General features: G+C 32.6%; 31 protein-coding genes, 1 non-coding gene and 1 pseudogene across 69 annotated transcripts; 13 read left to right on the top strand and 20 right to left on the bottom strand.

The window, feature by feature from the left end:
• Positions 1-2,741: 2,741 nt before the first annotated feature.
• On the bottom strand, positions 2,742-5,098 carry LOC103484959 (uncharacterized). Of its 2 annotated transcripts, XM_008442361.3 has the most exons (3): positions 4,280-5,093; positions 3,484-3,594; positions 2,742-3,216 (listed from the first exon to the last, which is right to left on the bottom strand). In XM_008442361.3, the coding sequence occupies exons 1-3, from the start codon at positions 4,988-4,990 to the stop codon at positions 3,061-3,063; spliced, it is 978 nt and encodes a 325-aa protein (XP_008440583.2). In that variant the 5' UTR covers positions 4,991-5,093; the 3' UTR covers positions 2,742-3,060. The 2 variants fall into 2 exon arrangements, with proteins under 2 accessions (XP_008440583.2, XP_016899136.2); XM_017043647.2 differs by lacking the exon at positions 3,484-3,594 and having other exon boundaries at positions 4,280-5,098.
• A 7,453-nt stretch (positions 5,099-12,551) lies between these two features.
• On the top strand, positions 12,552-16,097 carry LOC103484958 (phospho-2-dehydro-3-deoxyheptonate aldolase 2, chloroplastic). The gene is made up of 5 exons (XM_008442360.3): positions 12,552-13,760; positions 13,867-14,144; positions 14,410-14,686; positions 14,793-15,038; positions 15,461-16,097. Exons 1-5 carry the CDS (start codon positions 13,233-13,235, stop codon positions 15,725-15,727), a joined length of 1,596 nt encoding a protein of 531 aa, XP_008440582.2. The 5' UTR covers positions 12,552-13,232; the 3' UTR covers positions 15,728-16,097.
• A 2,182-nt stretch (positions 16,098-18,279) lies between these two features.
• LOC103484956 (polyadenylate-binding protein 3-like) lies at positions 18,280-22,089 on the bottom strand. 4 transcript variants are annotated; one of them, XM_051088858.1, is made up of 6 exons: positions 21,737-22,089; positions 21,522-21,624; positions 21,350-21,420; positions 18,881-19,072; positions 18,590-18,720; positions 18,280-18,510 (listed from the first exon to the last, which is right to left on the bottom strand). In XM_051088858.1, the coding sequence occupies exons 1-6, from the start codon at positions 21,827-21,829 to the stop codon at positions 18,462-18,464; spliced, it is 639 nt and encodes a 212-aa protein (XP_050944815.1). In that variant the 5' UTR covers positions 21,830-22,089; the 3' UTR covers positions 18,280-18,461. The 4 variants fall into 4 exon arrangements, with proteins under 4 accessions (XP_050944815.1, XP_050944817.1, XP_050944818.1 ...); XM_051088860.1 differs by lacking the exon at positions 21,737-22,089 and adding an exon at positions 20,223-20,750 and having other exon boundaries at positions 18,881-20,104; positions 21,522-21,600; XM_051088861.1 differs by lacking the exon at positions 21,737-22,089 and adding an exon at positions 20,223-20,750 and having other exon boundaries at positions 21,522-21,600.
• Positions 22,090-23,620: 1,531 nt separating this feature from the next.
• Positions 23,621-25,829, top strand: LOC103484955 (ras-related protein Rab11A). Of its 2 annotated transcripts, none has more exons than XM_008442356.3 (3): positions 23,621-24,053; positions 24,179-24,499; positions 25,152-25,829. In XM_008442356.3, exons 2-3 carry the CDS (start codon positions 24,267-24,269, stop codon positions 25,600-25,602), a joined length of 684 nt encoding a protein of 227 aa, XP_008440578.1. In that variant the 5' UTR covers positions 23,621-24,053; positions 24,179-24,266; the 3' UTR covers positions 25,603-25,829. The 2 variants fall into 2 exon arrangements, with proteins under 2 accessions (XP_008440578.1, XP_008440579.1); XM_008442357.3 differs by having other exon boundaries at positions 23,771-24,053; positions 24,226-24,499.
• A 1,412-nt stretch (positions 25,830-27,241) lies between these two features.
• LOC103484954 (uncharacterized) lies at positions 27,242-34,276 on the bottom strand. Of its 2 annotated transcripts, none has more exons than XM_008442354.3 (15): positions 33,969-34,276; positions 33,720-33,808; positions 33,541-33,607; positions 33,330-33,445; positions 32,335-32,401; positions 32,146-32,194; positions 31,944-32,029; positions 31,478-31,743; positions 31,323-31,378; positions 31,091-31,176; positions 30,248-30,340; positions 29,136-29,457; positions 28,284-28,903; positions 27,781-28,015; positions 27,242-27,700 (listed from the first exon to the last, which is right to left on the bottom strand). In XM_008442354.3, exons 1-15 carry the CDS (start codon positions 34,176-34,178, stop codon positions 27,546-27,548), a joined length of 2,517 nt encoding a protein of 838 aa, XP_008440576.2. In that variant the 5' UTR covers positions 34,179-34,276; the 3' UTR covers positions 27,242-27,545. The 2 variants fall into 2 exon arrangements, with proteins under 2 accessions (XP_008440576.2, XP_050944814.1); XM_051088857.1 differs by having other exon boundaries at positions 33,541-33,600; positions 33,969-34,005.
• Positions 34,277-34,944: 668 nt separating this feature from the next.
• LOC103484953 (40S ribosomal protein S6) lies at positions 34,945-36,825 on the bottom strand. Its single transcript, XM_051088402.1, is given in 7 exon segments — positions 34,945-35,395; positions 35,503-35,772; positions 35,879-35,957; positions 35,959-35,988; positions 36,082-36,145; positions 36,659-36,723; positions 36,820-36,825. Coding segments are annotated over 7 exon segments (753 nt in total). The 3' UTR covers positions 34,945-35,156.
• A 3,424-nt stretch (positions 36,826-40,249) lies between these two features.
• Positions 40,250-43,367, bottom strand: LOC103484952 (serine/threonine-protein kinase SAPK2). 2 transcript variants are annotated; one of them, XM_008442352.3, is made up of 9 exons: positions 42,900-43,367; positions 42,654-42,728; positions 42,006-42,107; positions 41,687-41,740; positions 41,483-41,575; positions 41,305-41,397; positions 41,069-41,173; positions 40,871-40,969; positions 40,250-40,771 (listed from the first exon to the last, which is right to left on the bottom strand). In XM_008442352.3, the coding sequence occupies exons 1-9, from the start codon at positions 43,017-43,019 to the stop codon at positions 40,478-40,480; spliced, it is 1,035 nt and encodes a 344-aa protein (XP_008440574.2). In that variant the 5' UTR covers positions 43,020-43,367; the 3' UTR covers positions 40,250-40,477. The 2 variants fall into 2 exon arrangements, with proteins under 2 accessions (XP_008440574.2, XP_050944813.1); XM_051088856.1 differs by lacking the exon at positions 42,900-43,367 and having other exon boundaries at positions 42,006-42,123; positions 42,654-42,696.
• Positions 43,368-50,641: 7,274 nt separating this feature from the next.
• On the top strand, positions 50,642-62,771 carry LOC103484951 (uncharacterized). The gene is made up of 14 exons (XM_008442351.3): positions 50,642-51,070; positions 51,764-51,843; positions 51,927-52,085; positions 52,349-52,562; positions 53,202-53,288; positions 53,383-53,522; positions 54,303-54,383; positions 54,485-54,549; positions 55,718-55,890; positions 60,412-60,542; positions 60,640-60,727; positions 60,999-61,212; positions 61,343-61,446; positions 61,675-62,771. Exons 1-14 carry the CDS (start codon positions 50,903-50,905, stop codon positions 62,194-62,196), a joined length of 2,226 nt encoding a protein of 741 aa, XP_008440573.1. The 5' UTR covers positions 50,642-50,902; the 3' UTR covers positions 62,197-62,771.
• Positions 55,243-55,328, top strand: LOC127150786 (U6 spliceosomal RNA; annotated as a pseudogene).
• On the bottom strand, positions 56,579-60,000 carry LOC127150611 (uncharacterized). The gene is made up of 5 exons (XM_051088855.1): positions 57,807-60,000; positions 57,501-57,716; positions 57,235-57,425; positions 56,801-57,153; positions 56,579-56,717 (listed from the first exon to the last, which is right to left on the bottom strand). Exons 1-4 carry the CDS (start codon positions 57,963-57,965, stop codon positions 56,808-56,810), a joined length of 912 nt encoding a protein of 303 aa, XP_050944812.1. The 5' UTR covers positions 57,966-60,000; the 3' UTR covers positions 56,579-56,717; positions 56,801-56,807.
• Positions 62,772-77,681: 14,910 nt separating the features above from the next.
• LOC103484950 (homeobox-leucine zipper protein ATHB-6-like) lies at positions 77,682-79,984 on the bottom strand. The gene is made up of 3 exons (XM_008442350.3): positions 79,250-79,984; positions 78,624-78,997; positions 77,682-78,525 (listed from the first exon to the last, which is right to left on the bottom strand). Exons 1-3 carry the CDS (start codon positions 79,308-79,310, stop codon positions 77,986-77,988), a joined length of 975 nt encoding a protein of 324 aa, XP_008440572.1. The 5' UTR covers positions 79,311-79,984; the 3' UTR covers positions 77,682-77,985.
• A 15,088-nt stretch (positions 79,985-95,072) lies between these two features.
• On the top strand, positions 95,073-96,949 carry LOC103484949 (E3 ubiquitin-protein ligase RING1). Its single transcript, XM_008442348.3, has one exon. The coding sequence runs from the start codon at positions 95,399-95,401 to the stop codon at positions 96,569-96,571; it is 1,173 nt and encodes a 390-aa protein (XP_008440570.2). The 5' UTR covers positions 95,073-95,398; the 3' UTR covers positions 96,572-96,949.
• Positions 96,950-98,602: 1,653 nt separating this feature from the next.
• On the top strand, positions 98,603-102,991 carry LOC103484948 (probable glucan 1,3-beta-glucosidase A). 2 transcript variants are annotated; one of them, XM_008442347.3, is made up of 10 exons: positions 98,603-99,117; positions 99,199-99,314; positions 99,417-99,536; positions 100,152-100,328; positions 100,635-100,790; positions 101,027-101,196; positions 101,290-101,445; positions 101,686-102,038; positions 102,333-102,512; positions 102,658-102,991. In XM_008442347.3, exons 1-10 carry the CDS (start codon positions 99,042-99,044, stop codon positions 102,744-102,746), a joined length of 1,593 nt encoding a protein of 530 aa, XP_008440569.2. In that variant the 5' UTR covers positions 98,603-99,041; the 3' UTR covers positions 102,747-102,991. The 2 variants fall into 2 exon arrangements, with proteins under 2 accessions (XP_008440569.2, XP_050944810.1); XM_051088853.1 differs by lacking the exon at positions 102,658-102,991 and having other exon boundaries at positions 98,678-99,117; positions 102,319-102,463.
• A 3,473-nt stretch (positions 102,992-106,464) lies between these two features.
• LOC103484947 (protein MIZU-KUSSEI 1) lies at positions 106,465-107,484 on the bottom strand. Its single transcript, XM_008442346.3, has one exon. The coding sequence runs from the start codon at positions 107,357-107,359 to the stop codon at positions 106,691-106,693; it is 669 nt and encodes a 222-aa protein (XP_008440568.2). The 5' UTR covers positions 107,360-107,484; the 3' UTR covers positions 106,465-106,690.
• Positions 107,485-113,737: 6,253 nt separating this feature from the next.
• LOC103484945 (protein DETOXIFICATION 27-like) lies at positions 113,738-117,719 on the bottom strand. The gene is made up of 8 exons (XM_008442345.3): positions 117,329-117,719; positions 116,693-117,234; positions 115,750-115,836; positions 115,522-115,578; positions 115,166-115,404; positions 114,452-114,570; positions 114,210-114,299; positions 113,738-114,106 (listed from the first exon to the last, which is right to left on the bottom strand). The coding sequence occupies exons 1-8, from the start codon at positions 117,593-117,595 to the stop codon at positions 114,044-114,046; spliced, it is 1,464 nt and encodes a 487-aa protein (XP_008440567.2). The 5' UTR covers positions 117,596-117,719; the 3' UTR covers positions 113,738-114,043.
• Positions 117,720-122,522: 4,803 nt separating this feature from the next.
• LOC103485342 (protein DETOXIFICATION 26-like) lies at positions 122,523-123,211 on the bottom strand. Its single transcript, XM_008442893.3, has 3 exons — positions 123,125-123,211; positions 122,955-123,011; positions 122,523-122,830 (listed from the first exon to the last, which is right to left on the bottom strand). Exons 1-3 carry the CDS (start codon positions 123,175-123,177, stop codon positions 122,572-122,574), a joined length of 369 nt encoding a protein of 122 aa, XP_008441115.2. The 5' UTR covers positions 123,178-123,211; the 3' UTR covers positions 122,523-122,571.
• A 69-nt stretch (positions 123,212-123,280) lies between these two features.
• On the bottom strand, positions 123,281-124,432 carry LOC127150529 (protein DETOXIFICATION 27-like). The gene has a single exon (XM_051088401.1). The coding sequence runs from the start codon at positions 123,839-123,841 to the stop codon at positions 123,281-123,283; it is 561 nt and encodes a 186-aa protein (XP_050944358.1). The 5' UTR covers positions 123,842-124,432.
• Positions 124,433-125,947: 1,515 nt separating this feature from the next.
• On the bottom strand, positions 125,948-126,436 carry LOC127150528 (vegetative cell wall protein gp1-like). Its single transcript, XM_051088400.1, has one exon. The coding sequence runs from the start codon at positions 126,434-126,436 to the stop codon at positions 125,948-125,950; it is 489 nt and encodes a 162-aa protein (XP_050944357.1).
• A 3,468-nt stretch (positions 126,437-129,904) lies between these two features.
• On the top strand, positions 129,905-135,171 carry LOC103484944 (putative GEM-like protein 3). The gene is made up of 4 exons (XM_008442344.3): positions 129,905-130,534; positions 130,669-130,770; positions 134,186-134,457; positions 134,603-135,171. Exons 1-4 carry the CDS (start codon positions 130,225-130,227, stop codon positions 134,789-134,791), a joined length of 873 nt encoding a protein of 290 aa, XP_008440566.1. The 5' UTR covers positions 129,905-130,224; the 3' UTR covers positions 134,792-135,171.
• A 9,797-nt stretch (positions 135,172-144,968) lies between these two features.
• Positions 144,969-146,437, top strand: LOC103484943 (zinc-finger homeodomain protein 1-like). Its single transcript, XM_008442343.3, has one exon. The coding sequence runs from the start codon at positions 145,420-145,422 to the stop codon at positions 146,164-146,166; it is 747 nt and encodes a 248-aa protein (XP_008440565.2). The 5' UTR covers positions 144,969-145,419; the 3' UTR covers positions 146,167-146,437.
• Positions 146,438-151,629: 5,192 nt separating this feature from the next.
• Positions 151,630-153,428, bottom strand: LOC103484942 (uncharacterized). Its single transcript, XM_051088851.1, has 2 exons — positions 153,122-153,428; positions 151,630-152,301 (listed from the first exon to the last, which is right to left on the bottom strand). Exons 1-2 carry the CDS (start codon positions 153,173-153,175, stop codon positions 151,873-151,875), a joined length of 483 nt encoding a protein of 160 aa, XP_050944808.1. The 5' UTR covers positions 153,176-153,428; the 3' UTR covers positions 151,630-151,872.
• A 4,774-nt stretch (positions 153,429-158,202) lies between these two features.
• Positions 158,203-160,810, bottom strand: LOC103484941 (cyclin-D4-1-like). The gene is made up of 6 exons (XM_008442340.3): positions 160,348-160,810; positions 159,916-160,002; positions 159,720-159,818; positions 159,428-159,632; positions 159,188-159,309; positions 158,203-159,088 (listed from the first exon to the last, which is right to left on the bottom strand). The coding sequence occupies exons 1-6, from the start codon at positions 160,639-160,641 to the stop codon at positions 158,789-158,791; spliced, it is 1,107 nt and encodes a 368-aa protein (XP_008440562.1). The 5' UTR covers positions 160,642-160,810; the 3' UTR covers positions 158,203-158,788.
• A 9,954-nt stretch (positions 160,811-170,764) lies between these two features.
• LOC103484940 (uncharacterized) lies at positions 170,765-182,329 on the top strand. 6 transcript variants are annotated; one of them, XM_017043803.2, is made up of 20 exons: positions 170,765-171,655; positions 171,895-172,127; positions 172,227-172,298; positions 172,428-172,565; positions 172,768-172,886; positions 172,968-173,279; positions 173,454-173,541; positions 173,652-173,757; positions 173,840-173,956; positions 174,051-174,214; positions 179,733-179,853; positions 179,940-180,164; positions 180,257-180,447; positions 180,546-180,713; positions 180,798-180,903; positions 180,973-181,110; positions 181,194-181,352; positions 181,444-181,644; positions 181,743-182,009; positions 182,126-182,329. In XM_017043803.2, exons 1-20 carry the CDS (start codon positions 171,188-171,190, stop codon positions 182,255-182,257), a joined length of 3,525 nt encoding a protein of 1,174 aa, XP_016899292.2. In that variant the 5' UTR covers positions 170,765-171,187; the 3' UTR covers positions 182,258-182,329. The 6 variants fall into 6 exon arrangements, with proteins under 6 accessions (XP_016899292.2, XP_050944805.1, XP_050944804.1 ...); XM_051088848.1 differs by having other exon boundaries at positions 170,863-171,655; positions 172,950-173,279; XM_051088847.1 differs by having other exon boundaries at positions 170,863-171,655; positions 171,886-172,127; positions 172,950-173,279.
• A 2,697-nt stretch (positions 182,330-185,026) lies between these two features.
• On the bottom strand, positions 185,027-186,583 carry LOC103484939 (mitochondrial uncoupling protein 5-like). Its single transcript, XM_008442337.3, has one exon. The coding sequence runs from the start codon at positions 186,121-186,123 to the stop codon at positions 185,149-185,151; it is 975 nt and encodes a 324-aa protein (XP_008440559.1). The 5' UTR covers positions 186,124-186,583; the 3' UTR covers positions 185,027-185,148.
• A 3,117-nt stretch (positions 186,584-189,700) lies between these two features.
• Positions 189,701-189,782, bottom strand: TRNAS-GCU (transfer RNA serine (anticodon GCU)). Its single transcript has one exon. It is a non-coding gene; the product is annotated as a tRNA-Ser (tRNA).
• Positions 189,783-190,453: 671 nt separating this feature from the next.
• LOC103484936 (uncharacterized) lies at positions 190,454-193,791 on the top strand. Of its 4 annotated transcripts, XR_007823136.1 has the most exons (8): positions 190,454-190,858; positions 191,215-191,256; positions 191,901-192,016; positions 192,217-192,322; positions 192,471-192,524; positions 192,767-193,026; positions 193,211-193,344; positions 193,496-193,791. XR_007823136.1 is itself a non-coding variant. In XM_008442334.3 (6 exons), the coding sequence occupies exons 1-6, from the start codon at positions 190,589-190,591 to the stop codon at positions 192,923-192,925; spliced, it is 747 nt and encodes a 248-aa protein (XP_008440556.1). In that variant the 5' UTR covers positions 190,455-190,588; the 3' UTR covers positions 192,926-193,127. The 4 variants fall into 4 exon arrangements, 1 of the variants encoding a protein (XP_008440556.1); XR_536803.3 differs by having other exon boundaries at positions 193,211-193,791; XR_007823137.1 differs by having other exon boundaries at positions 193,185-193,791.
• Positions 193,792-193,939: 148 nt separating this feature from the next.
• Positions 193,940-196,447, top strand: LOC103485341 (uncharacterized). Its single transcript, XM_008442892.2, has 2 exons — positions 193,940-194,547; positions 196,001-196,447. The coding sequence occupies exon 1, from the start codon at positions 194,140-194,142 to the stop codon at positions 194,539-194,541; it is 402 nt and encodes a 133-aa protein (XP_008441114.2). The 5' UTR covers positions 193,940-194,139; the 3' UTR covers positions 194,542-194,547; positions 196,001-196,447.
• Positions 195,242-196,216, bottom strand: LOC103484938 (transcription factor bHLH131). Its single transcript, XM_008442336.3, has 2 exons — positions 195,992-196,216; positions 195,242-195,875 (listed from the first exon to the last, which is right to left on the bottom strand). Exons 1-2 carry the CDS (start codon positions 196,214-196,216, stop codon positions 195,417-195,419), a joined length of 684 nt encoding a protein of 227 aa, XP_008440558.1. The 3' UTR covers positions 195,242-195,416.
• Positions 196,448-199,894: 3,447 nt separating the features above from the next.
• Positions 199,895-209,949, bottom strand: LOC103484935 (GPI ethanolamine phosphate transferase 2). 20 transcript variants are annotated; one of them, XM_051088834.1, is made up of 18 exons: positions 209,639-209,944; positions 209,231-209,324; positions 208,720-208,764; positions 208,439-208,606; positions 208,264-208,348; positions 208,021-208,127; positions 206,052-206,132; positions 205,180-205,232; positions 204,996-205,092; positions 204,193-204,336; positions 203,684-203,780; positions 203,104-203,317; positions 202,932-203,025; positions 201,762-202,766; positions 201,457-201,507; positions 200,835-200,927; positions 200,454-200,737; positions 199,895-200,207 (listed from the first exon to the last, which is right to left on the bottom strand). In XM_051088834.1, the coding sequence occupies exons 1-18, from the start codon at positions 209,764-209,766 to the stop codon at positions 200,099-200,101; spliced, it is 2,949 nt and encodes a 982-aa protein (XP_050944791.1). In that variant the 5' UTR covers positions 209,767-209,944; the 3' UTR covers positions 199,895-200,098. The 20 variants fall into 20 exon arrangements, 18 of the variants coding, with proteins under 18 accessions (XP_050944791.1, XP_050944793.1, XP_050944792.1 ...); XR_007823135.1 differs by lacking the exon at positions 199,895-200,207 and having other exon boundaries at positions 200,681-200,737; positions 201,762-201,821; positions 201,910-202,766; positions 209,639-209,949; XM_051088836.1 differs by lacking the exon at positions 209,231-209,324 and having other exon boundaries at positions 208,439-208,636.
• A 995-nt stretch (positions 209,950-210,944) lies between these two features.
• On the bottom strand, positions 210,945-226,179 carry LOC103484934 (kinesin-like protein KIN-14A). Its single transcript, XM_008442322.3, has 23 exons — positions 225,760-226,179; positions 224,856-224,979; positions 224,500-224,586; positions 223,958-224,128; positions 223,718-223,824; positions 222,331-222,462; positions 222,052-222,227; positions 221,362-221,523; positions 220,830-220,921; positions 219,734-219,885; positions 219,008-219,181; positions 218,347-218,493; positions 218,104-218,253; positions 217,099-217,170; positions 216,350-216,405; positions 216,026-216,251; positions 215,214-215,405; positions 214,924-215,115; positions 214,207-214,557; positions 213,302-213,400; positions 212,805-212,945; positions 212,560-212,718; positions 210,945-211,641 (listed from the first exon to the last, which is right to left on the bottom strand). The coding sequence occupies exons 1-23, from the start codon at positions 225,970-225,972 to the stop codon at positions 211,186-211,188; spliced, it is 3,831 nt and encodes a 1,276-aa protein (XP_008440544.2). The 5' UTR covers positions 225,973-226,179; the 3' UTR covers positions 210,945-211,185.
• A 9,022-nt stretch (positions 226,180-235,201) lies between these two features.
• LOC103484931 (MADS-box protein SVP-like) lies at positions 235,202-243,229 on the top strand. 3 transcript variants are annotated; one of them, XM_051088833.1, is made up of 10 exons: positions 235,379-235,654; positions 235,770-235,978; positions 236,550-236,628; positions 237,471-237,535; positions 238,797-238,896; positions 238,972-239,013; positions 239,322-239,363; positions 239,446-239,603; positions 239,709-239,756; positions 242,990-243,229. In XM_051088833.1, the coding sequence occupies exons 2-9, from the start codon at positions 235,797-235,799 to the stop codon at positions 239,725-239,727; spliced, it is 687 nt and encodes a 228-aa protein (XP_050944790.1). In that variant the 5' UTR covers positions 235,379-235,654; positions 235,770-235,796; the 3' UTR covers positions 239,728-239,756; positions 242,990-243,229. The 3 variants fall into 3 exon arrangements, with proteins under 3 accessions (XP_008440540.1, XP_050944790.1, XP_050944789.1); XM_051088832.1 differs by lacking the exon at positions 242,990-243,229 and adding an exon at positions 239,894-239,974; XM_008442318.3 differs by lacking the exons at positions 235,379-235,654; positions 242,990-243,229 and adding an exon at positions 235,202-235,349 and having other exon boundaries at positions 239,709-239,892.
• A 2,737-nt stretch (positions 243,230-245,966) lies between these two features.
• LOC103484932 (O-fucosyltransferase 39) lies at positions 245,967-250,430 on the top strand. The gene is made up of 10 exons (XM_008442320.3): positions 245,967-246,457; positions 247,091-247,153; positions 247,259-247,340; positions 247,477-247,547; positions 247,658-247,746; positions 247,860-248,063; positions 248,451-248,718; positions 249,183-249,410; positions 249,529-249,726; positions 249,864-250,430. Exons 1-10 carry the CDS (start codon positions 246,329-246,331, stop codon positions 250,071-250,073), a joined length of 1,542 nt encoding a protein of 513 aa, XP_008440542.1. The 5' UTR covers positions 245,967-246,328; the 3' UTR covers positions 250,074-250,430.
• A 99-nt stretch (positions 250,431-250,529) lies between these two features.
• Positions 250,530-255,069, bottom strand: LOC103484933 (uncharacterized protein At4g38062). The gene is made up of 2 exons (XM_008442321.2): positions 254,932-255,069; positions 250,530-253,846 (listed from the first exon to the last, which is right to left on the bottom strand). The coding sequence occupies exons 1-2, from the start codon at positions 254,936-254,938 to the stop codon at positions 250,773-250,775; spliced, it is 3,081 nt and encodes a 1,026-aa protein (XP_008440543.1). The 5' UTR covers positions 254,939-255,069; the 3' UTR covers positions 250,530-250,772.
• Positions 255,070-255,483: the final 414 nt, after the last annotated feature.

Here is a 255,483-nt window from a genome sequence, read left to right as displayed (position 1 = left end):
ACTTTGAACCAACTACCTACAACTTGACAGAACTATCAAATACTTAAAATTCTACAAAACTCAAGCGGCCATAGTTGATCCAAATGAATTAAAAAAACTGCCAAATTAGAAGGTCAAGTCGCCCTAAATATAATATAATGATACGTAACATATTAGAAAAAGGTGTTTGCTTGTTAAAAGCTAAAAGAATGTTGCAAATTATCTGCCACATTCCTCGACTATCACTCCAAATCTCTTGATTTCTTTTTACTGGGCAATTAGTCAACTAAATTATCGATCATGCATCAGATCATTCCTCAACATTACCGAACTCCAAGAAAAAGAGCCTGAAGCGCAGTGTGCAAACTCAAACTCTAGAACCCTTAGTCTGATTCTGACGGCCACAGAAAAGGAAAACACAAAAGAAAGTATTTTTCGCTTTCCAACTTCAAAAGACTCTTTTCACGGTGTGTGAAAGAAATTTAGGGAAGGGACCCCTGCCGAAATGAATTTTGGCTCTTTAGTCTGAAGGTTGAAACCCTTATCCTCACGGTCATGGGGAAGGTTTAAACATATTTTCTTTTAATCAGAGAGCAAACTGGATATCAGGGCTCTAGAATTGTTTTTCATAGTGGCACGAACATGTGCTTAAAATGAGAATTGACCTTTGCATAAGTTTGTAACTAAAATAAATTTAAGTTCAATATGTCAGTCTTAAATTCTAGGGGTAATAATTGATTTGATTTTTTTATAAATAGGGCAGTGAAAAACTATTAAGTTTTACTCATTAAGCATTCTTCATGGATATTAAATTCAAAAATAGCGAACCAAAAAAGTTTATTGAAAGGGCTCGTTTAATATCTGGGAGATGTTTATTGAAACAATTTTCGTGTATGCTGCAGAGATCGTGGATCTTGAGTGAGTCATGGAAATCTTATATTATCTATAAAGCGAAGAATCAAGCTACGGTACAATTTTTTCAAGAACTATGATTATCTTATCCCATAATTCTGATTGAAGGAGCTAGAAAACATTAGTGCGGTAGGTATGAGGTTTAGTATTATAAATAGCTATAAGTAGAAAGAATTGTTTGAAAAGTAAAACAAGAATTAATGTGATCTTTGTCAAACCAACTCCATCAATAAGTCAAGTGTGTGATAGAGTTACTTAGCCATTGGTATCTAAAGTTTGGTAGGACAAAGAAGCATTTAGAATGGAGGTTAAGTAGACATTTAGTCCAAGTTGAGGAGGTTCATGTTATGATAGGTAAACAACGACATGGTAAGTTGAACTAAGCAGCTAACAAGAGGCGAGATTGCACCCCCATTTAGAGGACCAATAGATTTAATTTACTAGACACGACTAAGGAAAGGCAATATTAGTATAATCTGACTAAACCAACGCATGCCAAGCCAACATGAGCTGTAAGTTGATCTTGAATTGAGTTTTTCCCCTACATCAATCAGGACAAACTCGAAGAGAAAGTTGATGAATTAGGACTGGTGAAGTTCTCTTGAGTTGAAAGAATTTTCATAATAAAAATGGTGAGTACATCATTGAGGCATCAAATGGAGTAAGTCCGTTAGCCCTAGTCCTGAGAAGCTTGGCTTAAGGCATATTCTTCTGTCCAGATGGGGATTTTCATAATCATGTACTACCCTGAGGGGGTGTCTAAACTGATCTTACTTTAAAATTTTATTTTCTGCATATGTAGAATCAACTTGTTTGTTCTACATTTTCTTTTTACGAATTTTCTATCTCAATTTATTCCTCACATTTATTAATTTTGCAAATAGACCCAATATCTTTTAGTTTGAACGTTTTATACTCTAATCAACATAAATATGATTACTGTTTTCTGAGTTCTTTTGGGATTCAACAGTGAATCGGTCAGCACTCAGCAGAAAAAAGGAAACTTTCTCTGCGTCTGAACTCTCTTGGCCTAACCAGTTTCTTTTTCCCATAAATCAATAAAAATACAAAAAAAATTATAGAGGAAAGTGTACCTGTGACTGCACGGTTCCGGTGCCATAGAGTTGTTAAGTCCTCGGTAAAAATCATACTGTACTTTACATGCTATTGATCAGACCATTATAAAGACTGCATCCTTATGAACAGAACCGGAACCCTCCAAAGTCCAAACCCTACTCTATTTCTGCCAATATTACGATTTTGATGATCTTTTTCTTTGATCGTGTTTCACTGCTTTTAAATTCTCCAAAGCCAAAGAGAGAGCAATGAACCGAACCTGACGAACTTGGTTGTTACATGCCTCTGTATGAACATCAGCTTTCCTTCCGTAGCCACCAAATTGTATGGTTTTATACGGGCAATTGTTGCATGTCGTAGCTTCCATGACATGAAAAAAGCAAGTTGCACGTTCCTAGCCTGACGTCTCTCCATTTGAATTGTTGTCCTCGTTGCTCGTGTAATAGCTCCCGGAACTGATTCCACAGAAGCTCAGATGCGACTGAACCTGTTGACTTGATAGAAAAAATTGGAGAGAATAAAGTCAAATGAAGGACTGCATTCAAACAGACCGACTGCAGTTAAAAGACAGTCAGTTATCCAGTAAGAATAGTGCTCGCTCATGCTGACACTCTGCATTTACTGTAGCCCTGAGACAACATGGACGAGAATGAGAAACTAAAATTATAGTGGTTGAGTGGAGTGGATGATGCTTAGGGCGGGGGAAGTGAGGGGAATTTCAGAAGCAAATAGCTTTAGAAGATGGAAGCGGATATGAAGATGAAACACCATAATACAACGAAAATCAAAATTAAAATGGTTAAGCAGAATGTTTATTACATTAACCCAATGACCATAACAAATACATTTCTCCCATTACAATTCCCCTGCCGCTTTACACTTTCTCTTGGTGCAACGTTCATTTCTCGTTAAATTGCACATTATGGAAACCAAAAATCTTTTCTGGCAAGAAGTATCAAGCATGATAAATGCCAAAGTTTAAACTGCCACAAAATTACATCCCATTCTTCTATTCTGTCGTTATGCAACAACTACTATCCTAATTTGTAACAAAAGAATCCTAAGCTATCTCCATTCGTTTCTTCAAACAGCTCAAACGTCCTGGACTTCCTTTCGATTTAAGCGTTCATCAATCAGATCATGCCTCCCAATATGACTTTGTCCTCCACTATGCTCCTGTCTGCTTTCCCACATCTTTCCTGACTTTCCTATTGCTAGAATCAATTCAAGTTGCTTTTGTTGTTGTTCCTACAATCCCCACACAAACAAGAAATCAAAATCAGATTTGATGTAGAGCACTCCTATTGAAGAAAAAAGAAATCTTGTAGAATATGCAATATTTGGTCATAGTAACGTAGTAATTGATATTATTCCATCTTCCGTTCTATTGTAACCTTTTGGGTTTCAAATTATAACTTAAACACATATACACGATGCTTTATCTGTAATCACTTAGAGCACTCCTCAAAGAACTTAAAACCATTGAATTTACGTTGAATGGAAGATTCAATGCACCTGCATAGCTAGTAAAACCTTCTGGATTTCAGCAAGCTCCTTCTCCAAAATATCTCCCCGAACTGCTAATGCTCGGGTGGCCTCGGAAGTCTTTTGAGCTAAAGCTGCAGTCTTCATAAAGTGATAAATACTTAGAGGCTATCGGAAATGGCATCTCATTTTAGCAAAAATGAAAGCAATAAAGTTTTTTGACCTTGTTATAAAGGATAAAAGTTTGCTTTTATCACATCCTAAGGTTCATTTTCACATTCTTAACATGTTTTTTCACACGGTAGCCAAATTCCCTGCAGCACGTAAATTTTCTTCTCCACTACACATCCATGTCATTCCAATACAATTCACTCACTCAGAGCCTATTTATGTGTTTCGGGATTTCATTGCTTCTTAAGAAAAAATCTTCTTGGGTTTTGTAGGAGTTCAATGCCAAAATTTCAGTACTAGATCCTCTCCTTGTATTTTATCCATACTTAGAACATTCACTTTTCAAAGGCTGTCCAAATCTCCAAGAAACTGGACTTCATCAATAATTACAACCGGAATTACTATTCGGATATCGTCTTTCTTTGAGGCATTTAATCTAGTTGAACTATCTCTAAATTCTATGTTATTTAGGCTATTTAGAAAAACAAATTTTCTTTGTTTTGTAAGTTTCAAAATATTTGACCGTCCATGGTGACTTAATTTCTTTTTCAGTATCATGTTAGTGTCTGCAGGGGACCATCATTTACTTTGTTAAATATCATCTTGAGATTAAGTAATAAAGAAACAGCCTCAAATTCCTGAGAACTAGAATTACCTCCTCAACGGGCTTCTTCAGAGCCTTTCGAGTAACTCTAAACCTAATCCCTAACTTCTCCAGCTGCCTCGACAAAACTCGAATTAGCGTTGCCGAGCTCCTCAAATCCTCCTCAAGCTTGTTAGTCTTTTCCATCAAATTCACCTCTAAAACGCCCTTCACTGTCTCTCGAAAAACTCGATTCCACTGCCGCCTACGAATCCAAGCACCAATCGCAACCCCAGCAACCAGAAATAAAATCGCGCCAACGAGAACCCCATCACCAAACACCGCCAAGAACACGCTCTTAGACCTGGTTTTCGCGCAATTCAAAGCAAAACCAACAGAACCGATCAATGACGCAACAAGGCAAAACAACTCGGCAGCTGAAAGTAAAGAATCGATATCGAAATCACCACCACCACCACCGGGTATCCGACCTACTCCTCCAGAAGTAGAAACTCGAGGACAGAACTGATGGGCATCGATGGAACCAAAATTAAAAGGGCTTCGAAACTTGTAATCAAGAATTTGGAAATGCAGGGTGTTCGGGAAACGGCTAGGGGGGAATCCAAGAGACACGCTCGGATTTCTAGAAAAAAGGGTGGAAAAGCACAATGTTGAAGAAGAAGGTGAAGTGAGTGAAAGGGATTGGAAAGGAAGCGACATCGTTTTAGAGTGTAGACAGTTCAAGAATCTAGGGTTTGTACTCAGACATGGGAAGGGGTACATAGGTCCATCCTTCAGAATAGAAAATGGAAGTGAAGACAGATTTGACTTCACACGGTGAATGGGAAAGAGTTGGACTTCGAAGTGGAAGGGAAAACCCCGATTAATTCAATGATTTACGCGCAACTTTTATCCGATCTAGTAGTTTATAACTGTAACCGTTAAACTGGATAACTAACAGCGTCCAAAGTATTGGGCCTTCTTGGCCCGCTTCTTTGGGCCCCGGCCTCCTTTTACCTTTATTCTTCATTTTTTAAATAGTTTTTTTTAAATACCAAATCACAAACTCAACGTTATGGAAGGAAAGGATATCCTAATTGATGAATCTCCATGGTCAATCATAAAAGAGAACAAGTCTCCTTTATTGAAACCAAACTAGTCAACATGATTAAAAAGATGGAGTCACTACTGAGAAAGTTAATGGTAGATTTATACCTTGTACTACAAATAATATTTTCAGGATAAATATAGGAAATCTCAACTCATATAATAATTAAGTTGATTTTTGTAAATAAAAAAAGTACAAAAGTATTTAATGAGTGACAATAATGCACTCTTCAAAATACAAATATGTTGAACTTAAAAAAAAAAAAAAAAAAAAAAAAAACGTTTTTCAGGGCAAAAGAATGCTATTGATGATTGTCTAAACAATCTTGCCTTTGTTTTCTTCAATTGACATGTGATGTAATATAGATAACACGTGTGATAGTGATACAATAAAACCTTTACAATTATTAAGAAACACTTTAGTCTTATTATTATTCTTTTTATTATTTCTTCTTAAGGTTTGCTGCGAAAACTTTGGGGGGAAAAAACAATATTGTTTTCATTTCAACCATCAATTAGGCAACCTACCAAATAATAAATTGTTTTTAAATATAGCGAAATAAATTAAGATTGTATCGGAGAGTAACCAAAATCACATTTTGCATAAAAATATAGTATTAAGCAATCTAAAAAAAGTGATTCTATAGAAAAAGAGGGAAAAAATTCACTCTAAATTAGCATAACCTGTTTAGTGATCATAGAAAAATGATTAAGCTACCTTATTTTATATAGTTTTTGAAATATACCAAATATCATTTTTAGTGATTTGATAGTTTTAATTAAATCATTTTTTGTATCAAACCTAATGATTGAAAATCAACTTTAGGAGTTTGTTATCAAACATAAATTTAATTGTTAGAAATCAATTTTACAAAACCAATTATATTGAAATCTCTTTTTCTAAAATTACTATCCAACTATCACTTCCAAACACACCCTACGAGATTTATAAATACAACAAAATATCAACGTCTATAATATACCAAAATATATTGTGACATACAATGATACTTTACTAAATTTGTAAATACTTTCGTCAATACTATCGTTTAAAATAAAATTTCAATGTATTTTTTGGATGAAAAGGAGGAAATTTTGAGAGGGGCAGGCAAGACAGAGACAACAAAGAGAATTTGTGGCCTTCTTGTAGACAATTAGGTGATGAAGAATAAAGCAAAACGTATATCTAAAAATTGGATAAGAGACAAATAAAGAAACACGAGACAGTGGTACCTAACAACTATCATTACTCCTTAAATTTCATACCTTTAACAATATATATATATATATATATGTATATCAAAACACTATTTCACCATCAATCAATTCTTTCCTTTCATCTTTTCGCATTGTTGTCATGGGATTTGTAATATTTTTATAAAATCTTTTGAAATTCCTTTTACCCATGGAACTTTCATTTACATCGTCATATTTTGTATATTGAGAAAGAAAAGTTAATAGATTTAAAGGTTAATTTTCATATATGTAACAAAATATTAAAATATTCACGACTCGTAACAAAATCAAAAAGCTTATGTAGTTGACCATTTTATTTAAATATTTCAAGTTTGTTCTGGCCACTTTTGAATTTCGCGTGGTTTCGATTTCTTCCTTCTTCCTTCTTCCATTTCATCTTTTTTCTTCTCTTCTTCTGCAATTTTTTTTATATATTTTCTTGAAAAATCATGATATTTGTTTTCAATCAATCATAAAACTTGTATTGTTGTTTTTTTCAAAGTGTTATTTGGTTCAAGATCGTATACCAAATATAAAAGGTATTGGTACACGATCTTGAACAAAAATCGTTGAATATTGGTACACTATCATTTAGATTTGGTACGAAATCATGTATATTTAGAAGAGTTACGTGTGTGTATGTTTAGAAGAATTAATCGCGCGTTAACTGAATAATTTTTTGTATTTTTCATTGTAGATCTGTGAATTTTTTCGTTTTCAAAATTTTTACTAATATAAATATTTGGTCGGTTTGTTATATTTTTTTAAAAAATATTTTTTTAAAAAAATAACTTTAAAGTTTATAATCAAAACAAACTACACCATGAAAATCATTTTAAAGTTAGAAGACATGATTGAAACTAATTGTATGAATTTAAAATTTAAATATTGCACTTCGTTTATCATATTTTCATCTTCTCTTTTAACATAAGATTGACGGGAAATTTTTTTTTTTGAACAAACCTCTAAAATTGAAAAAATAAAGGAAAAAAAAAACATTTGAGGTGAAACAGACATTGAAGAAACTATGAATGAATTCCATATTTGATAAAAATAGAAAAATGCTACTTTGGTAATTATTAGGTAATGTTGTTGGTCAATTAGTAGGTATCGATCAATTTCATTAATGAAGACCAAAACATTGGCCCCTCCTTATCAAAGTTAGGTGAGATGAATTAATTAAATTAATTTAATTGATCAACTCTTTGTTTAAACAATAATTAATCAACTATATGTAGGTGGATTTTACGTTTATACAAGTAGGCTTAGAATGAGACTGTGGGGCACTCATTTAAATACTTTATATCTACCGCACCTAAAACAAGTTTAATGTTCTATTACTTCCAAAGAAAAGTTTTTTGACTCAATTGTAACATTTTATTTTATTTTATTTTATTTTGCCAAAATTAGGGGGAAAATAAAATAAATTATTAAGAAATAGCGAAATTATCAAAAATGTGTTTTGGATTTTGTATTACAAAAATATATATAAATTTTTACCGGTTTTAAAATACAATTGAGCATAGAAAATAAATTAAAGAAAATATTATTAATGTTAATATATGAACAAAAATTTGACAATATTTCATTACAAAAATACCTCCAAACCTTATAAAATTATATTGATACTATTATCTTAAAAAAATTAGAATCTTCTAATAATTTTGATAAGATTGTACGTTAGTAATTGAGGCGTGTTAATAATGAGATGTGAGATTTTATATTTGAACCTAAATTTTGGTTTATATATATATATTTTTTTAAAAAAGTTCTATATTTCATTGAGACTCTTATTTAAAGTTTAATCATATTCTTTTATTTAAATATATATATATATATATATATATATAATTTAAGAGAATTTGGTATAATTTAGCTTAGGAAAGTTACATAAATTAAAGGAATAAAACCATATGGCGAAAGCACAAACACCTGTCATCATGGTATTGGGCCAAGTTCCTTTATTGGTAATTTTTAGTTAAATGAAGAAACAAACAAGATAATATATAGAATAGGTAGGTAGATATAAAACAAAAAATATATAGACAGACAGACAGACAGACAAAGGATAGATAGATATATACAATGGAGTGAGAATAACTGGAGAGTTGCACATGTGCAAACTCAAATATAATTAAAACCTCGCTTATTGATAACTGTACCAATTTTACCTCTAAATTACATTAATTATCTAGCAATAATTTATAGTTTATTTCACTTTATTTCATTAAAAAAATAAAACAAAAACAAAAAAGGCATAATATGTAAATTACTTATAAATAATTAAGTTGATAAAATTAGTAGTGTGAATTAACTCCAATGATTTTGTTGATATACTCTTTTTTTTTATTAGATTTAAACTAATTTTATCATCACCATTTGAAGTTTTAATCAATACAATTATTAGGTTGATTTAATTCCCAAGTAAAAATTAAAAAATAATGTAAGTTGATTTTTTTTTTTAATTCAATTAAAGTTGTGGTTTATATTCTTCAACTAACATTCTTCTTAACAATTGGTCAAATCATTACAATAATACATATTTTATAAGACGTTAGTACATTATATTTTAGTAACTCAAAATAAATATTCTAATGATGATTCCAGTGGTTGACATATCTTTGTATTTTAAAGAAGAAAAATATGTTGTTGCCATTAAATTTGTTAAAGTAGGCAAAGTAATTTGAAGAATGATGGTTGAAATATTTACAATATCATTTTCTTTTCGTCTAATCAATTTTTCTAAAAAATGAATATAATAAAAGTTAAGAATTTTTTCTAGAAATAGAAAAATTTGATAAACTGTTTATATTCTATAAAACAACACCGCTTGAACTTTTACACTTAGATTTTTCTATGTCAATTTATTTTTGATAATTTTCCTAAAATGTTATGTCTTTTTTAGTTCGTGATTTTAAAAATGATTTATGATTTAACTTTGAAAAATATATTTAACTACTAAAGTTAATTTCGATTACATGTATGGGTTTTCAATCTTGTTTTTAATGAATCCTTGCATGCATCTATCTATATAACTAGATATCTACTAGTTTTCGACTCTTTGTTTTATGGAGACTAATAAGTAGATTATTGTATTTGACTGTCTCGCCACAACCAACATTTTCATCTTCATACTTTTACTAATTTCAATTGGACATCTTGCCTTGGTACACATGTTTGATAATTGGATTTTCTGTGTTCATTGGCAATTTCTTGGTGTTCATGAACATCTAATAAACAAACAATTGCTTCTTGATCCTCAAAATATAAACTTAGCATAGGGTGTCGATGTTGACTGCTAATGAACTTGTTTGGTTATCTACTTTGCTATCTGATCTACAAGTCTCGTCATCATAATATATAATAATTAGATTTGTAATTTATATTGCCTCTAATCCAATATTTCTTAATCATCAAAGTTGAGCTTGATTATCATTTTGTTTGAAACAAACATTCGTATGATTTTTTCAAGCACTTTTCCATTCAGACTCATCACCAACTTGTCAACATGTTCCTAATTCTTTTTATCATCCATAATTTTTTTAATAACTTGTTTACTCTTTTGATTTATGGATATATAGATCTACACAGAAAATTAATACATTGTTTAGTTTAAAATTTAAAACGTTTAGAATTTAAATTATTGTTTTTTATAAAATTATCGAAAATAACGAGAGGGAATTTTCGTCTTACAAAATTAATACCTTTTTTAGGTCAATTTTAGTAGGAATTTAATATTTCCAGATATTGTATGAGTCTTAAGCATTTTATATTATTCATGACAATTCTTCTTTTATCTTTTTTCTTTTAATTTTTTTTCAAATCCAATTATCTTTACCGAATATTATATCAAAATTTTACCTAATTTTATATCAATAATTAGATACACTATTTGGCAAAACAAACGTATTTAAAAAAAATAAATAAATATTTAATATAAGATTTGAAAATATTAATATAAGTTTGGAATTGTTAATTTTTCAACAAAATTTTAGTGATCAATCTCATTCCACATGAATTGTTCCAACTATTATATATGTATGCTAGTAAAAGACACGTGCATGACACGTATAATATACGTAGCTTTAGATTTTGGTAAACATTGTATATATATGTTTAGATTATGCTAAATTTAAAGATACGAAATTCAAAATCTCTAATTGAATTAGATATACGAAAAAGTTGTTAAATTTAAAGGTACGAAATTCAAAATCTAATTGAATTAGATATACATGGAAGAAGTTACAATAATTAAATTAAAATATAAAAATTTAATTGTAAGATTTGTATGTATCAAAAAATAATTTTTTTGTAAACAATATTTTTTTATACAACTTGAAGGTAACTTATTGTCATCTATGAGCTTGATTCAAACTTATGTTGTCTTTATTGAAATTTCTCTATATAGTGCAACATAAAGTTGTCCATGAAAAAACACGTTTTTCAGGAAAATATATTACAACATTAGGAATTGTTTGTCATTATGTTTTGTTAATTGTCATTGCAAAACATAAATGAATGAAAAATTAATTTATCTTCAACTTGAATGGATATTCATTATCATTTGGTGGACTTAATGGTATTCGTGGAAGAAAAACTTGTTTTTCTACATGATCACTCATTGCTATTCAACATGTATAATATTTTTACTAAATGATCGAAATACCAATCTTGTCCCTTTACACGATCAATTGGATGAATTCAGATTTCTCAGTAACATTGTTGGCAGAAAACAAAGGAAACCTTTTATTCAATTAAAAAAAAAATGTTACAAAAACTTTTCAACTTGTAACTAATTTTTTAATTTTTAAAATATGAATGAAAAACCATTTGCATTCCAACTTTTTACCTCCTACATACTTTAATTTCATTAAACTTAAGTGTAATTAATTAATAAAGTAATGGAAGAAGATGAGTCTTATATAATTATATATTACAAAATATTAAAAATCAATTTACTATAAAATCGAAGAGTGATTTGGAACATAGAAGTAAATTCAAGATATAGCGAAGAGAAAAAAGTTTATCTGCAATGAAATTTTTATATATAGTATAGATTTTATTTAGTGGTTATCGTGGGAAGAAAATAAATAGAGAGAGGGATGAGATCACGTGCGTCACGTTACAAAATAGACGAAAGGGAAGGAGACAGACAGGAGACTTCCTTCTGTTAAATTTCGTTTAAGTGGGGCCACTATTCAATTAGATTCCTTCAAAATATCTCCCCAAAAAAAACCAAACCAAACCAAACCAAACCAAACTTCCAAACAACCCAGTTTTCAGTGGATCCCTTCACACTTTTACATTATTGCCCTTCAACTTTCAAAAACTTACAAATTCCACATACTATCCTAAAATTATCGTTTTTCTTTTCTTCTCTTTTTTGTTTTTCTTTCCTGAATCTTTCTTTTTCTTTCCTTTTTAATGGATTCCATTTTATTTTATAGTAAACTTAAAAAATACATATAAAAACTAAATAACTTATCGATGAAAAATAAACTAAATTAAAAAATAGACCAAAATAAATATTTAAAAATAATCCTAAACACAGTACAAATATAACTATTAGGTTAAAAATATTTACTTATATAGTATATGCTATCTACACATTTTAGATCAATTTCTCAAAGTTGATAAAATATTTTGTTAATAGAAGTTTATTAGCTAGATTAAACACTAATAGAAGTATATAACACTAAATTAGTCGTTCATAGATTTTGCTATATATATATATATATATATATGTACATATAATATGCAATACTTTAAAAATTAATTAATTAATCCAGATAAAATTTTTCAATTTTAATAAAAAAAGAAAAAGAAAAAAAGAAACACGTGAGATTAAGAATATAAAAACATGATAAGATGGAATAAAAAGCATATACCTAAAGCAAGTTATATTGATTCACATTGGTATATAAAAATATAAGAAGCTCCAGCTCCAGATATTGGTATGACTTTTTAAGTCCAAATTTTCCTATTAATGACGTTTTTATTTTTGTTAATGTATGTAATAGTAGCCGAGCCGTAGATAATGAATGAGATCAAGTGGATGAAGAAAACGCAGGGGAAGGAGAGGAAGAGGAAGAGGAAGAGGAAGAGGAAGAGGACGATGAGGAGAGCAGCTTAGCCGCCATTTTGTTAATTTAACCTTCTTCTTTTCTAAATAAAAATGTATTTGCTTCACCACCTACTCCCCGCATTTTGTAATATTTTTTAGAATGGGGACATTTAATTTTAATATGAAGACTTTTCAAGGAAAAGTCATTGGAAATGGGTTGGAAGGAAAGAGGGAATTGTTGGAGTTTGGATTTGGATTTGGAAAGGGCTTCCCAATTTTATTGGTCAAATTTGATGACCACCAACACCATCTTCAACATAATATTTTTATTTTGTTGTTTTTATTTTATTTAATTAATGCCGCCTTGCCTTTGCTTTTGGTTTGGTTTGGTAGCCCTTTGAAAATTGCCTCTCATCTCCACTTCCTCCGCTCATTCTACCTACCATCTTCAACATTTCCCCCTTACCAGCCCCTTCCTCCTTTATAAACTCCTTCTCCACCATTCTCTTCCCATCTCACACTCTCTCTCAACTCAACCCTTCTCAAATACCCTCTTTTCAGGTTGGTTAATCCAACTCCATTACAGATCTAAAAACCCTTAATTTTTATAACATTACAATGGCTCTTTCCAATGCCGCCGCTCTCTCTTCCTCTAAATTGATCTTCAATCCTCTTCTTGACACTAAATCCCAACAACCCATTTCCTTTTTTGTTCCATCCAACACCCATCGCAGGCTTCGCCAACGGATCTCTGCTGTCCACGCTGCAGAGCCGGCTAATGACAAGGTGGTTGTTGAGGCCCCACGGAAGAAGCCGGTGACGGCGCCTACTACTAATGAGAAGTGGAGTTTGGAGAGCTGGAAATCGAAGAAGGCTTTGCAGCTTCCTGAGTACCCGGACCAAGCTGCTCTTGAGTCTGTTCTTAAAACTATTGAGTCGTTTCCTCCCATTGTGTTTGCTGGTGAGGCTAGGAGTTTGGAGGAGAGGCTTGGTGAGGCTGCTTTGGGGAATGCTTTCCTTTTGCAGGGTGGGGATTGTGCCGAGAGTTTCAAGGAGTTTAGTGCTAATAATATTAGGGATACATTCAGGATTCTTCTTCAGATGGGTGTTGTCCTTATGTTTGGTGGACAAATGCCTGTCATCAAGGTACAATCCATTTCCACTCTTTCATTTCAGATTCTTTTGTTTTCTGTGGACTTCTTGTTGTCTAATCATGGTGTTTGTCTGTTGTGTAACTTCAATATTGATTTAGGTGGGAAGAATGGCTGGTCAGTTTGCAAAGCCCAGATCAGATCCCTTAGAGGTGAAGGATGGAGTAAGTCTGCCAAGTTACAAGGGTGACAACATCAATGGCGATGATTTTACTGAGAAGTCAAGGATTCCAGACCCTGAGAGGATGATTAGAGCTTACACTCAATCTGCTGCAACGCTTAACCTTCTTAGGTCCTTCGCCACTGGAGGATATGCTGCAATGCAGAGGGTCACTCAATGGAATCTTGATTTTGCTGAAAACAGTGAACAGGGTGATAGGTAAGCCAAGTTCTTCTGTACAGCTTTTAATTGTGTCTTGTTTTTAGAAGCAGTATGAGTTGTCTTTAAGTGAAACGAATTCAGTAGCTTTAATTATATGTGTACTATGATCATATTAGAATCAGCCTATTGTAGTAGCTCTAGTACTTGCAAGCTTATTTAAGTTCTGAGATGATAAAGAGAAACTGTGTAGAACTTGCCTAGTCCTCAGTTCTGAAGCTTATATTCATCGATGGTTAAAGTGTATTGTAAAATTGCTCAACAGGTACCATGAACTTGCTCGTCGTGTCGATGAGACCCTTGGATTCATGTCTGCTGCAGGACTTACTGTCGACCATCCTATTATGACAACAACTGAGTTCTGGACCTCTCACGAGTGTTTACTATTGCCATATGAACAATCACTTACCAGACTGGACTCGACATCTGGCCTTTACTATGATTGCTCAGCTCATATGCTTTGGGTTGGGGAACGAACCCGACAACTCGATGGTGCCCACGTAGAGTTCCTTAGAGGGGTTGCTAACCCTCTGGGAATTAAGGTAGCTTCTTAAAGCATATTTTACTTTGGTTTGATAATCTAATGTTTGTTGATAAATTAAATGTTATGCATAACAACCAACGATTAATATGGCTTTGGCAATGCAGGTGAGCAACAAAATGGATCCAAATGAGTTGGTTAAACTTGTTGAAATCCTCAACCCTGCTAACAAACCAGGAAGGATAACTATCATTGTAAGAATGGGTGCTGAGAACCAGAGAGTAAAGCTTCCCCATTTGATTAGAGCCGTACGAAAGGCAGGGCAAATTGTGACATGGGTCTGTGATCCAATGCATGGAAACACCATTAAGGCACCTTGTGGTCTTAAAACACGTCCATTTGATGCTATTCTGGTAAATCTCTCTTCTATTCCTATAATTTCCGATTGCTAAAAGTGAGATGATTGAACATATAGAGATTTTGATAGTTACTCTAAAGCCTATTCTTAACACGAAACGTTAGAAGAAATGGGAAAATAGTGGTAACAGTGGTCTTTTATGGGAAATCAGAGGGGACCAGAAGTGTGCAAATATAAGTTGATATAAGATTGTTAGTCTATCATTTTTTTTTCAAATGCTGAGAAGTTAGTGTATGACAAAGTCGGACGGTTTAATCTTTAAACTGATGATAGTTTCATTATAGAGAAGGAGAGTCTAAATATGGAAGCCATCCTACCTAACCTGCAATACCCCTTTTGCATCGCAATTCCCCTGTTGTTCTGATTTTGACATTGTGATCGTCTTCTAAATCAAGTGTCCAATTGTTTTTCTTATAGGCCGAGGTCCGAGCGTTCTTTGATGTGCATGAACAAGAAGGTAGCCATGCTGGAGGAATTCATTTGGAAATGACTGGACAAAATGTTACAGAATGCATTGGAGGATCCCGGACCGTAACATTCGACGACTTATCTTCAAGATACCACACACACTGCGACCCAAGGCTGAACGCTTCTCAGTCTCTTGAGCTTGCTTTCATCATCGCAGAGAGGCTAAGGAAGAAGAGGATTGGAAAGCAATCCCCACTTTCCCAAGGCTTCTTTTAAACAGATGGAGAAATTTCTGATTACCATTTTGTGTTCACTTGTGAATGAGTTGGTAGTTGCCAGAAACTCAATATTCAGTAACCACATTCTACCAATATATAAATGGTAGGAGGTAATGTTGAGGATCATATTTTTAGTTTTGAAGGATTGGAGTATTTTTCTGTGGGGAATAAGTGAACTTCAACCAAGGAGCTGGAGAGATCACAAGTTTTAGAATATGTTTTTGACTAGTTTGTCTTTTGAGTTTTCATTCATTTATGTACTCTTGAAATTTAATTTCTCCAATTGTGGAGCAGGAATTTAGATTTTGAAGAGTTTCAATGTAAACAAATCCTAATTAATAATTAAAATGAAACTTTGATATTTCTTACTTTCATAATTTTCTATATATCCTATCAAGTCTTCAGAGGAACTCAATTCCAATTTGCTACAGAGAGCACAACAATATTCCCAACCATTTTTACCCAATACCATATCTTGAGTCAATTCATTTAAATTATGTACAAAGTTGGAAAAACAGCATATTCGTAGCATAATGGATTAAAGGGACAGTTTAAAAACTTCCACTCCTTTTTTTCATGTTAAACTTAAATTGAAAAATATCTGCCCAACCAATAATATCTGCAAATCTTTTAAAAATTTAAGATAAAATTTTTTTAAAAAAATATTGTAAATAATAAAATTACTTAAATTATTTTAATGTCTTACATAGAAATTTTGCCTATTTATTTTATGAATCATAAGTTTTGATGAAGAATTTATTAATGACAGAGCATACCTTACCTTTGTTTGCAAAATCTAGTTTTCTAAAAATGATAGATGCAGTGAGTGCATGTCTCAATCATTGAAAGATCTTTCTGTGTCGAATTGTCTGATATTTGTTTTTCAATCATTCACTTGCCTTATATGTCTTCCAATCATTTCTTTTTCCATTTTAGTATATTCGCATAATCATCAATCATACAATTTATTTACCATATTGTCATTTTGAACCTTTGTAGACTTCCTTCAATTTATTTTCTAAAAAAAATAAAAAAAAATCAGAATGTTCAATTTATTCAGGATTACAATATCGTGAATTTTTTTTAGGTTCTCTCATTCTAAATCAAGCCTCACTATAATTAAATGTTTCCAATATTTATTTTACCTAAAACAAGACGAGACAAAATAAAACAAAACAAACATGATATGCATAGTCTTGTTCTTTCACTTATTGACGTGATATGCATACGTATATGTACAGTTATTAAATATGAAATAGTTATTATTGTTTGTTAAATTAAATGGAAGGTGCTTTTTAATCGAAAAGATGTATACGTATTATATATGAGCTTTGCATTGATATGAGACTTCATGATTTGGAAAGATTGCTTTTCAAATAGTATCTCCGTTGTCACTTAAGATGAGAAAGTTAGATATTTGCTTAATAGCTTGGATGCAAACAAGTGCTAGAATTCTAAAGGTTGAAGTAGCTACATCGAATTGGTAGATATTATTTTCAAATCAAAGGGTAGATATTGAATTTTTAAGATGAGTATAAAGTAGAGAATTTGTTGTAGAGATTTTAAAACATTTGATTAATTAGATTTATTTCCCCATCATTTTGAGAATAAGTTAAGTGAGTGACATATTTTATGTTAAAAACAAGTCATATGAAATATAATTGAAAAGGTAAAAAATTTCAATTTATCCTATATTATATTCATTTTTGTCTTCCTCATGTGCAGTCTCACCTTTCATAAACTCCATTTTATATTTTCTTTTCGTTTTTACTTTTAGGAAGAAAAAAAATAGTTCTTTAAATTCAAAATTCTTACACTTTTACCATAAGTGTTCACCCTCTAATAATTAATTAATTCAAAACTACCATGTACCTACTTTTTAATACAGTTGAGGTAGACCTTAAAAAAAATACAATTGAAATAGATAGATTGAGATCACAAATACCTTGATTGCTAACTTATTAATACTACATATTATCTGAGTTCTCACCTTATCATGTGAAAAAAGGTAATTAACTTATACAATTGTACAAAAATAAATTAAAAAATTAGCACGAATTACATAAACAAAATATTCCGGAAGAAAAAAAAATCATACACAGATTTTAGTATAAATTCAAAAGTGAATGGTAAAAATCTTAGAAGCTGAACTCAAATTCATTGTAAAATATGACATTTTGAAAATTTTACTGTTTCCATAATCAAAAGAGTAGTTTTATTTATTTGTTAAAAATATCCACATAGTCTAAACATAAAGTAAAACTTGAATTACCATAACTAACATCAAAACCGTAGTCTAACCACAAATTAGTACTGACGTTATATTTTTCAAAAACAAAACAAAATCAATTAAAAGAACATTTTGTTTTTCAAAAACAGAAAAAAAAAACAAATAATTAAAATAATTAACAAGCGATACCTAAATTACCAACGTTTCTGATTGAAAGTTCTGGTCGCCTAAGCAAAACCGGTACTTGAGAAGATAATAGAGGCAGAAATATCCAAGCATACAATCAATCTCTCCCAGAAACCTCCTAAAAAAATCGAACATGATAAATAGGTTCCTGATGAACTATTATCATCTCTCTTACATTAGATCGTTTGATGTAATTGCAACAAAAAAAAGCTGAAGATAATCAAATCCATAGTTCTATTGGCTCTAAACCACAGTAAAATCGTACAATACGTACATATAGTATCACAACGTAATTGAATTATGGGCAAAGCCCCTCCTAGTAGTATGGCATGTATCGCATGGGCCTTCGGAACCGGGGTGTTTTCCTGCAGCAGGATGCGGAGTATCATCAATCTGTAGTAGATGTAAATCTATATATATGTGTGTGTCATGCAAGAAACTTACCCATATCCTCCATATGGTGAGTAAAAATAAGGGGGCACGTAAGGCCTCCTGGATCGATAGCCCATGTAAGGATTGTAACGCTGGGGAAAATACTGCTTCATACCGGGAACATTTGTTCGCTTTTGTTGAACCTGAGATGAACAGAATGATATTAAAACCATTTAACATTAGTTATAAGAACTCAAACAACATGCACAGATAACGGCGCCAATAATAAAATGTAGAATTAGTATGCCAATGTCCAATACTTGATAGAATAGAAACGTAAATCATCTTTCCCCAAGGAGCTACCTTCAATTGTCTTCCATGCAACTCTGTCTCGTTTAAAAGAAGTGCCTCCTGAACAGCTTCGGCTTCAACAAACTCCACATAAGCAAAGCCCTTGGGATGACCAAATTTATCCGTGAGAATAGTAACCCTGTTGACAGTACCACAAGATTGGAAATGCTGCTGCACTTCTTCAGGTGTACACGCATAATCAACCTGCAAGTCCAATTCCATCTTAAATGTTATTTAATCAAACACAAACTAAATCATAAGCAAAGCATGGAAACAATAGCAGTATAATACCAAAGAGGACCAACTTAAAAAGTATGAATATTTTATTGCACTCAAAACTAATAAACAGCTCAAACACGTTGATTGATTCTCCTTTAACCTGATGGACTATGTGATCCTTTATCTTAAAAGTTAAAAACTAGAAAAGAAGATGAACCAATCTTTGTGAACTGCTCCTAGAGCAACAGAAAAGTTACGGAATCGGTGTAGGATATTTACTCCAACATCAGTAATCGATGGTCATGTCAAACATTTTTTTAAAAAAATATATTTCCGTATGCATCATGACTCATGCCAATCCCAACTCTATTATTTGGCCACTTGAAAAGAAGGCAACTAAGACAAAAACTTAAGCAATCAACATTTTAACATCTGCCTGTGACTTGTCTGTCATCCATAAATGTGTAGTGATATTATGATTTATGAAAGTTAATTTTAGTGTATGTCTAGTAATTAGCACTTCCCCTCAAGCACTGTCCAGTGTCCACTTCTAGAAATACATAGTTCATTTGCACCAAGCATATCTCTTTCGGATATGATAAACTTTATGAGCAATTCTCATCTCCCATCTCCATATATCATAAAAATATCCTAACTACTACTGAAAACTCTCCACCACCTCAAGTTGTGATTTAATTGACACTAAAGTCGAGGAAATCACTCATTGGTAACTGCCATACGTCCTAAACCACATGAAGGACTGCTGCTAAGTGCCATAAATGAATACTCAATATCTCTTCTGCGCATAGATAGGCTACTCATTTGAAGCACAGACAAAAGCCAGATACTCTTAAAGTACAAGGCACTAAGAAGGTAAAGCCTCGCAAAATAAAATTAAAAGGAAGGGGAAAAATAAATTGTGCTAAAGCTATTCAAGGAACAGAAACTGATCTACTGAGGATAGATAGTTGCCAGTGACAAATTTTCAGCCAGTGACAAATTTTCAGCACGCAATACCTGTGAGGGAGATAATAGAACCAAGATATCGATATCAAAGCCACAAGAAAAGAAAAATTATGTACCCCCATAAGGACAGTTAAATAGCCCTCATTTATGAAGCAAAAGTTACCATTACCATCATTCCCAGCAGCAACAATGCTCTGCAACTAACATTGCATGCAAATGATTTGTCTCCATTGACGTGATCATGCCCTCATGAATTGAAGTTGAAGCTTCTTTAGTTCACATTTCCATCCATCCTTACCTAAGTTCACAATAATGTATACTTTTTTGGATCAAATGAACTAAATCGACCAATGTCGTTTTCCCAATCTTCACATTCCTTTTCCTCTTCCTTTTTTCGGTCACTCAGTTTCCCCCTATCAATTATAAAGGTTTCTTTTCCATCTTATACTCTCTTTTTTTTAATATTTCTTTTTCTCTTTCTCTTTCTTTTTCTTTTTTCTCTTTTCTGTAAACAAGAGAAACTTCTTTTCTTTTATTTTGATCTTTTTTTCCTTCAATTTGTTTCAAACACACATAAATTTTCTTTCTTTTACTGCTTGAATACAATCTTAATGACACAATAAGTAATTTTCCTAATAGAATTATATTGCAATCATCCCAGAGCAAATACTGAGAACTTCGGGTAAAATGAATGACCCTGCGATCATAGCGAGACAAACAAGTTAAACATCTACTCTGACATGGTGAAGAAGCACATCCACAACATAACAAAGGAATAAAGAAAAAAGAAAAACCTAGGGCAAGAATTCTAGTAAAATGGATACATCAATACTTAACCCTTTAAGTTAAAACTAAATGTAGCAAGAGTCCAAATAGCGCACACAACGCAGGGATCAAAATAATATATCTAAAAACTCTCGCTTCCAAGCCTTCAAGTAATACATGATTGCAATATCTCTGACTTGAGCTCGTAGAACCCTCAATACCATAAGAAAGGAAAAGGAACCCAAAACCATTTTATCAAACCCTAATTAGATTTGACTGGACATAGATTAAAGGTGTAAGTTAAGACAGCAATTGCTTTGCAGGAACAAGTGACATCTACGTAAACCTAATCTTCGCCTAGGATATGCTCATCTACAGAAATTAACAACAAAACAACTTAGCAAGTAGTGTAAACTAAATTTGTCAGGTTGCAAAAGAAATATTATCAAGATCAGCATGCTTGTGAAATAGCATTTGACCAACTACACGAAGAATAACGTGCTTATATCAAGACCATAGATCTCATCTCACGTTGCCAACAAATACAGATCGCGAATCTGCCTCTTCTTTGCTTTCTTGACTTACAGCCGAACCAGCAGGATCTGTATAAGAAATTATAATCAGGCAGATTGAAGATGCTACAGTAGCTTCATACGAACTTCAAAATCAATTTAGTCGAAGGTAATTCGAGATGGAGGTAAACCTTGAACGGCGCCCATTTCCTTTTCTACCTTGGCTTGCATTTCGCGAAGAGCAGCTGCTTCCTCCTCCATCTCCTTCAATCTCTTCTTCATCTCGTCCAGCTCCTGCAACATCCACAGAAGACAACAAATTCACATACCACGCAGATCAAGCTTCCATTACACAACTGTATTGGTAATGGATCTCTACAGTTATGAAATAGAGGACAGAGGGAACCTTGATGGCGTCGTCATCGGCGGCAGACATGTCAATGTCACCCTCCTCGACCGGGATCTCTCCGCCGTAAACCTCGTGTTCCTCTTCCTCCATTTCCGTTCTTCCTAATTGTGTCCGAACAGGCTCCCACAATACGATCGATATATAGGGTAATCTATAAAGCCCAACCGCGGACCATTTTATAATGAACAATAAATCGGCTAAAGACTCGTTTCAAAGGACTGCCTGAGTCAACCCAAGTCCATGAGAGCTCTCAGCCCAAAGACTTGGATATTTGGTTCATTCAGCTCTATGTTACAGTTTGGCTTAGGGTTTGTGTTGTCAAATTTAGTACAACACCGAAAGTCAGTTTAAGTTTAGAATTTGGCATTGTAAGATGAAGCTGCTTATTTATAGACTCTTTCTCTGACATCTTTACAGAAGTGAAGTTACCATTCCTTACTTAACTAAAGCATTACATTTTGTTTATACCCACAAAAATCAAATTTTCTACTTCAACTTAAAAAAACTAATCGATGTGTATTCAAGTTTTGTGAATTGAATCAATTTGTTTGTGATCGATTAGCTTACTTATGATATATTATATATTCAATAGGACTCTTTTGAGGATCAAGTTTGTTCACTTTTGTTAAATTTAAAACCATCATGGATACCAAACTTTTTTAATATTTATTTTAAGAAATCTCAAGCTTGATCAACTTCTAAAATTTAACATTTCTCTTGTGCTATTGTTCTCTTAATTCTAGATGTATATGTGCATTGTCATAACATTCACACACATGTCAAATCTTTACGCATAAGAAAATCCACCCATTGAAAACTAAGTCCTACCAACCCAATCAAATTCAAGCAAAAATAACATTCAAAGTGGATGGAAATATCAATCTTATTTGACATATTCATGATCCAATTATTATGCCACGAGTTTAAAAAGTTGCATCTATTCTAGCTTTATAATGTACCTATTATGCAAGTGACATAAACCTAAAATTTATATACCTTTTAAGTTCATGTATTTTATTTAAGAAAGTTCAATTATGGACTATTAAATTTATACTAGATATGCTAAGATTACGGCTATGTCAATTCCTACGTATGCAATATAATTGTCATTTCACAAATGATGAATGAGATTAAATTGAATAAAAATTCCATACGTTTCTTTAAACCACTTTATCGGTAGATGAGTATAGTAAATTCAACTATATCATCCTAGCTCTCATTTATGATTCAAAATATAAGAAAGATCGAATAAGTGGAAATGAATGTTAATTACGAAGAAAACTATCGTCAGTTACATTCAAACAAGAATACCAACGCCTCCAATCTAACTCTCAAAACAAAAATGCTTAGATGCATATTGGCTATCATTCGTACTCGCGAGTTCCACCAAATTGTCAAATCATAACTTGTCATATGTTAAATTTTGCTTTTCTTTTTTTTAGGAACATTTAAATATTTTAACATGGGTGATACAAAGGATGAAAAATCAAATAATATCCAAGATGTATTCAAGTATTACATCTTCTTAAACGAGAGAGAACAAATGTAAATTCATGAAGAATAACACAATGAATGGTTGGATTGGGAAGGACAAAAACGAAAGGAAAAAGAGAGATTTAGCGATTAGGGAACCAGAAACACAATCTCATCCGCAACATCTTTCACTGCAGTGAAATTGAATTAGTTGTTGGGAATCTAATTAATCAACATCCCATGAGTTTAGATTTGACTTCAATATAGCACTAGTGGAGTAAAAAAGAGGTGATTTAGAGCTTCAATAACAGCTTGAACTTCCAACGACTTCACCTACCGCTCTTGAATTATTATTTAGAATTTATAAAGAGGGGATTAAGAATTGAACTAATGAAGAAAAAAGGTTTAGTAAGTAATGATAAGAGAGTGACTGAGGGAGGGGTGAAATAAAGAAGAAAGATGGAAGAAAAATAGAGCGAAACATAGGCAGCACCGACTGCGGTTTTACTATTTATGATTACAACAAAACCTCTTCTTTTCATTTCCTTCTATTTCTTATATTTCGAAGCTAAAATCAAGTGCATACCAAACTCACACTAACTCATTTCCCTACTCCAATGCAATTGACCCACGTGTTGAACATCCACGTGGCCAACCATCACACGGCTGCCTCAGTTCCTCAACCATCGATTCGACAGCACACAGTGATTTGGAGTTTGGAGTTCTTGCAAAACCCGAAATGGGAGATAATTTGCAATTATTGTAATTGTAGATGATTGATTGCCTTAGCTTTCACATAAACATTGCTTCGTGTTACTGGAGATCTGCTGTACTTCAATCGGTGGGGATTTTTACTTTCTTTTCTCGATTTCTTTTTTTTTTTTTTTTTTTTTTTTTTTTTTATTTTTAAAAAAAGGGATTACTGAGATCTGCCACTCTCTTTCTTGTTGTTGGATCCATTTCAAGCTTCTTCTTTTCTTCTTCTTCTTCTTCCTCTTCTGCTTCTTCTTCAGTGTTTTTTGGAGAAGGGTCTGGTGAGCTTAGAGTTGGAATAATGGCGAGCGGTGGTGGGTATGGGGATGCTAATCAGAAGATTGATTATGTGTTCAAAGTGGTGTTGATCGGAGATTCTGCGGTGGGTAAATCTCAGATTCTTGCCCGGTTTGCTAGAAACGAGTTTAGCTTGGATTCGAAGGCTACTATCGGGGTTGAGTTTCAGACTAGGACACTCGTTATTCAGCATAAGAGTGTTAAAGCTCAGATCTGGGATACTGCGGGCCAGGAGAGGTACTTTTTTTCTTCTTCATTTTGCTTTCTTGTTAGGGTTTTTGGTGGATCTTTAATGGGTTGGATTTTGGATTATGGATGCCTTTTGTACCATTGAGTTCTATTTGTCTGCTAGTAGTTGGGGTAAAAAGGAAGATTATTCTCTCTTTATTTGATCAGGAAAGATGTTGTGGCTTTTCCATTTATTTGCATGGAATCAGCTTACCATTTTGGTGAAATGTTTGTGATTCCGAATTGTGTGGCAGTATTTGAATGGGAATGTGATGATGTCGAGTATTACCTCGAGAGAATGTGCTTGGGGAGCATCTTTCATTTAGTTTTCAGAAAGAACTGCTTTGTTGATATCTTGTTGTTGGAAGGTTGTTGTGTGGAGGATCTGCTTTTTTTCTTGAGATTTTCAATATTCATTCTTGAGATTCTTCCTGAAGCTTTACTATGTTGGATTTGATCCCTTGCAATCTGATCCTTGGTATGAAAATTCGAAGTTTAAGTTAAATGATTATAATGTTTAGCTGAATAAAGTTTCGATGTTTTATAAGTTCTTTTGTTCTGGGGCTGCTTCTTTTATTCTGCTATTATAAAATTAGCTGAGAATATGCCATATAAGGCCATAGGAAAGCTATATATCTTAACAAATGGAGTATTTGAACAGATACAGAGCAGTTACAAGTGCATATTACAGAGGGGCTCTTGGGGCAATGCTTGTTTATGATATCACGAAACGCCAGACCTTCGATCACATACCTCGGTGGCTCGAGGAGTTGCGGAGCCATGCTGACAAGAACATCGTTATCATCTTAATAGGAAACAAAAGTGATCTTGAAGACCAGCGTGCAGTCCCCACTGAGGATGCCAAGGAATTCGCTGAAAAAGAAGGTTTGTTTTTCTTGGAGACCTCAGCACTGGAATCGACCAATGTGGAGAATGCCTTCATGACTGTCCTAACTGAGATCTTCAGCATCATGAACAGAAAGAATTTAGCTGCTGGTGAAAATCAAGGCAACGGCAACTCTGCATCCCTCGCCGGTGGTAAGAAAATCATTATCCCTGGACCGGCACAAGAAATCCCGGCTAAGAGCAAGATGTGCTGTTCTTCAACATGATTTGTTTGGAAGTAGGGTGAAATGGGGCGATCTAGGTTGGTGCATTCCTTGATTATAGCAATTTTTTTTTGACTGGTGTGATGTTTTTCTGAGGTCATTTGTATATTTTATTGTATGCTTTAGTCTGCTAGAGCTAGCAGCTGGAGTTTTATATACTTGGAAGGACGAACAAATGAGGCTGTCATTTACCTTTTTTAAAAAATAGAAGCTGTTTTTATTTATGAAAACTTTCATCAGGTTCTTATAAGGCTGGTTGAAATATCGTATTTTCAATATAAATCTAGAGTGCTTGGAAGTGGGAACATTTGATTGGCCAATGACTCTGTCCCTCTTTCTATGTTCTTCTATATTTGATTAAATAGTTTTCTTGGTTTTTTTATCAAAAGATTTTTTTATGGAACCGTGCGATTACAAACTTAATAATGATGATGGTGATGGAACTGTCAACTGTCTTCATTTAATAAAGGAGGAAATTTCTATGAAGTTGCAGAATTTTTGGAGTAAAGATCTTGTAGTAATACTTATTGTGCAAAAATAAATAACAGCCGTGAAATGGGTTTTCATTTTCAATTTTTGGTTGAGGTTATCTTTAGCCTTTCGATTTTCATGTTTATTTTCTTTTGTTTAAAAAAAAAAAATCTGACTATTTTTCCAGTGACCTTATTTCTTATCCATAATTTCTTGACAAATTTGACTTGGGCGTTCTACATTAAAAAGGGAGAAAAGAAAAGTTCAAAATTACATTGGTTAGTTAGGCATTTGATTTTCAAAAGAATTTGATTTCTAATTAAATTATTGATAAGGAAACCATTCCATTCTTGTGCATGGTGACAGCCACAGGGTTAAAACTACGGAGTTGATAAATCAAGAGAGCGGAAAATTGAGAGCTTAGTTCAATATTGTAAAACTTTTATTATTAATTTCTAGATCAGATTAAACTGTTTTTGGTTTATATGATGATATAAGCAATTAACATTCAATTTATGTATAATGTCTTTTCAATCTCCTTCTCCAAATAAATTTTTATATGATTCGTTCTCCATCCTATATAATTATCCGCGAAATATAATAATAAAAAGATAAATCAAAACAGAATTTAAACGTTAATTTTGTTTTATATGTCATAAAGCAATTAACAACATTGGATAGCGTAGCTTATGTACTACATCCTCTATCTTCTTTCAATATAAGAGTTCAAATTTCCTATCCTTGTTGAGATAAAGTGGTTGTCTTTTTTCGTCTATTTTTTTCCTTACTAAATGGAAGTGTTACATGTTACATAAACAAATTTCCAAAATACCCTCTAAACAATATTTTAACATTATTTGATACATTTTAGCATAATTGTTATAAATAATAAAAATGCCGAAAAGTTTACGAATATCTACATTTGTAGATAAATTGATGTATTTTCGTTAAAACCAATACTTCAAACATTTATTTCATAAGAAAATAAATAAACATAGAAACACAAATCCAACATGGAAAAAGAAAATCAAAGTAAATAAGCATCTTTCAAGCTTCGGCCTTTCTTCCGTCCATTCGGAAATCATTCTTAATATTATTTCATTCCATAAGATTGGGGGTAAAATGACTCCATTTCGCAATAGAATTGGGCAAATGATGTAAAGCCTGAGGGTCAGTAATATATCCTTTAAAAATTGTATAAAGAGCATGAGAAAAAATATTACAGAAATTTTGTTTTGAAAATATCCTCCTTTCAACATAAATCCTCCTAAGAGATCACATTGGTTTAAAGAAATCAACATGCTGCCACTATATAAATATTGGTACAATAGAAGCAATAGTAAGGCCTAAGTTTGCTAAATTATACAATTGAACTGAAGTTGCTAAATTAATTCCACATATTACTACTATCATCTCCCATGACTTTCATCCAAGTATTAAATTAAAAGCTTCAACGTCAGAAGACTGCCTTTTCCTTACAAATTATTTTCAAGCCGATTTGAAAGCCTTTCAAGTAGTTCTTGGCAATCGATTGCTGTCACCATAACACTCAGACTGGCCCTCCCTTTCCAGCAACCAATGGCTATAGTCGACGAGTCAACTTTGATAACGTCTGAAGAGGTGTTAGTTCCTGTAAAGAGAAAGCTGTTCTTAGCAAAGACTGAGATGTGTTAATGTAAGGATAGTCTACATAGCATGAACACTACACACCTGTACCCAAAACTATCACACAGCAACCTAGCATTAGGTTTGATGCCTTCTCACCAAACGCAGAATCAACAAAATCTGAATATTTTATACTTTTATATTGTAATAGATGCTTGAAATCCACGGGAGAAATGGTTAGGATTTGCTTGGTGATGTACGGGAGTATCACAGGCAATCCTTCTGATGATATACGGAATGAACATGGCGCAGAGCTACCTTCTCTTGATGATTGCCTCTCCTATTCATCGAAATTACATGAGATATGGAAGTTCATTCAATTATTTAAGATAACAGTAGTAAAGAAAAGAATCTATAATTTTACTTAAGGGCCGATCCTAGATAAGCACAGGCACAACGTAATCAGATGAATTCTAGCAAGTAAAAATAAATATTTAGTTCAAAAGCTTATTTCGAAAATTGATTAGCTGTTGATGTATGCTATCAGTTTGAAAACAGCAACGATCTCAAAATATAATGGAAAATAAAACGCAAGTAATAATACTTACAAACATCTTCAGACCAATAGACGTTATCTTAAGCTGCTGCCCAACTGAAAAATTCAACTCAAGGACATCCTTAACAGACTTGGATATGTAATAGATTCTTTTCACATGGTTAGTGTCACTATTTCGAGTTACAAGTTGGCCAACCAATGGGAAAGACTCATCAATACCGTAAAATGTCTTTATGCTATCAATAACAGTTTCATCTTTAAACAGTACAACAGGGTCAACACCCTTCCACTTCCCCTGAATCTGTAACTTTCTCTTCGCAGCGCTTTTCTTAGGATCCACTTCACCATCATCAGGCTGCTTAGACTCCTCTGAGTAAATTTTTATAGCAGCTTTTTCATCCACTTCATTATCAACTAACTTGGCCTCCAAATCACCTGCATTAGTGTTCAAACCTTCTGCATCTTTATTATCCTGAATTGGAAGTTCGCAAGCTGGTTTGTCTGCAGAACTGGATTCCCCTTGATTATTTGAAATAATCCCAGCTTCTGTGGGGCTTTCATCCATCCCAACTGCTGCATCAACGTCCACATTCTCACCATCTGCAATAGTCTGTGGAAGCTTGCAACGAGACCGGTCATTTGCAGACTTTGAAGTTTGTTTTTCAAAAGTAGCTGAAGCAACAACACCAGCAAGAAAGAGGGAGGAAACACAAACAAGAAAAATGTAAATTTACTTGGAAAAAGTATATTGCAAATAGTAAAAAAAGAACAGAGACAAGATTTTCCTACTATTTAGCAATATTAAACAATGCATAGTAAATTAACATTTTCCAACAGGCTCAGGGCAGGTACTTTTAAACTGGCCTTAAGGGACCTCAACCAATTGTTGGATAGTTCAACATACCTGGCAAAGGGGCAATTTTGCGTAATACTGCAATAAAGAAGGCTCCACTATTTTGATCATGAGGCACTATCCTCATGCAACGCTCGATAGGAAATTCACAAACCTCATCAAATCCATCTTCAGGATCCACTGTTGGCTCAGATACATCAACAGAACTGCCAATGGAACCGTCCAGATGATTTCCCCCCAATTCTGAGTTATCATTATTGTCTGCTTGGTTCTTACGGCCTCTACCAGAAGGAAACATACTTGGAATTGCCACACTCTGGCGACCTTCAATGATTTCTTTGTAGGATGCTAACCATACACCTCTATCAAGCACCTACACAAGCAAAAGAACAAATATAGATCAAAGAGCAAAAAATGGGAAATGATTACTTGGAAAATTTATTTATGCAGTTCAAAAACCTCCAAATATTCACTATCATGAGTTCTACAGAAAATGAATAACATTTTCCACACTGAGAAGAAATAGAATTTACTGCATCTTGTGTGTAAACCGGCACTACTAGAAGTAGCAACAGTTGCTATTGTTTTTTTTTTTTTTTTTTTGGTGATACGAAAAAATTTGAAACAATAGGTAGAAGTCCAAGAAAAAATAACCAAAGGCATGAAGGGACAAGAGTCCCAATCCAATACCTAAAGCAGGGGTCAATCGAGACTCAAGACATCCCAACCCTACCAGAAACTCATGTTTGGGTAGATTTCAGAAAATGCACAGTCTGAATCACGATTCAACCTTCTTTGATAATCCCAGGTTAAAAAGTAGCTTTTGTTTGTTATACTTTCTCACTTTGAACAAGAGTTCAAGACACAAATTTAAGAATAATTATGAACTTTCTTGGTACAACTTGATTTTGATGTGCTATGTTTTTAAACAAATATATTCTAATTATTTATAAAAAGAAAAGCTCAAGAGCATATTTTAATTGACAAGCATGCAAAATAGTTTTTAAAACAAATTCTTTAAAAAAAAGCCCAAAGAGCAAAAATTGACAGATTAAAAGTCAGTTAACGAAAAATGTAAACTGGGAAAGAAGAAAGACTACATCATATGTTCAAAACTATCCTGAGTTTCAACTGAAAAAGATTCCAAAATAATATGGACTCACCCTCCATTTCTTGAGACCAGGGCGACGAACAAGTTGTGGAAGTTCATTTGAGACATCAATAAGTTCAAGAGAGCCTCCAGATTTCCGCAGAAGCTGCAAGATGAATTGAAGAATAAGCTTTTAATAAGCTGTTATAGGTTCATGATACGCCACAAAGAGCAAGCAGCATAAAGAGGACAAATTAACTTTTTTGAAGAATAAGCTACGCTTGTAGATAAACAAAATTTAATATAAAACTAAAAAGTAGTTCAACAAATATTGTAAATATAGGAAGTTTTCTTATTGCTCTCAGCCTAACACTAGTATACCACCAGAGGAGTAAGGTCAGTGTTGATGTTCTATGCCGTACAGAAACTGATACTAATAATTGCTCAAGTCCTAATTTTCATAATTATATGTTAATTCAAGGGCACTTATACAACCATCTGCCATATCACATGTATAACCTATATATTTTGCCAGTTAAAATATTATACCACGTTAAAAAAAATCATTCCAAAGCTTTCTAATAAGGCTTGTCTGAGTCGTCAACATATCTAAGAGGTTGTTCTTTAATGTATGTGTTCTATCATCCTTGGTTTAATGTTAAGGAATGTGTCCTTTGGCATTAACCTTGTTTGCCATTCTGTGGGGAATGTGGGACAAGAGTTATAGGAAGTTTATATAAGATTGGGAGGACTTGAGAGGAGAGGAGTTTTGATCTTATGCCATGTTAGAAATTTGCAAATATCCTTGTGGCTGTCCCAGGGATTGAGCCCTTTCTTGCCTAGATAGCTTAATTTTAAGTATGTTTTTCCTCCTTCCTTTTTCTACGCCCTTAAGTCCAGAAAGCATATATTTTACCTCCGCAACAACGGCCTCATTTTCAACAGGATTCATTGAGCAGGTTGAGTAAACCATTCTTCCACCAACTTTAAGTAAAGAGGCACCTGAAAGAATTGATCAAAACATTTTAAATTTCCAAGAACTTGAAGCAAAGTAATAAATATAGAGGTGACCTAGTGGAAACAATGAAGAATCCACGGCAGCTATATCAGTATGATGGATTTTCCAGTTCGTAGTTGCAGTTCAGTACCTCGCATGCCTATCTGCACTTGTAAGCCATGCAAACCATTACCCATCCCAGAATTCCTGCAAGTAATAGGAAAAAGAAAAGGTTTATCAACAATCTAGGAATACCAATGATACCACATGATAAGAAATCACAGGCAAGAAATTGCTAAAGGCTACCATTTCCTCCATATATCCGGAGCCTTGCGAAGAGTACCATCTCCGCTACAGGGAACATCACATAGAACACGATCAAAAGTAAGTTGAGTGTTGTGAGGTTTTACTTCACTCCCTGCTGCAGAAGCATTGAACAAATTGGTATGTGCTCGACATCCAGGAAAATGTTGGGCTTCGTGATTTGTAACAATGAGGTTGGCAGTGCACATTCTTTTTGTTTGGTGGATGAGAAGATTACATCTTTGGACATCTAAATCATTTGCCACTACCTAATCAAGATGGTTATCGAAACAATTTTACATAAAAGATCAGGCAGCACAAGAAAGTAGCATAATACAAATTCAAAGGACAAGCAACCAAACAAATGAAAAAGGTTGCGAGCATCCTACTACCTAGTAGATAGAAAAAGAAAAAAGACTTCTTTATGGAAAATTATGGAGAGAAGTCAAAAATAAAAGAAGGCACAAACCAATCCGTCAGGTAGAGATCCAGGCTTGCTGGACTGGTGTATGATCTCAAGTAATTGAAATGTTTTGGAGCCAGGAGCAGCACACACTGTGCAAAAAGCAGAGACAGTTAAAGATAATATGCATGAATGATGTCAAGTTGAGATAATACAATAAAGAAAGAAAGAAAGAAAATGGCCATTTAAATCAGCATAAACTGCTTACTGTCGAGTACATAGTGATTTGGATGTACATCAAGAAAAAGAGGAGGTACCTGTGACATAAAAGCCCCAATTAAGTAGTTAAGAATGCATGCAAGATTTAAATAATAAATAAAGGTTACAATAATATTCCCCATTGATATAAAAAGTAATCCGTAGGTGTCTCTTATAGATGTGTAGATGTCTTGCATACCATGCTGACAGCCTCCTGCCTTGTAATGTTCCCAATTTCATTTTCTAGCTTCAAGAACTCGTGAAACCTGTATGGCTGAAGCCAGTCAAATACTCGTAGCAACTGGCAACACAAAAGCATATGCAGGCGTGGTCTAAATTGATCCATAGTTACATAGAAAATATTTGTATATTTGTACATATGGGAGCCATTCAAAAGTGTAGCTAAAATCAATGGTCTTCGCAACATGCAAAAAAATGTCCTAAGCCATTTGAAAACACATTAAGTCATTTCACTTCCATCTCAACGACCATGGATTAGAAGGAAGCAGGAGATTTAATTCATAGCCCATTAGGATATTTTCCAAAACTATCCATACAAGAAAAATGTCCTCAGCTCTTAGGGTTTCAAAATCAATTGAAACATAGAGCCATATTCAAAGAAAATTCTTGATACAACCACCATCAGTTGACTTGACGATTAAAAGGTCTGCGTGTGCACACACACATACACTAAAATACAAAGACGGGTTCAAATAGAACTGTTTCAACCACCATAAATTGGTCCAATGATTAAAAGGCTAAAGAGAAATTACCTGATGAGACCATCACAATGTGGTTGACAGGTTTTTATCATCCAAGTACATCAATAATATATCTAGTGATTCTTAGAGGGAATGATGATTTTTTAATCCACACTGAATGGTTATTATGAGGCAGCCACATGATGTTGCTATTTTCGAATAATTTGTCCTCAGAGCACAACTCTATTGTTCATTGAATCCCTTGTTTTCATATTTCAATTGTCAAATCACTAACCAAATGCCCCCTTAGATAGTTGAACATTAATGCATTTGTTACATTAGCCTAATTTACATTACTAATCAGAAAATGATGATGATGACCAAAAAATCCAACTAGATACCTTTCAAGTGCTCAAGTATACAGAAAATCAGTTTTTTCTATTCACTTAGGGTCCAATTTAGAAAAATGGTGGACGTGAAAATATAATATTACCTCTCAAGAGCTTGATTCTTCCGCAATTGCATTCTTGAAAAATTTGAATGCCACGCAAGATTGTCAGGGTACCAAGGTAACGGTCTAATAGCCTCAGCTTCATCACTTTCAGTGACCTGAACAGAATAGAGAAGGAAAAGAAACGACCATGATCAATAATACATTTTTCATCAAATTCTTACTGAAAAGCAACAATATTCACATTGCCTACCTCAGCCTGAAGAGATTTCATGAAGTCATTTTGTAACTGGGCACGTATTTCTTCACAGAACTGTCCACTGAAATGTAAATGTTACTAATAACAACAAAAATAATACAATAGCGTGGGGACTGCGGATGGGTTATTAATAATGGAAATGAGGGGAGGAAAAAAAAGCTCTTATATGTTACCTAGAATTGATCCTAAAAGCGGCAGGCAATGGTTTCCGAAGAACCTCAATAAACGTATCCCATTCTTCCGCAGTAACAATAGATTGCTCCTACAATTTCCCAAAACCACAAACAGAAAGCTTAAACAAACGTGCGATTTAATATAGACCGAAAGTAAACAAAGCTCGGCATCGAACTCATAAAACACTACTTTCTTAACAAAGAGAACTTACAAAAGAACTCAAAAAAAATAGTTCAACAAACACAAACCTTGTAATACTCATTGAACGCAGGACTTTGAGATTCGAAAGGCTCCCAGGGATTGCCATTGCCATTGCCATTGCCATTACCATTAACATCCTTGTCATTGTGATTGGCAGAGTTAGGATCGGGCCTTGGACGCTTCCAAACGTTCTCTCTGTTGTCGCGAAAATGCTTTCTTTGAGTACGAGCTCTGCCGCCCCTGCCCTTTCCTCCCATGTTCGATGAACTCTGGATGTAGCTGTAAGCCTACACGTTCATGAACAAGAAACCGGCGGGGAGGGTGATATTTGGGGTTTTGGTCCCGTTCCGATGATTTCGACCCACTAAGCATTGGTAGTTTTTACTTTTTAGTGGGTTTTGGATCAGTAACCGTCCGATTGAGGGCTTAACGTAAGTGGGCCTTTGGGCCGCTCGTTCTTCAGAGTATCATATCGGCCTGCATACGGCAGGACGCGGAATGGATACCTGTTCTAACTACTGTGGTCATAGATGGGAGTAGAAGAAACCACGGCAGATTTGAAAGATTGTGACAAAAAAGTTATACGACAACAACTGTGCCGGATGTGATACAATGTGATATTAACGGCATATTTAGCCCAAAAAATATTAGCTTGGGGGAGTGTTGTTAGCTCCCATCCATGTTTGACATTACATGTGTTAGGTCATCCGAGTTTCCACCGAAGAACTGATATTTATTTTATAACTTGTTAACTCCTCACAGCATAGATCTCACTACTTAGAACAACTGCCCTTATTAAATAAGTCTATCACACCTTCAACCCTCCCTAAATGTTCCTAAATCCATTTAGGCATATCACTTATCTTTGACTTGAAAAGTGCATTTAGGTTCAAACCATACCTAAGTTACATCATGGACGATCGTTCTTCTAAACAAATTTTGAAAAGCATTTAAGAAATTTAATAATTATTTAAACATGTGATTTTCGGTTTTCTAAGAATGCTGAAATTCAACGGGGAAGTCTTGTAACAAAAGTAATCCATACTTGTATGGAATAAGTATTAACTTGAAAAAATAATCAAATGTTACATGAGGTCAAACTAGCGAACCCAAAATTTTAAAACTATCAAACCAACTCTTGGTAATAGCAACCAAATTTCCCTAATCTATGGACTGAGAGTGTCCAGGAACGCTCCATGCTCAACTAACTCGGACAAAATTTCAGAGAAGTATATCTAAGCAGCAATAGAAGGCTTGGAGGCAGCAGAGAGCTTGGATCTTCTCTTTGCTAAGCTCTCACTGCGGCGCTCGCGTTGTTCTTTCAAACATGATGCCAAAATCTTCTGATACTCGGCTGCTTCTGACTTGGCTTTGGCAATTCTCCTTTTCTTTTCAGAAATCCTTCCTCGCTTCCTTTGGAGAGTCCAGGGGGTTACCAGCCTCTGGATTTTGGGGGCTTTACTACATTTCTTACCTGACAACCAGATAACAATGTAAATGAGCTCACAGTATAATCAATCACATTGTTTCTACTTAATTTCCTGTTACCAACTATGTATCAGCACTGATAAGCAAACCCACCAAGTTTATCTGTGAAGGTTTTGCTGTATGTGTTGACATACTTCCGAACATCATCATCCTTGGAGAGATTGAAGAGTTTCCGGATCTTAGATGGCCTTTTCGGACCTCGCATTCTTGGCTTCTTGATATCTGTTAGGCCAGGTAGATCATTCTCGCCCTACCTCACAGTCACCAAATTCAAAACAGAGAGGTCTGGATTAACAATGCAACCACGGACAGATTTCCTCCTCTCACCATTCCTCCTACCATAACCACAAAAACAAGGAGTACCTGTTCAAAGGACTCAAAACTTATACTTCGCTTTCCATATATAGAAGAAAGTCACTCCGCTCTATTGAAACTACAACCAGAACAGTAAGATTAAAAAAATTTATACCTCTGTGCAGCAATAGGCAAACACGGCCAGTGGTCCAGACACCTTGCTTCACTGGAAAACCTTGTTTGTCACAAACACCCCATTATTTTAAAAACATAACCTTTAAAGTCCTGCCAAAAGATCCTCTAAGTTAATAACATAACAGATGAAATGAAAAATACTTGATTATAATGTAATGAAAAAGGTACCAACAGAAAACTTACTTCACCAAGCGCATCTCCATTAACTTCTTGGGAGATCCTCTTGTCCCAAAATGTTCGGCTGCGTTAAGAATATTAAGGTGTGACTACAAATTCTAATGAACTGTAAGGATATTCAAATGAGAGACCCACTTGTCCCAATATGACTAGTCAAGTCAAATTCATCACAGCTAACACTACATGAGAAGCTTGATACTAAGAGAGTCTAATAATCCCATGAAACCAGATACCACAATCCTATGTTTAGATTTCAGATAATTAACGTCGTAACGAAATTCAAAAGAAAAGGCCTCCAGTTTGCAGGTCAACTCCACAGATAATTGTAAGTTCCCTAAACGAAATATCATACATATTAATGAAACAATTACTAACAAACATAAAGAAATTAAATAAACAAAAATAAGCAGCATGCTCCTAATCCTTCGAGCATAAATCACATTGTTAAAATCAGTAAGAAAATACTTTCTGCTATAAGCATCCCAAGTTTCATATTCTTGAACCCATAAAATCGACACTTCCACCAACAAAATGAAAGAAGAACGAGATGGTAACAGTACGATATAGAAATAAAATTTTATACAGTTTGGCATCGTCATCGATTTCGAACTTTTTCTGGCACCCAGTAGTGGGATTTGCAATGTTGAACTGAAAGGGAAGGAGTAGAAAACATGTCAAATTCTACATCATAAAAATTGAACAGTTCAATAGCTCAGAATGACAAGAATGGAGATTCATACAAACCTTCATCTTAGCTAGGACAGAAGATTGCCACTCCTGCTCCGGTTCTTTGGCAACGAATTAGGGATTTTGCTGTGAATTTGACCATATTACATTTTCGTAGACGAATGATGAGAAAGAATTGAGAACGTTGTTCCTTTTTCCACTAACAGTGCGGCCTTTTGTCAATTGGTTTGCGATATTGGATGAGTGTGTGGGCTTGAGCCATTAACGAGATTCTGGGCTTGCTTTGTCCCTGAGGTCTGGATTCGAAACAAGGCCGAACCACATTGGTGAACGGTGTAGGCAAAAACGACACTATTCTACCTCGAAACAAGGACTCGTATTTCGCAAGTACAAATACAATAGGGAATAAGCTTATCTGAACTACGGTGGCTAATACTAATAGTCTAAGACATCCTCACATTGGTGTGTGTTTTTTTTCTCCGCATGTATATATTAGTTGAATTGATTATTATAGTTAATTATTATTATTATTATACTTTGCTTAATTATAATATGGTTTGAATTGGAAACATTTTTGATGCAATATAAAATAGCAAATATTTTAGCAAAAAGAATTATCAAATAATGTTATTGTAGTTAACTTATGTTATAAATATTTATAGGAAAAACAATATTACATTTAGAGTTATTGAGTGTGACTCCATTAATGGGTTGTCCAAATATCTTGTTAAAAGTCCAATCAGTGGCTTCCTTAAATGCAAGAATAACTTTACCAACATAAAACTTTCTTTTGGTACATTTTTCTTTAATAAAATGTTTGTTAAAAATTTATGCCACTGGACAAGTGGTAATAGGCTAATTGCCTTATATCAACTTTGATTTGATATGATACATATCTATGGGAAACGTCAAGTCATACCCAGAAAATGGAGACTACAGTACATGGTTATCTCAAAACTGGATGTGACATTTGGGACACTCATTTGGCCATATCTAATTTGCTGAGTTCAAACATCCTTTATTCTTTACTTTAATTGTACTTTTAACACGGATATTTGGGGAAATTTCGGATGGTGTTCTCACAATGATCTCGTTCAATTACTTGTTTGAAGAATTACTTAACGTGTCATATTTCATGCGACCTTAATCTTTTGTGTCTATTGAACTACCTTACGTTTTTTAGAATGGTTAATTATATTGTACGATCTGAATTGTTTGTTTGTTGTTTTAATAGAGGCATTTGATCTAAGAAGTATCGATTTCATTATTAAAAATCAAATTTACTTTATTAACTTTTTACCACGTGAGTTAGAGTTTCACAACTTTCCTCCTAATCTCAAACACTTCACAGTTTGGGGACTCAAATAAGTTATTTGTTTTGAAAATTTTATTTACTGGTGGATGTATAGTTGGTTTGTTGTACGCTCCATTTCTTAATTCCTTTATTTACGTTTTTTTTTAAAAAAAAGGAAGTAAGACCTACGGTTTTAAAATTAGTAAATTATTATTACTATTGAACAAGTTTTATAAATATTTTGTGTTTTTTTTTTCTTTTCTTTTCTACTTCTTCCCATAGTTTGATTAAAGATAATATACATATAGATACTGTAAAATCAGAAGGCATTATCAATCTTATTCAGAGAAATTTAAACACAAAGTGTCATTATCAAGCTAGATAGTTATCTTATTAATAATTGTTGAATAAATAAACAAACACGATGAGGGTGAAATTTAATCTAAAGTATTAATTAAAAAGAGGAATCACAAATGACATATGTGGTTCATCAGAACCCTACTTCAATAACTCTTTCTTTTAATTTTAAGATAAGATTGAGATCTCAACAACAGACAAAACAACACAAATTTGCATTGATTTGTTTCTGCATATTCAAATCATCGTTCCCCAATAAGGAAGAAATGTATTGGAACTCAAAACCACATTTTCATGCCCACTAATCACCTCATCTTTCAACTTTATTTATTTCCCTGCTGATTCCTTTTTTGGTTTCCAGAATCAGTCAATGGCTTTGGGGTTTGGGGGCCACTGCACATTTAATTATTAATTTCATGAACTTTCCAACAAAATAAAGAAATTTGATAAGTTCTAAACTTTGTGTTACGTATCTAATCTATACTAATTTATTACAATCAAGCTTATCTCTTAGATTGAAGATGTATTTTCTTTTGTCTTTGTTAACTCATTAACAGCAATGTATAGAAATTTGACGGTAATAATATTTATACTTAAAAGAATTAATTGGTTCAATATTTTATTTGTCAAATTAAGTTCAACTCAATAAATTTAGATACGTATTCTCTATTAAGTTGTCGAGAGTTTGAATTTTTCGTAATTTATATGTTTTTATGGTATTTAGGTTGGAGTGCTTCATTTGAGTTTCATGTTCATCATGTTAGAAACGTTAGAAAGGTAAATAAAAAATTAACTAACGACTAATATACTAGCCTTAAAACTTTTCCATAAACATTTCTACCAAACCATTAGGCCACTATCTTTCTGTATAGTATTTAGTATACACTGTCTTAGATTGAATCCACTTATCTAAATAAAAATTTAAATTTAATAACTTAATTGTTGATTGTGGTTATAAAAGATTTATTGAATAATAGAAGATTTGTTTGAAATAACTTGCCACGTGAAAGGTTATTTTAAATGACGAAACTTTTAAAACTGTTTATAAATATATAACAAATAATTTATCTTAGTATATAAATGATAAATCGTAATATTTTGTAGATATTTTTATTTATTCATTTTATTATATTTAAAAATAATTATACTTAAACTTTTTTAGTTTTGAAACGTAGAATTTATTTTTAGGTATTTTTAGGTATATAAATAGTGATTGCAACCCGAACCTAAATTGAATTAATTTGGGAAGGGAACACAAATGTTCATATTGCGATTATTTTTTTTTTTTTTAATTTTGACAAAGAAATTTCATGTTGTACCTAAAATAAATGTTAAGACGGTTGTTTCCAAATTCGTCTGGACCAAATGCAATAAATTGACAATTACTTAGTCAGAATAAGAACCATATAAATTTAAAATGGAAAAATAACAAGGAAGACAGAATTATGAAATGACAATGAATTTTTAGAACTTGTGTTTAATGATACTAGAATCCAAACTACAACAATTATTGACTTAAAATTGTAACCATCAAAAATAAGAAATAAGAAAACGACAATATCATTATTGAACTCTTCACTTTGAACAGAAAATGACAACATATTTGAAATGGAGAGAATGATTCTCAACCACACATTTCCTCAATACACTTTTCAAGCAAAATGAATTAAGGATACAAAGTTTAAAAATTAAAATATAACTTATATGATAAGAGTGTGATTATAAAAATCTTCCATATTCTCTCGCTTGTATTACCGACATGAACATAATTCGACGACAAATTGTTGCAAATCTGATCATTCGAGCATAGCCTTATGAATTACATACGCATAAAGATGAATAAAGGAGAGGTTAACAACGGCATTATTAAAGCTGCTATAAAAATTTACAGTGTTTCTAATGGACTCTGCACAATCTCAAAGAGACAGATAGAAACCTCCCACGAACAGCAATACGTACACACCATCATCCCACTAAATAAGAGAATTTGATTCCCCAACCCAACCATTAATTCTAATTTTATTTTGTTTGGCCAAAAAGTTGGCCCGGCCTTCCTGACAATGACTAGCACTCCAAGGCACAAACAAAGTCACCACTTGTCTCCAAATCATCGATATCAAGATCTGTGTCCAAGTCATCCATGTCCAAGCTGCCCCCAACAAATTGCCCTTGCCCTCCAACTATGAGCCCCTCCCCAGGCTTTCTAGCCTCGTGAATTATGGACAGGATCTCTTCAATACTCTGGGTTGCCTCATTTTCTCCATTACTCTGCATCCCTTCCAACCCTTCATCTGTGAACTCTACTGGCAAGTTCTTCAAGAACCATGGGTGCTTCTTGATTTCTGGGATTGTTATTCTCTGTAAACAATTCTTACTCAGTTGCAATGCATAAGTTGGAAACGCTTTTAAGATTTAACTCTATGTAACAAAAGGACAGTGGACGAGATGTTCGAATACCGTCTCTGGATCTGCTACAAATATTCGAGATAGAAGGTGCTTGCATTCCAATGAAATTCTTACATAGTGTGGTATTGAGTAATGGACATTAAGAATCCTCTGCTTGTAGTGTAAACAAATGATACATTGCTTGTTAAAACGTTGTAAACCAAAGCAATTGGAAATCAACAAATAAAATAAAAAAGAAGGCAAAGTAACCTGGAGCGTCTTTCTGAAGTTTTTGGGATCTTCAGGATCTTCAAAAGGATACGCTCCAACCAGCATCACATATAAAGTGACCCCACAAGACCAAACATCTGCAATCTGCAACTCACGAAATTAAAAGAGAAGATCAGAGATTGTTGGAGACAGCAGTTGGTGGTGATAAAGTTAGATAATGACAAGAGAGGCAGATGAGGGCAGTCGGCCGGGGCAAGGAAATTGATTGGCACTACCTTCCCATCGTATTCTCTTCTAGACAAAACTTCTGGTGCAATGTAGGCTGGGGTTCCAACGGTAGATTTTGGTTGGGAATGCAACACTGATGACTATGAAGTGAAACCAATGTGTTAGAAACAGGAACTATATTATAACTCTAGATTTGTACTTATTAGACTGTTTTGACGTTCATACCTTGGAATAGCCAAAGTCGCAAATTTTGAGCCGTGGGGCTGAGCTTCCATCTAGAAGTGTGTTCTCTAGCTTAAGATCCCTGTGGCAAATTTGCTGAAAATCAAAAGGAAGAGAAGAATCACAAGAAAATTAATCAGAAATGTAACTTGAGCAAACAACATATAAATCAGAAAACAAGCCAATTAAACAAGTAGAGTCCAGTACCATTGAATGGCAGTAGCTGACTCCTGAAATCAGTTGCTGAAAAAAATATCTTGCCTGTACAATATAGTTTAAGAAAGAAAAGAAGAACAAACATAAAAATTAGGTAAGAATCCAATTTATGTAAATTAGGGGCATATTGGCCTAACTAACAGACCTTTTTTCTGCAAAGTCATCCAAACTTAAACTGTTCACGTCGTAGCAATTGAGTTTCTAATCAACTTACCAAATTATAGGCTTAAAAAATGCTTTATTAAGAAAGTTATTTAACCGAAATACGAAAAAAGAAAAGCGATATTTGTCAGGTAGCAACCTAATTTACCTCATCTTCACTGAATCTTCCGGCGTTGCATATTCTCTCAAAAAGTTCTCCCCCAGCTGCATATTCCATGACAATGGCCAGATGCGTGGGAGTGAGTAGAACCTGCATAAAAGAAGCCCTTTGAACAAAAAATTTACAAGAAAATGTTTTTAGCAAATAAAAGCAAAATTCCTAAACAAAATGAGACAACTAGTACAACATTCAATTGTCAACTACAAGAAGAAGTCTTGGCCAAGAAAGGAAGGTCTAGATGAAATAAGAGTTTTAACGAAGCAAGCTGAAAATGTTTGTACAAAAGCGTTTTGCATCCACCCGGAATCAAACAAATGCTTCTGGGGAAGCAGCTTAAAAAAGTGTACGATTTTCCAGAAATTAGAAGAAACGAAATGTACTTGAACTTCTTCTCAGTACATAAATACTCTGATTCTTTCTTTCCTACATTTCAAATAATAACTCACAACTGCATCTGACCGATCAATGATTAACAATAAGAAAAAATAAACAACAATCATGAATATTTAATGTGGAGGTAGGTGGTCAAGTGGTGATGAACACGCTCTGTTGAACCAAAAAAAAAAAAAAAATTGACCACTGTGGAGAAATTGAAGAACCATAAAAAAAAACAAATTATAACTTCAAATCATATACCTCTTTAAATCTTATGATATTGGGATGCTTCAAAGACCTGTGATTCGTTATCTCCCTCTGGACATGCTCATCGATCTGCATACAGAAAACGAATAACCATCAAATCAAACAGGCAAAGATCCGAAATAAACTTGACCCACGAATCACACAGCATAAATCCCAAATCAGTGGAGCTCATGTTTTGCAACGATTGTGAAGAGGTCAGAACGAACCAGCAATGAAGTTATGAAGACGATAGAACAGTACCTTTTGGCCCCTCTCAATATACTTGACAGCATAAAGCTCCCCACTCCATTTATCTCTCACAAGTTTAGCAACACCAAAATTCCCAGACCCAATATCCTTGAGTATCTCATAGCGTTCCATTTTGGGTTTGAGTTGAGTTTGGAATATCAGGAAGTGAAGAAAATTAGAAGTAGGAGTAGAGAGAGTTGTTGAGTTTTAAATTGGTTGGGCTCTACTTTTTTCAGTTGGGCAATTTATCGAGCATGTGGTGTGCAAGTTTAAAGACATGGAAAGTAAGAAGGAAGAAAAGAAGGTGTGGGTGTATGGAGGAATATTGGTTGGCACGGCGAGTTGGGTTAGCACTCGGATCAATGTTGCCAATATCCAAAAGTCTTTAAAGAGAGAGAGAGAGGGGGGGGACGACAAGTCGATTAAGGAAAAACACGTGGCGTTATTCTATACGTCCAAAGGTTGAGCGAACCGCAGCTACCTCTGCCCAAACGTGGTCGTGAAATTGGAAATTTAGAAGGCTGAGATATTAATCAAAACATATGATCCCAATATGAGCGAGTAGAGTTATACTCTATTCGAGCGCGTGAGGTGTGTGCTAGTCCGCAAACTTTGCACTACTCAGCGGGAATACGATAAATTATTTCAGGAGGCCATCGTCATGTGGATGTGGCTGCCAATTTTGCTACAAAAGATTTGTTACTATTATCTTAAATCCTACATTTTCTTTTCAAATAATTATTTCTTTATTATCTTACTACTGTACATTTCCTTTAGTTTACATCGTTGATATTTAAGGAAAAAAAAATGGTGAAAGTACATCATTTGTGACTATTTCCACTGAACCTTATGAGTTTGAAATTTTTGCAAAATTTTAAAGCATTTTGTAACTATTTGTAAAGTATTTTATTTATAATTTTATTTAATTATTCGATATATATATAATACAGATGAAAATAGCTCACCCTCTCATCTTTAAGGGGATAGTACAAATTTTAAATTAGGTTGTTTGAGCTAAGCTGGCTTCCTTTCGTATCAAAAGTTTTGGTTGAAAATTAAGAATATTAAAATATAGTGTGATAGCTATTTGATGATGTTATTACAAATATTTTTTAGAACAAGGGATATTCTATCAATATTTTTTATATCTTTGTAGCCTAGATGTAGATTTGCCTTTGTATCGTCAAAATGAAGTTTGCATTAATTGATCACACGATTTTACTTCTTAAAGGTTCATAGTTCAATCTTTGATCATTGATTTTTAGTGTCTACAATAATTATATTTTTACTATATCACGACAATACAATATGATATGCCCTTTAATTCATTTGAAATTTTTAAAATTCATATTTACCAGTTTAAATACTATAATTATTTTGTCATATATGTATGAAAAAATTTAAAAAAAAAACATAGACTATTGCAATTTGTTGTGATCCATCACGTGATATTTTACAATTATTTTAATTTATTTTGTTATATTCGAACATCTCAAACGATGATCGATATAATTTGGACTCTTGTGAAAGCATTTACTACCTTTTTAGATGGGAAATTCCGTAGCTAATCCCATTTGGATAGGAACGTTACTTAGACTTTGGTTTTCATTCAATAATTGAACGAGGCAAAATGCATGGACGAGAAATAAAGATCTATAGAATGATTTTGGGCGGCAGCTTTTAAAGTTAATTTGTGCGAACTCCATGAATAAATGGCCTCCTTGATTTTTGCAAAAAGAAAAAAGAAAAAAAAAAAGGAAATGGGAACAAAAAGAGGAAGATGAAAGTGATATGGGCAGGAAAAAGGAAAGTTCATATGTCATCTTACCTCTCTATGCTTTCAAAATGTTTGTTTTCATTTTTTTTCCTAAACAATGACCACAAGTTTGGTATTATAACCTTTTTTTTTCATTTTCACAAACTAGCAATGTGTTTTTTCAATACGAGTCCAGAAAAAATGGGACTTTGAATAAGTATTTCCACAAAAATTAATGAAGTATTGACACAGTGAATTATAAAACAAATATTGGAGTGCAGTTAATAAGATTAATTAGGCAAAGCATTGAATGCCTTAAATTAACATTCACTTTGGTGTCACCTGTTTATTCATGAATTGAAAAGAAAACGTAAATAGTAACTTTTCTTTAAAAAAAAAAGTAATTAGAGATGTATTATGACAATGATATTACTAAAAATTGGTTAATGTTTGTTCCTTATTTTTAAATTTAGAGTAATCAGTGCTGCATTTAAGTTTGATTAGTTATTTATCATATTTTCTTGAAACCCTTTTGGATAGCACATTTGTTCTCCGGAGAAGAAATTTATTCAAGTGTTTGGAGGGTGTTTTAAGATAACCAGTAAAGAAAAATTAATAAAACATAATATTAACATTTTCTAGCCGTCGAATCTAAAGTTATTTTTAGATTAAATTCAAAATTTTTGAACCAAACAACAAAAATTCTTTGAAAAAACAAATGTATAAATATTTATAAATATCTTGATATTATGGTTTAGTATAAATTCAAGTAATGTTTATATAATATATAGAAAAAAAATATTTAATTTTTAGTGTGTATAAGGAGTTTAGTTGTCATTGGGTACGATATTTGGAAAGAGGGTAAGGAAAAAGCATAGAAATGTAAATGGAATGGAATTTGTATAGTTGAGATGAAAGTGGCGTCGAAAAATAACATAGGAAGGAGGAAAGGCAAAGGCATTGAATGCATGGTGTGGTTGTTTCCTAAACACAAAAGAAGGGAAAACGATGATGAGAAGTGCAACTGAAAAATAAAAAGAGAGAGGGTGACGTGGGCGGCAGAGGAGAGAAGAGAAGAGGGGGGGGGGGGGAATGGGGCCCGCCGAATTAGTGTGAGGATATTGAGCGGTGGGGCTCCCTTTTTCTTTAATTATATATTGGAAGAATGCGAAATAAAAAGGTTATTTCATTAAAATAATTTTCTTTTTAAATTAAGGAAAGCATCGGGAAAGCAACCAAATAAGAAACGGGGAGAAGTTTGCGATCAAAGTGATGGCACAAAATGCGAAGAGGCAATCTGATCCAGTGACACACAGGACAGGATATTGCGTTTTCTCCCGTTTTCTCCCGTTTTTTTTATTTAATTGGCTAAGCCTATCTGCTCCTATACTCTTTGCTCATACTTCCATGCTCTTTCCTTTTTGCACGATTTACAACAACTCAACTGAACTTTTGTCCTCAAAATACCAAACCCTAAAAAACTCCATTGTTCCAAAATTCCAATTTTGTTTACTTAAGTTGCAAGTATCTATCTACCTATCTATCTATATCCAAGTATCCATTATGTGAACCCTCTTTTTGCTACTGATCATCGGCCTTTTTCGTTTTATGCAATGGGCTATTGCCTGCTCTTTAGTTTACCAAAATTCGGATCAAAAGGTATGATCCAATAAAAAAATATAAAAGTCAATAAAAATAACAAAGATTCTTTCTCAAGAGATAGCAATTCATGTCTTTTTATGAATTTAGGAGAGGATTATCTTAGCTCAAATTTCCCAACCCGAATCGATCGCGACAAAATTACTAATGTCTAATGAGCATATCTCGTGTATACCTCAATCAAAAGCATGCATTATTTTATGACTAAAATGGTTGTGAATTAAATTTTAGACAAACACGAAATGAATGGACCTCTTTGGCTCGATGAATTGAAGAATTAATTCAAATTGCTCCAAAATTCTATGAGACAATGTAGATCAGCTACTCTTATAAAATATCAACAAGTTCATTATCAACTTAGATAATTCTAACCTTGCACTTTATTCACTTTCTTACATAATTAGTATTAGAGCGTGTGCAATCTAATATTATTAAAATGGTGTATAGGTCATTTGTATTTTGTAAGTTACTCTATTCTATCATATCAAACAAATTTATCATATTAGGTCTATGTTTTAGTATCAACAAAAAAATATCGTCAAATTAAAGAAGCATTTTTTAGAGTACACTAATGCAAACTTTACTATAAAAAGGTGTATGTTAATTATGGTTGAATTATGTTTATTTTGATATAATTTTATTCATTTGATTGAAGAATAATTTTCATGAAAAGGCACAATATATTGATGGGTCCAGGAAGATGAGATAAACTATAATGCTTCGACTTTTTAGTCTCTTTTACTTCTCTTCATCTAGCATTGTGTCAAAGTCGTTCTCTGCCACATTTATTATGGAAAATATTATTGTTCGATATTGACTTGCATTGTATATACATGATGAACTGGAAAGAATTACCCAATGGTTAGAGTAATTACATTTTTTAGGGAAATATTTTACTACTATTTCGATAAGATTTGTTGTTGTTACAAAAGTTTGATTTGACAAATTACTCCAAATTATTAATAATTGGTTTGAAAACAAGCGTCATGCACGTGGTTACAAATATTCTAAACATAAAATTTTAAATGTGTTCTCTAAAGTAAAATGAAATAAGACAATTACATACATACATTTTACTAGAAGATCATAAAATGGGAAAGGATGCTATAAAAAAGAAAGGAGCAAGAATGTAGTTATTTTGTGAAAGGATTTTTGTAATTTTCGAGTGATGTGTATCATTTTAAATTTTACTTTCGATAACAAAATGGGGAGAAAAAGTGATAGATTGTCTGAAGAAAAAAAAATCGCATCTCTGTAATAGTTTAAAAATTGCATCTCTTATTGATTCATTAGTAAAATTTAATGGAGAGCACCGATGTGTAAAAGCTAAGAAGATATGGGATAATACCTCACATCAATTATTAGGAATGATTATTAGTTAACAGGTATGAAGCAAAAATTTATCCCTTTGCCACGATTTTGGAAGTGACAACCATTAGACATGTAACACTTCATTTTGGTCTACAGTTCAAGGAAGGATGCATGTTTCCAAATATCATATTATTAAAACCTATGTATCGACGTATATATAACTAATATAATATATATATATATATATATATATATATATATGTATGTGCTATATATCCAATGTATATGTGTGTATAATTGATGATATAGTAATATGGAAAGAGGTAGTCTGCACATGATTAAAAGATATTTTTTTCTCATCTAATATATAAATGTATGCGTGTAAGATTTACCAACATATGCGTGTCCCATGGTGCTTTCGCTTTCCTCGAGGCATGCATTTCTAAGAGATGAGTTTTTGGTGTTTTATTTTATTTTTGACTTTTTAGTATACATTGATACAATAACAAAATAACCATGTTTTTACTTTTATATTTAAAATTATATGGCATGACACATAATCTTATGATATTTTCAGGAAAAAATATTCTAAATTACGTGCTAATATTACCCAAATATTTTCAAACGTTCTTATAAATTATTGGATTGAAAATGCCAATTATCTCATTTGAGACATGTATACAATTTTGAAGACAACAAAATAAATAATTTTATTTTTTAAAAAATTCTAGTTTTGTAGATTTCTTGAGAACAAAGGCTCTAGATTAAATATTAAAAGGTAAACGTGAGCTAGAGATAGAAAATACATCACTCGTAATAATGGGGAATATAAGAATCTATCTTAACTAGTCAAATTACCGACGTAAACAAATTAATTGAGTTGATAATTTATACAAGTAAAGTATATTATTATTTAAATATTAATTTAGTCATTAGTTTTGTTTATTAATTTTCAAGTGTTACATTTTTTTTCTTGACTTATATACGAAATTATTTTAAATTGTTAAAAATATATACAAAGATTTAAGACTACATGTATAGAAAAAATAAGTAAATAGAAAAGCTTAAGCAATGATATAATTAAAGAGTATAAATATGTGGATTGTAGTTTTTTGGCACTTGCCTCAATGAATAACCTTTTTTACCTCAACCGAGACACCGAAGAGCTAGCGGAGAGGCTAAATACTCTTTCCCAAATACGTCTCGTCTCCACCAATTCATGCATGAACCAACGGTTAGTGCCGAAAGCTCAAAGAGCTAGCTTCCCATTTCCTTCATAATACTATATAATTACTATTACCATTCGGGTGGAGAATAGAGATATTCATGATAAATTGAACTAAAAAATAATTAATATAGTGTCCTTTATGGAGAATGGAGGAATCAGTGTGCTAAATAAAAAAAATATATACATAATTACCATCAGTTCACAAGAAAAAGGATGGTTGGTTGAAATGACATTTTTATTTCTATGGTTTAAGAATCATGTAGTTTTATTAGTTCTATACAGAGCTTACATATTTGATTACCTAATTTATACCAAAATTTTTATCATTAATGCAAGCTACCTCTTTTGAAATTGTACAGACAACATCCATTGCAATATCGAAGACATTAAAAAATCTTGAATGCCTCCAAGTTTATCATGCAATTTTTTCGGCATAACATGAGGTACGTATTCAACGTACGTCCAAATGATGTTATATATATATATGCGATGAGAATTCAAATATTTGATTCTAAGATTGGTAATATAAACATTATATCAATTTATCTCATATGAAGTATTATATTTTTTCAAAGGAACTCAACCATCAAGAATTTATTATTATTTTAAAATTTTATTTTTTGAAATCCTATTCAATTCTAAAAATAAAACTCAAAACTTCCATACATTTTATCATTTTTAAGAATAACATGGTACAAAAAAATTAGAACAAATTAAAATGACAGCAGTTTAACTTTTTCATTGAACTTGATTAGTTTCTTTTTTAAAAATTTTAAAATGCTCATGTAATTTTATTTTTAACCATTATAATTGAGAACTACCATTAGTAGATAGTATAGAATTAGGTAGACATGTTTCTAAAAGAAAGGGTCAAACTCGAGTTATACAAAAATTGGTACATCATGACTCATCAACATCTACGTAGATTGCTAAAAAGAAAATCTCACTTACACCATTTATTTATTATAGAAGAAAAATATATAGTTTATTCAACGTTTTGATATATAGTTTATTCAACGTTTTGATCTATTATAACAATTAAAGTTATTAATCATTATAACTCAGCCTAGTTCACGAAAACTCTCTTTTTTATCTTAAAACCTAAGTGCCCCCAAACAGTTACTCTATGGTTGTTTAACCCCTAAAGGATCCCTTTGTGTTACTCTATGGTTGTTTAACCCCTAAAGGATCCCTTTGTGTTTCAGCAATACACTTGTTCTCACTATATAAGAATAACAACAAACAAAACCATTAAAACCATCAAATTAGAGCATAGCAGCAACCAACCATCATATATAATGCTCTTATAAAATCCATCACGAGTTGCAATCCAACGGTCACGAAACGAAAATGGGCCGAGTCATCAATGGGCCATGAAACAAACAAGGAACGGCCCTACCCATATGAGAGCCTTGATTACGGGTCCAAAAGCCGTTACACGAACTCCGTTTCTGAAAGGGCGTCTCAGGGAAAGAACGAAAAAAAAACGGCCTATATATATATTAAAAAAAAAAAAAAAGAAAGATTATTAGTATATTCCAGGTTGCCAATCTGGGTAGGTAATGGTATTTTTGTAAGATGGAAAAATTATTATTATTGTGATTAGTTTTAAATTTTGTTCAAAAGAGGCAATTGGCAACTAGGAATATATTAATGCCACATAGTGAAGGAGAGGTATTAATTCTTAATTATTACTATTTTTTAATTTTTGGGCATTATGGTCACATTTTTATTATTTGATTTATGATTTTATGAGGTGAGACAAAACTGGGTCCAATTCTTGTAGCTTTGAAAAGGAAGCGTGTCTTCGGATCCCTTGACCATCATTTCTTCTTTGGTTCCGTCCGTACCAAACCGAGAGCTCAACTCTTTCCTTTTCGCGCGCACCCACCCAACTGCTGAAGCCTTTCGCTCTCTCCTCTTACAATGTTGTTGTTGTTGTTGTTTTTGTTATTGTGAATTGTTCGTTCGGGCATTTGCATCGCCTTTCCCCCCGTCTTCTCCCTTCCGTTTCAATTCACAAAGCTCATCGAGGAGGGGAGCAATTTTCACGACGGAAACATGTGGGTCTTCTATCTGATCTCCTTGCCTTTAACTTTAGGCATGGTGATCGTCACGCTCAAGTACTTCGCTGGTCCTTGGGTGCCTCGTTACGTTTTTCTTACCGTCGGATATACCTGGTTCTGTTCCCTCTCCATCATTATCCTCGTCCCTGCGGACATCTGGACGGTATGTTTCTAATGTCACTCGTTTCTTGTTGATTGGATTCATCTGATGCTGTTGTTTGTTGAATTGGGCGTTATTTTGTTATTAGACATGTTGATGCTTTTTATATGAATCTGAGAATTGGCTTTGTGAGATTTTAATTTACGGTTGGAAGCAGATTTGGGAATTAGCTCAGGTGATTAGGTTTTGTGTTATTTCTCAATTACTTTCTTCGATTGAGGTCTGGATGTTAGGTTTCGATTCATTGCATTTAAATTAACGAAGTCATGGTCTGGTTTTGTAAACAATTTCATGCCGTTTAATTGATAATTATAGTTCTTTTCAAAATATTAGAGGTTATTTACTGCTCCGCACCTCTACTTTCATTGTCATTGATAACGGTGCCTATTTGTCTATAAATTTATTGAGACAGACAGATTGGACACACGTACAGCATATTTGATCAACTATTTGGTATTATTAGTTTTTGGCAGTCGTACTTCCAGTTAGCTGGTTATGGTTCTCATTTGCAATCTACTACGGTTTCCCTTTCCTGCATGGAAAAGACTGCCAATTGTTTATGCAAAAATATAATTGAATATCGTTTAGCATCCTCTTATTAGCCAAGTTTTCTTTTCATCTCTGGAAGTTTTAGTTGATTCAGACAAAAATCATGTTCTTGCTATTGATAATTCGATGTAATTTATTTATGTACAGACTACAAGTCATCTGTCTGAGACTGGAGTAATTTCTTTCTTTTGGAGCTGGTCCTATTGGAGTACATTCTTACTTACCTGGTATGCTCATAGTACATATACACGTCTCTCAGTTGAAAATTGTAGAGTAATCCTTATATTTTCAAATTCACATCTTCAAACAGGGCTGTGGTCCCACTTATCCAGGGTTTTGAAGATGCAGGAGACTTCACTGTGAAAGAAAGACTGAAGACCAGCATCCATGTTAACTTGGTTTTTTATTTGGTTGTTGGATCCATAGGTCTTTTTGGACTGATTCTCCTCATTGCGATGCACAAAATTTGGTTAGTTATTTGGTTTAGCATTATGCATTAGGGGCCAGCCAAACAAAAGCAACCTATATCCAACAATGATATATTACAAACTAAATTGGAGGAGTCGTCTCCAAATAAATTTAAAAAGTCTCATCTTTGTAACTTTTAAATTCTCTTGGTATATTATGTCATTTGGTTTTATAAGCGGGTATCATTTGTTCCTTTGCATTATGAACTATTATATTGATAGCTTTTCTGATCGGGGTAAAATTCTTTTGCTTCTTTGTTAATAGGCATGGCGGTGTTCTGGGTTTTGCTATGGCCTGCTCAAATACATTTGGATTGGTAACAGGTGCATTTCTTCTTGGCTTTGGTCTGAGTGAAATTCCCAAGAGTATTTGGAGAAATGCCGATTGGACTACACGCCAAAAAGTTCTTTCCCATCAAATATCGAAGATGGCTGTTAAGCTTGATGATGCTCATCAAGAACTCTCAAATGCTATTGTTGTAAGTGTTAGCCTCGTACTCCCCATGACACTCACAGATGGGATAGAGAGAAAAAGCTTACTGAATGAAATCTTCTAAATCAGGAAGTTCCTCTCTCTTGCACACGTGCACAAACAGTGCATGCAGAGGCACCCATAGGGACACACATCAATTTATATACTATTAATTACATTTGAGATTTTGTCATCATTTTGTTTCTGATTTTACCCCTTTGTTCCATATGTATGATGTGGTTGTCTCTTCTGTTTATATGCTTATTTTAAAAGTTTGATTTATTCTCTATATTTTATCTTTGACTATTATTTATTTTTTCAAAGTCATTCCTATACAACTGGTTCATTTTTTAGGTTTGTTAGTTAACTGAGTTGTAGATCCACAGAAGAAGCAGACTTTTCTCTTCTCTATCCTATGTTTGCAATAAAATATTGTAAAACGATTAATCCATATATTGATTAGCTGATTTTACCTAACGGTTAGTGTGTGGTTGCAATTGGTATCTGGAAAAAGTAACTTATTTCAAGAAGACTTTTGGATGGGTGGGGTATAGACTACCTACATAAAATAAAGATGCATTTCCCATAAATAGCAACTTGCAGGAAGCTTGTGTTTTGTGATCTTTGACCTTCGTTTATGTAATAGGTTGCTCAAGCAACATCTAAGCAGATGTCTAAACGCGATCCCCTGAGACCTTACATGAATATCATTGACAATATGTTAACTCAAATGGTAAGTCTATTTCATTATTTTATTCACTTCAAACACATTAGAACCTTGACCAGTGTTTCTAGTGCATTATTTTCTTCCCATTTTTCATTCTCAGTTTAGGGAAGATCCATCATTCAAACCACAAGGTGGACGATTAGGAGAAAATGATATGGACTACGATACCGATGAGAAATCAATGGCAACACTTAGGCGTCATCTTCGCAGAGCAAGAGAGGAATATTATCGGTATAAAAGGTATATATGGACTACTTCATTTTGGTCATTTCAGATTGGGAAGGTTTCTTCTATTTTTCTGGGCGGGTGGGTAACTTGTATTTTGGAAAATTATGAGGTTTTTGAGTTGTTTGGTAACCCTATTTGCAAGCCTTGTATTTGTTGGAGTTGGGATCTATCGAGTGCCATAACTTGACCTGCACCTTGAGGATGGGGTGTATTTAGGGGTAAAGTAGTCTAATGATCTACTATATTACTAGGGGCACATTAGTTATTAGCTGGAGATGGTTCGAATAACATAGTAATTAGAAATAAATAGTGTGTTAGAGAATAGGAGGTTGGACAGGTATTTGAAGTAGCTTGGAATCTAGGGGGTTAGGAGATACTTTTAAGATCCCTTTTCCAATATTTTAATTTGTTCCTCATTTCAGACCAAATGTCAGTTTGCTTCCTATCCTACCATTTTACTGCTTTACGTTTGACTGATCTTGGGAATTAAATAAATCTTGCTGTCAACCACTCGTAGAATTGGATCTTCTTTTGTTATTTTCTATATGCTGTATAAGCAAAATCCTTGATTTTTGATGTCTCCCCTTTTTGGACGAATTTATCTTTATAAATGTTTGTTTAAATTCTAGTTTGATAATTACTGGTATGCATACAAATATGCCCTTCTATGTACTATGAATTCTCATTTTACAACCTTCCCTGTATGAGCAAGAATTCTTGGTTGCTGCCTGATAGACTGATAGTTATCACCGATTAGTTTATAAATTTCATGATCTTATTTGTTTTGTGTAGCCAATACATGACCTACGTTATGAAGGCCCTTGAGCTTGAAGACACTGTAAAGAATTATGAACGGCGCTCGTCAACTGGATGGTTTGCCTCTAATCACTAACTTCGGTGTTTTTATTTAGCCTTCTGCTTTTCAACACACAATCAAGATCTTAACTTCCTGACTGGCCTTGTTATTTTTTCAGGAAATATGTTTCAACCCTCAGGCATCCTCGAAGTGGGAAGTTGGGGTCTATCTTAGATACACTTGGTAATCATTTAATGCATTGGCTTCTTTTTTTCTTTATTGTTTACCTCATCACATGAAATAAAACACCATTGCAGATTGAGATTAGATTATATTTTTTAGAATTGTGAAACGTGATTCTAAAAAAAAAACATATGGTGACGTAGCAGTGTCTCTAGTTGGTCATTCTTTCTCACCATTGACCTTGGTCGCAAATATTATGAATAGCACGTTCTTGTTGTTGCAGTCGAGTTCTATTTTTTTCTTTATTGATATCAAGATTTCAGGCAAACTACCTCAACTAATCTTAAAGGACAATAACCAATCACACTACATTTGGCATACATAGTGGCCATCATAGCTGTCCCTTGAACTCCATCCACCTTTCAAAGAGAAAGTCTGCAAGGGGGCAGTTAGGGGCTCTTTGGTGGGAGAGGAACAATAGAGGTGTGGATAGGGAACCTTGTGAGATCTGATCCTTGGTGAATTTCCATGTCTCTCCTTGGGCTACAGTTTTGAAATACTTTTTGTAATTATTCCCTTCGTAATATCTTAGTTAGAAATCCTTTCTCTAGGAGTTTTTTGCAAGGTCGGTTTTCTTGTATGTTCTGGTTTTCTTTCATTTTTTTTCCTCTTAATAAAAGTGGTTGTTTTAATCTAAAAGCAAGAGAGAGAGGGAGGGAGGAAAAAAGTTAAAAAAATAATAATAACATGACAATCCCTTTGGGGACATCCGATAAAATTGGAACGATACGTAGAAGCATGACCCCTGTGCAAGGATGACCTTGAAGGAGTTTCATTTTGAAGGTTGCTTATAGGTTAATTGTCTACTTTGAGAACCTTGAAGGAGTTGGAGAAATTTTTACTATGAATGGGTGTATCATAACTCTGGAAGTTCGAAAAGTTGACCATTTCTTTTCCTATATGCATATGTCTCATTGCCTCGAAGAAGGCAGCAAAATGCTGAACTGAGGGCCAGCCGTAAAACCTTATTTATAAAGAACGTAATTTACATCCCACTTTAGACATCCAGTATGTATGTGTCTGACATTACCCCACTTAAATTACTCTCAATGCTTGTTAGCTTACTGTTTGTTGGTTTGTTTTCTTGGATATCATGCAACAGAAATGTTTTTATTTTCTGCTCCAAATCCTAAATAATGAATATTTATAATAAGGTGATGGTCTGCAGAATTTATATGGCGATGCATCCTAAGAAAGCATCTTCAAAAAGTTTTGGCTATTGTACTTGGTATCATGTCCGCTGCAATTCTTTTAGCCGAGGCCACCCTGTTACCAAGTGTCGATTTATCTCTTTTCTCAATGCTTATTAAATTAGTTGGACGGGAGGAGGTGCTTGTGCAGGTATATCATTATACTTAGCATACAATTGCTTTTCCTATATGCATATGTCTCATTGTGTGATTGTCAGGATATGCATGTTGATATTTATGCACATTTTGTTTATTATGATGTACAACTCAGTTTCATGAGGTTCTCGTTAAATGCACTGTGGGCAACACTGTCTCAAAGTTCTTTTCCTGTAGGGTTTTGGGACAAGAGATGAAAAGAAATATCTTTCATTTATGCACTACAAGAGACGGGGGTACTCCTGACGCCAAAAAACGTCGGCGAAAATGAAAAGTACGTCGGGATAACCTTTCCCGACGTACCAAACGGCGTCGGGAAGAACGTTGGGAGAAATGCATCGGGAGAGGCTTTCCCGACGCCATACCAACGCGGCGTCGGGAAAGCCTCTCCCGACGCCTAACTAAGCGTCGGTATAGCCTGCGTCGGGAAAGAGGCATTCCCAACGCAAGCTATGCCGGCGCACCTACCGGCGTCGGGAAATATATTTCCCGACGTTTCTTTACGTCGGGAATTCCTTTTTATATATATTTTTTAATATTTTGTTTCTACTTTTTTCCTTATAATATTTTGCTCAAACATTCACAATGATGTTCAGATTGCTGAAAAAAAATTTCTGACGTTTTGGATTAAATTAAAACAAATTGAATATAAATTAAAATAAATTAAGAAATATACAAACACATTAAAAAAATAGAATTAAAATTAATAATACGAAAATATAGTTCACTACAATAAATATAGTTCTCAAAATAGAAAAAACATAAACATAAGAAAAAGTCTTCCAACGAGGTGCGTATGCGCGTCATTCTACACCTTCGGTCCTAAAAATGATATAAAAATAACTAAATTTAGTACATAATCATATATTTGCAAAAACTTAAGAATAATAGAGACATATACGTACCGCAGAGCTAGGGATCATGTGGTGGTCCCTGTTGTGCACGAGTAAATTCTTCTATCATCTTTTTCATACTTTCCACTTGTGAAGCTAATGCTTGGTGATTTGTATCTTGTACTTCAATCCGTTCCAAAGCTTCTTGAAGTTTAGCTTGTAATTCAATCTCTTTTTCTGTGGACTGCGAACAAGATGTCGACGAACCTTGCACTCGCCGTTCTGCGGGCCTTCGGCTTGGGTCCCCAACCAAGGCCTTTTGAGTAGCCTGGTCGTCTACCCAACACCTGATCGCATATCTCATCCTCAGAGAGTGGCTGACTACCCTCTGGGGTAGGCTGGGATTGGGGTTCCAGCATTTGATTCTGCAACAAATTTAAAAACTATGTTAGGTAACGCGCAAAAATATATAATGAAAGTGGATAATTAATAAGGGCATAACTTACATGCGCATCCTCGGCGGCCTGCGACACGAATGTCCCAGCTCGAACGTGTGTTTCCCGAAACAATTCCACACGATCGACCGGCTCCCTTTTTCTTTCAGCGAGCTCAACTGTCGTTGTAGAAACGACTTGGACCCGCTACTATGATTGTAAGGTTGCTTCTGTCTAGCAGCCTTGTTCGTCCGTGATTGCTCCTGCATTAAAACAATTATATTGTTTATTTCGTATACATATTAAAACTTGTTATCATAATTAATCATGACAAATACCTGGAATGCACGACTGATATAATGGTCGCAGAGGAAGTGCCAATCCTCATCACGTCCAACCAATGCGTTTGGTGGGTTGGCATGAGCCTCCTTCGGGTTGCTGTACTTTTTGAAATGTCTATGACAGTCGGCCCGGAACTCTTTAAAGGTCGTGAGCATCTGATGCTCAACAAACCTGTTCATCGCTTGATCATTGAAATCAAGCACAAACAATCGCTACACATTACAAACATAACACATTAGATTGGTTAAAGTTAGATATGTTTCAAATGAAATCATATATAAATGTGTAGTGCATTTAATTACCTGGAGGTCGCCCTTGACGACCTCAATGTATTCTCTCCCAACGTCCGCCAACTTAAGACAGCGGACGGGAAATGTCTTTCGCACGCACACGCCTATCGCCTGGCTGAAGCGAACGGCGTGTGGAGAAATAGGCTTCTCCGCTCCAGGGGCGATCGTCATCGGAATGCGCCTATTTATTGCAACGTGGCGCTCTAACTTCAAGAGTCGAGACTGCCTCCTAGGAGTCGGAGTCGCTTGTTGAGAAGAAGACTCTGCTCAATAAATCGATAATAACATATAAAGTTAGAAAAAAGAACATGAAATATTTGTAAGTTAAAATGAAGAAAATTCTTAGACTCACCCGTATTGTCGCCTACAGATGATGACCCTCCCGCGATGTTATTATCTAAATCGTCCTCAAACTGGAGGAACATATCGTCCGTCTCCATAAAATTTGATCGACGATATGACATAATGGCTATGGACATAGAAAACAAACATTTTCAATTTAACTTAAACCTCCCTCTCCCCAGATAAGTAGTAATTTCATTTCATAATAATTATTGTTGTAGTTGTTGTTGAAAATGAAATAGAGAGCATTTTGGACAAATTATATCTTGGCTTCTAGTTTATTATTGAATTGAATAATGGAAGGATATCAAAAAGAAGTTTATATTATACATAAAGAAACAAAATGATAGAATGAGCCTGAAGACACTTTTTGTTGGCATGACAAAGATATATATAATAGGGTCTCAATAAATGAAGACACTATATCTATATATATATATATTCAAATTGGAATTGAAATTCAAATTCATATTCGTATGCATATTTAAATTCAAATTCAAATTAAATCTTTATCTCAAAATCAATCTTAAATTCAAATTAAATCACAATCTCAAATTCAATAAACACCCCCCCCCCAATTCAATATAACCTCAAAAATCTCTACACATTCAAATTTTTTATCAATCTCAAATTCAATTTCAACTTTAATCTCAATGTCAATCTTAAATCCTAAAACCACTTCAAATTCAAATTCAACACTAAAACCTTTAACTAATTGAAAATCTATATCCTAAAACTATTTCAAAATCTAAATTCTAAAACTAATCCTAAAACTAATTAACTAAAGCAAAACTAAAACAAAAACAAAAAAGAACTTTAAACAATTTCAATAAACTCTATCTAGCAAACAATTTGAATATACGTTAATTTAATACATACATTTTTTTAACTTTGAAACAAAAAAAGAAAAAAACAAACAAACATTTATTGAGACCGGTGGTGGCCAAATAGGACGAGGAGGGGAGGACGATGGAGAAAAATTACAAATGGATAAATCAATCAACAAAAATCTAAATTTAAACTAAATAAAATTTAAACTTCCACTTACCTAAAGTGGCAGACGGCGGCTAAACGGCGGCAAGGGACGACGGCGAGCGACGGCGGCAGAACACGGAACGGGAACGACGATTCTCTCTTCTCCCCTCTCGGCTTCTCCTCTCGTTTTCTCTCTCGGTTTCGGTTCTGTAAATTACAGAACGGAAACGATTAAAAAGGAGATTTCCCGACGCAGTGCCGCGGCGTCGGGAACTCCCCCTAAAAGCGTCGGGACAAGGGGCATTCCCGACGCTCTTTAAACGGTTTTCCCGACGCCTAATAGTGCGTCGGGAAAAGGGGCTTTTCCCGACGCCGTTCCCGACGCACTGTGCACGGCGTCGGGAATAGTTTGTTTTTAAAATTTAATTTACCCTTCTCCTGATGAATTCTTGCCGACGCTTTCTTGGTGCGTCGGGAAATAGTGTTTTCCCGACGCCTAACAGTGCGTCGGGAAAAACCCCTTTTCCCGACGCCGTTCCCGACGCACTGTGCACGGCGCGGGAATAGTTTGTTTTTAAAATTTAATTTACCCTTCTCCCGATGAATTCTTGCTGACGCTTTCTTGGTGCGTCGGGAAATAGTGTTTTCCCGACGCGTTGCCCGACGCGGTGTTCACGGCGTCGGGAAAACCCTTATTCCCGACGTTTTTTATGCCGACGTCGTTTTCTGCGTCGGGAATAATCCATTTTCTTGTAGTGATGACATCTAATTTCCAAACTGGTAATAAGAATTTTAATAAACAAAATGTCTTGACTTGACTGTTTGTTTTGACTGGTAGCTTCATAATCTAATGAGTAATGACAAGTTAAAGCCTAGCTGTTGTGACTTGGCATACATTTGAGAAAAGTTGGTTAAATGATCTGTGTACTGGATGCAAACTAAGTTATTTTGACATTTCAGGTATGATGTAAACCAATCTATCTGGGACTGCTTAGAGATATTTATGAATCTATGATAAGAACATACGGAAATCTGTTTTGGATATTTAGTTATTTCTTCTTTTTCTTTTTAATTGTATTTTCTTGCCAGTTGCAATTTCTTACAGCAATTCTGGAAATAAATTTATTTCATTAGTTTTTCCTGAAAATTTATGTAAGATAGTTTAGGATGAATATCCTCATTATCTGACTATTACCTGTTCGTTATCTCTCTGCCATAAGTTTTCCAATCTTTGCTGGATTCCTGTTTGCTTCTCTTGGACTTCTCTGCTGATTTTCAAATCTATTTTCCTCTTTTACAGGCCTTTGCTTTTGTTCCACTGATGTATATGTGTGTGTGCACGTATTATTCTTTATTCAAGTTTGGAACTTTGATGTTCTATTCATTAACCCCAAGGCAAACAAGCTCTGTAAACTTGCTATTAATTTGTTCGTGAGTATTTCTCTTTAGCTACTAAACCATTTTGGAAATTTATCTTTTCTTCTGTATGACAGAGTTAGTACTGATGTAATGTTATTCCTCTTCTTAGAATGGTTGCCAGGTATGCTCCACCAATTTCATTCAACTTTCTCAATCTTATTCGTCTTGGTGGGAACGTGAAAACTGTTTTCGAAAAGGTGATTATTGTTTTATTTTATTTTATTTCTATTACTGCAATGTTTGTTTGCAGTTGTGATTTAATTTTGGTATTTGTGGTCTCTCCTTTTGGTTGTTTTTCTTGACCACTTACTAGTCTTGTCCTCGTGACATTGTATTGTCACCTTTCCTGGGGCTTAACAATTCTAACGCTTATGGATAAGATCTTTGTGACTGTGATGTTGTTCTGTTGCCTTTTTCAAATAACCATATTCGTTAGTTTACTGATATGTTGTGCTATTATAATGGCAGAGGATGGGTAGAATTGATGATGCCGTCCCTTTCTTCGGGAAAGATTTTAATAGGATCTACCCACTTATTATGGTTGTCTACACCATTTTGGTTGCAAGCAATTTCTTTAACCGGGTTATTGATTTCCTCGGAAGCTGGAAGAGATTTAGATTCCAGTCGGAGGTAGATGATATGGATGGATTTGATCCTTCAGGAGTAATTATATTGCAGAAAGGTAGTCATTCGGCAGTATGGGTGGTTGTCTTTTCTGGATGAGATGTGATATATTATGACCGACTCTTTAAAGTCCTTATTTGCTCATTATCGCATTCTAGAAGTTTAATGTTTGTTCTTAATTGCATCAGAACGATCTTGGCTTGAACAAGGGCGCATGGTTGGTGAGCACGTTGTTCCATTAGCTAGGAATTTTAACAGCATAGACTTGGAGTCTGGCAGCAGCAATAGCACAGTATGTACATTTTCCATAAATATTTATTCTCTAGGCATTCTTTATGCAATTGTGAACTATATTTCGATCCATGGTGATGCCATCTATAGGAGAAATAGAAATCCTCACAATATCTAATTTACTCCCTTTATTTTTGTTCGTGATCCCTCTTTCTGCAAGTGTTATTTCATTCTCATAAATTCTTAATTTGGTCGGATGTTTTTTCTAATCAAGGAGTTAAATATTCAGGATTTGCTCGATGTCAAAGCGAAGGCAACAAACAGTCTAATAAATGAAGACATGAATGGGAAGTCGTCAAAATCTTCTGGCGATGAGGGTCGGAAGTATGGTTCTAGCAGAGAAGCCATGAGCAACAAGTATGCTGTAATTAGAGAACAAATTAGACAATCAACATTAAACACAAAGCCAGTGCCGAACATTGCTTCTGCCAAGGTCACCTTACTTGATACAGAAGATGGTGAACCTAGCAATACCAATGAAAAGACAAATTCTGGTTTGGCCTCAAAGTGGGAATCAATGAAGATGGGTTTTCAAAACTTCAAGGCTAATATAGGAACCAAAAAGTTTCTTCCCTTGCCCCAGGTTCAAGATTCAAAAACTCTCTCTCGTCATGATTCTACTCAGTCCCTTGACGAGATCTTCCAACGATTGAAACGGCCATCAGATCATGTAGGTTATAGTGACGAGGAAGATGGGATGGAAATCAAGAGTTCTGAGAGAATAGAATTTGAGCGGAGGCCAACTAGATAACAACCACTTTTCTCTCTTTAGGTTTAAGAATCAAAGAATGCTGTTACCATGTACAGCCCTTGGTGCCAGTTTAGTTGTTTACTTGCAGTTGGATCATCCCTCATTTGAACACATGTTTGGAGCGTTCCCCGCTAGATTGACACTTACGTATATAAGCTGACTGGTGGCAAGAAAACTGGAGGATGGAGATTACACTCACGAACTGTTCAGTCGACCACATGGTCGTAAAATTCACAAAGGTTGCAACTGCAAATGTTTGTGTCTTGGCTGCATCAGCATTGCTTTGATTCTTGAGATTACACTCAGATGCCATACGTTAAATTTATACTGTATCTTTTTTCTGGTATTTTGATATCAATATGTGAATGTAATTGGAAATTGTTTTAGGCAACAAAGGTTGAAATTCTAGACTCCAAAAAAACTTGATCCGAATGGTTTCCGATATTTTGATATTTTTCTTGTAGCTAGCTGTAACTTTCATATGATTTAAACGAGTCATTGTATGAGTCAGCTATTGGCACTTTCAGGGGAAACAAAAAGGTGAAAAGTCAGCCATCGCTAAAGGGCCTTAGATATTTTCTTTGTGATATGTGATCTCAATTGTCTTTTACATTCTCAGCACCCAACTTGAACCTCATCAAACAGTTAAGGAGGACCATAACATGTTCAACCTTAAGTCGTGTTCATCGTTGTTCTAAATGAATATATAGCAGTTCTCGAGATTGCTTCAATCACTTTTGGCTACAATTTTCTATTAGTTTTTCAAGATGGCAAAGCAACCACTGAAAAGGTCTAAAGGTGGGATGTTTCAATATTATATATTAAATAACAGAATCCAAAACTCCGATGGCCAGAATTTTTTTTTGATTATGTCATGGTGATGTAGGTAATTTAACAGTACAACCAACTTCCAAGAAACTCAATGAAAACCATCCCAGAAAAGAAAACACTAACAACTTGGAAGGAACTAGAAAGAGAGAAATCCAAGATTGGAACTTGAATGTATAACAATAATAATGCAAAGTAAATAAACGAAAAAGAATCCAAGAAACGGTGATAAGTAAAAAGTTGAAAAGTTGATCGGAGAAAAATCTAAAAAAGAACTGTAATTTTTTTAATTATTATGGGAACTAAAGTTGGAGTTAAAAAAGAAAGAAAAAAAAAGTAAATAAAAAGCAGTGCCAAGAAAACAGAGATTCTCCACTAAAACAAGAACAGTAATTTTGATCTAAAAAAGCTGCTATACATACAACAACGTTGATTGAAATGTGATATGAAGCTAAGAAAAGATGATTAGGAAAAATGGAAAAAGCAATGGAAAATGGGAAGCAAGTTGTGAAATTTAGGGCCCAGAGGCAAAGCGATGGGGGGAAGTAGGAGAAAGAATTAATGAAGCGATGAAATGAAGTGAAGAGTGAGGGGTTGGCATCTTCCGGTTCGTGAGGAGGAAAGGAAAGTGCCAATAAAAAGGAGAGTTTGAATAGCGACCCGACATTGAAAATAGACAACCTTCGAAATGACCCTCTTTTCCTTTTTTAAACTTCCCAAAAAGCAGACCCTCGTGCATAATTTATCAAAGTAGGCCCCAACACACACACACACACACACATCCACATTTCCTTCCATATTCACTCCTACACATTCATGTTCCCCTTTCTTTCCTTTCGAGCAAAACACGACAAACTTTAACGTCATAATATGACTGACAGTTTTACATCTAGACAAAAAAAAAAAAAAAAAAACAAGGACTTCATGTGACTAAGGAAAAATGAGTTGATTATAGAGTTACGACTACAAGTAGATTAGATCGAAAGCTTGTCTATCATAATTGAACATGGACAAGCCATCGTTAAACATATGCAAGACTTAACTTTATAGCTACGCACGAGGGTAGAAGAATGAAAAGTTCAACTTTGTATTTGATAGTTGCTAGATAACAATTGTAAAGGATATTTAGTTCCCTCAATTTACGTTATAATAGTTGAAGTTTTCAATTAATTATAACTTATACTTACATGCAATAGAACTATTTTTGAAAGCTTTCATCATGTACAATGTTTTTTTGTCATCTCTCCTCATTTGTAACTCAAACTAAAATAGTTTTTCTAAACTAGTATATAACCAATCACATATAGTTAAAACCTATAAACTATAATAAAACTGGCCTCGACACAATCACTTAAATTATTTAATTCAGACAAAAGTATCTATTAAATCAATTTAGGAAACAAAATTCAAAAAGGTCAGTAAAAGATGTCTTACAAAGTTTCAAATTCACATCTAGCAGAGGAGAACCACAATGGGAGGAGGGAGGTGGGTCCAAGAAATTAGAAAAGAAAGGGGGAGGAAGGGGGTGTGGTGAGAGAGTGGAATTGAGTTGAGAGTCAAATGTGTCGTAATATTAATAGTTATAAAAACGAAGCACAAGTGGGAAATGTGGGACACTGTACCCCATAACTCTATACGCTAACTCCACAATTTTCCATATAACTCAAAAGAAATTGAAGATGCTTTTAGGGATCTGTGCTGAGATCTTTTTTCTTTTTTCTTGGAGGAAAAGTATGATTTATAATTTTAACCTAACTTTCTGTCAGCAAAAACAGACAGGATCTTTCTATATCAGTCCATTCTTGGCTTTAATTTATTTACCAATATTATTTGAATTTTCCAAATGAAAATTCATGTCAGATTAGACAATGTATAATATTGAATTACTAGTTCTCTATTCTAGTACCATCGTTTTATGGGTTATGTTTATTTAGTGGAAGTTCGTTAATTTAAAAATACATCTGTAAGTTTTTTTTTTTTTTTTTTTTTTTTTTATATTTCATAAACACTTTTGAATCTTTGGTCTCAATGAGATGTTGAATTGGAAGTATAAAAATGAAATAAACCATGTAATTGAGTGTAAATTAAATGTAGGAATTATGAGAGCGTAGAAAAAGTAGAATTAAATGTATAGTTTTTGAGAATGAAAATGACACCCAAAAGAAAATGCATTGCCCTTTCAATTGAAAAGAAAGGGCCCATCTGCAGCCTGTGGAAAGAGGAGTGTGGGTTCCAATGTACATTCATACATTCATACATTCATACATTCATACATTCATACTTACATACATTTGAGTAGAGATAATGAGAAAATGAAACTCCCCTATTTATTTATTCAAAGTCTAAAAGGAAACAAATAGACAGCAACTAGTTCAGATTCAGACCCCATTTATTTTCCTACAAAATTTATGTGACTTGTCTTGTTTTGGATGATGAAAAAGATTAAACTCTCACATTGATCAGCTAGTAATTCTGTAATACCCATGAATATATAAGACGAGGGGGTGTAATGGGAAGGGCCTACTTTTGTTTACCAAACCAATAGGGAGGGGTAAGGGCATGGGGCCCTATCCCCAAACACACACTATGACTACGCCCTATCTTCTCTCTCTCTCAATATAAATATATAAATATATATATATGTTTTGGTTTGGTCGGTTGTCGTCTTCAAAATTTAAAGGCAATTTGTGCAGAATGCAAATGCATGCTTTGTTTTTCAACAACTAACTTTCTTTCAATTCATTCATTGTTTGATTTTCACTATACATAAACATTCAACTACCTTCTTCCATCACTTCTCTCTTCCCAACTCAATCCCCCATCTTATCCAAAACCAAATTAAAACACATTTCTTTTTCTCTCTCTCCCAGCTTCTTAATTTCAACTCAATAATCATATAAAACCAACTACGTAAACCTTCCACTCATCTAGCCTATTTAAAACAGCCTCCTAAGTACTTAAAAATCGTTTCAAACGGATACTTCATTTCTTTCTTAAACATATGTTTTTTTCCCCCATTTTTTTAATCATATGTGCATTCATAATTCTTTGGACAATGATTAGATATTACCTATTTCTATTTCTATGCCATTCTCATTTACAACTCATGAAAAAAAAAATTGATGTTTATTTTTTTTAAAAAAAAAAAATTAAGAACTATGAGTTGCATAAAAAAAAAAAAAAAAAAAGCGACGTGGTTATTCATTGATCACTTAAATATTTTTGTAAGTTTTTCCAATGTTGAACTGCAGCGTTTTTCAATTTTAACTATACCAAAAAATGTGTGGTGAATTGATACAAAAAGTTGTATCTATTAATTAATTTAGGGGCAGGTAAAGTTTGGGGCCATGTATATATGTTTAAATCAATAGACCACCAGGCCAAAAGTGTTTGATATATTATTATTAGTATTATTATATAAAACCAAGATTTTGATTTTGAGTTTCAATCATATAGGCCAACTGAAGAGAGGTTGAATTAAGCTTTCGACTTTTTAGTTCAAAGCTCTCTTCAATCAACTGCTTTATTAATTCTATTTGTTGAGTTGTAACTTTAATATGTCCTTTGTTTGTTAGGGTTTCAGACAGAGTTTGTCAAAAAGCAAATTAATCAAAATTAATTAAACATGTTTTAATTTGATAGATTATATATGAATTATTCAGCATAGATAGTTATTTATTTACACAATTTATCTTTACCTCATTCAATTAAATAGCAATTCCTTTTCTTACTTTTAAAAAAAGATATTTAAAAATTGGTCTAAGTTCGTAGACTTTGCTTATGATTATTTTTAGTCATTACTGTTTATTTATTTGTTTTTTCGTGTTGAATTTTTACATATAATTTGAATTTGAAGCGACGTAATGTCATAATTTCATAGTGTTTGTCAAGTAGATGTACAAATTTCAACAAATATATTGTACTAAAAAACTAATAAATTAAGTACAATTTAATTTCAGCCTTAATTTTAGTTCCATGGGCTAAGCTACCATTGTCTTTTTTATGCAACTAGGGGTGTCTAAATATTTATTATTTTTTTCACAAAACTCCGATATCAAGATACCATCAAAAAACCCAATCAAAAACACAGAACAAACAAAACCAAAATATAGAAATACTTATTCATCCTAATTATGATTATGAGAATTTAAACTCGAACATTGGATACATATTTTTTTTCTTTACAAAAATATATTATTTTCTTTATTAGATTGGTTGCATGGTAAATACACAAATATACCAAATATATAAATGGAAAGAAATTCCATCACTCTCTTCACTCAAAATCATGCTACATAGTGATCGTTCTCACAAATATAATACCTCAATTTTATAGCTACATATATCACACAATTTAATTCCCAATTTAGATTTGGGCAATTTAATTCCCAATTTAGATTTGGGTTTTTTATTTTTATTTTTATTTTTATTTTTTGGCATTCACTTTAACAAAAAAAAAAAAAAAAATTCATAGTCGTTTGTCATTAAATCAAAAGAATGGTGAAACAATATAAAAGGAGAAACAGACATATAGTTACAACATTTTGCAATCAACATATTAGAAAACGTTTATATTCCTAAATTATTCTCTCCTTTGCTTCCTCCAAAAAGTATTATATTTTAATGTTTCATTTTTCTTTTACAGAAATTAAAAGAAATATAAGGTTTGGTAGCTAGGTGTATATAATGTATATATTTTTTATACCTCAATTAGAACTATTTAGAAAAGGTTAGATAAGAGTGAGAAGATAGTGTTGTAAGATGGAAATTAGTGTATATAATTGAAATATTTGATGGTAAAAGACATTTATAATGATGAATAAAATGGTACCAAATGTGTTTGATACAAATAAGTTAATATTCTCAAACATTCATTTCCATTCTTATCACCAATTAGTCACTGTTGATGCACGTGTTCATTTCAACTTTTAGGCTTTACTTCTCAATGTGTTCAGACTAATTGAGAGGTCCCCCACCCCCTCAAGGCTCAAACAACAACAACAACAAACATTAATAACAAACGTTTTATATGTAAAAGTTATTATTATTTTTATATGCATGCAATAATAAAAAGTTCTAAATTGTTTTTATATATTAACCCCAACATTATTATATGTATGACTATAATTCTAAAGTATTAACTTAATTTTTAATTTTGTGTTTAGGATAAGTTAAGCATAGTAATATATATTTGTTGTAGGTTAGGTAGCAGGTAGCTACTACGCCGAGCTAATATCTTAGCACCTCATTACCGAATTAAACTTTTTTTATAAAAAAAATTAATTAAAAATTGTTTCTAATTAGAGAGAATATAATCTGCTTTTTGTAAAGTTTAATTACATTTCATTTATGTTTTAAACCAAATTAAGCTTCATAAGCTTTTTATTTTGGAGTGGATGTAATGTGTCACATCTTTTTCCCAAATTAAAAAGACAAAAATGAAACTCAATTTTCAATAAAGTTGAAAAAGGGGAGCCCCCCATTTTCATTTTTTTAATATATATGTATGTATATATATATATCTAAATAAACTATAATTCCTAATCTTATTAATTTAAATTTCCAAAATCAGATCCAAGGTTTCTTTCATAAGATCTTTTTATTATCCCGAGAAAGGGATAACAAAATAAAATATAACTATAAACCTCCCTTCTAAATCCATATTTAGTAAGTTTTAGATTTCTCAATATTTTTCTTATGCCATTCCCTTTCATTTTCTTCTTCTTCTATTTTTTTTTTTTTTTTATAAAAACCCGACGTTTATTAATATTAATGATTAATATAATAAAATTTTGAAACATTTGTTAAATATTTTCAATAGTTTTGTTATTTACAATCATTTCTTTTTTTTTTTTCTTAAAACATTCGACGATAGTTTTTTAACGATATGTAAATTAAGTTTTTAACTTAAAATTTTATTTATCCTCTTGTTTCTCATTTTTTTTAAAGAATATCTCCATTATTTAAATTTTAAAATATTTAAGATATATTAATTAATGCAAGATATGTGATGTAAGATTTTGAAAACGTCCAATGATGATGTTTTTTAACAATACGTGAGGTGAGGTGTTTGAACCTAACACCTTACTTATATCTCTAAACTTTGTGTATTGATTAAAACATTAATCTAATAAATATATTGTATTAAAACTTCAAAATTTCTTATGATCAAGGTTATGAATTATTTTTTAGAACAAAAATTGTGGATGAGATTGAACCCCCATATCTAAGAACATAGTAATAGTAATAGTAGTGCACATATTGATACTAGATATTAATTAAGCTAACTTTAGCATCCATTAATTCAAAATTAAAGTATGGCATGTGACATTCAAGGGGATGATTCTTAATTTTCCCATCGTTGAAAAGAAGAAAAAAAAGACTATTTTTGGTAACTAACTTAATTAATTAGAATGATCTTATATTTATAAATTGGCAGAGTGATGTAAATTTAAGTTGCTAAAGAAATGATTCTAATTAATGAATGTGTAATATATGTCCATGTATTTTAATCATATATATGTTGACAAATGATCATACAGAACGGAAAAAAATAATAAAGCAATAGAAAAAATTCTAGATAATAAATTAATCTCTATTATCTAAAAGAATATAATTAGTGATATCAGACTTTGTTATAAATATTTTTGTTAATACAATAAATGAAGATTTTAAAACCCTCAACTATGATCATATATATTAACTACTGTCAAATTACATTCACGTGATACTTTGAGCATCGAGACATAAATTTTAGAAATTGGATTAGAGCTGCTTAAGTTCATATTTTGATTGGTTAAAATTGGTAATTTTAAAAATTAAACAATGATATGAAATGTATTTCCTTAAGTTTATGGTTCAATATATGAGTGATTTAATAAAATCAATAACATGTGATATTAATTTGTACTATAAACTGTGTTAATGTATTTCCTTCCGTTTTCAAACGTGCAATTTATTGTAGGTAAAGTTTCAATTTTTATGATTATTTGTAGAACGGACAATTAAATTTCAAATGATACTTTCCAACTAAGTATGAGAAAAGAAAAAAATCAATTAGGGTCCATCAAAATGTGATGGTGTTTTAATAACCAGGTGATGTAGGTACAATAATCTATATGCCCTCTAATGAGTAATAGATATAAATTAAATGTTTGTACTTTTAAAATTTTCTCACACAATCAACGATTAAATGAAATTGTCAATCACATTGCATCGCTCAATTTACTTATAATCATAAGCAACTAATTTGTAAAATTAAACTTTTGGTCACATTTTGATTTTATTGAGAGAGAGAGAGAGAGAAGCCACATGTGAGCATGAGTTGTAAAACTAATTTATTTCTCATATTAGGTGATTTAGCCGTAATATTAGACTTTTTTTTATCCTTCTCAAAAGCGAAGGAAGTGGGGAAAATGGGGAGAGTAGACTTTTACTCATATATAAAAGAAATATATAATACAAAAATAAACTTTTGAAAAGGCTATTTCAATTTTAGAATTCAATATATATATATATATATATATATATATATATGAGTTTAAGTTACGTATAACAGAAATTAGAACACAAAAACGAGTTTTTTTTTTCTTTTTCTTTTTTATCATTTTGTATATTGTGGATTTTATATGTTTTAATAGACAGCTGTGAGAGAAAGAATTTGTGAGTTAGAGCTGTCAGGTTTGAATAAAAATGATAAAGAAGAGAGGGGGAAAAAAAGTGTAAAAGTGAAGTGATGAAAAAATGTTTGGTAGGGTTAGGCTTTTTGGGGACTATTTTGTGGTTACGTGCATTTCAACTTTATTCCTTTTTTCCTCCAATACGCCACCGTTTCGTACTACTATACTCTGCTCCTCCTGCATCATCATCTTCACCACTCAATCCCTATAATACTCACAACTACTCATTGTTTACACGAACAATTCAAGTTCGTCGGAAGGGATTAATTAGTTAATTATTATTCAATTGCAATTTTATTCTTTAGATTCACAACAAAGAAAAAAAAAAAAAAAAAAAAAAAGATTAGAATTTTGTCGTATAATTTTAAAACTCAGATTTTGGTTTTCATTTTAAGTTTTGAACAACAATTCCAAGTTGTTTGATAAAATCTATCTCTATGATGGGACAAAAGCTTCTCATACAAATGAGTTAAGTTAGTAATATAAGTATTTTTTTTTTCATTTTTCAGTGTTTAATATTAGATTTTATACTTCTAATAAATATTTAAAAAGTCAAATTCTCTTTTTATCAAAATTGGCTAAATAATTATAATATAACTTTTATGTAGAAAAATATAGTATGTGAATATGTTCGCAAAATTGGAATAAAAATGGTAATCGATAACAAAATATTTTGGAAAAAAATCATCCAGAAGACGAGTTGGAAGATTAAATTTATTAAAAAAATATAAAGTGAAATAATTTTGGTATTAAGACCAATGGTGATAAAAATTAGTGAAATTTAATCTATTAAATTTATTGGTGGACATTAACGTTAAAAGACTAAAAATTAATACTTAGTAAAGAAAATTAAGGTTAAAAAAGTTAAATCTTTAAACTTGGAGATGAAATTAAAACATAACTAAAAATTTATTGCAAATGTTCTAAATTCCTGAGTACCCCAATCATGAAATCATCTTTTGTTTTCAAAGTTAAAAGGAATTTTTCTTATTACTACAAAATCCAAAGTTTAGAAGTGATTATAAAACTTGCGATTGTGCTGTAAAGACGTAATTAAAAGATATATAAAAATTGAGAGAGATTTGTATATAATTTTTTTAAAAAAAAAAAGTGAGAAAAAAGAAGGGGGGTGAAGAAGATGAGGTGGTAAATGTTGGTTGGTTGCATGAAAAGCAGTAGCTATCGAATGGGAATGCTGGGATCCGAGCCCCTAAAAAATATTTTTGAATACTAAACGGACACGTAAACCTAGTGGATAACCTGAATTATTTAATCAAAACCCACTATACAATAATATTAAAAATATGACGTAGGTAAATTTGTAATCAATTACCATGATCATATTAATAATTAAATCATAATAGAATATTTGAAGGCATCGGGAGATATGCCCTATGGTCTATTTAAATCATAACAATAATAACTAGCCCTCTTTATTTATTCATACATTTTATTTTTTTCTGCCTATTACTTTGGGTTCCCCCTCGGGAGGGAGAAAGAAAGAAATATTTAATTATTAGGAAAGGGACGTCTCGAGTTTCACGTTAATTAATTAAGTAATCCCATTAATTTAAATTTGTTTGACGTGTGGGTTCAAAATTAAAATGTAAAAATTTGGGTGCTTCTAATGTAATGCCTCAACGATTAAATAATAAAATAATTAAGTAGCTACTTTATTATTATTATTATTATTATTATTGTAATAGTGTGGCTTCTGGGTGAGCTTGGTGGGTTATTGTAAAACATTGAGAATCATTTTACATCATTTTGTTCTTTCTCACTCATTTGTTGTTATTATTTTAGTTCTGTATAGGAGTAGGATTGTGATGTAAAAGGAGGGAATGTGTCCACTCTACTTACATAAATTTGTTTTGATTGGAGAGCTTAGAGCTTATATAGTTTTTAATTAAGTCAAATTTCAACTTAATTTGTTGATATCAGCAAATAAAAACATTAGCATTGAAGGAGAGTACTGATTTAGTACTTCTCTCAAATGTTTTGATGTTTAATTTAAATCAAGTTAAGACAGAGCTCAATACTTCAACAATGAAGTTGATTCTTGAAAAGAGTAATCATAATATGTTAGTCGTTGGTACAACGTTAGCAATTAATTGAGAAATTCAATAATAGGAAAAAAAATGGAGGAGACAAATTAATCTAATTCAACTCTCATGCACGCATATATGTTTTCTTAAAAAAAATTAGTCCAATCAAACTAAAGTTGTGGAACCACTCTCTTACCTCCGAATTTATTTATACTTTAGTGAGTGGTCGAAATCCAAATATCTCAATATTAAAGAAAAGAAAAGAAGAAAATAAAATTTCATATTCGAATATTTCAAGCAAATTGAACCATACAACTCATATACCTATCGTTTTATGAATAACTACGTAAAAGGTTAAATAAAGATGTTAGGTGGATGTTCCATCTCAATCTAGAGTCTTCCATTTAAACACCTTATCAAATTAAACTAGAAATTTTAGGAAGGTTATTGATTTTTTTTTAAAATAAGTTTATAACAATACTTATTTGAATTAACTTTCTACTTAAAAAGATATTCACTATTTTGGACTCTAAAAAATTAGTAATTATTAGTAATTACTATTTAAAAGACAATTAATTTAGTAGTCTCAAAGTGAAATGGAGAGGGAGGGGTTGGGTTTGGGAAAATGAGAAAATGAAGAAGAGAGGAGATGTCTAAAATAACGAGGGGGAGAGGGGGGTGAAGTTGGAATTGGGAGTTGGAGTTGGAGTTGGAGTTGGTGTGTAGTAATACTAATAGAATGAGAAAGTGGACTTCTAGAAGGAGATGCACACGTGTCGTTTTAAATGGGGCTAAGGGTTATTGTGTGCTGCAGGCAGCAAACCAAATCACCTGCCACTGTGTCATCACTGGGTCCCACAGCACATGGCTCCCTCCAGCAATTTCTTTCTTCTTTTTTTTGTTTATTTAAAAAAAGAAAAAAGAGAAAAAGGAAAAACGAACAGCAGGATATATGGGCCCCACTCTCTACTCCACGTAATCCGAATCTCTTCCATTCCTCTTTCTTCCATCTCACGCGCTCTCTACTCTCTTGCAATACACTTTGAGATCAAACCAAACCATCACTTCCTCTCTTTTATTTTTATAATTTTTTTATAACATCATTTTCTTTTTTTTAAAAAAATAAAAATAAATAAATATATCGTTTTAGTTCAATTTCAATATATTAAATATTTTATACGAAGCTTCAAAATAATAGCAGACATGATAAATGACATATATATTTTTTTAATCTATTTATATTGAATATGCAAGTTGAAAGGCAGAATATATATACACATATATATATATGTGTGTGTTTTTAAATTTAAAAATTACTAATTCTTTAGTAACGAGAACTTGATTTCAAATATTACAAAATAAATTAAAATATTCGTAAATATAGTAAAATAAATCAAGTTAGAAAAAAATTGTGGCATGTATTTCCCATTCGTGATGAAATTGGTGTAATCATAATTAAATTTCATTAATGAAACCATCGTAATAAAACTATAGTCACAAATGTAATTAATTTTGTCAAATTTTATTGCAACTGTTATGGCTACCTTTTATCTTTGATGAGGGCCAAATAAGAATGGTAATGGTAAGAGCAATAATAATGTGTCAAAACTTAGAATTTTCTCTAAAAGAGTACAACAATTGTAACCTATAATAGTAGCAATACAGTTATAATTTTCGAATGCAATCGAATTAATCACTCTTCGCTCGTCAATCAAATTAGAACTTTTATTTATAGATTTGGATGTAAAGCCCAAATGCAATACCGAACACAACCACGTGTAGCTCACATTTTAAATTACTCTTCCATTCGTTTTCATTCAATTAGGGTAAACATAACCTAAATAATTATTTCAAAAGATAGTTCCCATTTTTAGTTTTAAAAACAATGCTTGATTTCTCATGATTTTTTCAATTTTGATTCTTCTCTTTTATAAAAAAAAAAAAGAAAAAAAAAAAGGAACTTTTAGTCAAATTTCTTTCTTAGAAAATAAAAGCTAATCTTGAATTCTTAAAAAAAAAAAAAGTAAAAAGTGTATAATAAAACAAAAAGTTAACATTTACGATTTATTCTTAAATAAAGGTTTACAAAACTGAAAACTAATTGTTATCAAAACTAAGTTTGAAATTTCAATTTCAAACAATTCCTGCAAAAATGTTATTATTAAAATAAATATTTTCGAGATTTGCAAACAACTTGAGAGTGTTACAAAAATGAAGAAAAAACAAGAAAAACTTTCTAAACCATCCAATTATTTTCAAGTTGAAACTAAAAGTTAGATATCTCAACCAAGAAAAGAAAAACAAAGTAGAGATGGTAATCGAATGAATTGATAATTTAAAATGATACAAGAGTAAAACGTTATTGAACTCTCTGATCGAGATTAAAAATATTTTAAATTGAATATATATTAACAACATTGAAACGAAGGAAAAGCAAAAGAAAGAAGAAAAGAAAATGTAGTGGATTTGCTGATGGAATCGAAGGCGAGTTGGAAACTTTTAATTAAAGAGGAAAAAAGGAATAAAGGAGGAAAAAAAAATAGTAAAAGTGGGTTTTGGTTGTGAAGGAGGAGAAGTGTGATATGGGAATTAATCCACTCATTGTTTTTAAAAAACTTATTTAAAGAAAGAAAGAAAGAAAGAAAGAAAGAAAGAAGAAAAGCTGCATCCTATGAGCCCACACCTATTTATTTTCATCATCCAATCATAGGTCTCTTCTTTTTAGGCTACTCTCTTTATTATTATTATTATTATTATTTAATTCTCTTTTTCCTTCATTTCAATTTTATTATTTTGTCCCTTTTATAATTTGTGATTAGATATAGATGTATATCAAATTTAAGTTCGACATGTTAATTAAAAACGGATTTAATTAATCAATTCAAGTAAACCTTATCGTTAACTTAGATTAGCTACGTAATCAAAATTTCCTTTCTACTCTCATTATTAAATCTCTTCCAAAGTAAATATTTAATGTTTTTATAAAAACTTAATTTCACTTCTTTTTAAATCTTTTCTTGGAAAACAATAATAATTAATGCAATGCAAATTTTTTTACACTGTGGAGCTTTTTAGAGGCAAAAGAAATAAATAAAAAAAAAGGACAATGTACTTTCTCACATTTTTATTATCGATGATTCAAATATTATTGTTATTTAAGGGCTTATTTTGTAAATTTGTTCATTTTTCATATTTTGCAAATCCACTTATCTTTGTTCACTCTATATATTTTTTTCCCCTTTCTTTATTTCAATAATAAAGACAATTAAGATGAGAAAAGTTGTAGTTCATGATAGGTACTTTTAAATTTAGTGCAACAATTGAATTGTTTTTATATAAACGTTTCATTAGAATCTTTCTACCAATCTTTTAAATATGTTAGACGTTGGAAATGTAACATCAAGATCTAGTTCTAAAATTTACCTCATTGTACTTAAATTGCTTTGAAAACATAGAGATATCATTACAATAAACAAACTACTTGTAAATTGTTATGTGTGGAACAATGAAGAAAATGCAATATGATATTTGTTTTCATCTCTAAATTAAAATGTACAATCGAATATTGTTATTTATCCACATTCTATTATTTGCACTTTTTTTTCATCCATCTCTTCTAACTGTACATTAAAAAAAAAAAAAAAAAACATCTTTAATTGATTTATATATATGAGTGATGATTAGAAAGCTAAGAGATATCCCTTATAAGATATAAGTACACTAAATAATATAAGTTCTCATTTCAAGTTTGGAAATGAGTGTTGTTTTTATGTACTTTCAATCAATGACAAAGTGATCAATCTTCTTTGGTAAATTTTTCAACCATTAGTTTGTCCTAATTGAACACACTTCAATTCAATCCTTTCATAGATGTGATGATATATACTTTTTTTTCAAAAAAAATAACAACCTAACTTTATTTAACATATCCCTTTTTTTTTTATATATATACATTATAATTTACTTTTGATTTTTTTTTTAAAAAAATTGGATGAATATCAATTGGTGAAAAATATAAAAGTTAAAAAATGTGTCTTTAGAAAAATGTTTGACAAGAATGGTAAAAGTGTGTTTGGTGGGAAAAAAAGAGACAAATAAAGCATTAAAAAGAGATTTTTATATCAACTAGAATTGTTTATTTCTTTTGTTTTTAGTTCTAACATCTTAGGTTTCAACATAATCTTCACTCAAAGTTTAGAAGATTTTCCATTTACAATCAACACTAGAATAAGAATTGTCATTTAACCGAGGTGTAATCGGGTATGGATGAACTAGAAAGAGAAATAAATGGAACTCAAAATTGAGGATATATTCTTATATCCGAGAAAAATCCAAGAACCAAAAGACTCAAACTTGTTATAAGATAAATGAGTCGTTGTTCCACTCGTTATCAATTGATTTTTTTATTTAATATTGAAAAACTCGAAACATTGAACACTTTCCATTTGAACATTTTTTTTCCTTATTAAAAAAGATTAATAAATTTTGAAGAGAAAAACTTTCCGAATAGTTTTTTAGTTGAGGGTATGTATGGTTTCTTATTTGAGAATGTGACTGTCCAAACATGAAGGGGCAGTTAAAAAGATTTTCAACTTAAATATCGAACTTCTACTCCTTTCCTACCCAACACAACACAATTGATGAAAACATGACTTCTTCAAATCCTCACATTTCTTTGTTTTTCTTTTTTCCTAATACTTAAAAAAGAATGTTCATTAAAATATAACAAAATTTTAAATAAAAGTTAAAAAAAAGTATTAAATATTTTAATTAGTTTTGTTACTTAAAATATAATTCAAATATCAAACCTATGTGAGTGTTCTTCTTCTTCCTTTGTAAGAAAAATCAGAGTGACTAAAAAGAGAAGAAGAATCAACGAAAGTGTAGGGCATGAAAATTGTTAAGAAATGAAAGGGGGGGAAAAAAGACGGAATAAAAAAGCAAAAGGGAATGATTATTTGTTCATTACAATATTTGTTCTAATCATCCAACCATCCATCCCTTAAAAGTTTCCTTTTTACAGCTTCATTCCAATGAAGACTCTCTTCCCTCTGTCGTCCATTTTCACCCACTTAAATCTCACTCTCTCTCTCTCTCTACCGTCTTTCTCTGGCCGGAGCCGGCAGCTGCTCCCTATTCGACCAATCCCACAGTTTTCTTCCTTTTTATTTTATTATTCTGCACAGTGCGAATTACCAACACTAGATTTTACTCCGCTGATCGGGATGATATTATTTTTAGTTCCACTGATCGGGGCAGTACCAATGCATAGATGGGGCTTGTTCATCGGAGAACAAATTACAGGTCTCTTCTCCGCTGAAGAAATTGTGTTCTTCAATTTTCACAAATTGTTGGGCATTATTATAAGTAGCCTTTTGAAACGGAAAGCAGTTCAAAGACGTCGCCGGAGACGACAGAATTTGGTGATGGCTTTGGAGCATTCCGGCAGTCGCTGATGAAACGACGGCGTTTGGGCTGTTGTCTTCGTTCAATATGGCGCTTGAGTCGCTGTCCGACGACCCATCTTTAAAATCAGGGAATAACGATACTTCAACTCTTTGATCATCGCCGTCATCGGCGCCGACGGTTCTGAAGCTTTCGTAGTCGAAGTCATCGGAATGATCCGAAGCAACGGGAAGAGAAATATGATCCACCGGAAGATGATTAGTTGTTTGTTCAATTAGTAAATTGTCGGATTCCGACACGAAAATCTCTTCTTTTACTGACAAATTGCTCTCCGTCTTCTCTTCTTCAAGCTTGGATTTCAATTCCTTGATCTACAAAACAGAGACAAGCAAATTCAACTCAATAAATTGGGAGAAAAGAAACTTCAAGATTCACTACGAATACTCTCTGGGGTTTTATAAACACCAACCTCTTTAAGCAGAGCATCATTATCCTGTTGAAGGGTATCGAAACTACGCTTGAGAGATTCATAATTGGCTTTGAGGAGGCCATAATCTCTCTCGAGTTGCTTGGTTTTCCATCGTGCTCTACGGTTTTGGAACCAAACAGCAACTTGCCTTGGCTGCAGGCCAAGTTCTTGAGCAAGCTTCACTTTTCTCTCTGGTTCGAGCTTGTTCTCGATCTCAAATGTTTTCTCCAACGCCTTAACTTGATCTACGCTGAGTCTCCTTTTCTTCTCCCCTACATGACAGTGTTCTTCGATGGAGCCTTCTTCATCTAAGCCATCCAACATGGACTGAAACTCCCTGCCATAAACGTGGCTGTTTCTTGGACTCTGTTCCTCTGCAAGTAAGAGTGTGTAATACTAATAAGCCAGATGTACTGCATGATGCATCGCTATTCGTAATGAATCGAGTTGGAAAAGGAAAATCGTAAAGATTCTTGTGAGTGATTGGGTCTAAAAAGGGACAAGAAATTAAAGAAACAAAAGAAAAAATGAACTCACATGGGATGTCGGGAAAATGGAAATTAAGCAATAGTCGAAGAATAAAGAAACGAAAATATATAAAACAAAATTGTCGATTATATTTAAACCTGAAGTAGGACAGACGGACATCAAAGCACCCAAGGAATCTGAGCTGCCATGCCTCTTCATGACGGAAGAAAATTAAGAAAACAACTCCCAAAGTCGGATCAAATAGTTATAGTAACCCCCTAAAACTTTAGAAGCGGTAATTCGTTTGAAGTTTACACAATAAGTTCTAGAAGCTTAAGTAGTGGTTCAAAGTAGCAGAAAACTCTAGAGTTAATGGAAGAAACAGAGGACGTTCCGACTCTGTACAATTTCCCAGTTCGTTCCCCTGTTTCCCCTGGATCTTTCACAATCTTCTTCGATCTTCCTTCCCCCTCTGAACCCATCAAAAGAAAGGTCCAGAAAACAAAACCCAATTCAAATTGATGCTCAAAATGGGAAGAAAAATGGTAAAACCCAACCCAAGTGTCACAGAAGAAGATGATGAAGAAGAAAACAGAGGATTGAGTGATTTCCCAAGAATAAGAACTCTTTCTCTGTCTCTTATATATCTAGTTTCTATGTGTACTGCATTACGGGAGTGCGTGGGTTGAGGGAGAAGCTTTGGGAGTGGGATACGAAGAGGGAAGAAGAGGAGGAAGAAGAAGAAGAAGAAGAGGAAGAAGAAGAAGAAAGAAGAAGAGGGCAGTGTGCAGCCCGATTACGATTAGTCTAATACTTTCTCTCTCTTTAAATAATCCAACTCGTGTCAGAAGTATGGTTAGATTTTAACTGAGGTTGGGTTCACCGGGGTTTGTGGAAACGAAATTCATCTCAAATTCACGCCAAATGCAAATTACAAAGCCACCGCCTATAGCGAGTCGAAACCTCTCTCATTGACCGTACTTTTAAAACGGAGTTATAGGGACAATTTTGGAATTAACATTAAAAAGGAAGAAGAAGAAGAAGAAGAAAAAAAGAAAAAAAAGAAAAAGAAAAAAAATCTCTTTTCGATACTTTGTCTGTGCAGTTGGGAGAAATGTATTATTTTAAATATTAATGTATGTATTAAAATATTATGGTGTCCGTATTACATATTAGTTGTCACTCAGTTTTTGTTTAGTTATTTGAGAGGAGGACTATTGTCATGAACAAATTTTTTTACTTTTATTTTACACTAAGTTTTTATATATATAAATACTCATTTTGGTTTAAATAAACATTTCCTTATATATTTTGATTTTTTTTACTTATTTTTTAATTTTACTGCATCTATTTTCTATCAAAATTAAATATTCTCTCTAATGTTATTTTGTTCTCGATTTTTAACTAATTTTATTCTTTTTTTACTTCAAAATTTTAAAATATATTCCCAAATTATATTTATGATTTTTTTAATCAATATTGCTAGAATTAATTTTGAAAGATTATAGTTAATATTTATTAGATTGTATAAAGACTATAATTGCACGATTGGATTGATAAGAACTAAATTTGAATGAATTGATTTTCTAACTATATATATTTTGAAGAGATATTTTTAAAAACAATAAAATAAATCAAAATATGATAAAATTTTATATTCTACGATAGAAATTGATAGAGTTCTATTAGGTGTGACCATTTGAATCACAAAAATCGAAGCAAACCGAAAATTAAAAAAAAATTTGGTTATGGTTTATTAATTTGAAAATGAAATGAAACATAACCGAGTAGTTAAAAAAAAAAGAGTAAAATTGAATTTAAAACCAACCCGCTTCAAATTTAAATAACAAATTGATACCAAACTGTTTTCAACCCTAATTTTTGTCGATATATAAATATTATATCAATAATATTAGTATTCATCGATAATATCTAAAATTTTACCAAAGTAAAATTTTAACATCACGTGATTTATAATAATTTTTAATGTTATCAAATATTATACTATTTTGAAAAATTTAATGACACGAACCGTATAAATGTGTATAACCTTTATCAACTTATTCAAAATTGTATACTTTAAAAAGTAACACTTATTAAATTAAAATTAAAAATGCATAATTTTTTAAAAAAATATAATAAGCAATTCAAATTTCAATTTAGAAAAAAAGCTTTTGAAAAAGGAAAACAGATTAGAACCACATAAATGCATCATAATAGTGGTGTTATAATTGAAGACTCAGTATTTTTCTAGAAGCTATTTGGAGTACTATTACAAATAAATTGGCATGGGATAAGTACTTACAAAGATACTTAGGATTATAGTTATAAGTTATAATAGGTATGTTTGAATTGTTCGTGTTTGAAACATAAATTATTTTAGTTTGAGTTATAATAATATATTTAATATAAACCTATTTTAGTACGAGATTAAAATAGTAAGTACCGTAACCAAATAATAAAAATATTATGAAAGTAAAACAGTAAAAACTATAGAAAATAACAAATATTGTAACAAATGGAGTTTTTAAAATAATGTTGATTGTAATTAATTGAAGATTACAAAATATTATTTATTGTAATATATGATGGTGCATGTTATAATATTCGTATAATAGTTTTTACTTCAAACGTTCCCGTAGAGATCATTTGGATTGCGTACATCTTAATGGTTTGAAGCTCTAGTTAAACTGTTGAATAATGAGACGATTGACAACTATGACATGTCTCTCTTTATTGATGAAGCGAAGACTAAGGACAACAAGACGAGAATTGTCTCACTCTCTTATTCGTCATAGACAAAATTTATTGGTGCTCTTGATAAAAGTATAGTCGATCTTTCAAAATTTACAACCAACTCTTTTAGGCCTCATTTGATAGCCATGTTTTAAAAATTAAGTCTATTTCATCTTCATATCTTAAAGCGATCAAATATTGATTGAATTTTGAATTAAATTCTAAAACACTTAAAAAAAAGAAAAGGAAAAAACTTCTTGGAAGGTATGTTTTTAGTTTACAAAATTGAACTTTGATTTTTGAAACAATCAATAGATTAGAAAGAAAGTTAATTAGCGTTGATGTACTTCATTTTACAAAACAAAAACAGAAAAATGTATTAGATTTTAGATTTTAAAGTTTAGAAAATAATATATAATTTAAAATTTAAAATAATATAATAGAATTAAGTTGATCGTAGTTGACCGTTGGAATAAAAATACATGGAATTGCCAAGTCAACAATTTTAAATGACGTTTCATCTATTAATTTTATATTGTTTTTAAATATTAGGTGGCACTTTTTCTTTTTTTCTTTTTTTCTTTTTAGAAAAATATTCTCTTTCTTACCTCTCCTCCTTCTTCCCGTTCTGGTGCATTACCAATTCATTCTCTCCCTTCCAATGGCTTCTCTAATCATTTTCACACGGACTCGAATTATTCCACCAAATTTCCTTTATTCTCCCAAATATACAATGGATCCTTCCAATGACCCAAATTCAATTGTAATAGCCATGAAATTAGAATTAATGAGAAGCATAAGACGACTTATAAATTCTCTAAAACCCTTTCTTAAAAACCATGAAACTCTTTCTTTTTTTCCCTAAAAAAGTCCATTCATCTTCATCTCACTATAGTTACAGATTTTAGGAGTAACAAGAAGGTTAGATACTTAACTATTTCAAACTCTGGAGACCAAAAATATATTTTATACTATTCTATTTTAGTATATTTGCATGCTTTCAGACGTGTTTACATGTAGTCTTTGTATTTTGATAAACTAATTTAATTTAATTAACCTCCTACAACTTATTATTAATGTCAGTGCATAGATCTGGTTTAGGACCTTAGGTATTGGGCTAACGGATGAAGCTCGTTTACAATGTAGTATTGTTTTTATTATATATATATATATATATATATATATATATATTATTCACTTATTTTTGTTTAGGGAAACAGATAAAATGAAAAAGCAAAGGGATCACAGTCATGAAGGAAAGATTAGAAGAAAAAGAAGATAAAAATTAGAATAATATAAATGATAGGGTATTGATAATTTTTGTTCACGTACTAATAATTTAAAATTTTTAAGTTTACAGATAAATAAGTTTTAAGGAATGTTTTTACAACACAAAACGTTTTCATCGTAAAACAGTGACATTGATATATATTTTTAAACTATTTAAAAAAAAAAAAAGAAAGTTAAAAAGTGTAATTCAAAGGTTAAGAAAGATGAAATATGAAGATATTTATTTGGAAAATATAAAAAAAGGTAAAAATTAGGAAAGAGGTTTGATAGGTTATAGGTCGTATAAGTGATAGGTGAAGGAGGGGTGGGCGTGGAGGGTCGACTCAATGTTGAAGTCGGCTAAACAAGGCAGCCAGCCACTCCGTCCGGATCCAACAAATCAATCCATCCATACGAACTTTCACTTTCACACTTCCCTTCCCTTCCCTTCCCTTCCCTTCCCCTCCCTTCCAAAAAATATATATAATTAATATATATATATATATATATATATATATATATATATATATATATATATATATATATATATATATATATGGGATTAGGCTTCCATTTTCGTCTTCTTTATTTTTAAATATTATATTTTGTGCGAACATATTGCTTAGGCTTTGACCCAAAAGAAGAAAAAATAGCAATAATAGTAATAAAAATAAGCGCGTAATTACAGTAAGTCTGAATAATAATGTTTACAAGGATATTTAAAAAAATATTACAAATATATAATAAAGTCTCTTATATCGTTATAAACTTGTATAGTCTATTAGTAATAGGTCAAATATTTAAACTTTACAAGTCGATAAATTTTTATAATTAATAGACTGTTATATTTATATATATTCCTAAATAAATAGATAAATGAATTGTAAAAATAGAATCGTAGGAATGTTTGAATTTTAAATATCTTCAATATTGTTAAAAAATGAGAATAATTATTGTCTAGAAATTAAATATAGGGGACAAATTTACCAATTTTATATACATAAATCAAAATTAAATAATTACTTAATTGAAAGCAAGAAACCAATTGGCCTAGTCATTGAATACATTTAGCATTATTTATTTTGAATTTTATATTAGTTAATTATTTAATCAACACAAATAAAAATAACAATGCTTTTATACTAAACGTACGTTGGAAATAGTCATAAATACAAAAAGAGAGAAAAAAAAGGAAAATTAATTTATGAGATATTTTTAAAAATCTATAAAACAATTTCGATAATGGAAAAACCCACGTGCCTACAATAAAAAATACAAAAAATGTCTCGTATCAACCACGTCATCGACATATTTGGTGATTTAAATTTGGATAGCTAAATCTAAACGATTTTTTTTTTCAAATTTATAGTTTAATTTGGTTACATCATTTAAATTTGATCGTTACAAATTTAAATTTTTCCCCAAAATTTGGTACGATCATTTAAATTTGGCTAAAAATTTTATTTCAAGATTCTTTTGTTACATTGTCATTTAGATTTGTTTACACTATCGTTTATTTTTTCAAGATTTTTTGTACACGATCGTTTTAGATTTGACTAAATAATTTTTTTAATTATTTTGTAGACGATCGTTTATTTTTTTTATACGATCGTTTACATTTGCTCGATCGTTTACATTTGGCTACTCCAATCTAAGTGATTTATTTCAATATTCTTTGTACATGATCCAACTACTTTTGTACATGATCAGTTAGATTTGTTACGACGGAAAGAAATCGTAATGAAAAAAAAAAAAGAGAAGAAAGACAATAGAAAGAAATCACAACAAATAGGAAAAGAAAAACGGAAGGACAAACCTGAAATATTTAAAGAATGTGAGTTTTGTTACACATGTCGTAAATATTTTGGTGATTTATTATATTTATGAAAATTTTTCTTAATTTATATTAAATAGTTAAGATAACATATAATATTAATTATGGAGTTATTAGTTAAATTTTATTAAATTTGACGAATATATCTATATTTAACAATTTAGTAACAATTGAAAATAATAATGAATCACAAATATTAATTAGAGGCCTTTTAAAAAATATAATAAAATAAAAAAATATTTATACTGTATTAAAAACGAAAAAAACCCACAGGCCCACGATAGAAAATACAAAAAATGTCTCGTCAACAACAGGCATAATATATTTGATACATGATCGTTTAGATTTAGCTATTGTTTAGTACATGATCATTTATTTTTTCAATTTTATTGTTTAATTTGGTTATACGATCGTTTAACTATATTACACGATCGTTTAGATTTGGCTAAAAGATTTTTTTCAAGATACACGATCGTTTATATTTGTTTACATGATCGTTTATTTTTTTCAAGATTCTTTGGTACATGGTCATTTAGATTTGGCTAAACGATTTTTTTTAAAATTCTTTTTGGAATGATTTTTTTCAAGATTTTTTTTTTATATGCAATCTTTTAGATTTAGTTACGTCAAATCTAAACGATGTAAAAAAAGGAGGTAAAGAAGAAAAACGATGCACGCAGCAAAAAAAAAAGACTATGAAAAGAAATCAGGCGATTCTAAGCGAAAAAAAAGAACATTAAAGAAAGAAAAAGACGAATCACAAAAGAAAAGAAATATGAATGGACAAATTTGAAATATTTAAAAAATGGTTATAGATTTTGTTATAAATATTTTAATAATTTGTTATATTTACGAAAATTTCTTAATATTTATGCTCAAACGAGTTTATCTTTTAATCTTAAGGGTAATTACATGATATTAATTAATTATGTTATATTCTTACTGATCTTCCAAATATAAAAATTAGATGTACTTAAAAAAACATATATTGAAATATGGTTTAAAACACCCCTCCAAATATATATAAAACATTAATCATATTAAACAAAAATACAAACAAAAAAAAAAAAAAAACTTTAAAAGCAATTGACCGATTCATCAGTATCGTAGGATAACCACATAATCTCAAAAGATGTAAAAAAGACAAAAGAAAAAATGAAATTGGTAGGATAATCTAAGAATCAACACAATAGTAAGTTTTTATTCCAAAGTTAGGTTACATGAGTTAAAAACTAAACGAACCTAAATCATCCCTAATAGTATTTTATTCTTTGTTATTGTGCTCAAATAAAAATTTCTTTTTGAACTTTCACTTCTAACATAACTCAAAATTTGAAACTAATAAAAGCCTAAGATATCCTTCTTCTATTAATTATTTTGACGGCAAGGTAAGGCTGTGACCTTTTACTTTTAGCATTTTATACCCTTACATGGCTGCATGGTAGAAAAGGGTTCCATATGTTTAATTAAAGGGAAAAAAAAAAGAGAGAGAGATAGTGGGAGTTCATTAGGCTTATAACTTACAAACAAAGTTTGTTTAGGATGCATATATATAGTAAAGAGAAGAAGAGAGGGTTTGGGGAAGTGTTTTGGTGATTGAAAGAAAGAAAGAAAGAAAGAGAGAAAGAATGAAGGGGAAGATGAGTTTTAAGGAAAAAGACAGGTAGATGGAGGGGACAAAGGGTGGGGGATGTGGTTCACTATTTTGTAATTAGTAAGGGACACATTCATTGCTGCCTTTGACTCCCCACAATAAGACATACATTTCCCCCCCCGGCCTTCTTCTTCTTTTTCTTCACATTCATTCATTTTTATCTAATTAACTTAAACTATATTTTCTTCTTTATTTATATTTCCAATTTCAACGTAATAATAATTTCACAACTTTTACATAAAACTAGAAACTGTGTTATCAACTATAGAGAAAGAAAGAAAGAAAGAAAAAGAAAAAACAATCCCCACACACTAGCTCTCATCTCCACTATTGCCATGCACAAAACATTTTTCCAAATCTTTCGCTCCATTGCCCATCCTATGAATTTGGGAATTAAATTCCAGTTTCATTTTCATATAGTGTTACGCACGTGGATATCGCACGCGTTTGTTGTCATCGTGGTCCCTCAAAGACGTGATCTTTGGCCTACTTTTTGTTTGTCTCGTTTTGCTTTTAAGTCGATTTATGTAGAAGATCCTTGTATTGATATTGATCTAATAAACAAAACAATGGTAAGAGATTAAGAGTTTTGCTCTCATTTTGATAATATACTATTTAAGGTTATTGTTGAATGAAACTATATTTATAATGTCCTACTTCTACTAACAATCATTTTTCGTAATAAATTAATTCTAACAATAATAATTAGGTGATGAAGGCTATAGAAGGCCAAATCAATAATGGCAACTTGGTTATTAATTCTCAATTGTTAATCTAGAACATGAGGTTTAAAGTTTTTCCTTTTGGAAGACATTTATTCATGTCACCCCTTTCGATTTTTCTTGAGCTTAAGCTGATCACACACGTAGACTTTGAATCTTGTCTTAAACAATTTTACTGATTTAAACATAGTAAAACTATAATTTGAATGTGTTTACAACAAACTTGTACAGTCGTCTTCATGAAAAAGTTGAAACTAAGTCGGTTGTTTGTAACTAATATTAACTTAGGTTGTAAGGTGGTTTAAGAAGATTGGAAGAGAGAGAGAGGAAGAGAGAGAGAGAGAGAGGAGAGGAAGAAGCCAAAATAGAAAAAGGGGGGGGGGGGGGGGAGGGGTATTTTGATAAAAATGGGGACATTGATTGAACAAGAGTCAGGGAGGGGTTAGTTGTTTTTAAAAAAAAAGTGGTTTAGAAAAAAGGCAAAAATGGTGGTGGTGACTGCTCTTCTGCTTTGGACAGTCCCAATCTCATATAAAACCAAACCCAATTTGATGGGTTCCATACACCCCATGGCTCCCAGCTGGTTGTAGGGTCCATTCAAACAAACCCTCTTCCCCATTTTAATTTTATTTTATTTAACCATTTTATATATATATATATATATATATGATTCTCTTTCTTGTCACTTCTCTTTTAATGGGGTCCATTCCATTTCTATTTCCATATTTTCAAATCTCATGTGTTTATATATTTATATATATAGGTGTAATTTTAAAGGCTCCACCTTTGATACCTCTCTTAATTAGAATCACTCATACAAATGTTAAAAGCTTTGTGGGAAACATAAAAGAATGGGACAAATTAAATTTAAGCTAAATAGCTGGGAGGGACTTATCTGTGTTCTCTTGTCTTTCTTTTCTTTTTTAGTTTAAATTTTCATATTCTTGAATAGGGAATGAATTTGGATGTGGGTGGTGCATGCATGCATGCATGGATATAATATATATTGCTGGATTTCATTTTAAAATTTATTTAGGAAGTTGTCTTTGTCTTTTCTTTTCTTCTTTCTTTTACTTCTCTACCCCAAGAGAGCTTTGGCTTAAAGGTATGATTCATTTTCTACTCCATGCATGTCGTCCATCTCTACCCAATTATAAAAGTGCCTTTTTTTATTCACAAAACCCTTCTCCTTCTCCTCTTCTTTTTTTTATTTTGCTTTTGCCTTTTCCTTTGTCTATATTAGCTATGGTTGAAAAAGCCCCATCTACTAGGAAACAACGTACAAGTTAAAACAAAACCTAACAAAGATCATCCTCTCATATAAGGTCAAAGTAAATAACAACTTAACTTAATTGAATGCTAATTTGTACTTGATGACCAAGAAGTTAAGAGTTTAAATCTTCACTCTCCATTTATACTAAAAAAAACTACAATAATTTATTTGAAAAAGTCTTAAACAAAGAAAAGTTACATTTTTATCTCGACTACAAAAATACTCGAAACAAACATTTTTTTGTTCCATTTATATTCTCAATTAATGTCATAGTCCATTTGAATTCACTTGAGAAGAATGTATTTTTAAATAATTCAATTTTATTTAAAAATACACTTTAAACACTATTTTGAATAGCTGTGGAACGCTTAAATTTTATCCAAAATAATTTATTTTTTTAAATAAAACACTTGAAAATATTTTTTTAAATTTTTTTTAATATATTTAAAATTTAAAGTGTTTTATTTTTAATTTAGACATAACCAAATTCGTTGTAATTTTAAGTTTAAGCTTATTTTGTAGGATTCGATTTTCCGAATTATTTTGTATGTAAGATTGTTGCTATCCTTATTTAACATTATTTTCTTTGATTAATATATATATATATATATATATATATATATATATATATATATATATATAAAAGTCGTAGAACTATAATTTGTTTGATGGATGGACACTCACAAATGTCTAATTAAACTTAAAGAAGGTGAAGGCTCTTCCTTCTTTCATACACGTTTTCTTGTTAGGTCTCTTTTCTCATCAATTCGATATTTTTATATATAAAAAATTGAGTTGGGTAAAGTATGAAGACAAGACAGGTGGGTAGGAGCACTTCTAATTGTGTTTCAATTGTTTGTAGTCATTCTTTGCGGAAACCAAACAACATCTACCGATTTTTTACACAATTTCCCCTTTTTCCCCTCAAGAAAATTCCAAAATAATGGTAGTACTAAAATACTTCTTTCTTCAATAAAACTAATGTGGATTATCTATGACAATAAATAATAATAATAATAATAATAATTGAAAGTTGCTATATTTATCAATATATAAATATATTGTTGATACGTGTCTGCAATGCAAAGCGGCTAACGATATTTCTAATAGGAGAAATATGGAGTAGCCACCAATATTGATTTAGAGGATGTGACTTGGCACTTAAAATATCCTAAATTGGTTTGAAAATAAAAGGTTAGGGTTTCGGAATCTTTGGTGTATGAGAAGGTGTTAGCGCTCCACGATACTCTTCAAAAAAACGAAATTTTATTTATTCTCGAGTTATTATTTTAAAAATATATTTGTATTGAAAAAAAAAATTTCCTTTTGATGTTTAAATGTCTTTTATTTTATTGAAAACTATTATTTATATTAGTGAACAATAATAATGCATGTGTGGCATAAATTTATTTGAATTTAATTTGATATCAAAAATAAATTTATTACCTCAAGAATATTAGAATCTTGACTTCCGTCCTAAGAAAGTTTTGTTTTTTTAAATATAATTTGTTGGTTTATTTTAAAAAGCTGTGTGAAATAAATATTTTGAAATACGTCTTTAAGAAAAGAATCATTTATGAAATCATTCATAATTTTGTTTATTTATTTTTAAAACTAATTAGAAAGAAATCTTTGAAGGAAAAACTATGTTTTTAGGAAGAAACATCGTGGAATCATGTTTTCTTTTAAGTTTATTGTTTTAAAAAAGGTATTTGTGAATGATTTTTAAAAACAATATCTAAAGTTTGTTTTTTTAAGGAAAACAAATGTCTTTTACGAAAAATATATTCTTTTTATGTGTAAATGTTCTTTTTACTTATTTAAACTAAATTTAGAAGAAAACATATATTATTATACATTTCAAGTATTTTTAAAATTTCGTCATTTACTTTTTAGAAAAGTAGAATCAAATACTATAATAAATTAAAATACATCCTTCATTTAATAATATCATAAAATACAAATAAATAAGAATTTAGGGGTCGTACATGTATATAATACGATATAGTAAATTATATTATCATGTAGTGATGTATTTTATAAAATATTAAGGTATAATAATATTATTATTATTATTATTATTTTCTTTTTCTAATAATAATGAGTGAGGCTTGAACTTAGGCATAGAAGTGATAGACATTCAATTTTAACACTATGCTAACTGCTTCTGATACCTCTACTAAATTCGTTGTGCTTATGATTGATTGAAAATATGATTCACTTATGGTACATCTCTTATATATGTTTTGTATAGTGAATTTATCTAATAATATCATGTATATATAGAAAATACTAGGAATATTTGGTATCTAAGTATCAAATTTTAAGAAAATTTAGTTATAAGATATGTGTAGTAAATAAATTTAAATGTTTTAAATCAACACAAAATGATGACTAATTCAATCCAACTCCAACCCAAATCTTGAGGGTTGAATTGAGTTCGATTAAAGATCATGTTTGAGTAACCAGATAAATAGAAAAAAAACAAAATCTAATCAAATTCAGGTACGCTTCAATAAAATATAGAAAAAAATTAATATTATTCGAAAAATACAAGTAAAATTGACTTATTTAAGTTTTTTTTTCCTCAATATTTTGTAGATAAAATATCTTTTTGTTCTATAATATGTTTGCAAGCGTTTGACTGTCTAGACCCCTTGAGTACTTTGAAAGTTTTAACTTATTTGCAAGAGTAATTCATGTCCCAATCCTTAAACTTTTGTTTTTATTTTGGTTGCTCCACGATATGCTATACTAATAAGTTAGTACAGGGAGGATTGAGTTATTTGTTCTTCTAAATACGAAGAAAAAAGTTAAAAGTCCTATTTTAAAGTCTACTTTTTTTTCTTTTTGTTTGAAGTTGTTGAATAGAACTATTTATAAGGTTTTTACTTTGTATTTTTCTCAAGATTGTGGGTGATGTTGACAATATCATAATTATTGCAACACTCAGAGGTTGAGGTAGAAGAGTGATAGTGTCGAGCCCCATTCAATTATTTTCCAATTTAGTATGATTCTTTCGATTTAACTTATCAGTTCAAAATTACTTGAGAGTCTGACTTTTTCCTTTTAAAACTTTCATCTCTAATAATCTCTCTCGATTTTCTCAGGTCTAGACACGCATTATAGGCTTAAGCCTTGTATGGAGAAGCCTCCCGGATAACTAAAGAAAAATATTATATATACATTTTTTAAAATAAGAAAAACCAAAGTAAGATAGAGTGCAAATACTAGAATGAAAAATAAATCCATGGTTCTTTTAAAAAGAATAAAAAACAAGAAAAGTCAACGCTAATAAAACGAGCTGAAAATTTTCAATTAAATGATAATATGTGATTCAATCCTCAAGAAGATAGAGTATATACGAATTTTATTTAATTTTTGAAAAATCACGGTTCAATTGAACTTGTCTTCAAATCACTTAAAAATAAAAACTAAATTATAGAAATGAGTAGAAATGGATACACATATTTGTACTTGTGAACAAAAAAAAAAAAAAAAAAAATATGAAATAGATGTAATATTTATAAGCAGCTAACATCAGTTAATAAAAGGTCCAATTTGAAATCATATTATTTGATATAATGCATATATGAAAAACTAAAAACAAAGAGTATGTCCAAAATCCAACGTCAAAAAGAACAAAATGGTTTAAGAGGTCATAAAATGAAAGAAGAAAGAAAAAAAGGGAGGGTTGATGGTTATGGAGAGCTCCTAATGAGTGGGACAACAAATGTACCCAATGTTTATTGATGCAACTTTTGACCAAAGAAAAGTGTGTTTGAGCAAATAAAAAAGAAAGAACCCCCAACAAGACGAAAAGGTGCAAAGTAAACCTATTTGGACTATGTTACCCTCAATATAAAGCTTTTCTTCACTAAACTATAACTACTCTCCTTTTCAACTCTTTCCCTCACCTTAACAAATAAATAAAGAAAGAAATTTACACCAACATGCTTTTCATAGCCAATAAATATCTACTTTTTTACTTCTTTTTAAATTTTTATTTACTGGGTTGGGTTTTTTTTTTTTTTTTTTTTCTTTTTTTGAGTTCAATGTGCAATAGTTTCTTTGAAAAACCCCTGAGTTTGAGACGTAATTATAATGACAATGCTTAGGATAGTTATAATTGTTTTTTCAATAATTAAAAATAAAAGGCTAATAAATGAGATCCGCAACGGGCCAAGATGGGGCGGGCTGTGAAATGTGGGCCAAAGGCCCATTAGTTCTTATTATGGCGTCAACTCGACTCTCAATTCTAATTTAACTTTGAATCTTAAATTTATCCAAATATATTTTTGGAGATTTTCTCATTAACACCTACAAAGCAGCTTATGTAATGTCCTATATGCTAAAAACATAATTGTAACATAAATATGTATATGATTTAAACACATTGGTTGATATTTAATTAAAAAAATAATAATAAAAAAAAAGGTGCTAAATAATTTATAGTAGAAACTGAGGCTACCCTATTAGGTTGCTGCCATCTCAACATCTCTAATTTCTAATTGTTACAGTGGATATAAATTGATGGGGGTCTGTATAAGATAGCTTAACTAGCATGTTTAATTTTCAAACCAAGGGGGCCACATATCTTTATTTTAGTCAATTTTTAGTTAAGATTAACATCAATTTGACACTTATCAACTTTAAATAAAATATATTATAACAAAAAGAAATCAATGGACCAAAATATTTGATTAATTTTATTTAAATCGACTCCACTGCCCTTTTTTAATTTTTTTCCAAAGAAAGATAGAATTTTTTGTAAGGTTGTATGCATTTTATAGATTAGAATATATGACCATAGAAAAGAGGTGTAGAAATTATGATATGGGTCAAGACCATCATTTAGAGTTAAATACATAAACAAATGTGAACATTTGATCTTTTTTTCCCTTTTACACATGGTGTAATAAATTCCTTTCTGTTCGATGAGTGTCTTTCCTGCTGTTTTAACACAAAGAAAGGGGTCAATTTCTTAAACTTTGAGTGCCAAAGTATTAGTTTGATTCAACATTGTAATCCATTTTTAAATAATGTATGTTTAAAAAATATAACACAAGCTATCTGATTTGCAAACAACTTGAAGTACCCAGCTGCAACATTTGACAGAAACTCAACCGAAATATAGACTTGATAACAACTTAATTTCTATCTATGCCCCCAACTTAAAATTCATTCTCAAAACAAAAACAATGCTAACTAAAAGATAAATTATGATATACTCATCTCACTCTACTTATATGAGTTTATCATTGATAAATTATGATAAACATGTTAATCTATTATTAATTTTAGTTACAAGAATGTCTTGTCCCTTTTTTTTTTTGTTTTCTTGTCTTTTCATAATTTTTTTCGCTTATTCACATGTTAAAATGACGATAAATAAGTTTTTTCAATGATAGATCTTATAATTGAAAGATAGACTTCACCCCTTCAACACTATCATTAATTAAAAATTTATACACTTCAATCAACACCAAATTCGAAATCTAAAATCACACTAACAAAAATAACAATCCTATTTCTAATTTATAAAATCAAATGTTGGACAGACTTGTATAAAAGCACATTTAAACTCTAAAACAACATATTTTTTTCTAATCAAAATATTGTTTACCTCATTGGTGAAATCAAAGCTCGACGCTAACCACATGGTGCAATCCTTCGCGCCGTCGTCTACTCTCGTTAGAGCAATAATCCCCTCCCCTTTTTTAGAAAGAACTCTTTTAATTTTTTTTTTTTTTTATCATATCATAATAAAAATGTTGTCATAATTTCCTTGATCTTCGTGCAGTATGTAGTCTGCCACTCTTTTTTAAAGGCTTAATTAATTACGTTTGAAGAAGGGATTTAAATATTTGTGGATGAGAATTAATTAACTTCTTGGTTATTTTATTTGTAATTTTGTTATGATTTATAGTTGAAGTTAATCAATCATGAAGTTGAAACAACAGGAAGGAGTCTTTGGTGGTTGTGGGTTGTAGACATTGGCATTTTAGTCTTTTAGTGTATGAGTTGTTATCAAATTTTATTAATTTGCAATTATTTTGGACTTCTGCTCAACCCCCCTATTAATAAATTTTGTAAGCATAGATATATAATTGGAATTTATATTCATATAAACTAATTATTCAAATTGATTTTCAAAAATAGAGTTCAAAAGTATTTTTTAAAACAATAAAATTGTAAAAAAAAAAAAAAATTGACAACCATCAACATTTGAGATTACTAATTATTTGAAAACAAAATCTATTTAGATTTTATGATAAAAATGTAATGAATTTTTGTCGTTAGGTGAATTCGTTACTATGATCCTTGTTATATGTTAAAAAATATATATGGCACCCAGGGATTCAAAGTTGTTGAAAGGGTGGAAAATGTTGGAAGAAATAATGGGGGAGGATGAGGAGGAGCATCAATCCAGACCACGCATTATTAAGATTTAAGAGAGAAGGGTGTGGGTGTGGGTGTGACATGGAAGTCCTTTGCCCCCAAGGAATTAAAAAGACCGAGAGAAGTCCTTAAACGCGGAAATGGCGCAATAAAGTTGATTGACTTTACTTACACACACACACACACACACACAGACAGACTACACACTCTTCTTTTCTCTTCCATGGACATGAAAGCGAATGCAACGACCAAGTTAACCCTCAGAACCACTTTCCTCTAAATCCCACCATCTTCTTCCTCGAAATTTCTCCTAACATTTCCATATCATTCAATCCCCAAGCTTTCTGATTCCTCTTCCTTTCATGACCGACAATCACCCTCCCACTCCCTTCTCCTCTTCATTTCTCCATCCACGCCATGTCCTGCCAATCCAACTGTGTTCCCACCACCCCTTCTCATTTTCAAGTTTGTACTTCACTCTGTTCTCCTAAATGTTCCGGTCTCTGTTTTGGCCTCCCTAAAGTTCCTATTGTCGTTTTGCCTCGCTCCCAGCCACGCCCACCGCTGCCGCCTCCTCTCCCTCTCCCTCAGCTTCCGTCTTCCATCGTTCCTCCCCAAACCCATACCCCAGGAAGGTCCACTCTACTTCTTCTCAGTTTGATCACTACAGCAACTCTGGTCGCCGCCATCTTCATGCTTTGTCTTCTTTTCAAGAAATTTAGGGAGTATCGTAATTCAAGACATAATCGTCTCCCGGTTCTGTTTGATGTTCAAGGTGAGAATCTACCCGATAGCGATGAAGAAGAACCCGTTATCGACCACCACGTTTGGTACATCAACACCGTTGGTCTTCAGCAATCGGTTATCGATTCAATCACTATGTTCAAGTACAGGAAGGATGAGAAATTAATCGACGGTTCAGACTGCTCCATCTGTCTCGGCGAGTTTCAAGACGATGAGAGCCTTCGACTGTTACCAAAATGCAGCCATGCCTTTCATGTTCCCTGCATCGATACGTGGTTGAGATCGCACAAAAACTGTCCCCTCTGTCGCGCTCCTGTGCTGTCCGATTCCGTCGCCCCAAGTTTAGCCCCCATCGAACCGATTAGGAGGAACCAGCCAGAGCCGATCGAGAACACCCAAATGGAAACAGAGACCATCGAGGAAGAAAACGGAGTAGATGAAAATAGTGGAGAAGTGCGTAGAGAAAATTCCGAAATTCTCATTAAAAGGTTGTCTCGGACTTTAAGCAATTTGAATCAAAATAGTGAGGCTGTTGAAGACGAAGGACAGGGACTAAGAAGGTCGGTTTCTATGGATTCAGTTTCAGCAAAGGCTATTTATCAAGTCACGGCCAAAATACAAATTCCAGAAGAAGGGTGTTCGTCAAATGGAACATTAATGGAAGTGAAGGATTCAGTTTCTTCTAAAAATCTTGGGAATCAGAGCCTGTATAATCTGGTGAAGAGTATTTCATTTGGGCATTCTATGCAGAAAGGAGGGATTTCAATAAAAAGATTCAGTTCAGGAAGAAGGAAGTTACAATGGGCCAGACATTACAGAAGCCAGAGCTCGGTCCTTCCGATGTGAGAGAGGAAGAAATCTTAAAAATGGCTGGGAAAATCAACATCTTCTCTCTAGAGTTTCAAGAAGCTGTTCTGTTTTTGTTGTATGTGTATGAAGCTGCAGGAAACTCTTAGGCTGTTTCTGTTCCGTTCTGTTTGGGGTTCTTAAGGTAGTTTACGAATAGAATCAATGAAGAAGAAGGCTCATGATTTTGAATGAATTATGGATGACTGAAGTTGGGTGTTACTGTTAATTAATAGAAACAAAGAAAAAAAAAATAAGAAAAACAACAAATTTTGGCTATACTTCCCTACACATTATGCTACTTCTTGTACATGTAACATATCTCGACTTCAACCAGTAATTTATACAATAAGATTAAGTGACTATGAGATTATATAATGAACTGGTCTACTTTTATGTCACATAAATTCAAAGGGTATTGCATATTAGCTAAGATCATGTTCCAACATAGTTATAGCCTGTTTTGTTATTTTCAAATTATTTTAAACATGTATTTAATCATTTATAACCAATTTTTACGATATAGGATTTGAGTTTGGGAGTGTAAAATCAAATATTAAATTAACCTTAAGTGACTGTACTAAATATTTATTAGTATGTACTTGTAGTAGCCCAGATTCTCACTGATTCAAATGATGTATTTAATTAAATGGTATTCATCAGTCTAGTCAAATGATTTGTTTATTTTAAGTAAATTACACTCTTTCTTCCTTTAGTTGTTTGTGTAGTTTACTTGTAATAGATGGTTCTTTACTTTTACAAAATTTCTTTATGTCATATAAAGAAACAAACAATTGGATTGAAGTTCTTTCATATGGATCCAATTCGTTTAGACACAATCAATTTCATTGTCATCTTACTACAACTATCGTTTCACATATTCTTAAGCTTTATACAGACTACAATGCTATGTAGCCAAATTGTCGATACGAAAAGTTGTTTCCAATTTTGTTTTACAATGTTTTAGGTACATTTCGTATGCTTTCCTTCTCTTCACCATAAAAAAATAAAATGAGTTACTTTTTACTGTACTAAATTTATTTTTGTGGTGAAGAGATGAATGATCTATGTTGTTCTTTTTTTTTTTTTTTTTTGCATTGTAATGGGTCCATGCAATTCTTCCTCCTCTTCCTTGATTAAATGGCTTGAAATGAATTTTTTTTAATATAATTGTTGGAAGTAAAGAAAACACATTAATATAATTGTTGGAGGTATACTTTGAGATGATATACATACTAATTTCAAGCATAACATCAGTGGGAGATAAAACATAAACATGGATACCAAATTTTCTCGTCTAGCTAGGTTTGGATGCTGATAAAAGACAAATAGAAAACTTCTCATCAAACTTTTTGGCAATGACTCTAGGTCAGCTAATCTAAAATGCATCGAAGGAGTTTTAGTTAGGCATTAGAGGTGATCGTGGTGGTTAGAGTAGTCATTAAAAACATTGAAGGGAGGAAACTTGGTTAATTTAAACAACAAGCTAAGTTGTAAAGTGTCTTATATAGCAAACATAAAGTTTTGAGAGTGGTGGAATAAATTGTTTAAATTTAAAAGTATAAACATTTAATTGTCATAAACTATGGGAGTATTGCATTATCAAAATATTAAATTGCTATAAACATAATTTACTCGTAAAAATTTTGTTTTTTTAATTAAGTATATAAACATTATTTTAATATACAATTCTCTTTATATTTTAAAATTAAGTCTCTAAATACTATTCTTTTAAGTTAGTTTATTTTTTTAAAAAAATTTGATTAAGAATTCAATCCTTATATTTAAAAAATAAAAACAAAAATGGAAATGATGGTTAAGTTGATCTATTCTTAACCATAACAAAAAAGTGATTATAGATAAAAACTTTTAAAACTTTAATTTCATCTCTCCCAGCAGAGAAGTTCATTGGTGACAGTACAATGTAACAGTAAAACGCAAGAACTAGAAAGGCGAGAGAAAAGTGAAAAGAACTATTTTTATTTGACAAGAAGATGACTATGGAATCTGGGCCAAAACACTCGCCTTTCTTCAATCCCATTAGTTAAAAATTGAAAGAAAATCTTAACCCCCATGACCACAACAACATCCAATCTTTCACTTTTACGATTTCTACTGATACCCTTTTCCATATCTTTTTACTCTTAAAAAATTGTTCTTTTCTTCCTCTTTTATTTTAATGGCTTTGCTTCTGTTTCCATCTTCATCATTCACAAGATATTGTCTAACCATTAATTTAATTTAATGAGATTGCCGAACCCATTTCGGTCTATATGCTAGTTCCCCCATCTCAATTTGGTATTATCTGAGAGATACGGAAAGAATCGATAAGATTCTCCTACTCAAATGCTGCTTTGGATCGGAGCAACCCCTTCATTCTTTGCTGCGTATTCTTCACTCCCCTACTAATCTCTTCCAAATGGTCACTGTATTTTTCGGTTTCTGATGTTGTCTTTGCTGGCATTGCTTAATGGAACTTGTTTTCACCAAATGGGTGTTTGGGTTTTTCCTCTGCTGTTGTCTTGTCTTCTCTAAAGCATATTCAGGTAGGTCCCAATTGGTTTTTCTCTATCCAGTTTCTGCTCAGTACTTTAACATTGGTATTCATCATTTTATCTTGATTCAAGTGGAGGGAATTCTTGGAGATGATAAAGTCAGGGGAGTAAACTTGGGAGGGTGGTTGGTTATTGAAGGTTGGATTAAGCCTTCACTTTTTGAAGGCATTCCCAATGGGGATATGCTGGTGGGTTTTATTTTCTTTTTGGTTGTCTTTTGTTCTGTTTCATCCTTGGATACGATCCATGTTTTAAGATAGCTCAGTTGATATGCTCGTTGTATTATACAGGATGGAGCCCTGGTTCAATTGAGGTCGTTAACATTGCAGAAGTTTGTTAGCGCTGAGAATGGAGGAGGCACAGGTGTTACAGTCAGTAGAGATGTTGCATCTTCATGGGAAACTTTCAGGGTCAGATGCTCAATCAAATTGTTCTTTCTACTGCCGTCTATTTTAATACAAACTCAATATTAGTATTTGACAAGAGGATCACATTATTTGTTAGTTATAGCTGATTAATATATGGCTAATTGTTCATATTTTTCTTGATAATTCTAGTTGTAGGTGTACCTATTTAATCCCTAAATATTTTGAGAAGTTTCAAATTTTGATTCTAAGAAGTTTCTGTTGTTGATGATGTTTACTGAATGATGGATAATGTGACATGTCTTTTGGTCAAACCTTGATTTTAGATTGGTGAGAAGTAATATTTATTGATTTCAGCATTCATTTAACTGAATCATTTCCTAGAGCCTGTGGCAGAGAGTACCATAAATGGAGGTAGAAAAGCTTGTTATGGATGCAATGGAATTTGTGCATTCAACCACTTTGCCTGTTACTTTTAATCTTCAATATTCAACAACCAATTTCCTGACTTCTATGTTTAAGATGCTTAAAAGTTTTTTTTTTTTTTTTTTTTACTCGGAATCAATTTAACAAAACCTGAACCAAACTATGTTTGTTCAATACAAGAAATTTCTTCTCCTTCGCGATTGGCAAATGTTACCCCTCTTTTCTTTCTTGCAGTTATGGAGAATCTCTGCATCAGAATTTCAGTTCCGTACTTCCCTTGGGCAGTTTCTAACATGTGATGGGCTGGAATGCTCTGCAGCAGCTCAATCGCCTAGGAACGCTGCAACTTTTGTTGTTGAAAGGAACAGCAATAGAGTGCACCTAAAACTTAAGAATGGAGCTTATCTACAGGTATCATTTTTCATATAATCACTTTGGTTTAGGTTCAAGTATGAACTTGTCTATTGTACTTTCTTTGTAGACCTTTGCGTGATTTTCATGATTTTCAGAGTAGAAGAATTGCAAAAGTAGTGAAGAGTGAAACAACTAGCAAGGCTTTATAACCAGCCGCTCAGCTTTCACCACTAATGAAAAGATCTTCTGCACTTTCAATAATTTTACTTTATAGTTTAGCATTTTACATCTTGCCTAATTGGCTGCTTGTAGCATAATTGACATTCTAATAGTTCAACCGGATGGCAAATGCTCTACTTTTAGGCTATGATAACAAATCAGCTGACAGCTGACTATCCAGGGAAGCCAGGATGGGATGACAATGCTGCCACCTTTGAAATGATTGTTTCAAACAACCTGCATGGAGATTACCAACTTGCAAATGGCTATGGAAAGGATGAGGCAACTCGTGTTCTTCAGGTAAATTCTATTGTTTATCTTATTAAGGTGCGTCAATATTTTATTTTCTTTTAGGAATTATGATTTCGGCAGTAATAACATGACAATCTGCGAACAGTATGTATCAAAAAAAATATTTGACCATACATAATATAAGCTGCTGGGAATATTCCTGATCATTATAAACTTATTCATACTATCATTCCCATATATTGATTCCAATATATGGTCTTTCCTTCTCGTTGATGTAACTGCAGAGACATAGAAACAATTTCGTCACTGTAGACGACTTCAAATTTTTGTACAGACATGGAATAAACACAGTGAGAATTCCTGTTGGTTGGTGGATTGCTTTTGATCCTGATCCTCCTGCACCATTTATTGGTGGATCTTTGGAAGCGCTAGACAATGCATTCTCATGGGCACAGTAGGTTTTGTTTTCCAATTACTATTTTCAGACTGTTTATTTTTCAGATTCACATTCTCTACTTAATTGTGCTGCCTGAAACCTGCGGTGCAGAGCCTATAACCTAATGTGCATAATTGACCTTCATGCTGCTCCTGGCTCCCAAAATGGGATGGAACATAGCTCGAGTAATGACGGTACAATAGGATGGCCCAATTCTCCTGCCTACATTTCCAAAACATTGGATGTAATAGACTTCTTAGCTTCAAGGTATTTTTCTGTCGGATTTTGAATTCTTTGATACACTGATCCTTGGTACAATCTATCTACTCATTTTGTTCTGCATACCTCCAATTTGTATGAGATGTTTCTCCTCCACGTCATGCCTTTGTGGCGAGCAAAGTTCTTTTGAATGACTATTGCAAAGGTCTGCTGTAAATTCAACATAGTTCGACATTGGTATGGCTCTCCCCTACATAATTAAGAAGACTTTCTTTCTTTTCTTTTCAGGTATGGAAAACATCCAGCCTTGCTTGGAATTGAACTCTTAAATGAACCGTCAGCCGATTTAGTTCCATTTGACACCGTGGTATCATATTACAAACAAGGATACGATATAGTCCGTAAATATTCTTCAACAGCTTATGTAATAATTTGCCAACGAATTGGCAAAGCAGATCCTATGGAACTTTATCAGGCTAACATAGGATCTCATAATTTAGTGGTGGATTTGCATTACTACAATCTCTTTGATCCTTTCTTTGATCACTTGAGCCCCTCGGAAAACATAGAAGTCATATACAAAAACAGGCAAACCCAAATACAGGCCTTGAACAGTGCAAACGGTCCCCTCGTCTTCGTTGGTAATCCTCAGACCTCAGTCTCTTTAATCTCTAATAGTTTCTGATATCAACTTCAAGATTTAATCCAAATGAAACTATTTTTAGTGTTTCACAATCTTATTTTGTTTTTTTCTTTGTATATTACATTTTCCCTTAATGTGTCATAATTTTCCTTTAGTTCCAATGTTGTCAAATTTAGCGTTTGTTTAGATCGGCATTCTAAGTACTTAGAAACAATTCAAATGGGCCTTTAAACTGTTTAAGGTACGAGAGTATATTATGAATAGTGATTTGTGAGAAGAGTTTGATTAACAGGAGAATGGTCGAATGAGTGGAATGTGACAAATGCGTCTCAGGCTGATTATCAAAACTTTGGAAGGGCCCAGCTAGAGGTTTATAATGCAGCTTCTTTTGGATGGACTTATTGGACCCTCAAGAATGACAGGAAGCACTGGGATTTTGAATGGAACATCAAGAACAATTACCTTCAATTTGGTAGGTGATAACCAAGAATCTGTGTTTCAACTTCGATTGACAAATAAACACACCTGTGTTATATCGGTCGCTTGATACTGTTCCACGTCCTGTATTTTGGTGCTTTTGAGTTACATCAATCATGTAATATGTCTAAATGGTGCAGGTGATTCACCCAGCAGGGTTATTTTCAACTGTTACTTGTTGGTTGCATTAGCATGTGGCTGGTTCCCTCACCTCCTGCTTTTGCTTTGAATAAACCATTGAGTTGAAGTGTTGCGGTCTTCAGGATCACACATTACTATTCATCTCTTTTCTTTTTTCCAGGAGGAACATTTAAGTTTTTCCTTTTTGTTTGCTTTAAAATTTTCTTTTTTTCTTCTTCTTTTCCCATGTAATCCATTGATTTAATATTGTAACAATGAATTCCTTTTCCCCCTCCTTTTTCTTTTTATTTCTTTCTGATTCATATATGAATATGAAAATGGGCCTTCACTTCATCTCCTGTTGGTGATAAAACTTTGGAATAAAAACAAGAATCGATAAAGTACAAATCTTCTGCCCCTGATTCTCGGATGACATATTTGATATGTCACTAATATAGATTTGCTATCAAGCAAGTAACTCATCAATAATTGACATATTACCCTCTCGTAAGATCGAAGATTTAAATTTTCATTACTTAATTGTCAAAGTTAATCAATATTATTCGGTTCGTAGTACCATTAACATTTTTAAGAAATTAGCTTTCTTTTTTTGGTCGGCAAAGTCCGAGATCAAAAAGTTACCTTTGCATTTCTCATAGATAGACTCATCGTGGTTACTTTTCAAAGAATTCTCCTACGAATCTCTATCGACTGGTTTATTAAAAATTGAAGAGTGTTTCTCAGTGTATGGAAGTTCAAACTCACCAAAAGATAGAGAATAATTTCTACTAATTTATTTATAATATGGCATTTTTATATTCACCAAAATTAAGAAAATACAATCTATCTTTTTGGTAGGTTCCAAACACTTTTTATAAAAGTAAAGTAGTTTCTTTATATATATACACATTCTATGTGAGTTCCACATCAATTAAAATATTATTCTCATTGAATACAACCGAACACTTGTTTCGAAATAATTTTAGTCAACTTCAATATGTATAATATATATATATATATATATATATATATATATATATATATATATATATATATATATATATATATATATATATATAAGTTTTCATTTTTATTAAGTAAAATGATTCTAGTAAATTGCATGCACGGTTACAAGCTGAAGTACATTGACCAACAAATCAATATTTAATAGTTTAAATATTACTTCATGAAAAATTAGATTAAAAGGAAAAGATTATTAGTATTAATTTTGATAACTTCGTCGTTATGAAACCCCACATGTCTACAACTCTTCAAAATAATAATAATAAAAAAAAAAAATCTTTGTCGCATTTCATTATCAGAAAATCACAAATTCAAACACAAACTTTAGTCTCAACAAATTTCACTCATTTCTTTTCCTTTTTTTTTTCAGAAAAAAGAAAATAGATCGAACTTGTAAAAGAAAAGAAAAAAAAAAGGAGATGGAATATAAGAAATTAAAAAGAAAGAAACTTTCCACGTTTGATTGTGGAACATGAGAGAGAGAGAGAGAGAGAGAGAGAGAGAGAGAGAGAGAGAAAGGCCTCATGTCTGGAATTTTGTAATGCGAAGACAGAAGGAATCGGAAACAGCTCATGCTATCACATACCCCATTTTGGGTTACGGGGCCCTACGGTTTAGTCCTTTTCTTAAAAAAATTAAAATGGAAAAAAAAAAAAAAGGCATCAAACGCCATCGTTTTATGAAGTTCAGTAGTGAAAGATTAGGTTAATTGGTGGTGTGTCGTGTCGGGTTGACATAGGCGGCCAAAATCAGTCGCAATCTAAGGAAAACCTATTCTATTCATTTCAATTCATGCATGCACCTCTTCATTACGACATGACGTTTTAACTTTCCCTTAACTCAACCCTCGTTTTTCTTTTCTTCTTTACCACTATTTTATTGTTTATTATTATCATTATTATTCCTATATCATTCGTTAGTTTTAGCCCATCACGTATCATATAACCTTCCTTCTTGTTATAACGTATGTTTAAGACAAGTAATGATACATTGTTAGATTGTAAGAGAACGTTGGAGTACTCATCGATTACAAAATTTGAATTTTGAATTCTAGGTCTAGAACCTTACATATTTAATATAGATTCGAGGTGCTCGACATTATATGTAATATGTACATAACTGAAAGAATACCAAAAATAATAGCTAGGGTAGTGGTAATTGAAACAATCCCAAAAATAGTAGCTAGTGTAGTAATAAAATTGAATTTTTAGATCTACCATCGATTAATGATTTGAGACTAGGTGATTTGAAATTTGAATAACTTCTTTATATACTATTTCACAAATCAACCCAACAGAAAAGCATAACAATCTAGGCATGTTGTAGAAAGAGGTTCAACTAAATGACATGTCTGTGAGTATATTCATTTCTTTTTACGGTTTCCATGATCAATTTAGAAGTTACCAACACATCATTTGTGGTAATGATCGTTTAATGTAAGAGGAATCATTATTGAAATGCTTCAAGCTAAGGACGTTGAAAAATAAGTTTATATGCAGAAATTTTCCAACGAGTCAATCTTTAAAATGAATTAATCATATTTTTGAGTTGGAGCAATATGAACCCTATTCGTAGTGTTTCTTTTTTAAATTAAGTTTTTCAAGTTTCGATTGTAATGATGGTGAAAGAATATTAAAGTTTGTATGGAATCCCTATTTGGAATGGAAAAATATAACAACTAACTCCTGCAAAATGTAATTGTTTTTAGAAAGTAGGGTTGAAATTAGAAATAAATGAGGTAGGTAATAACAAAAACCAGCTAGATGGATGGTGACTAATTTTAATCAACCTCCCACTTGTCCCTACCTATCTACAGCTCGGTCTTGATAATTAAACATTAAGCCTAGTCTTAGTGTGGTTGAATATATGTATTCAATTGCTTCACATTGTATATTTGAAGTCTACCTTTACCTCACACAGTTATATTACAACTCCAACTCAAAAGCAAAGCCCCATGCATATATAGTTGATGAGGCTATGAGGGTAGTGTATATATAGGCAGAGTGAAAACGAATGGAATATTCTGTATAAGAGGCCATGTAAACTTATGTTATTAATTAACCTAAATCAAGTTAATTTCTAATATAAATGTGTATACCTTCAAACTTTCAACATTGCATGTAAATATACAATTACAATTAACATAGTAGTCTTAAGAAAGTTTAGTATATGATGGGTGTATTGTGAACTCCATCAATTTCATATTTATGTATCTGATATTTGTATTATGTAAAATTAAACAGCAAAATAATGATTTTAGGCACAATATATATCAAAGCTTAGTGACATGCATGATGGATTAAACAAACCACAAAGTTAACAAAGAAAGACTTATGTTCTTTAAAAAAAACATTGGAAAACTTAATTATTATTTATTAAAATACAAGAACTAAAGTGCTTTTTTAATATATAAAGTTCTGGTTCAAAAATATAGGACTAAACAAATACAACTCCCAAACTTCTAATTGAACCTTTTAAAATATTAATATTTTAATATGAAACATTAGAAACTAATCAAATGCTTCGACTAGAAAAGTAGGTTTAATCAAACTTTATATAAAAAGTTTAGATATTGATATAAAACATTATTCCCCAAACTCGCACCAGTATGTTACTCTTAAGTTCAATTCCTCATCACTTATATACTTATTTATCTCCTCTATCTAATTACGAATAACAGTAAAATTTTGGTCCCATTCTAAACTCTAAATAAATTAAATCATATAAGTATGAAATTCAAATTAAACTACAGTACGATATATAGAAAACCCAACTCGAGAAAGTAGGAGAGGAAGTGAAGGGAGTAGCAAATCGCACATTATGAATTCATATTAACATCACAAAACATACATAATTAGATACACAAATTTATATGTTATAATGTTCATCAAACGACAATTCGAAGCTGGTGATAAGGAAACACAGGGCCAATATAAGCAGCAGCCCAAAAAGCTGAAAAAGCCCTTCCCAAAAAAAACACAGCTCAAACAAAAAAGAGGAGAAAAGAAAAAAGAGAGAAAATTAATTTATTTATTTGGATCGGAAAAAGAAAATACTGAGCTCTTGACCAATGCTTCCATTTGGATCTCTCAAATGGAAAGATTCAGAATCTCCCGACGCTCCACAAACTCTATCAAAATTCCCTCTCAAATACATCAAATAATCATCTTCACCTTCAATAACTCCCGCCCCTTCCGCCACCCTCCCCAACCGCCGCAGCGTCTCCACCTCCGCCGCCGATGCCCCTCGTCTCAATCCGTACCCAACTTTCCTTCCGTTGAAATACATACTCCACGCTGGCGACGACAGAACCGATCTCCCCTCAGAATTCGCCGCCGTGGCAGATTCAAGGGCGATTCTGAGGACGCCGCCTCTCATTTCCCGGGCGAGGATTGCAGTGGGGACCGCCAATTCGAGGAGGAGAATTGGGTTGGTTGAGCTGGAACTTGTTTGGATACAGAAGTTGACTTTTCCTCTACGGTAACCGAAAATGGTGCCGGTGACGGAATTGGCGGTGGAGGGCGTCGGGAAGATGGGTTTTGAGGAATAATACATGGGTTGTTGTTGTTCTTGATCTTCGGTGAAGGCGCAGTTACAAGTGGGGATGAGGAATTCGATTAGAGATCGGAAGAGCTGCCATGAACGGACTTGTTTCTGGCAGTCTACGGCAGCGACGTTGACGGCGGGGTAAGTGGCCATATATATTTGAAGAAAGATTTACTTAATTAAATTGATGTATAAAGTTATTGAGGGGTATAGTGTGTGGGAGTGAGGGTTTGAATAAATATTTATATAGCGAAAGAGAATTGGGTTTAGGGCTTTCAATTTGGATTTAATAACTTTTATCTCAAATTGGAAATTGATGCCCCCACGTTCACATCCACCTTTTTTGCAAAATCCAAGGATTAGTGCCTCGACCTCTAAATTTTTGGTCACAAAAAGTACTTTTTTTCTCTCCTTCCTCTTTATATATAAGAAATATTTTGTTTAAAATTAAACTTACCTGGTTCTTTGCAGTTGTAGGTTATTTAAAAGAATACTCTTGAACACTTCACATAAACCTCTTACCTTAATCGAAGGGGTACAATGATTTTAGAGATAGTATTCTTTTGAGGAGTTTAATTACGATGCATTTTCTTCCATTTAGGTTAAGTTCAGTTTCGAAGGATGAAAAAATTTAATGGTCTTCATGAACCCACGTTAGAACCTTAATCGGCCGATGCCACATTTTAAGAATGAAAGGTTGTCATTTGATTTAATTTAATTACTCAATTACTCTATTTTCATTGGTTGTCCAAAACGATATGAAAGTAATATCAAATGGATATATATACATGATCTCATATTTTGTCTCAACTGGATAAATATGTCTCTAGACTATAACCATAAAAACATCATCATTTCTTTTGACTTTTTTTTTTTCTTTCTAAATCTCATGATTATTTTATTATCATTTTCCCTAAACTTTTCTTCAACATGGGGTAAACAAAAATTGAAGTTATTCGTGTTCCTAATTCTATCTAGCAATTATATATTTTTATACTTGTGTATTTTTTTTTCTTTTCAATGATGTAATTCTTCCAAGAAAACAATGATTTTAATAAAATATAACTGAGATTACTCTATGCGATTGAATTTGAGAAAAAGAAAAATGTTAAGTTCTAACTAAAAATAGTATATTCATATAGGTCCTATTTACAAATTAATTTTGTTTTAAAAAAATTATATTCACTTCCTCCAAATTTCATTTCTATATTATCTTACCTTCTTTTGTTGGTCAAATTAATTATTCCATTAATTTTAAATTTGGATTAAATTTCAATAACGTGTATTCTTACAAAAACTAAGATAAATAGAAAGTATAATAAGTAATGGGACGGACCATATTGATTAAAGTATAATTCAAAAGAAACTAACAAACAAAAAAAAAAGTGAAAAGGGTTGGGAACAAAACCAAAACCAAAACCAAACCCAATTTTTTTATATTATATAACAAGATAAACTACAAAATACAGCCTAAATTTGTGATATTGTTTCCATCAAAGATCTACTATGAGATTCCTCCCATCTCCATTAAAAATAAAAGATATAAAAAAAAAAAAAAAAGAGGAGAAAATTGCGTAGGGATGAGAATTCCGTACAAAGAAGAAGAAAAGAAGGTTATCATGTAATGATTAGGAATTTGGAAGACATTGATATATGTGAGCCATACAATTCCAAATTAAAATACAACAATTCAACTACTCTTTTATATATCAATTATGAGTGACAAGTCCTAGCCTACTTTATTATTATTATAAAAATAGAATAAAATAAAAGTATGTAAAAACCAAAAAGAGAAAAGGAAAAAAAAAAAAAAAAAAGGAAGAAGAAAGAAACAGAAAATGTGGGTCTGAGGAGACACCCACATAGGAAGCACTAGATTTTCTTGCTTTGTTGTTATATGGAAATAAAGAAATGAAAGACAGAGAGTATTTTTGGAGGGACTTGAAGGCAAAAGCCTTCTGCCAGGGAGCAACATAATTCAAATCCCCTTTCCTTTCCTTTCCTTTCTTTCACCTTTATCCCTTTTCCCCCCCTTTTCTTTTTCTCCTTTCTCCATTATCAATCTCAAATATCCTCCCTTTTTTCTTAACGCCATTCTCTTATCCTCTTCCATATCAACAGCCTACGGCATGTTATGTCAGGTTTCCTTTGATGCATCTCTCTATATACGTCTTAAATCTAGTATCTAGTGTTTTGAGTGGTCAAATATAGAGTACCGTTGATCAAGCAATGAGTTATTGGAGTCTAGAAGCAGCAAACTCCTGGTAGGGTTTGAGTGCAATGCCTTAATCAAAACCCAAAATTAACACAACAATCAATTCATACGTGTATTTGTTGGAGAAATGAGAGAAACTAAAAGAATTGTCTTGGTTTAAAACAAATAGAATCATTAATAGAATCACTGCAAGAAAAGGGAATCTCTCGACGCACAAATTTGTCGGAAGAAATACGAAAAAGCGTCGAAACCGATCTTCTTGATGCATGAATGTCCAACAAGACCATGGTAGGGTGAAATGCATCAGGAGATAATTACAACTCTCGACGCCATGATCATATATATAACTCCCGACACTTTATGTACAGAGTCTTATCTCTCGAGGCCTACACAACGTGGTGTTGGAAGATGTTGACTAACAACCGACGCTATTTTGATGTGTTGGGAGATACTATATCTCCTAGATGCTTCAATTTTTGCATCAGGAGATGTCCTATCTCTCGATGGTTTAAAGCTGCATTGAGACATCTAGAATTTCTTGTGGTGAAATATAAGAGAATAAAATGATAGTATTTTTAAACGAAAAAATAGAAGAAAAAATAATATGACAGATGACGTGTTTGTTCGGAGTAAGTTTCGTTGCAAGTTTTTGTAAATCCATCACTTTGACAAATCAAAAATTTCCAATATTAGATTCACTACCTTTTCTTAAAAAATTTATACACATAAGATATATATGATATCAATATATTTTTTTTTTCTAATAATAAACTAGGACATAGTTACTACACAGTTAATAATGAATTATTTTTGTGTTTGTGTGAATTTTCATAACATCTGCATGGTTATATTGAAAATTGGTTTGAGTAATTTGTGTTATGAACTTTATGATATTTTGGGGAATAATAGTGATTTGAAACAGGAAGTAACTTTTTTCTTTTGTGTTTACTTTCTTCCCAACATACAAAAAAGAAGAATATATATATATTATTGAATGATGCGTTCTTGCAATATAAAATGGGAACTTTTTGGTAGAGAAAGGGACGAAATAGAGGGTGCGAGTTCGTGGCCTAAGACAAAACTCAGTGCGCCATCTCACTTTGGGAATTCATGTTGCCAACTCCAATACCCATTTTCTCTTCTTCATTTTCCACATACATTTTTATTCTCTTCAAATATAAAACGTTTTCAATTCCCTTTTTTTTTTTCTTATTTTATATTTTCTTCTTGTCTTTCTAAGTTTGTTTTCATTATTGTATGGTGGGATGGAAGATTATCATCGGTTAAATTTTTCATCACCCACCCTACCAAATAAATTTCTCCGTTAATTGCAAATAACTCCTCCATTTTTAGGATTTTACTTTTGGATAATTCAACTTCTTGTGGATCCATGGCTAAAAAAGTATTGATTTTAATGTCATATAAGTTGATATAGTTTATAAAGTAATTTTCTTGATTAAAAATAATTAAATTTCATATGATTGAAATCTTTTACATATTGTAATCTATAATGTTGTAAAAAAGTAAGGACGTTTTAATGAGAAAACGACAAATGTTAAACAATTTGGTAGTGCAATGGCAGACAAGGTTGGATATGTATGAAATTACCGATAAGGACTGTCTTTTCCAAAAGAAAATATATATATATATATATATACACACATAATCGAAATCTTAATTTTAAATTGGTAAAAATTTAATTAAAAGTATTAAAAAAAATCGTTTATTTTCCTCCGTTGAGTTTTAAATAGATTACAACGAATCAACGGTCTTGTCAATGTACAAAAGGGCCTATAAATGGGCCGGCTGAAATTATGGGCTTGTACACCCAAGTCAGCCCATCATCTTCCACAAACACAAACAGCTGAGATCCTCCTCTCCCAATCGTTTCCCACTCTTCTTACGTTAGGGGTTGTGTGTTGTGGACAATGAATTAATGATAATTTAGAAGGTAGGTCCTGTGTATGTATGTATGTTTGATGTTTACTTGTCTTATATATTTGTATAAGCCCATATTCAAATATGTAAATAAAAGTTGTAATCCAATTAATAAAAGAAGGATGTTCAATCCGATTGTATCTACCGTTATGGTTATGGTTATTATCTTAAGACAATTATTGTTATTGTTACTATTGTGGTTAACCATAACGGTAACTATAAATTTGACAGACTTCATATAGAGTCTTAAATAAAAACGATCAAAAGTAATCTAATTAAATTTACGATTGTTGTCTTTTACATACGATTGACCTATCAATGAAATTTTATTATGATCACCCCAATGTTTATTATGGATGGATAAACATGGCCTAAAAGTTTAAAACTTGTGGATATGAATATATGTCTAAAAACATACGAAGTCACCACCATGTCATATTTTCTAACATATATATATATATAATGGTTTGTAGTAACGGAGAATTATCATTAACCATAAAGTTATGTTAGTATGAGAAGTAAATAGTAAGTTGATTGGTGGTATTAGATGACTATGTTATTGATAAGGGAAAAAAGAAAAAAGGGTTTAAAATAGAATAAAGAAAGGGGATGGATGGATAGATGGATGGATAGATGGATGGATGGAGGTATAATTGAAGGTTAAGAGGCACAGCCCACAGAAGTCAGTTTGTTGATGGTTTGGGGCATCGTTTGTCACGTGCCACCACTACCGTTACGACACACGTGCCACACCCCACCTGCCTCTACCCTTCCACTTGCATGGCCCCCTTCTACAAAACCTAAATTTGCTTATACTTTAACCTAACCATTTATTATTATTATTATTATTATTATTATTATTATTATTATTATTATTATTATTATTATTATTATGAAGCTCCCTTTTAGTTTTAGTACTCCCAATTTTCACTCGCTTTCTTTACTAATAATAATTCTCTTACACGCATTCTTCTTCACCCTCACCCTCACCGTCCAAGCCCAACAATCCCCCTCCAACGTCTCCCACTCCCACCTTCGCTATTTGAAATTAAGCCGCCCCATAACCGTCGCCATTCTCCTTCTTCTCTTCATTTTCTTCATCGTCCTCTTTTTCTCCGTTTACATCCGCCACTTTTTGGAGTTGAACGCGGCCTCAGACGCTGTCCTTCGGTCCCTCGGTCGCCTGGACCGGTTTGGGCCATCTCACGGTTTGAAACCGGCTGAGATTCTGGCGTTTCCTTTGGTGGCCCACTCCGCAATAAAGGAAATGAAAATGGGGAAGTGGTCCTTGGAATGTGCAGTTTGCTTGGCTGAGTTCCAACACTACGAAACCCTACGTTTGTTGCCTAAATGTGGTCACGTTTTTCATCCCCCTTGCATCGACGCTTGGCTGGCCTCTTGCGCCACCTGCCCCATTTGCAGGGCTAACCTCGCCGCCGGGGAAAATTTCTCATCCGAATTCGTAGCCATCGGAGTTGTTGATCGTAATGGGGAAGTGGTAGATAACTGAACTACTTTGAAGTTGATAGGATACGACGTCGTATTTCGTATTTCCGTTATATTGGAAATGGAAACAAATTAAATTGTCGCTGTGTTAATAAGTTCAATTTTTCTTTTTTTCTTTTTTGATATAAATGTTGTTGGTTTACTTTTCCTTATTGCCTTAGTTTTAATTGCGATTGTTTTATAATTAATACCACATGGCCACCTGATACTAGCCCTCAACCCAATCTTACCTTCATTAATTAAAATTTGGAAAAAAAATTGCAATGCTAGCTATAGGTGGAAAAAATAAAATGCTACAAACAATCATTTTAAAATTTTATATATATAGGAAATACAATATAATTTCCTATTCATACATGGATCTAAATTTTGATATTAAATTTTAGTTAAAAAACTAATTTACACCTCTAACTTAACTTCAGTGATAGTGTAATGTAATTGTGAAATCTAGTGTACCACCTTGACAAAGACGGATGGGGTTCTCAATCACAAAAGCTTCAATTTTTTCTTTAGAAAAAGACAAAGAAAAAATACCATAGAATTCAAAAGGTTTATAATTTTATTAAAGAGAATGAACCTGTGTTAGATGCAATGAATTTGAGAAATAAGCCAAGTTCAGCTAAATAAGAAAAATAGTTTTATCTGAATTTTAAAAAGATAAAATTTTAAACTAAAGTCAACTATTATTTATACTTTTTTTAGTCCATCATTTTAAGAATTTCCCTTTAAATAGAGATTTTGTTTGGATAGACAATTTAACTATTATTTACTTGAACATCCTTTCTTAAAATCTATTAATGAGGAAATTTATGAGAAAATGTAGAATATTTTAATCAATTGGAGTTTCTAAAAGAGAGAACTTTCTGCTTGAGTTTCTGTCAAAGTAAAAGAGTTATAGAAAATGATAAAATTAGAGCAATACTTAAGTATATCAAATACACTATTTAATTTTGATGTATCTCACTCTATCACTCAAAACAAAATATCAAAATATTATTTTAAAAAGATAAAGCAAATTTGTCAAGTGAAAAATGATATTGAACAATTTTATATCCAAACAAGCTATTAAATATGGTGGTTTGAAAGGCAAGCTCTCAAATATTGGTAGCAATATGTCATTTGGGCAAGTATTATTTACTCCCATCAATGTTCTTCAAGAAATCAAACAACGATAGTGTTCATTCTTTTGGCTCAAATTTCTTGTCTGTCCATCTCTCTACTCGCAAGCTAGCTTTTTTAGCCTGTGCACATTACCAATCCATACATCCATAAACATGTAACTTCAAATGTAAATCTTATACTAAAAACACTTATATAACATATTACGTACTGTATATTCCATACCTCTTCTTCCCAATCACATCGAATGGTAATGATGAGCAATATCAATGTTTGAACTCCTGTTCCTCCAAATATCATTCCCATCCAAATTCCCTTCAATATGTATATAAGTCAAACTCCGATCAAATATATTTTTTTATTTATACTTCTCATTTTTATATAATTTCATGTAAATGGTAGCTTTTAACTCAAAGAAAAGAAAAGGAAAAAAAATGCACAGTATAATAAGTGGGTATTATATGTACCTTAACTCCAAGGTCGGCAAACGATTGCAACAAAATTCCAAGTGGGAGGCCGATAATATAATAACAACCCAAATTTATATAAGCCACGTAAGATTGCCATCCTGACCCAACTGCTACTCCTGTATACACACACACATACATTGGCGAGTTAATTAAAGACCGAAAGAAATATGTTTGAACTCTGATGAGTCTAACATGTAGTTACTAAATTTTAAAATATTACCCATCTAGTTTTAAAGTTTTTAGTTTAATTTTGATTTGATACTCAATTTTAAAATGTTATAAATTTACTAACCTTTGAATTTTGTTTTAATTTGATCCGTTTGAGCATTAAATTTTTACTAATACTTAGATTTAAAATTTTAAGTCATAATTATATTAAATTAATCAATAAACATTGACATCAATATTTATAAGTGAGTATTTAATAAAAAATTGGAGTTAAAATTGAAACAAAACTAAAATATCTCAATGGTGTAAACTTGTATTATTGTGATACTTAAGAGGGAAGATCAAAATTTAATAACTAAATGAGTAAAATCAAAAAGACTAAATAGAAACTGGACGAAAAAAATAATTTTTAAAAATATATTTAATTAAATATATGTTGATAGTATATACCTTTTGACAAAATTAAATAATGATAAGTAATTATAGAAAAACGAAAAGAAATGAGTAGTAATGAAAAAGAAGTGTATAATTTGTGTAACATACCAGAGAGAATTGGTTGAATGCTGTTGAAGAGAATAGTGAAGGCCAAAAGAAGATTGAGTTTATCGACTTCTTGAAGAACATCAGGAGTAGAAGAGAAAATGAGGCCAAAGGTATCGTGAAAGATGAAAATTAAACAACAGAAGAAAAGACCAATTATTAATGATGTTGCCGATGCCACAATTGTTGCAAACTTGGCTCCTTCTCCATTGCCTGCTCCGAGCTCATTTGCCACTCTTACTCTGCAGTGTTTTCAAAATAAAGGTTTTAAATTAATACAATTAATTTTCCAAAATAATTATAAGAATAAATATTAATTAAGTAAGTAAGTAAGTAAGATGATGTTATTAATTAATTACCCTACACCCACAAAGAAACTCAAAGGAATCATCATTTCCCATCCGTTGATGCTCATGCTGCAATAATAACCATAAAATATAATCAACCATAAAAATATATACCATTATTGTGTTCTTCTTAATCTGTCGGTAGATGATAAGGTGTTGCTGGCAGTCCTAATTAATTGGTGAGATGATTGGTGTAATTAAATAATTATATGATTAGAAAGATTGAGAGAAAGAAGGAACCAGATTGATAAAGCATCCACCATAATCTCGGCGTTCTTCAAGTTTCCAGTGACCACTATTAGTATTCTGTAGTACCAACTTTCCAAGCTGAAATTTTATCATTATTTTCCAAATCAAAATCTCATCCGTAATGATCTACAAACAAACGTATACAAAATTAAAGGTGATCATGATCGTAAATAATGTTAAAAGCTAATTAACAATTCTATCATTTACGTATTATCAAAATGTTGTAAATATGAGGCAAAATCGTATTGAGATCAAGTATAATATTAAAATAAATAATAAATTAAAGTTAAAATTTTGAGAAATCCACAAAATCCCATTGTTTAGGTAATTTGAGTTTTGAAGCTTAAAAGTAAGGTTCCTCGGGAAAGAAATTACCTTCTAATAACTATATTATTTACCATTTATATATAATGATATTCATATTTAAGAAAAAAAAATTAAAAATCTTAATTAATGTAAAAAAAACAAAACATGTTTTTTTAGTGGAAAATTGCTATGGATGGTAAAAAAAAAAATGAAACAATTCATTAAATATAACCAAATTCATCAAACTCTTTTAAAAATTTTCCTCTTTTTTTTTTTTTTGTCATTCATAATAGTTTTATAACTATTAGTTAATTTAAAGTTTAATTGAGTCAAATCGAAATTTAGAGTTGAAATTGACATTTGCTCTAAAAATTAAACAAAAAAGCAAAAAAGAAACAAAGTGAATCTAATGTTTATCAACTGATTAAAAGATTATTGGAAATCAAAATATTATTGGTAAATAGTTAAAAGTAGAAAAAATTACTAGTTTGTGCTTTTTTCTTATTAATATTTTTGAGAAAACACCAAGATTATTATATAGAAAAGAGAATTAACACCAATATTTATTTAAAACTTTGGTGTGTTCTTTTAGGTTGTTTTAGAGAGAGAGAGAGAGAGAGAGAGAGACCATAGCATGACGCCGGAAGCAGAAGAGAGCTTAACGAATTCCCAGAGACCAGAAAATGCATCGACGGAAAAGCCAGTCCAAGTGAGCCGACAACCGCCGCATACAGTGTAACACATCAGAATAATTGGCATAACCAACCAACCAATATTACAAGCCACCACAATTCCCTCAACACCCATTTTCAATTCAACCACAAGCACCCAGCAAGTCACCAGGTGCAACAGAAGCGCCGCCACCGCCGACCATACAATCGGCCACACCTTTACTTGGCTCTGCATAAACCTCTGCAACGGATAGTAAAATGCTATGCTGAAATGAAAAGGAAGAAACCATATGGATAAAACACCAGCTTTTTCTGCCAATTCATCAGGCTCTCCGATCAGCTTCAAAATTGGAGACGCAAATAAGAAAATAGGCGTCAACAAAACACAGCATAAGAACAGAACAATCCATGAGCGCTGCAAATACACTCCCAACATGTAGTATTTCTTCGCCCCATAGGCTTGCCCACATAGCGTCTCCAAAGCACTTGCCATCCCCAACTGAAATACCAAGTTTCAATTAGGAAAAAAAGAGAAAAAAAAAAAACCCAGAGTAATGGGTGTAGGAAAAAAGAGTCGTGGCCTGAAGGTATACCAGAAGTCCCATGTCGAAGCCGATGACGACATTAAAGGCGATGGAAAAGGCAGCGAGGTCGAGGTCATTTAAGTGGCCGGCGAAAGCTTGGGAGATGACGAGGACGGAGTAGGTGACAATCCTGCTGAAAATGGAAGGGCCGACAATTAACCATAGTTTCTTGGATTCGATCCAAATGCGTGTTAGAAGATGATCTTGATGATGTGGTTGAAATGTTGAAGTAGAGTGTTGCAATAAAGGAACATTATTTATTTGCTGGTCGCTCATATCGTGAAAATGGTGGGAAAGAAAAATCCTTGTTTTGTGTGGTATATAGGAGGATATCCAACTTTCTTTTGGTCTTGCTCTCTTTAAACACCGGATATCATCAGGATTTATTGAACATAAACATCACTCAACTAACACGTGGCTCCATAATTGGTTATATTTGTAACTCGATAAGGGCTGCTTCTGTAGATGACGATAAGGGTCGTTTCAGTACTTTAATGAAGTATGTTTTCTACAAAATAAATAACACTCAGCGATTGATATACGTGAGGAAACTGTAAAATTATGAACTATTATTTGTATATCCTAAGCTTCAATTAAACATTTATCTATCCCAAACTTAATATTCTACTTGGGTGGTTTTGAACAACTAAAATCATTATGTTGATTTTGAATTTGGTAAATTTTAGTTGAAAACAAAAGAAAAACAACTTCTTTTATTAGTGGATTTTGAGTCCCGTTTTCAATTTTATTTTCTCAGATTTCAGAAGGTTATATATTTTTACTTGAGTTTATTAACGTTTTAAAAGTTTTCAGAAGAAAATCAGTTTCGATATTTTATCCTTAAGTTCTTATTAATGGTCACTTTAGTATATGACATTATCTTTTTTATTTAAAATAGTTATGATATATTGATGCAAAAATAGTAAAAAAAACAAAATTAATTAACAGATACTAAAAGTAAGGAATAAAAATGAGTATTTAATCTTCACTTTTAATTGTAAAGGATTACAATAAGTATATAATAGATATTAACACCAATAATTAAGAGTAACATTAATTAGCTAACCGGGATTAGTTCCTAAAAAAGTGAACATCAAAACTCATAGACGGAATAAAAAACTTAGATTCAAGATCTAATAAATAAATAGGCTTTTTTTGGTACATGTGTTTATTTTTTAACTCTCAATTTATAGCTGTATCACAACCAAGAATATATGACAATATGTCAATTTTTGGTTGTGATACAGCTAATAAATAAATAGAATTTTTTGTACCGTTCCTTCTGTTATACATATATAGTCTTTTGTTAGATAGATATATAAAAGTTGAGAGTCATGGTAGTCATGCGACCTCAACTATCAGCCTCAAATCACCTATCTGGCTATCCATTCAATATATATATATATATATATAAAGAAAGTTTAGGTTTTGTTGTATAATTATTTAGATTTTATGTCTTGATAATTAATTAAGTTCATAAATACTACACGTACTTAATAAGTTTCTTTGTTTATTCTAGTTAGGTGAGTATCTTAAAATAATCAATCTACGTTCTGAAAACCCTACCAATTAATGTTGAAGTAGTTATGCTGCAAAAGAGGGAACATTTGTTAATTTGCTGCCTGTGCTTCCCCATTGTCTACAAATGGTGAGAAAACTTATTTCGTAAAATCAATATTTGAAGGAGTCTCTGTATACGTTGGAGCATAAAAGCATGAATGCTTTTTAATTGTAATCGTACTGATTATTAGTTTCAATATATAAACTTTTAAATTATAGGTTTTACGTAATCAAATAAAATTTGAAAAACGATTTAAATTGATGTATTTATAAAAATTTAATATTAATTTACATGGATAAGGATATTAGTTTAGGATATTGAATTATTATCTAGAAGAGAGTGTAAAATGGATATGTATTTGTTGATTTGTTGTTTTTGTAGAAATGATATTTAAAAAAAGTGTAAAATGCAGTTAAAGATCAATATTTTAAAATCTCAAATGATAATATGTCGATGTTAGATTTCTTAAAAAATAGAAAGAAACCATCAAATCATATTAGATATATGTGGATGTCGATATTAATCGTATAAGAAAATTAAGGTAAAACTTAGACCAATTAAAATATTTTTAAACATTACGCATTTATGAAATTTATCTTTTAATAGCTTAGAATATTTTTTAAAGTTTAAGATTATTTTATAAATTTTTGAAATTTTAAGAGTATTTTTTATCCAAACTACAAAGTTTAGAGGTATTTGAAATCTAATTTAGGAAACTGGTTTTTTATTTTGGGATCATTGATGGTAAAATTTTAACTTTATTAAAACTGATGGGGATCGTGTTATAGGGAGAAATAATCTAAACAAAAACTACTGAGTATATCTGTATAATGTCTTAATTATAGTTTATATGAAAGCATTTGGAATTGGAGGCTTTTGTTGAAGCATTAAGGAGAAATACGAGACTTTATCGAACTCCAGTGTCGTATTGAATTAAAATTGATATTCATACTCAAATTTCTCTTGTATATACAATGTGATAAGAGAAGAATTAAGGTTTGAAAATGTATATTTTGCTGACTATTTTCAAAAAGGAAGAATTAAGGTTTCATAATTGGGGAAGATTTCGAAACTATATAATCATTCAACAGTATATATATATTTGAAATTTTTTCTAGACCATATTATATGTTGGAAAATTCTAATTTCATGCATCTTTATATTCCTTTGTAATTAGATTATTCATTTACCGAGAGTTTAGTTTTTAATTAATTACTTTTTATTATAATTTTGGTCTTTCCCCAAGTCAAGAAATACGCGTTATAATTCTAATACTTTTAATATTATGGTGAAAAGTTCAAATGGACTTGACATCTAATCTTCATGAACTTTAAAAGTAAAAATAATTTCATGCACATCTAATCATTCTTATTCTTACAGTAAATCAAAAATTATAATAATATGATCGATAGTTCTAAATCTTTCGATGCACCCATTATAATTACAAAAATTTTGACAAAGACATATTAAGTGTTTAAAAAAAAAAAAATCGTTGTTTAGACATTAAAAAGAGTTGGTAAATAAAACGTGGTTTAATTAAAATAATATTGTTGAAAATTCTACTTCATAACTATAACCACGGATTCATATACAAACAAAAAATAAAAAAGAAAAGTCAATATTTGCATGTATGATTGTCCTTAATTATTGTCTTTTTTTTTTTCTTCTTCTTATTATTCAACTTTACGTGCTATCAAAATATAAAACGACTTGTTTATGCTTTGTTAATGATGGAAACGACAAATATGTCTTTTGCAAAAAAGAAAAATTCTAACTTTCTTTTTTCTTTTCTTCAAAGTGTTGAGTTGAAATTTAGGCTTAAAAAGAACTTTTCATTTAATGAAGTGAGAGAAAAAAGGTGTATTAAAAGTTTTGAAAAGTCAAAATTTAATTATGGATTAGCTTTATAAGGTATATGGGTGTTCCTGTATTAAAATTTAAATTTCAATAAATTGTACTCCAACTTAAATGGTTAGCAATACAAGTTTTCTTTGATATTATTATTACAAATATCGATATAATACAAAAAAATCTATATCTAAAATTGAAAATTTCTAATACGCAGCAATATTGTTATTATAAAATTTAAAAGTATAAATGATAAACTTTGACGAAGTTGCATTCAAAAGTCATGAGAATGGATATTTGTCGGAAAAGCAAAGATAAAAACTCATTATTGATATGAACAATTGATGAAAAGCATAGTCGACGACTCGATTGTACTACATTTTTTCAATACAAACAACCTTTTGAAATGTTGAACAGTACAAATAGAAACTTACTTGAGTCCTCTATTATATATTGTTTTAGCATCTTCATTGTATGTTGATTGAAATATTGAAATAGAAATGATTATGTTAAGTACAATTTGGTTACAAGTCGTTTGCACGACCCTCTTTTTATTATTTAATAAAACAATAAATCGTTTGAAAAAATCATTCCACACATGAAAAGAAAAATTAATTAAAGAATTAGGTGGAATGCATTAAAATAGGTGTAACATAGGTTGCTTGAACGTTGTTATGATGACATACTTTTAAATTACTTGATCACACTTCAATCTCATAAAATATCGACAATTAAAACTCGTTATTATAACATTATTTTAGAAATATTCTTGGAGTGTAGTCTAGGTTATTTTAATTTCGAATGTTCAAACAACCCAACAATCCAGACTATCTAACCTAGTTAAAGTTTGATTAAGTTAGGTAAATTTTTATTTTAGTTTGGTTAAATTGTTTATGTTTTTTTTTTTTTTTTTCGAATTGAGTTTGAATTACATTTTTTTAAATTCAGATTGATCCAAAGATCTTTTTTGATTATTTGAATCGGTCCAAGAAAATCTTCACTTCTTCAATCCCTTGTGAAGAAAGATTTATATGAAAATTTTCAAACCCAGAACCCCAAGTGTGGATCCAAGTCCAATCCAGGGGCAACAAACTGACTAGCTCGACCCAATCTAACTCCTTCATAAAACAAATTGAAGATACATCTATTTTTTTAAAAAAATTAGGTTACTCATGTGTTGGCCAGAATCCCAATCTAATATAACATTATATATTTTTATGTATTATAACTATTGAGATTAAGTAATAAACCATAATAATTTAAAAATTAAAAAAAACAATAATGATAATGAAACCAAATCTTCTCATTGCCTTGGCAAAAACTTCTGATCTGTCCATTTCTGCATCCGCAAGCTTGCTTTCTTAGCCTGCCAATTTTTAAGTGAATGCTCAATATTAATAATGATGTCAATGAAATTTAAATTTAGTAGGTATATAAAAATGGGTATATTTAGACCATACCTCTTCTTCCCAATCACATCGAATAGTAATGATGAGCAATATCAAGGTTTGAATTCCTGTTCCTCCAAATATCATCCCCAACCAAATTCCCTTCATCATATAATACAAAAATAAACGTATAACTAAATATAAATGTAGATTGTTTGTATCACTACATGCATGAAATTGTATTATTGTGTTTTTATTTATACCTTAACACCAAGGTCAGTAAACCTAAGCGTGAAAATGCCAAGAGGCAAACCAATGAAATAGTAGCAACCCAAATTTATATAAGCTACATAAGATTGCCAACCTGATCCAACCGCCACTCCTATATATTTACATCACACAGCAAATTAAATATTTATGAAAAGCTAGGTAATTTTGAAATACAAATTAGTAAGTTATAGTAAAATTGTCATACCGGAGAGGACTGGCTGGACACTGTTGAAGAGGATAGTGAAGGCCAAGAGGATACTAAGTTTATTGACTTCTTGAAGAACAATGTCGGTAGAGGAAAAAAGAAGACCAAATTTGTCGTGAAATATTACAATTAAGCAACAAAAGAGAAGGCCAATTACTAATGATGTTGTTGATGACACAATGGCTGCAAACTTGGCTCCTTTTCCATTGCCGCCTCCCAGCTCATTTGCTACTCTTACTCTGTTTCGTTCGTTACAATCAATAATCAATAGAATGTGTATTTCATTATATAATTTGAGAAAATAATTAAGATTGGGATTAATTTAAGATTCTATAATATATATTAGTAATTGATCTTTTTTACCCTGTACCCGCAAAGAATGCTAGTGGAATCATAAACTCTAATCCGTTGATGCCCATGCTGCAATCACAGCAAACATTCACCACATACTCAAATGATGATTTGAGTGTTTGTTTCAAATATAACAAAAATAAACCAAAATGATTTAAGTGAAAAAAGAGATGGAGAAAGACCAGATGGATAAAGCATCCACTTCAATCTTGGCGTTCTTCATATTTCCAGTCATCACTATCAATATTTTGTAATACCAATTCTCTAAGCTGAAATGAAATTCATCAATTGCACATCCTGATATTAACGAACTGAGAAAGCGAAAAGAAATGTAAAGTTTAGATTAGAGGCAGAGACCATAGCATAACCCCAGAAGCAGCAGAGAGCTTAAGAAAATCCCAAAGACCAGAAAGGGCTTCGAGTGAGAATCCAGTCCAAGTGTTAGGACAGCCACCGCCGGCGCTATAACCCATCAGCCCAATCGGCAGAACCCACCAAGAAATATCACATGCCACCGCTATCCCCACTACTCCCATTTTCAACAAACCCACAAACACCCAACTCGCTGCCACGTGCACTACAAGCCCCACCACCGCTACCCACATAATCGCCCTCGCCTTCACTTGACTCTGCAGGAATCTCTGCAATGGAAAATAAAACGCAAAGCTAAAATGCAACGGAATTAGCCATCTGGCTAAACCCCCCGCTAGTTCCGCCAACTCATCACCCTCCCCTATCGCCTTCAGAATCGGCGATGCGAATATGAACACCGGCAACAGTAAAACGCAGCACATGAACAGAACCATCCATGAGCGCTGCAAATAAACTCCCAGCATGTAGTGCTTCTTCGCCCCATATGCTTGCCCACATAGTGTCTCTAATGCGCTTGCCATACCCATCTCATTTGAGGCACAAAAAAAAAAGAAAACAGAGTATAGTTTTAACAGGGGAAGAATTAACTCGAAAAGTTGAAAACTGAATGTTGAATGTTTGGTTTGGTACCATTAGTCCCAAATCAAAACCGATGATGACGTTAAGGGCGATGGAAATGGCGGCAAGATCAAGGTCACCCAAGTGGCCGGCGAAGGCTTGGGAGGTTACCATGACGGAGTGGGTGCTCACTCTGCTTAAGATTGCAGGGCCCACGATATACCATAGCTTCTTCGATTCAATCCACACTCGTCTTACAAGATCCTCTGAATTTTGATCGTCGTCGCCGTCATGAGATTGTAATATCGCTGTTGATTCTTCCAATAAGGGAACGCTTATTTGCTGATCGTGGGCCATGATCGTAAAATTTCCTTTTGCCGAACAAGAATGAGGGGAGGAAATACGGTTGTTGGAGTTGTGGATGATAACAATGTGTGTGCCATTTTTAAAAGCGTAAATTTGGTAGTAGTCTACAATTGTAAAATTTTGTAAAGCTTGGGTAAAACAAAAACTGCAAATTTTAAACAAATTTGAGGTAACGTTAACAATATAAAACGAGACAAAGTCCACATCGACATCTTCTATCTCATTTACATCGGACAGAAAAATATTTGGGTGCATCAACTCCTATCTTTTCACCACATATTTGTTAGTAATTTGTAATTTTATTTTTATGTGTCTTCTTGTCCTTCTTTCTTTACTTATTAAGAGTAATAATTAATAAGTTCGAAAAGTGATATTTTTTCGATAGGTTTGAATTTAATTAATAGGAAGAAATGAAGAAATTGACGAGCTTCCCCATATTCAATTGAATATCAACTCATAGAAGGGCCTAATTGTGTAAACCCTTAATGAACTCTAGAAAATTAATCCATCAATTTAGGAATGGTTTATGCATTTTCTCTAAAATTTATTATATTAATAGAAAACTAATTGGAACTGAAATGTCCATTTATGTTCTTGTAAAAAAATTTGTTTAGTTTTTAAAGTATTTTTATGTATGATGAGAGTGAAATGTTTCCAGGGGAATTCATCGTAATATGCAACCTACAACTATATGTTCTTGTTTGTCTTCTTTTTCATATTTCTTCCGTCTTCAATTATTTTTCTAGGAAACTAATAGTAGTTATGGGAGATAATGTGAGGGACAACTGCACCAAATAGCCAAAAAACAAAATGTGATTTAGAAAAATGACGCAATATCACCAAATGGCTAATTTGCATACTATGTAAAGTTAAACAATGGAACAAAAAGAAAAATACTTGTCCGGTCAAATCTCTATAAATATGGAGTATCTCAAACAATTCTAACAAACCTAAAACAAAATCTAATATAAATAAACCACCCCAAATCTTCTAAATTTTAATTTTTAATGAAGCAAAATTATATCAAACCTAACTTTAGTTACTTCTTAAACAATTATCCCGAATTATTATTGTTAACACTTCCAACGAAACAAAACTAGAAATTCTTCAAAACCAATTTCTCCATGCCAAACCCCAATTGCACAAAGCATCATTCCCAGTTGATTTAGTTGAATTTGCTATATATGCAAACCTTACTCTTTTTATTTTTATTGAGAAATCGATCCTTAATGTGGTTTAATTCCCTAATCGTTATTCTATAGTTCTATTGATGAAGACTTAAAGATCTTGCTCTCTTCTTTAGTAAAGTTTAATTTCAACTTCTGAAGAAGAAATCGATTGAAAACGTATCTCATAATTCACTTCTCTTTACAACCACACTGAACAAAGAGACTAAGATTTCAAACATATATATGAGAAAAGAAAAAACTCTTATTCATCACTGATCCGATCTACAAAGAATTCAAATATAATCAACAGAAGAACAATGAATACTAAAAAGTAACCAAACCTATCGAAATTACAAAACCCAACTCCCTAAAATCTGAAACATCAAAATAATAATAATAACAATGAAATTATGTGAAGGCAGTAGTAGTGTAGGAAAGAGATTTTTTTTCAAAAAACAAAAAAAGCAAAAGAATTCCTTCAGCCATCACTCCAATTCACCTCCAAATTTAGATCTCTAAGTTGACCCAACGCATCAACGTCTACGATAAAATCACTGCAAACAGAGTACCAGCCAAAGCGATCCCCAACGTCGCTGCTCCGCCGATGTGCGACGCCGCTCCAGCTGGGTTATCGGCCGGCGGGCCTTGGGGTGCTGGTGAAGGCACCTCGATTCCGGTGGGTGAAGGAGGAGAAGCAATGGGTGGAACAACAGGACCACCGGAAGGAGTAGGAGTAGAGATTGGAGTTGGGGTAGGAGCAATAGGCGCCGGAGCTGGAGCAGGTACCACTGGTGCGGGTGACGGAGCATCCGGAGCGGGTGAAGGCGATACCGGAGTCGGTGAAGGCGATGGTGCTCTGTTTGGTGTTGGAGTTGGAGATGGAGGGAGAACGACCGGAGAAGGCGCCGGTGTGGCTGATGGAGGAGTTAGAGGCTGTGGAGAACCCGGTGCCGGCACAGGCGCCTGAGCCATACATAACCTCGTCAACAAAGCAAAAATCACAACGAATCGAACCCCGGAGAATCCCATCGTCTTTATCGGGAAGAAAAAGGGAAAAGAAGATTTGTTTTGCTCAAAACAGAGTATCTCGGAGAAGGTAGTGAGAGTGGAAGAGCCAAACGATGCGGTTTAGAAAGGAACAATTCGCTCACAGAATTCACTTTGCTTGTTTTGCTTTGTATCTCAGTAGCGGGTGGTAAGTCTATATATATAGCCTTAGCATCTCATAAAAACCTTCTACAAGAATCAGATACATGTGGACCGAGTAAGCAAGCTACTAAGATTCCAGCACGTATACGCGTTAGGCTGATCAAATCGCAGTTTTGCATTTGAGAAATTTCAGCCGTTGGATCACCCACGCGTCGGTTAGAGGAATGTCGGTGGGGGCATACTTGTCTGTTCCTTTCCGTATGGTACCACTACACCTCCTTGCCAGAGGTGTTGCAAATTTTCTGAAAAAAGTTGGTCCAGGGTGTCAAATATGGACACACGTGGCGAAAATCCCATTCGAGAAGACTCGCCTAAATTTCAATCCTATGCATTTATTTCCGTTGATTTTATATTTGTAGCCGTTGCGTTGTGTCAAGGGGAGGGAGAGAAATATGGGAGTTTGGTAACCGCCAGAAAAGGAAAATAAGGAGAAGATAATTATCAATTTGACCTCCACAAAATAAGGCAATAAAAAGTTAGGATAAGAGAACAAATTTAAATTTAAATTTAAATTTCATAATCACTAACATTAGTTGAGTTTAGGGTTGGCAAATAGAGCAAAACGGGAACGGACAGTGCGACATTCCGTTTCTATCATGTACGGTGGTGGGGATTCCTCCTACAAGAATCAAGTCCACCCATTCCTGAAACTTTAATGTCATTTTAACCGAATTTTAATTCTTAGATAAGAAAAATGACATTGGGAATTATTTGGAAAAATTTTTTTTAAAAAAAAATTATGAGAGAATTTGTGTGTTACATTTTGGTGAAGTACAGAGGAATGAGAACTGGCAATAGCTGGCTATAGTTTTATTTTATATATTACAAAAAGTAAGAAAGGAAAGCGTACACGTTTTGAGGAATGTGTGGGTTTTATCATATATTTAAGTAAAGCAATTTTGCTGCAAATTTGTTGTTATTATGGTTGTGGTCTTGAAAGGAAATGAAATGGGTGGGGGTTTGAATAATATTTTGGTTTAACTTCTCTTTTAATTCAAATTTGTATGGATTCTACTATCTACTTTCTTTTTAATCCGAAAAACTTAATTAATTTTTAAAAAAGAAAAAAACTTAACCACGAAGTTAGTGATTGGAGAGAAATAAATAAATAAATAAATAAATAAAAGAATGGATATATTAAAAAAAGGTTGGACTGAAAAAGTCGTAAAATAAGAGAGTTGGTGACCTAATTCACGGCCATGATTGAGTAGTTGGTTTTAACGCGGAGTTGATCACACTCACTCTCCACTACCTCGCGGCTGTACTGCCAAGTAAGCTTTCCCTTTTGCAGGTAAACCTTACTTTTATTCTTTCAAGGCTGACATGGCATACCACGTAAACTTTCTAAATTAAATCTCTTCTACCTTTACCTACCAACATAATCAAATTCATGGTTGTAAAATATAAAAAGGAAATCTAATCTTTTTTTTTTCTTTTTTTCTTTTTGTAATAAAAATATATAACTATATATGTAAATTGGACGCCCTTAAAAGAAACTAAAGCTAAACTCGGAGCATGAAATGTAGTAATACAATTTAATTCATTGTTAATTTCGCTTAAATTAGTTTCACTTTCTATTTAAATGTGAAATCTCTTTCATTTCTACCGTTTACATTGAAACTTCTTTGAGAAAAATGCTATAACTGTCTTTCAAAAAAAAAAAAAAAAAAAAGAAACAAAGAAAAGAAAAGAAAACTTGTCTCTTCACTTTCTTTTATCTCAATTATGATATATGGTTTCTATTGAATAATACTTTGGTTTCAAATTTAAAATAAGAACAAGGACGATTTAAAAAATGAGTATATCAAATGACAAAAGTTAAGTGAATACTCGAGCTTTCAATTCAAGTGTAATCTACTTTATATTTATAGCTCAATTATTGTAACTATAACTATGAGATGAACTTAGGTCTAGTATATTTGACATAATTTTTCATTTGAGAGGTGGGAGGCTTGATTCTATATCCTTACACTATTGCACTTAAAAAAATGGTTATAACCTATAATTGAAATATGCAATTATTATTATTAAAAAATTTACTACTTAATTTCTATCCATTTTCTTCCATTTATAGATGAGTGCACTAATGAATTCAATTTAGGAAGATCTTAGTTTCGATTGACAATAAAACTAAGTCTAAGTAAACTTTGTGGAAAAAAATAAGTGACTTGAATTTTCTCAATTCTCTTGATTTGTTCCTCTTTTTATAAACTTATTGTACTCCTTTAATTCTCATCTCATGTGAACTATTGTTATGGTAAGGTCTCTCAAGGTTGATGATCTTTGGGTCCAAAACAACCCATAGTACATATAATAGTAATAGAAAGATTAACAACTGCATAGACGACTATAAAAATAGGCTGAATTTATGTTTCAGTTAGTCCTAATGTATATTAACTCACCAGAGTGTAGATAAAGGGGAAAAAAAAGGTCAACTAACAGAGAAAGGTTAACAGTTATTCACTTAAATGTCTATAAGGTGAGTTTTCTGATTTTATTGTTATTATTATTTAAAATCTATGTCAATTCAGGAGCATGGTGTGATGTAACTTTTAATAAACTAATTTTAGCTTTGGGATTGAGAAATGGTAAAACATCAGATCCCATCCAACCGTATTGTTTTTATTTTTCTTCAAAAACTAACTTTTTTTTCTTTGTTATCTATTTTTAATCAATGAATTAAAATATAAAATTAAAATTTTAAAACCGAAAAAATATCCTTTAACAATTTGATTTTATTTTTAAAATGTTACTAAAAATTCAATCATGCAACGACCATAAGTATAATTTTTTTAAGAACACAATGATTGTGAAACTTGTCTAAATAAAAACCTTTTAAGGGAGAAAAAGTGAAAAAAAACATAAAAGTAAATACCAATTATCCTTGCAAAAGTTTCTAGTTCAAATCCTAATCACCATTGTTACACCCGAAAAAGAAAAAAAAAAAAAAAGAAAACATTCTCCAACGATCCTAGGTTGTATAATAACAAAGTCCTTTTTTTTGTATAATAAAAATTGACAACTTAAATCATAATTGAATTGTTTTAGGTATACATTAACGAACAATAAATGAGATGAGACTTAAATATTTAAAAATAAATAAACAAGAAAAGAAATAAACATGGCCAATGAATTTATCAATACAAGAAGAAGAGAGGAATGAAAAATGAGATTTTATAACAGAAAAGGAACTAAGAGACACTAAATATAAAAAAGACCACCAAAATTAGGGAATAAGAGTATAAATATAGGATTTACAATAAATATTAAAGCATCAAATACTATAATAAAAATAATAATAAAGAAAAAAAATAAGGCAATTCCTAAAATTAGGGGAATGGGAAAAGGATGGAGTGAGGATTTTTTTTTTTTTTGAAGGAGAGTCCTCGTTAGCATCTGGAACGATGATCTGAAAAATACGGCACCAGATCCAATTCCCTCCTCCTGCGCGCTAAAAAGTAGGGGTCCTGTTCTTCGTCCCCCCCCCCCCCCCCCCCCCCCCCCCCCATTACCCTCTTCTTTCCCAACCCTTTCCTCTTTTCCCCATTTTCTCTCCTAACTAAAATACCCACCACAATCCCATATCTTTGTTTCCCCCACAATTTTCCATGGAGCACCCCAAGCAGGACCCCGATAACAAACCTCCCATCTCCACCCACGATAACACCCCTAAATCTGATCCCAATGACGGTGTTCGCACCCCCAATGGAGATGGGAATTGGGGTAATTTCGTGATGGGTTCAGAGAACCAGGTTCCCACCCAGAACGAGCAACCTGTGATTTCGACGCCCTCCAAGAAAACCGTGCGTTGGAGTACCGAATTGGTTACCGAGTCCCCTTCCGTTGCTTCTTATTCATATGGATCGAATACGAATACCTATGCTTCTTCCGCTCCTTCCTCTTCGGTTTCCTTCAAAGGTATTGCTTCTCTTAGTTTGATATGCGCTTCTGTTTCATTGATTTGTATATGTGGCTTCTTGTGGTGGATACTTAGTTCTTGTTGTTATTGATGGATAAAGGCATTAAAAAAATTTCGCATGTATTTTGATCAGAGACGGTGGATTCTGTATGGAGCGCGCTAGGGAGATGGGGGAAGAAAGTCGGAGAAGCTACAAAAAAGGCTGAGGATCTGGCCGGAAACACTTGGCAGCATTGTAAGTTTTTCGTTTTTCCTGTTGGTTTCTTTTTGTTGGCCTTGCTATCCAGGACGACGATTGAGGGTGAAAAACTAGATTCAATTTTGAAATTTAGTTTGTTCGTCATTTCTGTTTCGTTTTTATGAGGAAACTTTTTGCCCTTAAACATTTGAGAGAATTGGGAGCTTCGAAAGAGAAGTTTCTGATGGTTTCATGTCAGAAGGTTCGTATGGATGGGAGTGGGACATGGTGAAACTTTCCGTTCTCAAGTTCTTAATCAGTATTTATAGGTGCAATCCAAACGAGCGTTAGACTTTGGCCTCTTGGTTAAAGGTATATGCCTAAACCAATTAGGCTATGGTTAGGTTGTCAAAATGGCCGTTAGTTCTAACAATTGGAATAAGTCCTTAGGTGATTAATGGTATCCTTTTTATGAGATGAGCTGGGATTGATGGAATAAGATTAACAGGAAATTCATATTTAAAATTTCTTTCTGCTTTCTGAGAATCAAATCAATTTGTTCAATTCAGACGTTATATTATTTGGCAGTACTTACAAAATGGTTTTCAAAATTAAACGCTAAAGGTAGTTGACAAATATTTCTCCCTTTTAGATATAGGTTTAACTTTGTCATGTCATACACATAACTGTCTTGTTCTCATCGTTGGTTTTTTTTTTCCCAGTACAAACATGTTCACTATGCTTCTATTGCTGTATCTTGCCATGACATATTGTTTCAGTTTGATGTACAAGTATAGTAGTTTCTTCTTATCAAGTAGAAGTGCAGAATGCCTTCTCATTTTATGAATATTGAGTCAGCGTGGGTAAGAAGAATACATGAAATTATTTACGAATTAATAGTCTTGCTTTTTGATCCATGTTTGAGGAGCATGGCATGATCTTCTCCAATTCATTGTAATCCAGATGAAGCATGAATTTTGTATTTGCCAAAGAAAACACTAGGCTGTTCTATCAGGTTATTTAGAGAATCTTTCAGGTGAGGTATCCCTTTTTTTAATTGAATCTCATCCCTGAACCATGGTGGGAGATTTGTGAAATTCATCCACAAAATCTAGTAGGAACGCTTCTTCTCTCTCCCCATCAAGTTGATGAAATGACTAGTTTATATTTTTGTCAATGTTAGTATCTTCTTGGAGATTGTCTTGGTCACAGGAGCAAACTTGTTTGCTAGTCTATCTTAATAGATAAATTTTTAAGTGAATCCCTACTCAACAAATTTTGATTTGCAACTTTTATTGAGCCATTGGCTTGAAAGTTAAAAGTAAATATCTATTTGCACCTCATTCTTCCTTTAGGTTAGGAAATTAGTAAATTGGTTTTACTAGCTTTTGGAGCCCTTATTCCCTGCAAAGTTCCCTTCTTCCCTTTTAGATGAGAACTCTTATTGTACCAATTATGAAGTCATAAAAACTGGCGAATGTTTTACATGAGGTGAGAGGTAGTCTGATAAGAGAAAGAATGTGAGATTATATATTGGTTTCATGCCTCCAAACTTGTAAGAAAAACTTGAATGCCAAGGTCATTTATAATCTCAAAATATAAGGAAAAGAACGTGGACTTTTATGACCTTTGCTGCTTGGGTTCGAGGAACAACCTTGTATTTGGTCACTCAAAACTATGTTATTCTTTCTTTGAAAAAAAACCAAATTGACTTTTCCCTTGAGTAGCCTGTGATATATGGCTGTATGAAGAATGTCTATCCTTACCTACTTATTGGACTTAATGTTGTCGTCTGCCTCGGGTACAAGAAGGTGATATGATTCTCCCATACCTTTTTGAGGATTATATTGGAAGTATTCTTGCCTGTGGTCCAAAATAAGTCTTCAAAGTTGTTCCCCTCCCGCTAGATTTAGGACAGAAGGGGCTTGCCAGTGGTGACGAAGAAATCCCGTATGAGAAAAGGAATTATTCTACCCCCTTGTCACCAATAGTCTTCTAGAAAAGATTGCTTACAGGACCCGAGTTCTACCTTTCTTCTATCATTGAACTTTCCCTTCATTGGGAGGTTATATCAAAGATGGCTGGAACTAGAGAATAAACATTGTAAAATGCTATGAGTTTTTGAAAGTAAAGAAGGTGGGACAACTGTTACAGTCTTAGAGGTATGGGGTCACAGAGAGCGGCTTCCTCAAGTAAAATTTTGGACCCTCATTTGGGACACCAGGGTTTCAGCTATATTAGGGGGATGGTGGTTTTTCGTTTCAACTACTCTTTTATTTGGTGGGCCCATGTGGATACTTCGTCAAAAATGTGATATCTCGATGTTATCATTAAAAAGCTATCATACTGCAATTTTTGTTTATTACAGACCTCTCATAATCTTGGATCAAGCTAAATGTCGCTAGTTAAGGCATATACCTTCAACTGAAGATGTTAGAGATTTGAATTTCCAACACTCACGTTGTTGTACTAAAAAATTACTCAACCAAGCTCCTCCCAGACTTGCCAATGTGGCCTCCCACGATCTATTCTAACCATTTTAGTTTTATGCTTGCCTGAAGGATCGCACCTTAGAGGTTACCAAAGCATTAGCGCATTAAACCATTAAGCGTTAAACAGACAGGGCTCCTGCTCCCTTAGAATCTCAAACTGCCTAGGTTTTAAGAATTCTAAACCTGGTGTGGGACTGGGTCTGGATCATCTTGTTAATAATTTTGAAGAAATTCAATTGAGATCCATGTTTCTAATTTAGTACGGTAATGAAAGAATGTTACATGCTAAAATCTCACCACGGATATAAGAGTAGAAGGTTTTAGTGTTCAGACAGCTGATTTACATAAACAATCAGAAATAATTTTACTATTAATTCTTGAATAATGATAGAGCTAAAGATATCCTATAAGGAATATTTGTCTTGTTTTTTTAATTTTTCATCATCTGCACAAAATGCTGAACACGAGTTAGCCTTTTCCCTTCGAATTCTCAAGTGTTCTAGTTTGTCTACCATCTAACTAAGTTGTAATAACCCTGTCATTTAGGCAGTGGCTCCCAAATTAATGGTTGGAGAGTTATTTTTCGTCTTTGAGCCACGGAAAATGAAGAACGAAGCAGAAAATAAGACATTGACGAATAATTATTAAACGGACATTAGGTGCACTCTAGTCTACACCAATCTTTGTGCATCTCACCTAATCGTCCAATTATAATTTCCCACTCTGATAAAATTCTTATTCCTTTTAATACTATTTTTCAAATTTGGTGTTTGTTTTAGAGTGGGACAAGACTTCTATATTTTTTTTTCAATATCCGTGTATTAGACTGAACTCACAGGAGAATTATAATTTGCCACGGGAAATTAATCCGTGAGTGGAATGAGACTTACTTCTTTCTATACAGACTAAGAATGTTACCCTAGGGGGGAAAAAATCAGTATCTACGACTTTCATTTACTTGGCCAATGTTTCTTGATCAGTGAAAACAAGTCCAAGTTTTGCGGATGCTGCGCTGGGGAGAATTGCTCAAGGGACAAAGGTATTGGCGGAAGGTGGCTATGAAAAGATTTTTCAACAAACTTTTGACACAGTACCTGAGGAAAAACTTCAAAATTCGTTTGCTTGTTATCTGTCAACGTCTGCTGGTCCAGTTATGGGTGTATTATATGTATCTACGGCAAAGCTTGCGTACTGTAGTGACAATCCTCTTTCATACAAGTCCGACGGGAAAACTGAATGGAGCTATTACAAGGTAATTTTAATTAACCATACTTCTTAACCGACAGATAGTTTCTCTAGCTTGTTTCATTGTTATTTGATGTGATTTCGAATTTGCTAGACCACGTTGGTGGTTATGGAATTAATCTCTGCAACATATTTCATCTTTGTGAGAACAGGTAGTGATCCCATTACAGCAACTTAAGGCAGTTAATCCTTCCTCCAGTGGTATGAATCCTTCTGAAAAGTACATACAGGTAATCTCTGGTGATAACCATGAATTTTGGTTCATGGGGTTCTTAAACTACAATGGTGCTGTAGAATGCCTGCTAGAATTTCCTGAGTTACAAGCAGTGCAATCGGTGTAAAACGTCATCGTGGTTGAATCTTCCACCAGTTCACAAGTGCCACACCAAAGACTAAGAGTTGGTGAATTCAATCAAACTTCCATTTGAATTTGCTGCTATTGTATACCAACTTTGGAGATATTACTAATGGAAGGTGTCTTCCCTTTATTGGAATTTCCCAGTAAATTTTTGGAATCAGTTAGGAAAACTTATGATTATAGCTTCTTCAATATCCATATAGATTGTTGATTGTGTACATGGTGTCTTAACGATCAAGCATTCAGATTAAAATAAATGCTTTTCTCGTACAGATAATTACATTGTAACATGCCAGCAGTAAAACTGTCTGCTGTCATTATTGGGCCAAATTTATAGTTAAATTAATTTATTTTTAAAGGAAATGATAGGGTTCATCATAATCCGATGGGTCTTTGGCCCCTCCCTCTAGTTCTCTGTTTGATTCTTTGCCCACATGTACTTTTTCTTTCTCTGTTTATTCTCTCGGTAATGATATTATATCAATTTCTTTTCGGAATAAAGAACATGGACATTATGATATTCGTACATAGTACGGAAAAGTTCAAATGATACTTTAACCATATAGAATGTGTTTGTAGCACAGAAATGTTGGATAATTATTTTAGAATTGAGTTAGTATAACATCGCAAGGTTTTAGAGATATTGGGAACGTTTATTTTTATGGCTATGTTAATTATATTCATGAGCTCTTGAGACAACTTTTGGTTATTCATAGTTTGAGAAGAAATTCATCAAATGTTCAAATTCCTTCATCTTCAAAATGCTGTGTGAAACTAATATATATGACCTTCACTTTTTTTTTTCTTTCTTTAAAGATTACATTGAAATGAATATCTTATAATATTAAAGAAAATCTTCCATGATTATAACAATTGAGATTCATATGACATGAATGAATGTGTAAGCTTACGTCTAATCAAAAAATGAGAAGCATACATCACATCGATTCGACCATTTACTTAATCTCTAAGCTTTTTTCTTATTCAAATTAGATTAGATGTAGTTAAGACTTAAGAGGAATATAATAATATAATGTCATAATTAATGAAAGAATCAACTTTTTTACTGTTTATAAAGCACGCTTCATCCCCCACCCACCGCCCCATGCCCACCACTCCCATACTCTTCAATGCCAATTATCTCTATTTAATTAATGGGTTTATCCCTTTTTAACCCCAAACTTCAAACTAATCAATTTTTGCCTACACAAGTCAGCCCAAGCCCATCACCTCTTTTGGGCTCATCACCAACAATCTTAGTCTAGGTGGGTTGGTTATTAATTGAAATGATATATTAATTAAATTCCTAAGTCAGATGGGAAATACATTAATTTATTAATTGGTTGTGACCTATATATAGATTAGAGCATAGAAGGGACCAAAAGTCATAATTTATCCTCTCAAATTATGTGGATTTTTCTTCTTTCTTTTTCCCCCCTCCCTTTAATCACATCATAACATTAACAATCCTACAGATATTCTCCTATAAGTAGTGTAATTGAAAAAAAAAAAAATGGTTCTCTACTTCTCTTTAGGCTTTAACAGCTCATACTCTAATAGTAATGTTATTAATATAATTTTGTTTATATAAGGAAGAAAAGATTAGAGAGATGAGGGACCATATCATGAGGAACTTTACTGAATTTGAAAGTCATTAAATCTCCAAAGTATGCAATTCTACTGTATGATTAAAATGATTGCATTTGGTAACAAAATTCTCTCACCATTATTATTATTACACTTTTAATGTAATATAAGTTTCCTGCTAAAACCTCTCTATCAAACCCTAAATAAAACTTTTCACTAATGCATGTCGGTGTCTTGCTTTTGTTCAATGCAAGCAATTATGGGTTCATATTCAATCTTCTTTGTCTAAAAAATAAAATAAAATAAATCTTATTTTATGGACCCATTTAATAATGTTATTCTTTTAATTTAATTAAGTGGGTTAGGAGCACTTTCATTGAACTCTTGACTCACTCAAATTACATACATGTTTTCGACTGGTTCAATTGTTTGATTTCTATCAACTTGGTCTACATATGGCCCTCTAATGCTAACCCACATTAAAAGTCTAATCAAGTTTTGATTTTTTTCATATATGGGTTTGTTCAAATACCTTGTATTTGTAAGTTGGAGTGTTGCTTGCTATATTAGTTATTTACTATGTTTTCTTTAGGGTTTCAACGAAGTATATTTTATAAAAATTTGTGTTCGATCTTGTTCTCGATATCTTAATAGATTTCTAGTTGAGGATTAAAAGATAAGATAAAAGGAGAAAAATTGGAAGGGGTGTAATTTAACTAAAATGGGTATATGTGTGGTATTATATGAAGTTATGATAAGTTGTTGAAGAAAGGATAAACAGTGGATTTTAGAGAGAGGGAAGAGTTTGATGCAAAGTGTGATAAAAATGAGGCATTATGATGAGATGGTGCAGAGAGGGATGGGTGTGTGTAGGGTTTTCAATTACACAGGAGAATTAGTGAATAGTGAGTAAAAGAGAATATATCTTCCCATTAAGGTACAAACTAGATGGCTAGTGGGGGAACCACTTCCTACTGTCAACCCCAAATATGGAACCATATAATTCAATTCAACTCAATTCATTATTTTTATTAATTAATTACCCAGCTCTAATTTTAATTTCTTCCTTCTTCCCACATACTTTAAAATATAATTATAATTAAGGTATTAATATAGTTTGGAAATTAAAGGCAATACTGTGTATGTCTCGCATGGTGGCAATGTCAGAGTCCTTCCCATTCCATATCTCTCCAAAATAATCAGAGGGAAATGTGTTTGTACAGTACACTCAAAATTATTCTCATCTCTTCACATGCATTCTTAATCTATTATATATATATCCTCGATATATATATATATATATCTTTCTTAAATCACTCTCTCTCTCTTTCTATCACTTCTCATCCTATTTTTATTTTATCCCACATTCCCAATCTCAAAATTAAGCAAACTCCCCCTTCTCAAAACAAACATTTACTTTGATTCATAAAGGTTGTTAAAAATTTTAACAGCTGAAAACTAATACTAAAACCTTTAATTCAAGTCAATGGTAGGAATAAGCAGAAAATAATTGATTAATTAGAAGGAAAAAAAAAACACAATAATTTACTTGAAAACTTTCGAAAAGTATTACAACCTATTAGAAAAAAAAAATTATTATGTAAAAATTGTTTAAATCGCACATGATTCTCTCTCTTGTCTCAATCATAAGAGTATTTTTCGAAGTTTTTTTTTTTTGTACCATTCACAAACTTTATTTTCTTGAGAGTGGAGTTTGTGAAACCAAAATGATCATATTCTCTTTTATATTGTTTAAAACGCATCACTTCCTTTGAATTTTTCCTTATTGGGACCATTATTCTTTTAATATTTTCATAGAACTCAACCGAACTCTTCATACCATAGTAAATAATCAAATCAATATAAACGTCAACCCCCAATTCCATAACTTTTTATTAACCATTTGATTTTTAGTTAATGTTATTTAATCTTTTAAAAAAACCAAACTAAACCAAATTTTGATTAACCCAAAAAACTAGCTCAGATTTTTTAAAAGTAATTTAGTTTGAAGAATCCAAGTGTTACCTTTTAAAAAAAATGAGAACCATAGTATAAAACTCAGGAGAAAACACAAGTATAAGTTCAAAAACATGAAACTAAAAACCAAATCAACTGAGGTAATGGGTTATAATGTAGAACCGTGATCTCTTACATTAATCATACTATAATTAAATCACCGATTATCTCAAAAGTAGGGTAGATGAATAAGAAGAGGGATAGGAAAAAGAAGGTAGTACTACAAAGAAAAAGGGGTGGGGAGGGGAGGGGAGGAGAGGAGAGGAGGGTAATGGAAAGGAAAAGAAAGTGGGGCATAGTTAGGAAGGAGGGAGGGGGCAGAGTTTTAATGAAAAAGGCTGCAAAAGAATATAATATAGAAATGGAAAAACAGGGTCCTCTCCCACTCTTTCTCTTCTCCTCTCACTATCATCCCCAACTCCCATCTTCCCTTCCCTTCCGTTCCGTTCATTTCCCGTCCATAACTCTAACACATTTTATAACATATATATATATATATATATATAACTTTGTTAGAACAACAAACAACAAAAAAATACACTGTCCTTTTTATCTCATGCAATGCAAGTTATGCAACCTCTGTTCTTTTGCGGTTTCCCGCCACCTGACACACTTCCCCCACCAAACACTACAATAATTATTTCCCTTTTTTTAAGATATAAAAGAAAGGATGGATCACTATATATATTCATATTCATATTGGTCATGCTCTCCAAATGTTACATGATGTGATCTCACACAGATTTATTACCATTTCTTTTGGTGCAACTTTGTTTTCTGTTCATCTCTCTTATATGTAAGGAGTGACAATCAAACACTTAGCTTTTGTGTGATTCACTAAATATATGTAACTATTTACTCAACGATTAATTGAAAAAAAAAAAAATTAACTTATAGACTCAAATGTGCTTAGTTAGAGAGTCTATACAACGTAACATAGCACTCTTCTCAAAATTTTAGGGTCGAAGTTATAGATAATGTAGATAACTTGAATACCAATACAACTTAAGCTTTGAAAAAAACCAACATGCATATTTAGTCATCAGAAGCATCAACTAATAGATCACTCAGAACATATAAAAATAACATGCTCGCAGGATGATAAATCGTATTTAAGTATTTATTTTTACAGAGAATATGTTCGTTGTCATATATTTTTTTCAACGATAAAAAAAATTATATCAAGTAACGATTTGTGAATAGACTTTAAATAGACTACATGAAGACAAAATACAGTGGGAAGGAAATATTTTTTCTAAAAGAATGGGAGAAGAGGTAATTATTAAGAAGAAGGAAAAAGGGTTTGGGGGTTGGGGTTTGGGTGTGAGTTTGGTTATATGGTTGGGATGTCAGGTGGAGCAGGGTGCGGTCAGAAATGTATGTCTCTTGAACCACTTTGGCTTTGTTTTGAGAATCACATCTTCTAACCTTTCCCCATTTTAATGGATCTTCATATCTCTCTATTCTACTCGCATTAAATATTCTTCCTTTCCCCTTTCCCTCCATTTTTATATGAAAATTCCATTCGAGTTCAAATGCAATTTATACTTCCAAATCACATGTAAAACAATGGATCAAACACACAATTTAATAAAGTTACTTTTGGTAGATAGTAGGGTGTTTGTCAATCATCAAATAGTTTTTGAACGGTGTTTTATACCGTTTTCATAAAGAAAAAATAAGTTTAAATAAAATCTCAATCAAATGGTAATAATAAAAAAAGTTTGATTGTCTTAACGGGTTTTGTTTATGCCAAGTTAGGATCCCCATGTACACAACAACAACAACAAATTACATGACACACACCTCAGAGCTGCATAAATAGATTATTCGATGAAAATCCATAATTCATATAATTTATTTTATAATCACCATCTTCATATATATATGTTTTTTTATTAAAACAAAAAAGAAAAGAAAATTTTGAAGATTTTACAAGGGAAAAATGAGAAAGAAGGATAATTATTGGAGTGTGTGTGATTAAGATTTTTAATAAAAGAATAGGAAATTGATGATTTTGATGTGATTAGACAGACTGCCATTACTTATCATTCAAAAGTGTTGGAATTTTCTGTTTTTTTTTTCCCTTTTTTTTTTTTTTGGGTGTTGTTGCAGCTGAAACATTTGGAAAAGGTTATGTATTTCTGTTTCTCATTTATTTTTTTTTTTTTCTTTTGTTCTCTTTCTTCCTCGGGAAAGGTTTGTTTTTGTTATGAACAACGTCAGCATTATTAAGATGAGACAACTGAGATTTTAATCCACTTCTTAATTTAAACCAAATTAATTATATTTTTACATATCCAAATTTCATCCATGGGACTTTAATAACTAATTACAAACATAACTTTTTTATTATTATTATATATATATTTTTCAAAAGTATATTGCTGTTCGTACTGATCCTGATTCCTGATGCCTGAGATTGTCTTCAAATAGTTTTATTGAAAATTGGAATGCACATTATATACACTATTAACAAGTCTAATTTCGACTAATTAAAACTATTTCTTCAAGACCCTAATACGAAAACCCTGTATGTTGCATCATATATACTTTGTTTTTCTTTTATCCGTTTATTTTTAAAAGAAAACTATTATAATAACAAAAAATTAAAAATGTTTACAAAATAGCCTCATAAATCTATTTTTTCCATATATATATATTTTGGAAATGATGTTAATCAACATTAATTCATTCATCTGTTTATCTTTTAAACTAATTCTTTTTAATCAATTTAAGCCAATTTTTTAAAACTACATTTTATCTTTTACAAAAGTTATTTTTTTAGAACGTTGTTCATTGTTCAAATGTATGTTTCAAGAAATGTGAAAATAATAATAGTAATAGCGTAAAAATAGAAAACTAATAGCTAAGAAATAAATAGAGGAACATTCAAACTCTTTACTCTCTTTTTTTTTTTTAAAAAAAAATACTAGGCTTGGCAAACGTTATTGTTTATTTTTTTCTCTAACTTGAGAATGTTTTTAAATTTAAGTCTAGTTTAAAAACTAAAAAAGAAAAAGTTTAAAGTTTTGATAATCTTTTTTATACTTTGGCTAATAACTTCAATATTTATCTTTTGAGGAATATGAAAAATTATTGAAAAAAAAAGCATAATTTGTAAAAATTGAACTCAAAATCAGAATGACATTTTTAAAAATTTATCTACTTCTGTAGCTGTGTAAATTTGATCGTATTTATTAACTAGCCATAATTAAGTTAAAGTATGAAACCATTATACATAAATAACAAAAAAATAAAGAAAAAACAAACACACACACAGACTCAAGTTGAATAACAGTAACTCCACTATTTTATTTTACTAAACCAAACCATATAGTTATATTGGGGTCCCCATTAAAAGGGCAGACAACATGAGATTGTTTACAACAAGGGCAAAATAAATTTGTAAAGTCAAAAGGGTAAGAGTTGTAGTGAGATTCCATAAATGGAGAATCAAGAAGAAGCAATAGAAAAAAGGACACACTACAAAAACAAGTTAAAAATAATAGTCCTCATTAAGTTTTGGACATTAGAAAATTGACAGCAAAGATTCACATAAACCAACGAGTAACAAGCTAGGTTTTAAATTTAAATAGAAGAAGGATATTGGAAATGGTTAATCCTATAAATGTCATAGAGGTTTTAGAGATTAGCTAGGGAGAGTATTTTATGGCATGCACACACTCACTCATAACTCATAATTCGCTTTCTTTAGAGTTTGTAATCATATTCCCCATACAATTTTTTTTTTTTTACTTAATTAAGCATTAGCTTTATTTCTAGCCTTCATTATTGACTCTTTCTAGGTTTCGTTTATCTAAGCAATTTGTTAACCATTTCTCATAGCTGTTTTAATGTGTCTTTTGAGACTTATTTGATTTGGTTTGCTTGACAACGATGTCAACTTAGGGTGTCTTATAAGTTTCTCGAAAACATTGAAAGTTTAAGGCTTTTCAATCTTATACTTCACATCTATTGGTGTTCCGCTATTTTAAGTAAAAAAAGTTTATTTGAATTTTACTTCTTGTAAAATATGTTTTTGTTTTATGACATGAAGAAAGCATTAAATACATTAATTGTATTTGTAATTCTAATAGTTAATAGTTTAATCTCAATTATGAAATTTGACCGTTTTAAAAAACAAGACTAAATTTAACCTTGAGCTAAATAGCTCATTAGATAGGAAGCTGTTTTACTTTTTTTTCCCCTTAATTTTTAAGCCTTTTTAATAGCAATGTTTTCTGCTTTTCATCCTATTTTTTCTTTTTCCATTGTTAGGGTGTTAGTTTTAAGATATTTTTTCAAACCAGTTATGTATGATGTAGACAACTTAGTTCTGTTGGCTACTTCATGAAAAGGAAAATATTCAAAACAAAAGACATAGTCGGTTGATTTCTACATAAATAAAACCTTGTCTCAACCAGTGGTCACATGTATTATTTTTCCAATATAGACTGAAAAGCCTATTCTCACTCTTTGAAAATTAAATGTTTTCTTATTCTCTTTTTCCCAACAAGTATTTGATTGAGTCATGTAATTCTCCCAATTTTATGAGACAATTTATTTGAACCTACCCAACAATGTCAATGAAATCCATGAAATATTAAATTTTGGACAAGTGATTCATTTTCTTCACATCTGTTGTATCTAAAAGATTAAGCCGCATTTAATGGTCCAAATATCGTGTTTTAGTAAGTAAATATTCATTCTATAAATTCACAGTCCATAAATTATTACGACACAAAGTAAATTAGTTAAAAGTGTTTTTTTTTATTATTATTATTATTTTTACAATTTATACTTTTCTTACTATCCATAAAAAATTATTCATAATTAAAAAAATATATACAGTATTTAATTGATTAGATGATAATAATAGTATAATATATTATATCAAATAATGTATAGACATAATTACAAAGGAAAACACCATTCGTGGGATTAGTATCCAATATAATTAATTAGTAAGTAAAAATATAGAAGAAAAGTAAATTAATTTAGAGTTTGTAGGACAGGAAAGTGAGTGGGTTTGGTTGGTAAGATTGTGACACCTCTGCCACATCCACAGGGCATAGTATAGTATATAGCACCGTTTTCTTTTCCGTTGTGAGAGAGGTAGAGATTGGATAAAACGCGCCACTAATGGAAGGTGGTAAGAGAGAAAAAAAAATATATACACACATAAGGTTGGGTTATGATATTATGGAATTGGCGTTTGGGCTAAACAAAGGATTGGGGACACGGCCATAATTTAATGCATGTTGACGCCAAGAAGGCGTCAGCCATGTCGGAGATGAACGCACGTAGGCAGCTGCCTTAAATGCCGACAATTTAATTTTTCCTACGTAATTCCGTGTCCTTGTCAACGAACACCCCACAGCTCAAACATTCAAAAGAGAGAAAGAAAAACAAACTGATTATATCTATTATATGTTTGGCATGCAGAGCAGAGTGACATTTTTCTTTTTTTCTTTTTTTCTCTTTCTTTCTCTTAAAACAAAGGGACGCGCCGCCGTACGCGCCATCAGATTGTAGTTTAAGAGTTATGAGTGAGTAGGTCCCAGGTCACGTCAGTCCGTTTCAGGTACGGGAATGCGTGCTAATACACACCACAATGGTCTGCACCATTTCTGTCTCCTTTTGCTCTTTTGGGTTCCCGCGCGTCCCCTTCACTTTCCTCTTCCATATAATCTCCCTATTCAAAAATCAAACCACACTCTATTCATCACTTACTATTTCTCTAATTCATTCTTTACTCACTTTTCTTCTACCTTTTTATTATTTACATCACCCTCCTTCTATCTTACACACCCCCAAACTTCATTAATATTTAATAATCTATGATATTATTAAATCATTTCTACATGGTTGGCTTCCAGTATTATATATCTTTTTAATCTATTATCCAACTATATTTCACTTCAATTTTTCATTCCTCATAAAATTGGGTTCAAAATTTCATGCATGGTTTGTACTTTTGTTTTTATTTTTATGTTTTCACTCAATTTTTGGTTGAGATTGAATACGAATGTAACGAAGTTTCTTAATTTCTGACTTTGAATTTAAATTTTGCATGTTTACAAATATATAGAGAGATGAAGTTTGGAATATATTGTCCATATTAAGCAAAGGTAAGTGTTAGGCCCTTGTCTAAATTGTAGTTTAGATTTGGTATTGTATTCTAAAATAGACTTTTGTGAAATTTTATTTGGAACGGAATGGAATCAAATTCAAATTTTATCCAACTTATTTTTAATTAAAATTTGATCCATCTATGGATGATACAAATTTCAAACTTAGTTGATTTGTTTGTAATAACGTCACGTCATTAAGAAAAACCAAAATTTTCGATTATGTATGTGTAGAAAATTCAATCGAAACAAACGTATTTAAAATCCCAAAAACAAATAAGGAGTGGAATTACAAAGAGGTAGTTAGTTATTTTATTTCAACTGCTTTTGTTGTTTTATTATTTATTAGATAAGAAATGAAAGATTTGAACTCACTGATAAACTATATAGCACTTGTACAGGTGAAGTGGTAGAATGGTTGAGAAAAGAGGTTTGAGTTTAGATTGGGCAAGTGAGGTGAAGCACTTGTTGCAAATTCAAACTCCACTCTTTTGCACTTTTCCAAAATTTTAACTGCGCAGTAATAATGAAAAGAGAAAAATGTTAAAAAAAGAAAGAAAAAAAGTTAGAAAAAGAAAACAGAGGAGGGTTAAGTTAACCGGGTAAAGCCGGTGAGAACGGCAATGGGGGTGGGGATCGTACGGGATCCTTATTTGGTTGGGACTGAGAAACGGCAAAGTATATGAACCCTTCTGAAGAACTACAGCTTTTCTCCTTTCTTTTCTTTTTTTTTTTTCTCTTTATTTTTGCCCCTCTCTGCAGAGTGGAAAATTAATGTCCACATTCTCTCACTTCTCTTATCTTCTCCTCTGAAATCCCCCCCTTCTTTTTTTTTTATTTCTTTTTTTCTCAATTTCCCTCTTAATTTTTTGCCATGGATTTCGAAGATCAAGAGGAACACGAAGAAGAAGAGATGGACATGACGGCAGCGAGTTACGACGACTCGTTGCCCAACTCAGGAACCCGACTCAAAATCCCCACTACTGCTGACCAAATCATTTCATCATCTCCTGGACAGAGGAAACCCAAATACAGAGAGTGCTTAAAAAATCACGCCGTTGGCATTGGAGGTCACGCCCTTGACGGTTGCGGCGAATTTCTCGCCGCTGGAGCTGAAGGTACACTCGACGCTCTTAAATGCGCCGCTTGTAACTGCCACCGCAACTTCCACCGTAAAGAAACCGACAACAACCTTAACCCCGCCGTAGGCGTCGGTCTCGGAATCGGAGAGCCATTTCTATTACCCCACCCAGGACAGTTCTCCCCTTACTACCGAACCCCAGCTGGGTACCTCCACGTGGCGCCACATCACAGGCCATTAGCTCTCCCGTCGACATCAGGCGGCGGTGGCACCCACAGCAGAGAAGAACAAGAAGATATGTCGAATCCGAGCGGCGGAGGTGGCGGAGGAAGTAGTAGCTTTGGGAAGAAGAGATTTAGAACAAAATTTACACAAGAACAGAAGGACAGAATGCTGGGACTGGCGGAGACATTGGGTTGGAGAATTCAAAAACACGACGAGGCGGTGGTGCAGCAGTTCTGTAACGACACCGGAGTAAAGCGGCACGTGCTCAAGGTGTGGATGCATAATAACAAGCACACTCTTGGTAAGAAACCCTAGAAAACCACCCCATATTAATTAAAATTAAAACTAAATTATATATTAAAAAAAATCATAACTTCATTGTTAAATCAAATGTTAACTTCAACTTCTCTCCAGAGCTCTCTCTATTTTCCCGGATTTTTAGATTTAGGGTTTCATTATCCTCATCCTCATCTTCTTCTTCTTCTTCTTCTTGTTTTTTTTTTTTTTTTTTTTGGGGTTTGTGTTAATTAATTGGAATATTTGGATATATCTATTGTATCCACTTATTAAATACCCTTAATTTTTATATTAGTGTGTCTTCATTTTCTGTTAAATCAAATTAATTAGTATTTTACTTAATGGGTTTTTTTCTCTTCAACACCAAGTTGACTTTTCTTCTTCATTCGTGGAATCTAAGGAAGGAAGAAAAAAAAACGACAGAACGGGATTTCGGAATAACACCAACGTGTATGAACCTACACTTTTTCCGTTTAACATTACATTCATTCATGTACTCCCAATTACACACCAAAATTGAATTTTTTTTTTAAAGAAAAAATGGGTTAATTAATAATGTTCAAAAAAACAAACCCCAACTGTCATTTAAATTCATTTATACTTACACTAGTCATCAATGCAAGAAATATATGTCCTTGAATTACTTTCTTTTTTATTTTTATTTCCATTATCCATAGGGTAATGTAATCAAGTAATGATTAATGATGTCAATTATTTTATGGGGAAAGAGTAAAGAGTTGGTTATACATATTATTATATGCAGAATTTTTCAGAAACATGAAATGAAACATATATGGGGTTGGTTTTTCTGATCTGCTGGGCATTATTTGTCGATAGATCCAATGTCTTGGTCTCAACTTTTAATTTTGTGTTCTTTCCTTTTCATTTTCCTTCTCTTCTCCAAGGGAACATGTGGGCACTTCTCAACCTCCAACGTTTTTTCCCCTCTATTTTCCTTTTTTTCCCCCCCATCCCTTTGTCTTTCTATCTTAAAAAAAAAAAAAAGATTTTTTTTTGGATAGAAGAAGGGACATTCAGCTTTTGTCTGTGACTTGTTAGTTCATCCTTGCATAGAATCTCATCATCAAGATTCTTCTGTGTTTCATCAACTTCAGCTCTTTATTTTTATTATTTCCCTAAAATAACCCTTTTAAAAATTTAACCCTAATAATTAATTTCTATAAAATTAAAATGTAGTAATTAGTAAAGAGATGGGCATGCATTAATTGCAAAATTTGAAGCATTATATGTTTGTACAAATTTGTTGCTTCAAACATATCAACAATTAAGGAAACAAGTTTGTTTTTTAGCGGTTTTTGGTGTAAATAGATGTTTTTTTTTCTTTACATATATGAAAAAAAAAAAGCAGCATGTTGAAAATGTGGTCCATTTAAAAATGACCAACCCAAAACCTGCATACAAGAAAGCAATGTGGGGAGAAGAAGTATTTAAGTCTAGTCAAAGTCAAAGATATAAATATGAAAAACACAAAAAATCAGAGAGTGTGTATATATGTATTTTTGTTTTGTTTTAATAATAATTCATAATCAAACCAAATGAATTCAACCAAACTCTAACTTACTTTTAGTGCATAACTCTGTCTTTATTCATCGTTTTAAAAGCAGCTCTGAGAATGTGACGGTTTCTTCAGCCTTTTTCCTTAAACTTCTGTATCTATTGCCAACATCCCCATTTTTTGCCTTTCGAATCCTTTTTCTTTTTCAACCACATCCACATCATGTTTTTTCTTTTTTTATTTATTATTATTATTATTTATACAGTGATGGGAGGTTTGGTTTTTGAGTCGGTTCTCGAACTCGTTATGAAATGTGATTGAAAGCAATTTTGAGGTGGTTTTGAATTCTAACTATTTCAAAACTAGATTGAGAGAAGAGTGATAAAGAAAAAGAAAACAAAACATTCTTGTAAGTGAGTACAATAAATCAATGAATTTAATGCTCACGGGAGTAAATGATGGACGAAAAAGTGTTTATCTGCTTGTGTGAACAAATACACAAAAGAAAATAAATACATGATATATATGGAAACCTTGTCTATTATTGTTTGCCACCTTTCAACTCTATATGTTCCGTTTTATGTTATTTCGTTTATAATCTTTTTTCCGTGATCCTAACCCCTAAACTTACTTTTTCATATATGTTTAGAGTTATTCATATGAACAATGACACAAACTTTTCCGTACATAAATTTAATGTCAAATGTCTTCGGCAATTCTTTTGAACGTATCAACATGGAAAAATAACACTTTTATAAATGTGTTAATTGAGTCGAGATATTTGGATAGCCACGTTGATTCCTTGACATTTAGTATATTGTCCAAAAAAAATAATAAAATAAAACTTTCCAAAATTTATAGTATAACATTAAATTCATTTTTATTCATTAATCAGGCACTATGTCAAATTTATTCTCTATACTTTAATTTTATTAAGTATATTAATATATACAATTGTGTTTAATGGAGGAAGAGAGGGAAAGGTTAATTTTAGTTTAATGAAGAACTCAAGGGTAAAGTGATGGCCATGGGTGAAGTGTGTTCGCTATTTAATTACCTCCGACAATGGGCGAAAGGAGATTCTAAAAATATAAGATATGGCAATTGCTTTTTTGTCTATATATCTTCAACTATGTCCTTTTGCCTTTTTGTCTTCTAAATTAAACGACACATTTCTCTTCATACCTCAAATGTCGAAAATCTAAAATGTTCGTATCATGTCTACATGATTTGGAATTCAATAACCATTGTGAAAACGAAATCCTTTGGGGGCTTTAATGTATGCTGTCTTCATGCTTGATTTGTCTATCCCATGTCTCTCGACTTAGTCATGTCTCTTATTTACTTGTTCCAAACCATTTGGAGGATAGAAATGGATAACTTACCCACAGGAATTTTTTCCATGTCTTAATTTTCAATCAATCCTGTATGAGAGCTATCAAATACTTACACATGAACGATGATATTATTTTAACGAAAAATTTCCTAGACATTAAGGAAAATAGTGGAAAATAAGTGGGGTAAGGTTTTCAATTCATGATGAAGATAATACACTAACTTAAACAAAAAGATGATTAATTTGGAATCATGTAGCTTGCATTTGAAAGCATACGAAGTGAAAAAGGAAAAGGAAAAGAAAGGGCCACGTAGAGGAAAGTAAAAGTATGCAATGTTCTAAATTCTAGATACTTGTTTTACTTATTTTACGCGGAACTAAAATGGTAAAGACGTATGATTGTCTATCTATGCACACATTACACTTTAAATTTAAACCTAACCTAGCCACAAACCAAGGGAGCGCAAAATACAAATTTAGAAGGATATGAAAAAGTTAAACTTGGGAGAATATGATGAAATGAAATTGGGGTTTGTTTTGTAGTGGCCAGAGGGATGTGAAGTGAAGGAAAAGGAAAGAGAGAGAGAGAGAGAGAGAGAGAGAGAGAGAGAGAGAGAGAGAGAGAGAGAGTAATGGAGGGATTAAGATAATCAAGGGACGTTGGATTCTTCTTTTAAAGGTGGGGATTGATTAAGACGTGTCAATGGCCCAACCATTCCCTCAATCTTTGCCTTCCCCCTCCCTTTTTTATAAGATTTCCCTGACTTCTCCTAATCTCATCTGGTTTTCATTTCATTTTATTTTCTCACTTTTGAAAATTATAATAATTACAATAATAATAAGAATAATTTTTTAAAAAAAAAAGAATAAAAAAAAGTGGGAGTACGCCACGTGTACCAGGTGGAGTTAGGGGGTGGGTGGGACAGAGCCACAGAGGTATGAGATTGGGGATACATAGAGAGAGAGAGAGAGAGAGAGAGGAAAACAGATATGAAGATGGGCCTACTGCTTCCATTTGGGCCTTTTCTTTTGGATGTCGGCAGTAGGCCCAATCATCATTTCTCTTTCTTTCTTTCTTTGCTATTATTATTATTATTATTATATTTGGTGAATCTTATGCACATTCCCCTCTTTATTCAATCTAAAACCTTCTGTTTAGACCTTTTTCTTTTTAAAACTTTCACTTGATAATTCCTTTGATATTAGATACAAACTATATGCATGCCAACTGGATGAAGCAGCTCTATTGGATAATATATATATATATAGAATTATTGCAGTTTAAACCCCCGATTTTCGATCTCCACCTTGTAAAAAATTGTTTCTTTAAGTTTATGCACTTTTAAAATGTTGTTTAGTTTAGTTCTTGTTGTTGAGATTTTATTAGTTATTTAATATAAATACAAAGGAATTTATACGTAGATGTGTTGAGTGATTGATATAGAAGTAAAATGTCAACGACTAACGTCTCAAAATATTAAATGAAAGATGTTTTTCAAATTCTCTCTTAGCATATCGCTTTGCTACTTTTTTCTAAATTGGAACTATAGTTTTTTTTACTGCATATAACATAAAACTTATTTAGCCACTTAGACACCAAAAATTACAAACCAATTGATCAATTTATTAAAGAATTTACAAAATTTAAATAGCGAGATTAAAGTAAGAGTTTTTTTCGAAGTTTATGAACAAAAACAAACATTTTCTTAAAGTTTGGGACCCAATAAGATTTAAATCTAAATTTAGATTATTTTGCATGTGTTCACTTCTATTATAAGTTAAGTTATAGTTCTTCTTTTGATTTCATTCAAAAAGTTTAATAATTAACAATAAATGACATTATTTATCTATCAGCTGGTGATCAATAAAACTTGATGAGTGGAGTCGCCAATAATATGTCATATTTTAACCAAGAATAATATTGCTATAATCTTGAGATAGGATATAGTCCTCTTGAGTATTATTGGACATATCCACAACTCTAAGCCCTCGATAATGAAGTGATGTCCTCACTTTTCTCTGTTGACCTGATCTTTTTATCCATAGCCTACGATATTTAATTTAATTTGATTATCCCTATTAGCTTGGAGTGCCAACATTATGCTTTTGCTGTCTAAAAAGAGACTTGCAAAATTTCAATCGGAGAGAATCTCAAACTTTTAAGATAGGAAAGAATAAAAAAAGAACCTATAATATAATCAAACAGTGCCAAAACCCTAAATATTAATCTTAAAAATCAACTTATATTATAGTTTTGCTTTTATCAATAATTTTTTTTTATGCTTCATCCACTCTTGGAGCCAAGAAGGTTAAATTTATCTATTTAGTTCCTATGACTTTGAAAAAAAGTTAGAATTTATTCTAAATGAATCTCATATCTATATACGTAGTTTTTTCTAATAATTATTCAAAAATACTTTATAAAAAACACATAATAAACTGAATTATAACTTTATCCCGTTTAAATTATCAAACATATTCATATAGCATAGCATGACAATGAAAAAGATATTGTCAGGAGACCATTTAAAAATTAGAGTGAAGAATCAATCTTCAAAATAATAATAATAGGTGGGTTTATTTATTGAGTTATATCCCAATTAACACATGATAATTAATGAGGTTAAAAAGAGGTCCAATTGAGTTAATAAATTGAATAAAGAGAAATCATGCATATATACTTTATACATTACTCAATAATTCCAAATATAGGTCAAAATTATCTCACTTTGTATAAAAACTTTACAATATTTTGGTTTTTTAAAAAAAAAACAAAAAATCTTTCCATTATTTCCAATAACCAACGACATGTCGGCTTATTAACACACCCCAAATATTTGGAAGTATCGAGTACGTATATATATTTTTCCAATCAAACCTCACGTTTCTTTCCAACAAACGGCACCGGCGCCGCACTCGACCGGAGAGATTTAGCCCAATCCAACCTTTTCATCTCCGGGACAGATCGAGAGAGGGTGTTGGACCGGGAGGTCCTCGGTCGGAGACTTTCCGGCGGGGGCGCCTCCTTTTTTGTCTCTCTTATTTCCATTTTAGTCCCTCCATCCATTTTGATGCTGATATTTACCTCCAAAAGCTCCTTATTGGCTTTCGCCGCCGGCTTAATATGAGCGGAATTTTTCCGGTGGTGATAAAGGCGGTGAAGGCGGAGAGCTTGTTGGTATATCCCTCCTTTAATCTCTTCCTCCAAATCTCTCTCTATTTCATTCTCAATTTCTCGCCGGATTTTCATCTCTTCCTCTGAAATAATTTCATGCTTTAAACCCTTCTCCTCGATCTTTACCTTTTTCAAAATTAAATTCTTTACTCATTTTTCATTAAATGAAAAAATAAAAAAAAAATATATAATTATCCAAATCAAAATACATACGCTCATTTGGTTCTTACAATATAACTAAATTATAAAAGTATGTTTAATTTGAAATAATGTTCGAAGTTTTTTTCTTTTAAGCACTTAAAAACATAATTCCAAACCTAGTACCCTAGAGTTTTTAAAAAAGAAAAATCAAACATTTGATTTCAATGGAAAAAGATAAATACCTCAATTACTAAATTATGTAATGTTGACAATGCTTGGTCTAAATTATATTTTGAACTGTACTAAAAACACTAATTAAAGTTGAAAGATATATAATTAGTTTTTAGATCAACATGGAATTTAAATATGTAGGTTGGTTCCGAAGGTTATGTGTGTCCTTTGCTAATGAGTTTGTAATATGTGAAAGACCCAAAAAATAAAAGTCAATATAAATTGAGGAGACATGAGTTAAATCAACCTATTATGGTACCATCTTAAATTACTCAATAAATCAAAAATTTAAGTTAGTGGATGAACTTAAATTTAACTATATATATCATATATTTGAGAGTTAATAATGCTTTAATTTGCATTGTGAAAAGTAAATCCACCCTTTTAAATAATATATGAATAACACTATCAGATATGGGCTCGTATTAGGGGTGTGTGTATAATGTGTATATATGTATATGTTCTGACGGTTTTGTGTTTAATATTATGAACGTTTGTTAAGAAAATAGCTAAATAAAGATTAGAAGAGAGAAGGAAAAGGAAAATGAAAATAAAACGTGTTAGTGTCACATACCATATTTGCATGAGCATTATTATGAGGAGACCGACTAGGTAGCAAAAGTGACATATCAGCCAACCCTAAAAATTACGGAACATATATATATATATATATATATATATATATATATGATTAAAAAAAGAGAGAGAGAGTAAGAGATTTGAAGTGATTAAATAAAATATGAAGCAGAAGAAAAAGAAAAAGAAAAAGGAGAGTGAAGGAGGGGGATAAAGAAAAAAAAGTGAATGGCGGAACAACCTAGGATGGATGTTGGGGTTGAAGTTGTAGGGTTTTAATTTATGGGTTTTTGGAGGTTGTTAGAGTTAGTATGATGATCTTGTCTCTCAGGAAGATCATATCTTTTTAAAAGAGCTGAGGAGTAGTGATTGGAATTGGTCTGTGATGGTGTGGGACACAGTTGAAGAATAATATCAATGAAGTGACACATTTTTTGTTTGGATTATGGACCTTATTTTAGGAGCCAAAGTGTTCTAATGTTTGTCGGCATGCAGTTGGATGTAGTTTTGCCTATTACTTCTACAAATTAGAATGACAATAACAATGATAATAGTAATAGAGGGGGGAAATTAACAGTGCTTTACGTGCAAGAGATTACATGGAGGCCCTAAGGCTTTGCTGTCTTTTTGGGTTGTCCTTAAAGCAAAATCCACTTCAAGTTGTTTATAGCCTACCCTTCAGTCTTACCTCCCCTCAAGTCTCCAGATGTGTTTGATGTGAACTCTCACAATCCAGAGGGGATTCACTTTAATTACTATATATTGGTTTGAACTATTCTCAACTTAAAACATAACAAACCAAGATGATACCTAGGAATAAAACCATCGCAAATCAGACTTAGTGTTGGGCTGAAAAACGTTGGAAATTCAAGCCCAAAATGTACCTAGATAGGACCTATTAAAAGGGCCCTAGGATATATATGTAGAGCGTAATTGAGCCATGACACAATTTGCTCACCTCGACCTTGGCTATAGCTATGAAGGCCAACAATTACTATTTTTACTAATCGTAGGCTTTGGACTCAAAAACGTAACTCCTTGGTCAACCCAATTATTCGCGTTCTGCCTACTTTAATATCTGGGAAGCGTCATGATATATTTACAAAAATATGCCCACTTTCGACCTTAAAATTAAGGATAACTCCAATCTCTTTCGTTCTCATGTTCTAAACTCTTACCCTCTTGTAACAACTCTAATCTAAATCAAGTATGCGAGCTTGTGTGTGATAAGCATTACACTGCCATAACTCAAGCATGTTTTAATTTTTAGAGTTAAAATATACTTCCAGTATATTTTCATTCTTTTTCATATTTTAATTAATCCATACACTTTCAATTATTGTCCATATTTCTAATATTCTTAAATCCAATCAATAGAGTTAGTTTGATGTTGGGTAGTTTCTCTAAAAAATTAATAATTAACCTCGTCGTGAAAAATATATATTTGCAGTGTCAATATAAATTGAATGCTTCAACCTGATATAAGAGAGGCTAGAAATGTTAACTTAACAATTGACATATAAAATTGAACATTTATGTTTTGAATTAAATTATTAAAAAAAAAAAAAAAAGACGTAAGTGGAATTAGGTTAAAGTTTTTTGGATGTCGTATTTTGAAAGCATGAAAACTAGTAATTTCAACTCATTTAAAACCCCTTAAAGAAAAAAACAAAAGAAGAGGAAATTGGATAATAAAATGATTTGAAAAATTGTGAAAAGCATTTTTGGGTGGGAAATTTTAGGATGAGCCAGAAAACATCGATCTCTATTTGCCCCATTTAGGCGAAGAACCTAAAGATCAAGAAGCCCAATCAATCATGTATACTTTGAACATCCACCCCTCAAACACAAATAAAATACAACTTACCACCTGATCATTTAAACATCAGCTAAGCCCTATAAATCATACTTTATTGGTAGTGGTTTAAATCATATTATATATCTTGATTTAAATATATAATGAAAATTTCTTACCCATGTAGACCAATAAATTTGTCGAGAAACAAAATTTTGTATGAAGTATAAGGTAAGGATTAAGTTATTATGTAATAAAAACTAACAATTAATTTCAATAAATTTTCTCATCTTAGAGACTAGATTTAATGTAAGTTTCAAAGCATAGAGATTAAATTTGAACTTATTATTATTACTACTATTTTTCTAAGCTCACAAAAGATCCAACTATTAACTTAATAGTTAATGTTTTACATCTGTTAAGTACTTCTATCCATCTTTTTTTTTTATATTAAAGTTAAACATTGAACAATCCCAAAAACAATAACATATATTTTTAGTACAATTAATGGAGGAAAATTGGAATCACGAATTGCATATATATATATACACTACATATAAGTTGATATATGAGCGCTTTGGGAAGAAGTTAGGTGAAGCAAACATTGAAAGCAGAAGGGTAAGCAAAAGACAATGAATTCAATAATCTGATCCCATCTGATCAAGTGCAGAATAGAGTGAGAGACATAGAATAATATAACTAGAATGGGGAAAATAGATAAATTAGTGAGTTTTTCTTTTCTTTAAATTAAGTTCAAGAAGTAATATTATTCCTTTATATATGCTTCTTTTGTCGGGTGAGATTTAGAGTACCAAATTAAACTGTGGTAAGTACTAAGACTAAGATGAGAAGGAAAAGGAATCAAGATTTTAATTTTTGCTAAAATAAAACAAAAACCCAACTCAACCCAAACCTTTTTAAAGTTCGATTCAAACTCCCACCCCACCCCGCCCTCTCTCTATCTATCTCTTTAATTTGTCTTTCTAAAAAGCTGATCGTATACGTATTATTTTAATGGGACTCTCTCACGTGCTGTGCAAGTGAGAATTGTTAATAAAATTAATAAATAAAAAAGAATGAATTTGTTCATGCAAACAAATGAAGAAAGTGATAAAGAATTTATTATATAAAAAAAAAAATTATATATTTTTTTTAAGAATGCACCACACAGTGGAATCTCCACCAAGTTAAAGGCACATTATATATATATATATATATATATATATAGCCATTTAATTAATTAACAAGGCATCGATCATCACTTTTGTTTTGTGGTATTTATATCAAAATAACTGCTTAAACCGTGGCTTCGTCTCTTCTGCTTTTTTTAGGTTAATTTCTCCTTTATTCACTATCTTTCTCATCATTATACGCATATTACTACACATAATCAACACCACCCTCTCATCAATAACATTATCACACCAATAAACAGAACATAATTCAAAAATTCCAACAATTTATATGTAGAAATTAAATATTAAAATAGTAGAAAAACCGTGACCCTATCAAAAAAAGATTTTTCATATTCCAATTACAAAAGTACTGTCTCCACTCTCAAACTGAAAGAACACAAAAAAGAAAACTTCACTAGAGGGAGTAAACCTAAGCTTTTAAAGTGTTTTTAGTGTTTGAAGTCTGTTAATGAGAGACAACTAATATTTTAATATTTTATCAAGACCCTACAAAATATTGATCCTAACTTATTAGAATAAATTTGCATGAAATTATAATATAGTAAAAAAAAAAAAAAGTCACATTGGTAATATTCAAAAACATAAAACTTTTGAAACATAGCATTTCAATCCTTCAAAATCAAATTTGATTGTATAAAGTTCATATTTATATAAATTTTGTAAAATCAAACACTGATTAAATTGATTCAAAATGATACAAAACATCATATAAGAGACACTTAAACATTTTTTAACCATTTTAAAATCATTGTAAAACATATTTCGGTAGCTATATTACATAAGGTTCATAAATCACAATAATGTTGTTATGTGTTACGTTCATAGGAAATTAAAGAATTTGTTCTTTTTCAGTAAGGTATTGATTAAATTAATCAATGTGTAAATTAAATAGGGTAAGTACAAATATAGAAAATGGTGGTCAAAATTAAGGTTGGGAGGAGGGTCCTGCATTATCACGTGACAATGGGACACAAGTAAAATTAATTCCATGAAGTACGAGATGACCTTTCCTTTCAACTTTATAGGCCAAAAAGGAATCCCTTCATTAAATCTCTGCACACTAAATTCTAAACAAACCTCCCAACACTTTATATTAATTACTTCCCTAATTAACTCCTCTTCCCACTTAACCATAACAATGCCTCCCATATTCACTAATATATACAATACATATATATATCTTTATTCTCTTCTGAATATTATTTATTAATCATAAACATATCATTAAACTAATGCTCTTCCCATTCATCAATATATTCTAAACCACTCTAATCTTGTTCCACATTTTCACAAGCATACAGTTACCCATTAGGTTAAATTATAACCAATATCCTTTAATTTTATCTTTTGTTTAGAAAATATTCTTCTGCATGCTTTAATGTTTATAACTGTTTCAAAGAATAAAAAACCCTTTTGATATTTCATACATAAACCCAAGATTTATAACAATATGGCATTAGACCATTGTATTCGTTCTAGGTCACTACCACATAAGTTCACGTCTAAAGGATTGATGTTCTAAGAGTTTATTTTAAAACATTTAAGAAACCTAATCATATAATATTGTAATATTTGGAAGTATAGGGGTACTCGCAGGTTTATGATGGAGCTTTTTACGGTTTGTCATTGCTTTTTTGTTATAGCTAATGTTTTGTCTAAACCCACATCAACAAACGAATATGTATATATATGTGATAGATTGAAGAAGGTGGTGTGTTATGGTATTTATGTAGTAAACGAAATGGGGAATTGAATTATTTGAGAGAAAACAGAAATATTCGAAAGGACGAGTGAATTCAAGTGGATACTTACAACAATTTGAGCTTGACCATGCTTAGCTGTCGTTTAAGGAAACTTTATTGTTCTTTAATGTCTGTTGCAAAGCCAATGTTTTTAAGTGGATACTTGTCAGTGACAACCATGGCAACCCAAACCCTGCCTCCCACACAACACTTAAAAGAACAATAAAATAAAATTCATAACTCTCCCCTTCAAAAAATGGCAATGCCAGCTGAAAACCTCAACCTCTCCAGTCTCCTCTGTTTTTGTGCAATTAATAGCAAAAATCAAAATCAGTGCAAGCATAAATTTTGCAATACTTCCAATGTTCTTTTTTTTTTTCTTTGTTTTTTGAATAATAATCATTATATACATAACAGTGATACAGATACAGATCAATCCATCCCAGATGTTGACTGGTCATACACTCAAAAACATAGAGAAGTTTGACCAAGTGGGTCCCTCTTTCTCAATCCCCAAAAACAAACACATATATAATTCCACTGCCCTGTTCTGTTCTGTTCTTCTCTGCTCTCCTTCCATACAATAACTCAATTATTTAAACCCCCAAGGAAAATAAATCCAAAAAAAAAATTAAAAAAAAAAAAAAAAAAAAGAAGAACTCACTCATTCACTCCAAAATCACACACCACACCATCACACATCTCCTCTACTCTTTCATATTCATAATTCTTCTTCCTCTGCTTCTTTTACAGTAAAATTCTGTTTACAAAAGTGAATTTAGCTCTCTTTCACTCTAAAACTCTATCTATCTCAAACTTATGAATATGAAATGTTGTGGAAAATTCCATTTCTAACTAATGACCACTCTAATTTAATTCCTTATCAACGTACCTAAATTTTTATTTTTTTTTAATTTTTTTTGTGTGTTCTCTCATTTGACAGGACTGGATGGACTTGTATCATCATCATTTGATGATGGTCTATCTTGTCTCCTCCTCTTGCTGTCTTGACTGTCATGAGAAGAAGAAGAAGAAGAAGAAGAAGAATTACCATTACCATATGAACCTGCGGTTAATAATTCCTCTGTTTTGTAACTCAAACAAGCTGCATCCAAAACCCCAACAGGGCTTTGAGGAACTGAACCAACATTACCACCACCCAATGTATTTCCATATACATTACTAATCAATGAAAAATCTCTAATCAGTTCAATGCACTTCATCACTCTTTCCTGCAAAACAAAACCATAAAGCAAATGTTTAAAACAATTAGCAAAAATGTGTTTTTTTAAGGGAAAAAAAGGGAAAAAGCGAAGTTCTTTTTGTATTACTTTCTCCATATATGGAAAAGAAAGGATTGCTTTATTCATATCTGGTGTTTGAAATTCTCTTGAAATGGAAATTGCCACAGCCAAAGCAATTTCAGAAGGCTTGAATTCCAAGAAGTCAATGCCTGCATGCATTTAATTTTTCCCAACCACAAAACTGTATCAAAACACATTAATTTCTGGGGAATGCTACTGAATTTTTTTCAGTCAGTAAATGGAAAGAAAAAAACTGCTTTAAAACACCTTTAATTGTGCTCAGAATGAGTTGTGATGATTTTGAGAAGTAAAAGCTTGGTATGTTCTGCTGCTCAACACTGATCTTACTGAGGAAATAATCAATGAAAGAAAATGGAGTTATGGCTTGCATCTTCCATTTCAACCTACTTAGAACAAGAAGTTCCATTCTTTGTATGGTTTTTGCTTCAAACACAAACTTTGGTTCCTCAACCTGTACTTCAAAATTGAAACCCATCAACAAAACAGTAAAAAGAAATTCAATCACAATTTTTTATAATAATTTTGAAATTCATTTAACCTGTAAATCTATAGGAAGAGGAACTTCTGTCTCCTCCATTTTTGCTGCTAAAGACATACAAGCTACTGACAGCAGCTGTACAGTCCAGCTTTTATCCATCTAAATAATAAAAACATATAAGAAAATGTTCATAACATGACAAGAAATATAGAAAGAGAAAAAAAGAAACAGACATTGTTTGATTTTTGGAACTTACAGGCAAATGATACACTGAGAGGAAACGGTCCAAGTAGTTCATAGATAAACAAAGACTCAGAGGACCAAAGCTGTAATGGGCATGAGCCTGTTCATCACACCATATTGAATCAAATAACGAACTAACTAAAGATGGCACACAATGGAATCACAAGTACTGAGGGACCATAAACTGTTGAAATCGGGAAAAGAAAAGCAAAAAAAAAAAAAAGGAAAGAAAAGAAAAGAAAACAGACCCCATCATTATGAATAAAATAATCAAACCAAACAAAAAGAGAAAAATGAAGATTAATGAGAAGGGTAAAAAGCAACTCAAAGTTTCATTGATGGAAAAGAGACCTTAGAAGAATCAAAACCCCTCTTTAGAAATGAATCAAAAAGAGAAAAGAGGCATTTTTCCATCATCAGATTTCAAAAGAAAAAACAAACCAACCTTCCAAATCCAATCAACAGCCTCTCTTCTAAACTTCAAATCCAAATCCCCAGAGAGCATTCTCTTAAGATAATCATGAGTTGGTAAATGCTCAATCTCTTTCTCAACCATTCTTTTAACTCTCTCTTCACTCTCTAGTACAGAAGAGCCCAGAAAATTTTCGGATCCGAAAAATTCAACATTCGGTTCACGGGTTCTTCGATGGGGCAGAGAAATTGAGCATCGTTCATCAAATTCATTATTTTCATCAAAACAAATATTGGCATTCTCTGTACAGTAAAAACTATCCGCCATTGAAAAGATGGGAACTTGAAAATGACCTGAAGAAGAAATATCAAATAAATAAAAAAAGCATTTGATGTTTCTTAAGAAATGAGTTGAAAAGATAGAGAGAGAGAAGGAATGGAGTTTGAAGTTTGAAGAAGCAAGAGTGTTGGAAAAGAGAAGAGAAGAGGAGGTTTGTTTATGTAGAAGATGATGAGAGAATACCGAGTTTAGGGTAAAGCTTTCCACTACTAAATACACAACAACTAAACATTTTCCATTTTAAAAAAAAGAAAACAATTATTTTTCTTTTTTCATTTTATGTTCCAATTTCAAAATCTTTTTCCCCTACTTTATTTTATTTCTCCATCTGAAGAAAAGGAAAAGACCATATGTGATTCATGACTTATATATATAAATAGATTAAATGTTCCTTTAAAAGAAAAGTGCAATTCCAAATTTCCAAGTTTGAATTTTGAAACAATATGTAGTTCTAATACAATTTCATATATATATATATATATATTTTTAATTAATTTTAAAAAGTCACTTTTTTAGATTTTAAAATTTGACCTGTTGACTATGTCTTCTGAATTAAATCGTGAACTTGTACAAGTGTTGCAATCTTTTATCTTTTGGTTAACTTTTGTTAAAATTTTGACGAACTAATGATAAAGGAGATGTCGATAAAATTTTGTTTAAATGTGCGAGTTGATGGGACTTAGGCCATATCTAATTTTGTGTATTGATTTGGTTGTGACTTAGATTCGATGAATTGGTTTCTTAGGGCAACTTATTTTTGTTTGGAATTAATGGATTTGAGGAGATCATTATTCCTTGAATTTTGTAGTGAATGTACTCAACGCTTAACAAACATTAGAAATTACCATATTTATTTTAATTTAAAGTCCAATTCGATGAAATTAAAAGTTACACGAAATTTTAGACTAGGTTTTTATCAAATTCAAAACATTAACTCGCATAATAGACAACGTAACTCAAAAGTTCATGTATCTTTACTTCCTCGAAGAATCCCGAATCTCAAACTACCTTAACCTAAGCGAATGAAGTAATATTCTATAAGAAAGACATCAAAATTGAAATTTAATCACAAAAAAATTGGTACCAATAAACTTTTATTAAAAGGGTATCCATATATTTTTCTTCTTTTAAAAATTTTATCATATACTTAGGAATCAAATCTATAATTTTATTAAGATTTTGAAAAAGAAAAAAGAAGAAAAAATTCCTTGTGCCTTTTCAACTATCCATATATAGAAAGCTTTCGAAGGAAATAATATACTCTAATATCACCTATCCATTCATTTTTTCACATTTTCTTCCCTTTATTTAGAAAGAGACAGAGACAATCTTGAAATAAATAATCATAAAGTACTTAGTAATATATTTGATCCTTTATCTCTATTATTGAGATTCATGGATGGATACTCGATCCAAAAATATTAATGTCTTTTTAATTGGATTCATTAATATTTACACACAACAAACTACCAAATCAATTAAATTTGAATAATGATTTTGTATTTAGTGGTGCAAGTATATATAATGCTATTTTATTTAATTACACTTAAATTACTACATTATAAAAATATAGAGAGAGAAACTTAGTTGAATTAGGTAAGTCTGATACATCCAATATAATATAATAAGGTAAACACAAGAAAAAAAAACCCCAAAAGGAGAATTTGGAATTAAATTACTTTCTTTACAAATGGAAAAAATATATATATATTTTCAAAAATAACAAATAAACTATTTACAAAAAAGATAGAGATTTTAACTTACCGAAAAAAATTATATTTTATAAATAATTTCAATAAAATTCAAGATAGCAAAATATGTTGTTGAGAAAGAAGAAAAGGTAAAGTCACGAAAAAAATTTTACTCGCATTGTTTGATTTAAAAGAAAACATTTCTCAATTATTGATTTTTATTTTGTAAAAACATTAGAAATCAGAGAATTAATAAAACTCACAAGCGAATAACTTATTATAAACAATAATTGATATATAAAACTCTAAATTATAATATATCAATCTAAAAATAAAAGAAATTATTTTAAATAACAAAACTTCTAAAAATATAGTAAAATATGTTTATCTATTTATGATAGACCGATAGATCAAGATATAATATATATCTATCTTGATTTATCGCAATCTATATTGGATATTTTATGAATATTTTAGTTTATTTTGCTATATTTAAAAATAACTTTTAAATAAAAATTAATCGAATAAAAACAGAGCATCGTGGCAAAGGAACTAACATCAAGATAGACTAAAAACGTTTACATATATCAATTATAAGTTCAGTTGATTTTGAATTTTTCATTCATATATTTAAATTTTCTCGTTACACTTTTCACATATATTTAAAATTATTAAAAAGGTGAAATTTAAAGTCTTTTTTTGGTTTTAAAATTTAGTTAAATAGTGTTTAGGACAAAGGAAAGAGTTATGAATTCGATAAAGTTGTGACATATATATAGTTTATTGTGTACTCCTTTGATTCATAGTGTCATAGGTTAATAATAAGACATATTGGTAATTTGTAGTCGTGATTGAAAATTATTTAAAATCAAACAAGAAATAAAGTTCCTAGCTACGTCCACCAAACACTGGCCCTCTAAAAATTCCGGTAAAGAATTTCTAAGAGAAAGAATACAAATTTCAAAAATAAATAACTAAAAACAAAGACCCGACATATTTGATAACTATATAGTTTGTAGTTTTAAACGTGGTTTTATTTAAACAGAGACTATAACCTACACCTTCATTAGTTTGTTTGCAAAATAATAATAGAATATTAAAAACTAAAAAAGAAAAATGAGTAATTTTCAGGAAAAGGAAACATGTTTGTATTTTTTTAATTTATGAATGTGAATCAATTTTGATTGTATTTGAAAAAGAAGTGGGTGGTAGAGAGGGGAAATAGAGGGAAAAGAAAGGGGTAGATGGGTGAGAAAGTAAAAAAGTTTGAATTTGAAAAGAACCAATAAGGGTTAGGGGGTTCGTGAGTTTGTTTGGTAGCAAAGGGTCGCGCATGCTTCTCTTCTCTTCTCTTCTCTAAATAAGATGACGAAACTCTTAACCGTTTCCTTCACAATTCTCATCATTACCTTCTCTCTCCCTTTTCTCACATTTTTGTTTTTCCCCCAAATACCCATCTCCTCTTTTTTCTCAAACAACAAAAGAGAAAATGGCATTTTTATCCTTTTCTTTTACCCTATTTTAGGCCATGTTTTTACGTTTTTATACTTAAAAGTGGAATCAATATTCCAACCCTTTTCATTCTTTTCTTAAAAAGTATATTTCAACATTTTGAAGTATTCAAAATTGTAAAAAATTTATTTAATAATTTGATTATAATTGAAGTAGTCTTTTTTATTGACTATCATTTACATTGATATTTTTATGAAAGTGAAATTTTGATGTTTTAATGAACATCATTATTTCAAGCTTCAATATGTAATTAAAATGATGTCATAGTTTTGAAGTTACAACAAAAATAAATGTGTTGAATTTTGTCAATATGATTTGAGATGTTATTCAAATGAATTTCTATTGTATCACTAGGAATTAAATCCAAACAGCAGTATGGGCAAACAAACTATTTTAGGGTTTATCTTAGTTTTTTACAACTAAATCTTTTAAGTATTGATAACACTATACAGAGCATGGTTGAATAATATACCCAGATTATTTTAAAAGTTGAATGATATATATTATTCGAGAAGCATGCTAACATCTTATAAAACAAGCATGTTTGAATATCAAAGATTCTTTTCCTATATCTTTTAGTATTAATTACACTATCACTTCACATTTAATTGATTTATTTCTGTCAACCTCTCTCTCAGACTCTAATTATCATCTGTTTAATTATATTGTTATGCTGTGTGGTGATTTAATTTAATATCTTTCTCCCATTATTTAGATAACACCAACTAATTAATATCAAAACAAAAACCACAAACATTATTACGATAGAATAAAGTTGAGAAGGAAAAGGAAAGCCTATATATATTACCCACAATAAATAATGTGAATTTTACAATATTTATAATCACATAAAGTTGATTTCTATTTTCAAATGGTCTATATTCTCTCTCCTAAAACTCAAATATATAGTGTGTTGAGATACAATTTTCTTACATTAGTAAAACCAAGTGTAACTTAGAACATATTTAACAGGAGAGAGAGAGAGAGAGAGAGAGAGAGAGAGAGAACATGATCATGAAATCCAAATCCAAATGGAAATTAAAGAAACTGATTATAATAACAATTCCTCAAGACCAGCGGTTGATAAAGACATATACACACAAACCCAAAAGGGGGAGAAAAAAAAAAACGTCGAGAAATGTGAGAATTAACAATGAGCATCAAAATTGGAAGAACAAACTTAAACCCCAACTTAACTTAGGATTCCAAATCCGAAATGTTTTTCAAATTTTCAAAAAAAAAAAAGACGTAACATTTCCAAATATATTTTTATATTTAAAAGAAACCCTTTATTTTTTCTCTCTGAATTCTCTCATTCTTTCTTTCTTTTCATAAAAACCTCCTCTTTTTTTTTTTTTTCTCTCTTATGAGCTCCTAGAGATGCTCTCTCCTTTTCTCTGGAGTGAGACCATATAGATATAATGCAATTACAAATATATAAACTGATCAGATTCAGCTTTACACAGGGATCCAACTCTTTTTTGCCCTTTTTGGTTTTTTCAATTTAATTATATCCATTATTATCATTTAAATTTTCTTTTCTCTTAAAGAAAAGAAGAACTAAGGTGGACCGACACTGCAACACTTTACTACAACAATTCCGAAATCACGTGTACTTCAAAAACTCAAAACACCAGCCTTATTTTTTGCCTTATAAATAAACCCCACACACACACACACACAAACTCACTATATATATATATATTTGTTAAGGTTTTATTTTTTCGTAGCCAAAAAGGAATTGCATATTCATATAATACTATATATATAATCCATTTTTCTTTTGTGTGTGTGTGTGTGGTCCTAAGTCCAACCTCTCTTTGCCCAAACTTATTTTTTACAAAAAGTATATATTTTTTTTTTTGTTAAGAAAAGAAAAAGAAAAAAGAAAACCAAAACCTACACAGTCTTCCAGTCGTTTACTTACTTGAGATTCGAGCTGATCTCTCTTCAACCCCTCATGCGCTCCCCCCTCATCCTCATTTCAGTTTAAATTTAACAGTAGTTTCGTCGATCTATAGATTCGATCTTTCGATATACGATTCCCAGTTACAAAGAGTTGAACCAATATTTTCGTTACATGAAACACAAGAAAATAAACATTAAAATGGTATATTAATATTATTAACAATAATAATATTGAAAGAATATTTAAGGATGGTGGCAAATTATATGCAGAAGGTATATTTTTTTTGAATTAAACCTTCCATTATATTTCTCTCTCTTTCTTAGATCTAGACTGGATGCTTTTGTCTCCCTCTTACAAAGCCCACTTGATTTTGTTTTTCTTTTTGTAATATATATCTATGTATGTATATATAAATAATTTTAAGAGCATTGTTATTGTTTCATTATATGTAGTCATGTGGAGAAAGATGGGAAGAGATGTGAAACATGGGACGACTGTGTGTTATGGACCACAATTTTTTGTTTGCATATATTATGGACTAATCACTCTCAGATTTGCTAATTTATATAGTGTAATTATATATATATATATATATATATATATATATATATATATATATATATATATATCTTATGAACACTTATTTTTTTTGTTTACATACACTCTATCCAAATTTAGAAAAACACACAGAAAACAACGTGAACATTACTATATACTTTTAAATATTTTATTTTTGGTCTCTAAATGTGTTACATGTTTGTGCATTTTATGTGGTCGTCCGTCCCTACATTTCTTCTCTACTGTGCTGAATTTAATTTTTGAGAGTGTGGCATTTAAAAGTCATCAGTACTTTGTTTATGGAAACACAGGGGATCGATCGGATTATTAGAGGAAAAGGGAAATTTAATTAATTAATTTTTATGTTTATAAAAGAATTAATTGAGTTATATCTTTTAGTTTTACATTGACTTTCAAATAAATTAAAGATGCATATCAAAAACTTTTTTTGTTAACATTTTACAGGAAACCATGATTCCAAGATTCGCCACCTACCCTTACACAATGACGATGTCAAACTAGTAATTATATTCATTTAAACTCTAAAATTTTATAAATATATATCAATCTAAACCTCGAAACATTCTTTCAAATTTAATTTGAAAGATATCTTACAGAACATTTAATTCTTTTTCCAATAAACCTCACGAACAATTAGAAATGAATCGGTTTAGAACCTTTGTTAAGAACATATTTGAAGATTGATGAATAAATTATTTTAGCGATTGTACACTTCAAAATTCTTTTTCCCTCGATTTCTTTGTCATAAGTCATAACTTATGGAGACATCATGAAAGGAAATCCATGAAATGAGGATTGTGGATAGAGAGTTTTAGAAGTGCTGATTCGCTTATTTTGTTGGGCTTTTCCTTGTTGCAAGGATGGCTCAATTCTTTCAGGAGCCCATTGTGAATGTCTATAGTTCACGCATGTTTGTCAAAAAGATGCACCATCTTTTATTAACATACGATATTTCACTGATTTAATCGAAGTAGGATTTTGATTGCATTTCCACCTAACAATTTTTAATCGGAGAGAAAATAGCATTGAACGAAAGAACTTCAACATAAGATATCATTGGACCATACTACTTTGATAACATCTTAAAAATCGTTGATTAATTTAAAAACACATAATCTAGAGAGTTAAGACGAACTTTAACGTTATATTATTCAACGATTATCGTAATATAAAATGTCACTTTGTACGTGAAAGTATTGATTTATGTTGTTGGGTGCTACACTTTTGAAACATGTGTGAGATTTGGTTTGGAGAAATATCAATTCTTAAGTTTTCGATGGAATGTTGTTGACCTTTTTATCAATCACAAAGATATTTGATGAATCTATTAATGTCTATACCAAGTGAAACGAGCTTTTGTCAAGACATAAACGAGCTTTTGTAAATGTCTTGACAATGGTTCGTGAAGATTGTTGTGGGAACACCAACTTTCAATTACTTAATTAATTACATATGATGAACTTCTTGTTCTCTTGAAGTTTAAAAAAATGAACTCTACGAAAAGGGTGAAGAGATATATATTGATCCAAACTACTACCATGGCTTTGCAACTCAAAATAATTAGTTTTGATGGAATAAAAATTAATTATAGTTTTTTCTCGAAATTGAACAAACGAATAATCAAACTAAACGAAGATCATTTATCACTTATGATCATAAGGGGGAGAGAAGAACACTAATTAAAAAGACATGTTCATCCAAAACTTTTTTTTTTCCTTTTTGCAAGCAGAACATTGTAGAGATGCATGAAAATTAAGTTAGGAAATTAAGAAAAAAGAAGAAGCAAGATTTAGACTCATAGTTAAGAATTAGAATCCATCAAGATAAAAATTAAGAACACTTTGAACTGTCTATTTGCTAATTCATTTGTTTTTTGTTTTTTGTATTTGAAAATTATTTAAAAAAGAAAAACAAGATAATTTAGTAATTAACTCAATTTTTTTAAAATTAATTTTTTTTCAAAATTACGAATTAAAAGTGAAAATAAAATAAAATTAAAAAAAAAAAGAATTTTCAAACAAAAAATATTTTTTTTTCGAAAAAACAATAGTCACTATTTTTGTTTTTAATAACAAAAATTGAAAAACAAAAACGAAGAGGGTTAATTCTGAAATTATGAAATTAAAATGTAAAGTAGGAGCGTAGATTATTTAAAACAAATTAGGAGATTAGATGCTTTAAAGTAGATTTCTTAAGCAGGAAGGCATAACGTGTATGACTGTATTCTCAATGCCACAAAACCACTAATTATTAATTATCTCTAACCCAATTCCAATTATAAAATTACTAAATTTTACAAATCTCTACCTTTATTCTTTACACTTATCTTTTTCTTTTTTTAAAAAATCAAATATTTCTACTTAGTTTCATGTCCAGGGATCGGATTAAAATACCTGCATTCAAATTATATATGTAACATTATTATTTTTTTAAATATAATAATTACGTACATGAAATATCAAATTTTTTATCTCTAAACAACTATGCCATATCGATAGTTATCCTATAACTGAATTTACTTTAGTTGTATTAAAAGGTTTCACTAAACTCAAAGAAAAATATTAGAATCTTAGTTTTATTTAACTACTTGTTAGAATTTCGGAAGAGAAAAAATGTTATTGTGGAATAATTTTCTAAAACCCAGATGCAAATATTCACCATTTAGTAATATTAATTGGCATAATTATAATTCAATCAAAAACATTTTAGACTTGGTTATTAATTTGTAGTTTTAATCATCGGAAAACTATATAAAAATAATTCTCTTTTTAATAATATATATTTTTAAGATTATTGTAGATGATAAAATTAATAAAAATATTTATGTCAATATAAATTATATTATTATATTTGAAAATAGTTTTGTTTTTTATATATATATTTTATTTATTGAAGATCTCGATTTCCATAAATGGTTGAACTAAAAAGATAGGTTGAAATAATAGTTTAACCTAAAAGTAAAAGTAAAACATACCAACAATATTGAAATTCATTTTTCTCTGTACTTAATCATAGAAGCGTGGTCAAATCTAAATCTTATCTCATTCAATTCGTTTTTTTTTTTTTTAAGCTTATCACATTTATTATTATTTGTTAATTACTTTTATTTTAATTTAGATCGTTTGTTATTTACTATTGATCATATTTCATAATTATAATTGTCAATTAACATTCCGATTTGTATTTTCAACATCATCATATTCTTTGTAAATGATGTTTCTTTAAATCAATAAAACTATAAAAGAAAAATGGTTAGTGGTCGATTTTCTCAAGACATTCTCTTATTTAATTCTAATTTTAATTATTGCAATAATAATCTCTATCACTACTATATTAAAAGCAGCTATTTAGGAAAAATATTTACATATTCGTTATCATAAATTTCTATATTATTTTTGATTAAGTGGCCGTGACTTAGTTAAATCTTAGATGACTTATTATATTTGATGTTAATGGAACGTGAGTTTTAAAGATACAATGCATTTGTTTGAGGTAAAGGTCTGTGTTACATTAATACATTAATTCTTTCAAGTCTACGTAAGATAAATGTATATAAGAAAAACAAAATAAATACATGCAATTATATTCTTAGGAACCAATTTAATTAATGAGATTCAAAATTGAGAGAAAATACTAAAAACACATGATCTAATTGGATGAAAGTAATAATTAATAAGATGAAATTCAAAAATAATAATTGAATAAGATGCAATTATATTTTTAGAAACTAATTTAATTAATGAGATTCAAAATTTAGAGAAAATACTAAAAAAACACAATCTAATTGGATGAAATTAATAATTAATAAGATGAAAGAATACATTATTTCAAGTTTTAATTTCAAGGTTAAAAACATTAAAACAAAAAATGTTAGCATTACATATATTACAATAATGAAATGTTAACATATTAATTTAATAATTTAATTACTACATAACACATTTTCTTTTTAAACTAGAAGAAAGATATTTATTCTTCAAAAGACAATAATACGAAAACATCAAATTAAAAGTTATAACAATATCTACGTTGTACTCAATTAAAACTAGAAGATATTTGTGTGATTAGTAAAAATAAAAAACATTTAAACAGTTGATTGAAAGGATTCGTAAGTCATGGATGGTATGATGTAGTCTTTTAAGTTGCAAAAACAATTTCCCTTACCTTACCTTTTTTTTTTAAAAAAAAAAGTTAATAACTAATAATATTAAAATCTCGACCGTTATAAAAAGAGCGCGTACCCTTGCCCCCTCCCCGCCACGTCATGCGCCCCGAAATTCCACCGCTTTCGTTGCCGTTCATTCCTTAAAATCGTTCAACTCCAAAGCCTTTTTCCTTTTCTTTCTTTTTTTCTTTTATTATTTTTATTCATTTTCTTAATCTCCATTTTTTTTTTCATTTTTCTTTCTCATTATTCTAATTTTACACAATCAGCGCCAAACTGTCAATCACTCGGAAAAGAACCAAAAAATAATTTATATATATATATATAGCAATTAGAAAAATCTTGGGTCTACACTCTTCCCCTTTTTCTCACTTTCTCACTTCGGCCACTTCTCACCATTTTTGCTGCCTAATATTATTTTCTTCTTCCATTACTATTTTGGGTCACTATCAATATCATCCTCGATTCTCATTTTATTTCTATTGCTGTGTTGCGGTATCAATTGAGGCTCATACCCACTTTCTTTATGGAATGTTGTTTAATGTAGATCATTGTAATCTTAGTTTTTCATATGGCAAGAAATTTTCGCCATTATTACCATTTCCTTTACTCTAGTCTTTAGACCCCGATTCTTAATTCATTCCCCGCTATTTCAGAGGGAAGAATTCTAAGTTGGAGATGAGGAATTTTTCTTGTTTAGTTTCCGGCGATCGGGGTTTTGGATTGCCGTTTGGTGCTGCCAATTTGCCCTCGATTGCGGTTAATGGGTCTCAAGCTCAAACAGTGAATGACTATGGCGAGGAGTGTGATTCTGGATCCGACATGGACTTGTCGTTTGACTCGGGGAGTGAAAATCATAGCCGACATTACTCGGTCGCCATATCTCCTCAAGATGACAAAGTTCACTGTCATTCGACTGCTATTAATGGCGTTCAATTGGGTAATCAATTAAACAATCGTTGTTCTGAAATGGGTTATTACGGGATTGGTTTAGTTCCGGAGGTAGTTCGATCAAAACCAGAATATAGTCATGGAGGAGTCAAAACGTTGGATTCGGCTACGACTTCCAGTACTGAAGTTTCGTTTGGTAAATCGAACGACGTTTCTTCTGGTGATACTGATGGTTACGCTGCTGCTTTCGATCAGGTTTGTTATGTTCTGTTTTGTTCTTAATTGAATAATTAGATTTTAGGGTGATTTGTGAGTAAATCTGATGCAGTCCAGTTTCTTATAAACTAGCAAGTCAAGATTGATAGTGTTAAAAGTTCCGACTGATCTGTGGATACATTGCCCAGATGCAATTTTATAACTTTATGGGATAGGGATTAATTAGTTCAAACGAGTCTTTGTATGAGTGAAAACTCAGTTTCTGTTAGCCGTGGCAGATGAAGTATGGTGGAGGAATAGGGAATAAAATGCATATGAATTTTGATATTCCGACTGCTCCTCCATTAAATGTTCGTGATCAGGAAATCAAGGCGGTTAAGGATCAAGCTTCAACTTGTAAACCATATAAGGCTTATGTTTCTGCCACAAGAAATGAACAAATAGCACCAGAAAGCTGTTTAGGCCAAAATGGACAAGCTACAAAGATTGAAATTTCCAATGCATCGGCTAGGTTAGTGTATATGCTTCTCATTTCACTCTCTTTAATTTTCAAACTCTTGCACTGGAAGTTACTCAGAAAGATTATGTTATTAACTATATCTTGATTCAGGAATGCTGCTGGTCTCAGAGTTGCATCGCCTTCTTTTTCAGTTCCTGCCCGCCTCCCAAATTATAGAGCAATGTACTAAAGCAACTTTAAGCATTGTTATCGATTTGTCGAAAGCCATAGCAAAGGACTGCAGTCTTTTCCTAATTGCCTCCTTTAGCAATAACTTGTTCTTTCTTATGATGGGTGGACTCATTTATGCAGAGGGCAAGGTTCATGGGGTGCTGTTATTTCTTACGAAGCATGTGTTAGGCTATGCCTTCACTCGTGGGCTCAAGGTCATTGTACAGAAGCTCCCTACTTCTTGAATGACGAGTGCAAATTTTTGCGCGATGGGTTTGGGTAAGTGACTGTAATAGACACTCTGCTGGAGTTTGGCTTGAAATTTTGTTACTTCACAAAATTTTGATTTTGTTAACAGTCATATGGGTGGCAGATATAGTTAGTTCTGAGTTCGAATTATAACATGTATTCGAATCAAATGATTCTTTTGATATATTCTATTTGTTTGGGTTCTTTGTTCTTACGTTGTCAACTGCAACAGTTTACGGAAAACACTACTGCAACCAGAAGAGGATCTCTTGGCAAAACCTCCCTCAGGGTTGGCCAGTGAAGAAACTGCTCCAAAATCCATAAGAAGTCTTGGGAAAATTAAAGTTCAGGGTATCTTACTTTAAATTTTTAAACAAGATTTGAAGACAGTGTTTTATATGTTTCAAACTTTAGTTTTCTTTTATTTGACAGTGCGTAGAGTGAAAATGGGACTGGAGCCACCAACCAGCTGTGGTCTTTCATGTATAACGCAATCCACCATCAAAATGGAAAGTCTTAATGCACATTTATTAACTATAAAGCGAACCCTTCACTCCGAATGGAAAGCCAAACAAAAGGTTCGAGTAGCTCATCATCTTCCTGCGAACTCAACTGGTTCGTTCTCTCATCATAGCTTGGCTTATATGAAAGCTGGCTCTCAGTATGCCAAACAGATCTTGGCAATCATTAAAACTGGCGCAGTTTCTTTATGTCATATCTCGCCAACTTATGAAGTAGTGCAAGGTGACTAAATTAGACATTTTCTTATTGCTGGAAAAATGAAATTTATCAGTTGTTTTGAACTTCAAAACATACCAAGTTCACACAAATGAACTTGAAATGATTTATAATTGAGTTCTACCCTCCCTTGCGTGTATGTAAGTCAAACTTCAGCTGACAATCTCTTCCTGTCACCAGAAACATATTCTTGCTTGCTGAGACTAAAAAGCTCATCTGATGATGAGGTTGTTAAAATGCAACCAGCATCTGGTGAAACTTATTTATTGTAAGCTTTTCTTTTACTTTCTTCTTCCTTTTCTTCTTGTTTAATGTTTCTTACTTTTATTATAATTCGCGACTAATGTAGTCAATTTGTGTGATAAATGGAACAAACAGCTTTCCTGATAGTCCCGGAGATGATTTAGTAGTCGAAGTTAAGAATTCCAAAGGACAGCATTATGGTCATGCCGTAATTCAAGTTGCTGCCATTGCGGATGATTCAGTATTGATTTGTCCATACTCGGCTAAAATTTAGTTTATGCCTTCACTTGATGTTTTAAGTAAAATAGGATATACTGCTGCAGGATGAAAAGACACTATGGTGGCCCATGTATCGAGAGCCAGAGCATGAACTTGTTGGAAGAATACAACTGCATACAAGCTATTCTACAAGAAGCCCAGATGACAACAATAGTCTTAAGGTTTGTAAAAAGAAGTGAATGAAACTCAAGATATATAGATCCTTAATATTATGATTAGATGTGATCAGCAACTCAACTTGGTGATTTGATGCAGTGTGGCTTTGTTGCTGAGACTGTGGCATACGACATCTTGTTAGAAGTTGCAATGAAAGTCAGCCATTTTCAGCAAAGAAATTTGTTGTTAGAAGGACCATGGAGGTGGTTACTGCACAAATTTGCTACTTACTATGGAATATCTGATTCATATAGTAAGCTACGGTAATGTGACATGTTAAGATTAATAATAATCATTTAATCGAACTGATATCTTCGGCATTTACAAAGGAATGATTTAAACTTACTGTTAGAATTAGTACTTTTGGAAAAAATAAAATATAAGATTTTATTTCCTAAATATTTCCTAAATCTTTTCCTTTCTTATTCCTATTGTACTCTATTTATACTCCCTTTGTACCTATTGTTTTTGTTCATAAGAAAAATAATAAAAACTAAAGTATCGTGGTTTTTCTCCCGGTTCTCGGGTTTCCACGTAAGTCTCGGGTTGTTGTTAATTGCTTTCAATATGGTATCAGAGCAAAGCAATAACGAAACCCTAGAAAATAACCTAGGAGAAACCCAGATCGAAACTGAACCCGTCGCCGCCGCCGCCGCCGCCGCCGCCGGAATCGCCGCCGCCGTGGACGCCGCCGTCGCCGCCGCCATGGAGAAACTGCTCCAGAACCTACAGAAACCGCCGATCTACCCAACGGGAGTGGTTCCGCAGCCGTACGCGCCGCCGTCTGACCAGAAGTTGATTCACGCGCCGCTCGTGTCCGGCGCGTGGGCCCACGCGCCGCCGCCGTTTCACGTCACCGCCCATCCCGTTCCCTTCTACGCACCGTCGGATGTCCAGCCGTCAAACCCTTCCGGCCATCCGCATCCTCATGCGCCGTCTACGAGCTCCGGACAGCATCCCTCAACCGTAAATTTGTCAAATCAGTACAGTAAGCAGCAGCTGTACGTTGACCCTTTACAGCAACCGCTGTTTTCTGGTAACGGAATTGATCAACCCCAAAACAGATCGGACATTGAAGCGAGCGAATCTTCAACGCATTCCAAACCAACCGAGTTGCCGATGTATTCCAAGAACCCGGTAACTTCGTTCCCTAATTCACAGTCAAATTATATAACTGGCTCTTTGGGTTCGTCTACAGGGAATTTTTCAGGCGAAAAATTAAATGGTCAAAATTATTTTTCTTGGTCCCAATCAATAAAGATGTTCCTCGAAGGTCGATACCAGTTCGGATTCTTAACTGGAGAGACTGTACGTCCTCCACCGGGAGACGCCTTGGAACGACTCTGGAAAGGAGAGGACTCATTTATTCGGTCCATGCTGATTAATAGTATGGAACCACAGATCGGCAAGCCTTTACTATATGCAGCCACAGCAAAAGATTTGTGGGATACAACTCAGACCCTTTACTCGAAACGACAGAATGCCTCTCGGTTATATACACTGCGAAAACAGGTCCATAATTGCAAACAAGGGACCTTGGACGTAACTACCTATTTTAACAAGCTCTCTCTCCTCTGGCAAGAGATGGATTTGTGCAGAGAGACAGTTTGGGACACACCAAATGACAGTACACAATATGCTAAACTTGAAGAGGCTGACCGTGTTTATGACTTCCTTGCAGGACTTAATCCCAAATTTGATAATGTTTGTGGTCGTATACTCGGACAAAGACCTCTTCCCTCCCTAATGGAAGTTTGTTTTGAAGTCCGCCTGGAAGAGGATCGCACTAATGCCATGGGTGTATTGACTACCCCTACCATTGACTCCGCAGCCTTTAGCGCTCGGTCCTCAAATCATGACAGTGACAAGAATAATGGGAAGTCAATTCCTGTGTGTGAGCACTGCAAGAAACAATGGCACACCAAGGATCAGTGTTGGAAACTCCACGGTCGTCCCCCAGGAGGTAAGAAACGGTCCTCCAACGAGAAACAGAACTCAGGACGTGCCTACATTAGTGAGACTACACCTGCTAGCACTTCTCAATCAACTGATCCTACTGTGAGCCAGACCAAGACTCCTACTCTGGGTGCCATTGCTCAGTCAGGTATGCCTCAGTCCCTTGGGCTTATTAGCGTTGATGGGAAGAATCCCTGGATCTTAGACTCGGGGGCTACAGATCACTTGACAGGTTCTTCAGAACACTTTATCTCATATGCCCCGTGTGCCGGTAATGAAAAAATCCGAATAGCCGATGGCTCTCTAGCTCCGATCGCTGGCAAAGGACAAATAGTTCCCTTTGACGGTTTTGCTCTCCAGAATGTTTTGCATGTCCCTAAACTGTCTTACAATTTGTTATCTATAAGCAAGATCACTCGTGAGTTGCATTGTAAAGCTATCTTCTTACCTGAATCGGTTTATTTTCAGGACATGAGCTCGGGGAGGACGATTGGCACTGCCCGGCATAGCAGGGGACTTTACATCCTTGATGATGATACCTCATGTAGTAGTTTGTCTAGGGTTAGTTTACTGTCATCCTACTTTAGCACTTCTGAACAAGACTGTATGTTGTGGCATTTTCGACTGGGCCACCCAAACTTTACATATATGCAACATTTATTTCCCCACCTTTTTTCTAAAGTTGATGTCTCTTCTCTATCTTGTGATGTGTGTATCCGGGCAAAACAACATCGAGTCTCTTTTCCCTCACAACCATATAAACCTACACAACCATTTAACCTCATCCATAGTGACGTTTGGGGTCCTTCCAAGGTCACCACCTCCTCGGGAAAGCGGTGGTTTGTAACTTTCATTGATGACCATACCCGTCTCACCTGGGTCTACCTTATCTCAGATAAATCCGAGGTTCCATCCATTTTCCAAAACTTCTATCATACTATCAAAACACAATTTCATACAAAAATTGCAATTCTTCGAAGTGATAATGGTCGGGAATTCCAAAACCATAACCTTAGTGAATTTCTAGCCTCCAAGGGGATTGTTCACCAAACCTCATGTGCCTACACTCCTCAACAAAATGGAGTGGCCGAACGAAAAAACCGACACCTTGTGGAAGTAGCCCGCTCACTTATGCTTTCCACTTCCCTTCCATCATATCTGTGGGGAGATGCTATTCTTACAGCTGCTCACTTAATCAATAGAATGCCTTCTCGTATCCTCCACCTTCAGACTCCCTTAGATTGTCTTAAGGAGTCTTACCCCTCTACTCGTCTTGTTTCTGAGGTTCCTCTTCGTGTGTTTGGGTGCACCGCCTATGTCCATAATTTCGGCCCTAATCAGACCAAATTTACCCCTCGGGCTCAGGCCTGTGTGTTTGTTGGGTATCCCCTTCACCAACACGGTTATAAATGTTTTCACCCGCCGTCTAGGAAATATTTTGTCACTATGGACGTTACTTTCTGTGAAAACCGACCATACTTTCCTGTTAGCCATCTTCAGGGGGAGAATGTGAGTGAAGAGTCTAACAACACCTTTGAATTTATTGAACCTACTCTTATTACCGTGTCTGACATTGATCCTCATCCCATAATCTTACCCACAAACCAAGTTCCCTGGAAAACATATTACAGGAGGAATCTCAGAAAGGAAGTTGGGTCCCCTACTAGTCAACCGCCGGCTCCAGTCCAAAATTTCGAACCTCCTCGAGACCAAGGTATGGAAAACCCTACAAAACCTTGTACTAATAATACAATGAGTGAGAATGACAAGTCTGATGTTGCTGTTCTTGAAAATATGGAAGAAAAGAACCGTGATGATGAGACTGAGGTGAGAATAGAAACCAGTAACGATGAAGCTGAACAGGGTCATACAAGAAAACTTGATGAGTATGATCCCTCTCTTGACATTCCAATTGCATTGAGAAAAGGTACCAGATCATGCACTAAACATCCCATTTGCAACTATGTTTCCTATGATAATCTCTCTCCACAGTTTAGAGCATTTACAGCAAACCTTGACTCTACCATAATACCGAAAAATATCTACACTGCTCTAGAGTGTCCTGAATGGAAGAATGCTGTTATGGAAGAGATGAAGGCTCTCGAAAAGAATAGAACTTGGGAGATCTGTGCTCTACCCAAGGGACATAAAACTGTAGGATGCAAATGGGTATTCTCTCTCAAATACAAAGCAGATGGTACGCTTGATAGACACAAGGCAAGGTTAGTTGCAAAGGGGTTCACTCAAACCTATGGTATTGACTATTCGGAAACTTTTTCTCCAGTTGCTAAATTGAATACTGTTAGAGTCCTGCTATCTGTTGCTGTGAACAAAGATTGGCCTCTATACCAGCTGGATGTTAAGAATGCTTTTTTGAATGGAGACCTTGTGGAGGAAGTCTACATGAGCCCCCCACCAGGATTTGAAGCCCAATTTGGTCAGGAGGTGTGTAAACTCCAAAAATCTCTATATGGTCTGAAACAGTCTCCGAGAGCATGGTTTGACAGATTCACTACCTTTGTCAAGTCCCAAGGGTACAGTCAAGGGCACTCTGACCATACTTTATTTACAAAGGCTTCCAAAACAGGAAAGATAGCTATTCTAATTGTTTATGTGGATGACATTGTTTTGACTGGAGATGATCAAACAGAAATCAGTCAACTAAAGCAGAGAATGGGTGATGAATTTGAAATCAAAGACTTGGGAAATCTGAAATATTTCCTTGGAATGGAGGTGGCTAGATCAAAAGAAGGTATTTCCGTGTCTCAGAGAAAATACACCCTTGATTTGCTAACCGAGACAGGTATGTTGGGATGTCGTCCTGCTGATACTCCTATTGAATTCAACTGTAAACTAGGAAACTCTGATGATCAAGTTCCAGTTGATAAAGAACAATATCAGCGCCTTGTAGGTAAATTAATTTACTTATCCCATACTCGTCCGGATATTTCCTTTGCTGTGAGTGTTGTCAGCCAGTTTATGCAGGCTCCCTATGAGAAACATATGGAAGCTGTTAACAGAATCCTGAGATACTTGAAAAATACACCTGGTAAAGGGTTGATGTTTAGAAAAACAAATAGAAAGACCATTGAGGCATATACTGACTCAGATTGGGCAGGATCTGTTATTGATAGAAAGTCTACATCCGGTTATTGTACCTTTGTTTGGGGCAATCTTGTAACTTGGAGGAGTAAGAAGCAAAGTGTTGTGGCCAGGAGCAGTGCTGAGGCTGAATACAGAGCTATGAGTCTGGGAATATGTGAGGAAATTTGGCTCCAGAAAGTCTTGTCAGATCTTCATCAGGAATGTGAGACACCATTGAAGCTTTTTTGTGATAATAAAGCCGCTATTAGTATTGCTAACAACCCAGTGCAACATGATAGAACTAAACATGTTGAGATTGATCGGCATTTCATCAAAGAAAGACTTGACAGTGGAAGCATATGCATTCCGTACATTCCTTCAAGCCAACAGATTGCTGATGTTCTTACCAAGGGGCTTCTCCGACCACACTTCGACCTTTGCGTTAGCAAGTTGGGACTCATTGATATTTACCTCCCAACTTGAGGGGGAGTGTTAGAATTAGTACTTTTGGAAAAAATAAAATATAAGATTTTATTTCCTAAATATTTCCTAAATCTTTTCCTTTCTTATTCCTATTGTACTCTATTTATACTCCCTTTGTACCTATTGTTTTTGTTCATAAGAAAAATAATAAAAACTAAAGTATCGTGGTTTTTCTCCCGGTTCTCGGGTTTCCACGTAAGTCTCGGGTTGTTGTTAATTGCTTTCAATACTTACACCAAGTTTTTTGAATCTTTGCAGGTACCTTTCATATGTTATGGATGTTGCCACACCCACTGAAGATTGCCTGTCTTTAGTGGAGGAATTGTTGCAACCACTTATAATGAAGCAAACAGGGAGGGGTTCCTTGAGTCGTCAAGAGGTAAAAGGTTATCATTTGGAAGTTATAAGTTTTTACAGCCATAATAGAATGACACCAGATGGATTATTGACCATATTATCCACCAGAGTCGCATGCTATTGGAGATAAAAGAACAGATTGAGAAGATTCTTGCTCTCATTTTTGAGAATTATAAGTCACTCGACGAATCTTCACCTTCAGGGATGATGGCTGTCTTTGGTAGTGCAAGTGGTTTTGTGGCTCCTGCTTTAACTCGCTCTGTCAAGCTATATGCTCTCCTGCATGATGTTTTGAGTCCCGAGGCGCAACTGAAATTATGCAGATATCTACAAGTAACTGAAGCCAAAGTTTTTGCAGTCTGTCATTTTTTTTCGTTTTTTTCATTTTTTTTAGTGAAATGTAAACTTCAAGTTGACTGGTACAGGCTGCTACAAAGAAAAGATCAAAATTTATATTAGCAGAAGTAGATGAAATTATATCAAGCAGTAAAGAGGGCACATTGATCGATTCTGTTATTCTATCAACTGCTTACCAGAAGATGAAAACTGTGGTATGGAATATTAGAAACGAAGTGATGACTGATATCGAAATCCACCATCAAAATGTGCTTCCCAGGTAATTGATTAAATCACCATATGTTTTGTTCTGAATCTTTTCTTTTTCTGTGGTTCCTCTGAAAGGACATCTTTGCTGACTGATTTGTCATCCTGCAGTTTCATAGACTTGCCAAACCTTTCTTCATCCATCTACAGTGTGGAGCTGTGCAATAGATTGCGAGATTTTCTCATGGCCTGTTCACCTCCAGGTCCATCCCCTTCTGTGACGGAACTTGTCATTGCTACGGCTGATTTCCAGCGGGATCTTGCTCAGTGGAACATCAGGTACTAATATCTCTGTTGAATCTTCAATGATAAGAATTAGATTGCCAATTGTACCTTTTTAATTATGTCTTGAGATTATTTCAGTCCTGTCAAAGGCGGAGTTGATGCCAAAGAGCTGTTCCACTCATACATTACAGTTTGGATTCAAAGTAAACGTCTAGCTTTGCTCGACTTGTGCAAACAGGACAAGGTATGAATATATTAGCATGAGATTTTTGTTATGAAATTTGTGACATTCTGATAGTGTGTTCACCTTCAGGTACAACCATATGGAGCCAGACCGGAAAGCTCAACATTGCCATTTGTCAATTATATATATGATAGGCTAAAGGAGACACTAAATGAATATGAAGTCATCGTTAGTCGCTGGCCGGAATATGCAAACAGTCTAGAACAGGTATGTGTAAAATGGTACTTTATTTCCCTGCCTCACCAAGTACTAAGTCTAGGATTTGAAGAAGTATCTCTTTTCTTTTATAGGCAACTGCAGATATTGAGAAGACAATTTTTGAATCCTTGGAAAGACAATACTCTGAAGTTTTATCCCCATTAAAGGATAATTCAGTGCCCATAATGGTTTCCAAATATTTCCAGAAGTTTTCCAGACAATCAGTGGATACATTTTTTATACCAGATGAGGTATTGCTTATGCTTATTCTTTCTGTGTGGTTTGAAAGAAGTGTCAACCTTAAAAATACCATCTTTTTTAACTGAGTGACTATTTTTTCAGTTGGGAATTCTTTTGAATACGATGAAGAGGATACTGGATGAGCTTATGCCTCAGATAGAACGCAAACTGAATTCACTAGCATCTTCTTGCATGACTGATGAAGGTCGTGGTAAAGGTGAATATCTCAGCGAAGTAACTCTGGTACTCAGAGCCAAATTCAGGAGTTACCTGCACGCAGTTGTAGAGAAACTCGCAGAAAATGTAAGCATCCTTCAAATCCAAAATACATTCCTGCCCATTAAAGTCAAAACAAACAGCTCTTGATCGAGCAGCATTATTATCTTGTCTTTCATACGCAGACAAGGGTCCAAAGTGCAACAAAATTGCGGAAGATAATACAGGACACAAAGGAAGCGATGATAGATTCAGAAATACGAAGCAGAATGCAGCCACTGAAGGATTTACTGATGAACACAATCCATCATCTCCACCCCGTCCTTAACAACGGAGTCTTTGTAGCAATCTGCCGACGTTTGTGGGATCGAATGGGACAAGATCTTCTACATCTCCTAGAAAACAGAAAGGAGAGCATGTCCTCATATAAAGGCTTACGCATTGCGGTTTCTGTAAGTCCAAAACTCATTATTGAGCTCTGTATTTTGAAAATCCTTTTGTTGTTGTTGAATCTAATGAAATAAAGATGAAGATCGGGGATTACCATATTGTTTTGTTGAATCTGTAGGCTTTAGATGACGTGTTTGCGTCGGAAATGCAACGGTTGCTCGGAAATGCGCTGCAACGAAGGGACTTGGAGCCACCATCTTCGATCATGGAAGTGCGTTCAATTCTCTGTAAGGATGCCACCAATTTTTGAACAAACGCACGCAATCAAATATATGTATATACAAAGATTCTAATTTCGAGCTTCTCTCTCTCTCTCTTTTTTTTTTTTAAAGGGAAACTTAGCATTTTTAGTACTCAAATTTTGGAGAATATGTTTGCTTGATTTATTGTTTTCAAAATGTGTAACCTTTTAGCCATGGAATTTTTTAGGATGTGTATATTTTGTATCTAAATTTTCAAAATTAGCTTTAGTTTGAAAGATAGGTTTAAGAGATTCATGTAGTATTTTTTTAAATCATTTTAAATTAGAAAAAATTTAATTTTATCCTTTCTCTCTAATAAAATTATATTTCAAGCTTATTTTTATTACATCATATAATTATTTAATTAATAGAAAAATTGCTTCATTGTCCATTGGAACCTATTTATTATATCATATTTTTATTTAATTAATAAAAGAAGCTTATTTTTCAAAATTTGGAGAATAAACAGGTAATTTTTTTAATTAAATTTATTTTCAAATACTAGGCCTATTTTATAGTAACATTATGATCAAATCTAGAGCAAAAATATATCTTAAAAAATTATAATAAAAATAAATAAATGTAGGCGTATATTAGAAAATTATAGATATTTTAAGGGTATTTATCAAATATAGTAGAGATTAAAAATTTTCATAGATAATTCAATTGAAACTCGTAAGATCATAGTTTTGCACTATGTTTGGAAATAAAATAAAATAAAAAGTTTATTTCTTAAGAATATATATATATATATATATATATATATATATATATATATATATATATATATATATTTGCTTTTTGTAACTCATAATAAAGTCATTTATAGGATTTAGCAGCAAATGGCATGATTTTAATTTGAATTTACATTATATTCGAGTTTTCTTTGTAAATATTGTTTCTAACAGAGAATATTTACCTAGCAAGACTGTCTTTTGTAATACGTATAGAATATTTTTTAAATGCAAGTGAATCTATCTTTCTATAACTATATTACATTACAAAGGTACAATAAGTTATACTTTGTAAATTGTAATTACTCTCCTAAAACATTCCAACAGCAAGTTGCATAAATGACAGTTAAATAAAAAAAATAATCGTATATATAGCTTTTTTCGATAAAATAATTGCACGTATAACACAAACTTAGTAAAAAACTAGAAAAGCTACAATTTCAAGGTTTCTTTTCCTTGGTCTTCAAAATCGAAAGTTATTTGTGATTATAATCACGGTTTATAGTTCTCATCACTTTGCTATAATTGATAGTGACTATTAATGATAGTTTCTATCAATAATAGCTATTAAAAGGCATACTTGAAATTCTAGAAAATTTACTAATCGACTAAACAACATTTGCTATTTTTACAAATATTTTATTCATGTGTTATATTTTTAATTTGTTTCTTAAATTGTGTTATTTGTTATAATTTTTCAAAGTTTCAGTGTAATCAAAGTTCATAATCATATGGTTAATGAATCAGTTTTTTCTCTCTCTCTTTTTCTGGCTATTCCTTAGAAAGAAACAAATTGATTTCTTAATTTTTATTTGGTTTTTCCACAGATGAAATGTAAACGTGAGTTTATGGCCGATTTTCAAAAAAAAAATCAAAGTATTTATAAAACATCAACATATTTACAATGGATCGTATGAATCAAATAAACTTTTGTATGTTGTAATCTATGATATTTTATTATATTTATAAATATTTTTACGTAAATATTAATCAATCTAGCAAATTAGCGTTAGGGTTGGATCAGATCAAATATATTTTGGAAGGCATACGAGATTGTGAGTTGCGGTGTTAATTAGATTATTAATAAAGTATAATGAAAGAAAGGAAAAGATGATAAGAAAGTAACATTTAAAAAAATAAAAGGCAAAATTAGAATAAAAAAATATGAAGAGAATACAGATTGTAACCTTATAAAAATATAAAATAAAATAAGTAGATATTATGATAGAGAGATGCTTATTGCATTTTATTTTACTACGGTACTTCCAATGGCAATGGACACATTGGACACGTGGGAAAGATGTTAAGGAAGATGACTCACCAATATTACAATAATTGAGAGATATTTTTTTTTTTATATATATATATATTTTGTACCTAAATTGTTTCAAATCAAAACAAAACGCAATACAACAATCCTGATCATATTTGGAGAAGATAATAATATATTTTCAATTTTCATTCAGAATAATGGAATCCGATTCCGAATAATAATAATATCGCCAATTATTTTCATTTCATTCATATCCCAATTTTCTTAACTCATTGGTTCACATCCCATTTCATTTCTACACCACTTACCTGCTTTTAATCAAAAACACAATATCTACGAATTTTAAATTTAATCATAGATAATAATAATAAATAAATAAATAAATAAATAAATTTCACGTGAAAGTATTTGTAAAGATGCGAACCAATTGGGGGGAGATGCTTCGTTTCTGATTATTTGGGAAGCCCCAAAAAGCGAAGTTTATGAAGTTTTGTATTTGAATTGGGTAGAAGAAGAATAGATTCTTTGATTGCAGAATTCTTCGATTATCAAACTTTATGTTACCCTAAAACCTAAACTAAGAATTCCAACTCTCTTGCCTTTGAAAAATTTACGAAATTTGACTTTTCTTTTCCTTTTTCCATTCAATTAAAATTGAGTTTATTGACTGTGTTATTAAGTAATGAAATTGGATTAAGATTTGTTAATTATTTTTTGTTATAAGGGATTGTGGGAGACACACTACGTGAAGAAACGAACAAACAACGAAGTTGGAAAAAAAGGGAATTATAATAGTCCCATAAAATTAAAATAACCTCGAACTTAAACACATCGATTTATGGTGGAATATATCCTTAAAAATGTTACAATTTTCGTCATCATCATTCTTTAATTAGAAATCTTTAAACACCTTCCGGACTTGTTCCAGCGTCACAAACAGCACCACCGTGAATGGTCCCTGACGTGAAATCGTCGGAATGAATCCTTTGTAAAGTGCCATTGGGCCCTCCGCCCGTACCGTCTTCAACGCGCAATCCAACGCGCCGGAGTACGGTGGCGCCGCCCCTGCCTCTACCTTCATGTTCATCACCCTGGTTTTGATCACATCCACTGGATTTGACGCAACCGCCGCCACGAATCCAGCGGCGAAACTCGCCGTCACGTGTGTCCCCAGTCCGTCCTTCATCAATCCCTTCTGCAGAATCGTCTCCTTGATCTGATCGTACGATGCGAGCTGCGAAGCCGTTACGAGCATCGCACGGTTCACCGTCAACGAGGAACCACGCCACAGACTCGTCACGCCTTCCCCACGTGCCATCTGGGTTATGGCGTCGACCACGCTTTTGTAATTCCGACGCTGCGCCAATGGTAGCCGTCCGTCGGCTTGCATTCGGACCATCGCTACATCAGCCGGGTTGCCAACTGCAGCACCTACCGCACCGGCGATCAAACCGGCCGATATCTTCCGAATGAGCGGCATTTTTCCGGTATCCTGATCGGTCCATTTTTGTTTTAGAATATCGTAAAGCCCCATACGGGTAGTGGAGTACAGAGTCTGTCGTAGAACGGTGGCGGAAACGCCAGAGAAAAGAGCGGCGACTCCTTCCTGCTGCACAATACGAACTCCAACAGCGATTGGACCAACACGCGCCGTCGGAGGCGGCGGGGGAGGAATATTAATAGACCTCGGAGCAGTTACAGAGGTGGTTTGAAAAGCGAGAGCAGGGCGGAGGTTATTAACCGCAGCGGTGGGAGCAGGGGTCTCACCCTGAAGTTGCATTCGGACCTTGATTAGATCAAGCGGGTGGGTGGAACAACCGGCAACGATGGAAGCAATTCCACCTTCGACAAATCCCTTGACACCCATTGTTGAGGAGTGGAGATTTTCTCGGGAAAGAAAGAAGAGAATCGGAAAGAGAGAGAAATATGGAGAGATCTGATATGGGGAAACGGAAAAGACAGAGAAAATAGGGATTAAAAAGACCAGTTGGAATTAGAGTTCATCTCACTAGAAACCAAGAGATGGGAATGAAGATGGAAGGCAATGGAGGAATAATGAGGAACGATGGGTCTATGAGACATATGCTAACAGAGGACTCTGTATTACGCAAACAAATAATGGTTTGATTGGAAAAGACAGAGTGGGGGAAGCAATTTATAGCATAACAAACCCCCAACGTTGTTTATTATTATGGGTGTCATTTTTGTATTCTTCAAACCCTATTCTTTTCTTTATTTACAATTCTCTCCTCCATTTTACGCGGTTCTCCTTTCTTTCCCCCTCCCCCCAGGTCCCACTTTTCCATTCCCTTTCTCTACTCTATGTCACACACCTATTCACCATTTATACTTGCTAACTTCTCTTATTTTTCTTTTTCCTTTTTCTCACCTTCATTATTCACTCATCACATACTTTACTTTCCTTTTTTTTACTAAAATCAATTCTTTTTAAATTATTCTATTCCACTCTATTAACATTTTTAATCAAATCTACGCATTAGTAATCTTTTTAACATATTATTAAAACGAGTGATTTTTCATCTCTTTCATTAAAAGAAGATTCTTACATTATTAAAACCTGTCAGTTTAAGATTTTAATAATTAATACAACTTCAATATTTGATGCATTTCAAATACATCGTATAAAATATGTTCAAGTGATTGAAAATACGACGTTAAAGAAATTGTCCCAAAAAAAAAAAACTATGTACATATCAATAATTTATGCCATAGCATTTATTTTGAAATAGTTTGATGTATATCTAATAACCAAACTTATACCATTCTTAAAGCATACAATTAAATCTACGTTTCTTCATTGTCTTTAGATTTTTGTCCTTTTTTCCTATTCGCTAAATACAAAATATCTTAGTGTTCTCCTACACACAAATGCATCTATAGTTCATTACTATATCCTAACTATCGTTTTTTATTTCCAAAAAAGATAACTTTTAAGTGTCATTCTATATAATTGTAAGGACTATTATTTTTATGTCAAATACTTTATTATTCAAATCAAATTATATTTGCAAATTGAAAATTCAAATTACACCACACAAAATTTAATTAAAACAAAATTCAACCCCAAGTAGTGGAGGGTATGACAACTTAACCTAAAATATATATTTGTGTTTACTTTTGAGGGGATTCCACTTTCCAAATTGACAGGGTTGGTCCAACTTCGCTCTTTGACCTTTACTTCCAAAAATAATAAAATGGGTCATAATTTTTATTCAAACCAAACTATATGTGAACAGCTGACTTTAATTACATGTATAGACTTCGCAATTGCTTTGGAAATTAACTTGTTTTGCTTACACACTAGGACGAACAATTAATTAGCATTTACCAAAAACAAAAGAAAAATAAAACTTAGTGAATTTCAATTATGTATTTTAAAAATATATACATACTCAACATGATACTAGTTTACTATAATATTCGATTTGCATGTATCAAACGGATCTTACAAAGTTGAAGTGCATATTATATTTTACATAGCATACAATGTACGTTAAGAGCATATATATATATATTACTTTAATTGCTAAAGCTAATAATTGACATGTTTATGTGATGTTTTTTTAAAAAGATGTATGAGAATTATTTTCATAGACAAAGCTAAGAAAGATACAAATAATTAAAAAATAAAAGATTTTTAAATGGTAGTAGTTTATCAGTTTTTTTTTTCTTTTAAACATTATTGTCGTTTAACTTAGCAATATATATTTATCAGTTGTATTGTAATCTTAGCTTGTTAATATACAAAATAGGAGTGGCCGAGTGGGGTGCTTCACAACAAGCAAGCTAAAAAAAACATTATTCGATTATATAGTTTGTTTAATTTGGCTAGTTTTCCGAAAAAGAATTTAGAATCATTAAATTACTGTAAAAAAATCACTTATTTTAAAATTTTGAAAATTGGTAGAATAAAAAAGGTAATAATATTTTGTTGATTTTTCTATTTTTAACAAATTTTATAAAAAAAATTATAAAAACACAAAATTATGAAGAAAATTTTAAGCCATAAGTTGGATAAAAGGAAAGAAAATTATCTTCTTTTTTTTTTTTTTAAATATTAAGGCAAAATAAAGTAAAATATGTTGAAATTCTTTTAATTCAATATAAGAGTTAATTTTCACGACCAATTATCGAATAACTTTATTCAAAAACTACTCAAATATATAATTTTAACTCGATTGGAATAATTTTTGTCATTTTAAAATCACTTTAAATATTTATTTGTCATGTGTAAAATTTTTGTAAATTTTAAAAATTAGGTTTATTAGAATACAGGAGAACAGAAAATTCTTCTAATAAACCAACCCTTTTTAAAATGAGAAAGTAATTTTCAAAACGTAATCAAAACAATTAATTTATGAAGTGGTGAGATACTTCAAACACTATCATTTAATTGAAATAATATTTATTATAATTTAATATGGAGTTGCCGAAAATATAAGGAATAGACTTTTGAATATATTGCAATTTGAGCTCTTAAAAAACCTAAATAAATAGAGGTGTCAAGTGGACAGAGAATAAAAAACCCGAAGAAGGACGTCAAGTGTCCAAATCCAACATAATTGGAGAAATCAAATTTCGAATAAAGCAACCATCTCTGCATCTCATGTAAATAATATAAAAAAAAAAAATACAAGTATAATTGGAAAATTAATACCTCCAGCATAATTATAATGCTAATTAATTAAAATACTGATACTTTTCTAAAATATAATATATTAATAAGTGATAAAATAAATCCATACATCAATTTTTTTTTCTTTCCAAAATTGGTTGTCAATTATTTGGAGGTTAAAAATAGGATTCTCAAATTTAACAAAAATAAGAAGAAAATTCAGAGAGGGATTATGGTTTGGAAATTTGAAAACAAGACACACAAATTAAACCAACCTTGACTTCCTCACCTTTTATTTATTTTTTTCCTTCGGGTATTGGCTTTCTTAACTTTTAATAATACAAAATATAAAAAATGTGTTTACATCCATGGATTAAAATTCAACGAGAATCATTATGATTAAGAAAGGTTTATAAAAATTGGAGCTAAATAAATAATGAACACGTTAAATGCGGGGGAGTGGGTCATTAAATAAGGAAGGGGGAAGGGAAAGAGGTAGTTTGTGTGCTTGGTCTGACGGTTGGACGCTACGAAATGCCATAATTGACCCGGACTTGTGCGTTCCCAAGGGAATAGCCTGGTCAAAAATTTGGCTCTTTTTAAAAGTCAATTTTCTCAAGTCCACGTGTCCTAACGTGAGTTGCGATGCGACATAGACGATTTTCCGCGAAGCTGACTTAGTCGCTCCCTGTCCCACGTACCACCTGCCTAAGACTGTGACAGATAAATTCCGAGGAAGGTACCGCCAGCCGCCTCATCAAATTCCTACTAACACTAACAAAATAATAAGTAAAAAGGAAAAATTCTTCGTCGCCTGAGAGATTCGAACTCTCGCGGGGAAACCCCATGTACTTAGCAGGCACACGCCTTAACCACTCGGCCAAAGCGACGCTTGTTGACATCACTTCGTTTTTTTACTATAAATACTCATTGTTGCAGTTTTTGTATATATATATATATATATATAGTCAAAGTCAAAGAGAATATATATAAAACCACTAAAAGGGTTTGAATTTAGAAGATAGAGATAACTTGATTCTATTTTTATAATGGAAATACGAGGTGGTGTACATCTACTTTTCTCTTTACCATATTTTTATGATTTTTTAAAAGCGTGAAATAATTTACCAAGGGAGAGGTGATAGTGTACTATAAATCTGTAATAGCTTTGACAACAATGAAAGCATGAAAAGCACAATATCATAACAATGGGAGATTGTGTAAGATTTTAGAATGCGAATTAAGCATTATTATATTTTGAAAATTATATAAATTTGGTACAAATTGTACAAAATGAAAACAATAATAATAATCGTGATGCAACAAATTTTAATTCCTCAAGAAATTTTAGAATAAAGCCAACGACAACAAATCAACATGGACATAAGTAGAATTTCAGTTAACAATGAGAAAGCAAAGAATTTAAATTTCTCATTTAGTCTAAAAAATTATAAAGAGTTGTTGTATTCGATGAATAATTTGTATGGTAGTTGCTGTTTACAAAGAATGGCAAATGTTGAAGATTAGATTAAATTCTCGAGAGAGGGTTTGGAGTTCCAATTAGCTATAATAAAGCCAAAGGCAAAAGAAACCTTTATTTTTGTATTGAAACGACGTCGGAGATGGTAGTAACCAAAAGGAAAGGAGATTGATTCGCCCTCATCTCTTGTCCGGAGAGAATCGGAGGTTTCATCAAATGCCTGTGGCAATTGCAATTGCGGCAGCGCCAAGTTTTCGTCACTTCAAGAAACTTAAACTCAATACTCGATTATCTTCCTCACTGGGCGCCATTCATCGAGAGAGGAAAGCTATGGTCGCAACAGCCAGTAGCAGTAGCCGAAATGCTGGGGCATACACCACCATTAAAGAGATTGTAAGATTCGAAAAAGAAATCAAGAAGAGCAAGTTCATCGCTATCGCTGGCCCTGTCTCCAACGAGCAATCTGCCTTCTCTTTTCTCTCCCAGGTGCTTTATGCTTTCCAAATCTTAATATTTCTTCATTTCTGATTCTCATGGAGGAATTTTCGGTTTCTATTCCTGTTTACCCTCTCTGCTTTTCTGAGTGTTTGTTGAACGTAGATGGTTTTGATTCAATTGGTTAGGCTGTAGATGATTTTGATTCATTTGGTTAAGCTATCTATGTTCTTGTGAAATTCGTAATTGCAAATTGGACTATGACATTCGCATCGCTCTTTTTAATTAAAATATAGTGGAAATTTTGGAACTTTACCTCAAAATGCGTCCTTAGATCTTTTAGAATAAGATTGACACGTTTGTGTAGAGTCCACTAATCTGACATGCATTGTTGTCCTGAAACTCAGGTGCGGGATCCGCGAGCTACCCACAATTGCTGGGCGTATCAGGTGCTTGGTTTTTGTCTCTTGGTTGGACATAGTTAGCTGTATGTTTTAGTTGTTTAAGTTTTTGGAGAACACATATTATGGGGTAGTTCGTCATCCTTTACAGAGGTGTCGTGTTATGTTCATCACGTGATCTGTTGAAAGTGTAATGTAACAGAATTTATGCTAAATGGTATGATAAAATAATACAATGGTGAGGAAGATGCTTCAGTTAGTTTCTATTTTACATTTTTATACTATGTTTATCCCGTTAAATTTGACATTTTGTTGCTGCGAATGTGAAATCAATATCTTTCCAGTCATTCCTTTTTTTTCCCTAAAGTTCCCAATACTAGAGTCTAGAGAGTTGGAGCTAGTTTGAATCGACTCAATAAAAAATATTTTTCAAAATTTTCATTTTTTTTAAAACTTTTTTCTGATGAAATTTTTTTAAATTATATTTCAAAAACTATTTTGAGTTTACGTCAAACACTCTAATTTTTCTAAAATAACTTGTTTTTTTAAATTAAACAATTGAAAATGTATTTTAAACACTACTTCAAGAATCAAAATGAATTGTTCCAGTTTTTTGGTTAAGAGTATTCCCATGAAGAGATTTTGGGAGGGGGCCAGGGCATAATACATTTACTTCTCATGCCTCATTTCAGGTTGGAGATCAATATAGGTCTAATGATGATGGCGAGCCATCTGGTACGGCTGGAAAACCAATTCATTCTGCTATTGTTTCTTCAGGTATTGACAGAGTCATGGTGGTTGTGATCAGGTATTCTTTTTGCAAATGATACGTACTTGGTTGAAATATATTTTTCAGGATCTATCTGTATGAATTTTCCTTAGGCAAAATACCAGCAAATTGGTGACTTAGAGTCGTTTTGTTAATGCTTCTGGTTGATATGAATACGTATGCTTGCCTTGTGCTATACCTAACGTCATCTGGTATTTTTTCCCTCTACCAAAATTTAGGTATTTTGGAGGTATCAAACTTGGCACTGGGGGACTAGTCAGGGCTTATGGAGGAGTAGCTTCCGAATGCCTGAAGAGTGCCCAAACATGTGTTGTGAAATCTAAGGTGTTTCTTCTTTACCTTAATATGTGTTTTCACCCTTTGCTGCTAGTTTTACTCGGAAGTTTATTGAAGCAAACTAACTATTAAATCATTTTCATTTGATTTAAATATGAAATGTTGTTTTTGATAAATTGGGTTCCATTTCTTTTAGGTTCCAATGGGTGTGGAGGTACCATTTGATCTTTTAGGGGTCTTGTACCACCAGGTAAATTTGCTAATACGATTGAGAGTTCACGGTTTTGTACCTTGGGCTCCATTGTTTCTGCCTTTTCTTTTCCTTAATCTAAGTTCTTGTGTCATTGTCCTTACTGCTTTTACTTTTAGAGTGGTGATCGTTCGGCTCCAGCAATACATGGTTTTACAGTTTTCTTGTGCACTGCATGCATTCTTCAGACGCAATTTTTAAATGGAGTATTCTAAATCTGAAATCTCTGTTGATGTTTGCAGTTGCAATCTTTTCAAGTTGAGGACATTAAGCAGGATTATGACAGTGGTAAAGATGGTATTACTATGGTGACATTCAAGGTTGATTTCGATTGTGTTGAGAAGTTGGAGGATGCTATCAAATCTAACTGTAGCCGTGAATTAGTCTTTTACAAGCGATAAGTTATACAGCTACTCATTGTACATGAATGCAGAGAAGGGAGGTACACATCAATATAAAGATGAAATCATGTGCGCATACAATTAATGGTGGGTGGTATGAGGTAGGTGACTGATGGCTTTGTACAACTAGTTACATTGCAGAATAACTTAGAAGTCCTTTGTAAAATACATTTCCCATACTAATAAATATTGAATTTGTCCACTTTTTGCTTCATTTTTTTGTTCCCTCATTAACCTATATGCAATACTACTGGTGTAGTAACGTAGAAGCATCGTATTTTTCAGAAGCACGCAGCAGTAAGTTCTTATTTAATGATGATAACCATCAAGGAACCTTCGTCAATTTGGACTTGTTTCATTTGATGGGAAGGAATAATTGAAATGCTGCTATGGTGGAAATCGTGTTGGGCTGCCTAAAGGTATATTAATTTTGCTTCTTTCAACCTTCATCTGGTTAGAGTCCCAAATATAGCATTACCGATAGGCTAGTGGAAGCCATTCTATGTTTGAATGGGAGTTTTGAGTTGAAGAAGAAGAGATTTTGATAGAAGCCATTCTGTGTTTGAATAGGACATGGATCTTGAGTGTATTTACCAATCATTGTACTTGTGCGAGCATTGAAGAACCAATAGAAGATGTTTGAGTAAGTTTAGTTAAGTACAATATGAACCAAATGATTGAAGACCACGCTTGATTGGAATGAATAAAATCCAACTCACTAGAAGTAATAGTGTAAAGAAAACGATTTTGGAACTACAGTTTGGTTTTTTGATTATGAATTGCTCTCATCCATATGGAAAAGGACATTGTGGCTGATATGTCCAAGTTATTGAAAGGTTAGGCGATTGTAAACTCCTAGTTTATCACCTTGCTAACCACGATTTTCTGTAACAGTCTTCCTATTGTGGTTCAGAGTGGGAAACGTTGTCCCGACTCCCAATTATTGTGTTAGTTTAAGTGCATAGACCCAACATTGAAACAATAGAGCTCATATTGTATGAAAAGGCACTTCTATTAACGCTCAAAACGAGAAGATACAGTAAGGCCTTCATTGTAGATAGAAAGCTTATGACATGAAAAGGAATAAAAACAATATATAACGGACAAACACAGAAGTATGCAAAACCCACCAACAATGGTAGATCATAAATATAAACCCCAATAACAAAACTAGAAGACAGTAGAGTAGGAGCTGCAATGCCTTTAAACTTCAGATGGTTCATTTTGATGGAGGTGGTGATGAGAAAGGAAAGGTCGGCAATGGCATGGTTGGTGGTGTGGTAGGAACTAAGGGAATTGTTGGTAATGGTGGCAAAGGAGGTAAGGTAGCCTTTGGCAAAGCTGGTGCTGAAGGCAATGGAGGCAGTGTAGCTCTTGGCAGGGTTGGCATCGGAGGGAGTGGAGGCAGAGCAGCGTTTGGCAGTGGTGGCACTGTGACCTTGGGCAGAGGCGGCAGTGGAGGAATTGGAGGTATAGATGGGAATGGAGGTGGAGCTGGTGGTGCATCAAGAAGGCGACGAGAACTAGCAAAGTTCACGTTGATGCTTGCCAATGACAAGGACACGAATAATAATAACTTCAAGCAACTGTTGAAAGCAGCCATGGTCTTGAATTAGAAAGAGGCAAGTTTTTACCAATCCTATTGAACTTCTATTGAATCTATTTGTTGTTTGAGTTGAAGGAACATTGGCCACGATGGATATATATAAACTTGAACTTTGACTGTTCTTGTGTTTGATGGGATGTAGTTGGGGAGAGAAGAATTAGTTCATCTTCTCAACAACACAAGACCCTGTTTAACCAGACCTACCAAACCTCTTTTGTAAAGAATAAACTTCAATTCAACGAAAAATTGATTTTAAGAAGGTTAAAATCATTGTCATATTCAAAAATTACTTAAACATGTCTTTCATGGTTTAGAAATGGATGTTTGATTTTACATGGTTAAACCTTAAATTGGTTTTTATATCATCCAAAACAATGTCAAAAAATTATTTTAAAAATGACAATGATTTTAATTGTTCTAACAACTTTCAAACATATGTGATATATTATCATGAAATCATGGTTGATGATTTTGGTTTTGACATATTTCCTTTATTAGAAAACACTTTCCTATTATATATAATTGAATCCTAGAGATTATTTTTTGGAGACTTAAACAATTTCCTCCACTCGCATCTTGAAAAATTGCATTATAATTCAAACCTCAATTGCATGTTTCTACTCGAGGTTGATGGGAAAATGGGCACATCGGATTTTTCAAAAATAATCTGTAATATCAATTTGTTTTTTCATTCAGTTTCATTTACAACATAAGAAGAAAATAAAAAGTCAGCAATCACGTATAATCGTTCTCAATTATGTCCGGATATATATGTATGAATTAGAGGTTGGATGGTTTCCCATAAAGGCCATCACAATTCACAATTGACCTCTAAGTACAACGGGTAATTATGTTTACTTGAAGAAAAACAAGAGATTTTTTTTTTCAAGAAGCCACCCCGTTAAAATTGTTATCTGTTGAAGCTCGAGACTGCCAAACATTTCTGGGTTTTCTAGCAATCCATGAAGGCCTCTTCATAACAGCCTCCAAAACTCTCTTAATCCCACCATGTCCTTCTTTAGGGCCTTGAATCCATAGAGAAAACTTGTTCCTTCCACCCACAGTCACCATTTCAGCTCTAACCAGCTTCACTTTCATTGTTTTCAGTGCTTTGGCCAATTCTGCCATGATATCCTGCCTGTCCTCGCAGCTCATTACAGCCTTCACCATCCCTTCACCACCATTACATTGTTCTAAGGTCAACCTATCTGCTCCACTAGGTATCCCACAATCTCTGAACTCACGATTGGCTACTCTCTTTTCTGATACAAGCTTCTTAAGCTCCTTCACTCCACGGATTGTCTCAGAAAGCACAAAAGCCTTTTTCAGCTTACTCTTATCCGTCTGTGTTTATATACATAAACCATTTTCTTTAAGTGTCAATATAAAGAAAGTTTAATGATTTCAGCTTAAAAATAAATCAACTGAAGATAGATTTTTGAGGGGAAATTTGGACTTACTTTGGATAGGCTGGGAAGGATGGCACGGAGGGTGGCATATTGGCCACTGATTCTGTTCCTTCTATTCTGCTCTGCCAAACGGTGCTTCACGGCTGCATTTAATTTAGGCTCCTTCCTTGGAAAGGAAGAGATTGGGCAGCTGTAAGGGTTGATCATTGGAGCTTGTGCTTGAGGATAGATTTGATGCATAGTTCCTGAAGTTGGGTAGCTCGGGATGGACTGCATCACTTGTTCAGACTATGAAACAACGAATGTATATTGATGGTGTAGAAAGATATAAGGTTCACAATTATCAAAAAGGAGAGGGATAGTGTTCATTGGTGTAAAGTATGGCCATTGATGTTTTCTATATAGAAATATTCTCCATTTTCAGAGATAAGGAATTAATTGTTATATTTATTTGTGGTGAAGGATGATTATGTGATATCCAATCTCATAATTACCATTTACTATGCATTTTGATAATGATATGATATGGAGACTAAGATTGCCATTTGCTCATAATTGCTTTATTTATTTATGGTAAAAGATTTTGTAATTATAATGATAAGATACGGAGACTCAACCAAATCACACATGAACCATCCGCATGACCAGAATTTTATGATAATGCCCATAATATTATTGTCCACATTTCTCCACACTACTCGAGTTCCAAATCAACAACTCATTACAGATCCTTTCAAGTTCTAGAATACGATGACATGACCAGAGCCCCTACCCACCACATTTGTAACTTAATTCTTGTCTCCACCATACTTCTAAGAATTATCCTTCTCGTAAAAATTAGGAGTCAAGGATCTTGAGATAACTGATAACCATTATATAGTCGGTGTGCTTCAAATTCGGTTGCTACTGCTCCTTGGACAATAGTTGTTTTATTGTATTTTTCGGATTGCAAAACTGCAACCTAAAGGATGGTTCAAACGAAGCACAGAAGTAACTTGTCTTTAATATTGTCGGGAGAAAATTATTTGGTCTCATGGCTAACATCAGCCCAAATCAATCCAATAATGTATACCCTTTCTCAAGACTACATGTTAATTTGGATTTAGAAATCTTTGGAGAAAAGGCATGGTATCAAGGAATTTTCGTTTAGAGAAATATTTGAAAAAGATGGCTGTTAGGCTGTTCTTGGGGGGCTTAAAGTTTTTTGTTCTTTTGAAATATATTCCTTTCCTGTTTCTTATCCAGAAAAATGAAATATATATTTGAAAAGAAGAGAACAATATACGTCCATTAAATTTCGATCGAATAATGTGTTGTCAACCAAAAGATCAAATTACTCCGTTCCAGGAGAATTGTCACAATGAGGTTCTTTCTATCTCTATGACTCTATTCCAATAAAAGTACTTCATTGAATGAAGGGAACTTTAAGAAATTACTACCACAGCATTTCCCCCTGAAATGATTAAGCAGTACTACAGAAAGCTAGAGAAAATGCAATACAAAAATCTATACGATGTCCACAACATACAATAATATTCTGCAACATGCCTGTACTTGCAAAGGATTCATAATAGGGAATCTGGTCAGACTTTAAAATCAATGAACAAAGGCAAACCAACACATTGAAAGTTCAGAAGCTTCCTGCTAAATCCTCTCTTATGGTAAAAAAGTCAAAAGACTAGGAAACTTCTGTGGAACAATCCACTAAGTTCGGAAGGAGATGAATAGATGGATCTAATTATAGATGGGTCTAATTAAGCAAGTGATCATTAAAGTGGATTACTTTCACATCCAATAAGACTACTCTGGATAGTAACATTTGTAATAACCACTAATAACCCTTCGATTCTTATTAAAAGGGAAGAAAAAACAATAAACGAGAGACGAGAGTTGGAGAGAACTTACAAAGCGAGGACCACTTTTTCTTAATTCAAGAAAGAACTTTTCATTACTATTTCACCAGTCTCCGACTATACACAAAAAAATTATGAATGAACAAAAATCAGCACTCTAACCTTATTTTCTTTTCTATCACTTCCAAGTTTTCAACATCAAAGATCTGCTAAATCAATGAAGATATCATCATCATCCAAGTAAAATTTCAGCTCGCTAAATTCCCCGACGATTCCGTTTTCCGAATGATCAGCCATCAACAATGTATGTCTATTCTCAATCTCACTTCTGTTTTCTTCCCCAGTTTCCACCATCTCCACATCTGAAAGTTCCCCAGCAGTTCTTGACTGCTTAATCTCTTGCTTTGCACGATCATCTTCGTCCATGGTAAACAATTTCTCCTGCAACTTTTCACAAAATTCCTTAATATTCAAATATTCTGAAGTGTCCTCATGGTTAGCAATCACCCTTCTCCGTTGTATATTATTACTACCAATATCGACATCCATAAGATCCTCAGTTTTACAAGTTACAGCAATCTCACTGTCAACATCGATCTCTTTATTTTTATCATCCATAACCGCTATTGATTCATGAGAATAGCAAATTTTAAATAATGCTAGACTTAGATTATACTGCTCTTTCCCATCCACCTCCGTAGCCTCGGGTAATGGTCCTTTAATGGCGACCGCATGGAAAGCCTTTTCACAGTTCTGGCACCGTAGACAGCAGTCGAGATACGCAATCTCGTACTCGAAGAGATAATAGCAATACGGACAAAGCGTCCAAAAGCTCTCCACTCTGCTCTTTACATTGTCAGGGACCTCTTTCCTTTGCCGCCTAGCTCTTCTACCTCGTTTCATCTTAGTCTCAATAGGCGTAGGGTTCAAACGAGTTACTGTTTTACAAAGTCGAATAGCAGAATACGGAGGATGAAAAGCAAAATCCAGTAAGCGGTTTTCGAGGAGGAGGTCGGCGGAGAGGGTTTGATCGTTCCAGAGATGCTGGTGACTACTTCAGCGGATGAAGATCGTTGGCCAAGAAGCTAGATTTTATGATTCTTTCCGAATGAGTATGGGAGAATCTCACTTAAGGGCAACAATGGGGGATTTGAAGAGTGGATAAGGTCTTGCAGTGAAATCTTTTTAGAAATCCGCGGCGGTGGAGGGACGAACGTTAAGCGGCGGCGGAAGGGTGTTTTAGTCTTTTGGTTTGGAGTGTTAGGTTTCTTGGAATGCAATCTTCTTAAGTTAAGTTTTAACTCCTTCGGTGTGATTCGGATTTAGGTTAAATCTGAAGACAATTTCGCGCCAATGCCGTATCATAACATTTCAAATTCATATTGCATGATACCTTAGTTTGTTTCAACTTCCACCATCCTCTCTTGAACAAAAAAATCTACAATATCTTTTATCGTTCTCTGGCCTACACAATTACCAAATTATTATTTTGGGGTTTTTCCAAAAAAAAAAAAAAAAAAAGAAAAAGATCATTACCTTTTTGTAAATATTATATCAATTTTTGATAATTCTCCTAAAATATGTTACATGAATATTTTTTAAAATCAAATTATGATTATTATTATTATTAATATTTACCATGTTACAAACGGTTGTATAACATAAGAATTGTAGCCTAGAATGTCATATTTAATGTTAACTAATTAACTTGAGTCTTGAGGGCTATTAACATATATTTAATATTTAATGTTAACTTGAAGATTCCCAAATCCCTAATTATAGAAACTCAACGCATGTTGTTTACATACCATATTTGGTGCACCGTTCCTTAATGTTATTTATTATCTTTTATTTTCATGGCAACTTGAACTAACTCAACTTTGGCATATTCATTCTATCGGAGTTCTAATTTCCTGACTCCACCAGTCCACCGGTTGAATTGGCAAAATAATGTTTATTTCCATAAATGAAACATTTCCATTTGGTTTTAAATAATTAATCCTTATAATATATAGATCTAAATTCTAATGAAACCAAATCAACATAGTAGATGGACGGCAAAAGGATTTTTTACATCACTAATCAAGACTCGGACGAACTCTAGGTTTAAACTTGATGCAATAGTTCTAAAAAATTGATAGACAATCATGTAACAGGGTTGCTAGATGTGTAATCAGTAACCAACAACAATCTCAAAATTGATTTTGAAAATTTAAAAATGTGTAGTGCGGTGAAAACCTTCTATAGAGGTCCAATGAATCTGAAAGAATACTCGGACTCTTATCACGTGTCACCAATGGAGCCTCTAATACTTTTTGCGCAGCGCCAACACCATATATGCATAGGTTACTGTCGTTGCCACGACAAAGACTCCGATCAAGACACACACAGTCGTGGCACATGCGTATAAATACCTGTGAGAAATGATGTAAATCATAAGCTTAAGCATACAAGATTCGGTTGGAATTTTACCGTTTATAGAGTACAATCCTGAGAACTTTACAAGCTAGGTGGTGAATTGTTGAAGCTTTTTAACCTTTCAAAAGATATAGCAATATGTAGCTTAAGACATGATTTAATCGGAATGGAATATCCCAATGTTTTCTTAGCTATAAGATGAGAAGGGCTGAAAATCAAATAGAAAATTCATGCGAACTTACTTTGGAGAGAAAACACTCCAAACAAAGAGATGGTTCCTCATTAAGATCAGAACTATTGTGTATGCGATCAACAAGATCGAATTGATAGTCAGTGGAACCAGACAAGGAAGGCCAAGAATCCTCTTTAGAACATGTTCAGAATCTACATTTTGAGGAGAGGCAGCAGTTTCTAGATTTTTAATTGAGATATACATCACCATACTTAGCAGCAGCAGTGTCGGTGATGCATAGGTGATGATGAACATCAATATGCCAGAAAGTAACGCTGAGTAGTTTGAAATGCCCTGACGAGGATAAAATCGTGTAATTAAGGTAAGCTTGCTATTGTGAAGTTCAAGAGTGGATGATAAGTAATTTGTGGTGCAGGGGAGAAGAAATTACAATGAAAGCTCCAGCAACGTCGACTGTAGCTAGAGAATTACTATTCCCCAGCGCAAAATGGCCAGCCATTCCTATATAGTACAACACAGCAACCTTTAAAGCAAGAAATAACCGTCCAGGATTAGCATGCATTTAAATAACCAAAGCTGCAGAAAATCTTTCAAACTATACAAGTCCTGCAAATAAAAGTAACTTTTAAAGATACAACTTCATAAGATCAGATATAAATACTTCAAAAGTCGGGGAAAAAGACGTCTATTAATATTTACATGGCAAACACTTCTTTTTATACGCAGATAATCTCTGCATGAGGCAAATATACACAGAAATCTAGGCAACCAATTGGACGAAGCATATATTCAACAATTTTATCTCCCAGCAATCTTCTCTTCAACTGCCTGAACCAAACAAGATATACCAACCTTCGTAAAGTAATCAAGAAAAGCGAGGTTCCTAAACCTGCTGGCTGGGAAGAAGTTAACACTGGTGATAGGATTTAGAAAAACCACTCTAGTGACAACTTTCTCCTAGCTAGTATAATGTCTGAAGAAAAGACGGTGAAGCAGCAGAAAGTATTTTCTTAATTTGTGGTTATGCATGTAAATGGTGACGCCTTACGCACATGATCAAAAACATGGTGCTTCCCCAAACAACCGACGAGGCTGCCTGCGCACTGAAATTGAAGAACGTACAACGTCTTTTTACATAATGAAAACATTTGGAAGAGGGTGACTCTTTCAATGTCTAAAAGAGGTTTTATTAGTTAAAATTTTTGTAATCATCCTGCACTCATTATTTGCTCTAATCCGAATGTATTTTCTTTTCACTTTTCAGCACATAGGCTTGTACCAAGGACCCCCTTCGCATATATTAGAGACAGCAAACCAACAATCAATAATAAATAATAATAATACTATTTAAACTCACCTCAACCCATTGCTTCTGCTGCAGCATCCCTTGAGAAAAAAACAGAAAGCTGGCAAAAATCTGCATCAGAATGAGTAACGTAACTACTGAGTTAACTGGTTGTTGAAGCAGCAACTGCAGAAGACACCAAGACCCTATGTACACCCACCCGATAATATGTAAAGAATATATCAGTTCTGGATATTGAGATTGACTCCCAATTTTTAAAGGATAAGAGACTGCAGAGTTGTCATTGCGATCTCTACAACATGCCTTTGAAATTTGAATAGGCATAATCCATGGTACAGCCAGAACAGTCCCGACAGTAGAAACACCAAGAGTTGCATAAATTATTTGTGCTAATGAGGTAGCAGCATTGCTGGATGGTAGTGATGCATTGTGTTGATATCTCAAGATATGATAAAACACTAGCAATCCCGACATCAAAAAGTTAAATCCAACAACTAGAACAATTTTCATTCCCCTTCCTAATAAAGATAGAGAAAATAAGATTAGTATGGTTGTAAGGATGACAGCAATCAATTGAATCAGCTGAAGATCAGTCCCCGACTGTTCAAGCCATTTGGATATGTCTGGGAGATGAGTCCAATTCACACCTCCTTGATGCCAACCCCTTAAAATCCTTCCAGTGATAAGGAGGGTAAAGATGGAAGATATCCTTATACAAACTTTTCCATGTCCATTGAACAAATTGAAAAAACGACATGTGCTTTCTTTTTTAAAGAACTGCATTGTTTTACGAAGGAAAAGCAAATTCAATGTAGAGATCAAGTAATGCCAAATATATTGCTCTTCCTCAACCATGGAACTGGATCCCATACTGATCACCAGGATGAATATTACGGATAGAGAAAAACCCTCATCGAGATGCTGGGTAAAGATACCATTGGACAGTTGCTTTTCTCCAGAATAACTTTCTTGGATAATAGAGTAAATGGAAATAGAAAATATCAGAAATGATAGAAACATTGACATCACTCCAAAAACAATAACTGTAGAAGGTTTCTGCAAAAGAACAAATATGACCATTCACAATCAGCCACAAATAATATTCTTAAATAATCAAATATCCATGAAGAAATATTCAGAGTTTGTTCCAAGATTATGATAAAAATTTAAAAACTGATGCAGCCTAAAGAGAGAAGAAAAACTAGCAAACAAACTTCTTACATCAGTAGCTTTATGTGATAACCATTGGTTTGCATTTATCAGAAACTCATAGTATGCTGCAATAATTTCACTTTTTTCTTCTCTGTTATCAGACCTGCTCAAATTAATGTAAAAAGTTAACTTTTCTTGCTCCATGACACAAATTCTCCAAAATAAATCATCGTATGCCCACCTGGAGAGTTCCGTTGATATCCAGGAATCATGAAGAAATGCAGAACGCAAATAAAGCCGGCAGAACTTCTCCATAATATCATTACTATTATATCCTTGATCGCCTGAAAAGCCATCACATGGGAAACTTCCACATGGAAAACCAGGTACCTGCTTTTGTAACAATCTAAGCAATTGCCAAGAATTTAATTGGAGTGCCCTCAGTTGGTGCGTATCTGTTACCATCCAGAAAGAGGTGTCACATTAAGATCACACAAGTTGGCCTGCGGTGCAAACTCTGGAAGGTACTACAAGCATGATGCATTCTAGTATTATGTAGCATTTGATAATAGAACCGCGGTGAGAAAAGGACAAAGCAGATTGAATTACTACAGGGGCAGCAGGGTTTGTTCACGAATCACGTATATTCAAGGCTTCGAATGGAAAATGAATGTTGCAATAAGATCCTTAACAGATGAGATTATCACTCTACTTTGATATTTGAGTCTTCCACTATCTTTCTATATCCATTCTACATTTTCGAAACTTCATTTTGATTCCAAAATCATTTAAGGCCTCGTGCACAGGAGGGGAGGACTTACCCTTCAAAAAGTCGATCACTCCTGGAATCATGACACCAATGTTGTTTTTGGGAATTGGCACACCAAATAAAAGAGCTAGTGTTGGTGCAATGTCAACCTGAACCACGTCATCAGTAAGTCAGAAAATAAAAAATCTTCAGGGTAAAAAAAGCATAATCGACAACTGATATAGGTTCCAGAAATCGGGCAAGTACTTCTTTGTGCTGTTAATTAAGAAGAAATAGACAGCATGATCTTCCTTATCAATACTGCGTTAAAGTAATACAAGTTTCTGTTACGTATAAAGTAATACAAGTTCCTTATCAGTAAAACAAAACAAGGGCTTCAGAAGTTCAAAGAAAAGATCAAGTTATCAGTCTGAAGAAAGAAACAATAACTTTGTCTAACCTACAGGATTGAGTGTTGTGCTATGAACAATAACGTTCAGAAAACTAATGATTTAGTAATTAAATTTTTTTATGCACAGTCTAAACCAAGTTGAAGGCATTGCTAAGTGTAGGAGCTGATACCTGGTTGACATCATTGCTGATAATTGATGAGAAGTGGGTGGCATGACTTTTTGATCCAATAAAAAGAAGAAGAGAATCAGTCTCTTCATACGATGACCCACCATGATTGCCATTTTCAGTCATCCCATGGTCACTCGCTACAACCTACTTTGAATTTCAAAAATCAACGGTTATAAATTAATCATTGGCATGATTTAGGTTTATAATCTATAACGGCAAACAAGCATAGGAATCTATATCCCGTCCCCATTTCCATGAATACATGAGAATTTAATCAGGATAATATTGATAGGGAAATGAACTTCCAAGAAAGATTATAACCGGTAATAAAGGAAACACAAAGGCCAAAAAATTTCAATTGCTGATTTAGATTTGGACCCCCTTTCCATTCACACCCATCCACTTCTTATCTTTGGAGCAAACTTAAGTAGCTCTGATCTTTGAAGCACTCCTTCAAAAGTTCTGCAAATCTCTTCTCAATATTCAATTTGGACCAAGTACACAAGACAGGTAAAAATACTTCGAAGGTTTTGCTTCAATAGCTTTGTTTAGGGAGATTGGTTGGAAAAAATATTAAGACTTCCATAAGTATTCAATGACATAAAGATGATTCATTATTTGTTTTACCTTTCTATTGGTTAGAGGAGTTTCCTTCTTAAGCCCGACTCAGGAATTCTTATTAACCAACTAGTTTATCAATTTCTTTATATGAGATTTCAGAATAGGATCACCAGAACAGTAAAAGCATTGACTAAAGCTCAGTTATTGCGACAAGTAAAAGGGAATGAGGGGGTGATACAAACCAAAAGCGTCCTTTTATCATCTGGGTTCATGATGGCACTGGCATGAATCATCTTCACCACTTCATCCATTTCCATAAGTTTTGGAGCCATTAAGGGACTGAAAAGATCAAACATCCAAATGAAACTTATCAAATAAATTAACAGATGTGTCAGAGGTTAAACAATTAGAAACTGAAAAATTCACCTGTTTCGACCACCAGTATGCCCAACATGGTCCAAGCCTAAATAATGAAGAATCTGAAATGTAGCTTAACTGTTATTTTATCATGTCGCAGACAGATAATATAACAGAGGTCTTGATAAAGATGAAACAGGGTACACAAGTACTTCTCAAAGTTAACATAATTTATGCAGTAACATATAGAGCTCAAAAACAAGCTAAAGTTGCATTTGATTTAAAATTTTACAGTGAAGGCAATCAAATTTACAGAATAAAGATGAAAAGCACAGGAGAAAGCATAATAATAACAATTATATAGAAAAATAAAAAGAAAATAAAGACGAAGAAGAAGAAAGGAATATGATTTCTCCACAGACAGAACAATCGAGTAACTAAGTTGGAGAAACACAAATGAAAGAGGTTCAAAGAAAAAACATACAATCCTCTCAAAGAAACTACAAATAAATAAAATACTCACACGAAAGTGAGGTACAGATAGAAATAAACTGGTGAGTTCATAAATATACATACGTTAACAATAACGAAATATTAAACAAAGCCTTTGTGTAAAACCATATTACAAACTAAATTTAAATTTTTATGTAACAAAAAAATTGAATATTTCATAGTAGAAAAATGCAATAGGCATACCATTTAAGCGCCCAAAATATGCTGACAATAAATATAGAAATGGAAGACACCCTAACTGATAAAAACTATGGTTAATGGTAATACAAGCATGAAACAAGCAATTTAATAAGCAAGCAGAGAGAGAGTATAATTCAACTTCAAGTTATTGCACAACATGAAGAAAATGCCAAATGAAAATAGATGATACTGCCAGTGGTTGTATGTGGAAAAGAAATGTGTAAGAGCGCACAAAAATAGTGACTTACTAGAAGATTCCAGTCATTCTTGCTAAGCTCATAGCTTAAATGTCGAGAAACGTTTTTGTCCACTTCTACAGTATCTTTAACCTGCAGAAATAAGAAACATGAACATGTATATGATATTGTTAAGTCAACAAGATATAGATGCATCACATCCCAAAAACTAACAGAGGAGATTCTCATTAAGTTTGATGAAATATAAGTAACAATGAGGTATGTAAAGTGATGTTTTAAAGTATTCTTAACGTAGAAGCTTAAGCTATTTCAATAGAGTTAAATTAATCACGTATTGTCCTCCCTTACACAAATCAGTTTGTACTTGACTTGAGTCCAAACGGGCCTCATGTAGGACTGTATTCTTTTCTTTCTTTTCTTTTATTTTTTCTCTTTCAATGCTCCAGAGGAATGTTAAGAGAGAAGAGGGTGATAAAGCATCAACCTTGAAAGGCAAAGGAGATATATAAAAAGTCCAGTTGACTTGAGGCAAAAAGAAAGTTCAATAATTACAAAATAATTTGAAGAGTGAACACAAAAAGAATAAATAGAGTAGTCCCGAAATCTCTGAGCATTGTTTCTTCTATCTGCAGAATAATCTTGTCATTTTCCTTCCGTTTTTTTTGAAACGGGGACAAACTTTTTCATTAATATAAAACTCAAAGTACAAGAAATTTATACGATGAGAATAATAGAGAAACCTAAAAATAGAGGATCAAGAGGCGCACCCGGACATCTCAATTGAGCTGACATTCCCTTAGCGCCATGATCATATCCCATAGAAAGAAGAAGAGAACATATTGGTACCAAATAAACCAGAAGACAAACATCCACAGGAAAACAAAGAACAAAACAAAGAGTAAAGAAAGAACCCAGGGGAAATAACACAGTAACAAAAAAGGGCCCCAACTACCAAAAGAACATTTCCCCTCCTTTCAATTTGCCCACAGATTTTATTTTACTTCATTGAACCAAATCGCTTTGGTTTTTGTGATAGATTTATTTTTTAAATTGACAAAATTAAACTTGTACTCATAAATTTTACTGTTTTCACAAACACGTAGAATTCATTGCAAGACATGTTTAAGTTTTAGGATTCAATTTGATGGAAATCAAAACAACTTCACAAGCTTAGGGATAAAATTTGAAATCTCCCCCTAAAAATTATGGGACTACAGGGCTTGATTACACATAAATTAAGCAACAATTGAGGATAGTGTGTGCCATGACACAAGCTCTAAGAAACATCCAGTGGCAGTTTTCTTCTTTGCTGTTATTTAGGGGTTGAGGCCGGAGAAAGACAGAAGAGCTTTTGCGGTATTTGAGAGTGATAGTGGAAGGAGGTGTGATCCCTTGTTAGCTTAAATGCCTCCTTTGGGTGTTAGTGAGTAAGGCTTTTCTAAACAACAATTGTGGGAATGGAGGATTGAGCCTCTCACCTTTAGGATGAATGGTTATGTTAATTACTGTGGAGCTAAACTCACTTTGACTAGTGACCAAGGCTTTTTGTAACTATTCTCTTGGTTTGCTCATTTTAGATTGGGCCCCTTTTCTGAGAAGCTTTTGCGATGGGGGGCATTTCAGTTGCATTTTTGTCCTCTTGTTTTCTTTCATTTGTTCTCAATCAAAGCATGTTTTCTCATTTAAAAAAAATAAGGCAGACAGCAGTAAATTGGTAAAGAAGATGTAAATTGAGTACTAAGCTACAGAACAAAATTGGTCACTTTAGCTTGAAACGTTGCCATTGGTGACATTTAGCTTAGCTAGCTACTGAATCCCAAATAAACAGAAAGCCAGATAGATAAACCAGAAATTTCCATATCCCAGGGAGAAAAATCTAAGTGAGCAAGGAATGAAGAAATTGCAGCGGCTAAGAGCCTAAGACCAGAATACTGAAATTCAAGAAAGGTATGAAGTCCATGCACTGCACCAAACATCTTCCTTTGCATGTGATATCAAAAGATTCAGGTACCATACTTACAAAAAAACTGCTAACTCCATCATGCCTCATAAAGTGCCCCGGAAACAGTTTAAGCCATGTTTCGTCTCCACACATCACCATTTTCCAACCAACTTTAGAAAACTGACCTATGATATGTAAATGTGATCTCACTTTCAGATTCGTAATGTGGTTTTTTTTTTTTTGGAACAAGAAGCAACTTTCATTATAGAAGAGAAATAGATGTCCAAGGGATACAAACTCCTAAACGGCATCCTCACCTACCAAGAAGATTGTCATCAAGTAGAGCTTGAGTATTGAAATTGAAAGCCACGTCAAGGAATCCTCCGATAGCTCCGGATACAATAGCCTGCAATAATGTGAAAAGAACAAGGTTTTGGTTTGTAGACTGGTAGCATACCATGTCTGCCATAATAATCAAGAATGAAGAAATACTCACCTTCAGACGGGGCATCGTAACAGTTGGAGGTGCAGCCTTTGCGTGGTAACCTTTTGCAATTCCATTTGCCAACAATGACTGAGTGTATGGCATAGCTTCCATCAAAGCCTTGTTCGGAGGCCGATCATCTTTTCCAAGCACAAATTCTGCTGGAAGACCATCAATAACCTATATTGACATGTTCGTTATAGAAAGAAACTGTATTCAAGCATCAAACAACATCATCAACAATAATAATGGTGAAAAAAAAAACCCAGAATTGCTGGGTATAATTCACATACCATTAAAATAAGTCGGTCAAACAAAGGAGGAAGCCCAGATAATTCCTACACGAAAGAATTTTTCAAGTTAGATTACACTCTCATAAATCTTGTTTGCATTTCAAAACAAGATCAATATGGAAGGGAAAAGGAAACAGAGTGAAGAGACAGAAGCTATCATCATCCCCTGATGCATTCCGAGCCACAGAATAGGAATAACTAGAGCTTCCTCTTGCATGTATTTTTCACATTTGATAACTCATTAATCAATTGTAATAAATTTAGGCACGTTTAAAGATTATAATGAGTCCTATATTACAGAGAGAGGATATCATTTTCCAACAATTTCATACTAAACTTGTCTTTCCGTTTGTAATCCTACTTCTTCCCATGGAAGCCTAACTTTAACTTTATAAAGCTTAGTGGTGAACAAATTAACATCACCCTAAAGCCGTTGTTGTCTATATTGTAGCACTATTGGAACATAAAGCGCATGACTGTCTCAAATTAAGTGATATCTTGAGCAAAGGACCTGATATAGAGATTGGAGGTCATAAGGAGGCAGATCTCTCACACTCTCGTTTCCCATTGAATAGCAGGTGGGCGCATGAAAACTTTCCGAACCACTAAAAAAGCAAGTAGCAGATGAAGAAAAATCACATTTGCAACGTGCAAATCTCAATAAGAAAGGAAAATCCAGTCAGAAAAATCATTACACTCTCCTTTGCTTCATAAACATACGAAGCCAGCTCAGAGTACCATACCATACCAGCTGGTCTCGTTGCTCAATTGCACTAAATCATTATAATTTCGAAAGTAAATTGACGCACAACTGCTTTCAGAAACTCTATCATTTGATGATGCCATCTTATTGTGCTCAAGAATGAGAGAGAGAGAGAGAGAGAGAGAGAGAGAGAGAGAGAGAGAAGCTGAAGAGAACCTGTCACCGGAGAGTGCAGGTTTGACGGGGAAGAAGCCGAAGACGAAAAACGAGAGTCCAATGATCTGAAAAGCAACAGCTGCCACGGTGAATAGCGTTAGCCTAATACAGGTTAGAGAAGAAGACATTTCGGGGTTGAAGAAGATGAAGTTTCTCTTTCTATGTGTTCTTTGAAGTCTGCAAAGCTCGAGCTGAAGAGACTACATTTACCGACGGGAAGATCGACAGAAATTATAAAAGCCGTCCGAAATTGTTAGGAAAGACGCCTTTTTTTTTTTAGAACGAGTTTAATTTGTTTCTTGTCGACGAAAATATTTTACATTTACGAAGGAAAAAAAATACATTTTTAAAGTTTTCTTTTTGTTTCTAGATGAACATTTTTATAGTTGTTCTGTTTTTTTATAACCACGACAGTACGAGGGAGTTTACCCAACAACTTAAACTTGTCAACAAAATTTTATTATAAAAAATTTTGTAGAAACTTAAAGTGTCCGAGGATTGAATCCATGACTATTTTTTTCTTTTACCATTAAACCAGTCGATGATGATCGTAATAATCAATTTTGTTATTGCACCAAAAACTCCACTTCGTATCAAATAGAATTACAAATTAAGTTTTTGAATTAAGAAATTTAGTGTCTGAATTTATAAAATTCAACTTTTAGAAAAATTGCAAATTCAAATCGACCCCATAATTTAAAATTTATAACTAATAAATCAATTATTAATTAAAAGTTAGAATATATCAAATGTTGTATGAGTTATTTTTAAATATAGCAAAATAAACTAACTATTTACAAAATACCACCAAATATTATAACTTATTTTATGATAAATCATATAATATCATTTGCATACGATAGTCTATGATTATAAATATTTTCAAAAATTTTGTAATTTAAAATAATCTTCTATTTTATCTGACTCGGTAATAATCAAATTTTTAAGAAAGTAATAAATTCAAAATTCACATGCTTTCCCTTATTTTATATACAGAAAAATACATGTTTTTTATAGTAATTTGAAAGAAATAAATCTGTCAAGTGAAAAAAAATTAATTGGATGCGGTAGGTATTGCACCTAAGTTTTTCTTTAAAAATTCAAACACTTCTTAAACTACAAAATTGAAATGTAACCTCGACCATATTGGTTGTGTAAATGCCCCACAGTGGATCCTTTCTTGGGTTGAATTGTAGCAATGATCCTAATAACAATGGCCGTAAATGATGCAGAAGAAAAACTCATGAGAATTAAAATTGTTGATTTAAAAGATCTAAAAAGACATTCAAAATTTTCTCTATCGACATTTTGATAATATTTCTGGGGGAGTGACATTAATTTTAACAAGAATTACAATCAATTCGACGTGAGGAAGTGTGGGGGTAGATGTCTACAAATACAGATTTCGGTAAGAGCAACAAAGACCACATAAATTACAATACAACAATGCTAAATATCGTGGACAACCTCAAGAGTTTTCTCAAAAATTATGTTAACACACAAGCCAGGCAGGCTACCAAAAGAATGGGCATCCACAAACTTCGTGTTCATGATCTTACATCTTTCAATACTCCCCCCTTTTCAAGCTCCCCAACAAGATCCCTTAGCGATGGGACTTTCATGGCTAAAGTTCGGTATAGTCGAGAATACCGTGCTCGGGTTCCATCTGCAGTTCTTGCCAATGCAAGCAAGCTGAGAGCCTCTGGAAGCTGGGAAAATGCTTGTTTGATATCCTCCAAGCTCATGTTTTCTAAAACAGATGGTCTAGGAACAACTCTCACAATTTCACCACCTTTTGGTTCCTGCACGCGGGCATCGGCCTTGATGACCAATTCTGAATTTGAGTTTGCACCACACTTAATGATAAAAGGAGTTGTTGAGCCTGTATTGAACTGCAGGACGTTCCACTGAGCTACATCAGTTTCTGCACCAGAACTCGAGTCCACGGACAGTCTGCGGTTATGTGATGTTGCTTGATAGATGTCATCTTCTTCTGGAGTAAACTGCAGTAAATAAGATTAGAAAAGATATTAGTTGAATGTACGATGAGGCCCTAGCTAATGTACTAGATCCAATCCAAGATAAGGAGCTACACCTTCAAAGGCGTCAAAAGACTTCTTATTTTACATCTGAAGTTCATTGCATAAATGATATTTTAGAAGAAAAGGAAAAGTCGGTTAAATCTTGTTAAAATTCAATATCCAATATGGTACGCGTCCAGAGATATTGAACAAGTACTATTATTTTTAGGGCTATTTTTAAATATAGAAAAATGAACTAAAATATTTACAAAATATAACAAAAAATCAATCTATCTACGATAGATCAAGATAGACCATACTTGTGTCTATCATAAAATGGTCTAAAGTTGTGATCAAAAGAAAGGGAATCGATAATATTTTACCAATGTTTAAAATAAAATCAAACTTAAACTCATAAGAAATCCACAAAAAAAAAATTTGAAAAATCAACCACCATTACAGAAAAATGGGAGTGACCAAATCCATTCAACAAGAAGCAATTAATGACAATAATTCTTAATTTTAAAATGTAACGAAAAACCAAGTCCTTCATAACCAACGTCTAGTGTTGAAAGAATTCAACCCCCAAGCTAGTACTTGATTGAATTCATTTTTTTAAATAAATATATCATAATGATGAGAGAGTTACCAACAAATGTTTTCCCCTTCCCGCCCCAATTCTTACAACAAATGGAGATTTTCCCACCCTAACTCGTTGTCGACATTAATAGTTCCACATCAACACCAACAGACAATTATTTTACCCAATCTCCAAATGAGAAGAGTCAAATTGAATTCAAATGTAGACAAAATAAATAAATAAATAAAAAGCCGTCAAATTAATTCATACAACAAGAAAACATGCTGTACAAACATACAAAATTTGAAAGATTCACATACCTCAACTATCTGACGAGCTTCTGTAATTTGCCTCCTGGCACACGGATGATCAATCTCAAGAAGAGAAGGCATTTGTTCTGTAAACTCATCAAGTGATGCAAGTAGTGCTTTTTTCTTACTTCTACTCAATGCATTTACAGAGGCTTGTCTTATAATATCCTGTTCGAATCAACATCTTCGTAAATGCTTGTTAACTGAAACAGAAGCAAAAAAAGAGAACGAAAGAGATTTATGCAGAAGATTACCTTTACTTGCTTCAAAATGCCATCAAGGGAAATGAGAGAGGCAAGTCTTGCATCTTCAACAGCAGTAGAGGGATTTTGAATGGGTGAACCACCATCTTCCAGCATAAGTAAAGCTATATCATTTTTCATTTGTTGTAAAATCTGACAACATTTGTTTTATACATCAGAATATGTTCAAATATAGGGTAATAGAGAATGAAAAAAGTTATATAGATAAGATAACATTGACAAATTAGCAGTTGCAGAATGAAAGTTAGCGGTGTAATTTAAAGTTGGTAATTTTTTCAAAATAATTCTTTGCACAGAATGACTGAGAGAGTTGATATTTATCGATGATTTCAAGTAGTTACTAATGAGTAGTTACAAAGGAGTTTGTTACAAGTAGTTAGGCAGCTGGATAACTAATCAGTTACAACCGATTAGTTGAGTTTTAACAATCTTTTAGCTAGGCTTATTAACAAGCTTATTAGTAGCTATTTCAATCAAGTATGAAGTACCTTTCTTCTCTTATGATCGACTGACTCAAGAGCTGATCGCAACTTTGTAACTTGAGGTGCATCCTCCGCCTCTTCCATAGCCAAGGTGCCAGCAATGTCCTGATAAGATAGAAAAATGTACATAAATGTCCAAAATATCATGGTCTGTTTACCACTTCCCTGTCGAGATTGCAAAACTTAGCGGGGAAGTTACATAGGAATATAAGATATATCTAGGTTCTGAACCAGTTGACACCAAAACTTTTCATCAATCTTCGACCATCTCAAGAACAACGTTAAAGAAGATACAGTGTGTACAAAAAATAGAAATCCTGTTTGATGTTCTTAGGTGAAAGGAAGAGAATGTGATGGAATTTTCTGGTTCCCATGCAGTAATCATGAAAGAGCAGCTTTATTTTTCTGAACAAGACAGCAACTAATATCGGCCAGGATTCTTCCTTTTTCCTTTGTGCACGTTCTTTAGAAAATATGAAATAAGAATATTGGTGATTTTAAACTCATGAAATATTTAAGACCGTAGGCAAGTGGTCAGATGACATTTGGCCCAAATCTGATTTATTGACGTGAATTTGGTGACGGGGAAATTGAGATTTATAGCTTAAAAGATGAGTCTTGTTGACTCTAAGAAAATGAAGGGGATTTACCATCCTCAAATAACTGAGATGATTAAAATGGATTCATAAATTCACACTGTTCATGATTTGTCATGAAAAGAGTCGGAGTGGAGAAAAAAACACAACTTTTTATTTTCACAAGCAATAACACGATGAAGAAATCATTCTAAGCATTTACTCTGAGCAATTGACGTATCAAATCAATAGTAAATTTAATAAATTTTCAGAGACAGACAAGACCAAGCAACTTTGATTTTTCAAGAAAAGATTCAAAATAAGATCATAATGCACCTTCAAGTGCTGCAATTGGGAAGAATAGACCCGTTTTGTATACTCAGAGAGAAGCTGGCCAAGAGCATCCGTAGAAGGAGGTATTGCAGCACCAAGTCCACCCATCCAACCATCCATGATTGCTGTTGACAGAAGTTCCAGCTGACCAGTTGCTCCCCCTGCTGCATCAACTTCGGTAACAGATAAATATTCAAAGTTCTCTACAAGCCATGACCTAATCTGACGTTGCAGCTCGCCAGCTGGAGTATGTACAAATAAAGCAGCCAAAGCCTTATTTCCAACCGCAAAGCTTTTTGCATCCTCGTTAATTTCTCTCAGCTTACCAGCAGTCACTTGCAGCCTCGAAGAATCCTGTTCGATACAGTTTGAAGTCATAAGCACAACTGGATGGTAATAACATACTATGGAAATCCTGAAAATGTTGAAAACTATTATTTCCTTAGATGAGTGTGAATCAGAATATAGAAAGTTTGGACCAGATTATATGGCGGGGGCGGGTGGAACACGAGTTCAAGATAATATGCATTACAAATTGTCAAATGAAGTATTTCCCAATTCGTCTCCTCCCACTGGCCCAACAGCATGAGTGCAGGAACGATCATAACAGTTTTTCTTTCTTGACATCTCTTTTGGAAAGGGGAATATATTCATACTGATTATCACCACGCATTAGTTCAGATAGGTGGGAAAATATCAAAATGATAACAAAAGCACTACCTGATCAAGACCCCGAATTTTGGATACAACTGATGAAAATCTGGACTTCTTTTCTGGCCGAAGAATTACTTTAAAGCCTTGGATTTGCTCCTCCATATAGCGGACAGGAGATCTACCTGGACTGTTACCCCTGCTGGAGCTTCTACTGCGTCCAGTGCTTGCCTTTTCAAGAAAACACTCAACAGGAGAGACCTGCAATTGAAAAGATACAAGGACCGAACATGATGCGAAGTTAAAGAAAATGTAATTCAGAGAAGAGAAAGATGGAAACACGTTAAAGATTTAAAAACCTTGATGGATTGCAGCTCCGGTGACCTGGCAAGCAAAGATCTTATGTACAATATTCTAACTCGTGAAACAAGCATCGTGTCCATCACCCTTCTTGGTTCCATCTTACGGATAAAAGAGAAAACAGCATCTCTTATTTCAGCCAGTATCTCATGCTCCCTAGAAGCACCAGCTTTAATAACAGCGGCTAGCACCTGCAGGATTTACGCCCAATAAATTGACTAAAACGTTCCTGTCATTATACCCAGTGATCATGATCAACCCCACAGTTTCTACTCCTCATACTAAAGTTTCTAGTCCTCATACTAAAGTTTGTAGTATACTGTGCCTATGTTTCCACACAGTTCCCACCAGAGAAACATACCCCACGACAAAACTGATTTTAGCACTACTGCTAACTAATGGAACTTTCTAGTCTTCAAACAAAAGGTTCTCAAACTTTTAATTAGAACCAGCTTTAACTAACAAGAGTGATGTAGGGTTAATTTGGGAATTTAGAGTGGCTGTATTTTATTTGTTTGTTTTAATCATTTTCCAATTTAATATTTTAATTTAGGTGTGACAAAACCCTTTCCCTTTGGGTCCATTTAAAGGGATCTTTGTTAGCATTTCTTTCATTATCCAATATCAATAAAATTCCTTCTCCAAGATTGCTCCATGAAACTCTTAATTCTCTTGCAACAATTGCATTAAAGAGTTTATGAATAATTGGTTTTGATAAAAATAAATAAATAAAGATATTATTAAAAATATGTAAGCAATAAGACTAGAATTCAATAGTTAGTGTCCCCTCTAAAACTAAACGTATATATACCAGCATTAAAAGCTTGTTTGCACCATCTGAAATAGCAGCAGGGCTGTCATACTGTTCCGGGTCGAAATCATTCAAAGCAGATGTAAGATACTCTCCTGCTGGGGTAGTTTTAACCTTGTCAGAACCAGCTTTAACTAAGGCAAGATTCCCCTCAGCTTTATCTACAGCTGATGGAGAAGGAACAATGGCCATTGAGCTCCCTTTACTCTTGTCATTGGTGTCATTTCTGTTTTAGCAACCAGGGAGTTCACAGCATTTATGAAATAGCAAGTAAATGAAAAATAAAACTGAAACCATTTACAAAATTCAGAGTTTACTAAATACCTGCCAGGATCCTGAGGTTGAACGTTCCCAGAACCTTGAGGTAATATACTTGGCAACTGGAAATTAAATAAATAAAACCGTCAATAAAAGTAGTACCGTACTACAGTCTACTTTACAGAATTCCAACAACAATTGAAATAGCACATAAAATACCACATACTAAATAAGCATGGTAACAGTACTAGACTAGCTAAAGGAACATAACTAGTTAAATTTCTATTTTCTCTTAAGCCATATGATTTGTGGAAATACCATTGAATATCTGGATATAGATAAAACCTAACAGATGATGATGATAGCCATAACTCTCTAGATAAAATTACACATCAAATGTCTATCGCATTGTAGTCAATTTGTTGTATTAATAGGACTCGACGACACAGCTGTAGAACCTCTAGAACAGATGCTGTTGAAGTAAGGACTTAAGTTTATGCAGCTTTGTTGTATTCCTTGTAGGAAACCAGCACATGGCCTTGATCATATCCACCAGAGATTCAATTTTTCTCAATAGAAGTTAGATTATTCATTACAATAAAAATATAAAATAAAATGTCAAGCACATTGCATGCTTCATCCAAAAATCATCAGTGAAAGCTGCTAGCCAGACTTTTAGACAATAAACCACATGCGAATGGAAGCTCCAAGAGAACAACAAACAACTAATTATTTAACTGAGCAGAAAATTCAAGAATCGCAAGTAGTTTAAACTTGTATCCAGTGAATTCAGATCTCCAAGAGAATATGTTTACCTGGGGAGGTCCAACCAAAGATGCTTTCTCTGTCAACCGATCAAACAATTTTTCATTTTCTTCGTGTAATCTCTGCAGAAACAGCACAAATTCAGACTTGTGTACAAAATGACCTAACTGGAGCGTGCGAGTGTCAACTAGCCAAGGAATTGGAAATTGAATTCAAACTAGCTAGATATACACCAAAACATGAAAAATAAGCTGAAAGCCCAAAACAATATGGAAGTACAGAACTCTAGGAATTTAGCAAGAAAAACTAAAACTCCACGGGTAAACATTCCATAATGGAACATGCAGTTAATCTATAGCATGTTTACTCTTATCCTTGACATATTAAGAAATAATAGTCTTATCCAAGAAGTTCAAATTTTATGGATTGGTGTCACTAAAGACAATAGCTTAGGGACTGTGAACAGAGAGGAATCTACTCTTTTCTAAAGAAACGGAAACAATACTTTTCATTGATATAATGAAAAGAGGCTAATGCTCGAAATACAAAGAGACATAAGCAATGGAGAATCTATAATTTATTTGAAGAAATACAAGCTCTTTATGGAGAAAGATTAGATCTCTCATTAACCTTGAGGTTCTCTTTCCACAGATTTCAGAAATTGTTTCAGTTATTCATTTAATTCTTGTTGGGACCAATTTTTTTTTACTTTTCGATCTTTTGTTTGGGAGGCTGTTTGGTAATTTAAAGTGTTTATTCTTGTTAGGGAGATCTTTTTAAAAATCACAAGTCAATCCACTGACCCTACAATATTTGTAGTATGTTCAGCTGTAGGTAGATGGTCGTCATAGATTGAACCTATTCCCTCTAACTTCTTTAGCAAATTCACGACCTTTATTGACCACTGCACTAAGCCAACTTATGATGGCTCTTGCTAGAGTGATCTAAATACAGCTTTTTTTTTCTTTTGATCTACAAAAGACTTCTTCTTGTTCAATAGAAAAACAATATTTTTATTCAACCCATCCACCAATAGGGAATCTAAGAGAACAGACCTCTATAAGAGCATCACGTTTTTTGAGCTCCTCTTCAAGCTTCTTGCTTACTGCAGAAGAATCCATGCTATCTCCAGTGGCCTTGGATGGTTCTGTGCTCAATGACGATCTAACTTCATTCACTTGTGACTCTATGCTTTTAATCTTCGACTACATGAAAGAGTTATACCATTTCCATCAATTCAAAACTAACAGTCTTCCAAATTATTCTGGTCAGGAGTTCTGATATAATGAAGAACCAACCTGCAAAGTCTGAATGGTTGAATCTCTCTGTTGTATCTGCAGTTTCTGCTCTTGCTCCAAATGCAAGAGTTGAGCAACTTGATTTTTAAGCTGAGCATTTTGTTCTTTTTCTGTCTTGAGTTTTTCTGCAAGTGAAATGTTCTCCATCTGCATCATATAGAACACAACTCAGTGATATTACTGCTTGAAGAAGTAACGTGAGAAAAACTAACATCAACGTGTGAACAAAAAATGACTGAAATATTTTGAAACTAAAGCAATACTGCTGCCTGAAAGAAAGCTTAACAGAAAAATATCAAAATAGTCATTTGTAAAAGAACAGGATATACTTGGTATCATAAAATGTCGATCAATTGATATAAATGAATTAAAATAATAATCCAATTTTCTTTTACTTCCGATGGGATCTATAACATAATTGTGGAAATGTTGATTTGTGCTTCTTCATAAAGACATTTTTAATGAGACGACCAGACTGAAAATGGAGAAGTGTGTTTATAGATCCCAAAACCCAGATTAACTTCAACCATCCTAAACCATACATTTTATAGTTTACATGTAAAAAATAGAAATAGGGGTGGGGGTGGGGTGGGGGATGTGTAACCAAAAATTAGATTACGATGATTGATATAACTGTGTAACAAAAACACAAGTTGAGAACCTTTAAATCTGATTGCAGAGTAGAAGAAACTTTCCACGCCTTCTGAACTTCATTGAAGAGTAAAACACACTGGTCATTAGCATCTTTCAGTGCATTCTTCAATTCCAAAACCTCTCGTTTCAAATCCAGAATTTCTTTTTCCTTATCGTATAATTCCTTACGTGCATCATTTGCCTATAAGAAATTGGTAGGACATGAAAATGTGAATAAGACATATATTCTTAGAATACTTCCATTTAAATCCCACAGTTGCCCCACCAATTACGCACATTGCATAATGTAATTTATTGTATTATTGACTAATTGATATGTATGAACATATATATATAATATTAAGAAACAAATTTCACTGATTTATTGTACTATTGATCTAAGTATATTTTTCTTTTTCTTCTTTTAACAGAAACTAAGCTTCCGTTAGAATAAATGAAAGAATACAGAAGGGATTTACAACAACACTGCCCAACGAAAAGAAGCAATTAGTCCTAATACTCCATGTTGAAGTTATAACTTTCTCTTTGATTAGAAATTCTCTCTCACAGAAAACTCTAAGGTTACAATTACTACTGAGTCCAGGTCAAGCCCATTCCACAAAACTTGGCACCTCATATTAAGAAGCACACCTCTAAGTTCAAAGATATCTCATTCAACAACATACTAGGTGATGATGGTAATGAAAACCATCTAGACATTTGACCACATTCAATAAAATATATTCATACTTACAATATCTCTCCATTTTTTAATTGTATCTCGATTTCCAAGACTTAATACAGCATTCCGTGCTCTTGCGGAGAAGTTTAATGATGATAGCGTCTCTGACAGATTTGAAGCATTTGGGCAGAGGTGGACAATCATCAAAGTTTTCGAATTCTCACCTGCATTAATTGAACCAATTAAGCAAAACGCACCAGGCCTAACTCATTCCAGCGGCCTTCGGATGATGATATAAACCACCAATTGAAAGCAAATGAAATTGCTTGAGGTGAGAACAGGCAATAAGCCTGAAAAGAAAACTTTTCATTTAGTAATATGAGTACCACGTAGCATAATCACATTTTTTTTAGTATGCTTAGGCTCAACACTGCTGGAGGTTATTATTTTATATTTTTAATATCAGCTGGATTTTCTCAAACTCATTGAAAAGGAATGTTAAACAGCTATTATACAGTTGAGGTGGAATTCACAAGTTGATTTGTTTTGGGTGGACACAGTAAATGTCATTCTTTCAAATCTTTGGAATCTTGGTTGGAAAGAAACCAGCGTATTTTTTATGATTCATTTCAAGTTCTCTTTGATGCGACTCTTTAAAGGCTTATCTCGCTGTTTTCTCTCCAAATCTTTGGAGGGGATCTCAATTCAAGACATCAATCACAACTGGGATGCTTTTATAGTTTCTTCCTAATTATGCTGTTTTTCTATTTATGTTTTTTTGATATGTTCGAGTTTACGTTGGGATCTTATGATCTATGTTCGAGTTTACGTTGGGATCTTATGATCTATGTTCGAGTTTACGTTGGGATCTTATGTTTTGGGTGGACATAGTAAATGTCATTCTTTTCTTTTCTATGTACTCATTCTGGAAATTTTGGAAATTTTTTCTTTTGGTTTCCTTGTACTTTGAGCATTCGTCTCTTTTCATTTTATCAATGAAAAGTTTCTTCCTTCTCAAATAATAATAATAATAATAATAAATTGTTTGGAGAAAAGTTAATGATTTGTAGCATAATCTAGTCCAAACTTTATTAAACCCTGCAACCCTTATGACATAATTGATGATTCCAGCCTAAAACAACTTCATATACCAAAAGGAATACTTTACCTATGGAGTCTGCTAGTAATTTTGTGAGCACTGAATTTTCATATGGAACAACTTCCTTCTTAGAAGTCAAAGATGACAAAACATCTCCCAACCTACAAAAGTATATCATAATATCTGTAGTGAGGTTGGCATACGTAAAGATTTCTTCATTGAAAAGAAGTTGAATTCCGTGAATCAACAACCACCATTACATATTTATAGATTTTCATCAAATCACAATGTAATTTGATTTAAATAAATTTTCACCATTAATTACATATGATGAAAATCACAAGAAATAACAAAATTTTGAAAAACCAGTCCCTTGGTTTGATTTTCATTTTATCAATAAAAAAAACAAACAACAAACATCCTCAAAAGTTTTTTTTTTTTTCAAAACCGAAGCAAAAATTCCACCCAATTAATTTTCTTTCTTTTTTTCAAAAAGAAGAAAAGAAACTAAAAACTAAAAACTAAAACTTGAAGAAAAAAAACTAAAAAATTAGTTTAAAAGAAAATACCCCACATTCAGAAAAGATTAAGTTAAACATACGCTGAAAGTGATTTCATGACATGCAGCAAATCTGTGACCCTCTCTCCACTATCATCTTCCGTAATTGAACCCTCGCTCCCAGCTAAGTCTACAAGAGAAAGCTTGCTATACGTATTTTCGCTGGTGATCAGGTTGGTATAGTACACGTGTATTGTGGTAATCCTGTAATAGCCAGTTAAAAGCCTTGTGAGGTGGTGAACATAGCAGTGGAAATACTGAAAATAAACATCCAAAGCAGTTATGCATACAAAGCAAACATGAAAACCAGACTAAGATTAAGATATAATGTTTTTTCTTTCCTTCAGCTGTAGTATAAGAAAAAACTTATGCAAACCCTCCAATCTAGCAGGTTATGAAACTTCGGTAGGTGCATCTTGAATGTTTTTCTATGTAAAGAAAATAGGGATGAAAATCAGAACTTAACACATATCTAGATTGAAGACATGCATAACTCCATTAGGTTATCACTGAGAAAGATTTCTTTGATAAGTACGATAGAGATAGAGTTGGGCTCAACTACCTCAACCCACGACCAAACCTCATGAACCAGGTAACATCAAGTAACCAAAAAACAGTACCATTCAACAGTAGGCAGTTCTTTTTTATTCAGGACCAAAAACTATACCAACGGAAAAATGAAAGAAGCGGAGAAAAGAGAATAAATTCAAAAGAACCAGGTTCAAACCATACAAATGAGAAACATTCAACTTCGATAAATCGTTTCCCCGTGCATTAAATGCTGCTTTCAAAATTCCAGAGAAGTCCAATGGGTTATCTACTTTTTCTTGCACAAGTCCTGCAAACAACTCTGGTGAATCAACGTGGAGATTTGAGGCGATAACTGATTCGGCGAGCAAATCCCTGATCTTCAAGAACATGAAAGGGATTCAATAGATTATTGCATAGAGCTCAAATAGGGAATCTAAAACTAAAAAGCAATTGTGAATGAAATTTACTAAGGAAACGAACCTGTTCATTATAAAGCTCACAGACAGTAACAAAAAATTTAAATCGAGAAGTAGAGGTTGAATCAGAATTGGCTAAATCAAACAGCTCCTCAAAACAGCGGGCATATAAACCACGGTCATGGCTGGATCCTTCCTGGCAAGAAAAATAATAAATTGAAAAAACAAATCAACCAGCACAATATGCTCAGATATTGGTTCATAGTAAGATCAGATCATAAAAAGACATATGTCAAAAACAAACACCGAGACCAAAAACATTTGATAACCAAGCTTGTGTTCTTTCAAGTATTTTAGAAACTGAATCCGAATAGTAAACCTTTTCTTATCCATTGGCTTGACTCTAGATGATCCCTCATTTCCATCCCTTTTTCCTGTATACAATATACTTGGTCCCTTTGTTATCATAGTTCCTGAATTACTGTGAAAAGGAATGTTGGGAGAGTGGACGAATGTTGATCTTGTGAATCAGCAATCATCTGATATCCCATAAGAATCTGATTTTGACAAAATTATTTTATAAATATAATTTTACATATACCTTTCTACATTTCTCACTCCCTTGGCTAAGATCAAGTGTAAGAATATTTTTTTTTTAACAAATAACTTTACATCTAAACTAGACTTGTTTCTCAACATTTCTCTGACCCTAACACCTTTTTCGTTCGTTTAGTGACAAAACGAGTCTCAGCAATACAAATTCTAACAGGAGGCTGCAAAATGAATATTAGTTAGCATTGTATTGAGTTTAGCATCCTGAGATACTGGGAAAAATTGAAATCAAATTCAACTAGTTCATAACAACACAAGTACATTTTACTTGGGTAAATTAAGTTCTTACAAATCCAACATGCAGAGCAGAAAATATGAAATTAGATCGAATTAAATTGATGTTTAAAATGAACTTTTGAGATCCTTTCATAAGAATAGCCTAAAAAAACTTTTGAAATAATTTATATTTAGTTGCTTTATGGACAGAATGCTATATTAATTTATTTAAGTGGATATATTGAAGTAGTAAATAACAAAGGCACGATTTACGTGCTTAAAAATAAACTCTATAATACCAAACACGTATAGCTTTACCACTCAAGCATCCTCAAAAAGACAATCCTTGCCAGATAAACACAATTAATCTTCATTTCTAAGTGCCGAAGTGAGCTTAGTTAATAGTAATTGGCATGGCCTCTTTCCCTAAAAGTCCTAAAGAAAATCTTCATTCCTAAGCATCAAGATACCTGCAGTAATTTGGCATAACAGCCCTAGCTCAAACGAAAAAATCCTGTACTCATTACATATGCATAATGACACAATTAAGAAACATCTACATCTGTTGGCGAGAGTGGAAGGAAGAAAAATATATGTCAAATAGAGGGAGACAGAAAACCAACCATGGTGTGTGTCTTTCCTGAGAATGTTTGTCCATAGGCAAGTATAGAAACATTATGTCCATCCAACGTAGACTGCACATAAGGCTGAACATCCCTGAACAATTCGGCTGCATGTGTAATAACAATCCAAGATATATTAACAACACAACTCACGTATATGTATATCATGATTTAAATAAATAATTATAGGTAAACACAAGTAGAACCAGATGAGGTAGGAAGAACACACATTCCTTTCACCTTGTCCAACATGAGGTCCATAAACCCTGTCAAACTCAAAATCCTTTTTGGGGTTAGCGATGGTATCATCACCAGTGATGATGCGGACTGTGCTCTCATCAGGAAATTCAACAACAGAAGGACCTTCCTCCTCAAATGGTGGTCTAGTTCGGCAAAAAACTTTTATGTTCCCTGAAACTCATAAACCGGTTATCGTAAGAACTAAGGTCCCATTAGGTAACTCTTTTTGTTTTTGTTTTTTAAAATTAAGCCTACTTTCTTTCTATGTCTTACAATGATTTGCATTTTTCTTAAATACAATGGTTGAATTTTTAGTCAAATTCCAAAAACAAAAACTACTTTTCTTAGTTTTCAAATTTTGACTTGGTTTTTTAAAACCATTTCTAGAATGTGGATAACAAAGGAAGAAAATTGGAGATGGAAATAGTGCTTTATAGGCTTAATTTTCAAAAACTAAAACTAAAAACAAAATGATTACCAAACGGAGCTAAATTTTAAAAGTCAAACTCATAAGAAATAAAACTCATGAAAAGCGGGTGTACCTTTGGCTGTCAACAAGTCATTAAACAGCCTTTTTTTCTCATCAAGTAGTGGTCCAATTCTAGCCTGAGTTTCAATGGCCACTCTATCTGATAATCAGAAAGGAGAACACTTTAAAAGCTATCAATAATTGTACTTAAACATGAATTTATACGGACATATAGCATTTGAACAAGAAAAACCAAAATCAAAATCAAACAGATTAGTGTGGTTCTTGTGAATATCATCTCAAATTTGGAAGGCTGCAAACTACAATAATTTTTCAATCTCGTAACATCGAGTTACTTAAGTGATTTAAAATCTACAAACAAGGAACTTAACACAGAAAATATGTAAGCTGCAGGGATCATTATCTTACCTAGCTTACGGGTCTTCTCTGCAAGAACACCGAGATACCGAGTAACTCTATCTAGTTTGGCATTCGAATATTCCTGCAGTTCACTTGCTTCTTGTTTCAACTCCAAGTAATCTTCTTTAGCTAGCTGTTAAACAAACAACAAAGTTCTAAACGAGTAAATGAGATGGGCCAATACAGAGGCCCATATATCACCTGAAATGGCTCCAAATTCCAAAACAATATACGTAAAAAAACCACATGAACGGGAAAGCTAATGTCTAGAGACCCATACAAGGAATCAAGAATAAATTCAAGATCTTGAGAAAACCTTGAATCTGCCACACGCTTATGAAATGGATCCAACGCATAAAAATTCAAGTTGTGTACAGACAACTTGAATACGAAGGAGGAACTCCTCCTGTGCTTTTACATCAAATATTTTGCTTTAACGGATGCCTGAAAATGAATAGGAAATCGTAACCAAGAGCTGCTGAGGATTCCAAATCCTCCACTTGTGACCGCCCATTCATCACACCGCAGTTGGCTGTTGTGATAGCAACGAGCACACACGGCCAAACGATGCATACCTTCACTTACACATAAGGAATTGCATCGGCCCCAGAAGATAATTTTAGTCGATATATGGACTAGGAGCATGCTGCCATGTCCCTCGTAGGAGCAAGTAAATCAAATTCACTAATAGACACTCCATTTCACCAAAATTTTGAGCTTCGCAGTGGCGGCAATATTAACCAATGCCACTTTTCAGACCTCCTAGCTACTTATTTTAAACCCAATGCCACTTTTTAACATCAAATTTAAAACAATTAAGAACAAATACGAGCAGAATACTCAACTCAGGAGCTCGCAACAAGAAAAAGGAAGAAGAAGTTGACGATAACAATTGAGAATTAAACCCGAGTACCTTAACTTTGTCGTTCAATCTTTGAACCTTGGTGACCAGGGAGTGTTTTGAGAGCTCCAAACGTGGAGAAGCTGGAGACGAGGAAATTGAATACCTCCGAATCAAAGGGGCGCCTGACTTGAGCTGATCATCCTGCTCAAAAGACGAAGAAGACGGCTTCCTTGGCTCAAACCCGCTTACCTCCCAGTTCCATCGGTTCCTCTGCTCCCCCATTCTCCTCCGACAACCCTAACGAGCTCAAATTTTCAGAATCCAACGACGGGAACGCCCTCCGCTCCTCCGTCTCCACCCTCCTCCCTCTTCTCTCTTTCTCTCTCTGTGGCTTTGTCTCTTCTTCTCTTGTCTTAGTGATCATTCATTTAATCTTTTGAGCTTTTAACCAGTAATGTTATTTCCCCCCTTGAGAGCGATAAATGGAGGGAGTCGATTTGGTTTTTTTTGCATCTAATTCCATGCGTTGTTACCTCATACGACATCGTTTTCCTACGAATTTTAATTTATATTTTGTAATCTTTTGATTATAGGACACAAACATTACACAACACAACGAAAACTCTCCAACCCAGCCGTTTCATTTTGGCTCACAAAAATATTCTGCGCTCGTTATTACTTCACGTCTCGCTCTCATTTGTGATAAGGCAAAGCACGTGATCGCGCGTGTGGATTGCTTTCTTCGCTTCCCTTGCTGAGCTGGCAACGTGGGTTCGTGCTTGGCGGGCCACCATGGGCCACCTTTGTTTGGGCTTAATTTATTGTCTCAATGGGCGCGAGTGGACAAAAGCAGCCCGATTCAAATCGATCCTCTACTTTCTTTTTCCCTCTTTTGGTCTTTTTGTGTTTTTTTTTTTTTATCGTTTGCTTTTATGATGGTGTTTGTATGATTGTATTATATGGAGAATAAAAAACTACTTTTTCCTGATTGTATTTAGATTCTTAAATTTTCAAATTCAAACAATTTTACCTATGAGGTTAGGTTTTTGCAACATCATTGGTTCGTCTAATTTTCTTCAACTTAGATAATGATCCTGAGTATATGAATAAATAAATTTATTTATTTTTATTGATAGGATACATTTTTTAATGAAATTTAAAGTAGATTTGTTATCTAACAATTGATATCATAGTGTCACCCTAAATTTAATTTAGTAGACCCTCCATTAAAATTTGTATGGACAAGTTAAATATTTTGCTTGATATTTGTCAAACCAATTTAAAAGAAACGCGTAAGTTGATATGTTTGTGAAAAGTCGTGATTAAATTGATACAATCATTGAGTTGGGAGTTAAAAAAAAAAAACTAATAAAGTCCCAAAAGCTATGTTTTAAACTAAAATAATTGGTAGTTTAAAATTAAAATATACGACCTTATAAAAAATTCATAGGTTATGTTTGGGGTGGGGTTTTAGCGGGAAAAGGATTAGGAAATTGGGCCAAACCGTGTTTGGCCCAAAAATTATGATAAAGGGGACTATGGTTATCCTAATCCCTAAATAACCCTATCTTATCCTATTTTTACTTTCTTACAACCCTACATTACCCTACCCAAATAATCCAATCAAAAATTTATTATTGTTTTTTAAATTACTACAATACGCTTCCTCCAAACACACGTTATCATAACACTACTATCATAATTTCTCTCCCAAACACATACTATCATAACACTATCTTTCATTTTTTTTCCAAACACATATTACCATAACACTATCAATAATAATTTTTTTTCCAAACACATATTATCATAACAACGAGATTCTTTTTCCTCCATAACTCTTTCAATTTTCATATTGTCATAAAATAAGTAAGTTTAAAAAATGTCTCCATCTTCACCGGTACAAGCCTAAGACCCACTGAGATCCAACTCTTCCCCAAGTTAGGCAGGAAATCGAGTAAGGTTGTGTGCTACAATGTTTCTTAGACTATAACAAAATGAGAAATTCCTCGAAAGCTTGCCGATATTAAAATAAGTAAGCATACTTTCAATAGGTGATCAATTTGTTTTCGGGGGAGAAACAGTCTCGAGGATAACTAAAAAAAACACGTGCGCCAAACCAAAGACAACAAAACATAATACGTACCAGCAACATGCCAAACTATGTGAAAATTTGAACGGGAAGAAAAGAAAAATGAAGTCCGACTATCACGTCTCTTAAAACTTGCTATGAAATACTTCAAAAGCCTTAAAATTTTACACATCAAATATAGGTTAAAGTACAATTTTAATCCATTAATTTAAATTTACGTGTCGTCTGTTTGGTATTGGACTTTACAAATGATTCGAGCCTCTAAACTTTCAGTAATAATCTTGACTTAATAGGCCTCTAAATTTTATAGGGTAACTTGTAGGTATTTCGTGTTTGAATTTGTGTCCAAATTCGCTCACAATAATTTTAAATTTTATATTTAACAGGCTATTTACCTATGATATATATGTGTGTATTTATTTTTATATTTACACAAGTGGAAACATTTGTGTGGTGTTACTAATTTATCTTCTGTACATTATTATTATGATATATAATTATTATCTGCGATGGTCTTCAGATCCAAATGGCTACACATTTTGCTGTGGCAATTGTCTGGGTTACGTATGTCTTTTTTAGGGTAAGTTTAAGATTTGCTGCTAAGAGAGAGGAAATGAACTATAACTAGAATTGGAACTTTCAATTAACTAACGTTGATTAAATCTCGAATTCAAAATTAAATGATATCTTAAAACCTTTTAATTAAAATTAAAATAGCTCGATAAGTTGCTGGAAATTAGATATCAACGATCCATTAAACTTTTTTTTTTCTATAAAGATTGTATGACTTACTGAATACCAATACCAAATATGTAAAATATGATCAATGAAGTGGCCTGCATAAATATTTTTTAAAAACAAATTAGGATAGAAAAATTAAACTTAACATATTAATTATCTATAATATATATGATAGTAACATGACTGAACTGACGCCTATTATATATGATGTCAGAGACAAATTTAAACATTTTAAAAATTTTATAGATAAGAACATCGTGATAAATTTAATTGAAAAGTACTTTAGTCATTGCCATTATGCGTATTCCATTAAATTGTGGAGTGATAAATTTTGTTTTTTAATATTTTGATATTTTTTACGTAAAAAATTTAGTGTGTACAAATTAAACAATTTAAAATATTTTAATCCTCAGTTTAATTTAAATTAGCAGTGCTTAGTGCGATTTTGTTAATTTAAGAAAATTTAAATATAATTCGATTTTATTTATTTTTAATATATAAATGAGTATATAGTGGTTAAAAATGGTTGAATTCAGTTACAAAATTTCTTTAATCAGGTTGAACCAAAAATTTCTTTAAATCAGGTTGAACCAAACTTTTCTGCTTCTTCAATTTAAGAAACGGATAGATTTTTCGTTTTGAATGGGCATCCATGTTAGTACCGGAGCATAACCTTACATCTTTCACTTCTTCTTCTATGCCAATTCTATTTTATTTTGTACGTGCTATCGTCTTCACGGGCTATCCTTTGTTTGTGAGGGAGAATGATTGATTGGAAACCTAACTATCTTGAAAAGAGTTTTCCAATTTGTTCGTTTGGTTTTTCACGAATCACAATCTCAAAATAGCAGTAATAACAATAATTATACAAAAGTTAATAATTAACATCTTTTATACATCAATGTTTTCAAATAATAAAACTAGTTTATTAATTTACAAATATCACACAACTAATTTATCATATACTCAAACATAGACGTGAATGAAATTCTACTACTTTTGTAAATATTTTTAAACATTCTTTATATTTAAAACAATATATATAATTATTATTCAAGGGAAGATATAGGAATTTGAATACATAAGAGAGCTATAGATATATTGAAAACCATAAAGGGCTTTTTATCCTCAAATTATGAATTAGCCCACTCCATGTTTAGCCCAAGGGTTATTATAACCCGAAAATTAAGATTACGACTAATACACTCGTTTTTCTATCTCTTCTGTCACTATTCTTCACTCCTTCACTTTATTCTCTGACACTATTTCTCACTCCCTCGTTTCTTCTTTTATCTTTGTTCCTCACTCTTTAAAGGATTATTATATATTTCACAAATTTTAATTACGCTACAAAAATAGTCATCTGATGAATTTTGTTAGGAAAAGTAAATTAGAAAACATGTACTTTGCAAAAATAACTTGGGTATATAGTTTGTAAGGAAAAACAAATTACGAAAAGTATATTTACAAAAATAACGAAAAAAAAACTACTTAGGAAAAATATCTTAGAAAATTTTCTTTGCAAAATTTTATAAAATTGTGTTAAATAGTTAATGCCTAAATATAATATGAAAAATCGATTGTGTTAAACTTAGGAAGAATAGTAATTCATAATTTTATCAATTTATTTCAAGTTTTCAAAAATAAAAAATAAAAAATTAAACAATTAACAACTTATGACAATGTTTGCTATAGAAATAAATAAACATAATAAAAATAAATATTGATAAAATGAAACTATATTTGTACCTTCGTTGAATCAATTTTTTTTTAGCTTTTGTTTATAAATAACTCAAATGAATAATTTTAAGAAAAATACGATTATATTTTTTTCATTAAAAATCTATTTTATGAAAAGATTTAACATAAAACAAAATTTGAATAATCAACTTTGTATCATAAATTCGAAGAAGAAAAGATAGGCATCATAATGCATTTTTTTAAGAAGGCAATATACGTTATAAAAAGAATGATAATATGATAAAAAGGTAAAAGATAATAAATTTCTATAATACTTAGAAAAAAATAAAGAATCAAAGGTGGTATTGCAAATTCATCTAAAAAAAAAAACATGATGGTACGTACTGGTTCAAATCATTAAAAAAAAATTATATAATTTTTAAATTTTTTTACAAAATTAACAAACTTATAATCTCATTTAAAAATTATTTTTGGAAAAAAACACAAAGCAATGAAAAACACTAGTAATTAAATAATGAAAACGAATAATTAGTAATTAGTAATTAAACCCTCTTAAATTTATTTTTATGATGTGTAATTAATGACTTACCAAAGATGTAATCGAATAAATAAACATCACAAGATTTAATAAAACTAGTGGAAGAAAGATATGTATTTAATGTACCATGTATTATGTATGGCAAAAAAAAAATGAAAAAACAAGTTTAATACTAAATTTATTAAATGAACATTATAGTTATCAATATTTAACAAAATCAAATCGAAGAAAAATATGTATTTCATGTATAGGCAAAAAAAAAAAAAAAAAAAAAAGAAAGAAAGTAAAACACTCACATTATAATGGTCTTTACCTAGACAACCTCGTAATAATATAAACTATAACGGTGTGTTTGGGGTGGAGTTTTAAGGAGAAAAGAATTAGGAAATTGGGCCAAATCGTGTTTGACCCAAGGAATAGGATAAATAATTGTAATCACTAAATAACTATATCTTATTTTATCTTTACTTTCTTACAATCCTACGTTACCCTATCCAAATAACCCAACCTAAATTCTATTATTATTTTTTAAATTAACGCAATCATAATCTTTCATCCAAACACGTATTATTATAATACTATTATCATAATCCCTCCCCAAACACATATTATTGTAGTATTACTTTTTATATTATTTTTCCAAATACATATTATCATAACGTTAGAATTATCATATCTTTTTTCCTAACTTTTTCTGTCCCATAGATGCACCCTAACAGTTTGCATATATACCAAATACAAATTATTATAATTTTCAGACAGTTATTATATCTAAATTATTGTAAATCACTCGTCACTTTGAACGCACCCTGAATAGCAGCGGAGGAGAAGGGAAAACGAGGGTGGGAGTGGGAGTGGGAGAGGCCCGGTAGGGAAAGCAAAAGCTGAGAGTAACAGTAGAGAGAGCCGTGCGTGTCGTTCAATGGGGCGCGTCATTGATGACTGGCGAGTGAGGTTAGAACTTAGGATAGAAAAGGAGGGAAATAGGGCGTGGGTATCCAAGCCTAAACAGTTGTATAGATTCTCAATTACGGACATTTCAGTAAGATATACGGCCGTAGCCATCACAGGGAATGGTCCTCCCTGACAGACTCCGCTATTTCCCGTAAAACAATAATAATAAATCAAATCAAATAACTTTGTGTCCATATTTAATTTGTACCCATGCCCCTTTACTTCCGTCCATTCCTTTTTCTGCCCTTAACACTTGTTTTTGTTACATTTTGCCCACTAATATAAATTAGCCCATTATTAACTTTCTATAAATGGATATTCGTATTCTTATCCACAATTTCATTTCTTTCTTCTTTTAACAGTTAATTTTTTAATTGTCTAAAATCAGTTTAGAAGTGATAAATAATGATTTATTTATAACTTCCCAACATATGCCAACAAATATTATCAAATCTTGTGTTCTAATTAAAATACTTTAAATCTAATCTGAAATTAGTGTTGAATGTTAGATAATTTATTATTATATAAACTATGAAACAATATAAATTAAATTGTTTGAGAAAAATGTAAAAGTCCATATTAATTTTTTTTCAAAGGAAATAGTTATTAAAATGTCAAAAACATTTAAATGTTAGTGAATTTATATATTAAGTTGATGTATAATTTATATGACATTAAAAAAGTTTGACTATGTATTTTTAGATATTTCCATGGAATTTCATAAAAAAACAATATTGTTATCTAAGAATGTAAGACATCAACATTTCTTCACACAAGCAATTCAAATCATCTAAATATTTCAATTATGACTCCCAAACAATAAAAAAAAAAAAAAAAACCATTTGATTTTGTAATTTTTCAATCACAAATAAATGCTTGATTTATTTTATATAATTGACTGCTAAAAGTGAAGATCTCTACAAACACAATTTTATGATTTAATTGACATGTATTCATTATATGAAAATTGAAGTTTTTCAAATTTCATACACCTACTTCTTATATCAACAGGAAAGGAAAAGGCATTAATGTGTTATACCTTGATTTTACTTTTTTTTTGTCTTGACGCTTAGTTAAATAATATTATCAATTATTCGTTAAATTATAGGTCGTCGCTTTTCTTTTTTATTCTCTTACTGATCTAATATGTTTAATTAATTATCATCGTATGTTAGTATTATTATTATTTGTTAGAGTTACGGATATAATTTATCATTAATTAATATACAGAATCTCTTGTGGGTTGAGAAGTTTGAATCAATCAATTATAGTTCCTCCTATGATGGATATTTTAATTATAATTTTTAAACATTATTGTAGCATGTAGGTACTATTGTACTTGAATTTGGTCCACTCCTACTTATTCAGTTTTGATTTTAATGTGATCCAAGAAGGAAACAACGACTAGCTAGTATAGAGCTACATAATAGATGTAACATAGAATTTGATAAATTCAATTTAAATTTAGAATAGAGTATAGTGAATGGAACGTGAAGAAGTTGTTTTGTTTTCACTTCTTTTTTCCCAGGACAGATGCGATGGAGAGATTGACGTTAAGGCCCACAGATTTCAAATTGAAATGACACAATATATAATGGAGAGGGATGCCACTTGCAAATTTGCAACGATGCAAAAAAAAAAAAAAGTCCAACTAATTGGAAACGTAACAATATTGTGCTGTTTGCATATATAACGATTCAAACCAATCTTCACTCCATTACCTAATTTAAACACGTTGAGGTGAGTTGTTTTCTTACTCTAGCACTGATCAACACACCTACCGGTTTAAAATGGTCGAATTAAAACAGACGCATGTCACTAAGGAGTCGTTTGAATTGTAGCTGTTGTTTTATAAATATAAGAAATAATTAATTCATGTGTTTTATAAACACTCGAAATGGTTTCAAAACGAATTATTTTCCAATTCTCTAAACTTGGATTCCAAACACACATTTACTATATTATTAAAAATTAAAAAAAAAATAGTTACGAATATAACAATTATATTCAAAATACTAATATATATATAGTAACATTATATAAAAACTGTAAATATAACAAAATCTATCGTAATATATCGATAATACAAATTTATCACTAATACACCATAAATACAAATATTTGCAGATAATCGACATACGATAAGAATCAACCAGCAATAGAAGTTTATCATAGATATAATTTGTTATATTTACAATATTTTTAAACTATTTTTATACACTAAGTTATTATATTTAAAATCTGTATCCATTATAATTATAAAAAGAATATGAATCATCTCCCTTCTCACTAAAATGGAAATTCTCTTATGAGTAATGTTTTTTTCTAAAAGAAAAAAAGAAGTTAAGCAAAGTAATGTTTTTTTCTTGTCGATCAATAATTGTTTTGGATAATTTCTTTTAAAGATTGGGAATAGCATTGACACGTTCCCATCAACACAATATAATAAAAATGGGTAGGCAATAGGCATATAATAAAAAGGGGTATGCAAGTAATATTATATTCCGTTTTCTACAAGTACAATAATTTAATTACTTCAAAAGTTTCACATCTCTCACAAATTTACTCTAGGAAGTTTATTATATCCTACACTTCGATATTTACTGTTTACTATTTATTGTTATTTAATTATTTTTTTACAATATTTACTATTTTATTTTTTAAATTAAAATAATTTAGTATTATAATTTAATTTATATTTGAAACTACTATTATAGTACAATTATAATATTTTAGAAATGTAATAACAAATTTATTGTTTAAACGCCTCTTAAATTTAAAGATTACGAAAACAATAAATTATTATTGGACAATAAAAACCAACAAGAATATGTACTAAAATTGACCCAATTTCAAAATATGGGGTTTTTTTGTTTTGTTTTGTTTTTTTTTTAATTTTTATTGAAACCTTAAGAAATAGTCGTTAAAAGAACAATAATTTAACAATGCATCTAATAGTCGAGAAGATTCGTGACAGGTACATCCAATAATATGCCCTATGCTCTTTTACTTTCATGCATAGCATCTCTAATTCGCATCCATGAACTAGCACAATTATCATTTCCTGAAAAAGGACAATTAAACTAAGAAAATTCAATTGGGTTTGAATTCTTCGTACGGCTTTTGTAACAACAGAAGAAAAAACAAACAAAATCACGAGGGAAGAGGCCGGCTTAGCTTCCACTGTAGTCACCCATTTGCGATAATTAATCCCATTATTCTTATTATTAATATTTTGAAAATTTTAATTAATCACAAAAAAGCACTATTTTCTGTTTTATTATTTATGATTTGTTGTTCTTTTGACTATATAGAATTTATTAATTTGTATTATTGACTACTAAGTTTACTATTTCATCCTGAAATTAAATTTAAAACAATTTACCCGAAGTCCAAATAAAAATAATCTACAGTGTACAACTATAATAATTAACTTCTTCTTTTTTTCTCCCGAAGACTCCAATATTAAATTTTACCGTCTATCCTCAACCTTTTACGGCAAAGTTTAGATGATGAGTTGGATTTTTGCTTCTCCAGAAATGGAGACTTTCACTTGCTTTCAACTGTAGCCTCATTCTCTTTCCGCTACTCATTGGTGGCTTTCCATCTTTCTGAAAAAACCAACCCTAACCGGTAAGTCTATGCTTTAAATTCTACATTCATTTTCATTTCACTTCCAAACATCTTTCACGCATTTTCATTCTGCGCGGATTTTTCTTTTTCCCTTTTCTATGATCACATCCTTCTTCTTTTGGATCTGCGATTACGACTCCTTCTACCTTGTTCTTTCGGTCTCCAACAACTGATCCTTGCACAAATATGGCAATAATAATGTCGCTCTTCCATCTCTGCAACTCCGATTCCTGATATCCTCCTTGTTCTGTGCTCCTCTTTTATTTTTTTGCTATTTCTGGCTTGAATCATTCAATTGTTCACTGGTTAGTTTGGCTTTTTACTGTTTGTTTTCACGAAATTAGAAATTTCTCTGACCGGAACTGTTTTATCTGAACTTTTTCTTCTTCTCTCTCAATTTTCTCACTGTTTCTCTTTCAGAAAGCAAGACTAGTTATAGAGGTTGAAATGGCGAAAGAGAAAATCCAGATCAGGAAGATCGATAACGCCACGGCGAGGCAGGTCACTTTCTCCAAGCGTCGGAGGGGACTATTCAAGAAAGCCAAAGAGCTTTCCGTTTTATGCGATGCCGATGTTGCCCTCATTATCTTCTCCGCCACCGGAAAGCTGTTTGAGTACTCCAGCTCAAGGTTTCCTCTGCTTCCCTCTCTATTTTCTTTTTTATTGTAGAAACTATATTTTAATTTCTGAGTTCTTCTGCTTTTTCTGAACCTACTTTAATTCCATTTACGAAGGACACTGTGTTACTAAAAATGGCGAAAACCGTGACAGAAATTAAGAGTAGAGCGGAGAAAACATATGTATTTTGGTCACCAATCTTACGGAAAAAGATGAGAACAAATGAGAACATTCACTAATTCTCTAATGGATATAAGAGGAAATTCTTGGTAAGTAGTGCCTCATAAAATTTGTCATAAACAAGCGGAAAAGGCTAAATGAAAACTATAAATCATGTCTCGAGCCTCGCCCTCTCATCAACAACGAGGTTTATGGTAATAGTGATGACTCAACTTTTCAGTCACTTAATTCTAACTTATTGCGGTTATTATAATGATGCTATGGTTGACACCTAGCTGATTTTGTTGATTATCTCTAAATTTATGGATTGACGTGACGAACATGGATATTTGTTACTATTAATTTCTTGACGTGTAGTCATTTCATCCACTGATTATATTATCTGTATTTGTACTTCTGAAGCATGAAGGGAATCATAGAAAGACATAATTTGCACTCTAAGAACCTTCAGAAATTGGAACAACCATCCCTTGAATTACAGGTTTGGCGTTTATTTTCCGGACATTTCCTATACAAATGGTCATTTTTTTCCCTAACTGTTATAAAATGATACAAATAACATTATTGTTGAAGCCGAAACTTGGTTTATGAATTTGTCATTTTCAACGGGAAACAAAATTATTTGTTTTAGGAATACAAATTACTGTGGGAATCAGTGAAAGACAAAAGAAGAAAAAAACTACAGTTGTACATCAGTTGTATTTCTTCGGTACAACAAATGTGCAATTGGAGACTGAACCTCCACCACTCGAGTAAAGTCATGTCAATTGTTAATACTGGTATAGCACAACTGAAAATTGATTTTTATTGTATAAAATAGAAAGCATTTTAAATATTTTTTCAAATAAGAACGGTGCAAAATTACTTTTCTCATCCTGAAGTTCAGTTTATATTCTGTTAAACTAGTAGATTATGCATAGCAATACATTAGTTATCCTGTACGCTATTTTTTTGAACGCTCGTCTTCAGAATTTTAAATTTTTTTAAAAAAACTCAGCTTATATTGATATCACTTGTAACATTTTCATTTTCTATTTATTGAATTTCGAGTAACTACTTCGAATCTCTCAAGTCTGTATTTAGATTTCAGAAAGCATATGGTCAAGAGATGGGTGTAAAAGGTTTATATTTGAGTCAAGCTTATTTTTGTACACAATAAAATATTTCACTCGTCAATCGTCCTAAACGGACAAAAATCAATATTTTAAAAAATAGATCTTAGTTGATTATATATTTAACATAAGAACTTGTTTATTTCAGTCAGTATTGTGGTCACCTCTCATTAGTTTACTGAAGTATTGCTTACACTGTCGATGATTTCAGCTGGTTGAAAACAGCAATTACACCCGATTAAACAAGGAAATTGCTGAAAAAACTCATCAGCTAAGGTATCTATAGTTTTGCATCAGAAGTTATATTTTCTTTTCCTTTTGAATCTTAAACTCATCAGCAATTACTACAATAGAAAGAGGTGAATTTTGAATCTTACACTTAAAGGGAATAAATAGTCTTTTAGCATGCCTTGGGCTACACCCATTTTTTCACCCCACCCCACCCCACCCACACGCAGCAGGAAAATTTTAATGAAAAAGTTCAAAAGAAAAAGGAAAAGTTTGCATGTGGCAAACTATAGTTGAATGGGTTTAGCAAAGAAATTATGCTGTTTTTTTTAAAATAAAAAAATTGGGAGGGTTTTGACCAACTTGATCATCTTGTCATATTTCTCTGGTTTACACATTTATCGAGAAATTTTATCTTTACAATTCTATCATCCAAGCATAGATTTCTAACCATAAAAAAAATATAACCTATGACTTCATATCATCACTTAATGGACATCCTTGAAAATGTTCAATCATAAATTGTCAATTTGTCATGTGACAATTTTTTTTTCTTCGATATTAAAATATTTTATCTTATTATATTTGTAATGAGAGTGAGATATATTCAAGATGGTTGCATTCCAAATACATTAAGGATTAAACATTTCAAATCTAGTACTTAGAAGATGTACTTGAATAGTTGAAAAAATGATTTAATTTGATTCCTTCACCTGAATAAATAGTTTAATTAAGGACACTTTTCAATGTATCCACTTTTTTTAAAAGATAAAGAAAAAAGGAAGATTTATAGGCTGTGTGCGACTATTTTTATCGGTATTTAATTATTTGGCTTTGGATATTTTGGTTTCTAGATTTATTCTTTGTTTCTTTTTTCTACTTGATTTTGTAGTTAGGTTTGAGTGTTTTCATGACTAGGTATGGACACTCTTCTGTCTGTTGGTTTCGTGGTTAGGTTTGAGTGTTATTGTGACTAGGAGTACGTAGGGCATTTCTATGGCTACCATATTATCTTGTGGTCTTGTATTTCACACGATTATTAGTTTTGAGGAGATATTCATTATAACATTTGATGGAGTTTATTAATTCAAAAATCAAGACACGCTCACCTAAATAAAGGCTATAGATTGGTTTGGCCTTTTCTCTTGTACTTACTAGATGCACAAGGGAAATTGTAGATACTTATTGTCGCATTTCAGCGATCGACAGACTACAATAGCCTATTTTCAAACAACATTCTCACCCACATAGTACTACACGATAGATCAGAGCACTTACACGTACACGATTAAATTTGATGACAATTTAGGCAGATGAGGGGTGAGGAACTTCAAACATTGAATATAGAGGAATTGCAGCAGTTAGAGAAGTCACTGGAGTCTGGATTGAGCCGTGTGATGGAGAAAAAGGTATTTTCCCTTTCCTCGCTGCTGGTAAGAAAATCCCATTTTCTTCTCATATATGGTTCCGTTTTTATGTCCCAGGGTGAACGGATCATGAAAGAGATCACTGACCTTCAAAGAAAGGTTAATTTCCACCTTCAAATAACAAAAACTATTGCCAAAAGACCCGTATTAGGATAATTTAAGTACTTGATAATTATATCATGTATGCAATTTAGTTACATTCATGAATATATCTATAATGTTTATGTTTTTAAGCATGCGGTTTTTCAACGATGATACAAATTTTGTAATATTTATTCATATGATCGGATGTAAATAGCTTGTGCTATTACTCTCGTGAATACGAATGAATATGCTCCTTATTACTTAATTATCAAATGAGGTAAATGAATATTTATTACTAAATTTAAAGTTTTATATACATGCAGTCGGCCGAGTTGATGGATGAGAATAAGCGATTGAAGCAACAAGTAAGAAGCCTTTTCCACAGCTTACTAATATAAAATGTGTCCTTGAAATCCATTTGTAACTTACAGTCGTGGAGGTTTGCAGGCGGAGAAAATGAATGGCGTGAGGCACCTGGGCGTAGAGCCCGAGATTTTGGTCGTAGAAGATGGCCAGTCGTCGAACTCCGTCACTGAAGTTTGTGTCTCCAACTCCAATGGCCCGCCTCAAGATCTGGAAAGCTCAGACACATCTCTTAAATTAGGGTATCCTCATTGCATAAAAATTGATTTAAAATTATGTTCTAGTGACGTTCATTTAGACTGGCATAAGTTTTGTATGATCGAGTGAATCCAATTGTGTGAATGCAGGCTGCCGTATACCGGATGATGGTGATGATGGAACAAGAAGATGAACAGGTACTGTAGCTAGCAAAAAAGGTAGTGTGTAAAAATAATTATACTCTGAAATTCGGGTTAAGTTTGGTAATTGAAATCTAAATCTAACCCATGTCATCTTGATTATCCAATTCACATGACTCCGATTGATATCTCAGGGTTGCATTTTAAAGAATTCAATGTACCGTTTTAACGAATCAAATTAGAATGCAAGTGGGCTTTTGATAAAGCCTTGGTCACTACTATTGTATGTGCGAGTAGTCGTAGTTTTGGGGGCATGACTTATGGACGGCGGTTTTCCTGGTGACAACGCCCTTGTTTTGTTAAACAGGGTTTGAGTCTTTTAGTTTAAAGAAACGCAGGGTTCGAATCTTTTTAGGTCTAAGGTTTTATAGATGCAAGGATGTCTTTTTTTATTTTTTTCTTGTTTAAGTGCTCCCTTAAGGTTTAATAATAATTTTATTTATTTACTGTATTTTCATTATTTTAAAAGTTAAGTTAATTAAAGAGTTAATTAACCAATTGGTTCATGTCGACTATAATTTTGTATAGGCAAAAGAAGTTGATATGAACGAGTTGTTATTAATCTCCGAACGATGCTTATAATTAAAAAGCAAAACTTGAAATACAAGTGTATAAGATTAGTTAGTTAATATTTTAAATTTCTGTTCGGGGTGGAGTTTTAGGGGGAATAAAACTAGGAAATTGGATCAAATTGTGTTTGGCCAAGGATTATGATAAATGGGAATTAAGGTTATTTTAATCCTTAAATAACTCTTATCTTATCTTTTCTTTTACTTTCTTACGACCCTACATTACTCTAGTCAAATTCTATTATCATTTTTTAAATTCTATTAGCAAAGCCATGATATTTGGGGAGCTTGTCCTAATAAATGGCATTAGCTTAACCATGTCAATATAATCCTTAAGTGTCGAATAAAGATGTAGTAGCAGTTCATAGAGCAATATCATACCATTGTGAGGATGTTCAGGGAGCTTGTCGTCCTAACAGTATGAACTAATACAAAACTAATTTTTTCTCCAAACACGGTTTTTTTAAACAAATTATCAAAAATAGAAAATTTGAGTTATTTTTTTTATAAAATTGAGTATAAAGAATATTTTCTTGTGTGGAAATAGTATAACTTTTTTTCTTTGGAAAACCCTATTTCTTTTACTTATTTTCCTTTTAGTTTTCCATTTTACGATTGTATTTTTTTATATCGATCAATCATATTGACTTTGGTATGCTAACGTCTTAATGTGAGTGGTTTAAAATCATTTAAAGTTAGTGACATGTATTTATAAAGATCAAAACAATTATTTTTAAATAACTGCTGACTGTAGTGTGAAATTTAAGATAGAAGTCTCAAATCTTCAAAAGAAATTTGAAGTTAGTCATTGATAGACAATATTAATTGTTCTCTATCTAGTAATAGTGAAGAAACTTTTGTGATGTTTATGAATATTTTTAATAATTTTATCATTTAAAACAATTATTCCTAAAACTACAACTATTTAATTTGTATCTGTAGACAAATTGTACTGAGACAAAAATATTTAAGGGCTAGAAAAGAAATACAACCAGCTGGACTTGAGACTAAAATATAAGAACTTCAAGTCTTAAACAAGAATGGCCGAAGAACAATGAAAAGAAGATCAAGAAAATAAACGAGAGATAAGATGTTCTACATCGATTAGGTGTGAAGTAGATATTAGCGAGGATCTAAAAATAACAAACTTTAAATTTTGGAGATCAAAGTGTTTCAAATTTTGTTATTGTTATTGATTAAATAAAAAACTTTTAATTTACAATAATTAGATATGCTCCCATTGTTAACAATCAGTCTATTTCTGAGTATTGGGTTACTGATTTTGGAAGTTATCTTCGAAACTAGTTAAAAGAGAGAACGGCTTAAAATGCACAAATAATTGTCTCTCATTGTTTTAAATGTTTGTGTGGTTCCTCCAAAAAAAAAAAAATAATAATAAATACGAGTGTAATTCACTCTTTAATTTTTATAAATTTTTTTTTATTAAAAATTAACTTTGCTTTTCATTCTTGAGAAATAAATTTTGAATTAATTACAAATTTCGTTAGCTTTTAAAAGGGTTTAATTATTTCTATTTAATTGTCAACAAAATTTACATTGTCAACATCCCCTAATGGAGTTTAAAACATAAACAGAATTTGACACATGATGGATTATGTTTGCAGATAAATAAATATTATTTGTGATGTATTCAACTTGTAATGTTTAATGTTATATTCAAATTCCATGTAATTCATGCATCTATTAAATACATAATTAGGTTTTTATTATTTCTTTTTACATAAAATTGAACGTAAGAAAACACTGTCAAAATGAGGTAATAGGAAATCTTTAGTGTGAGTCTCTTACACTCCATGGATTTATTTTCTCAAACAAGAGGCTTAATAAATTTATGAGAAATAACACAAAGCAAAACCAACAAACTATTTTAAGATTTCAAATCTATTAAATGCAATCCAAATTTTATTAGTTTGTGTCAATTGATTGTTATTTATTTGTATATTATTAGTAATTATATGTGAAACATCATCAAATATTTGCTTTAATGCTAAGCATTTAATCGTTGAGGAAGAAGAAGAAGGAAAAGAACCCTAAGGGTGCGTTTGGAGGAGAGAAAGAGTTAGGGGGGAAAAGGATTATAATAATCCTAGGATTATGATAATCCTAGTATTATGATAATATGTGTTTGAGGGAAAAAATATAAAAGGTAGTATTATAATAGTATGTGTTTGAGGGAGAGATTATGATAGTAGTGTTATAGTAATATGTGTTTGGGGAAATGATTATGATTGTAGTAATTTAAAAAATAATAATAGAATTTAGATTGGGTTATTTAGGTAGGGTAATGTAGGGTTGTAAGAAAGTAAAAATAGGATAAGATAGGGTTATTTAGGGATTAGAATTATTTATCATATTCCTTGGGCCAAACACGGTTTGACCCAATTTCCTAATCCTTTTCCCTCTAAAACCCCACCCCAAACACACCCTAAGGATTCCTAGCGATTGATGAGAAACTCACGTCATTGTAATAATTAATGGCACTATGAAATGGGAATCTCAAATTAAAGTGAGGCTTTGTAATTGGGGCCTCGATCGTCAATTTAGTTATTCACTTCTTAACTTACTTTAATTTGCATGTGCACTTTATAATTTCTTGGATGCTTCAAAACTTTAATGCATTTGCACTCAACTCTTCTGCAGTTTTACGCAATGCTCAGCCAAACACGCGTTTCCAGATCTTTAATTTATTTTCTACCATCAAAGTTAAATCTGTTTATTAGTATTCTTCTTGCATTGTCTGCCTTTTTATTTATAATTAAATTGTAATTTGGTCCTCGTAGTTTAAATAAAATTGAATTCTTTTTCATATAATTTGACAGAATATTTTAGATTAAACTGCTTTTTAAGACTTCATTAAACAATAAAGATTATTAGGTTTCATCTAACATGGAAACTAAGTTATAACTTTTTAGAATAGAGTGAATAGATTATACTATTTTTCAATTATAAAGATCAAATTTGTAGCTTTAACAAGTTTGAGAAATTCTTATGAATGAAAAGAAAAATTAAACTTCAAATTCGTTATGTTTATATATCTTTAAGTAACATTTTCAAATATAACAAAATAATCCAAAATGTTTATAAAATATAGAAAACTTTTGTCGATAGAATACAAGAATGTCAACCATGTTTTAAAATTTTGTTCTATTTTGTATATTGACCGAAATTTTTGTTATATTTTGTAAATGTTTTTACCAATTTTGTTATTTACAATAATTCTTTTATGTTCATTAATTTTAGACAATGGCTAATAAAATAAGGGCAAATATCAATTTTAACCCTAAACTTTGAGATGTATAAATTTAAACATCAAATTAATAGTTATATCAAATTAGATTTTGAACTCTTATAGTGTATTAACTTAAACCCTCAGCTTTAATTAGAATATCCAAATGAAAGGTTTATTTTATTCTGGTCAAGCTACTTTGTCCCTCTCCCTCTGGTCAGGCTGCTCATGTAAATTAAAGGAAATGGAGTGAAAGGCCTTTCTATTTGGCAAAGAGATCTATCTCACGATCAAAGAAGACCTCTGCTTCAGGTTGCTGGGACTACTCGTAAGAAGTCTATTTCGGAAGTGGACTAGGTTGCTGGGACTACTTGTAAGAAGTCTATTTCGAAAGTGGACTAGGATGCTCTTTATTCGTCGAAATGATGGTATTGAATGAAAAGCCTTCGGGAATACTTCCTGCAATAAGAGCTACGATTAGATTTCCCAGCTTAAACAATAATCAAAGCTACTACTCGTAAACATGGTCGAGATAAAAGAACCTCCTTGGAAGAACAATGGTCACTGCCACTTTCGAGACTTCTGCAACCCACGGAGAATCATATTTGAATTGGTGACACAATGATTTTCAATCTCTTTTTCTTCTTTGGGGTTTTATTGTTCTTCTTTCACTCATTTATAATTTAATAGTCTAAAATGAAGTAAATATGAAAGTTGAAGGTAGATTTGATATGCTTATGAAAAATTTTGAGCTAAACCTGACATAGCTATTAATTTGGAGTTTAATACATTGAAACAATCCAAATTTCAAAATTTATAATCGATACAATTATTGATTTAGGTTTTAAATCGATATATAAGACCTACATAATTCCTACATAATTCAGGTTTAAACATATTTTTCTTAAAAATAAAAATGAATACAATTTCTCCGTATAAAATACTTACTATCAATAGAAGGAAAGCATATATTCACATTTTGATGTTTTGTTTTTTTCAAAAAATTAATTTCATTTTTTGTCGAATTAAGCTCTACTCTGCATCAAGTAATTTATATCTTACCATTTACTATTATTACTATTTAAAGAGAAAGAGACTGATATTTTAAGACTACACGATATGGTTTTTAAGAAATTTGGCTTAAGGTTTGGTGATCTTTCTAAATCATCCAATGACTTCGTATCTAAAATTAGAGGAAAAAACAATTTTTCTTATACAAAGTCACCATAAATTGTGAAAGCCTGAATGTGAAGTATTCTTTTTCAATACTCCTTTATATTGTACAAGTTAGATTCATTAAAAATGTCTTAAATTTCTTTGTACTATTGTCTCATATTTCGTATGTATATATATTTTTCTAAATATAATTATTTAAAATTTTTAGACGTATTTAAAATATCTCATCTTTTATATAAATAATACAACAACATATAAGAATCAAAATTTTATTATATTTTTTTATCGATGATAAGTCGAACTATGTTACGGTACTTTATTTTTAAATGGTAAAGTAATTACAATTTAAACTTTTTTCCAGGGATTTGTAATTGTACCTTAAAAAGTGAAAAGCTTAGCCAAAATATTGATAATAAAATTATCCTTTTTATTTTTTTTCCTGAAAGGAACTCTTACATATTTTATAGATTATAGTAAGATTATGACTATAACATACATGCATGCCACCTCCAAGTGACATGACATCATATATATATTGAAATGACATTTTTGGTAAAAGACAAAATCATCACATATATTTAGCAATAATGTAAATGGGTAATTGTAATGGAAAATATCATTAAAGCTTTAAAACATTGGGATGGGACAACGAACACAATGTCCCACTCCATCACATTCATAATAGTCATGGGATCCTATTCTGTATTTTCTTACTTGTTTTGTAAACTTTCCGTTTCATTGAGCGTTGGCACCGTCAGATTAGTTAGACTGATTTAAACTAATCAAAACATTCATAGAGTCAGAATTATTTGATAACCCATTTGATTTTTTGTTAATGAAAATGTTGTTTTGGTATCTATTTTACAAAAATCATGTTTTAAAGGTCCAAAAGAAGTTATTTTCTTTGAAGATTCAGTTGAAATTCTTGTAATATAGTTTTGGTAAAAACCATAATAGAAAACAAAATTGATATTAATCTAATCAACACACATTTCGAGATATAAAGCATTTAGATTTTCTTATAACAAATGGAACCGACAAGCAACCTCTTCGCCACATACTTCATTTACGAGTATCGTGTTAACGAAAATTCGTAGAAGGAGAATCGAAGTACAGAATGGAATGGAACTGTATGAATAATTGCAACCCATTTTTTTGAAAGCTAACTGTCGGTGGTCACTACTAGTAGCTATCGATCTAAATTGAATCCAATAAAGCAGAGGCCCGCAATGGTCAAATCTCTACTCCAAAACACGGCCTTCGTCCTTATGTAGTTAAAGTGGAAGCAAGGAACAGAGGCGAAAGTTATTTTCACTACGTGATTCTCTCTTTACTTTTTAATCGCTACCCACCTATAATTTGGTTGGACCCTCTCCGAAAGCGACACCCTTTCCCTCCAATCAATTCATCTGCGAGCTGTACAGATGTCCATGTGTGTGAATCAGATGCCTTTACTCTCATATTTGATATAACCCACTCTCACTGCAATAAACCTCCCATCTTCATCATTACAATCCCTTTCTGGCTTCTGGGTTTGGAGTTTCGCATTCGATTTGCAAAACCCATCTCCAAGATCCATGGTTATGGGACTCAGTTACCATTCCAACAGAGTTGGAGCTTTGGCTGGTGTTTTCGTCCTGCTTTTCCCTGTTTTCCTGCCGGGTTTGTTTAGCCCTTTTGGTCATGCTTCGCCTTCCACATTCTCGGTATCTTTTTCCCACTTTAATCTTCTTTCTTGTTTGTTTTGTTTCTTGATGCTTTTGAACTTTTGATCTTCTCGGCAGTGTTCTGTGAAATTATTTAGGAAAGAAATGTTGGTGTTTTGATTTTAGTTGACGGGTTGCTGTAAAGAGAAAAGTTTATCTTAGTGGAGAAGTGGGAAAATCTTTTCCTGAAATAGTTACGCCTTTCTTTTTCTTCCTTTTCCTGTGCAATTCTTTGGAAATGTAGAGACAAAATACTGTGGCTTTCTTCATTTATAGTATGTTTCGTATGATTTTTTATTAAGATTTTTGTAACAGAAAATAAAAATTGGAATGTTCGGTTCATAATTAGTTCAGTTTTAGGGGAATGGTGCTCCGTAGGGTCATTATTAGCTAGCTGTGGTTAAATATAACCTGATTGGTAAGGATTTGGGTAAGGGTTTGAAGGTATAGGAATCGTTATTTTTCATCTCTTGTTCAACTTTTCTTTAAACTGTAATTTTTCCCCCTCTAGTGGACGTATTATTCGTTATGGCTTTTGGGTTGTAAAATTAGACCGGTGGGTGCGCAATTATTAGGATTTTTTACGAGTTCTTAAGATTATGATTGATAATTTAATTGGGTAACCTCTTGTAGGAATGGAACACTCCAAAGCCCAGGCACCTGCGTCTGCTGAAAAGTGCTTTACAACGCCGAAGTGTGGGTAAAAGTTGATTTATTATATAATGGGAGTTGTTTTAGTTTCCAACTACATTTTTTTATGCATGAGAATCTCTTAGTGTTAAAATCCTATTTCTATGGCAGTCAAAACCAGATCAGTCTGATTTATGGGCTCCTTTAGCCGATGAAGGATGGAGGCCTTGTGTCGATTCATCAAAAGCTTCCTGTAAGTATTGAACCATGGAGCCGGAGGTCTCAGAAACGTCCCATGGTCAAATTTATCCAAACAAATAATATATCACGTACTAAATTACTAATCTTTTTCATGCCTGGTTTATGCCGTGGAACCATATGTTTTGCAGCTCTACCAGAGAAATCTGAAGGATATATCCAGGTGTTTCTAGATGGAGGGCTGAACCAGCAAAGAATGGGAGTATGTGTTGGATTATAACTTTAACATACTTTTTTGTCATTAAACATTTATGGGCACCAATTTCGTTGATGATGTAGTCTTTAACTTTAAGATACTTAATTCACATGCAGATATGTGATGCAGTTGCTGTTGCTAAGATTCTAAATGCAACCCTTGTGATTCCCCACCTTGAAGTTAATCCTGTCTGGAAAGATTCAAGGTACTTATATATTGAATATAATTTGTTTTGTGTGATATTGTTCTATTCTTATATATTTGAAAAATTATAATGAAGTTTCTTTTACCTTATCCTTTACTTTTTGGAATCTGCAGTTCTTTCGTCGATATATTTGACGTGGATCACTTTATTAACGTATTGAAGGATGACATTTCTATAGTTCAAGAGCTGCCAGCTGAATTTTCTTGGAGTACTAGGGAATATTATGCTACAGCCATTCGGGCTACTAGAGTCAAAACAGCGCCTGTTCATGCCTCGGCAAAGTGGTATCTGGAAAATGTTTTACCTGTATTACAGAGGTTGGTATTGAAGCCCTATCCGTTCTGACCTTGTAGGATTCCTAGGGTAGTTGCTTAGTTTCATATCTGCGTATGTACACTCTATCACTTATAAAAATAAAAGATGAAGCAGTAACAAAACTGTTTCATGAAATTGGAACATATAATAAATCAAGATTGATATGAATTGGGGGAGAAGATGCGTTGCCAAGGATTAGCTATACACTTTAGAAAGATTACGTTACTTGGTATGCCTTGTGCTTGGGTACATGGATATCTGAAAATTTGGATTTGGATTGAATGATTTAAAATCCTTCGATGTTTGCATGTGCTATGAAAATTACTTATTATTCTCCTTAATCTGTTACAGTCTTGGTTTTACATTATTTTTTTATATTAATGATTCAGCTACGGTATTGCTGCCATTGCACCCTTCTCACACCGTCTAGCTTTTGAGAACTTGCCTGATGAGATACAAAGGTTGCGCTGTAAGGTCAACTTTCAAGCATTAAATTTTGTTCCCCATATCCAAGAACTCGGAGACGCTCTCATCAATCGCCTGCGGTATCCTTTGAATAAGAAGGAACCAACGGAGGGTAACTACCTAAGTATGACCACTGATGCAAATGAACAACGTCCATTGAAGTTTGTTGTCCTACACCTTCGATTTGACAAGGTATAGCTACTCTTCCTTTGTAGGTGCTTAATTAGGTTGAAGTTCTGCAATGTTACTATCTATTGGACAATGCCTTTCTAAGTTAGCTTGCCAATATTATAGATCATTAATTAAAGTAATCCACCCATTGCATGCAAACAATTGAAGGCCTTATTGCTTAGATTTTATCTCATTAGTTCTTGGGGCTGACAAGCTTGTTCATGAGCTACCACCATTTTCTGCTCAAATAAGGAACGGGTCAAATTTAATTCCCCATTGCAACTTCAGCGATTTCAAGGTTTTTGCTTAACCGGTTCAGCCTAGGTTTTAAGCATTAAGAACTGGAATACTAGCCAATACGAATAGCCTTTATGAGATCAATGACTGGAACTTTGAATTGGGCAATCATATTTCTCCCTTCTTTTATTTACATTAATTTCACATGAAGTTTTACAGCTGCTGATTTTTTTATGTTCGACATGAAGGACATGGCAGCTCATTCAGCCTGCGATTTTGGTGGGGGAAAGGCCGAAAAACTTGCTTTGGCCAAATACCGTCAAGTGCTCTGGCAGGGAAGGGTCCTTAATTCTCAGTTCACAGATGAAGAGTTGCGGAGTCAGGGTCGTTGCCCTTTGACCCCTGAAGAGATTGGTTTGCTAATGGCTGCCTTGGGTTTTGACAACAATACCCGTCTATATTTGGCTTCCCACAAGGTAGTTCCTTCTTTATATACGAATAAAGCAACCAAGCATGCTTTGGATCTTTTGGTTTGAAAATGAAATTACTACCATTACTTGGAAGTTGAAACTCTAAAGTGCATGGTTCTTTCAGGTATATGGTGGGGAAGCTAGGATTTCGACTTTGCGGAGTCTTTTCCCATTAATGGAGGACAAGAAGAGTCTCACTTCTGGAAGTGAACTAGCCCAAATCAAAGGAAAGGCCTCTTTGCTCGCTGCGGTTGACTACTACGTAAGCATGCATAGTGACATTTTTATCTCAGCTTCTCCTGGAAATATGCATAATGCAATGGTAAGAGTAATGAACTTACTCAATTCATATTTTATCAAATCTTGATAAAGAAAAATCTGTGCTGTCTGTACGAACATTTCCTGCAAGTGATGTATTATTTATTATCATTCTTGTACTCTTTCTTCATATTTTTAAAGGTGGGGCATCGCACGTACGAGAACTTGAAGACCATAAGACCAAACATGGCATTATTGGGACAGCTTTTCATGAACAAAAGCATCATTTGGTCAGACTTTCAGCAGGCCACTGTAGAAGGCCACAAAAACAGACAAGGACAAATAAGGTTGAGAAAGCCAAAGCAATCAATATACACATATCCAGCTCCTGATTGTGTTTGCCACGCTTGAAATGCAGTTCTTATTGGATACCACTTTCTGTCACGAAACAGACCACGCTTAATGGTTCTGCAACTATCGTTTGTCGGCAGTAATCTGTTGAATAAAAATTAGATCTTCCTATTTGTTGGTCTGAATCATATGATGTTTTATGTAGAAACCAGTGCGATGTGAGGAAGAACTTTCGTAATTTGTAAAGATGTGAAAGGTCTACTGCGAAGGCTTATATTGTCTTCTGGGACCGATTTAGATTGATGCAGTTATGTAGTGTGCTAATATCCTCGGATTATTGACGAATTATCTTGATGTAACGAGTTATGTAAAGAATTGTTTGTAAGAAATACATCATTTTTGATGTAGTTTTTGTTTTTTTTGGTCTCCAAACTGGAAGAGTTATTAATTAAAACTTTTCTGCAAAACTGAGAAGAGAGAAAAAAACGAATCAGTGATCCACTAATAAGCAAATAATGGAGCATACAAGAAGAATGGTACATAGAGGAGGAAGAGAAACTTTGAACAAATTTGAACACTGGCTCCAAAGTAAATAAATTTGAGCCTGTGCTATAATCTCACTTTGGTCGTAGAAAACAATAAGAATCTCATTCTAAATTAAATTTAAAAAGGCCGGTGCTAGAATTGTACAGACCGAAGCAATTTTGAGTAGGGTTTTGAGCTGTATGGTTCATTGAGTCGTAGCTACTGGGGCTGCAGCTAACTGTTGAGCTCTCTAAAGGGCGATCTTGTATCAGCCGAGACGTCAAATCTTTTCATTGAAGGAGAATTCGCATTCTCTTTCAGTTCAATCCTTTGACATTCATTGCTACTAAAAGAGAGCATTATCTTCTCCAGAAGGCCCATCAATTCTCTGTCTGAATTCGAAAACTCGTTGATATGGTTGCCTATGCCTCCAATGATACCCATCAAGTCTTCCTTTTCTGTAGACAACTTCATCACATCTTCTATCAAATTGCTCTTCTCACTCTTTAGCTCATCGATAAATACGTCTGAAAATTTTAGCTTTGTTTTCAATTGATCAGTCAGTTTCTTCATTTCAGACTCTTTTGCATCCAGATCTGCTTCAATCTTCATTGCTTTCTCTTTTGCATGACCCAATGATACTTCCTGAAGCTCGAGCTTTTGCTGTATTATGCGGATATTATCCTCTAGTTCCAAAATCATCAGTTTCTTTTCTTCAGTTTCTAAAACAGCTAGAATCTCTGCAGCATTGATCTTCTCCCATGCCTGGTGGAGAAGATCAGTTTCTGTTTGCTTCTCATCAAGCTCTGATGAAAATGATATTAAAGAGCTATTAAATTTCTGTTCCAGTGAATGTACTAACTGCATGAGTTGATCGATTCTTCTGTTTTTCTTTTCTACCATTTGGATGAGTTTCTCCTTCTCATCCTCAAACAGACTCTCGGCACCGATATGAGATAGCAGAGCTACTTCAAGTTCTCGTCTCAGTGAATCTTGCTCCAGACACTCAACTTCATTTTGGAGTTGTTCTAACATCTCATCCTTCTCTCTTATAGTCTGAAGAAAGTCATCTCTCATCGACTCAAATGAAGTTGCCGACTCCATTCCTGATAAAGCAGTTGCCTCCAATTCTATTATTTCAAGCCCTTGCTCCAGCAGCATAACCTGTTGCGCGAGACTTTCAATGCTCTTGTCTTTCTCATCTAACTTTTGAACAAGGCTATAATTCTCTTGCTTAAGGTTCTCCCCAAAATGGACTTCTGCGAGAAGTGACGCCTCCAACTGTTTACGCATGCTATGATTTTCCTCAAGATCAAGTTTTAACTGTTCGGCTATAGATTTCCACATATGCATTTCAAAATCAATTTGATTTCCTTCACATATTTTATCATCCAGTTCAGCATTTGCTTCTTCTAAGGCATTGCATGCTTCTTGAAGTCTATCCATTGCATCATATTCTATTTGTGTCACTTGTTCTTCCAACAGAAGATAATCCCTGGAGGATTCTTCAAGTATTTCCATAGACTGATCAAGCTCTCTCAGCTTTGATTTGTATTTCTCTTCAATCAGCTCCATTGATTGAGCTCGAATATAGATAGATTCCTTTTCAGCAAGTTCAGCATTTGCCTTGCCCAAGGCAGTGCAGACTTCAAGTTTTTCTGCTGCATCATTTTTCATTTGCAGACATTGCTCCTCTAAGTGAAGCTGACACTTGGTTGATTCCTCAAGCATTTCTTTATAGCTGTCTATTTCCTTCTGCATTAGTTGAAGCTGCTCCTCAAAAAGATCCAAGGATTCTACTCTTTTCATTAAAGATGCAACCTTGTCATGTTCTTCTTCAATATCTTTGTGGGCCTTCACCAAAGCCGCATTCTGCACCTCCACCTGCTTCATCAATAAAGATATTTTCTCTTCTCTATCTTTGTCATGCATATAAACTTCAGCCATTTCTTTCGCCAGGTTAACTTGAGCCTCTGATATTCCCTGGTTTAACACTAGTAACATGGCAGAGAGTTCCTCATTTTGTAACTTCAACTGCAATGCTGAAGAATGATGACTTTCCAGCATTGCCTCAAGATCCTTTATTGTTGCTTCTCTTCTGCATAGCTCAGATTTGCAATCATTCATGTTACTTAAAACTTCTTCCATTTGAGATGTCCATTCAACTTCTTTAGCCCGTAGATTTGCTGTGCATTTACCATGGGAAGTTTCCAAGCTTTGCATCTTCTTTTGGAGTTCTCTGAAAGAAGGTGAACCCCCAGGTGCTTGAATTTGTTCTTCCTGAAGTTCTTTGATAGCTATCCGCAACTCCTGGTTTTCTTCCTCCAACTTACGTGTTTGGTACTCTCTTTCCTTCAGAAATGAATCTTTTGTTCCCAATGAACTTCTTAAAGTAGCAATTTCTTTATCCCTCTGAGCAGTTATCTCGCCCAGCTGCATTTTTGCACGTTCACACTCATCAAGAACACTATCGAAGCGCGTCTCAAAATCAGTAACTTGAATCTGTAAATATTTTCGTCGACTCTCTTCATGAGCGAGGGCTTGGTTGCACATTTCTAACTTATTACTAAGATCTTTTGAGATTAACATTTGAGAATTTAGCCTTGTCTGCAGTGAAGAGATCTCATCAAGCAGGGTACCTTTCTCCAGTTCCCAATCCTTTTTGTTCACCTTGAATTGTTCCCGAACCTTCTCAAGTGCCTCTTCCAGATGCTTAAATTGCTCAGCCTTCCATTTCAACTGATCTTTAACCTTTGCAATTTCGTCGTTTAAATCAGTTAGTATATCATCTCTTTCCCCCTGCTCCTTGTGTACCAGTCCATCTTCAGCTTCTGAACACTTTTTTTGCCAAAGCAATAGATTCTCTTTGAGGCCTTGAATTTCTTCTCTATATTCACATATTTTCTGCTCTTGATGCATGCATTTCTCATTCGTTTCATCCAAAGCCAATAGCAAACTTCTCTTTTCTTCTTCCAATTGTACAGACTTCTCATTGGCATCAGCTCGAAGCTTATCATTGGCAGAACCAAGATGCTTTACTATTGACTCTCTTTCAACCAAAGTTCGTTCGAGTTCCTCCAAACGTTTCTTCTCCATAGATAATTCTTCTGCCTTTTCATTTATCTCTTCAGCTTGCTTCTCAATTTTCAAATTTGCCTCCTGCAACTTAGCGAACTGCTCGCTGTTAACTCTCTTCAAATTCTCAGATAATTCTCCCTTTATCTTGCATTCTGCCCTAAGCTTCTCAATATCAGCTTTTGCTTCATCTAGTTCTTCAAGAATCCCATCCATATTCCTCAAATCTGAATCTGAATTTTGTTAACGATGAAGAACAGAGAAAGAGTAAGATAACTAAAATGAAATCTGAACGTTTGTATAAATCATAAAAATACTAAAGTCAAGGAAAATCTCAGACATAGCATTTTCATTAACTGGGAACATTCCAATTCCTTGTGGAACTTCAGAGACTATTACAACAATGTGAGGGAATTCCAAAAAGAAAAGGCTAAATGTCTGTGGATGTTATTCTGCGCATCTTCCAGGACTAATTAATTGCCAGATTCAGAAAAAGCGGGAAGGAATATACGGACACCACAAAAATTCCGATTGTTGCTTTGATATTTTCTTACAAATTCAGTTTTGTTCATTTCCTGTCATTTCTATTATTTATTTAAAATTCACGACCAATTTTCTCTGAAGCCATACAAAAGCGTTCCAAAAAACAATCTGATACCTTACCCACACCTTTCAATAAAAAGTTATGATAGACAACGTCAACTGAAAAGATATCTCTGGGATTCTAAAATATTAAGACAAGACCCTACATAATTTGGGAAAAATGGAAAAGCCAACATAAACGAAAAGACCCCAACTCAACCTCGATCTGTTCTCTAAGCACCATAGCTTTCAAAACATGATTGTTTAACAACTCCATTGAAATAAATTCCAAAAATACGCGGCATTTATAAGATTCGTCCCGAAATATAAACAAATCGTGAACACAATCATCGATAGTTTAATCAGAAAATATGAGATCGGAAAGCCTATTCCTCCTAGACCAAAGACCAGACACCGCTACAATCTCAAATCCAAACCAAATACAACCAAGTCGATTAGCGCTAAGTTTACTCAGATTGAAAATTCAAACCTTCATCTCCCGTTAGAACAGAAAATTATTCAGAAGGAAAAACTAATCCAATCTAATTTTTAACCCTAAAAATCTATAAAGGAGCGAAAAACAACGAGAACATATGAATAAATCATTTCAAAGCCATTTTTCATGTTCAACAGCACGATAAAGGGAAGAAACGAGGAACAACAACATTCCAATTATTCCACAAACGGTCAGCATTTCAAATTCTCATAGCCAGACGAGAAACCAAGCAGAACGTACCAGGCATGAAAATAAAATATCTGGCGCTGGATGTCGATTCAGCGCAAGAACCGTTGGAATTTCTGGTTGTTGTGAATGAACAGGAAGAATCAAGTCGGGAACGATGATAAGAAGAGAGAGAAATAAGGAAGAGAGAAAGTGGTCTCTCCAAGTAGCCGTTAAAAGAACCTTTTCCGGATTTAAAATAAAATGTACTGACGGTGATGGACGGCGAAGTACCGATCCGTATTAAACGACGTTAGTTAAAGACGTTGATGATGATGAAGGTATTAAACGCTGTCGTTAGGGTTCAAAAGAGACTAGCCGTTGCAAGGGTGTTAGATGAGATTGGGCCAGAAAACTGCAGATGAGTTCAGCCCAATTACATTTAATGCGATTTCTAACCCAACTTTCATTTTGGGCCGAGGCCCAAATATTTAAAGCTACATCAACTTTCCGGTTTAGGCTGTTTTTTTCGCAAACTTTTTTTAGAATGATTATCAATTGAAAACATACCAAAATCTATTAATGATATAATAGACTTTTATCGTTGATAGACTTCTATGATTTATA

This window comes from Cucumis melo, chromosome 8 (genome assembly GCF_025177605.1).
Source record: "Cucumis melo cultivar AY chromosome 8, USDA_Cmelo_AY_1.0, whole genome shotgun sequence".
NCBI lineage: Eukaryota > Viridiplantae > Streptophyta > Magnoliopsida > Cucurbitales > Cucurbitaceae > Cucumis > Cucumis melo.
Note: the sequence above shows the minus strand (reverse complement) of the source record. Positions and strands in the feature narration are given on the sequence as shown.

Excerpts from the sequence above, each read along its gene's own strand:
- LOC103484959 (XM_008442361.3), bottom strand. The coding sequence starts at position 4,990 with ATGTACCCCTTCCCATGTCTGAGTACAAACCCTAGATTCTTGAACTGT. Across the intron at positions 3,595-4,279 it reads TGAAGAAGCCCGTTGAGGAG|ACTGCAGCTTTAGCTCAAAA; the intron begins GTAATTCTAGTT and ends CACTTTATGAAG. Across the intron at positions 3,217-3,483 it reads AGGTTTTACTAGCTATGCAG|GAACAACAACAAAAGCAACT; the intron begins GTGCATTGAATC and ends TGGGGATTGTAG.
- LOC103484958 (XM_008442360.3), top strand. The coding sequence starts at position 13,233 with ATGGCTCTTTCCAATGCCGCCGCTCTCTCTTCCTCTAAATTGATCTTC. Across the intron at positions 13,761-13,866 it reads GACAAATGCCTGTCATCAAG|GTGGGAAGAATGGCTGGTCA; the intron begins GTACAATCCATT and ends ATATTGATTTAG. Across the intron at positions 15,039-15,460 it reads GTCCATTTGATGCTATTCTG|GCCGAGGTCCGAGCGTTCTT; the intron begins GTAAATCTCTCT and ends TTTTTCTTATAG.
- LOC103484956 (XM_051088858.1), bottom strand. The coding sequence starts at position 21,829 with ATGGAGGAAGAGGAACACGAGGTTTACGGCGGAGAGATCCCGGTCGAG. Across the intron at positions 21,421-21,521 it reads GGAAATGGGCGCCGTTCAAG|ATCCTGCTGGTTCGGCTGTA; the intron begins GTTTACCTCCAT and ends TTTCTTATACAG. Across the intron at positions 19,073-21,349 it reads GATCTGTATTTGTTGGCAAC|GTTGATTATGCGTGTACACC; the intron begins GTGAGATGAGAT and ends TTGGACTTGCAG.
- LOC103484955 (XM_008442356.3), top strand. The coding sequence starts at position 24,267 with ATGGCGAGCGGTGGTGGGTATGGGGATGCTAATCAGAAGATTGATTAT. Across the intron at positions 24,500-25,151 it reads GATACTGCGGGCCAGGAGAG|ATACAGAGCAGTTACAAGTG; the intron begins GTACTTTTTTTC and ends GTATTTGAACAG.
- LOC103484954 (XM_008442354.3), bottom strand. The coding sequence starts at position 34,178 with ATGGGAGGAAAGGGCAGGGGCGGCAGAGCTCGTACTCAAAGAAAGCAT. Across the intron at positions 33,809-33,968 it reads CGTTCAATGAGTATTACAAG|GAGCAATCTATTGTTACTGC; the intron begins GTTTGTGTTTGT and ends GGGAAATTGTAG. Across the intron at positions 31,177-31,322 it reads AGTGCAGATAGGCATGCGAG|GTGCCTCTTTACTTAAAGTT; the intron begins GTACTGAACTGC and ends CAATTCTTTCAG.
- LOC103484952 (XM_008442352.3), bottom strand. The coding sequence starts at position 43,019 with ATGGAACGCTATGAGATACTCAAGGATATTGGGTCTGGGAATTTTGGT. Across the intron at positions 42,729-42,899 it reads ATATTGAGAGGGGCCAAAAG|ATCGATGAGCATGTCCAGAG; the intron begins GTACTGTTCTAT and ends TTCTGTATGCAG. Across the intron at positions 41,741-42,005 it reads GAAGATTCAGTGAAGATGAG|GCAAGATATTTTTTTCAGCA; the intron begins GTAAATTAGGTT and ends TATATTGTACAG.
- LOC103484951 (XM_008442351.3), top strand. The coding sequence starts at position 50,903 with ATGTGGGTCTTCTATCTGATCTCCTTGCCTTTAACTTTAGGCATGGTG. Across the intron at positions 52,086-52,348 it reads ATTGCGATGCACAAAATTTG|GCATGGCGGTGTTCTGGGTT; the intron begins GTTAGTTATTTG and ends CTTTGTTAATAG. Across the intron at positions 61,447-61,674 it reads CTGGCAGCAGCAATAGCACA|GATTTGCTCGATGTCAAAGC; the intron begins GTATGTACATTT and ends TTAAATATTCAG.
- LOC127150611 (XM_051088855.1), bottom strand. The coding sequence starts at position 57,965 with ATGACGATCGCCCCTGGAGCGGAGAAGCCTATTTCTCCACACGCCGTT. Across the intron at positions 57,717-57,806 it reads TCGTCAAGGGCGACCTCCAG|CGATTGTTTGTGCTTGATTT; the intron begins GTAATTAAATGC and ends TGTAATGTGTAG. Across the intron at positions 57,426-57,500 it reads ATATCAGTCGTGCATTCCAG|GAGCAATCACGGACGAACAA; the intron begins GTATTTGTCATG and ends GTTTTAATGCAG.
- LOC103484950 (XM_008442350.3), bottom strand. The coding sequence starts at position 79,310 with ATGAAGAGGCATGGCAGCTCAGATTCCTTGGGTGCTTTGATGTCCGTC. Across the intron at positions 78,998-79,249 it reads GTCCGTCTGTCCTACTTCAG|AGGAACAGAGTCCAAGAAAC; the intron begins GTTTAAATATAA and ends TCTTACTTGCAG. Across the intron at positions 78,526-78,623 it reads ATGATGCTCTGCTTAAAGAG|ATCAAGGAATTGAAATCCAA; the intron begins GTTGGTGTTTAT and ends TCTGTTTTGTAG.
- LOC103484949 (XM_008442348.3), top strand. The coding sequence starts at position 95,399 with ATGTCCTGCCAATCCAACTGTGTTCCCACCACCCCTTCTCATTTTCAA.
- LOC103484948 (XM_008442347.3), top strand. The coding sequence starts at position 99,042 with ATGGAACTTGTTTTCACCAAATGGGTGTTTGGGTTTTTCCTCTGCTGT. Across the intron at positions 101,197-101,289 it reads AATGCATTCTCATGGGCACA|AGCCTATAACCTAATGTGCA; the intron begins GTAGGTTTTGTT and ends CCTGCGGTGCAG. Across the intron at positions 101,446-101,685 it reads ATAGACTTCTTAGCTTCAAG|GTATGGAAAACATCCAGCCT; the intron begins GTATTTTTCTGT and ends TTTTCTTTTCAG.
- LOC103484947 (XM_008442346.3), bottom strand. The coding sequence starts at position 107,359 with ATGGCCACTTACCCCGCCGTCAACGTCGCTGCCGTAGACTGCCAGAAA.
- LOC103484945 (XM_008442345.3), bottom strand. The coding sequence starts at position 117,595 with ATGAGCGACCAGCAAATAAATAATGTTCCTTTATTGCAACACTCTACT. Across the intron at positions 117,235-117,328 it reads GCTTCGACATGGGACTTCTG|TTGGGGATGGCAAGTGCTTT; the intron begins GTATACCTTCAG and ends TTGGTATTTCAG. Across the intron at positions 114,571-115,165 it reads CATTCAACCAATTCTCTCTG|GAGTAGCAGTTGGGTCAGGA; the intron begins GTATGTTACACA and ends GTGTGTATACAG.
- LOC103485342 (XM_008442893.3), bottom strand. The coding sequence starts at position 123,177 with ATGACTGGAAATATGAAGAACGCCAAGATTGAAGTGGATGCTTTATCC. Across the intron at positions 123,012-123,124 it reads GTGGATGCTTTATCCATCTG|CATGGGCATCAACGGATTAG; the intron begins GTCTTTCTCCAT and ends CTGTGATTGCAG. Across the intron at positions 122,831-122,954 it reads GCATTCTTTGCGGGTACAGG|AGTAAGAGTAGCAAATGAGC; the intron begins GTAAAAAAGATC and ends CGAACGAAACAG.
- LOC127150529 (XM_051088401.1), bottom strand. The coding sequence starts at position 123,841 with ATGGGTATGGCAAGCGCATTAGAGACACTATGTGGGCAAGCATATGGG.
- LOC127150528 (XM_051088400.1), bottom strand. The coding sequence starts at position 126,436 with ATGGGATTCTCCGGGGTTCGATTCGTTGTGATTTTTGCTTTGTTGACG.
- LOC103484944 (XM_008442344.3), top strand. The coding sequence starts at position 130,225 with ATGGAGCACCCCAAGCAGGACCCCGATAACAAACCTCCCATCTCCACC. Across the intron at positions 130,535-130,668 it reads CTCTTCGGTTTCCTTCAAAG|AGACGGTGGATTCTGTATGG; the intron begins GTATTGCTTCTC and ends TATTTTGATCAG. Across the intron at positions 130,771-134,185 it reads CGGAAACACTTGGCAGCATT|TGAAAACAAGTCCAAGTTTT; the intron begins GTAAGTTTTTCG and ends TTTCTTGATCAG.
- LOC103484943 (XM_008442343.3), top strand. The coding sequence starts at position 145,420 with ATGGATTTCGAAGATCAAGAGGAACACGAAGAAGAAGAGATGGACATG.
- LOC103484942 (XM_051088851.1), bottom strand. The coding sequence starts at position 153,175 with ATGTCACTTTTGCTACCTAGTCGGTCTCCTCATAATAATGCTCATGCA. Across the intron at positions 152,302-153,121 it reads ATAATGCTCATGCAAATATG|GTAAAGATCGAGGAGAAGGG; the intron begins GTATGTGACACT and ends ATTTTGAAAAAG.
- LOC103484941 (XM_008442340.3), bottom strand. The coding sequence starts at position 160,641 with ATGGCGGATAGTTTTTACTGTACAGAGAATGCCAATATTTGTTTTGAT. Across the intron at positions 159,819-159,915 it reads TCTCAGTGTATCATTTGCCT|ATGGATAAAAGCTGGACTGT; the intron begins GTAAGTTCCAAA and ends TTTATTATTTAG. Across the intron at positions 159,089-159,187 it reads CTTTTCCATATATGGAGAAA|GAAAGAGTGATGAAGTGCAT; the intron begins GTAATACAAAAA and ends TTTGTTTTGCAG.
- LOC103484940 (XM_051088847.1), top strand. The coding sequence starts at position 171,188 with ATGAGGAATTTTTCTTGTTTAGTTTCCGGCGATCGGGGTTTTGGATTG. Across the intron at positions 179,854-179,939 it reads GTTCCTTGAGTCGTCAAGAG|AGTCGCATGCTATTGGAGAT; the intron begins GTAAAAGGTTAT and ends ATTATCCACCAG. Across the intron at positions 180,904-180,972 it reads ACTTGTGCAAACAGGACAAG|GTACAACCATATGGAGCCAG; the intron begins GTATGAATATAT and ends GTTCACCTTCAG.
- LOC103484939 (XM_008442337.3), bottom strand. The coding sequence starts at position 186,123 with ATGGGTGTCAAGGGATTTGTCGAAGGTGGAATTGCTTCCATCGTTGCC.
- LOC103484936 (XM_008442334.3), top strand. The coding sequence starts at position 190,589 with ATGCCTGTGGCAATTGCAATTGCGGCAGCGCCAAGTTTTCGTCACTTC. Across the intron at positions 190,859-191,214 it reads CCTTCTCTTTTCTCTCCCAG|GTGCGGGATCCGCGAGCTAC; the intron begins GTGCTTTATGCT and ends CCTGAAACTCAG. Across the intron at positions 192,525-192,766 it reads TAGGGGTCTTGTACCACCAG|TTGCAATCTTTTCAAGTTGA; the intron begins GTAAATTTGCTA and ends TGATGTTTGCAG.
- LOC103485341 (XM_008442892.2), top strand. The coding sequence starts at position 194,140 with ATGGTTCATTTTGATGGAGGTGGTGATGAGAAAGGAAAGGTCGGCAAT.
- LOC103484938 (XM_008442336.3), bottom strand. The coding sequence starts at position 196,216 with ATGCAGTCCATCCCGAGCTACCCAACTTCAGGAACTATGCATCAAATC. Across the intron at positions 195,876-195,991 it reads TCCTTCCCAGCCTATCCAAA|ACGGATAAGAGTAAGCTGAA; the intron begins GTAAGTCCAAAT and ends ATATAAACACAG.
- LOC103484935 (XM_051088834.1), bottom strand. The coding sequence starts at position 209,766 with ATGTCTTCTTCTCTAACCTGTATTAGGCTAACGCTATTCACCGTGGCA. Across the intron at positions 206,133-208,020 it reads ATGGAGTTAGCAGTTTTTTT|GTTAAAGATACTGTAGAAGT; the intron begins GTAAGTATGGTA and ends TTATTTCTGCAG. Across the intron at positions 203,026-203,103 it reads ATATCAACGGAACTCTCCAG|GTCTGATAACAGAGAAGAAA; the intron begins GTGGGCATACGA and ends TAATTTGAGCAG.
- LOC103484934 (XM_008442322.3), bottom strand. The coding sequence starts at position 225,972 with ATGGGGGAGCAGAGGAACCGATGGAACTGGGAGGTAAGCGGGTTTGAG. Across the intron at positions 215,116-215,213 it reads CGGAGCTGCAATCCATCAAG|GTCTCTCCTGTTGAGTGTTT; the intron begins GTTTTTAAATCT and ends TTTCAATTGCAG. Across the intron at positions 212,946-213,301 it reads TCGATCATAAGAGAAGAAAG|ATTTTACAACAAATGAAAAA; the intron begins GTACTTCATACT and ends AAATGTTGTCAG.
- LOC103484931 (XM_051088833.1), top strand. The coding sequence starts at position 235,797 with ATGGCGAAAGAGAAAATCCAGATCAGGAAGATCGATAACGCCACGGCG. Across the intron at positions 236,629-237,470 it reads AACCATCCCTTGAATTACAG|CTGGTTGAAAACAGCAATTA; the intron begins GTTTGGCGTTTA and ends CGATGATTTCAG. Across the intron at positions 239,364-239,445 it reads ATAAGCGATTGAAGCAACAA|GCGGAGAAAATGAATGGCGT; the intron begins GTAAGAAGCCTT and ends GGAGGTTTGCAG.
- LOC103484932 (XM_008442320.3), top strand. The coding sequence starts at position 246,329 with ATGGTTATGGGACTCAGTTACCATTCCAACAGAGTTGGAGCTTTGGCT. Across the intron at positions 247,154-247,258 it reads GTGCTTTACAACGCCGAAGT|TCAAAACCAGATCAGTCTGA; the intron begins GTGGGTAAAAGT and ends TTTCTATGGCAG. Across the intron at positions 248,719-249,182 it reads TACACCTTCGATTTGACAAG|GACATGGCAGCTCATTCAGC; the intron begins GTATAGCTACTC and ends TTCGACATGAAG.